The sequence below is a fragment of the Pelophylax lessonae genome (genome assembly GCF_965119305.1).
Source record: "Pelophylax lessonae genome assembly, chromosome: 2".
Taxonomy (NCBI): Eukaryota; Metazoa; Chordata; class Amphibia; order Anura; family Ranidae; genus Pelophylax; species Pelophylax lessonae.
Window position 1 is genome coordinate 34,225,569 of NC_138769.1, and position 288,358 is coordinate 34,513,926.

At 44.4% G+C, this 288,358-nt stretch overlaps 2 protein-coding genes across 2 annotated transcripts in view; both read right to left on the reverse strand.

Moving 5' to 3' along the window:
* Positions 1 to 68,984: 68,984 nt before the first annotated feature.
* On the reverse strand, positions 68,985 to 189,024 carry ILDR1 (immunoglobulin like domain containing receptor 1). Its single transcript, XM_082246898.1, has 8 exons — positions 188,852 to 189,024; positions 118,292 to 118,462; positions 110,538 to 110,687; positions 84,182 to 84,301; positions 83,914 to 84,060; positions 78,223 to 78,354; positions 75,663 to 76,435; positions 68,985 to 69,063 (listed from the first exon to the last, which is right to left on the reverse strand). Exons 1-8 carry the CDS (start codon positions 188,895 to 188,897, stop codon positions 69,022 to 69,024), a joined length of 1,581 nt encoding a protein of 526 aa, XP_082103024.1. The 5' UTR covers positions 188,898 to 189,024; the 3' UTR covers positions 68,985 to 69,021.
* A 96,069-nt stretch (positions 189,025 to 285,093) lies between these two features.
* The window catches only part of ILDR2 (immunoglobulin like domain containing receptor 2), a 352,186-nt gene continuing 348,921 nt past the window's right edge, over positions 285,094 to 288,358 (reverse strand). The window contains exon 10 of the mRNA XM_082244598.1: positions 285,094 to 285,436. Coding sequence (XP_082100724.1) covers positions 285,397 to 285,436 — 40 coding nt within the window. The 3' untranslated portion in view covers positions 285,094 to 285,396. The remainder of the gene's footprint in view (positions 285,437 to 288,358) is intronic.

Genomic DNA, 288,358 nt, shown 5'->3' on the forward strand with positions numbered 1-288,358 from the left:
ATTTAGGCCAATTTGTTTTCTGCTACATATTTTTGGTAAAAAAAAAAATCGCAATAAGCGTATTTTGATTGGTTTGCGCAAAAGTTATCGCGTTTATTAACTAAGGGAAAGATTTATGTCATTTTTATTGTTTTTTTTTTTAACTAATAATGGCGGCGATCTGCGATTTTTTTTGCGGGACTGCGACATTGCGGCGGACAGATCGGACCCTTGACTGACATTTTTGACACTTTTGGGGTTACCAGTGACATTACTACAGTAATCAGTGCTATACATATGCACTGTTACTGTAAAAATTACACTGGCAGGGAAGGAGTTAACTTTATTAGAGATCAAGGGGTTAAGTGTGTCCCTAGGGGTGTGATTCTAACTGTAAAGGGGCGTGGCTAGTGATGTAACCACAGAGACATACGATCCTACATAGCAGGATCGTATGATCTCTGCAGTTACATCAGAGAGAATGACAGGCGGCTTTGTTTACATCAGCCGTCTGCCTTTCTCCCTCTCCAGCGGGAGATCGCGAGTGACCGGCGGACATCGGAGCTTTGCCCAGGAGGGGCTGACTGCCGCAGTAAATATATACGGCAAGCGGCAAGCGGTTAATATACACTTATTGTAATTTTTTTTTTTTTTTTTACCAAAAATATGTAGCAGAATACAAATTGGCCTAAAAGGATGAAAACTTTGATTTTTATTTATTTATTTTTCTTGGGAATGCTATATATTGTTTTTTTTTTTTTCAGAATTGTCTCCCTTTTTTTTTTTTGTTTATAGCGCAAATAGAGGATTTGTGCTAGGAGGGAAGTGACACATTTAACCCTGGTGTTAACCCTTTCCCTCATTAGTACAGTAACAGTGCATATTTATAGCACTGATTACTGTAGTAATGTCACTGGTACCCCCAAAAGTGTCAAAAATGTCAGTTAGAGGTCCGATCTGTCCGCCGCAATGTCACAGTCCCGCTAAAAATCGCCGCCATTACTAGTAAAAATAAATAAATAAATAAATAAAAATGACATAAATCTTTCCCCTAGTTTGAAGACGCGATCACTTATGCGCAAACCAATCAAATTACACTTATTGGGATTTACTGATAACTGTAGTAATGTCACTGGTACCCCCAAAAGTGTCAAAAATGTCAGTTAGGGGTCCGATCTGTCTGCCGCAATGTCGCAGTCCCGCTAAAAATCGCCGCCATTACTAGTAAAAATAAATAAATAAATAAAAATGACATAAATCTTTCCACTTAGTTTGAAGACGCAATCACTTTTGCGCAAACCAATTAAATTACACTTATTGGGATTTTTTTTTTTTTTTACCGAAAATATCTAGCAGAATACAAATTGGCCTAAAAGGATGAAAACTTTTGATTTTTAATTTTTTATTTTTTTTGGGAATGTTATATATTGTTTTTTTTTTTTTGTTTTTTTTCAGAATTGTCTCCCTTTTTTTTTTTTTTTTTTTTGTTTATAACGCAAAAAGGATAGCAGAATACAAATTGACCTAAAAGGATGAAGAAATTAGATTTTTTACATTTTTTTTATTGGGAATGTTTTATAGCAGAAAGTAAATAAAATATAGATTTAGTTTTTTTAAATTTTTTTAAATTGTCAGTATTTTTTTGTTTATAGCGCAAAAAAAAAAAAAAAAAAAAAAAATCGCACAGGTGATCAAATACCAACAAAAGAAAGCTCTATTTGTGGGAAAAAAAGGACATCAATTTTATTTAGGTACAGCGTCGCACAACCGCGCAATTGTCAGTTAAAGTAACGCAGTGGCGTCGCAAAAAAATTACCTGGTCATTAAGGGGGGGGGAGGTAAATCTTAAGGAGGTGAAATTGATAAAGAAAATGTCCAGATTTTTCATCTGTACAGGAGGAGAATTTATTCAGACCTCAGTTGGTCCCCCTTAACCCCCCCATGGGAATCCAATGGGAACATGGCTGTACAGCAAAGATAGGCCCAACACTGGGCACAGGAGGAAGGTATAGGGATCATGTGAACTGCTGAAACTTTGTTGCATCATGCACACAGTTCTTACAGGATGCTGAGCTATTTCTGGTGTTTAAGCGTAAAATTGCCGCGAAAACAGAACAACCCGACAGGTGCTGAACCTCTAAAGGAAAAACACAACCACAACGCTGTCCCTGCAGGGGGTTTGTTCATGTGTGGAGGAGGGGCAACCTATAGATCTGCCAACGTATGACATAAGAAACAATCTATGGCTGTAATATTCAGTGCACAACAAAATCACTTTTTATTTTATAAAAACAAAAAAAGTACTTCCTCCACTTTACCCACTTGACCTCCGCAAGGTTTTACCCCCCCCCCCCCAATGACCAGGACATTTTTTGCGGTACAGCACTGCGTTACTTTAACTGGCAATTGCGCGGTTGTGGGGCGCTGTACACAAATTAAATTTACATCATTTTTTTCCCCATAAACAGAGCTTTCTTTTGGTGGTATTTGATCACCTCTGCGGTTTTTATTTTTTGCAATATAACGATTAAAATTCTGTAAAAAAATAAATATATATATATATATTTTACTTTCTGCTATAAAACCTATCCAATAAAAAAATAAAATCTCTTTAGGCCCCTTTCACACATACGGTCCGTTCAGTTCATCGATTCAGACACGTCAAAATGTATCCCTTTTTCATCCGTTTTTCATCCATTTTTATCAGTTTTTCGTCCATTTTTATCAGTTTTTCGTCCATTTTTATCAGTTTTTATCAGTTTTTCATCCGTTTTTATCAGTTTTCCGTCAGTTTTTATCAGTTTTTCGTCCATTTGGCATCCGTTTTTCATCCATTTTTCATACGTTTTTATCCATTTTTCATCCGTTTTTATCAGTTTTTCGTCTGTTTTTATCAGTTTTTTGTTCGTTTTGCATCAGTTTTTATCAGTTTTTCATCCATTTTTCATCCCTTTTTATCAGTTTTTCATCCATTTTTCATCAGTTTTTATCAGTTTTTCATCCATTTTTCATCTGTTTTCATCAGTTTTTCATCCGTTTTCATACATTTTCATCCATTTTTCATCCCTTTTTATCACTTTTTCATCCATTTTTCATCTGTTTTTATCAGTTTTTCGTCCGTTTTGCATCCGTTTTTATCAGTTTTTCGTCCATTTTTATCAGTTTTTCGTCCATTTTTATCAGTTTTTCATCCATTTTTATCAGTTTTTAATCCGTTTTTATCAGTTTTTCGTCCATTTGGCATCCGTTTTTCATCCATTTTTCATACGTTTTTATCCATTTTTCATCCGTTTTTATCAGTTTTTCGTCCGTTTTTATCAGTTTTTCGTCTGTTTTGCATCCGTTTTTATCAGTTTTTCATCCATTTTTCATCCCTTTTTATCAGTTTTTCATCCATTTTTCATCTGTTTTTATCAGTTTTTCATTCGTTTTCATCCATTTTTCATCCCTTTTTATCACTTTTTCATCCATTTTTCATCTGTTTTTATCAGTTTTTCATCCGTTTTCATCCATTTTCAACCATTTTTCATCCCTTTTTATCACTTTTTCATCCATTTTTCATCAGTTTTTATCAGTTTTTCATTCGTTTTCATCCATTTTTCATCCATTTTTCATCCGTTTTCATCCGTTTTTCATCCATTTTTCATCAGTTTTTATCAGTTTTTCGTCCGTTTTCATCTGTTTTTTTCATCCGTTTTTATCAGTTTTTCATCTGTTTTCATCCATTTTTCATCCATTTTTTTTACATCCACTACCAATGCAAAAACGGATGAAAAACTGACCGTTTGTCCGTTTACATCCGTTTTTCGTCTGATCCGTTTTTGTGATGGATGAAAAAAAGAGCATTCATCCGTTCCAAAAAACGGACATTGACAGAAGCGGATGAAAATGGATGTTAACTGATGATCATCTGTTGTCATCCTTTTTTACGTAGAGATGCATTGATGTCCATTTTTCATCCATCAACGGATGGATGACAAACGGACCGTATGTGTGAAAGGGGCCTTATTAATTTTGGCCCTAATGTATTCTGCTACAAAAAATAAATAAATAAATAAATAAAATAAGTGTGTATTGGATTTTTTTTTGTGTGAAAGTTATAGCGTCTACAAACTATACGATATATATACTGGATTTTTAAAATTTTTATACTACTAATGGCGGTGATCAGCGACTTATATAGTGGAGCGGGGAATCTGACACTTAAGCCTCGTACACACGATCAGATTATTGGACGATCTGTCATCCGTTTTTTGTTGCATGCTAGTCTGATGTGGAAAGTGAAGAGGTAACTTTCATACGAAAATTCTCTTACGAATTCTACTTCAGAAGTGATGTCATGTGTTGGATTGCTTTGTATGTGTTCTTTCGTCTCTGAGCATGCCTAGTCTTGCTCTTACGATTTTTTTCGTAATAGAGAGGGTGCATCACCCTAATGGAGACACAGACAGAAATAAAAACCTGACAGGGGTTCTAATCCCTCTCCACTCTATCCAAAGCTAAAAAAAAAGAAAAAAAAAAGTTTTGCCATTAGTTACACCATAAAGAATGTGTATGTAGTGCAGCACGCCAGGACCTACAATGGCGGAACACCCCCCCCCCCCCCCTCAGCCATCTGTAATCCACAAGTCCCAGCATGTACTGAGCCAACGGCAATCCGATGCGATTCTGGAATGTCTCTGCGCCCGCCGAGCATTCGTTATCTTCTCTACGGCTCGTCACACATCAGGCCCACATCGGTTCCAGTACTGCGTCGCTGCACGTCGCAGGAATCGCCCGCGATATATACGCGATATTCAGTGAACGCTGCAAACAAAATTCCACCCCTCCCGCAACAGGAAAAATGTGACTTATCGCCTTGAATCGCCCCCTATAAACATCGCAGCCACCAGCAAACCAGCGTCCGCGTGATGAAACGCTGCAGATGTCGCAAGGAAAAATAAACGCGGTCACACGGGGAAGGAAAAGATGGAGGAGATACTGAAGATTTAACCCTGCGATTATCAAACTCATCACACGGCAGTCTGTACAATGAGAAGACGATCATACCCTCCCCCCCCCCCCCCCCGCAGTTATTACTTTTATCTAACATAGCAAAGAGCACTCAGCCAATCACACGTCTCCCTGCACTGTTACAATGTTACCATATGGAGTAACTTCATACACTCATTAAAAAAAATCAAAAAAAAAAAAAAAACAATCACAACTTTTGAGATACACGTTACAATCTGATTGTACAATCTCCTTTCTGCCGCTTTCACACTTGTGCAACTTTAAAGTCGCACGATTTTGCTGCGTTTTTTTTGCCGCGATTTTGACTGGACTTGAAGCAATGCCTGTGTATTATTGAGGTCTATGGATCTCAAAACGCACCAAAGTCGGACCAAAGTAGTGCAGGGACTACATTGAAGTCGCTGTGACTTGAAGTCGCACAGATATGAATGGTACTCATTGGAAATCATGGAGTACGGCTTGTCATGTGACTTTGCAGTCCCAAGTCGTAGGACAAGTCGCACAATTGTGAAAGAACCTTAGATCTACCAACACCTATGTGGTGCAAAGGGCCTATCTGATTGGATACAAAGTTGTGATCAGAACTATCTGTACCTGAGCCAACTCATTCCTTTCTATCCAATCAGACCCTTGTATAAGATACTTGCTGGTAGATCTGAGGCTCGGTTCACACTCATGCGATGCGGGAAGGCTGCGAATTTGCAGCGTGTTCCCGCATCGCAAATGCACCCCCGGCAGTTCACACTGCCATATGCGATACGCTGGGGGTGTCAATGTAATGTTAACGACACCCCCAGTTTGATCGCATATCGCAGTGCAATCGTGCAGTTCGCACAGGATCGGATCGCACAAGTGTGAACCGCTGTGCGATCCGATCCTGATGCGGCTGCAAAAAAGAGTCCTGTGCGTGTTTGCTGCGGGTGCGGTGCGAATTTAGCCATACAAAGTGTATGGCTAAACTCGCACCGCACAGCCGATCGCATGTAATGTCGGAGCAGTGCACTCCGATATTACATGCGATCGGTGCAGCCGCATCAGTGTGAACCGGGACTAAAGTCCATTGTACAATCAGATTGTAATGTGTGTGGTCAGCCTTACATAGACTACAGTCATTCTATAGTCCATTGTACAATCAGATTGTATGGTCAGGTTGTAATGTGTATAGCGAGACGATCAACGATCCTACAATACAGTTGTAGCGTATGTGGCCAGCTTTTACCATTTCTGGACTGGAAGGTTTTACCCCCCCCCCCCTTCTTGTCATGCAATTTGGGACTGCAAAGTCGCATGACAAGTCGTTCTCCATTATTTCCAATGAGTAAAAAATTCAAATCTGTGAGACTTGAAGTCGCACCAACTTCAAAGTAGTCGCTGCACTACTTTGGCACAATTTTGATGCGTTTTGAGGTCCAAAGCCCAGTCAAACTCACATCAAAATCGCAGCAACAATGTCGTGGTAAAATCGTGCGACTTTAAAGTTGCACCAGCGTGAAAGGGGTCTTAATGACCAGGCCATTTTTTGCGATTCGGCACTGCGTTACTTTAACGGACAATCGCGCAATTGTGCGACGCTGTACCTAAACAAAATTGATGTCCTTTTTCCCCCCACAAATAGAGTTTTCTTTTGGTGGTATTTAATCACCTGTGCGATTTTTATTTCTTGCGCTATAAACAAAAAAAGAGCGACAATTCTGAAAAAAAATAAAAAAAAATAATATTTTTCACATTCTGCTATATAACATTCCCATTAAAAAAATGTAAAAATCAAAATTTTTTAACATTTTAGGCCAATTTGTTTTCTGCTACATATTTTTGGTAAAAGAAAAAAAAATTGCAATAAGCGTATTTTGATTGGTTTGAGCAAAAGTTATCGTGTCTACAAACTAGAGGAAAGATTTATGTCATTTTTATTTAATTATTTATTTTTTTACTAGTAACGGCGGCAATCTGCAATTTTTAGCGGGACGACGACATTGCGGCAGACAGTTCGGACCCCTAACTGATATTTTCGAGACTTTTGGGGGGACCAGTGACATTACTACAGTAATCAGGGCTAAAAATATTCACTGTTACTGTAATAATGACACTGGCAGGGAAGGGGTTAACACTGGGGATGATCAAAGGGTTAAATGTGAGCCTAGAGGAGTGATGACAAACCTTGGCACTCCAGAACTACTTTTCCCATGATGCTCCTGTTCTCTACATTCTAGTGGAGCATCATGGGAAATGTAGTTCTGGAGTGCCAAGGTTTGTCATCACTCCTCTAGGCTCACACTTAACCCTTTGATCATCCCCAGTGTTAACCCCTTCCCTGCCAGTGTCATTATTACAGTAACAGTAGGGGAGTGTTTTCTAACTGTATGGGGGGCGTGGCTTCTGAAATGACCATAGAGACCTGTGATCCTATATAGAAGGATCACAGGCGCTCTGTGATCATTCCAGGGAGAAGAACAGTCAGATGTGTTTACAACAGCCGACCGTTCTTCTCTCTCAGCGGGGAGCGATCTCGGGTGCCCGATGGCAATCATGTCCGGCAGTCCCCTGGATCGGCATCCTCGCTGTCTAGTGGGCGCGCCCCCCAGCACCACTCCCGCAAACCGATGTACCCAGACGTCAATTCGCGCGGCCGAGCCAGCCTACTGCAGTAAAACTGCGGCGGGCGGTCGGCAAGGGATTAAAGTAAGGCTCCCCATACAATCTGACCGTACAATCAGCCTTTAGGCACAACACACACATTACAATCTGATTGTACAATCTCCTTTAGATCTACCATAAAATATGTAGTGCAGGACCACGCCTGATTGGACACAGCTTGATTGGATAGATTGGGGGTGGTGCTTATATCCCAGAGTTGATACGGTCAGATTGTAATGTGTGTGGTGATCCTTAGAGCTGCCAAGATTAGGAGGACCTACCTCAACCATCCAATTATCCTCAGTTATCAGGAAGTCCATTGTTCCTGATGGTCATCCAAAGGAGATCATACAATCAGATTGCAACGTGTGTTGGACGCGGCATCGCATCCATCAAACCTATGTTGAATGAAGACCTACCTAAATTATCCAATCAACCTGTCAGAAATTAGGGAGGCCACTGCCTGCACCCTTGTGGGAGATTGTACAATCAGATTGTAACATGTGGTGGTGAGGTTACAGTGGTTCTAAGGCCTTGTGCAACCTAAAAGTCGCAGAATTTTGCAACAATTTTTTTGTCGCAATTTGCTGCAATTTTGACTGGAAGCAATACCTATGTCTGTGGACCTCAAAACGCATTAAAGTTGGACCAAAGTAGCGCAGGGACTTTGAAGTCGCACGGTGGACGGTACTCATTAGAAATCATGGCGTACGACTCATTTGCAGTCCCAAATCGCAGGACAAGTCGCACAAGTGTGAAAGCGGTTGTAAAGGCTGAATGTTTTTTCTATGCATAACGGTTAAAAAATGTTCTGTGTGCAGCCCCCCCCCCCTCCCCCAATACTTACCTGAGCTCCATCTCGATCCAGTGATGTGCCCAGGAGCCTCGGCTCTCCCTTCTCATTGGCTGAGACATTGGCTGTAAATCACAGCAAGACAGCCAATAAGGAGAGAGAGGGGGCGGGGCCAATGAATGAACACACAGAAGTGTGCCTGCTCGGGTGCCTCCCATAGCAAGCTGCTTGCTGTGGGGGGGAGGGGCCAGAAGCCAAGAAGGGGAGGATCCAGGCTGCTCTGTGCAAAACCATTACACAGAGGAGGGAAATGTAACTTGTTTGTTTTTTTTTTTTTTTTGTTTGTTTTTTTATTATTTTTTGCCTTTAATATCCCCACAATATCAAACACAAGGGCTGTCATTAATCCTCTTTCTGAAAATGCTAACTGCCTGGCTTCCATGCCTGCCGGGATGCTTACCTACCACAGGCAGGCAGGTCAGAGAACATCAAAAGATGGAATTTTTTTTTCTTCTTCTTCTGTGATCTATTTTTATCTTTTTTTCTGTTTCTGTTTGTAGGTTTTTATTACAATGTGTTTGTTCTGTGTACATTGTTGTCTTATGTTTCTCTATGTGAGGCTCCACTCACACTTGTGCGACTCCAAAGTTGCACTGACTTTGGAGTGCAACTTTGATGCAACTTTGGATGGGTGCGACTTGGATAGGACTTTGGCTTGGACCAGTGATAATGGACAACAAGTTGCATCGTATGAAGCCCCTTTCAGGCCCCTTTCACACTTGTGCGACTTGTCATGCGATTTGGGACTGCAAAAATCGCATGACAAGTCGTTCTCCATTATTTCCAATGAGCCCCAATTCATATCTGTGCGACCTGAAGTCGCACCGACTTCAAAGTAGTCCCTGCACTACTTTTGGCATGATTTTGGTGCGTTTTGAGGAAAAGACATTATAAGCCCAGTCAAAGTCGCATCAAAATCGCGGTACAATCGTGCAACTTTGAAGTCGCACAAGTGTGAAAGGGGCCTTACACTCATGCGACCTGTTTCTGACTTTCATGCGCAACTTTGACGCAACTTTGAAGCATTGCCTTTGTAATCTTGTGGTCAATGGACCCCAAGTCGCATCAAAGTCGGGCTACTTCACTTGAAAAAAATCACTACTTCAATGCTGCAGGTCAGTGCAATTTCAGGTGCGACCTGCCTGACATCTGTGCGACTTCGTGCACAGATATCTATGTAAGTCGCAAAAAAATAGAGCAGGAACCTTTTTTTCATATTGGTGCGGCACAGCGGCAATTTGAACGGTTCCATTGCCGACAATAGGGTGCAACTTGTCATGCGATTTGGACCCTGATTTCAAACCTGCCTCAGTGTGAACTTAGACTGGCAGTCACATGGTCAAAGCCAAAGTCTCATAAAAATCGCATCAAGGTCACAATGTAAAGTCGCAACACAGCACCGATTTGAATGGTTCTATTGCCAACAAGAGGGTGCAACTTGTCAGTTTGGAACTGTAAAATCGCATGACAAATCGCTTCATTGTGAGCAAGAGCTTATAGTCAAAGCTTAATTGAACAAGCTGAAATTAGAAGCTGATTGGCCGCCATGCAGAGGTGCACCCAGGTTCTGAGTGCTCCAGTTTTAGTAAATCTCCCTTACAGTGACATGGTCAAAGCCAAAGTCGCATAAAAATGGCATCAAAATCACATCAAGGTCACAATGTAAAGTCGCAATGGAAAGCTTACGATTTTAAAGTCACACAAGTGTCAATGTGGTCTGCACTGAATGTGACATTGAAATCATGCTACTTCACTTGAAAAATAACTATTTCAACTGTGTAGGTCAGTGTGATTTTAGGTGCAACCTGCCTGACATCTGTGCGACTTCATGCACAGATATCTATGTAGGTTGCACCTGAAATCGCAAAAAAAAAATAGTGCAGGAACAACTTTTTCAAATCGGTGGAGCACAGCACCAAATTCGAAGGGTTCCATTGCCGACAATAGAGTGCAACTTGTCATGCGATTTGGAACTGTCAAAACGCATGACAGGTCGTACCAGTGTTTTTTTTTTTTTTTTTGTTTTTTGTTATGTTGGTGTATGTTTTTATTGTTATTGTATGATTTTCTATGTAAGAAAAAGACTTTTTAATAAAATATAGAAAATATAGAAAAATATATAATAAATATATAAACATATAAAATATATAATAAATATATATAAAATATATAAAATATAAAAAATATATAAATATATAAAATATATAATAAAAATATAAATATACAAAATATAAAATATATAATAAATATATAAAATATAAAATATATAATAAATATATAAATATATATAAATATATATAAAATATATAAAATGATAAAAATACCTAAAAAGTAAACAAAAAACAATCGCATGACAAATCGCTTCAGTGTGAACCTGGGCTTATTGTCAAAGCTTAATTGAACAAGCTGAAGTTAGAAGCTGATTGGCCGCCATGCACAGCTGGACCAGGTTCTGCAACCTGCCTGACATCTGTGCGACTTCATGCACAGATATATCTATGTAAGTCGCACCTGAAATCGAAAAAAAAAAAAAACAGTGCAGGAACAATTTTTTCAAATCGGTGCAGCACAGTGCCGATTCGAATGGTTCCATTGCTGACAATAGAGTGCATCTTGTCATGTGATTTGGAATTGTCAAATCGCATGACAGGTCGTACTAGTGTGTTTTTTTTTTTTTATGTTGGTGTATGTTTTTATTGTTATTTGTTTGTTATTGTTAATTGTTTCCTGTACATGTCGTATCTTATGTTTTTCTATGTAAGAAAAAGACTTTTCAATAAAATATATAAAATATAAAAAATATATAATAAATATATAAATATATATATAATATATAAATATATAAAATATATAATAAATATATAAAATATATAATATATAATAAATACATAAAATATAAAATATATAATAAATGTATAAATATATAAAATATATAATATATAATAAATATATAAAATATATAATAAATATATAAAATGATATAAATACCTAAAAAGTAAACAAAAAAAATCGCATGACAAATCGCTTCAGTGTGAACAAAGGGCTTATTGTCAAAGCTTAATTGAACAAGCTGAAGTTAGAAGCTGATTGGCCGCCATGCACAGCTGCACCAGGTTCTGCAACCTGCCTGACATCTGTGCGACTTCATGCACAGATATATCTATGTAAGTCGCACCAGAAACCGCAAGAAAACAGTGCAGGAACAATTTTTTTTCAAATCGGTGCAGCACAGCACCAATTCCAATGGTTCCATTGGCGACAATAGAGTGCAACTTGTCATGCGATTTGGAACTGTCAAATCGCATGACAGGTCGTACCAGTGTGTTTTTTTTTTTTTTGTTATGTTGGTGTATGTTTTTGTTGTTCTTTTTTTGTTATTGTTATTTGTTTCCTGTACATGTTGTTTCTTATGTTTTTCTATGTAAGAAAAAGACTTTTCAATAAAATATAAAAAATATATAATAAATATATATAATCTATAAATATATAAAATATATAATAAATATATATAATATATAAATATATAAAATATATAATAAATATATATAATATATAAATATATAAAATATATAATATATAATAAATACATAAAATATAAAATATATAAAATATATAATAAATATATAAATATATAAAATGATAAAAATACCTAAAAAGTAAACAAAAAACAATCGCATGACAAATCGCTTCAGTGTGAACCTGGGCTTATTGTCAAAGCTTAATTGGACAAGCTGAAGTTAGAAGCTGATTGGCCGCCATGCACAGCTGCACCAGGTTCTGCAACCTGCCTGACATCTGTGCGACTTCATGCACAGATATATCTATGTAAGTCGCACCTGAAACCGCAAGAAAACAGTGCAAGAACAATTTTTTTTCAAATCGGTGCAGCACAGCACCGATTCCAACGGTTCCATTGCCGACAATAGAGTGCAACTTGTCATGCGATTTTGAACTGTCAAATCGCATGACAGGTCGTACCAGTGTGTTTTTTTTATTTTTTTTGTTATGTAGGTGTTAGTATATTTTTTACTGTTATTTGTTTGTTTATTATTGTTATTTGTTTGTTTGTTATTGTTATTTGTTTCCCGTCGTGTCTTATGTTTTTCTATGTAAGAAAAAGACTTTTCAATAAAAATAATCGAAAATTAAAAAAAACAAAACAACAAAAAGTCGCTATCCGCGCTCTGATTTGGGACAGTACCTCAATGTAACGAAGCCTTCGGATCACTATGACAGCCCGGCGAGCTGCATTTTCGGAGGTCAGCAGAGGTAACCTCCAGGTACAGAGCGCCGCCAGTGGAAGTTGATATTTTAGAGGTCGCATTGGACATCCCCAAACATTAAATAAGCGCAAAAGATGTCAGATTGTAAATGTAATAATAAAGTTACCTCCATCTCCTGTGATCAGAGCCGTGCCGCCGTCTGACTTCTGCCCCAAAAAACTGCGCAACTTCTGAAAACTTCTGGCTGGCTGGCAGCTTCCGCTCCTCGCCTGTCACTCGCTGTTCTGAGCCTTCTTGTGGTGTCCCCAGGCTGTGAGATACGAGGACTGGGACCCTCCCCGCCAAACTAGTCCTGAACCCGAGAGAGAGAGAGAGAGAGAGAGGAAGGAGGGGAGGGGAAGCAATCAGGGTTTATATATAGACACAAATCTAAACAGATACAGAGAGCGCTGAGAATGGCGGCACTGCTCACCGCTCAGCTGCCCATACAAGGGGACGCATGTCACCATTTCCTCCCCATTTCCAATCTCTCTTCCTATCCGCCCCAATCAGCTTTTTTTTTTTTTTTTTAAGTGATGCAACGCAGAAAAAAAAAAAATTAAAAGCGAAGAGTTCAAAAATAAAAATCTTTTCAGAAAGGCGAAAAAAATATAGCGCGTTTTTTTTTTTTACTTAGCGCTCTCCTATCCAGCGGTATTAAACCGCACAATGTGATCTATTGCAGTTTGCCAATCCTTGGTTCGGTGTTTGGGGGAGGAGGGTTCATAATAGAGCGGTTCGGGAACGCGTGCAAAATCGCATGCGTTCTCGCACAAAAACGCACTGCCATTTAGCAGACGCATGGTAGTGCTGTTATTTTTATTGGATCCCCAACCCCCAAGCCATGGATGACCTGATAACGCAGAGGTCCCCAACCCCCAGGCCATGGTCGTTCCGCTAGCGCAGGGGTCCCCAGGTCGTGGACGATCCATTAACGCAGGGGTCCTCACCCCCCAGGCCAGATGATTCGCTGACGCAGGGGTCCCCACCCCCCAAGCCGTGGACGATCTGCTAATGCAGGGGTCTCCAACACCTGGGAAATGGACGATCTGCTAATGCAGGGGTCTCCAACACCTGGGAAATGGACGATCTGCTAATGCAGGGGTCCCCAACACCCGGGAAATGGATTATCCGCTAACGCAGGGGTCCCCAACACCCGGGAAATGGACGACCTGCTAATGCAGGGGTCCCTACCCCCCAGGCCGTGGACGATCCGCTAACGCAGGGGTCCCCAGGTCGTGGATGATCCACTAACGCAGGGGTCCCCACCCCCCAGGCCATAGATGATTCGCTGACGCAGGGGTCCCCACCCCCCAAGCCGTGGACGATCTGCTAATGCAGGGGTCCCCAACCCCCAGACCATGGATGATCCGCTAACACAGGGGTCCCCAACACCCGGGAAATGGATGATCTGCTAACGTAGGGGTCCCCACCCCCCGGGCTGTGGACGATGTGCTAACACAGGGGTCCCTACCCCCCAGGCCGTGGACGATCCGCTAACACAGGGGTCCCCATCCCACAGGCCGTGGACGATCCGCTAACACAGGTGTCCCCACCCCCAGGCCGTGGACAATCTGCTAACGCAGGGGTCCCCAACACCAGGGAAATGGATGATCCACTAATGCAGGGGTCCCCACCCCCCATGCCATGGACGATCCACTAACGCAGGGGTCCCCAACCCCCAGGCTGTGGACAATCCGCTAACGCAGGGGTCCCCATCCAACAGGCCGTGAACGATCCGCTAACATAGGGGTCCCCGACCCCCAGGCCATGGAAAATCCACTAATGCAAGGATCCCCAACATCGGGGAAATGGATGATCCACTAACGCAGGGGTCCCCAACCCCCAGGCCGTGGAGGATCTGCTAACACAGGGGTCCCCCACCCCAAGCCGAGGACGATCCGCTAATACAGGGGTCTCCAACCCCCAGACCATGGACCAGTGCCGGTCCATGGCCTGATGGGAGCGGTGGCAGAGCAAGCCAGCACAATCTGCAAGCTGCAACACCCCACCCCCCTCCCGAGATGACAAGCTGCAAACACCACCAGCCCCCCCCTTTAACATAATAAGCTTACGTAGCAAGACCCCCATGGTGACAAGCTGCATCACTGGGTCTCTGTGCTTCTCTATGCAATGCAGGCAGATCATGGCTGATAGAAGGGGCTGGCAGCGTGCTGTACATAGCTTCCTGAAAACATCACAGCACCCTGCCTCAGTACTTCTCTCAAGAGCTTGACACAAGAAGTGGGCTGGTGCTTGGGAGGAGTTATGCAAATATCAAAACTCCTTCCTTCCTGAGTGTCAGTCTGGAGGAGTGGGCGTTCCGGGTCAGGCTGATTGCATGTAGATCACGTGTGTCAAACACAAGGCCCGGGGCCCCCCAGGCCATTATATGTGGCCCTCGCACCTTTTCTGCAGCTGTGGCACCCCGATTGTCTCTGCACCCCCCTCCCTCCACCCCCTGTTTCAGCAGTTGGCAGCAGTGAGGACAACATATCTCCTCCTACAGATCCTGCGCCTCTCTGTGGAGCTGCAGCACCTCCTCTCTGCCTCCCATGGTCCCAGCATTCAGCAGACTCCAGGAGATTACTCCAGCCCTCCTCTGATCCTTCTCCAGACTCTGCATGTTCTGCTTCCCAGCTCCGCCCCCATCTTTTTTCCAGCAGCAGCACAAGATAAGGGGGGTGCACTGGGATATAAGGGAGGGTGGGGGACTATTGACACCTGATGTAAGGGGGGGGTGGGGTGCTCTGGGATATAAGGGAGAGTGGGGGACTATTGACACCTGATGTAAGGGGGAAGGGGGTGCTCTGGATATCTTACAGATACAACTGGCTGCCATAATGCTGATGCGGCCCGTAATAAAATTGAGTGTGACGCCCCTGATGTAGATCATCCTAGATAACACCCACATGTGACACTGAGCCTCCATGTTCGAAAGAACTGAAATCCGATGAATGAAAGAGGCGGGCTCTGTGATCATTCCAGAGAGAAAAACGGTCAGCTGTGTTTACAAGACCGTCCTTCTCTCTCAGCTGGGAACGATCGCTGGTGTCAGGCCGCAATTGGAGCCGTCTGCCCTGTGCATCGGGATCCCCGCTTATAAGCGGGGTCGGGAGCGCGGCGGCGTGCGCTCGCCCCCTAGCTGCAGGCGCACGACCGACCTATACACTCCGGTAAATGCTATAATTAGTGGGGATTGTTAGTCCACCCGCTAGTAACCAAAAACATGGCCGCCTCCGGGGCGGCGACAACTAGCAGACTAACAATCTCCACTAATTATAGCCTATACCGGAGTGTATAGGCTGCCGGTGGTGCGTGAAAACACCAAGTGGTGGAAATCTCCAATTATTCTGGGTGTACCCTCACCGGAAGTAACGTCGTTGGAGAATTCGGCAAGTTGGAGTTTTCGGCAGAACACCGGCATAGTGGGTGCTGCCGGGGAGAGGGGAAGGAGGAGAGCGGACACATGTCAATAGCAGACTCGTGGACTACAAAATACATATAGCCAGGGCTTTTTTTCTTCGAGAATAGGTGCAGGTACTCCCCTCTTCTGAGTCACCCCTAGTCTCCACCCCCTACCCACCTCCGAGCACTGTCCTTTGGTTCCACCCTCTGCCCACCCCCCAGTACCCCCCCCCCCCCTTTTAGAGAATACAGAACTAAGTATCACGTTGTGGTTCTGGGTAATTTGCATGGAATTTTGTTAATGATAACTAGAAAAGCAGTAAAATAGATCCCCTGGAATCAGCAAAAATAGACCCCCTCCCTCCAACAATAGATCCCCCAGCAGCAATAAATCTTCCCCTGCAAACATAGAAAAAACAGTAAAATAGATCCCCTGCAATCAGCAACAATAGACCCCCAACAACAATAGACCCCCAACAACAATAAATCCTCCCCTGCAACAATTGCCCCCCCCCCCAATAAATCCTTCCCCTGCAAAAATAGACTCCCCCACCCCCAACAATAGATCCCCCAGCAGCAATAAATCTTTCCCTGCAACAATAGAAAAAACAGTAAAATAGATCCCCTGCAATCAGCAACAATAGACCCCCAACAACAATAGACCCCCAACAACAATAAATCCTCCCCTGCAACAATTGCCCCCCCCCCAATAAATCCTCCCCTGCAAAAATAGACTCCCCCACCCCCAACAACAATAGCTCCCCCAAGCAACAATAAATCCTCCACTGCAAAAAAAGCCCCACCCACAACAAAATGCCCACCAGCAACAATAGATTCACCCCAGCAACAATAGATCCCCCAGCAGCCAGAATCAATAGGCCCTTCAGCTCAACCCACTGACCCCAGCACCCCTTTGCCATTGCATACATTCAGACTGGAGGTGCCGGAACTGCGTTCCCCCACGTTCCCGCTGAAAAAAAGCCCTGCATATAGCATTTGCGTCAATAGAGATTCCTAATACAGGTCCCTCAGGTTTTGATTTGACGTTCGAGTCCATTCCAAGTCTTGGTTTCTTTGTTCCAAGTCCTAAGGGAGAGTTTTGTTGGGTTTTGTAGCACGGGAGTGCAATTGGTCTTTAACCTGTTCCTTCCCGAAACCCAGGGGTAGTGACCTTGTCTTCACAGAGTACCATGGGCAATGAGAACCCCAGGAGAACTATCCAACTATCTCTTGTGTAAGGGAATGGCTTAACCGGTACTTGTTGACAGTCTTCTGCATACCTGCTTCAGGCCTTACACCAACAGACCCCACATCTCAGAGACAAAGGGCATAAAAGGAGAGAAAAGAGACCCGTTATTCGGAGAAGGGGTGTCTCAGAGCCCAGCATCCTATAACAGGGAAATATGAGTAGTCACAAAATTGCATAAAGACCTACAGCAATTCCAGGCTTACCTCTAAGAGGAAGCTAAATAAGTAAGGCCCAATGGCCTAAATGTTGTTTTGGTCTGGTATACCCCAGCAGATTCCTGAAAACACTATTAATAAGCCTGACCTCCCATGGTGCCCCAATATGAGCACAGGCAGGCTAGCATTTAACCCTAACATTTCCTGAGTCTCCACTGACTTACTGCTAAGGGGACATCTAGTGGCTTAAGAGGGATTTACAATGGGTCATCTCTGTGTCTTTTTCTACACTTGTCCCCAAAATGTGTTGGATGTTTTTTTTTATGGTCAGATTGTGAACTATTACATTTTTTTTTTTTTACTCTTTCACCTTGTTGGTCTGGCGTCCATTTGTATATGTTTACATTTGGAGTCTTTCTCGGGTATCCATTGAAGGGCGTCCTGTTTGCTTTGGAAACTGCCTTACCAATCCAGATAGTTTATCTAAGAACTTCCTATCATCTCTCAAACTTTCCATTCTGGAATTATCCAACCCTGTGGAAACAGTTTGGTGAAGATCCTTTTCTGTCCCATCATGACTGTTCCTCTGCGCACAAAGCCAGCACCATGAAGATATGGTTTGATCAATTTGGTGTGAGGAACTCAAGTGTCCTACACAGGGACATGACCTCTTCCCTACTGATCACCATCCATAAAGACATGGTTGTGTTGGATTAGTTTGGAGTGAAGAAATTCAAGTGTCCCACACAGAGATATGACTTGAACCCTACTGATCCCCAATTATAAAGATATAGTTTGATGAGTTTTATGTGGAGGAACTAAAGTATCTCGCACAGAGCCATGACCTCAACTCTACTAATCACCATCCAGAAATACATGGTCTGTTGAGTTTGGTGTGAAGGAACTCAAGTGTCCGACACAGAGCCCTGACCTCAACTCTACTAACCACCATCCATAAAGACATGGTTTGTTGAGTTTGTGTGGAGGAACTCAAGTATCCTACACAAAGACAAGACCTCAATCCTACTGATCACCATCCATAAAAATATGGTTTAATGAGTTTGGTGTGAAGGAACTCAAGCGCCCTACACAGAGACATGACCTGAACCGTACTGATCACCATCCATAAAGACATGGTTTGATGAGTTTGGTGTGAAGGAACTCAAGTGTCCGACACAGAGCCCTGACCTCAACCCTACTAACCACCATCCATAAAGACATGGTTTGATGAGTTTGTGTGGAGGAACTCAAGTATCCTACACAAAGACAAGACCTCAATCCTACTGATCACCATCCATAACAATATGGCTCGATGAGTTTGGTGTGAAGGAACTCAAGCGCCCTACACAGAGACATGACCTGAACCCTACTGATCACCATCCATAAAGACATGGCTCGATGAGTTTGGTGTGAAGGAACTCAAGCGCCCTACACAGAGACATGACCTGAACCCTACTGATCACCATCCATAAAGACATGGTTTGATGAGTTTGGTGTGAAGGAACTCAAGTGTCCGACACATAGCCCTGACCTCAACCCTACTAACCACCATCCATAAAGACATGGTTTGATGAGTTTGTTGTGTGGAGGAACTCAAGTATCCTACACAAAGACAAGACCTCAATCCTACTGATCACCATCCATAACAATATGGCTCAATGAGTTTGGTGTGAAGGAATTCAAGCGTCCTACACAGAGACATGACCTGAACCCTACTGATCACCATTCATAAAGACATGGTTTGATGAGTTTGGTGTGGAGGAACTCAAATGTCCTACACAAAGGCATGACCTCAAGACTAGTGATCACCATCCATAAAGACATGGTTTGATAAGTTTGGTGTAAAGGAACTAAAATGTCCTACACAGAGAAATGACCTCAATCCTACTGATCACCATCCATAAAGAAGACATGATTTGATGAAATTGGTGTGAAGAAACTTGAGTGAGACCTGACCTCAACCCTACTGAATACCTATGAGATGAATTGAAATGCTGGTTGCGAGCCAGGTCTTCTCATCCAACACCAGTTCCTGACCTCGCAGATGCTTTTTTGGCTGAATGGACACAATTTCCCACAGACACATTCTAAAATCTTGTGGAAAACATTCCCAGAGGAGTGGGGGCTGATATAGACACAAAGGAGAGGTAACTCCAAATTAATGGCCATAGTGTGGATTTGTATGACCAGCAAGCTCATAGAATTGTGATAGTCAGGTGTTCACAAACATTTGCCCATATAATATACCTGTGCCGATTTCAAAAACACTTCCACCATTTTAATTAGCTATACTTTTGAACCAGGCATGCTATTTTCCGTGGAGAAAAGCCGGAAGGGGTGGGGTAATATCAATGTATGTTCTCAGTGTATAAAAACTAGGGATTGACCGATTATCGGCAATGCCGATATATCGAGGGCCGATATGCACTTTCCCCGATATATCGGAATCGGCCCCTGAGGTTACAGATATTGCCGATATTTCAGGAAAGTGCTTGTACCGGAGTGATGGCTGCAGTTAGAGGCATCACCCCGGTACCGGCGTCCATAGCCGACGGTCGGCTGTCTGATAACGAGAACCAATGTGGCTGAGAAACCGCTCGGCGCACATTACAAGGAGCGGGAGGGGACTTCCCCCCCACTGCCTTCTGTGGCTCGCCCGGCCTCCTGTCCCACCGGGAGACCCGGGCATCCTACCTTCACCACCGCCGAAGAGAAGACCGCATTCGGCTCTGATCGGGTCTCCATGTAAAAAACCCAGAAGTGATGTCATTTGACAGCCAAACTTGGCGTTTTAAATGCTTTTAAGTGCAGAGGAGGGGTTTGGGGTCTTTTAGATCCCCAGATCTCTCCACCAGAGTACCTGTGAAAAAAAAAAAAAATTTAAATGTCCGAAAACATCGGCCAATATCGGCCGATACCTATATCCGATGACCAAAATATCGGTATCGGCAATAAAAAAACGATATCGGTCGATCACTAATAAAAACATACAAATACGTTCTCTTTAAAATGGTGGTTAAAGTGACTATGCTGGATCTTTAGTTATAGCTGTTTTACCAATAAGCTGCACAGTATGTCTTATTGACCTTTTTCTTGTTACCTCTTCTCTCCTTACTGTTGTTGATGTTCTACACCTGGTAATGTTACACCATTATGAACAAGGGCAAGGTAACCTGGGACGGGATCCCAGGGTGGGGGGGCCCTTCTCTGGTTGGCGCGGGCCTGCGGTCACCCCCGGACCATTGATGAGGGATCCGGGCAGGGGCCGGGGTTGGCGCTGACCGGACAGGGTCTTCCTTTCCCCCTCCCCCCTATTAGCTCTTAGAATCGACACAATGCTGTAATGTGACTTGGAAGACATCATCACCCAGTGCAACAGATTTGGATGTCAGCTTACCGGAAACCCTGGACCCCCTGTTAAGGTGGGTCACATGAGCGAGTGGTAAATGGATCCAGGAAGAGGGTCCTCTACAGTGCGGATACCGATCCTAGGATGGTCACTCCAAGGAGGGCACACTTCCAATAACCCAACTCAACCCGTGCAGTAAGTGAAATACCTCAAAATCAAGAGGAAGACTCCAATGGCATAGTACACTACTCAGCTTTATTAATAAAAAAGGTGTAAATGGCAACTCACATTAGGAAGACAAATCAATGCGCATATAAGTGGTACACCAGGAACAAGCGTGAAGACAAGCGGAGATTCTGTTCAAATACTATAAATGTATATTTTCGGCTGGAGTTGGGTCTTAATGAAAAATAAAGTCCAGAAGACATAAGCAGATGATAAGAAATGTAAATTGTAGAAAAAAAGTTTGTGGGTGCAGATAGTCAGTACTAAAACCAATAAAAATGTTTTGCAGAGTCAAAAATATTGTAAGCAGACCTTCTGTTCTGAAAATTAGGGACTTAAATGTTACTGTGACAGGAAGAAGATATTAGATTCATTTCTGAGAATAACCAGCGGGTTCTAATCTGATCTCTGCTGTGGTAGCTATCAGAATATTCAGATGTTATCTGGAGTGACATCTGATAACTTGAATAGAAAATGCTGGACGGGGTGACCCTTATACTGTAAAACCATGTGGTCCATGGACTGCTGCCAACATCTTCTATGCTGTCCGAGCCAAGAGTGTCTTAGGTGCTGAGATGTAAACCCTAACTTGGCAGAATTTAGTTTCCTAAATATCAAAAATTATTTCATGGCAGGATCACCTATTATTATTTTAATGAAAGATTTAAAGGAAGTACATGAACACATTAAAGCTTATTTGAGATGTTAAAGCTTGGATTTAACTACTGTATACATTAAAGCAGGGATCTCCAAACTGTGGCCTAAGGACTGAATACGGCCCTTTGCTTTTCTTTATCTGGCCCTTGGGGAACTACCCCTTAACCACTTAAGCCCCGGAGGATTTGGCTGCTCAAAGACCAGGGCCTAAATTGCGATTCGGCACTGCGTGACTTTAACGGACAATTGCGCGGTCGTGCGACACTGTACCCAAATGAAATTGACGTTCTTTTTTTCCCACAAACAGAGCTTTCTTTTGGTGGTATTTGATCACCTGTGCGATTTTTACTTTTTGCGCTATAAACAAAAAAAGAGCGACAATTTTGAAAAAATAACAATATTTTTCACATTTTTTTATATGAAATCCCCCCCCCCCCCCAAAAAAAAATGTAAAAATTTTTTACATTTTAGGCCAATTTGTTTTCTGCTCCATATGTTTGGGAAAAAAAAAATCGCAATAAGCGTATTTTGATTGGTTTGCGCAAAAGTTATTGCGTCTACTAACTACGGGAAAGATTTTTGTCATTTTATTGTTTTTTTTTTTTTACTAGTAATAGCGACGATCTGCAATTTTTTTTTGCGGTACTGCGACATTGCGGCGGACAGATCGGACCCTTGACTGACATTTTTGACACTTTTGGGGGTACCAGTGACATTACTACAGTAATCAGTGCTATAAATATGCACTGTTACTGTAAAAATGACACTGACAGGGAAGGGGTTAACTTTATTGGAGAAGGAGGGGTTAAAGAATGCCTGGTGCTTACTAACGTGTGTGGGGGGAGGGGACTGTGTGACACGGGCACAGATCGCAGGTTCAGCTATGCTGAATCCTGCAATCTGTCACTGTTTGTCACTGTTTGTAAACAAACCGGGCGGATCTCCACACTCGATCCCCGACGATCGGGGAAGAGCGGCGCTGATCACCGCCTCTCCTCCCCTGGCCCGACTCCTGCTGTGACTGAATACAGCGGGAGCGAGCCTCCAGCGGCGCGTGCGCGCCGCCCACAAGGGGAGGAGTCCAGCGACGTAGGTCTACGTCGCTGGATGATATCGAGCCACTTTGCCGCAGTACGGTCAACGTGACCGGTCGGCAAGTGGTTAAGCACCAGTGAAGGGTATATAAACGGCAATGCAGGTGTTTGGTGATCAGTGGGTTAAATGTATCCCTAGGGGTGTGATTCTAACTGTAGGGGGCGTGGCTTGTGATGTAACCACAGAGAAATACGATCCTACATAGCAGGATCGTATGATCTCTGCTGTTACACCAGGGAGAATGACAGGTGGCTTTGTTTACATCAGCCGCCTGCCTTTCTCCCTCTCCAGCGGGAGATCGCCAGTGACCGGCGGACATCACAGCAGGGAACGAGCGGGGGCAGGATTGCGTGCTGACCCCCTAGAGGCTCATGGGCGAGCGACGTAGCCCTACGTCGTTTTGCCTGTAGGGAGCTGACTGCCGCCGTAAATAGTCGTGCGGCGGTCGGCAAGCGGTTAAACTGACATCAGTGACGAGGCATTGTTTTCTTCCACTGATGCCAAGGTATTTTCTGCTCCCACTGGCCAAAGACCGACCCCCCTAAAACCTGAAGAACAGTAAACTGGCCCTTTTAGCATAAAGTTTGGAAACCAATGTATTAAAGGGTGATTTCACATGATATTTGGGCTTTGGGTTGAGTGGGAAGGGTTAGAACCTATAAGTTTTTTATTTCTTTGTGTCCCTGTTGAGGAGATCAACCTTCACACCCTGGCCCAATGACAGTTGTTGTCTACACAATTTAGGGGCAATCTCCTAATGGGGGGGCACCTGTTCCACTGACAACCATCAAAGATGGTATCTTCTTTCACTTTCAGTAGAGTTATCACCTCCTACTTTTGCCTTTTGAGGACTGTGTGTCACCCACAAACTACCTGCACATCTGGAGAAGGTGTGAGCCTTAAAAAAGGGGAGAGGTGCAGAGTCTAAGCACATGCAACCAGATCTTCACCAGAACATCCCACAAGGCGTAATGGCCTCTCCTTGTTGTGGCCCTCAAGTGAAATATTCCCATTGCACATGTTCCTGGAGATGACTTGATGGAAGTAGGTGATGTAACAACACAAGTCAAAGCATGCCTGATGAAGGGGCCCAAAATGGACCTGAAACATTGCAATTTACTGCTGTGATCTGATCACTTTATTAAACATTTGGACACGGTCTGCTGGCGATATATGAATTGACTTAGGATGTGGCCCTCAGACACACCTGTGCAGATAGCAGTTGAGCAGGTATAGAACCAGAATCTGGTACACTGTTGACAGGCTATTTTACAAACAGGGACAGGTTTAAGGTCGGGGCAGGCTGCAAACAAGAACTCAACTAACACCAAGGAACTAACACCAAGGAACTAACACCAAGGAACGAATACCAACTGGATTAATGAGCTAGGAAATGAACCGATTGCTCAGGAAACGGGTGCTGGTCTAGAGTTAAATGGTGAGTTTGATTGACCGGCTAGGCAGGTGCTGGTCATGTAGGTGCCATCAACCATCAAGTGCAATACAGCAATAACTATATTGCCCAGTACTTAAACAAAACACGCTGTAGCAAGGTAGGAAAAAAAAAAATGTGTCAGTAGAATTACAAGTAGCATCATATATTTACATCCTCTCTCCTGTCATCCACGCCTCGGACGGTCTGACGCCACCCACTTCCGGTTCATCACCGGAAGTGGGAGGGCAGATTTCCGTCTATATTTGGCGGTATACATGGCGTTGGTGCAGATCTTGCCTGCACATTGGGGCACCCGGCCAGGACATATTCGGCTCTCCTGTTTACCATCCTGCTTTGCAATGGGGATTACTTTCCTGTGCTTACTTTATTCACGGTATGTTTTTTATCCTTCTCCCAACCCTTTCACCCTTTGACTCGGTTCTAGCACTTGATTATGATGCACTTACGCTATCACTGTTCACTTGGTTTCTCATTTCTATTCCCTATTTCTCCATTTCCTCTTCCCCCTCTACCTCACCTATACCACTCACATGATTTTATTTCACACCTCGTGGGCACTCTTTTTGGACCAGTTTATGATTCTTATACAGATTCCATAACTGACCCATACCCAATACTTATTATTTACGTATTTTAGATTTTTTCTGGTCCAAGGGTGACTCACTGTCACTTTCTGGTATATCACTCAGGAGTTCCGCTTACCACCTGGACGGTGATTATCCCCGCTGTGCTTGTGAGCATCTGCACCTCAGCCCCGGGGGAGACTATGCCTGCGATGCCTTCACTTTCCCCTCCCATTTGGGGTTATATTTTTATGCCCAAAGAGACTTTTTGAGACATTTGAGGTAAAGGTTTATGTACATATTCTTTTTGGTATTTATTTACTACCTTTTGATGTTCTGGTGCAACAATGCATAAATTACTTTCCCCCTTTTTTAGACACCTTTCCTGTACCCAATGCTCCTGATGAATGGACGGAGGTCCAAGAAACGCGTCGAGCCTACAAATAACTCAGATGTTTAATCCTATCCCCTTTTACTCCAGTTATCAATGAATTGACAAACCAACAGTTTTTATATTGATATTATTATGTCTAGAGATCCTATGTGAGATCCTATTCTTATGTACTTATGTTTTCAATATAAATTGTATACTGTGTAATATGTTGTCCTTTCACAAATTTTGTAACTGTCTATAACTACATGTATCATATATATTTATCTTTTATACAATAAATTTCCCCTCTTTTCTACTTAAATGCCTCATTCAAAGTCCCATTATTCTGGTTCCCCCCTTTTTTTCGATATATATTAGGGATGGAGGCTTTTTAAAGCGGTTGTAAACCCAAAGTTCAAAAAAAAAAAAAAAAAAAACCTGCAAGACAAAGGCATAATGAGCTAGTATGCATCGCATACTAGCTCATTATGTATTACTTACCTTAGAGCGAAGCCCTGACATGGACCCCCGGACATCGCTGCGGGCGCTGCCATGATCCCTCGCCGTCTCTTCCGGGTTCGGCGGCTCCGGCGCGGTGATTGGCTGGAAGAGACGGCTCCGGCGCGATGATTGGCCGGAGCCGCGACGACGTCACTCCCGGCAAATAGATTGAAGGTCCCCCCGGACCTTCAGAGCGCATGCGCCGCTCGCGCGAGCGGCTGCATGCACTGTAAATATATTATTTGTACCTACAGGTAAGCCTTATTATAGGCTTACCTGTAGGTAAAAGTGTAAAAAAGCGGGATACTACCGCTTTAAGTATACAACATGTGGCAGACCATAATCTCTTTTTCATATATTTACATTCTTTATTTGATATTTTACTATGTATATTATTTGTATCTCTTAACATTCCCTAATTCAGTTGAGACAATGTTGAGTTCATGTGATAAGTTTGTCGTTATAGTTATGTGTGATGTTCTAAAACTTGTGGTATATACTAGGGATCGACCGATATCAGTTTTTTGTTGCTGATACCGATATTTTGGTCAATGCATATCGGCATCGGCCGACATGGGCCGATATTTTTGTACATTTTTTTTTTCTTTGACAGGTACTCTTGTGGAGGGATCTGGGGGTCATAAAGACCCCAAACCCCTCCTCTGCACTTAAAAGCATTCAAAACGCCAATTTTCGGCTGTTTTGAATGCTGTCATATTTTGAATTTTGGCGCCAATACCCGGAAGTGATGTCATGACATCACTTTCGGGTTTTTGCATGGAGACCCGATCAGAGCCGAATGCGGCTTTGATAAGGTTTTCGGCAGCCATGCAGGCTGGTTGCCCGGGTCTCCCGCTCCTTGTAATGACAGCCGAGTGGCTTCTGAGCTGCATCAGTTGTCATTATAAGACAGCCGACCATCGGCTATGGACGTCGGTACCGGGGTGATGCCTCTAGCTGCAGGCATCACTCCGGTACAGCACTTTCCCGAAATATCGGCAATATCGGTCACCTCCAGGGCCGATTCCGATATATCGGTCTATCCCTAGTATATACTCATATGCATGTCTAGACATATTTGATCATTATGTCTTATGTTTGTTTTTGCAGCCCTGATAAAGGGGGATTGCCATTGCACCCCAAAACACATTGGATATTTTTAGATGGCTTTTTTTTTTGCCAACAATTACCAACAAACTCTTTCAACCAGTTTTGGTCTGATGCTCCTCTCTGTATTTCTATGGTTTGAGCTGCTGTTGGGAAGTCTTCCTGTGTGGGAGCAGCATTGGCAGAGCTATTGAGCTTGTTGGAAGTGTTCCTTAACCATTTCACGCCCGCGCTATAGCTAAAAGATGGCTACAGTGTAGGCTTACTTTGCTGGGAGGACTTCCATTGATAAATGGATGCCCTCCTGGCAAAGTAAGGGGGTGCACGGGGGGGCATGCTCTGTGATCGCTGAGTCCTTTGAATCACAGATGAGGGTAAAGGGCCAATCACAGCGGCCCTTTACCACGTGATCAGCTGTGTCCAATGACAGCTGATCATGGATGTAAACACTAGCCGGTTATCAGCTTTTATTTCCTCATGCTGACAGCTTGAAGAGAGAAGAAGAGAGCCCATAACTGGCTTGTGTTAAAGGGACATCGGCACTGATAATCAGGGCACTGATTGATTATTAGTGTCCTGATTATCAGTGCAGTCCCAACAGTGCCTACCAATGCTGCCAATCTGTGCCCACCAGTGTTGCCAATCAGTGCCTATCAGTCAGTGCCAATTTAAGAGCATTAAAGGGCCCCAGGCAATGCAGTGCACTGGGGCCCCGCCTACACAATCACCCACGAGAATTGAAATTCAAATTATCGATAATGCTACATTTATTGGTACAGCAGTGCCAGGCTAATGACAGCTTCCAAATTCGGCGGCTGGGTCCGGTGAACACACACATAGATGGGAGTCAGACTCGACTGTCCTGTGTGTGCCTGTTCCTGTGGAGGTGGACAGGCATTCCTGCAGTTGTGGGCTCCCCCTCCACGGCCCAAGTGGCCCGACAGCAGCCCAGGACTGATAGGTTCGGGGGTTGGGATGCACACGGGAATCGGGATTAATGCTTGACTGGGGATGGGCCACTGGGCAGATGGGGACCCCCGGGCAAGTGGGGCCCCCAGGCAACTGCCCAGCGTGCCCATTTGGTAAGATGGCCCTGCTATCAGTGCTGCCAGTCAGTGCCTCCTCATCAGTGTCACCTATCAGTGCTGCCTATCAATGCCACCTATCAGTGCCCATCTGTGCAGCCTCATCAGTGAAGAAGAAAAGTTACCGGTTTGTATTTTATAACAAACTATGAAAAATGTGGGGGGGGGGTTACAAACTTTTTGGTCTTTTTTTAGTTTTTTAGCAAAAAATAGAAAACCCAGCGCTGATTAAATACCACCAAAAGAAATCTCTATTTGTAATGATAAAAATTATTAAAATTTTATATGGGTACAGTGTTGCATGACCACGCAATTGTCATTCAAAGTATGACAGTGCTGAAAGCTGAAAATTGGCCTGGGCAGGAAAGTAGGGAAGCGATTAACGTGACTACACATGCAAGTCTAAAAGTTCCCAGCACCTATTTGCGTATGATGTTCTGGAGTCCATTTTGTTGAGCCATGACACTGTGATGACATAGCTGCCATGGATCCCAAATTCTGCAGGGCAATCCCTTGCCATTTATTCACCCAAACATACCACCATGTTTTCCTATCACAGGAAAGAGTTCTCCCAGTTTTTCCAAAAAATTTGACACTTACTGTGGGGGTAAAATCTCCATTCCTGACTTCCTTGATGAACAGAAATGCTGCAGCAATTATGAGGCAACCCCTTGGTCTATGTTGGGTTTTATATTACAGACAATGTAACACAAGGAATGACAACATCCAGGGTGTGGGTGGGAACCGGGAACGTTCACGGATGGCTGGAAGAGTGCCAGAATCAGCTGGAATCTCCAGGATATAATAAAAGCCACAGGGTGGTTCAGTCAACCCCTCCCCTCTACCACTAAAAAAGTAACTTTTGGTTGGACTGACCCCATGAAAGAGAACTTTAGGCAAGGGTATAAAGAAAACCACATAAGCATCAGCCTAATCCTCCTACACAAACTCCAAGAAGAGGAGAAGAGAATGGTGGTTTAAAAGCCTCAGATACAGTTTATTGATCTCTTCAACACACAGAATACTCTATCTGGTATATACATACACTAACACGTTTCACTCCATTGGGAGCTTACTCATATAAATACGATCCCAATGGAGTGAAATGAGTTGGAGAGTGTACACACCAGATGGAGTGGTCTATGTGTTTGTGGATTAGTCAACCACTGTCCGCCTACCACTGAAATGTAGCTTTTGGGTGGACTGACCCCTTGAAAGAGAACTTAAGGCAAGGGCATAAAGTAAAAACACGTTGTCAGGGCCGAGTCTGCACCTGCACTTGCTGAGCCACCTGGGATGCGGGACAGCAGCCTTGACAATTCCTTGAACAATTTTGCCTTGAATCTTTCTTTTTATTAACTTTGAATCCTTTGCTCCTCCCATGAACTTCCTATTTTAGACATGCCCTGGCACTTCCTGTTTGCCAGATTATCGTGCTCTCTTCAGTCAATAGCTCGCTCTTGTCTTCCTGTTGCTGTTTGCTACCAACTTTTGGCTTGTTCCTCGACTATGTTTCTGCTTGATCCCAACCTGCAACCACTTATTACTGACCTTTGGCTTGTTCCTCGACTATGTTTCTGCTTGATCCCAACCTGCAACCACTTGTTACTGACCTTTGGCTTGTTCCTCGACTACGCTTCTGTTTGTTCCCTACCTGCTATATCTGTTACTGGACCCCGGCTTGCTCACCTTCTGGCGGAGTAATCCTAGTGACACACAGTTAGTGCACCAGTTAAGTGCTTAGATTCCGCACCTTTGATTAGCTCGTGTCATCCCCAGGTTGACCTTCTTCTGCACTTATCAAGCTGGTGGGTGGGAACCTCTCTACTGCTATAGCTATTGGTTTCCAAGCCTGACCCCTGACCGTTTCGCACATAAACATCAGCCTTAAGATTTACTTGTATAAATGAGTAAGCAAGCAATGGAATGAAATGCATTAGAGAGTGTATGAACCAGTTGGAGTGGTCTGTGTGTTGGTGGCTTAGTCAACCAGTGTCCGTCTACCAATACACGTAACGTTTGGGTGGACTGACCCCTTGAAATAGAACTTTAGGCAAGGGTATGAAGAAAATCCCCATAAACAGCAGCCTAAAGATTTACTAGTATATATAAACTTCTGTATGCTTGTTACTCCCTGCTGAGTGATTTGTAAATGGCGGAGAACAATGCACGTGACTTTCATGTGTGCCAGTAAACTCCTTTCTGGTTTCTTTTTGTGCAGACAAGCTGCGGTTTTTTGGGGAAGCGCAAACAGAAAAACGAGTGACCAGCGTGCCCCCAATCAATGCAGAGTGCCACAGCGTGCCCCCAATCAATGCAGAGCACCACAGCATGCCCCCAATCAATGCAGAGCGCCACAGCATGCCCCCAATCAATGCAGAGTGCCACAGCATGCCCCCATCAATGCAGCGCACAAAAGCATGCCCCCATCAATGCAGAGCGCCACAGTATGCCCCCAATCAATGCAGAGCGCCACAGCATGCCCCCATCAATGCAGAGCACCAAAGCATGCCCCCATCAATGCAGAGCGCCACAGCATGCCCCCATCAATGCAGAGCGCCACACCATGCCCCCAATCAATGCAGAGTGCCACAGCGTGCCCCCCAATCAATGCAGAGTGCCACAGCATGCCCCCAATCAATGCAGAGCACCACAGCATGCCCCCAATCAATGCAGAGCGCCACAGTATGCCCCCAATCAATGCAGAGCGGCACAGCATGCCCCCATCAATGCAGAGCGCCAAAGCATGCCCCCATCAATGCAGAGCGCCACAGCATGCCCCCATCAATGCAGAGCGCCACAGCATGCCCCCCAATCAATGCAGAGATCAGCATGCGTGCTCCCTTCAATGCAGTGTGGGCTTCCATATTTTTGAGGCTGACAATGTGTGGATTACCATGCTTACATACCAGACATGGCCCTGAAGTGGTGTGAGCCTGCGCAGTCAGCAAGTAATACTGCGTCTCTCCCCAGCTCCCGCACCAGGTTCTAAACTAGGAGAGACTCTTTTGTGACAGGGTGATCATGTCAGCCTGACACCGTTATCCCCAATTTAAAGTGGACTTTGTCTTTCACTCAATAGGAGTCATTTATCACAGTCCAGACTAATGAATTGATATTACATCCAACTTGTCAGCAGTGACATACAGACATTCCTCCAACTGCATTCCAGCTTTTTGAGGACTTCTATCGAAACTGCAGAAATTCCAACAATTACAATATATATGAGTTCAGGAATGACATGTATTATTTTTGATTGAAAATTCACTGGTTCATCCAATTTTTTTCATCCTTGTTGAACTCTGACTTCCAGAACTGCAATTCATTTAGTGATTTGGTTTATAAGCAGTATGCTGACCTAAAAGGCATATACTACATGTAATATGTGTATTGCACTGTGATGACACCTTTAGTTGAAGTGATTCAGTCATATCTCTGTGGTGCAATTTTTGCAACTGTGGCATGCCGACCAACAGACCCATGACAGAGCAGCATCCATGGATTCCGAATAGGAACGTATGCAGCCTGTGTGTCATTCTGTTGGTCAGATCTTCCGGTGTGAATGTGTGGCCGGCCTCGTGTGTGTGAGTCATTGTTTCATGTTGATTGTTGTGTTTGTCGTTTATCTTTCACAATTGAATCCTTTATATATTTTGTACACTGTTCCCCCTATTGGGGGTTTTTAGACATTGTGTCTCTTTGCTCTTCAATAAAGATTTTTTAAAAATTAACACAGTTGGTGTGAGCATCCCTCAATGCAGCCGTTCTAGGGAGCTGTTCTATAGCTCCCATCTTCCTTGATTCTGTTATTGCTATTTGGCTGCGGTGGCTCCCCACGATTAAGTAGAGGCGATCTGGAGTACATCGATCAGCCCCCAGACGGAGTGTGTCTAGTCAACAGAGACACCACAGACTCAAGGCTTGGTGTATATATTTTTTATTCATTCTTCCCCCTGAGACCAATGCACTAACCTGGCGGCGGCTTCTCTTTAGTCCCGGCGGCGGCTTCTCCCCTCCTCGAGACTCCGTCCTCTTCTGCGGCGGCGGGAAGGTGACAGGGCGGTGACGGTGATTGACTGATGCACGCACCGGCAACCGCCCCCAACGAGGTCAGCAAGGATGTCCTGAATCATGATTGGTCCAGGCTGGAGTCTGGACCAATCATGATCCAGGACATCAAAAAGGGGGAGTGTCGGAGCGCAGTGCTCTGCGCCCAGGTGACCCCCCAGAAGGCTGCCAATCGGCGCCTCTGCCGGGTGGAAACCCCCACCCCCCTATAGCCACCAATGAGTCAGGCACCCCTAGTGGGCTAAAAATAGTTTTTTTTTTAATCTTTTTTTTTTCTTTTTTTTGTGGGGGCGGCGCCCCCTATCGGCCGGCCGCCACTGCCCACGCTACAGACCAGAAGAAAAAAAGAAATGGAACCTGGCCTGTCATGGGACCATGGTCTTGGGTAGGAAATGAAAGGTTTTAGTTTTATTTTTTAAATAATGAACACTAGTGATGAGTTTGTCACAGGTGGTTTTTGAAAGGAATTTTCTTCTGTTCTCCATGGTGTGGTTAGAGCAGTGGTCCTCAACTACGGTCCTCGGGGCCCACTAACAGGCCAGGTTTGCAAGATAACTAAATTACATCAAAGGTGATCTAATTTGCTGCTCAGTGATGGCAGTATTCCAGTCCGCATCTCCCCAAGGTAATACTTAAAATCTGGCCTGTTAGTGGGCCCGAGGACCGGAATTGAGCACCACTGGGTTAGAGGAAGCATGCCCCCTCTGAAAACATGGCACCCGAAGCCTATACAAGTACCAGTTGACATTTAGAAAGTCGGTATTTGCATAGTTTCTTTCAAAGGTCTGGGCACCAAATGAAGACATAAAGCAAGGAGCACTCCTGCACCTCGGGATGCTCACTGTTCAGGGGCATATTTCGTTTATGTGATCTTTGTTCATTTCAGGTGTACCATAAATTTCACTTGAGACAAACAACGAAATACATTGATGAAATACATATACAGCGAGTAAAATAAGTATTGAACACGTCACCATTTTTCTAGGTAAATATATTTTTAAAGGTGCTATTGACTGGTATTATTACTCCATTCATTTGTGTCTTTGTATCTGCACAGAGTTCAGCTGTAAATGCTGGTTGCGCTAAAGTTCAAAGAGCATGGTGGCAAAAATGTCATTTATGTGACAACATGGCCTGCTGTTATTTCTGCATCTCCCTGCAATTACTACCAAGAATGTTTCAAAGTTCCGTCTTCAAAAAGTAAAATCATTGATCAGAGTGTCCCCTTTGTAGCCTCCTCCGCGGTGAAACGGGTGGAACCGGAACAACTTGGTCTAAACTCAATGTATATTTTATGAATATTTTTTTTTTTTTAAACCGGCTATAATTAGGACTAAAAAAATATATATATTTTGTCCTTAGGTAGACGTGAATTATTACACATTTATTATCAGAGCGAACGTTCAAAACTGATTTTGTTGCAAAATTACTAATTAGCGGAATTTCATCTATGTGGGAACTCTGGGTTTAAGGCTCCATTCACATTAGCGTGTCTTTCAAAGGCGCACGATTTCCAGTGCAACTTTGGAGTGCGATTTTGATGTGACTTTACACTCAGTGGATCTAAGTCGCATCAAAAGTCAAGAAAATAAAAAGTTCTGGATGGCCGCACTCTAATTGCAAACACCTTTATTGCCGTTTATATACCCTTCACTGGTGCTTAACCACTTGCCGACCGGTCACGTTGACCGTACTGCGGCAAAGTGGCTCGATATCGTCCAGCGACGTAGACCTACGTCGCTGGACTCCTCCCCTTGTGGGCGGCGCGCACGCGCCGCCGGAGGCTCGCTCCCGCTGTATTCAGTCACAGCAGGAGTCGGGCCAGGGGAGGAGAGGCGGTGATCAGCGCCGCTCTTCCCCGATCGTCGGGGATCGAGTGTGGAGATCCGCCCGGTTTGTTTACAGTGACAAACAGTGACAGATTGCAGGATTCAGCATAGCTGAACCTGCGATCTGTGCCTGTGTCACACAATCCCCTCCCCCCACACACGTTAGTAAGCACCAGGCATTCTTTAACCCCTCCTTCTCCAATAAAGTTAACCCCTTCCCTGCCAGTGTAATTTTTACAGTAACAGTGCATATTTATAGCACTGATTACTGTAGTAATGTCACTGGTACCCCCAAAAGTGTCAAAAATGTCAGTCAAGGGTCCGATCTGTCCGCCGCAATGTCGCAGTCCCGCCAAAAAAAAAATCGCAGATCGCCGCCATTACTAGTTAAAAAAAAAAACAATAAAAATGACACAAATTTCCCGTAGTTAGTAGCTGCGATAACTTTTGCGCAAACCAATCAAAACACGCTTATTGCGATTTTTTTTTACCAAAAATATGTAGCAGAAAACAAATTGGCCTAAAATGTTAAAAAATTTTGATTTTTACATTTTTTGGGGGGAATTTCATATAAAAAATGTGAAAAATATTGTTATTTTTTCAAAATTTTCGCTCTTTTTTTGTTTATAGCGCTAAAAGTAAAAATCGCACAGGTGATCAAATACCACCAAAAGAAAGCTCTATTTGTGGGGAAAACAGGACATAAATTTAATTTGGGTACAGTATCGCACGACTGTCCGTAAAATTGTCCGTTAAAATAACGCAGTGCCGAATCGCAAAATATGGCCTGGTCAGGAATGGGGTAAAATCTTCCGGTCTTAAAGCGGTTAAAAATACGCTCATTGAGAATTTTTTTGTCAAAGACATGTAGCTAAATACATTTTGGCCTAAATATATGACAAAAATTTAATATATTGGATATTTTTTAACTGTCAAAGTAGAAAAATATTGTTATTTTTTCAAAATTGACGCTTTTTTTATTGATATCGCAAAAAATGAAAATCGCAGAGGTGATCAAATACCCCAAAATGTAAGCTCTGTTTGTGGGGAAAAAAGGACGTAAATTTTGTTTGGGTACGGCGTTGCATGACCGTGTATTGGTCAGTTAAATTCGCACAGTGCCAAATCGCAAAAAGTGGCCTGGACGTAGGACAGCAAAATCCTCCGGTGGTAAAGTGGTTAATCAAAGCTGTAACTAACCGATTCCCGACCGACCGCCGCCTTTTTACTGCCGCAATGTGGCTCTGCTGCGCGAATCGACGTAGACCTACGTGGGTCGGGCGTAGGCAGCTAGGGGGCGAGCGCGCTCCCGCCCCCACTCGGCAGCGGGGACTCCGATGCATGGGGCAGGCGTCTCCAATTGCCGCCTGACACCCGCGATCGCTCCCCGCTGAAAGAGAAGGATGGTCGGCTGTTGTAAACACAGCTGACCGTTCTTCTCCCTGAAATGATCACAGAGCGCCTGTGATCCTTCTATTTAGGAACACAGGTTTCTATTGTAATTTCACAAGCCACGCCCCCCCACAGTTAGAATCACTCCCCTAGACTCACATTTAACCCATTGATCACCCACAATGTTAACCCCTTCCCTGCCAGAGTCATCAGTACAGTGACAGTGCATTTTTTTTTAGCATTAATTACTGTAGTAATATCACTGGTCCTCCCAAAAGTGTCATAAATGTCAGTTAGGGGTCCGATCTGTCCGCCGCAATGTCGCAGTCCCGCTAAAAAACGCAGATTGCCGCCATTACTAGTAAAATAAAAAAAAAAAAACAATAAAAATGACACAAATCTGTCCCCTAGTTAGTAGACGCGATAAATTTTGCGCAAACCAATCAAAATACGCTTATTGCGATTTTTTTTTATTTTACCAAAAATAAGTAGCAGAAAACAAATTGGCGTAAAATGTTAAAAAATTTAGATTTTTACATTTTTTTTATTGGGAATGTTATATAGCAGAATGTGAAAAATATTGTTTTTTTTTTTTTTTTCAGAATTGTCGTTTTATTTTTTGTTTATAGCGCAAAAGATAAAAATCGCAGAGGTGATCAAATACCACCAAAAGAAAGTTATATTTGTGGGAAAGAAAGGATGTTAATTTTATTTGGGTACAGTGCCGCACATCCGCGCAATTGTCCGTTAAAATAACGCAGTGGCGAATTGCAAAATATGGCCTGGTCATTAAGGGGGAAAATCCTTCCGGTCTTAAAGTGGTTAAGCACCATTGAAGGGTGTGAAACGCGTCAGCTGTTGCTGTACCAGTGTCTCCTATGCTGTAGGGATGTATGGATTTTATCACGGCAATAAAGGGGTTTGCAATTGGAGTGCTGCCATTCAGAAATTTTTATTTTCTTGCTTGAACTGCAGAGCCGGCACCTGTTGGCGAGGTGGAGGTGTGATTTGGAGTACTGACACCTGGAGCGGTAATACCTTCCTCCCACCAAAAGTCACTGAGACTTTAAAGAGGAGCTCCAGTCTCCCCCCCAAAAAATAGAAATACTGTAGCTGCTGACTTTTAATGTAAGGACACTTACCTGTCTAGGTATCCCGCTATGTTGACAGGCGCCGGCATCTTTGCTAAGGGAAACCGACAGTGGCAGTCACAGCCGGTTTCCTACTGCGCATGCGCGAGACACGCTGCGCTTTCCCAGTGGTCCCGCCATCTTCTGGGACCTGCGTGGGTCTTACAAGGCAGCAGGGGAAAGAAGAAAGGGACCAGACATACTTGAAGATCGCTGCAGCGCCCGTACCCGGAAACAGGAGCGGGTATGTGCCAAGACCAGGTAGCGGCTCCCCCCCCCCCCCAAAAAAAAGTGCCAAATGTGGCAGTGAAAGGGGAGGGGGGAATACACAAGCGGAGCTTCCCCTTTTGGGTGAAGCTTTGCTTTAGGTCACACCGATTTGAATGGGTGCCATTGAAAAAAAAGGGCTGCAACTTGTCATGCGACTTTGTTGTCCAAAGTTGCAAGACAAATCGCACATGTGTGATTGGAGCCTTACTCATTGAGGTGTTGAAAGTTTACTCATAGAGATGTTGAAATTTGCTTGAAAAATAGGGCTTTGTTCACAAGGGGCGTAACGTGTAAGGGCCAGCTTTACCCGCGCGGGGATTCACAGATGTTCAGTACATCTCTGTGCAGGAAGTCTCATTCATGTCAATTGGGACACAGCAGCTGCACAGACACACTCGCTGCTCCCAATTTTACATCTGCATGGGTGAACGGCCCCAAACACAGACAGTGTGAGTTCTGGGACACACACACACCCTGTAAAGTCTTGAAGTTCAGGGAAGCAGCACTTAGAGAGCAGGAGCCAGCCAGTTTGCTGGCGAATAAGATAAAAAAAAAACGCTGAAGGATGGCCCTCACAATAAAAATTTTTTTTTGATAGACCTAAAGATTGTACCATCAGATTTAAAAGGTATGGCTAGTTTTTTTTTTAGGGTTGGATGAAGTTGTGACCCCTGTTAGGGTTTGTCCTGCTGTCTGTGCCCCATCAGTAAAATGTACCCACTCTTATTGTCCCAGTGACTGTGAAAGTGATGGGAAATCCAAAATTGAATCCAGTGGTCTGCAGGCGCTGATTATATTCAGGGCCGCTGATAGGGGATACTCCTGGGCCTCCTGTAGTGGGCCCGGGCACACAGGGGGGCTCCGACAGCAGCAGGATCAGTGCGGTGGGACAATTAGAAAACGAGGCACAGTGTCTGTGTCTCTCCCTCCAGGAGCTGAAAGACGTTTTCTTCCCCCTCTCCCTCCTGCAAGCTTTTAGCTGCTGGAGGGAGAGACACAGACACAGTATATTGCTCTGTAATTGCCCTCCCGTCCTGCCACACCGATCCCCCCTCCCTGTGCTGCCCACATCTGATTCTCCCCTGTGTTGTCAGGCACCCCCCCTGGTCCCCCCCCCCCTGCAGCGCTGTCAGCTTTGCTCTCTTGCCGGCTGCTGCGGGTGCACAGGCAGATGGAAAGTGGGGGAAGGGACCGGTAAATATGTAATTTATCAGCCCCTTCCATTTTTGAATGGACAAATTCAGTGATCAGCACCGATCACTCCTGACTGTAAAAAGTGATGGGAAATCCAAAATTGAATCCAGTGGTCTGCAGTCGCTAATCAGTGTATTCAGGTCTGCTAATAAGGGGGTACCAGGGCCACCATCAGGGGGGTACAGCCAGTACACAAGGGGCCCAGACGCCCAGAGGGGCCCGGACTACGGGTCACACCCCGGTGTTCTGGGCCATCTTTAAAACAGGGCAGCTTCTGTCAGAGCGGGCCAATTGCCAGGATGCAGAGGAGGGAGAAGGGGTGGAGAGGTGGGCAGATCCCACGTGTGTGCAGGACGGCTGGGGCTCAATGTCAGACAGGTCAGGTACCACCGTGTGTGTCGGGCCATGCGGGGTAAGTGAGGCCAGTTGGTGCCAGTGGAGGGCGCCCTGGAGGAGGAGGTCAGGATGGAGGAACCCCCCCTCCTCCTCCCCCCGCTCTTTCTTGCAGCTGCTGCCGGAGATCCTGGTGGAGATGGGACACAGGTTCAGCTACCCCCTCCTAGCACTGGAGGAATGGTATGGAGGAGATGGGACTGGGGGAGTAATGAGGTGGAGGAGATGGGACTGGAAGAGGAGGAGGAGGACATGGGATGGAGGAGATAAAACTGGAGGAGTACATGGGATGGAGGAGGTGGGATGGAAGAGATAGGACTGTAGGAGAATGTGGGATGGAGGAGATGGGACTGGAGGAGGAGGAGAAGGAGGACATGGGATGGAGGAGAAAGAACTGGAGGAGGACATGAGATGGAGAAGGTAGGATTGGAGTAGGAGTACATGGGATGGAGGAGATGGGACTGCAGGAGAATGTGGGATGGAGGAGATGGGAATGGAATAGGAGTACATGGGATGGAGGAGATGGGACTGCAGGAGGATGAGGAGGACATGGGATGGAGAACATGGGATGGAGAAGAAGGTGGACATGGGATGGGCCTTCGTGGAATGGCCAGTGGATGGATTCAGTGGGGCAGCCAGTGTGCGGGCCCTAGGGAATGTTTGTGGTCAGGCCCAGGGGAACCCAGGCCTAAAGCTGTGTAAGGGACCCCAAAATTTCTGATGGCTGCCTTGGGAGGTACCACCGGGCCTCCTGTAGTGGGCCCAGACACACAGGGGGGCACGGACAGCAGGGGGATCAGTACAGTGGCACAATTACAGAATAATGCACAGTGTCTGTGTCTCTCCCTCCAGCAGCTGAAAGCTATTTTTCCCCCTCTCCCTCCCTCTGGCTTTCAGCTGCTGGAGGGAGAGACACAGACACTGTGCATCAGTCTTTAATTGTCCTCCCGTCCTGCCGTATCGATCCCCCTCCTTGTGCTGCCCGCATCTAATTTCCCCCTGTGTGCTCGGGCACACAGGGGGAAACTGTGTTTACTATGCTTCAGTTTATGAATGAACAGGAAGCCTATGTCTCCTGCTCATTTTCATCTTCAGTGCAGCTGAGGCTACAGAGAAAGGAATTGAATAATCTGTGTCCTCAATTCCTTTCTCTGTCTCAAAGGTGAGATGTCTGGGCTCTGTTTAGAATAGATATTTCACTCAAGCCCCCCCACCGCAACAGTGTAGTAAAAAAACAAAAAAATTTAAATAATCATTTAAAAAATGTAAAAGAAATATATATAAAAAATAATTTTTTAAATTGTGAAAAAAAATTCAAAAATTGGAAAAATAATTGTAAAATTTTTTACATTTTTGTAATTCGGGGGGGGGGGGGGGGGGGTGTCGGGTCCTGTCAGGTAGACTGTATCGGGCCCCATGATTTCCAACAGCAGCCCTGAGACAGTGTTGGGTCACGCTGTTAGAATGCAATTTTCGTTCAGATTAACCTCTTCAGCCCCGGAAAGTTTTACCCCCTTAATAACCAGGCCATTTTTTGCGATACGGCACTGCGTTACTTTACCTGACAATAATTGTCCTCCCGTGCTGCCGCACGACCCCTCTCCTTGTGCTGCCCACATCTGATCCGTTGTGTGACGCTGTAACCAAATAAAATTGATGTCTTTTTTTCCCACAAACAGAGCTTTCTTTTGGTGGTATTTGATCACCTGTGCGTTTCTTTCTTTTTTTTTTTTTTTTTTTTTGCGCTATAAACAAAAAAAATAATTTTTATTTGAAAAAAAAAAAACTATATTTTTTAATTTCTGCTATAAAACACATCCAATAAAAAAGTGTAAAAAATACAATTTCTTCATTAATTTAAGCCAATATGTATTCTGCCATATATTTTTGGTAAAAAAAAATCCCAGTAAGGGTATATTGATTGGTTTGTGCACAATATTTTTCACATAAATCAAACAATATTTTTCACATTCTGCTATATAGCATTCCCCAAAAAAAAAAAAAATGAAAATCTAAAAAATGTTCATCCTTTTAGGCCAATATGTATTCTGCCATATATTTTTGGTTAAAAAAAATCCCAGCAAGGGTTTATTGATTGGTTTGTGCACAATATTTTTCACATTCTGCTATATAACATTCCCCAAAAAAAAATGAAAATCTAAAAAATTTTCATCCTTTTAGGCCAATTTGTATTCTGCTACATATTTTTGGTAAAAAAAAAAATCACAATAAGCGTATTTTCATTGGTTTGCGCAAAAGTTATCGCGTCCACAACTAGGGGAAAGGTTTATGGAACTTTTTTTTATTTAGCTATTTTTTTTACTAGTAATGGCGGTGATCAGCGATTTTTAGTGGGACTGCGACACCTGAAGACATCAGTTTTATTTGGGTACAGCGCCGCATGACCGCGCAATTGTTAGTTGGCATAATGCAGTGCGGTATCGCGAAAAATGGCCTGGGAGGGAAGGGGGTAAACCTTCCAGGGCTGAAGTTGTTATTGATGTATTAATGATCACAGAGCTGCACTCATTTTTGTCTTTTATATCTGCCTGAAGTTCAGCCTTCAAAAATAAATGTGAACAGTTATGAAAAAAATATTAATAAATGGAAAAGCAGAGTTAAAATGGAAAATTTTTTGTTCAAAGGAAGTTTGTACATTGCTTGTGATCTTATCGTAGCCTCTCTATGTGTGAACGTGCCTTCACTGCCGTGTACCGCTACCGCACTCTGCAAATAGGAAGTGAAACAGCAATGCCTGCAGGTGGCCTATTATAACCCAGGAGGTTGGTGTATGAGATGGGACTAAAGACACGGGTTCAAAAAACTCATTTCTTTAATGAAATCAACGGAGAAACAAAAATAGCAGCAGAGTCACTCCTTACCAATAAATGCTCCACCCTGTGGTAGAACCACTTCAACCATTTTTTGCTTTTCGGCACTGCGCTACTTTAAATGGCGATTGCACAGTCATGCAGGGCTGTACCCAAACAAAATTTCTATATTTTTTTTTACACAAATAGAGTTTTTTTTTGGTGGCATTAACCCCATTGGGTGTTTTCATTTTTTGCGATATAAACTAAGACCCCGTTCAGACAGGGGCAACGCGACTTGCTGGGGCGCCGCGACCTCGGCGTGACATGCACGGACTTCATATCATTGAAGTCAATGCAAGTCGCCTCCAGGTCGCCCCAAAGTAGTACAGGACCCTTTTTCTAAGTCGGAGCGACTTGTGTCGCTCCTATTAGAACGGATCCTGTGCTAATCAATGGCAGGCGACCCACAGCGACTTGTCAGGCGACCAAGTCGCCTGACAAGTCGCGCTGGTGTGAATGGGGACTTAAAGAGACCGACAATTTTATAAAAAAAAAAAAGAAAAGAAAAACAATATTGCTTACTTCCTGGTATAAAACATGTCCAATTAAAAAAAAAAAAAATCCAATTTATTCATAAATTTAGGCCAGTATGTATTCTGCTACATATTTTTGATAGAAAAAAAAAATACCAATAAGTGTGTGTATATTGATTGGTTTGCATGAAAGTCTACAAACTATGGTATATATATATATATATATATATATATATATATATATATATATATTAGAATGTTTTTATTTTCTTTATAATTCTAATGGCAGCGACTTATAGTGGGACTGTGATAGTGAAGCGGATGATCTGACACTAACTGACGCTTGGGGGGGGGGGGGACTGACTACGGACATTACCAGTGACATTAACCACTTAAGGACAAAGCCTATTTCTGACACGTGGTGTTTACAAGATAAAATCAGTATTTTTTGCTAGAAAATTACTTAGAACCCCCAAACATTATATATATGTATATATATATATATATATATATATATATATATATATATATATATATATATATATATGTGTGTGTGTATGTATGTATATATATATATATATATATATATATATATATATATATTTTTTTTTTTTTTTTTTTTTAGCAAAGACTCTGGAGAATAAAATGGCGGTCATTGCAATATTTTATGTCACACGGCATCCACGCAGCGGTCTTTTAAACGCAATTTATTTTGTAAAAAAATACACTTCACTGAATTTAAAGAAAAAACTAAACAATAAAGTTAGCCCAATTTTTTGTGTAATGTGAAAGATGATGTCACGCCGAGTAAATAGATACCTAACATGTTACTGTTTAAAATTGCGCACACTCATAGAATGGCGACAAACCACAGTACCTAAAGATCTCCATAGGCGACGCTTACATTTTTTTTAGCAGTTACCAGTTTAGAGGTACAGAGGAGGTCTTTTGCTAGAATTATTGCTTTTGCTCTGCCGATCGCGGCGATTCCTCACATTTGTGATTTGAACCCAGTGTTTTATTTTGTGCGCAAGCTCATGGGGAAGGGGGTGCTTTAAAAAAAAAAAAACTTTTTTTCTATTTATTTTATTTTATTTTTTCACTGTTCCTTTAAAAAAAAAAAAAAAAAAAATATATATATATATATATATATTTATATATATATATGATCACTTTTATTGCTGTCACAGGGAATGTAAACACCCCTAGTGACAGTAATAGGCAGTGACAAGTACTCTTTATGGAGGGATCGGAGGTCTAAAAGACCCCAAATCCCTCTTTTGCACTTAAAAGTATTAATAACGCCAAAATCTGCATTTTTGAATACTGTCACTTTTTTTTAAATCAGCGCCATTGGCAGCCGAGTAAACCGAAACTGACGTCAAGACGTCGCTTCCCGGTTACTTCATCGAAGACCCGATCAAAGCCGAATCCAGCTTAGTTTGGAACTCTGTCCAGCCGGTGGACGTGCCGGCTGGTCGCTCGGGTCTCCCGGTGGGACGGGAGACCCGAGCAGAGTGGCTGAAGGCAGCGGGAGGGGGGGATGTCCCCTCCTGCTCCTTGTGATAACGGCCGAGCAACTGCTGTTGTTATCACCAGAAAGCCAACCGCGGGCTCTAAAAAATGGTACCGGGTTGATGCCTCTAGCTGCAGGCTTCTCCCCGTTACAGCCACTTCTTCAAGCCGACGTACAGGTAGGCCGGTTTGCGGGAAGTGGTGATCAGTGATAATACTGTACTAATGACACTGTCTGGGAAGGGGTTAACATCTAAGGCGATCAAAGGGTTAAAACTGTGCCCAGCTATGTGTCATTGTGTAAAGTGTGCTGCTTTACTAACTGATCTCTAAACACAGAGATCGTTTCCTGTGTACAGAGCTCTGTGTTGAACGTCAACACAGAGTTCTCGGCTGTGACTGTACACAGCTGATCAGCAGGTCCTGGTCATCAATGGTGAGCCGGCCCGGAAGCCGGAAGTAAGCAGCAATGTACGCCACTTTGCCTACAGCCTGCTCGTCCACAGTACATTCATCTGCTTTGGGGACTGGGGGTAAGAGGGGGCCCCATTGGGGGACCGGTAAAGCAATTTTAACAATTGTCCCCGGAGGGACGTCATATGACGTCCTCAAGTTCAAGTGGTTCTACAGGGAGGATGACTGCGACTGGTAGTATATAGTTTTTTAAAATGTGAGTTTACCTTTATACAGAATCCCACCAGCCTAACCCAATCCACCCTAGACACCCCATTCCCTGGTGGTGTCAGTCTCCTCTGGTCATTACCCTCCTCCAGTTCAAAATTTTAGGCTGACCATACACTATACAATCCCCAACTGTTGTGTATGGGCCTGTGCTTTTGGATACGATTAGACTGGATTGTTTAGGTTTGCATTCCTACTTGGTAAATTTAAAAGAGATTATATAGAGATTGTATAATCAGATTGTGATGTGTATGGTAACCCTTTCCATGCATGCACAGTGAGCTCCCATAGAGTTGAATTGGCCTGTATGCCAGCACTAGAGAAGCTCTGAGTACAGGCCCATTCAAGACTATGGGGGACTATTGCATGGCCAGCACTGGTAACTTCCGGTACGAGTCCGTGAAACGCAGGATATCCCCGACTTCCTTCTTATCTTTGGACTATACGAGCGCCAATTTTAACCGATTTCCAACCGCCCGCCGCTGATTTACTGCGGCAGTGAGGCCCTCCTGCGTGAAACGACGTAGACCTATGTCAGTCGCGCTCCCGCCCCCACTCGGCAGCGGGGACTCCGATGCACGGGGCAGGCGGCTCCGACTGCCGCCAGCCCCCCGCGATCTTCCCCGCTGAGAGAGAAGAACGGTCAGCTCTTGTAAACACAGCTGAGCGTTCTTCTCTCTGGAATGATCACAGAGCGCCTGTGATCCTTCTATATAGGAACACAGGTCTCTATGGTCATTTCACAAGCCACACCCCCCACAGTTAGAATCACTCCCCTAGGCTCACAGTTAACCCCTTGATCACCCACAGTGTTAACCCCTTCTCTGCCAGTGTCATTATTACAGTGACAGTGCATATTTTTAGCACTGATTACTGTAGTAATGTCACTGGTCCCCCCAAAAGTGTCAAAAATGTCAGACAGGGGTCCGATCTGTCCGCCGCAATGTCGCAGTCCCGCTAAAAATCGCAGATCGCCGCCATTACTAGTAAAAAAATCAAACAAAGAGGACATAAATCTTTCCCGGAGTTAGTAGACGCAATCATTTTATACTAATAATACCACCAAAGGAAAGCTCTATTTGTGGGGAAAAACAGGCATCAATTTTGTTTGAGTACAGTGTCGCATGACCGCGCAATTGTCTGTTAAAATAACGCAGTGCCGAATCGCACAATATGGCCTGGTCATTAAGGGGGAAAACCTTCCGGTCCAGAAGTGGTTAATGACCATGTATAGTGGGTACGAAAAGTATTCAGACCCCCTTAAATTTTTCACTCTTTGTTATATTGCAGCCATTTGCTAAAATCATTTAGGTTCATTCTTCTTCCTCATGAATGTACACATAGCACCCCATACTGACAGAAAAACACAGAATTGTTGACATTGTTGCAGATTTATTAAAAAAGAAAAACTGAAATATCACATGGTCCTAAGTATTCAGACCCTTTGCTCAGTATTTAGTAGAAGCCCCCTTTTGATCTAATACAGCCAGGAGTCTTTTTGGGAAAGATGCAACAAGTCTTTCACACCTGGATTTGGGGATCCTCTGCCATTCCTCCTTGCAGATCCTCTCCAGTTCTGTCAGGTTGGATGGTAAACGTTGGTGGACAGCCATTTTTAGGCCTCTCCAGAGATGCTCAATTGGGTTTAAGTCAGGGCTCTGGCTGGGCCATTCAAGAACAGTCACAGAGTTGTTGTGAAGCCACTCCTTCGTTATTTTAGCTGTGTGCTTAGGGTCATTGTCTTGTTGGAAGGTAAACCTTCGGCCCAGTCTGAGGTCCAGAGCACTCTGGAGAAGGTTTTTGTCCAGGATATCCCTGTACTTGGCCGCATTCATCTTTCCCTTGATTGCAACCAATTTAAGGGGGTCTGAATACTTTTTGTACCCACTGTAAGTGTATATTATCGGTTTTAATTAAAAAATTATACTGCGGTTTACTATGGGGGGCTATCTTCTTTGTGTTCCATTGAGCTATAAAGCGAATATGACCATATAGAGCACACATGTCAAACAAAAGGCCCGCGGGCCGAACCTGGCCCTCGCACCCAGTTCTGCAGCCGCATCACGGTGAAACTCCATTCTACAACCTCCGGCTCTGGCCCTCCGCTCTCTCCGCTATCACTTGCAAACACAGCAGATCCTGGAAGTAACAGATCCATGCACACACTAATGGCGAGGACAGATCTCCAAAAGCTGAGAGAAAGACCTCTTTGAAAGGCGAGGCAGAGCCAACCTACACAGGTAGGTACTAGAGCTAAACCATGTAGGAGAGAGAGATGCAAGAAAGCTTTGGGGGGGGGGGGGGGGGGGGTTGGGTTGCACACTGTGCATGGTGCACCCCTAAACCCTACACTCTGTACCTAATGCACTCCTGGAACTCTGCACTCTGTATGTAGCACTCTCTAGATACAACTGGCCCTTTGAGGGCAATCATACTGCTTATGTGGCCCTTTGATGAAATTAAGTTTGACACCCCTGATAAAGAGCAGTGGTTCTCAAATCCGGTCCTCGGGACCCACTAACAGGCCAGATTTTAAGTATTACCTTGGGGGATGCAGACTAGAATACTGCAATCACTGAGAAGCAAATGAGATCACCTGTGATGTAATTTAGTTATCTTGCAAACCTGGCCTGTTGGTGGGTCCCGAGGACCGGATTTGAGAACCACTGATATAGAGGATACAAGTGACAGCTTAAGAGAGGACCTCAGAGGGAAGAGAAAGGCATACTTTCCACTTAACCACTTAAGCCCCGGAAGATTTTACCCTCTTCCTGACCAGGGCCTATTTTGCGATTCTGCACTGCGTGACTTTAACGGACAATTACACGGTCGTGCGGCGCTGTCCCCAAACTAATTTGACGTCCTTTTTTTCCCACAAACAGAGCTTTCTTTTGGTGGTATTTGATCACCTGTGCAATTTTTTGATCATGTGCTATAAACAAAAATAGAGCGACAATTTTGCAAAAATAACAATATTTTTCAAAAATTTTTATATGAAATCCCCCCCCCCCAAAAATGTAAAAATCAAAATTTTTTAACATTTTAGGCCAATTTGTATTCTGCTACATATTTTTGGTAAAAAAAAAAAAATCACAAAAAGCGTATTTTGATTGGTTTGCGCAAAAGTTATTGCGTTTACTATCTAAGGGAAAGATTTTTGTCATTTTTATTGGTTTTTTTTTTTAACGAGTAATGGCGGCGATCTGCGATTTTTTTTTGCGGGACTGCGACATTGCAGCGGACAGATCGGACCCTTGACTGACATTTTTTACATTTTTGGGGGTACCAGTGACATTACTACAGTAATCAGTGCTATACATATGCACTGTTACTGTAAAAATGACACCGGCAGTGAAGGGGTTAACTTTATTTGAGAGGGAGGGGTTAAGTGTGTCCCTAGGGGCGTGATTCTAACTGTGATTGGATGTGGCTGTGTGTGTAACAGCAGAGATCAACGGTCCTACATAGCAGGACCGTATGATCTCTGCTGTTACACAGGGGAGAATGACAGACGGCTTTGTTTACATTAGCCGCCTGCCTTTCTCCCGGTGTAACCGACGATCGCGAGTGACTGGCGGACATCGGGTCCGCCAGTCACTCGCACGCGGGGGGGGTTCGTGAGCGAGCAGGAGCGTGCCTCCGGCGGCGCGAGCTCGCTCCCTAGAGCCTCACAGGCAAGCGACGTAGTAATAGGTCGCTTTGCCTGTGAGGGGCTGACCGCCGCAGTAAATAGTCGTGCGGCGGTCGGCAAGTGGTTAAAGGCAAGTCGCCCCTGATGCAAGGGGGGGTAGCCAGAGTGCATTTTCAGGGGGGACACTAGAGGAGTCGGGGCTCACTGCATGTCTTGGATTTTTTCATAATGCTGGGGTAACACCGACTTACGGACTTATTGGGAGCACTACAAGGACCAGCAATTCCATGTGAAGATCATTCAACATGACTGTGGTGTTCATGGACCTTTATCACCACATTTATACTCAGTTTAATCTTTGGTTACGATTAGCACTTGCACTTTTTACGGTGATTGCACACACGCTGTTTGCACAGTATTAGACATTTTTACACAGCACTGTATGTGGTTTAAACATTTGTATTGATTGCACTAAGCACTTTGTATAGTATAGTGTTACATAGCTTTGTATCTGATTTATTCATGTATTTCATCAATTCACATATATTTATTTGAGCAGGAATTTTTTTTTTTTTTTTTTTTTTTTTTTAGTATTTGCACATTTAGTACTTACCCAAGGTGGAGCAGCGCCATTCCCAACTTACAACTATTTCAACCAGACACTACTAGTAGTGGCTTTTTTGGGGGACTGCAGCTCTTTTTGTTTTGTTGTAATTAGAGGTGTGATGATTGGTATGCTTTAGCACTTTAATGCTTAATATTACGCCCACACTTATCACTTGATCCATAGCGTGGAATATTAATTAATATTTTTTAGCACTGGAAAAGATTTCAGGTCAGAGGAGGCTAAACACTGTAGGAAAGATAAGTAAGGAGACTAAAAAGGGTGGAGTTTTTATTAATAAGAGTACATTTCCCATTGCAAAAGACACTAAAACTGGAGAGTGCAAAATCTGGTGCGGCTCTGCATAGAAACCAATCAGCTTCCAGGTTTTATTGTCAAAGCTTATTTGAGTAAGCTAAATTTAGAAGCTGATTGGCTACCACGCAGAGCTGCACCAGATTTTGCACTCTCCAGTTTTAGTAAATCAACCCCACGGGATTATGTGATCTGGCATCAACAGTCTTGCAGCAGAGATGCTAATCATTTTCCCAGATGACCACTAGGGGGAGCATTTACAGGTTTGTTTATGTCACACAATATTGAAATTATGGAACTACACACAAATAAAAAATGATTCCTTTGTACCAAATATTGCAAAAATAAATGTAAAACTTGAATGTGTGCTCACCAAAAATAATCTTTATGTAAGACTGTATTATGTTAGCTCCTCCAGAATTGAGCCCTTGGTCTGTCTATATACAGAGACGGTACGGAGTGGGAACACCGAGACTTGGCTGAAATGAGTCATCTTGGAAGGTCTGCTACATCCAGTGAAGTAACCTTTCCACTTCCACTTCATTGAATCCTGACCTAAAGCCAAACCTAACACATTTCACGTGTCCTAAAGGAGCAATAACTCTACAAACACAGTGAAGGAGGGATGAAAACTCATAACACCGTTGTATTCCTGGTGTACAAAGTGTGCCCCTCTGGGGCCTCCATAAATCTCAGCCTTTAAAGAGTACATGAACCTCGTGAATTTCTTATAGTTTTTAAGGTCTGAGCTCGTGAAATCTCTGAATTTAACCTCGGTTCCTAGGCTGTACATAGGGCCTTGACTTCTACCCAAGTCAAGTGTAGGACCTGCTGGTGATGATGGGTTCTCTGTTCTGCCACGACCCGCTTAAAGTGGAGTTCCGGCCTATTTTGCAACTTTACTGATTCCTGGATTGCTCGCTATGCTGATCAACAATTGGGCATTTTCAATTTTTTTTGGGGGTCCCTTACCTTATTTTCAGGGCATTTTTGATTGTACTTCCTCCTTCTCCGCCCTCTGTGGCCACGGCCACTGACATCACTTCCGCCCTTGCATTGCATCCTGGGAGCTGTTTGTCATCAATCTCTGGAGGCTGGAATCAGGAAGAACTCCCAGAACACTCCCTGGAATCAGGAAGAAGGACACAGCAGATTACACTGCGGCTTCAGATGCCCACATCCAAGATGGCCACGCCCAGACAGCGTTTTTAAAAGTAAGATTTTGAATAAAATCCAATACTGTACACCTTGTAAGTATGAGAATAGCGGTTCTGTAAAGGGCGATGGATTAGTATTATAGGGGTATTTTTAGTTAAAAAAGGTATTTGAGATCGGAACTCCACTTTAACTGCTTGGTCTCCATCGACACTCCTGGCCAGATACTACCGGTAAAGAAGTCTACACCTGGATGCATGGGAATAAGTTCACAAACAGCTTAGCGATAAATCAACTGAATGGCAATTAAAAGCAACATGGTATATATAGCACTGTCCCTGTAGGGTTTGCTATGTGGGTCTCCTCTGATTACCTGCAGACAGTCACTTAGGGACAGTTCACACATCCACCTTACTCCAAATGGCTCATTACTCAATAAACAGTCCAGGGGTTTTTGTTTTTGGTATTTATTGTGGAACTTGTATGGGAGAAGGGAATAGCGGGTTCAGCTCCTCTCTGACTCTCAGGTCGACCACCTGGGGCCACATGGCAACCTCTGCAGCGGAGGGGCAGCTGCCCCCTCCCTCTGGGAGCCCCCGCTCTTCAGCTGAAAAAGACCCCAAGAACATGTGCCCATTTATACAGTATCCCAGCATGCACTGAGGCACTTTCCTCTGCCATTCACCAGGGCTGTGCTAAATGCCTGTGCACTCATTTGTCAGGTTTCCTCCCACTGTCCAATATACCTCCCTATTGGACCAGTGTGAAACACTTTGGACAAACTTAGCTGCACCTGAGCACCATGAGCAGATCTCACTAGCAGATCCCGGTCTCTGGTAGGCAGAGAACAATATGGATTAACCTGGCAATCTTTCTGGTAAGCAGAAAAGATCCAAAACTATACTCTCTCTCTCTTTAGCGCCTACCTAGGAGGGTGCTACATATAAATCAGCAAACAAACAATTACACAGACATAGGGGCAATATGGTCAGTGATCTCCTAACTGGCACTGAAAATCTATAGCAATGTTAGGTTTACCTACAACAGGTTCAGCTAGAGTCTCTGTAGTGGCATCAACAAACTAACAAGAGGTAAATGGGTCCTTGTGCACACCCTATGCCTCTAACCCCTATGGCGTGTGGGTGTTTGCATTTCTAGTAAGTGGGCTACCCCTGAATGTGGCTGAAAGTGCTTGGCGCCTGATATTCATTGTTGGCCAGATTACGGTGGGGCCCTTCTTTGGGTGGTGCATTGTCCCATTAAAACTGTAAATCAAAAAGACTAAGCCACTAAGTAGGAGCAGACCCTAGGCTAACAGAGTGTGGCAGCAGTTTAGGGTATGTAGTTCAGCTCACCACTTCCTGGTGGTTAGTCTGGTCCCAATAGTTTGGCAATCAGTAGTCCCCAGTAATCAGGTCTCAGTCCCTCAATGAAGACACAATGGGGGAGATTTACTAAAACTGGAGCACTTAGAATCTGGTACAGCTGTGCATGGTAGTCAATAAGCTTCTAACTTCAGCTTGTTTAATTAGGCTTTGGCAATAAAACCTGGAAGCTGAATGGGTTCTATTCGGAGATGCACCAGATTTGCAAGCTCCAGTTTTGGTAAATCATCCCCAATGACTCGATCTACCTTAAACTAAGCCTCTGAAGGAAGATCTATCATGCTCATGTGAACATCTATCCCCTCTCTCTGACGTGCAGGAACAGGCAAGCCAACAGGTTTGACAGTTGAAGGGGGCTCGACTGATTGACAGGCATTGGTAGATTAACTTGGAGAGAAGTCAAGGCCCCACGTACAGACCAGGTCTGGGATCCATGGTAGCTCCACACAGGCGCAGGAACAGATTTGGACAGTAACACATGTATTTGCAAGCACCTCAAGGTCCTGGAACTTCAACACTATATCCTTAGAAGCTTTTTAGTGCAGCCAAGGTTCACTGAGTGAAGACAATCACCCAAATCTCATGGAATTTCAGCATCCAGCAAGAGATGCCCTCCTGAAGCCCATAATAGGAGACACATTAGTTCCCAATGGTTTTCTTGCCAGCCTGAAGAAACAGCACCGCGCCAGCTTCAGGTGGACAAACTGCAATCCACCACCTGCTTACACAGGTTAAAGCGGAACTCCATCCAAAAAGGGAAGTTCCGCTTTAAGTTCTCATATTTGGCATGTCAATTTTATTACCTGTCAAAACCAGGTGCCCACACCCACTTTGCTGAGGCAATCCAAGTCTATGTTCTCCTTCCCCCCTCCCTCCCAGCAGTCTACTGGGACAGGTCCCAGGGAACTGCGAGACCATTCACAAAGCATGCACGCACAGGGGGCAGCAGGCTATGTAGCCAACAGCTGCATAGCCGGCTGCCCACAGTTAGGATGCCGGTGCTGGGAACCTAAAGCCTAGTGAAGAACTAGCCCAGATGAAGATGGCGCCTGATACCTGGACATCCCTTATATTAAAGGTCAGCAGCTACAGTATTTGTAGTAGGGATGACCAATATGGTTTCTTCAGGGCCGATACCGATATTTTGGTCACAACTTATCAGCATCAGCCGATATGGGCCGATATTTTGTACATTTAAAGTTTTGAACAATAAAGACAATTTTTGACACGAATCTGGTACTGAACATGTTAATTTTTGTTTAATGCTTAATTGCTGGCTTGCTGGCACCCTGTGGTGGTTGGCTGGCTGGCACCCTGTGGGGGGTGGGTGGGTGGCTGGCACAGGGGCTATGGGTGGCTGGCTGGTACAGGGCCTGTGGGCGGCTGGCTGGTACAGTGCTTGTGGCTGGTACAGGGCCTTTGGGTGGCTGGCTATCTGGCACCCTGTCTGTGGGTGGCTGGCTGTCTTGCACACTGTGGTGGGTGGCTGGCACCCTGTGGTGGGTGGGTGGCTGGCACAGGGGCTGTGGGTGGCTGGTACAGGGCCTGTGGGGGGCTGGCTGGTTGGTACAGGGCCTGTGGGTGGCTGGCTGCCTCGCTGGTACAGTGCCTGTGGCTGGCTGGTACAGGGCCTGTGGATGTGGGTGGCTGGCTGGCACCGGGCTGCTGTGGGTGGGTGTATGGCTGTGATACACTTCCGCGAGACTAGTCCCGACTCCAGATGAGGCTTTCCAAGGTGAGAGAGGCGGCCTAAGAAGGCAGAATGACATCACAAAAATATCGGCAATATCAGCCAGTTCCCGGGGCCGATAACGATATATCGGGGAAAGGGCATTTCGGCCCCCGATATATCGGCTTTGCCGATAATTGGTCTATCCCTAATTTGTAGCTGCTGACTTTTAATTTTTTCAGACTGGACAATCGTTTTAACGTCTCAAAATTCATGCGTCCCCAAAGATACTGGACCATCCTGTGCTGGGATTGACATGGAAACCACCCAGAACCTGCACCAGAAACAAGCAGTGCCAAGCTTCCAGCACAAAAACTAGAGTTGTAACAACTACCTTCAGCAAACTGCCAAAAACAGCAAACCAGCATTGGATCTGTTAGTAAATGAAAGGTCCACTTTAAGCTATTACAAAAGACTTATTAGTTTGGAAATCAGACAGAGCGCATTTCTCCCCGAGCCGGGGGCCCAGGATTGAACTATCCAGCTGCTGTTCCTAACGCTGACATGACATCAGAAGTATTATGAAAGAGCTGGCACGGTGTCCTGGCTCTATTCATATTTGGGGAATTTGTTCGTCAGACCTGGAGAAATATTATTTTCTTTCAGTAGCCTATAAAAATAATAAAGTAAAAAGGAAAATGTACAACAGAGGCTTGCGACTCCAAATCGTGCTGTAATCGCAGCAAAAAGCGGAACACATGGTTCGGTGCCATTCAATCCCTAAAGGCACCCCAAACACGGTGCAATTTTGCAGCGATTGGCTAGAGACATAATGCATGTGGCTCAGGACTAAGTCACTTTAATCGGCTGCCCTATGCGTAACATGGGGAAACACAGGTGAATCGCACGGAAAAAAAATTGCGAGCAGAAGTGTGCGCTACCACTACGTGAAATGTCTCTTAAGGACTCCCTGGCAATCTGACTAAATGCTTCTCCCTTTCCATGGCCATGCTAGGTACATGAAACAGAGAAATCCTTCTGCTGGAGTCCTTACTATATTTAGGAAGCTCTTCAATGCTCTGCCATTCATCTACACCGGGGGTGTCAAACTCCATTTCATTGTGGGCTGCATCAGCATTAGGGTTGTCCTCAAAGGGCCGGTTGTATCTGTAAGACTATGCATCTACTTAGAAGTTTCCAGTGTACAGAGTGTAGAGTTCACGAGTGCGCTACATACAGATTGCAGAGTTCAGGGGTGCGCTATGTACAAACTGCGGGGTTGAGTAGTCTATGACATACAGAGTGCAGGGTTTATGGGTGCGCTATGTACTGAGTGCAGGGTTGAGGAGTGTATGACATACAGAGTGCAGAGTTCAGGGGTGCACTATGTACAGACTGTGGGGTTGAGGAGTGTATGACATACAGAGTGCAGAGTTCAGGGGTGCACTATGTACAGACTGCGGGGTTGAGGAGTGTATGACATACAGAGTGCAGAGTTCAGGGGTGCACTATGTACAGACTGCAGGGTTGAGGAGTGTATGACATACAGAATGCAGGGTTTATGGGTGCGCTATGTACAGACTGCAGGGTTGAGGAGTGTATGACATACAGATTGCAGAGTTCAGGGGTGCGCTATGTACAGACTGCAGGGTTGAGGAGTGTATGACATACAGAGTGCAGGGTTTATGGGTGTGCTATGTACAGACTGCAGGGTTGAGAAGTGTATGACATACAGGGTGCAGGCTTTATGGATGCGCTATGTACAGACTGCAGGGTTGAGAAGTGTATGACATACAGGGTGCAGGGTTTATGGGTGCGCTATGTACAGACTGCAGGGTTGAGGAGTGTATGACATACAGGGTGCAGGGTTTATGGGTGTGCTATGTACAGACTGCAGGGATGAGGAGTGTATGACATACAGAGTGCAGGGTTTATGGGTGCGCTATGTACAGACTGCAGGGTTGAGAAGTGTATGACATACAGGGTGCAGGCTTTATGGATGCGCTATGTACAGAATGCAGGGTTGAGAAGTGTATGACATACAGGGTGCAGGCTTTATGGGTGCGCTATGTACAGACTGCAGGGTTGAGAAGTGTATGACATACAGGGTGCAGGGTTTATGGGTGCGCTATGTACAGACTGCAGGGTTGAGGAGTGTATGACATACAGGGTGCAGGGTTTATGGGTGTGCTATGTACAGACTGCAGGGATGATGAGTGTATGACATACAGAGTGCAGGGTTTATGGGTGTGCTATGGGGCTCCCCATTCTGTGACCATCATGTGACCACTATGACAGTCAATAACATTGGTCACAAGAGTAAAGACCCAGGTCAAGGGACACTAGGGCTGGGTGAAAAATGGGTTAAAAAAGAAAAGTAAACACTGCGACTCATTATAACGCACACTCTGCTGTTGTGAACTGGTCTTCTGGTCCATTCCCAGGCTGTGGGCGGGGAGGTGACCAGGCTGTGGGCGGGGAGGTGACCAGGCTGTATGGCATAATTGCAGTCGAGCAAATTTCAGGTCAGGAATCTGACTGTGCTGTGTGGCAGAGCTGTGCAAATCTCAGGGCTGGATGGACAAATACAAATACATTGGCACAGCTCCCATCTCATCTGTGTATTTAGCCAATTGCCTGGAGCTCAGCTTCAAAGTTAAAGCGCTCAACTACAACTGGCTGATAGAATCTGTGAAATGTTTTATTGGGATGGGAATTCGGGGGTTGTTTATGTCTTTGATACGACTTTTTGCTGTTTTTTTCCTGTTTGTTGGAGCCCCCACCCAGCTGTTTGTGTCTGGAAAGAATAGAAGCGAGAGTCGGTTTTCTTGTGTTGCGGACGCGGTTACATCCTGTTTTTGTACATGGACCTTCTCTAAATCTCACCCAGTAATGGCCAGCAGGGAGGAAGTGTCAGCTCTCTGTACGAGGAGTGATCGGTAAAGGAGCGCCGTCATCTCTCTCTGATCCGAAATGCTGGATTTATTATCCCGTGTGTCAGAGCTGAGCAGTAAAGCTGAACTCCGGGAAGAAATTCCTGCAGCTCTGGAATCATTTATACATCATTACATTTATTTATTTTTGAATGCAAACAGCGTGAAAGCGGAGTTCCACCCTTTTTTTATTGTTACAACGTACGGTAAAAGGATTGCGAATGCTTTTACAAATGGCAACTTTTTTTTTTTTTTATTTGCAAGTAAATACCATTTTTTTCCTTTTTTCGGCTGCACTGCCGGCTGCGGCTGCCTAGGCGATTACGTCACTAGGGGATTCTCAAGGGCTCCTGAGATAGCAGCGTCAGTCCCTTTGAATCGCCTAGTGACTAAATCTCGCGTTATTTCCGGACTGATGCTATGGCAATGTGTCAGGAGGAAGGAGCGCAGCTCCGCGCCGTGGCATTACTGCGCAGGCGCGAGATCGGGAGGTGCATTCTGGGTAGCCCACTGTACCGAATCCCAGAAATAGATAGAAGAGGGCTTCAGATGCATTCTGGGTAGCCCACTGTACCGAATCCCAGAAATAGATAGAAGAGGGCTTCAGATGTCTACAGTGGGCATACCTTTTTTTTCCCCTTTTTTCGGCAGTGCTACCGGCTGCGGCCGCCTAGGCGATTACGTCACTAGGACTCCTGGGATACATGACGCTGCTATCCCAGGAGCCATTGCTAACCACCTAGTGACTACATTTCGCATTATTTCAAGACCATTGCTATGGCAATGTGTCAGGAGGAAGGAGCGCCGCGCGGTGGCATTACTGCGCAGGCGCGAGATCGGGAGGTGCATGCTGGGTAGCCAGCTGCACCGAATCCCAGAAATAGATAGAAGAGGGCTTCAGATGCATTCTGGGTAGCCCACTGTACCGAATCCCAGAAATAGATAGAAGAGGGCTTCAGATGCCCACAGTGGGCATACCTTTTTTTTCCCCTTTTTTCGGCAGTGCTACCGGCTGCGGCCGCCTAGGCGATTACGTCACTAGGACTCCTGGGATACATGACGCTGCTATCCCAGGAGCCATTGCGAACCACCTAGTGACTAAATTTCGCATTATTTCAAGACCATTGCTATGGCAATGTGTCAGGAGGAAGGAGCGCGGCGCGGTGGCATTACTGCGCAGGCGCGAGATCGGGAGGTGCATGCTGGGTAGCCAGCTGCACCGAATCCCAGAAATAGATAGAAGAGGGCTTCAGAATCCCACAGTGGGCATGGACCCTGCCAGCGTTTGCGATCCAGGTAGTTTTACTTTATTTACCCAACTCAGCTCCGGAAGGTTTTGCCAGGCCATTTTTTTGCGATTCGGCACTGCGTTGCTTTAACTGACAATTGCGGGGTCGTGTGACGCTGTACCCAAATACAAATTTTGTTCCCTTTTTCCCCGCAAATAGAGCTTTCTTTGGTGGCATTTGATCACCTCTGCAGTTTTTAAATTTTGCACTATAAACAAAAAAAGAGCGACAATTTAAAAAAAAAAATTTGTATATTTTACTTTCTGCTGTATAACATTCCCAATAAAAAAATTTAAAAAATCTAATTTTTTTTTATCAGTTTCGGCCAATTTGTATTCTGCTACATATTTTTGGTAAAAAAAAAATCCCAAAAAGCGTATATTAATTGGTTTGCGCAAAAGCTATAGCGTTTACAAACTACGGGATAGATTTTTGGACTTTTTATTTATATTTTTTTTATTAGTAAAAAATTAGCAAAAGGAGCGACAATTCTGAAAAAAAGAAAAAACAATAATTTTCACTTTCTGCTGTATAACATTCTCCCCCACAAAAATTTAAAATCAATTTTTTTCATCCTTTTAGGCCAATATGTATTCTGCTACATATTTTTGGTCAAAAAAAATCCCAATAAGCGTATTTTAATTGGCTTGCGCATAAGTTATCGCGTCTACAAACTAGGGGAAAGATTTATGTCATTTTTAATTTTTTTTTTTGTTTTACTAGTAATGGCAGCGATCTATTTTTAGCTTTTAGCAGGACTGTGACATTGCGGCTAACAGATCGGACACCTATCTGACATTTTTGACACTTTTTGGGGACCAGTGACATTACTACAGTAATCGGTGCTAAAAATATGCACTGCTACTGTAAAAATGACACTGACAGGGAAGGGGTTAACACTGGAGGTGATGAAGGGGTTAAGTATATGCCCAATAGTGCTTACTGACTGTGTGGGGGGATGGGTTGGACAGAGGCAAGGAGAGATCAGTGATTCAGCTTAACTGAATCACACGATCTTTCTTTGCCTCTCTGACAGAAGAGCTGCCTGCTTTGTTTACATAGGCAGGCGGCTCTTCTGTCATTCTAGCCGAAAGTCGTGGGAGGCCAGCGGCGATCGCGCGGTCTGCCTCCCGATGTGTCTAATCACAGCTGGAGAGTGGCTCCAGCGCGCCGCCAAATCCATGTGCACATAATCGCGTAGATCTACGTGATTATGCGCAACCGAGCCGCCCTGCCGCACTAAAATTGCGTGGGGCGGTCGGCAAGTGGTTAAACATAGATTAAGAGGACTATGCAATGGATACTATCTAAGTGTTGAAGATAAAGTGGACCAAAGTACAGCGGAGTATTAAAAAATAAAAAATTGGCTCGGGGGACTGGAACTCTCCGCTTTGAGTGCTTGTTATCAGCCTCTTATAGTTGCTGTACAGCACAGCTCAGACCAGGAAAGGGATAAGCAGCACAAGCAGCCAATCAGTTCATGTGCTGGCAGGAGTAGAGTACAGAGTGGCAGAGAGAGGAGCTCATCTGTGTGCTGCTTCTTCTTTCACTGTCCAATCACAGGCTGGGGGCGGGCCCAGGTTGGCCTGAAAACGAATGCAGCCACCACATCGAATAATTGGTAAGCTGCAATATGTTACATTTTTTGGTTTTTGGTTTTGGAATACTGCTCAAGTTTTAGTAAATAGACCCCAGTGTGTATATGTAACTGACCGTATCACTTGGAGATACGGCGGGAAGGCAGCTCTGCTACACCAGATCACTTACTAGGTATACATGATCCAGCACTTCTGGGTAGGGGGCGCGCGCCACCGGTATGCTGAGGTTAAATACAGCAGATGGTGATTAGCGGGTGCCGGTTAATGGATGTCCACCGGCACCCACTGATCGCCCGGAAGAAACACAGGACAGAACAGTGCCTATGTAAACAAAGCAGAACCTTGTCCTGTCAGCGGGGAAGTGATGGATTTTCTTTTCCCACAAAGCATACAATAAAATCCATCACTTCCCTTAGTAAAAGCAGCACACATAGTACACCAAAACACTGGATAGGCACACATTTAACCCTTTGATCGCCCTACATGTTTAACCCCTTCCCAGCCAGTGTGATTAGTACAGTGACAGTGCATATTTTTAGCACTGATCACTGTATTAATGTCACTGGTTTCCACAAGGTGTCAGGTAGTGTCAGATTTCCCACCGCAATATCACAGTCTCTGATCGCCGACATTACTAGTATTAAAAAATTAAATATATAAGAATTCCAGTATATCCCATAATTTGTAGACGCTATAACTTTTGCGCAAACCAATCAATATACACTTATTTGGATTTTTTTTTTTACCAAACATATTTGACAGAATACATATTGGCCTGAATTGATGAAGAAATTAATTTTTTTTTTTATTGGATGTGTTTTATAGCATAAAGTAAAAATATTGTTTTTTTTTGTTTTTTTTTAAATTTTGATCTATTTTTGTTTATAGCGCAAAAATTAAAAAAAACGCAGAGGTGATCAAATACCACCAAAAGAAAGCTCTATCTGTGGAGAAAAAAGGACATCAAATGTATTTGGGTACAGCGTTGCATGACTGCGCAATTGCCAGTTAACCGCTTGCTGACCGCCCGCCGCAGACTTACTGCCACAGGCTGGCTCGGCTGCGCGAACCAACATAAGGGGTACGTCGGCTTGCGGGAGCAGTCTTGGTGGTGAGTGGGGATGCAGATGCAGTGGGCAGGCGGCTCAGATTGCCGCCAGCCACCCGCGATCGCTCCCCGCTGAGAGAGAACGACGGTCTGCTGTTGTAAACACAGCTGACCGTTTTCTCTGGAATGATCACAGAGCACCTGTGATCCTTCTATAGAGGATCACAGGTCTCTATGATTATTTCTGAAGCCCCTCCCCCACAGTTAGCAAACACTCCCCTAGGCTTACATTTAACCCTTTGATCACCCCTGGGTTAACCCCTTCCCTGCCAGTGTCATTATTACAGTAACAGTGCATATTTTTAGCACTGATTACTGTAGAAATGTCACTGGTCCCCCCAAAAGTGTCAGTTAGGGGTCCGATCTGTCGGCCGCAATGTCTCAGTCCCGCAAAAAATCGCTGATCGCCGCCATTACTAGTAAAAAATAAATGAATAAAAATGACATAAATCTTTCCGGTAGTTAGTAGAAGCGATAACTTTTGCGCAAACCAATCAAAATACGCTTATTGCAAATTTTCTTTACCAAAATTATGTTGCAGAAAACAAAATTAGCCTAAAAGGATGAAAAAATTTGATTGTTACATTTTTTTTTTTTATTGGGAATGTTATATAGCAGAATGTGAAAAATATATATATATATTTTTTTTTTCAGAATTGTCGCTCTTTTTTTGTTTATAGCGCAAAAAAAAAAAAAAAAATCGCACAGGTGATCAAATACCACCAAAAGAAAGCTCTATTTGTGGGGAAAAAAGGACATACATTTTATTTAGGTACAGCGTCGTGCGACCGCGCAATTGTCTGTTAAAATAACTCAGTTTAGAATCGCAAAAAATGGCTTGGTCATTAAGGGGGGCAAATCCTTCCGGTCCAGAACTGGTTAAAGTAACGCAGTGCCGTATCACAAAATATAGCCTGGTCATGAAGGGGGGGGGGGGGAATATTCTGGAGGGCAAGTGGTTAATTTTATATTTTGCGCATTATATTGACTAAATATATAATATAGTTTTTGTAGATATAATTTAATTTGAGCAGGACCATCTAATTCCTCCTGTATTGAACTGTATTGTATCTGTATTGTCTTCCCTCATATTGTAAAGCGGTGCGCAAACTGTTGGAGCTATATAAATCCTGTATAATAATAATAATAATTTATAGATTTACTGATTTCAGATTTGATTTGTGTACGGAGAGCCCCTTTATGTTTTTTTCTTTGGCGTTAGAAGGAATTTTTACCTGTAGCACATTTCTTTATATTTAATATATTAAAAAAAAGAATAAATAAATATTAAAAAAAAAAGGAAATTTTACCTGTAGCACATTTCTTTATATTTAATATATTAAAAAAAAGAATAAATAAATAAAAAAAAAGGAAATTTTACCTGTAGCACATTTCTTTATATTTAATATATTAAAAAAAAAAAAAGAATAAAAAAAAAAAAAAAAAAGGAAATTTTACCTGTAGCACATTTCTTTATATTTAATATATTAAAAAAAAAAAAGGAAATTTTTTCTGTAGCACATTTCTTTATATTTAATATATTTTAAAAAAAATGGATTTTTGTAAAATCTTACCGTAAAATCCTTTTCTCTTAGCTCATTGACAGACGTAGTCCTCGGTGATACAGCACCTTCGGGTTATGTTGCCTCCACAGGAGCAGGACTAGACAGGAAATTAAAATGCTCTGGCCACACCCTAGGGGCAGTCCCAGAGGGTATATCCTCTCTCTCTCTGCCTCAGCAAATCAGTTATGTCAAAAAGCAGTCTTTAGAGATTTTAACCCAACTCCAAAACAGAGGGGCGGGGACTACGTCTGTCAATGAGCTAAGAGAAAAGGATTTTACGGTAAGATTTTACAAAAATCCATTTTTCTCTATCGCTCATTGACAGACGTAGTCCTCGGTGATACAGCACCTTCGGGACGTCCCAGAGCAGTATCACAAATGAGGGGTGGGAAAATGGAAATCAAATCCCAATCTAGAAGGCCCAACCGGTGCCAACTAGAAGTTTACAATGCTCATCCTTAATGATGAGACTCAACAAAAAAGAAATTTTTCAAACAGAAAAAAACCCTCGAGGTAGACCACCGGTCTCCTCAAATTGCGGCCTGCAAAACCTTGCGGCCAAATGAGGCATCCGCCGATGCCGTCACATCAATTTTATAGAATTTTGTAAAGGTATGTACCGACGACCAGGTGGCCGCCTTACATACCTGGACCACTGACGCCTGATGGCGAAAGGCCCAGGAAGTACTGAGCGCTCGAGTGGAGTGCGCCCTAACAGGGAACGGAGGACTCTGACCCTTAATAGAATAAGCCTGTACCACCGTCTGTCTAATCCATTTGGCAATAGTCGCGGCAGATGCAGGCAACCCCTTTCTGGGGCCATCCGTGATCACAAAAAGTGAATCCGTCTTACGGAATGATTCCGTAGCTTTCAGGTATACCCTGATTGCCCGAACCACATCCAAGGAATGCAACGCATGTTCCCGATGATGCTTGGGCTGAGGACACAAGGAAGGTAGTACAATATCTTCATTCAGATGAAAATCTGAAACCACCTTAGGAAGAAAGGATGGCTTAGGATGAAGTACTACCTTATCCCTATGAATCACTAGGTATGGGTCTGGCATGATAATGCAGCCAGTTCTGACACCCTGCGAGCAGAAGTGATAGCCACCAAGAAGGCCACCTTCTGGGATAAAGTAAACAAGGGAATATCCCTGATGTTTTCAAAGGGAGGTTCCTGTAGAACCGACAAAACTAAATTAAGATCCCAGGGCGGTAAGGGCGCGCGGACTGGTGGAGCCAGGTGCCGCACCCCCTGGATGAAATTCCGCACCAAGGACTTGGTAGCTAAAGGTTTCTGAAAGATTGCTAATGCTGAAACTTGACCCTTTATGGTGCACAAGGCTAGCTTCTGCTCAACCCCTTGTTGCAAAAAAGCCAATATTCGAGTCACCGAATAGGTACGTGGAGGAAATCCTAAAGATTCGCACCACGCAATATAAGTCTTCCATGTGTGATAATAGACCTTGCTGGAAGTCGCTTTCCTTGCTTTAATAAGGGTAGGAATGACTGAAGCTGACAAACCTCTGTCCTTCAGTACTTGGGTCTCAATGGCCAGGCCATTAAAACCAGCGACTGTAAAGCACGATGGTAAATTGGTCCTTGAGACCACAGACACTCCCTGAGACGAAGTTCCCACGGAACGTCTGCGACTAGCATGTCCAAGTCGGCCAGGCCGGCTTGACGAGGCCAGCCTAGAATTTCTAGGACCACTGGCGCTGACTGGATCTGAACCAGGCGTCCCTAGAGGTATCTGGCCCCGACCATCCGAGAAAGTCTGGTCGTTTTCTGTTCCCACACATTTATCAGATACCTGATTGCTATCAGGAAGGGTGATCTTTTCTGGTTGAACCTCAGGGACCGAAGTCACCCGGCTAGAGGCTTCTTGGTCTGTCTGGTCAACCAGATCCGATTCCTGTGGGGAATTGAGACTAATCTTAGGAAAAGGTAAAGGAAAAGATCTATTCAGGGAACGGTGACTACCGCTCCCTGTAGTACTTAAATGTTGGAAGGGAAGAATCGCACCGGTAGTAGTAGTTGATGCTCGATCTAATGTCCTGAATACCGGTGAAAACGTCCCCCCCACCCTCAAACCGGGTGGGGGCGCACCTTCAGGCTGTGTAATCCTTTGCTTCGGGTTTGGCTGAGTTGGTCCTCTGTTTGTCCGACCAGCCTTTCTTGAACCCTCCTGGAGGAGTCTTGCCTTTCCCGCTTGTTCCAGCCGGGCGTGCGAACCCTTTATGGGCGGTAAAGAAAGGTCCTCGCTTGTTGCGAGGTCCCTTAGCTTTAGCAGCCTGTGGCAAAAAAGTGCTCTTGCCCCCAGTGGCATCCTTAATGATTTCATCTAGGGTGGCCCCAAATAGACGATTCCCCTGAAAGGGGAGATTCGTCAAGGTCTTTTTGGAACCTAGGTCAGCTGACCAGCATTTTAACCACAGCACACGTCTGAGGATTACCGCTGACATAGATGCATGCCCTAATAAGGGAGTAGTGTCCAAGGCTGCGTCACAGATAAACTGTAGCCCTTGTATAATCTGTTCCATCAAATCAGATGTTTCCTGGGGAATATCTTTTCCCCTAAGGTCTTGGCGTACCAATCTCGCCCATTCCGTAAGTGTCTGGGAAACTAGACCAATAACAATTACTGGTCTAAATGCTGACCCTATCAGAGAGAAGATGGTGCGGGACTCTGCTTCCATCTTTCGATCCACCGAATCCTTAAAGGACGAAGTGTCCTCCACTGGGATAACCGTGGCTTTATTCAGCCTGGAAATAGGTGGATCCACCACTGGTGGTACCGTCCATTTCTTAATGATGGATTCCTCAAACGGATAGCGTCTAGCAATACGCTTGGAAATAGTAAAGGTACGTTTAGAATGCTCCCATTCTCCTTTAATTTTATTACCAAAACACTTGGGTACAGGAAAAACCTTCACCGTTTTGATGGGCTTGTTAGTACCAAAAGGAATCTCTGTATCAGTTGCTTCTGCCGGTAAAACCTCAAGTTTTAAGGTTTCCTGCACTGCCACAACTAGTGCGTCCACCAATGCTTCTTCCTGAACTATAGCAGGAGAAGAAACGTCCTCCTCACTGTCTGAGGGGGCTTTACCTGGGATAACAGCCCTTGCAGAGGAACCTGCAACTGCAGTGACCATCTCTGAATCTGAGTCAGAGGTGTCAGATAATATAGGGGTAGGCGGGGGTCGCTTCCTTGACCCTCATCCCTGACAGGCCGCCTCCACCCGAGCCACCAAAGACTCCAAAATTGCTGTAAATGCCTCTACACTCTGTGCACCGGCGGGTCCCGTGGCCCCCTCGAGGGAAACAGGTGGGGGAATTTGTGTGGCAGGGTCCATGATTATTCCAGTAACTTCCCGGATAATATAATTCAAAAATAAAAAACTTTTTTTTTTTTTTTTCACAGACCCCCAGCGCCACAAAAGCCCCTTAGTGTTACCTGCTAGGGATCCCTATCGATCGAGAGAGAGAGAGAGATAGACCCCCAGGCTCACCACTTGATGCTCAGAGTTTACCTGCAACAGGTTACAGCGCTGTCTTGACAAACAGGAAGTCTTTTGGCTGGCTGCCCAGGAAGAAAGGAGGCGGCGCCTCCCCTAGCTCCACGAGGTGTTTGGATCACCTCAAACATGGCCGCCCCCATGCTGGAGACACGAGGCTACGCCAAAATGGCGGCTCGTGCAATCCAGCAAAAAAAATGGCGGCGGCCTGTACCGAATAGCGGTGTGCTGCAGAGCACACAACACCTTCTCTGCATGGGGATTTGGCGTGGTTGGCGGTACCGGCCCTGGCGGACCTCATGGCCGTTCGGAAGGCCTGCTATAGCTGGAGATTTGACTAGGAAGGCAGTCTACATGTCCGTGGCTTCTGACTGGTAGGTACCTTATTCTTATCACAGTAAGATTCCCAGACTGCCACTGATTACAATCTTTTAAACATGTATACAATTAGATTGTTAGCTCCCAAACCAAGCCTCCTGGCTTTTTGCACATAAAATCACACTCAAAGTAGGGGGATCTGTGCCATGTTATAGGATAGAGGGGGACTCTATCTTACCATACAGAGAGGGGCCCGCGTTCACCACAAGACCCGTCAGGGGGAAAAGGGGGAACATACTACTCACCATACCGGAACCAGACGGGCACCAACTCCTGACAGTACCCCTCTCCACCGGGGCGGGAGGGCTGTCGACCAATACGGACGCCGTGACTCATGGTCTTTGGCGTTTCAGCGAGACGTTTAACTCGCGGGGTCAGTCCCTTAATGGGACTTTGTCGCGGCCGACCCAGCGCGGAGCTATGGCCTGCACGCGCTCGTAGGCTGAACTGGGGTGACCACCGGATCTCAACATCCAGCCCGTCGCCCAGTTCAGCTTTCTTGCTTGAAGATCTCACAGGAACACTGGAGAAAAAAGCTGTCTAAAAAATCTTTTTAAGAAAAAAATCTTGCCAGGACCGAAGATCCCAGCAAGGTATCTAGGTCCTTACTCCTAACTAGACAGAAAATAACTGATTTGCTGAGGCAGAGAGAGAGAGGATATACCCTTTGGGACTGCCCCTGGGGTGTGGCCAGAGCTTTTTAATTTCCTGTCTAGTCCTGCTCCTGTGGAGGCAACATAACCCGAGGGTGCTGTATCACCGAGGACTACGTCTGTCAATGAGCGATAGAGAAATAGGAAATCTTACCTGTAGCACATTTCTTTATATTTAATATATTAAAAAAAAAAAGAATAAATAAAAAAAAAAGGAAATTTTACCAGTAGCACATTTCTTTATATTTAATATATTAAAAAAAAAGAATAAATAAAAAAAAAGGAAATTTTACCTGTAGCACGTCTTTATATTGAATATATTAAAAAAAAAAAAAAAAGGAAATTTTACCTATAGCACATTTCTCTATATTTAATATATATAAAAACAAAAATAAAAAAAAAAGGAAATTTTAACTGTAGCACATTTCTTTATATTTAATATATTAAGAAAAAAAAAAAAAAAAAGGAAATTTTACCTGTAGCAAATTTCTTTATATTTAATATATTAAAAAAATATATATATAAAAAAAAATTATATATATATATATATATATATATATATATATATATATATATATATATATATATATATATATAATATTTTATATTTATCTCTTTACCACTCTCCAAATGTGGCTCACAACATTATTAGCAATTTAAAAAGGAAGAACAACAAATGGTAATTCCTATGATTTATTTACATAGACTGTACAAAGAAACATGTATCCAAATCAGTATTTACAGTTCCTGTGTAAAAACAGACAAAAAAGGGCAATTACAAAACATCAATGGTTTTATAAAAGGAAAAAATAATAGTAAAAAATAAACCAACTGCATAAAACAGGCACAGGATTGTTACTTGTAGCTAAAAACTTTCCTGAGAATTTTTAGGAGCACAGCGCCATCTAGAGGAATGTTGGAAAAAGGCACGTGATCAAAAACGATCTAAACCCAGCCACTAAAATCTCATAACAACTGCAACTTTTCAAAGTTTTCTGTTTTATTTTTAAATTTTTTCTTTTTAGCCTAATGGTTGTCACCAGGTCTCAAAACATTGTAGTAAACTTATAGTTGTCTTCCTCTTCATGAAAATCTTTAGTAAAAGGCAAACGTTTTACATGATCTGAACAGAAACCAGAGTATTCCTGCTTTGTTCAGGCACTTCCTGTTATGGGGTGACAACTGTCCCTCAATTGAGCTCCTGCGTTGTCACCCTGTCACATGCTTTCCTGGTGGAGGCTACAAGCAGTCATACAGGTACACATTGGGCAGGCATGGTTCATCAGGAAGTGAAAGGAAATCCCTCCAAAGTAAGGCTGGTTGTCACCAGAACTAGTGTCCCTATTGGAAGATTTACCCTCTAGTCCTGTTCTGTGGACAACCCAAAGATTGCGATTTAATTTCACTCTCAGTGATAATGGTAAACAGAACAAATAGAGAATCTCCCCAATGGGGAGACAGACGGGAATAAAAGTGTACAGGACTAATTTCTGTGCCCCTCTAAATTTTGCACCTGTGGTGACCGACCAAGCTACCCCCCCCCCCCCCCAGCTATACCGCTGTCTAATCCCTCTACACTCTATTTGAGGCTAAGAAAAAAATGTTTTGCCTTTAGTTATACTTTAATTTCTCTTGACTGCTGGCACCATCTAGTGGCCATAATTTCTGTGCTCCTCTAAATTTTGTACCCAAGGCGACCGACCCAGCTGCCCCCCACCCACACTATGCCACTGTTTAATCCCTCTACACTCTATTTGTGGCAAAGAAAAAAAATGTTTTTCCTTTAGTTATACTTTCATTTCTCTTGACTGCTGGCACCATCTAGTGGCCATAATATGGTATAAAATAAGGTCAGAATTTGTGACAGCTGGGAGAATGCTTGTGACATTCGCCCAGCGAACGTTTTATAAATAGATCCCCTTAGTCTATAATATAGACCCCCTTATCTTCCAACCTACGATTACTTTAATTGCTGTTCTGGAATATTAAAGGCATGCATTTTTAAACCCCCCTTTGATGCAGGGCAGCATGTATCATCACTTGACTGGCCAGAAGACCACTGGATTTCAAGTATGTGTTTTTATATTTTAATATGGTTGGGAAAGGGAACTTTAGGGAAGGATAAGAAGAAGGGGGTCCAAGCTGGTGTGGTGCCTTTAAGGGGTTTTCCAAAGTCAGAAGGTTTTTTATCTTAATGCATTCTATGCATTAAGATAAAAAACCTTCTGTGTGCAGCAGCCTCCCCAACTTGCCTAAGCCCATCCTGCTCCAGCGATGTTGCATGAAAGTCTTGGCTGTCCGGGACTCTCCCTCCTTAATGGCCCGAGACAGCAGCGGGAGCCAAAGTCAGTGAGCCAATGAGGAGAGACAGGGGGCAGGGCCGAGCCACGGCTCCATGTCTGAATGGACACACAGAGCAGGGGCTCAGCTCGGGTGCCCCCAAAGCAAGCTGCTTGCTGCGGGGGCACTCGGCAGGATGGAGGGGCCCAGACTGCCGGCAAAGGACATGAGATGAGGAGGATCAGGGCAGGGGCTGACTGGCAACTTTTGGCCAAGGGAGCAAGTACAAACCAGAGGTCCATGGTGCCTCTGCCGACTCTGCCTCTTCCTGCCCTCCTCCTGACCCCCATTCCAGGCTGAAGCTCCACTCCAGGTACTCTCTACTCACTGGCCGAATCCAGGTTCCTCATCTGGCCACCAGGGTGGAGCTGGGACAGCTCAGTCGGGGCTGGCTAGGGAAGGAGAGTCTCCAGTGGGGCATGGAACCGGCCTCAGCTCAGACACAGTTTACACCATCCATGCTGGGGGGGGGGGGGGAGGCCTGCACTCTGTCCTTGTCTTCATCCCGCACTCAGTAGGTCAGCGGTGGGGACTTTTTACTTCTCTTCACCAGGAATCCTTTAGGCCCGTCTGTGGCAGAAGCAGTGCAGCCTTTTTACAGGGCATCCGAGGGGGGGGGGGGGACAATTGCCCCCTTGGCGCAGTCCTCCCCTGGAGCAAGGATGCTCTGTGCAAATTTTCCCCAACTTTCTGTCCTGGTAGCAATGGACACCAGAACAAGGAGAAAGGGAGAAACAACCAGAGAAGACACAGAAATAAAAAAAAAAACTTGACCTTTCGCTACTCCATCCAAATATAAAAAAACAAAAATACATTTGAATAATTCAACAATTCAAACAAAACGTTCAGGCCCTGCCAGTGAAGATGTCGAAATTGCAACCAATCAGGCCTGCCATGATCAGGATTGATCCTGATTGGCAGCTACAAGTGAAGGCACCTAGCACAAAGCTCTTCCATAAATGAGTCCATAGAGATTGTGAGTTTCCGGATGGGTTTGCTGTGCTCAGGAACGACACAGTTTTATTTAATTTTTTTCTCTGTTTATAGAAAAAAAAAAACACCTTCTCCGTCCTTTTCTTGTTGCCATATCCTCTGCTAAATCATCATACTCCTTCCGCTTTTGGAACTGGACCGGTCCTGGAAGACATATGTTTGGTTAATATCATAACCATACTTTATACATTGCTGTGAGATCACTTACTAATAAGGGTTGCAGCACTTTAACACTAATGGGCCATACACACTATACAATTGTCTTTAGATTTTTTTCTTTAGATTTACCAAAACCATATAATATGAGGTCAAATCTAAACACTTTAAATTTGTATGCAATCAGGCTGGCCCTTGCACTACATAGAAAAGGTAAATCTAAAGGAAATCTAACAACAAAAGTTGTATAGTGTGTATCCAGCTTTAAGCAAACTTAGAGTGGAACTAAACCCCCCATCCTCCCAGGGTTAGGGTTAGACCCTAACCCCCCTAACCCTGACCCTCTAACTCTAACCCTCTAACCCCCTAACCACCTTAGCCTCCATTTAGGTCAGATGCAGCCATGGTGCTGCACACCTGAGCAACTATTACACCAACCACCTGGGGGCAGCCAAGAGCGCACTTAAGTTAATCTTAGTCTTCCAGGTCAATGACTCTCAGGGTCACATAACCCGGGACGATGAAACATTGAACGTATGTGCAGGGTTTCATGGCACTGAAGGGGGGGGGGGGGGGCTGAGATCATCACACTAACTATACTCTCTGTATCTGTCCACCACCTGGAAAAAGAAGAAGAGGATCCTGCAGTGCTATGTGACTGGAAAAAATAAAATAATATTACCAATCCGGGCCACAAGGGGAAAAAAAACATTGGTTTGGTGTTTAGAGTTTGTCTTAAGCCGGTCATACATTGATCGTAATTTGGCCGGTTCAGCAGGGACCGCTCCAAATTTCAATCCACGTATGAGCAGGCTGATTGTACACAAGTCAATGTATCGATTGACTTATGTACAACCAGCCTGTTGGGGTTTTCCCGAACGATCGGTGCCACTGGCACACTGCCGGCAACACTGATCATTGTATTCTGCTGGCATGCAAGGCTTTCTGCCGGCACAATGCAATAGCTCAACAGGAGTTTTTCCCTCATCCACACATTCAACGTGCGGATGGGGAAATTAGTAAGCTTTGTTTGTCCAACCCACTGGTTGAAGAAAAAAAAAAAAAAAAAGAATCATATATGGCCTGCCTTAATTACGTAAGTTGGTCGGAGCAGCATCTCCCATATACCTATTATTATCCTTGTCCTACCATATACATATCCTCATTCTTGCCCTCCCATATACAGGTACATCGCATAAAAAAGTAAATTTATTTCAGTAATTCAATTCAAAAAGTAAAACTCATATTTTAGATTGATGTGTTGCACACAGTGATATATTTCAAGTATTTCTTTCTTTTAATTTTGATGATTATGACTTACAGCTAGTGACACCCCAAAATTCAGTATCTCAGAAAATTAGAATATTACATAAGACCAATAAAAAAAAGGATTTTTAATACAGAAATGTTGGCTTACTGAAAAGTCCATGTACAGTATAGTATGCACTAAATACTTGGCCGGAGCTCCTTTTGCATGAATTACTGCATCAATGCGGCGTGGCATGGAGGCGATCAGCCTGTGGCACTGCTGAGGTGGTATGGAAGCCCAGGTTGCTTTGATAGCGCCTTTCAGCTCATCTGCATTGTTGGGTCTGGTGTCTCATCTTCCTCTTGACAATACTCCACAGATTCTTTATGGGGTTTAGATCAGGCGAGTTTGCTGGCCAATCAAGCACGGTGATATAATAATCATGTGACCTAGGTATTGGTAGTTTTGGCAGTGTGGGCGGTGCCAAGTCCTGCTGGAAAATTAAATCAGAATCTCCATAAAGCTGGTCAGCAGAGAGAAGCATGAAGCGCTCTAGAATTTCCTGCTAGAGGGCTGCGCTGAGTTTGGACTTGATAAAACACAGTGGACCAACACCAGCAGATGACATGGCTGCCCAAATCATCCCTGACTGTGGAAACTTCTCACTGGACCTCATGAAACTTGGATTCTGTGCCTCTCCACTCTTCCTCCAGACTCTGGGATCTTGATTTATAAATGAAATGCAACATTTTCCACAGTCGGTGATTATTTGGGGAGCCATGTCATCTGCTGGTGTTGGTCCACTGTGTTTCATCAAGTCCAAAGTCAGCGCAGCCGGTTTTCCAGTGTCTAAAAACCCTGAGCTGAGCTCAGACCCAGGACACCTCCCTTCCCAGACAGACTGGCATCCGTGGTGACTACTGTCCAATACAAGGGGAGAAAGGTTTGCCCTGCTGAACAGCGAAGTCACCAGGCCAGATACCCCTTGGTTTACCGGCTTAGCCGGATCTGATTGTCCAGAGACTTCGGACAATTGTCTCATTTTACCAGGATCTCCCTTTGAAGCGACCTTGTATGGAACTGTGCAAACCTAGAAGGTAGATACCATCAGGCCCAGCACCCACATCCAAGTCCGGAGTGAGGACCATCTGCTGGACAGCAGGAGATGAATCGCAGCATGCAACTTTTGGAGTTTGTCCAAAGGAAGGAACACTCTGGCCAGAGTTGAATCCAGATTCAGATGCAGATAATCCAATTTTCTGGATGGAATCAGAGCAGACTTCTGGTAATTTAGAAACCAACCGAACTCCTTCAGGGTCTGTATAGTGATCATCTCCACGTCATCTACCAAGGCAGCAGAGGACTCCGCTCAGAATAGAAGGTCGTCCAGATAAGGCCCGTACCGCAATCCACAGCTGATGTAGCAATGCCAGAAGCGGGGGAAACACTTTTGTGAAGACCCGAGGAGCAGAGACGAGACCAAAGGGTAATGCCGCAAACTGATAATGCTCTTCTCCTACCACAAACCGGAAAAAGCTATAGTGTCTGGCACATATTGGGTGTCAGACACATATTGGAATGTGCAGGTAAGCATCCTTGATGTCGCTAGAGCAAGAAAATCCCCCTGATGTAGGGCTGCCACCACCGTGCGAATGGATTCCATTGTGAACTTCTGTACCAGCACAAAGCAGTTCAGGGCCTTGAGGTCCAGAATTGGACTTACCTTGTCCTCTTTCTTTGGGAATGTGAACAGGTTTGAATAAAAACCCTGAAACTGTTCCGAGACCGGAAACAGGACAGTCACACCCTAAAGCAGCATGTCTTGTACCGCCCCCAAAGAGAGTTTGCAATTAACATTGGAAGGGAAGAACCTTTCCGTAGGGCAAGAATGAAACTATCTTGCAACCGGACAGTATCACATAGTGGACTCATTTGTTGTTTACCAAAGAGGTCCACGGGCCCGGAAACCAGCGAAGAGGTCGCATCCACCGCAGGCATCGGTGAGGGCGCACCTTCATGCTGAAGGAGTCTTGTGTGCGGGTCTAGAGAATTCCACTCTCAGCTTGCCAGCCCAGGGTCGTTTGTAACCTCCAGAGGAGGACTTAAAGGGTTTTGAGCCCTTGCCAGTGGACCCTGAGTGACGAAAAAACTTCTTGTGAGCCGAGAAAGACCGGCCATGTCTGAGACGAGGTTCTTTACCCTTTCCAGACTGTGGAAAAAAAGTTCTCTTCCTCCCTGTGAGACTCCTAATGATGTCATCCAGGGTAGCCCAAACAGGCGATCGCCCTGAAAGGGTAAATCAATCAGGGTTTTTTAGAAGTCGTGTAGCAGACCAACACTTGAGCCACAATACGCACCTAAGCATCACTTCCGCAGCAGACAGCCTAGAAATTAGGGGAGCCGCATCCAAAGAGGCATCACAGATAAACTGCAGCCCCTGGACCAACTGGTCCGCCAATTCAGCAAAGGCAGAGGGGGAGCTGCTCACCCTCTAGGTCACAGCACAAAAGTTTAGCTGACTAGGTCAGAGTTTGCGACATCAGGGCAATGTTGAAGACCGGCCTAAGTGCCAAACCAGCAACAATGAACATATTGCGGGCCACAGCCTCCGCTTTTCTGTCAGCCGGATCTTTAAAAGCTGGCGATTCCTCAACCGGAATCATGGTTGCCTTGTTCAACCTTGAAACCAGGGGGGTCCAACACCGATGCGACAGTCCACTTCTTGAGGAGGGACTCCTCAAAGGGGTACCTCCCCGCAAAGTGTTTAGGAACCACAAAGGACATTTTGGATGCTCCCACTCTTTTGCGACAAATATGTCAAAGTAGGAGGGCCAAAGGGGACCGCCACCTCCGCCGCAGGTTCAGATGCATCCTCCATTTTTCAAGTTACATGCACAGATACAATCAGTGCACCCACCACACCACTACAGATGTGGAGGAATCATCCTCACTATCTGACAATTCAGAGAGTGTGGCCCCCGCAGGGTGGGCCACGTTCACGGCGGCTGAGTCAGATTCAGGATCTGATGAGACGTCACCGCCCAAAAACCTCCTCCACCCGGGACACAAAGGACTCCAAGACTGCCGTCAGTGTATTAAAGGATGGCTGGGACCCTGAGGGACCTGCAGCCTCTGAGAGGGCGGTCAGGTGGGTAAACATGCTCCAGAGACTTGATTAGTAATGAGGGGGACCCCCACAAAAAAGCGTCTAGCACTGAAAAGAGATACCCCACCCCTCTGGAAGCACCACCAAGTCGCAAACAAACAGAGCACCCCACAACCTGCAGCAGAGAGAGTGAGGGAACCCACCATACTCACCACCCCACCAGACTCACCACCCCACCAGAGTAGCACCGTCTGCCCCAGGGTTCACTTGATCCACACAATCAATTCAGCCAAGCGCTCACTCCGAAGGGGAAGACCGGCGTGCTGCTCTCCTCAGGCGGGGAACCCCAACTATGATACATAAAGGAAAGAGAAGGAGGCGCAACACCTAGTGCATTACCCGTGGTCACCGTATAAAATGTTTTATTAAAATGCCAAATGCATACTCACAGACAAGAAGAATGTAAAATCGGAATAAAAGATTCCACCAGACATGGAATGGAACACGTCCTGTGAATGAGACCACTAACGCGTTTCGAGAGTCAAGCTCCCTTCATCAGAGCTGGTCATATCAACAGCAAACCCAAATATATACTGATATCAGTTGAACTGGTTCCTCCCGCTTTCTACGGTTTCACTTGATCCACGTACAGCGTCCAAAGGGAAAGGGAAAAACCCAGGAATCAGCACCAAGGAAAAAGGAGGAGCTGCCACAGCCGAAATCGCCGCCCAGAGGCTCCTCTGTCATGGCTGCCACTCTATTAGTATGCCGAACAAACTAAAAATGTCTGTCAGCCATTGAAGGACACAGGCTACAACAAAATGGCCACCATGCACAGCTCCACGAGGCTCCCAGGGCACCCTCCCGCCCCCCTTCACCAGTACAGTACAGTACCCCAGCCCCAGGCACAATCCCAAACCACCACACTACCCCGGGGGGGGGGGCAGATGACCCACAGGGACCACCAACATATAGGGGGGTCTGATGGGAAGGAGAGGAACCCACAGAGGTCTGACCGTCCCAAGGAGGGGCCCGCGTCTGCCCCAAAACCCTCCAGGGGGAGAAGGGGGACAACTACTCACCACACCAGGAACCAGGCAGGCACCGTCTCAGACAGAACCACCTCGCCATCTAAATGAGGGGCTGTTGGCCAAGAGGAATGCTGCAACTCAGGCCGAAACCCAGGTCGTATGCAACCTCGGGAGGCATTTAATTCGCAGGACAGCCCCCGTCCAGTGGGGCTATTTTGCAGCCGACCTAGCACGGAGCTGTAGTCTGTGCGTGCTCGCTCCCCAGACTAGGGCGATCACTGGCTCTAGATTATCCAGCCCATCACCCAGTCTGGCAGTTGATTGTAGATCTCGCAAAAAATAAAAAATTAACAGGAGAAAAAAAGCCAATTAAAATAAAAAAATTTTCCAGGACCAGAGATCCCGGCAGGGAACTAGGTGCTTACTCGTGACTAGGCAGAAAAAAAATGAAGGCCTATAGCAGAGAGGGGGAGTATACCTCCTGGAACTGCCCATAGGCGTAGCCAAGCCTTTTTTTCTGCCTAGTGTCCTACTCCTGTAGGGGGCAATACAACAATGGTTCAGAATACTGAAGAGCTTTGTCCGTCAATGAACGACAGAGAAATACTTTTTTATTGGTCTTATGCAATATTGAAATTTTTCTGAGATACTAAATTGTGGGTTTTCACTAGCTGTAAGCCATAATCATCAAAATAAAAGAAAGAAATGCTTAAATGCATAAAATATATCACTCTGTTTGTAACACTTTTATGTATAAAATATATGAGTTTCACTTTTTGAATTAAATTACCGAAATAAATTAACTTTTTTTATGATATTCTAATTTTATGAGTTGCACCTGCATACTTATCCTCCAGTAGACTTGTCCTCATCCCTGTCCTCCCGTATACTTGCCCTCATCCCTGTCCTTCCGTATACTTGTCCTCATCTCTGTCCTCCTGTATACTTGTCCTCGTCCTTGTCCTTCCATATACTTATCCTCATCCTTGTCCTCCCGTATACTCTTCCTCATCCTTCCATATACTTATCCTCATCCTTGTCCTCCCGTATACTTGTCCTCATCCTTGTCCTTCCATATACTTATCCTCATCATTGTCCTCTCGTATACTTGTCCTCATCCTCGTACTCCCATATACCTATCTTTAGGGGACTATATAATTCTACAAATTTCTGGGCAATTTTACAATTTCGGTACACTCACCGACTGCCTCCCTCGCTGATTTTTGCTTTTCCCTGCATTGATGTCGATAGATTTGTAGCTGGGAGGTTTCTCCTCTGGCCAGTCGTAGGACTGTGGGTGTCTTTCCCTCCTGCCACGGGTATACTGACTTTCATCATCTGAGCTCCAGGAGTTACGTCTATAGGGGGGTGAGTGGCTCCTCCTCCGCCTCGAGAAGCGGTCCGGACTGCCCCTTCTCCTCGACCTGTCTGGAGACCTTCTGCGATCGGAGCTTTGGTTGGAATGCCCACGTTGGTCATCATAAACGGAGTCATCGCTGTGATGGGAGTGGTCGAATCTGCGGGGAGGGGAGGGGTCTCTCCTTCCACGGCCCTCATTTGGCTGCCCTCTCCTATAGCCATGGGGCCGGTCGTTTCTATCTCTCCAGTCGTTCTCAGGAAGGTAGGGGTCTTCCTGGGGTCCATTCCTCCTCCTGTTTCGATCACTCTCTAGGGCATCCCATGAGTTGTGTCTACGATGTTGACTGGAGTTATTGCTCCGATGAGAGCTGACAATATGTTCAACGATGGGGGGAAGCTGAATCACCCTGCGATCTACTTCACGGACCCCAACTTCGCTCAATGAAGATAACATGCTGGGGTGGTGGCTGGCCCCGCTGTAGTGAGGGCCTGAGGCCAAAGGCTGGACTGTATTAAAGTTCTTGAGCTCGTTCTCCAAATAGTCGAGAACTTTGTTATTGGGGGGTGGGAAGCTTGGCTGTCTGGCCATTGGAATGCTCCCCTGAAGTGAGAGATCTGCAGAGGAATGAAAAACATTTAATTAACATAAATTTCCCCCTGAAAGAGAAGTGTGGAGGGTATAACAGTGGGCAGTATGTGCAGGAGAGGAGTGTGGAGGGTATGACAGTGGGCAGTATGTACAGGAGAGGAGTGTGGAGGGTATGCCAGTGGGCAGTGTGTACAGGAGAGGAGTATAAAGGGTATGGCAGTGGGCAGTATGTGCAGGAGAGGAGTGCGGAGGGTATGAAAGTGGGAAGTATGTACAGGAGAGGAATGTGGAGGGTATTACAGTGGGCATTATGTACAGGAGAGGAGTGTGGAGGGTATTACAGTGGGCATTATGTACAGGAGAGGAGTGTGGAGGGTATGACATTGGGCAGTATGTACAGGGGAGGAGGGTAGAGTTATGACAGTGGGGAGCATGTGCAGGAGAGGAGTGTGGATGGGATGACAGTGGACAGTATGTACAGGAGAGGAGTGTAAAGGGTATGACAGTGGGCGGTATGTACAGGAGAAGAATGTGGATGGTATGACATTGGGCAGTATGTACAGGAGAGGAGGATAGAGTTATGACAGTGGGGAGTATGTGCAGGAGAGGAGTGTGGATGGGGGATGGGATGACAGTATGTACAGGAGAGGAGTGTAAAGGGTATGGCAGTGGGCAGTATATTCAGGAGAGGAGTGTAAAGGGTATGACAATGGGCAGTATGTGCAGGAGAGGAGTGTGGAGGATATGACAGTGGGCGGTATGTACAGGAGCAGGAGAGGAATGTGAAGGGTAGGACAGTGGGCAGTATGCACAGGAGAGGAGTGCGGAGGGAATAACAGTGGACAGCATTTACAGGAAAGGAGGTTAAAGGGTATGACAGTGGGCAGTATGTGCAGGAGAGGAGTGTAAAGGATATGACAGTATGGAGGGTATTAAAGTAGGCAGTATGTGCAGGAGAGAAGTGTGGAGGGTATGTGAATGGGCAGTATGTGCAGGAGAGGAGTGTGGAGGGTATGATAGTGGGGAGTATGTACAGGAGAGGAGTATGGAGGGTATTAAAGTAGGCAGTATGTGCAGGAGAGGAGTGTAAAGGGTATGACAGTGGGCAGTATGTACAGGAGAGGAGTGCAGAGGGTAGGACAGTATGAACAGGAGAGGAGTGCAGAAGGTGTGACAGTGAGCAGTATGTACAGGAGAGGAGTATGGAGGGTATTAAAGTAGGCAGTATGTACAGGAGAGGAGTGCGAAGGGGATGACAGTGGGCAGTATGTACAGGAGAGGAGTATGGAGGGTATGACAGTGGGCAGTATGTACAGGAGAGGAGTGCAGAGGGTAGGACAGTGGGCAGTATGTACAGGAGAGAAGTGTGGAGGGGATGAGAGTGGGCAGTATGTACAGGAGAGAAGTGCGGAGGGGATGACAGTGGGCAGTATGTACAGGAGAGGAGTGCAGAGGGTAGGACAGTATGTACAGGAGAGAAGTGCGGAGGGGATGACAGTGGGCAGTATGTACAGGAGAGGAGTGCAGACGGTGTGACAGTGGGCAGTATGTGCTAGCGAGCAGTTTTCAGGGTATGATGGCAGGCAGTATGTGCAGGAGAGGAGTGTAGAGGGTCTGACATTAAGCTGTATGTACAGAAGAGGAGTTGGGAGGGTATAATGGTGGGCAGTAGATCCAGGACAGGCGTGTGGAGGATATTATGGGGTTGCAGGCAGTACATGCAGCATTATGGAGGTGTGAGTTTGGTTTAGTACATAGACAGCGGCTGCCTTTCCAGCATACACAGACATCCAGTGTAAAGTTCTGTCCTCACCTCTCTGAAGTAAGGGGTTGAGCTGATAAGAGGAGTGTTGAGAGTTGCGGTCAGCTCCGGCGTAGAAAGGTTTCTCCATCATCCAGGGGACGTGGCCTTGTATCTGCTTCATGTACCGATGGCGGGCGATAGCTGTGAAAAAGAAACGCAGAGCGCTGTAAAGAAAAGTCCACTTTAAATACTCTCAGGGGGTCTCATCAGTGTGCTGACAGTAATACCCGTTCTCATTACAGTAATCAGATTCCGCTTTTTTTCATTCTCCAGTGATGGGAATGATTTTTAGGTAAGATGACAAGCAGCTTGTCAACTTATAACAGAACTGTATTATTAGAGAACTTGCTTTAGGCAAACCCATTACAAACTTCAGACCATTCAAATCTGGAACATGATGCATGTGGTTGTGATGAACTCACATGTAAAGGGGATGTGGCAACGCGTTTCGGGATAGAGTTCCCTTTCTTAAGCCACTGGCCACCCCTAAACATGTTGACATACCCCCTTCACATGTGACATCATCACGGCTGCAGGTTGCTTCCTGGTGGTCCACAGCGGCTGCTGTGGGGGGCCAACTCAATACTGAACGCTACGGACTAAGACTGGGATGCCATTAAGTTTCATGTGCGTGTAAAGGCAGGTGTCCCAATACTTTTAACAATATAGTGTATATAAAAAATAACAATGAATTGAATCCCAATATTAAATTCAATGTGAATTAATGACAGATCAATTATCTTCCTTTACAAAGTGGTTCAAAAGGTAAGTGTTCCCAACATGTTTCGCCCGAAGCGGAAAGGACCGCTGATAATCCAACAACTCTATCACAAAAACAAAATATAACTAACCAATCTAGCAAAAGTGTACAACATATTTTCATTATTATTATTATTATTATGGATTTCTATAGCGCCAGCAATTTACGCAGCGCTTTACAATATTAGAGGGAGACAGTACATATACAATACAATAAAATACAAGAGGATTTAGAGGGCCCTGCTCAGAAGAGCTTACAATCTAATGGGGTGGGGCAGGTGTTACAAGAGGTAATAGTAGGGAATGAGCTGATGGCAGATTAGTTGGCGGTGTGATAGGCTTCCCTGAAGCGAAAAGAGAAATCTGTCTATGATTTGCCTGTCTAGTTTCCTCCATCCCTATATATATATATATATATATATATATATATATATATATATATATATATAAAGAACAAGAACAGGAGTATGGGACTTTGAGTGAGGTAACTAGACATAATGAATTTATTAAATAAATAACTGTACACATAAAAATATTTGATAGCATGAACACATACAGAGATATAGTATACAATAAATTGCATAGTACATATTGAATCAACAAAAAATACATACATTATTTCTAGGATCAAACCAGGATCTCTCAAGAAAGAATAGATACAATAATACATCATACTCTCTGTGTATTCACCAATTAAATATGTTACATTACAATGATATATTTGAGTAATTTGTAGGCTCTACGCGTTTTGTGGACCTCCGTCCACTCATCAGGAGCTTGAATGTAAGTTTGTGTGTCTAAGAATGAAAATATAAATCATGAAAATGAACTTATGTAATATAAGAATTATGATGAAGGGTATTGTAGAAAAAGCACTACCTGAAGTAGTGTCACAGATCCATAGTTACATAGTTACATAGTTAGTGAGGTTGAAAAAAGACATCAGTCCATCCAGTTCAACCTATATCCATGAGCCATCCAGTATAGGAGAGGGAGACCGGAGCAACTCCAGGGGACGTCTGAAGAGATGAGTTTTCGGGGATCGCCTGAAAGCAGCTAGAATAGGAGATAGCCGTACAGGTTGAGGTAGAGCGTTCCAGAGGATGGGAGAGGCCCTGGAGAAATCCTGGAGACGAGCATGGGAGGAGGAGACAAGGGAGCTTGAGAGTAGGAGGTCTTGAGAGGACGGTTTGGGTGATATTTGGAGAAAAGATTGGTGATGTAGCTCGGGGAAGAGTTGTGAATGGCTTTGTATGTTGTGGTTAGTATTTTGAATTTAATTTGCTGGGCAATCGGAAGCCAGTGTAGGGATTGGCAGAGAGGGGGAGGCAGACGCTGAGCGGTTGGTAAGGTGGATAAGCCTGGCAGCAGCGTTCATGATAGACTGAAGAGGGGATAGCCTATGAAGTGGTAGGCCCTTTGAGAAGGGAGTTGCAATAGTCGAGGCGAGAAATAACAAGGGATTGAATGAGTAGCTTGGTGGTTTTGGTTGTTAAAAAGGGGCAAATTTTTGAGATGTCGCGGAGGTGAAGTCTACAAGCTTTTGAAAATGATTGGATTTGGAGCTGAAAGGACAGGTCAGAGTCCAGGATTACACCTAGTACCCTGGCATGAGGGGAGGGATTGATGGTTGAATAACTAACTTTGATAGAAAAGTCATGGAGGGGGCACGGGAGGGGGGGGTAAATTACCAGCTCAGTTTTAGAGAGATTTAGTTTGAGGAAGTGGTGCGACATCCATGTTGATATGTCAGTAAGTAAGTTAGCAATGCGAGAGGAGACTGAAGGAGTGAGGTGAGGAGTAGACAGACAGATTTGAGTGTCATCGGCGTAGAGATGGTATTGGAAGCCGTGGGCGGTTATCAAGTGACCAAGGGAGGCGGTGTAGATAGAGAAGAGGAGGGGTCCAAGAACAGAGCCTTGGGGAACCCCCACAGAAAGGGGCAATGGGGAGGAGGAGGTAGAGTTGTGGGTAACACTGAAGGAGCGCTGTGATAGGTAGGAGGAGAACCAAGATAGAGCAGAATCTTGGAGGCCAAGGGAACAGAGTTTATTAGGGAGTGGGTGGTCAACAGTATCAAAGGCCGCAGAAAGGTCAAGTAATAGAAGTATGGAGTAGTGGCCATTGGTTTTAGCAGTTAGTAGATAGTTTGTGAGTTTTAGTAAGGCAGTTTCTGTAGAGTGCTGCAAGCGAAAGCCAGACTGTAAGGGATCAAGAAGGTTATTTTCACTGAGGTAAGAGCTGAGACGGTTGTAGACTAAGCGTATTTTACATATACAAGTGACTCGGCACTTGACATCAAATGGAGACATTATTGCTCTGTTAATACACTGCTCAAAAAATTAAAGGAACACTTTTTAATATAGCATCAAGTCAATTCAACTCCTGGGATATTTATCTGGTCAGTTAATTAGCAGAGGGGGTTGTTAATCAGTTTAAGCTGCTTTGGTGTTAAATGAAATTAACAACAGGGGCACTAGTTGGGCAACGATGAGATGACCTTCAAAACAGAGTGGTTTTACAGGTGGAGGCCACTGAACTTTTTTTCCCTACTCATCTTTTCTGACTGTTTTTTGCTAGTTTTGCATTTGGCCAGGGCCAGTATCACTACTGGTAGCATGAGGCGTTATCTGGACCCTACAGAGGTTGCACAGGCATTCTAAATCCTCCAGGATGGGACATCAATACGTTTCATTGTCAGAAGGTTGGCTGTGTCTCCCAACTCAGTCTCCAGACCATGGAGGAGATTCCAGGAGACAGGCAGTTACTCTAGGAGAGCTGGACAGGGCTGTAGAAGGTCCTTAACCCATCAGCAGGACTGGTATCTGCTCCTTCGTGCAAGGAGGAACAGAAGGAGCACTGCCAGAGCCCTACAAAATGACCTCCAGCAGGACACTGGTGTGAATGTCTCTGACCAATCAAAAACAGACTTCATAAAATTTGCCTGAGGGCCCGACATCCTCTAGTAGGCCCTGTGCTCACTACCCGGCACCGTGGAGCTCGATTGGCATTTGCCATTGAACACCATAATTGGCAGGTCCACCACTGGCGCCCTGTGCTTTTCACAGATGAGAGCAGGTTCACCCTGAGCACATGTGACAGACGTGAAAGGGTCTGGAGAAGCCATGGAGAACGTTATGCTGCCTTTAACATCGGTCAGCATGACCAGTTTAGTGGTGGTGGGTCAGTGATGGTCTGGGGAGGCATATCCATGGAGTGACGCACAGACCTCTACAGGCTAGACAATGGTACCCTGAGTGCCATTAGGTATTGGGATGAAATCCTTGGACCCATTGTCAGACCCTACACTGGTGCAGTGGGTCCTGGGTTTCTCCTGGTGCACAACAATGCCCGGCCTCAGGTGGTGAGAGTATGCAGCCAGTTCCTGGAGGATGAAGGAATTTATACCATTGCCTTACCTATATCCAATAAAACACCTCTAGGACATCTGACGCCACCAGGTTGCACCTCAGTCTGTTCAGGAGCTCAGTGATGCCCTGGTCCAGATCTGGGAGGAAATACTCCAGCACACCTTCCGTCGTCTCATTAGGAGCATGCCCCAACATTGTCAGGCATACATACAAGCACGTGGGGGCCATACAAACTACTGAGTACCATTTTGAGTTGATGCAATGAAATTTCAGCAAAATGGACTAACCTGCTGCATCACTTTTTCACCTTAGAATTCAGCCCTCTGTAGGTTGAAATTTTTTATTTCCATTTAACGATGTGGCATTCTTTCTTTCCAAACACATTACCCAGTCCATATCAGTATAGATATCCAGCATGATATTTTCCCCCATTGAGATCTGATGTGTTTTCAAAGTGTTCCTTTAATTTTTTTGAGCAGTGTATATTGTTGATCATTCTAAGGGTAAGCACGATTGACCCAACACTGTGAATGTTGAATATGTAAAATACTTTGATGAAAATACGTTGTACACTTTTGCTAGATCGGTTAGTTAAATTTTGTTTTTGTGATATTTTTTGACACAGTTTTTGGATTATTGGCAGTCATTTCGCCCTGAAGAAGCCCGAGCAGACGAAACATGTTGGGAGCACTTACCTTTTGTACAGCTGTGTTAAGGATGATAATGGAGTTTTGTTATTAATTCACTTGCTTTTAACATGGAATTTTTATATCGTGATTTAATAAATTGTACATTTTTTTAAACTGTATGTAGTGATTTACCGTGTACTCTAAATCATTTCACAAACCTGTCTAGTAAGGGATGTGGTGCTGACAATTAGCTATCATTCACCCACACTACTCAGCTTATTTTTAAATCCCTGGATTGCCAAATATGCAACAGACAGTGGCGCCTTCTCTCCCTGTTTTGTCTTTTTCTTCACATGCTGAATAACGTGTCAGTCTAACACTTCCTAGTATCACAGTACTCCCCTTTTCAATTAGTTCATCACCTTTTCTGTCCAGGACAGCGCCATCCTTGTTCAGGCATCATCCACGGTATGACACAAATCCTCCCCTGCTGCAGCCTCTCACCCTGTGACTTGCTACAAAGTTGCAATCAGATCATCGTTAGAGAGGAGACTAAGGAAATGCTTCCTTCTGCCTGCAGCAGACTGATGGCATCATCTCAACCTGACTCCCTGAATTGGAACTCAATGCCCACTTTCTTTTAATGATACAGTTTCGTCAGGAATCTATTCTTTTTTTTTTTTAAACTGACAATTATATTGATTTTCAAAAGTAAATACAAAGTGACATAAAAAGAAGGAACGAAAAAAAAAAGGACATATGAATAGAATGACAAAAAAAAAAGAACATGATTGTTATCAACTTGCACGACATACTGCAATGAGGCTCAAATGAAGAGAATACAATCGGAGGATAGAACATATATCATGCGTCAACATCAAGCTTAGTATTTAATACTCCAGACCATTGTGTCAGGAATTTATTCTATTAAGAGGCCGTACCTTCCTCTGGACAGCAGCACTTGGTAGGGCAGCAGGGACAGCGGACGTAGCAGCAGCAGCAATGGGGGCAGCACTGACACCAACATATGCAGAGGAGGAGGATAAGAAGAAGTCCTCCCATCACAATGAACATCACGGTCAGCCAATCTGTGCAGGATGAAGAGATACAATGTTACATCAAGGAACAAGGACATTTCTCATAATTGCCTTCCTCCTGGTGCGGGAGAGTGAGACGACAAAGATCCATTGTAGATGAAACTTCACTTACGTAGAACAATCAGCTTCACCTCCTTATCGGGGTCCCCGGCTGTGTCCCCCTGGGCCTCCACCGAGCAATAATAAACTCCGTGATCCCACCACATCACCTCGTTGATCACTAGGTCGGCTTCTGGAGACAAAGAAAGGAGAAAACTGTTTAGGGAGCTGCAACGGGGGTTTCAGCGATAGGCCAGAGCAGGGGTCTTCAAACTTCCTAAACAAAGGGCAGTTTATTGTTTTTCAGACTTTATAGGGGCCGGAGTGTGGTCAGTGGGTGTAAACAATAACCCATCTTTAGTATTAGGGGGAGGAATAGTGCCTTATCGTTGGTGTCAGTGGGAGGAATAATGCCCCATGATTGGTGTCAGTGGGAGGAATAGTGCCCCATTGTTGGTGTCAGTGGGAGGAATAATGCCCCATGATTGGTGTCAGTGGGAGAATTAGTGCCCCATCATTGGTGTCAGTGGGAGGAATAATGCCCCATCATTGGTGTCAGTGGGAGGAATAGTGCGCCATCATTGGTGTCAGTGGGAGGAATAGTGCGCAATCATTGGTGTCAGTGGGAGGAATAGTGCGCCATCATTGGTGTCAGTGGGAGGAATAGTGCGCCATCATTGGTGTCAGTGGGAGGAATAGTGCGCCATCATTGGTGTCAGTGGGAGGAATAGTACCCCATTATTGGTGTCAGTGGGAGGAATAGTAGCCCATCATTGGTGTCAGTGGGAGGAATAGTAGCCCATCATTGGTGTCATTGGGAGGAATAGTGCCCTGTCGTTGCTGTCAGTGGGAAAGATAGTGCCCCATCATTGGTTGCATTGGGAGGAATAATGCCCCATCATTAGTGTCAGTGGGAGAAATAGTGCCCCATCATTGGTGTCAGTGGGGAGAAATAATGCCCCATCATTGGTGTCAGTGGGAAAAATAGCACCCCATCATTGGTGTCAGTGGGAAAAATAGTGCCCCATCATTGGTGTCAGTGGGAGCCATAGTGCCCCATCATTGGTGTCAGTGGGAGCAATAGTGCCCTATTGTTATTGTCAGTGAAAAGAACAGTGCCCCAAGGGCCAGATAAAGGAAAATAAAGCGCAGAATCTGGCCCCTGAGCCACAGTTTGGAGACCCCTGGCCTAGATTATCAAAGTGTCTGTGCTTTACAACCATGACCAACCAATATTTAAAGGTATGTTTGAAATATATTTCTGAGGGAGTAGGCAGAATGAAGTTCCAATTTTTTTTACATTTTGTTTTCTAATTCACTCATTTAAGCAATTATTATGCACATAACCGACAGGCAAAATAGCAGTATACAGAGTTCTGGGTATTAGTAGAAGAGTATAATTAGGTTCCTCTCAAAACGTATATATACGCTGCCATTTGCAGGTGGTTTACTGGGATTATGGCTAAAGATATCAGCCATAACCCCAATATAATTTTTTTCAGCCGGCGGCTGGCTTTCTCATGAAACTGGTCTGAGTGGCTCATGAGCTGTTGGTACTGTTTCCGAAGCGACGGGAGGGGATGTAACAACCCTCCTCCCGCCACTTGCCAGTGTTTTTCGGGCTTACTGTTTCCACCGGATCACCCAAGAAAAGATCCAACAGTGCGGCTGGCTGCTCCCATAGGCGATCAAAGAGTCAATATTCTTTGATCGACTCTATGGCCTTGGAGGTCATGACATCAATTCCGGTCCTGGCTTGAAGAAAATAATTTTTTTTAACTTGGACGAGTTTGGGGTGGAGGAACTTGACTGGCCTGCACAGAGTGCTGACCTCTCCTCAGAGGAGACTGCGAGCCAGGCCTTCTTAGCTATGATTAGTGCCTAACCTCACAAATGTGCCTCTGGAAGAATGGCCAAACGTTTCCATTGACACACTCTTAAACCTTGTGGACAGCCTTCCCAGAAGAGTTGAAGCTGTTATAGCTGCAAAGGGTGGGCCAACTCAATATTGAACCCTACAGACTAAGACTGGGATGCCATTAAAGTTCATGTGCGTGTAAAGGCAGGCGTCCCAATACTTTTGACAACATAGTGTATATGTATATATATATATATATATATATATATATATATATATATATATATATATATATATAGTATCTCACAAAAGTGAGTACCCCCCTTACATTTTTGTAAATATTTTTTATCTTTTCATGTGGCAACACTGAAGAAATGACACTTTGTTATACAAGCTGTACACTCACTACTTTACATTGTAGCAGTGTAAATTTGCTGTCCCCTCAAAATAACTCAACACACAGCCATTTATGTCTAAACTGCTGGCAACAAAAGTGAGTACACCTCTAAGTGAAAATGTCCAAATTGGGCCCAAAGTGTAAATATTTTGTGTGACCACCATTATTTTCCAGCACTGCCTTAACCCTCTTGGGCATGGAGTTCACCAGAGCTTCACAGGTTGCCACTGGAGTCCTCTTCCACTCCTCCATGATGACATCACAGAGCTGGTGGATGTTAGAGACCTTGCGCTCCTCCACCTTCCTTGTGAGGACGCCCCACAGATGCTCAATAGGGTTTAGATCTGGAGACATGCTTGGCCAGTCCATCACCTTTACCCTCAGCTTCTTTAGCAAGGCAGTGGTCATCTTGGAGGTCTGTTTGGGGTTGTTAGAATACTGCCCTGCGGCCCAGTTTTACGAAGGGAGGGGATCATGCTCTGCTTCAGTATGTCACAGTACATGTTGGCATTCATGGTTCCCTCAATGAACTGTAGCTCCCCAGTGCTGGCAGCGCTCATGCAGCCCCAGACCATGACACTCCCACCACCATGCTTGACTGTAGGCAAGACACACTTGTCTTTGTACTCCTCACCTGGTTGCCACCACACACGCTTGACACCATCTTAACCAAATAAGTTTATCTTGGTCTCATCAGACCACAGGGGGGATGGTTCCAGTAATCCATGTCCTTAGTCTGCTTGTCTTCAGCAAACTGTTTGCGTACTTTCTTGTGCATCATCTTTAGAAGAGGCTTCCTTCTGGGACGACATCCATGCAGACCAATTTGATGCAGTGTGCGGCGTATGGTCTGAGCACTGACAGGTTAGCCCCCTCCCCTTATTTTGAGGGGACAGTAAATTGACATTGTTATACAAGCTGTACACTCACTACTTTACATTGTAGCAAAGTGTCATTTCTTCAGTGTTGTCACATGAAAAGATCTAATAAAATATTTACAAAAATGTGAGGGGTGTACTCAATTGTGAGATACTGTATTATATATATATATATATATATATATATATATATATATTTTTTTTTTTTTAATGTAAGTGGTGTTATCCTTAAAAAAAAAAAAAAAAAAAACAGACACACATCTAAGTGTAGAGGAGGAGAGTTTTTTTTCTCCCGGACTGTATATGATCAGATTCTGGTAGTGTGAAAATACAATTCTTCCCTGGCAGGAAGAGCCAGAAACCCCACTTCATTATCCATCACCAATCCATTTACAATACGTGTAAAACCATCCAGCCTGCTCGCATCATCCAATCTAGTTACTAGCGGTGGTTAATCTTTTGAGCTGCTGCGGTTTCATGGAGATAGAAAATCACCGATGTTAATCTGTCAATCGCTTATTGACCCGGATTATCACGAGGTATCCACAGCTTAATTGCCTATCTCTAGCAAAGCAAGTTCAACTACCCACAGGGCTAATGGATGCAGAACACTTATGTTGTAATTGAGCTGGAAACAATTCCTCGTTAGCGAGGGTCACCTTGTGGGCGGGGTCACACAAGAGATTTTAAAGGTAGCGTTTTCTTGAGTAGAACAAGAGCCAAGCATGTTATTAGGATGCATCTGCCCTGCATAGGAAGAAATGGGAACCCCACCGCCGACACACAGTAGCACTGAGAGCTTTGAGCACTGTATTATTGAGTTTATGATCTACAGATGTAGAGCCTCCATGGATCATTCTGGAACAGGGCCTGCCCTTAGTGTACCTACCCTGCCCTCCCCCCAGTGGTGAAAGTCGTCAGAAAAGGGCCCCAATGCAAAAACATTGGGACCCCTACATTCATACAAAGCGGACCTTTGCCCCAAAGCATACATTATATTGCAGCTTACCAATTTTTGGATGTGATGGCTGAATTAGTTTTCTTTTTAAGATTTTCTTTCTTTTATTTTCATGATGATCCAGCCAGTACGTCTGTTTTACAAAAGAACAAGCTCTCTTGCAGTTACATGGGCGAGAAAAAATTGGATTTTTGACTTACCATAAAATCCATTTCTCTGATGTTCATTGTTCAAATAGTGAGTCTGACTTTCTGAAAGACTGCATAGCTGACAGGTTCACCCTAATTGCCCAGGCCAAACCCAAGGCATGCAAGGTAATTTCCTTTAGATGTTTAGGCCTGGGACACAGGGAAGGCAACACAATGTCTCCATTTTAAATTGCCAGGTAAGGTGTACGACAGGATAACTCCGCTAGTTCCGACACCCTGAGCGCAGAGGTGATAGCCACCAAAAACGCCACCTTACGCCAGCGTAAGCAGGGGAACCTCCTGAAGATTCTCAAAGGGAGGCTTCTGGAGGGCCGAAAGCACTGGATGAACCGTACTGGAGGAACCAAATGTCGGACACCCTGAAGAAAGGTATGCACCAGGGAATGTGTGGCCAAAGGACGTTGGCAGAAGACCGCCAAGCCGACACCTGGCCCTTGATGGTACTCAAGGCCAATTTCTGTTCAACCCCCCCTGTTGAAGGAAGGTCAAGATCCGAGTCACTGAGAAGGAGCAAGGATGAACCTCAAGAGACTCACTTCAGCAAACTGTTTGCTTTTAACAGTGTAGGAGTCCCTGACTCAGATAAACCCCTATCCTTCAGCACCTAGTGTTCAACAGCCAAGCCGTCAAAGCCAGCGACTGTAAAGCAAGATGGAAGATCGGTTCTTGGGACAGCAGATCCTCCCTGAGAGGAAGCTTCCAAGAATGTCGGCGACCAGCCACACCAGATCGGCGTACCAAGCCTGGCGAGGCCAGTCCAGAGCCACGAAGATGACCGGAATTCCATCTGTCTCAATCCTGCATAGAAGTCTTGGCTGAAGCTGGAGAGGAGGGAAGGCGTAAATCAGATGATACTGACCCCACAGGGTCATCAGCACGTCTATGGCGTCCGCCAGAGGATCCCATGACAGTGCCACAAACCTCTGCACCGTTCTGTTGAGCCGAGACATCAACAGATCCATCTCAGAGATGCCCCACTGGAGACACAACTGATGAAACGCCTCCGGATGAGGGGACCACTCCCCTTGGTCCAACGCCTGCCGACTGAGGTAATCCCACCTGCCAGTTTTCCACCCCGGGAATGTGTACGGCAGAGAGGGCTGGCCATCTTAGATTGCCGGCTACCTCCAGAGCTGCCAAGACACTTTTTGTGCCCCCTTGGTGTTTGACATAAGCCACAGCCATGGCCTTGTCCAATTAAATGCGTAATGGGCATCCTTGAAGACGATCTGTTTAATGGTCCAGTCACTGTCTGATTGCTCAGAGTTCCAAGATATTTATCGGTAGTCTGGACTCTTCCACTGTCCAGATCCCCTGAGCAGAATGCTTGCCAAGGATGCCTCCCCAGCCGGACAGGCTGGCATCCGTAGTGGCCACTGTCCAATACAAGGGGAAGAAGGATTTGCCCTGCCGAAGTGCCGGAGAACGAAGCCACCATATCAGGGACTCCTTCGTTCCCCCGACTCACCTGGATTTGATTTTCCAGAGACTGCCGAGTCTTGTCCCAATTGGCTAGAATCTCCCTTTGCAGGGACCTCGTATGGAACTGTGCAAACGGGACCGCCTCGAAGGTGCGACACCATGAGGCTCAGCACCCGCATGCAAGTCCGGAGGGATGACCATCTACTGGACAGCAGGAGACGAATTGCAGATTGCAATTTCTGGAGTTTGTCCAGAGGAAGGAGCACTCTGGTTAAGGCCGAGTGCAGAGTCAGGCCCAGATAGTCCAGCTTTGTGGACGGAACCAGCGCAGACTTCTGAAAATTCAGAATCCAGCCAAACTCCCGCAGAGTTCGTATTGTGATCCCCAGGTTTTCCACCAGAGCAGTAGGAGACTCGGCTTGCAGAAGGAGATCATCCAAGTAGGCCAGCACCGCGATTCCCCCCTTGGCGTAACAAAGCTAGCACCAGGGATAACACTTTTGTGAAGACCCAAGGAGCGGACGTGAGACCAAAGGCTAACGCCACAAACTGAGAATGCTCCTCTCCCACGGCAAAGCGCAGAAAGCGCTGGTGACTGGCACATATTGGAATGTGAAGCTAGGTATCCTTGATGTCGACAGAAGCAAGAAAATCCTCCTCATGCAGGGATGCCACCACCGTGGGAATGGACCCCATTCGGAACTTCTGCACCCGCACAAAGCAGTTCAGCACCTTAAGTTCCAGGATTGGACGCACTTTGCCTTCCTTCCTGGGAATTTTAAACAGGTTTGAGTAAAAACCCTGAAAACGTTCCGAAGTCGGAACCCGGACAATCACCCGTTGAAGCAAAAGGTTTTGTACCGCCCCAAACAGACCCTGTAAGAGGTTAGGGGACAGGCGCAAGTTGGAAGGAAAGAACCACGCCGGGGAAAAAGAGCAAAACTCGATCTTGTAGCCGGACCAAATGACTTGGTGGACCCACTTGTCTTGTACCAGGGAAGTGCACGGGTCCAGAAACCAGCAAAGACGTAAAGATACGGTTGAGGGCGCACCTTCATGCTGAAGGTGCCTTGTCCATGGGTCTGGAGAAGCCTGCTCTCGGTTTGCCAGACCAGGTTAGTTTAGATCCTCTGGAGGAGGCCCTGAAAGGCTTTAAGCCCTTGTCAGTCGACCCTGAGGGACAAAAAAACTTCTCATGAGCCGAGAAGCAAGGCCCTACAACGAGGTTCCTTGTCCTTAGTAGCCTGCGGAAGAAAGGTACTCGTACCCCCTGTGAGACCTTTTATGGACCTCAAGTCGCATCAAAGTCGGCCAAAGTAGTGCAGGGACTACTTTGAAGTCACACAGATATGAATGGTACACATTGGAAATCATGGGGTATGACTTGTCATGTAAAGGGGCCTAAAAGGGATCCGTCAGCGGAACCCTCCTAAGCATTCCTCTTACTAGATTTGCAGGACCATAAGTTATAATGGTCAGACAGGCAAAAACAGCTGAACATCCAGGGGAGGGAACGGCCATCAGTGGATCACGGATCCATAAACTGACTTGGAGATGTTAAAGAAAAAAAAAATACTACCGTAATGAAGCCCATCAAAAAATCAAACAACTTTAATCTGAAGTGGTGGCAACAATTACCTAAATTCAAATAATATACAGCTTATATAGTTCTGATGTAGGATGCAGCAGGCTGACGGCTCGTACGATACCGCTGAGTAGCGACCAAGCGTGCGTCATGTTGTCACCTCTAGGCCACTCCCAACGCGTTTCGTAACCAATGACGTCTTCGGTCAATTTCAATGATCAGCTTTTATTTTTATGTAAAAATGTTATCCCAAAAGGGAAAAGCTATGTCTACAGTAACTGATTATAAAGTATTAGCTATAGCTTGCTTTCAATTTGTTAGTGCATTTAAATCTGCTAGTAAAGATAACACTCTCATCCCCCCAGATTACCAATGCTGCTGTCCAAAAGGTGGCCCCTGGGCTCTTTCATCCAGAGTGGGGGCACTCTAATACAGGTGGTGTGTTACTGGCCAGATCACCAGAAGTAAACAGAGGGGGGGGGGGGAAGCCTAAAAAAAAACAAAAAAACTAATGCAGCCACCACATCTGATAATTGGTAAGCTACATTTTTGGCTTCAGAGTGCCTGAAATGGGACCTTTATGGCAGGATCGTCATCTGGCATTATTTCAATAGAAACTGTAGATTTAAAAATATTGAAAATGAGTTTCAAAATGATATGAACATATTAAAGTTTATAGGAGATTTAATTATTTGAGCTTACATATCATTTATTTCAGACGGGGTGTAACAGTACAATTATTAGGAAGCTCAGGTAGGGCCTGTCTACATGGGCTTTTGTTTGCACCAGAACTGCTTTTCTCCATGTATGAATGCAAAAGCAGCTTCATGCAGCTTAGAACGTCAAAAGCAAGCAGATTGCCCCTTATAGCACTCTGCAATTACCCAACTACCCAGGAAAAAAATAAAAGCCTGTAATATTGCTAAACCACCTTTAGGTGGCAGCATTGCTATGTCAGATTTTCTTGTATTAATCAGTCTGAATTTGTATGTCCCTCTAATGACAACATGTAAAATCTATTTAATTTGTTGGAGTCCACTTAGCACACATCCCCATTCATGTTACACTGAAACAACAAATGGGGATTGTCACCAGCCTTCAGTTTGGTAAGGCAAGAGATCAATCTTTTTATTATCGGTCGTTAAGATTTAAAAAATTGTCATCAGAGTCATCAAGAATATAAACGGTTTGCATTTTAAAAAAAGCCATATATAGGCTCAATTGCATAGCATAGCTGCGACAAAATAAAGGAGGGTCTGTCACCAACATAGACCTGAAAAAGAAAAGCACAGGAAATTCCAGTATTCCGAATGCTTCTAATAAAATAACTAATTGGTGCAAACTGCCAGGTGAGCACCCAGACTCTTAGTTGCATAAGAGTTTTTGAGAACCTTCGCAGTATCAGACACTTGTGCAAAAAAAAATGCTTTAAAACATCCATAACAGCTCTGCCAGGAGCCTAAAGGGTTAACATGTTCGGCGTCAGCAACATTTCCGCCGGAGCAGGATTGTGCTATCCTCCTTCACGGGACCATATGAGAGACAGAAGCACCGCTGACTAAGTGTAGTAAATTTATTAAAAGTGAATTAAAAAAAAAAAAGTGTACTCCAGACAGCACATAGTATATTCCAAGCCAGCAGATGGCAGCCTCTCCACAGCCAGGCGGATTGTGTCCTGCAAGCAAGGGTTTGACAAAGGGGTAGCGCCACCCCGAAACACGTTACCATGCCCCGTGACGCCATCACTCCCTCCAGATGTCTAGCTTTCGCACTGAGAGTCTGTACAGTGTCTAGTTGGTTGCTGATTCAGGCTGCTTGCAGAACACACTTGGCCTAGCTGTGGAGAGGCTGTCATCTGCTAGCTTGGAATATACTGTATGTGCTGTTTGGATTACATCTCTCTGAGGACCTATTTGCCTTTTTTTAAATTCACTTTAGATCACATGGAAGAAAAATATATTTAAAATATACTTTTAAAAAAAATCATTTTTTCCCCCCAAATATATTGGAAATATATTTGAAATGCTACAATTTTGGCAATATTCAATATATTTCTAAAAAATTTTCCCTAAATATATTAGAAATATATTTTTCTTCCATATGGGTATTTACTATACTTAGTTGGTGGTGCTTCTGTCTCTCTTTCTTTGTGCTTTCATATGGTCCTGTCTGGAGAAGAATCGGGATATTCTTTAAATGTGACCATATGAAAGCACAAAGAAAGAGACTGAAAGATGTACTTCAAACAGCACATATATTCCAAGCCAGCAGATGGCAGCCTCCCCATAGCCAGGCCTCTTGTGCTGAGCAGCCTCTTGTCAAGCCAAGGGCTTGACAAAGGGGTAGTACCACCCTGAAATGCGTTGCCATGCCTCCTATGATGTCATCATACCCTCCAGATGCCGGGCTTCTGTCTTAAGAGTCTGTACAATGTCTAGTAGGCTGCTGATTCAGGACAACAGGCTGCTTGCAGGACATACTCAGCCTAGCTGCACTATTCCTCCCACTGAAATCAACGATAGGGCACCATTCCTCCCACTGACACCAATAATGGGGCACCATTCCTCCCACTGACACCAACGATGGGGCACCATTCTTCCCACTGACACCAACGATGGGGCACTATTCCTCCCAATTACACCAGCGATGGGGCACTATTCCTCCCACTTACACCAATGATGGGGCACTATTCCTCCCACTGACACCGACGACGGAGCACTATTTCTCCCACTGACACCAACAATGGGGCACCATTCCTCCCACTGACACCAACGACGGGCCACCATTCCTCCCACTGACACCAATGATGGAGCACTATTCCTCCCACTGACACCAACGATGGGGAACTATTCCTCCCACTGACACCAACAATGGGGCACCATTCCTCCCACTGACACCAACGAAGGGCTACCATTCCTCCCACTGACACCAATGACGGAGCACTATTCCTCCCACTGACACCAATGATGGGGAACTTTTCCTCCCACTGACATCAACGATGGGGAACTATTCCTCCCACTGACACCAATAATGGGGCACTATTCCTCCCACTGACACCAACAATGGGGCACCGTTCCTCCCACTGACACCAACGACGGGGCACCATTCCTCCCACTGACGCCAACGACGGGGCACCATTCCTCTCACTGACACCAACGATGGGGCACTATTCCTCCCACTAACACCAACGATGGGGCACCATTCCTCCCACCACTGACACCAACGATGGGGCACCATTCCTCCCACTGACCCCAACGATGGGGCACCATTCCTCCCACTGACACGACAAAATTACTCCCACTGACACCAACGATGGGGCACCATTTCTCCCACTGACACCAACAATGGGGCACCATTCCTCCCACTGACACCAACAATGGGGCACCATTCCTCCCACCGACACCAACAATGGGGCACTATTCCTCCCACTGACACAACAAAATTACTCCCACTGACACTAACGATGGGGCACCATTTCTCCCACAGACTCCAACAATAGGGCACCATTCCTCTTACTGACACCAACGATGGGGCACTATTGCTTCCACCGGCGCCAATGATGTGGCACTATTCCTTCAACTGACATCGATAGGTCACTATTCCTCCAACTATTCCTTCCACTGACAATGGGACAATCTTCCTCCCACTGACACCAACGTCAATGATGGGGCACTATTCCCCCCACTGACACCAACCATTGGGAACTATTCCTTCCACTGACACCAACGATGGGGCACTATTACTCCCACTGAAACCAAAAAATGGGGCACTTTTCCCCCTTACTGTCACCAAAGATTGGGCATGGTTTACTCCAACTGGATACCAGGACATTTTCTATTCCCACTGGCCACAGTCCGGCCCCCCAAAAGTCCGAAGGACAGTAAACTGGCCCCTTGTTTAGAAAGTTTGGAGACACCTGTTTTAGAGTGTTGCTTGAGTGGCAGCTGTAAATCTTATGGGGCTGCCGACATCTCATCCAAGATGGCAGCAGCCAGCAGCAGTCTCTGGGCTTTTGAGAGGTCAGAAACCATCACTGCTGGCCCACTTCTGAAAATTCCTGATGCCTGGCTGTGTCTGACCTCACAAGCCCGGAATAAACAGTGTCAGGATTTATTTCTTTGCTGGATCTGCGTTAGTGACTCAAAGTACAGAAGCCAACACATCGGCATGACAGCCAGGCAACCAGTATTTTCAGAAAGAGGGATCAGCAACTTTCAGTCTACATATTTCCCTGGCAGCTGGTGACCTAAAGTGCTCTGCCCTTAGAAAGTACAGAAACGTTTTTTGCTTGGCTCTCCTTTAACAGATGTCACACAGCCTCTAAGGATGGTGACATTACTGGCTGCTTCCCAAGAGGTACTGCAGCAGCTGAGCAGAGATTGAAGTCTATAATAAATAGGAGAAGAGAAGAAGAATGGAAAGGTCACCAGGAGTCGGAAAGTAGCGCTTTGTAACGCTGGAAAGGTCAAGAGATGTTATTTTCAGTCTGCTGATCCTGGAAAAGCTCACAATTAATTTTTTTTTTAGGCCTTCAGAAACGCTGCACCCCCAGGGAGGGGAGTTCCACCATTCTCATCATGAATCATTGGTTTACTGTCAGGGCTGTCTGATGCTGATGGTTGTTATAAATTTGCAATACAAATTATGCATAAAGGAAACTTGTTCTGAAAGAAATAAGGAGGTAGCCAGGTAAATAGGAAATACTGCATATGCATGTTTACAACTTGCAGCCAGCAGATGGCACTCTGTACTTTGTGAAAGCTCCCTCTGCATCAATTGTGCTTAAAAATAACCAACACATCCCCCTCCCTCCCTTTCCCTTTAAAAGAGATAGAGCCACCCTAGCTAGTCACCGAGGCTACCAAAATTAGAACAGCTGGTGTTGGGCTTTCTTATTAGAAAGCCTAGCATTCTATTCAGAGGGTCATGAATGTATTCTGTAATAAATGTGAACTTGTCAAATACTGAGTTTACACTAACAATACCTGTAAAACAGAAAAAAAAAAAAAAAAAATTAAAGCAGTTGGTGTTGGGCCTTCCTATTAGTAAGCCTAGCATTCTAGTCAGAGGCTTACGAATGCATCCTGTAATAAATGTATATTTGTAAAAAAGTGATTTTACACAAAAAGTAATGTATACAAATTGAATTGTATTCAGCAGGTCATGAGTGTATTCTGTAATAAATGTTAACTTGTCAAATATTGCTTTTATACTAAAAATACTGTAAAACTTGTAAAAAAAAAAAAAAGTATTTGGTGCTGGGCTTTCCTATTAGTAAGCCTAGCATACTAGTCAGAGGATAGTCAGTGTATTCTGTAATAAATGTGAACTTGTCAAATACTGCTTTTACACTAATAAACCTGTAACAACAAAACAAAAAAAAAAATAAAAAATGAAAATGAAAGCAGTTGGTGTTGGGCCTTCTTATTAGTAAGCCCAGCATTCTAGTCAAAGGGTAGTAACTGTATCCTGTAATACGTGTTACATTTTAAAATACTGTTTTTACAGTAGTCAGAGGATAGTCAGTGTATTCTGTAATACATGTGAACTTGTCAAATACTGCTTTTACACTAAAAAAAAAAAAAAAGAAAAAAAAAAAACTCGTAAAAATAAAAAAAAAAATAAAAAATGAAAGCAGTTGGTGTTGGGCCTTCTTATTAGTAAGCCCAGCATTCTAGTCAGAGGGTCGTGAATGTATCCTGTAATACGTGTTACATTTTAAAATACTGTTTTTACACCAAAAAAATACTATATATAAAATTTGTAAAAAATAAAAAAAAAATGAGAACAGCTGGTGTTGGGCTTTCTTTTTAGAAAGCTTAGCATGTTATTTAAAGGGTCTGAAATGTGCCTTGTAATAAATGTATATTTGTAAAATGGCCATTTTATACAAAAAAAAATACTGTATAAAAAATCAAAAAAGGAAAGAAACCCTAGAATTGTATTCAGCAGGTCATGATTGTATTCTGTAATAAATGTTAACTTGTCAAAGATTGCTATAATACTAATAGTACTGTAAAACTTGTAAAAAAAAAAAAATTAATTATATATATATATATATATATATATATATATATATATATAAAAAAAATGAAAGCAGTTGGTGCTGGGCTTTCCTATTAGTAAGCCTAGCATCCTAGTCAGAGGATAGTCAGTGTATTCTGTAATATATGTGAACTTGTCAAATACTGCTTTTACATACACAAAAAAAACCTTAAAAACGTATAAAAAAAATAAAAAATGAAAGCAGTTGGTGTTGGGCTTTCCTATTAGTACGCCTAGCATTCTAGTCAGAGGGTCGTGAATGTATCCTGTAATAAGTGTTACGTTTTTAAAATACAGTTTTTACACTAAAAAAATACTATATATAAAGCTTGTAAAAAATAAATTGAAAAAATGAGAGCAGCTGGTGTTGGGCTTTCTTACTAGAAAGCTTAGCATTTTGTTCAAAGGGTCTGAAATGTGCCCTGTAATAAATGTATATTTGTAAAATGGTCATTTTACACAAAAAATACTGTACATAAAACTTGCAAAAAAACAAAAATCAATAAACAAAGGAAAGAGAGCAGCTGGTGCTGGGCTTTCCTACTGGAAAGCAGATCATTTTAATCAAAGGGTCATGATTGCATCCTGTGAGAAATGTATTTTGGTAAAATAGTGATCTTACACAAAAAATACTGTATATAAACTTGGAAGGATCAATAAATAAAAAAATGAGAACAGCTGCTGTTGGACTTTCTTATTAGAAAGCTTATCATTTTATTCAGAGGGTCATGAATTCATCCTGTACTAAATGTATATTTGTAAAAAAGTGATTTTACACAAAATAATAATGTATAAAAAAACTTCCATAAAAATAAATAAATTAATTGTATTCAGCAGGTCATCAATGTATCCTGTAATATAGGGCTGAAACAACTAATCGATCAATCGACAACGAATCGATTATAAAAATAGTTGTCAACTATTTTCATAATCGATTAGATGGTCAGCAGATTGGTTGGCCTGCAAACAGAATGCATTATTTGTTTACCTACAGTGCCTTGCGAAAGTATTCGGCCCCCTTGAACTTTGTGACCTTTTGCCACATTTCAGGCTTCAAACATAAAGATAGGGACAGGGAAGATGGTTAAAATTGATGGGAAGATGGATGGAGCCAAATACAGGACCATTCTGGAAGAAAACCTGATGGAGTCTGCAAATACCCGAGACTGGGACGGAGATTTGTCTTCCAACAAGACAATGATCCAAAACATAAAGCAAAATCTACAATGGAATGGTTCACAAATAAACATATCCAGGTGTTAGAATGGCCAAGTCAAAGTCCAGACCTGAATCCAATCGAGAATCTGTGGAAAGAACTGAAAACTGCTGTTCACAAACGCTCTCCATCCAACCTCACTGAGCTCGAGCTGTTTTGCAAGGAGGAATGGGCAAAAATTTCAGTCTCTCGATGTGCAAAACTGATAGAGACATACCCCAAGCGACTTACAGCTGTAATCGCAGCAAAAGGTGGCGCTACAAAGTATTAACTTAAGTGGGCTGAATAATTTTGCACGCCCAATTTTTCAGTTTTTTATTTGTTAAAAAATTTTGAAATATCCAATAAATTTCGTTCCACTTCATGATTGTGTCCCACTTGTTGTTGATTCTTCACAAAAAATTACAGTTTTATATCTTTATGTTTGAAGCCTGAAATGTGGCAAAAGGTCGCAAAGTTCAAGGGGGGCCGAATACTCGCAAGGCACTGTATCAGGCAATACAATGCAGCACACACACAGCTCAGTACACCCTCCATACATGTCAGTAAGTGCCTGAGAACTTTTTTTTTAAGGTTTTTATCCAATTAATCGAAACAATAAATCGGACAACAAATCGATTATGAAAATAAATCGTTCGTTGCAGCCCTACTGTAATAAATGTTACATTGTAAAATACTGTTTTTACACTAAAAAAATACTATATATAAAACTTGTAAAAAATAATGAGAGCAGCTGGTGTTGGGCTTTCCTATTAGAAAGCTTAGCATTTTATTCAAAGGGTCTGAGATGTGCCCTGTAATAAATGTATATTTGGAAAATGGTAATTTTACACATAAAATACTGTATATAAAACTTGCAAAAAAAAAATAAAAAAATCAATAAAGGAAAGAGAGAAACCTTATTATTTTATTCAGAGGGTCATGAATGCATCCTGTAATAAATGTATATTTGTAAAAAAGTGATTTTATGCAAAAAATAATGTATAAAATAACTTCAATAAAATCAATAAAGGAAAGAAACCCTAGCATTGTATTCAGCAGGTCATGAATGTATTCTGTAATAATTGTTAACGGTCAAATATTGCTTTTAGACTAAAAATACTATAAAACAAAAAAAAAAAAAAGGCAGTTGGTGCTGGGCTTTCCTATTAGTAAGCCTAGCATCCTAGTCAGAGGATAGTGAATGTATTCTGTAATAAATGTGAACTTGTCAAATACTGCTTTTACACAAAGCAAAAACCGTAAAACTTGTAAAAAAAAAATAAAAATTAAAGCAGTTGGCATTGGGCTTTCTTATTAGTAAGCCTAGCATTGCATTATTTGTTGACATATCAGGAAATACAGTGCAGCACACATACAGCTCAGTACACCCTCCGTTAGGGATGCACCAAAATGAAAATTCTGGGCTGAAACAGAAACTGAAAATTCAGGATGCCCTTGGCCGAAAACCGAAACCAAAAATTACTTTTTTCCCCCAAATGATTTTATGCACATCATAACACATAATATGTTGTCACTCACTGCTCTCCACAGATAGCAGGTTGACTCTGGTTCTGCTCCTGTCCTTCCTAGAAGATGGAGGGAGGAGGTGGGTGGAGCCAGAGAGTAATAGGCGCGGAGGAGGACAAGGAAGATCCTCCTCCGCTCTGCATGCTGGGTCCTCTTTTCAGCCTCGCTTTCCTCTCGGGATGTCACTGGTTGCTAGATGCCAGGCGGCTGGCAATTCTAGCAATCAGTCTAGCACAGGGCGGGTGAGGAGGTACAAAAGGCGGGTCTCGGGAGAGTTAAAGTGAAAGCTGCTGCTGCAGCGGCCATTAATTTTTGGCATATATGACCCGTTTTCGGCCGAAATGGGACAGGCCCATTTGCGGCCGAAAATTTTGGTTGCTGAAATTTCGGTGCACCACTACCCTCCATACATGTCAGTAAGTGCCTGAGAACTTGTGAGTGTGAGGAGCAATGCCTCATGGGACATGTAGTCCTGGGCAGAAAGTGAGTGGTTCTAAAGGCTTTACTTTGCTTTACTTTGCTATAGGGCAGTGATGGGGAACAGTTGTTTTGGAACTACATTTCCCATGATGCTCAACTACATTGCAGAGTGCATGAGCATCATGGGAAATGTAGTTCCAAAATATCTGGGGTGCCAAGGTTTGACATCAGTGCTATAGGGGAACTCTATACTATACTTTACAGCTTGCTAATGGGGCACTCTGAAGGCAGGAGCCAGAAGCATCAGTGGGGGACCTCAGAAGAGGAGAATCGGGGATGCTCTGTGCAAAACCATTACACAGAGCCGGTAAGCATAACATGTTTGTTGTTTAAAAAATAAAATCACTTTGTGCAAGGAAGATCAGCATCTGAATCCAGAGAAGGTGGAGGCTGATAGACTGGCGGTAATAGAAGGCATTACAATTACATTTAAACTAAACTTTTGCCAGTATTGTGCATTATATATAAAATAATTCTATCCATGAAAAAAGTCTCAGCTTTTAGTACTACTTTAATATAAAAGATTTATATCTCCCTTCTACCCTTCATATATCTTCATGTCTGACTCCTAGTTAAAATGCCCAGATATCCTACTTCTGGGTATATTTATCATTACATATGTCATATAAGTAATACTATTATTACTTTCATAAATTAACCCCTTATAGTAGTGATTATCTGCTCTTTTTGTATTATAAAGAGCTAATTTTCATTTTTTTTTTTTTTAACCACATTATTACAAGCGATACAAAAAAAAATCATGCTGCTGCTACTAAACGTCTCAGGCCTGGGTCACACCGATGGGTTTTTTGGTGCTTTTTGCACAAACGTACTCTAATTAATTTACCATGGTTTCCTATGGGACACGTTACATCTATGCTTTTTTTCAGCCGCTGTGTATTTGGAAAGGGTCAAGGACTTTTTTTTCCAACACAAAACGGTGCTTTTTTGGTTTTCTGGTTCAATAGACTTCAATGGAGAAGCTGCAGAAAAGCATGAAGTGTGTTTTTGGCGCGATTTGCGTTTTTTTAATCCGGCCAACAACAAATTGGCCAAAAAAAAAAAAAAAAGCATAAAAAAAAAAAAAAATGCAAAACCCAAATTGCAGCAAAATGAACCACTTTAAGACCGGAAGATTTTACCCCCTTCCTGACCAGGCCCTATTTTGCGATTCGGCACTGCGTTATTTTAAACGGACAATTGAGCGGCCGTGCGGCGATGTACCCAAATTAAATTGACGTCCTTTTTTTTTTCCCACAAAAAAGAGCTTTCTTTTGGTGGTATTTGATCACCTGTGCAATTTTCAATTTTTGCACTACAAACAAAAAAAGAGCAACAATTTTGAAAAAAAAAACAATATTTTTCACATTCTGCTATATAACATTCCCAAAAAAATAAATAAATAAATTAAAAAAAAAAATCTAAATTTTTTAACATTTTAGGCCAATTTGTTTTCTGCTACATATTTTTGGTAAAAAAAAACGCAATAAGCGTATTTTGATTGGTTTGCGCAAAAGTTATCGCGTTTACTAACTACGAGAAAGATTTATGTCATTTTTGTATTTGAATAAATTGCCTTTTTTTTAAACTTTACTTATGAACTAAATTATACACCACACATTTTTAAGGTTATTATCCAATTAATCGAAACAATAATCGGACAACTAATAGATTATGAAAATAATCGTTAATTGCAGCCATACTGTAATAAATGTTACATTGTAAAATACTATTTTTACACAAAAAAAAAAAAAAAATACTATATATAAAACTTGTTAAAAAATAATTGAAAGAATGAGGTTGGGCTTTCTTATTAAAAAGCTTAGCATTTGATTTAAAGAGTCAGGAATGACCACATAGCGCCTGTGATCCTTCTATATAGGATCACAGGTCTCTATGGTCATTTCACAAGCTCCACCCCCATACAGTTAGAAAACACTCCCCTAGGCTCACACTTAACCCTTTGATCACCCCTGAGTTAACCCCTTCCCTGCCAGTATCATTATTACAGTAACAGTGCATATTTTTAGCACTGATTACAGTAGTAATGTCACTGGTCCCCCCAAAAGTGTCAAAAATGTCAGTTAGGGGTCCGATCTGTCGCAGTCCCGCTAAATATCGCAGATTGCCCCCATTACTAGTAATAAATAAATAAATAAAAATTATATAAATCTTTCCCCTAGTTTGTAGACGCGATAACTTTTGTGTAAACCAATCAAAATACGCTTATTGCGATTTTTTTTTTTTATACCAAAAATATGTAGCAGAAAACAAATTGGCCTAAAAAGGATGAAAATTTTTAATTTTTTTTTTGGGAATGTTATATAGCAGAAAGTGAAAAATATATATATATAATTTTTTTTTTTTTTTCAGAAATGTCGCTTTTTTTTGTTTATAGCGCAAAAAAAAAAAAAAATCGCAAAGGTGATCAAATACCACCAAAAGAAAGCTCTATTTGTGGGGAAAAAAGAATATCAATTTTATTTGGGTACAGCGTCACATGACCGCGCAATTGTCCGTTAAAATAACGCAGTGCCGAATCGCAAAAAATGGCCTGGTTATTAAGGGGGGAAATCCTTCCGGTCTAGAACTGGTCAAGTAGAAAATCTGACCTCTGAGTCTGAGGATTTTTACCAGATTCAACCTCTAATAGTATATACAGTATCTCTCTTCTTTCTTATTCTCAGAGTGGATTAGAGATTTTGCTCCCTAACCATATAGCTGGTTATTTATATTTACCACTGCATATAGATATTTAAGAATAAATTGCCTTTTTTTTTTAAACTTTACATATTTACTAAATTATACACCACACATTTTTAAGGTTATTATCCAAATAATCGAAACAATAAATCGGCCAACTAATCGATTATGAAAATAATCATTAGTTGCAGCCCTACTGTAATAAATGTTACATTGTAAAATAAAATTTTTACAGAAAAAAAAAATACTATATATAAAACTTGTAAAAAATAATTGAAAGAATGAGGGCAGCTGGTGTTGGGCTTTCTTATTAAAAAGCTTAGCGTTTGATTTAAAGGGTCAGGAATGTGCCCTGTAATACATGTATATTTGTAAATGGCCATTTTACACAAAAAATACTGTATATAAAATTTGCAGAAAATCAATAAATGAAAAAATGAGAGAAGCTACTGCGTAAAAATCAATACACAAAAGAATAAATAAAATAAATCAATAAACAAAAGAATAAATAAAAGAATGAGAAAAATTGGTGCTGGGCTTTCTTGCCAGAAAATCTAGCATTTTATTCAGAGGGTCATGAATGTATCCTATAATAAATGTCGATTTGTAAAACTGTAATTTTACACAAAAATACTGTGCAAAAAACTTGCAAAAAAACAATAAATGAAAAATAAGAGTAGCTAATGCTGGGCCTTCCTGTTAGAAAGCATTCCATTCAGAGGCCATGAATGCATCCTGTAATTTACAAATAAATCCTATGTGTAAAATTTGCAAAAAAAATAAAAAATTAAAAAAAGACAATGAGAACAGCTGGTTCTGGGCTTTTTCATTGGAAAGGCAAGCATTTTATTCATACGGTCAAGGATGCATCCTGTTTATTTTTAAAAAATGGATTTGATACAAAAAATTTAAAAAAACGGCAAACAATAAATACAATGAAAAAATAATAAGAGCAGGCAGTGCTTGGTGTTCATATTAGGAAGCCTAGAATTAGAATTCATAAGGTGATGCATTTGTAAAATACGGATTTAAATAGACCCCTATGTGTGCATAGAGGGTCGTTCTCGATTACTGCATTTTTGTGTTTACATCTTCTTTCAATGATAAAAGGAAGGGGAAAGGGAAAGTTATGGTGTTTTTTTTTTTTGTTTTGGTTTTTTTTTTGTACATATTTTAAGTCATAAACTCAGTGTTTACTTTAAAGTAATTTTTTTATGGCATTTTTATATTTAAATATTTGCATTTCATATTTTTTCCTACTTTACTGAATATAGAGATTTGCAGATTAACCACTAGAGGGAGCTCTGAATTTGATTCAGCCTCAATCAACCTCCCTGCTGCTTCACAGCTGCTGAGATATAATATCGGCCACACAGGGAGTGCATTGTTTTTAATGGGTTGGGCCAATCGCAGACTTGTATTATGAGAAGAAATAATAAAATGGCAACTGTTGTGGAGCACTGCAACGCAGGAAGCAGAGATTGAGTAGGTAATGAGCAAATATCTACCTTATCTACATATTTAATTACAAGCTATACCTTTATATATATATATATATATATATATATATATATATATATATATATATATATATATATATATATATATATATATATATATATATATTTTTTTTTTTTTTTTTTTTTTTTTTTTTTTTTTTTTTTTTAATTAATGACATTATTTACAACAATCTGATTTTATCTTACATGTTTATCTAAAGAAATAATTGTAAAGATTACACATTCACTTTTTATGGGGGATCTCATGAACAATGGTAATCTCAGGCTGCTGCAGGGTAGCATTTGATTGCAGAGGTACACATAAATGCAGTATGAATGTGTTTGTGTTTCTTAATTTATTCTGAACAATGTTCCACCTAAGGGCTCAACATAATCAGGATCTGTCCCTGTGACCGCAGATATGACTGAAAAGCCTGCATATGTACTAATTATAGAGATTTGTAGATTAACCACTAGAGGGAGCTCTGTATTGGACTCGATCAACCTCCCTGCCTTACAGCTGCTGACATACGCTATCAGCCATGCAGGGAGTGCATTATTTTTAATGCCATACTCACAGACCTGTATTCTGAGAAAGAGCAGTAAAGCACAACAAGCCTATGAAATATTTTAAAAAATTGATCTAGAGACTAATGCCATTCTCTGCTGTATTCTCCAACTGCTGAAGGGTAGCAGTTGATTGCAGAGGTACACATAAATGCAGTAGGAACGATAAAAATGAACAGCCTGCATTTGAAAAGTGGTATTAAATAGAGAGATTTGCAGATTAACCACTAGAGGGAGCGCTATTTTTGACTCAGCCTCGATCAACCTCCCTGCTTCACAGCTGCTGACACAGGATATCAGCCACACAGGGAGTGCATTGTTTTTAATGGGTTGGCCTACTCATCGGGGGTTATTTACAAAAACTGGAGAGTGAAAAATCTGGTGCAGCTCTGCATAGAAACCCATCAGCTTCCAGGTTTTATTGCAAAAACGTAACTGAACGAGCCCAAGTTTGAAGTTGATTGACTACCATGCGCAGCTGCACCAGATCCTGAGTGCTCCAGTTTTAGTGAATCTACCGCATAGACTTATATTGCGAGAAGGAGCAGTAAAGCACAACTGCTGTGAAAAGCCTATAAATGTATTTAAAAGAGGGATCCCATGCCCAACGCCATTCCCTGCTTCTCAATATTCTCCAGCTGCTGCAGGGTAGCTGTTGATTGCAAAGTTACACATAAATGCAGCATGAACACATTTGTACTTCTTCATTTATTCAAAACAACGTGCTTTCTATGGGCTCAACATACTCCGGAATCCGTCCCTGTGGCCGCAGATAAGACCGAACAGCCTGCATTTGAAAAACTGTTCAATATAGAGATTTGTAGGTTAACCACTAGAGGGAGCTCTGTATTCAACTCAGCCTCCACCAACCTCCCAGCTTCACAGCTGTTGAGATACAGTATTGGCCACACAGGGAGTGCATTGTTTTTAATTTGAGTTGAGGTTGAGCTACTCGTAGACTTGTATTGTGAGAAGGAGCAGAAAAGCACAACTGTTGTGAAAAGACTATTCATTAATTTCAAAGGGGGATCTCATGACCAACGCCATTCACTGCTTCTCACAATTCTCCAGCTGTAGCATTTGATTGCAGAGGTACACATACAAGTGCAGTGTGAACGCAATTGTGTTTCCTTCTTTGTTTCTGAACAACGTGCCAACTATGGGCTCAACATGTTCAGGATCCGTCCCTGTGGCCGCAGATAAGACTGAGCAGCCTGCATTTGAAAAACTGTAGTGATTATAGACATTTGCCACTAGAGGGAGCTCTGTATTGGACTTGATCAACCTCCTTGGATTTACAGCTGCTGACATACATCAGCCATGCAGGGAGTGCATTCTTTTTAATGGGTTGGCCTTCTCATAGACCTGTATTCTGAGAAAGAGCAGTAAAGCACAACTGTTGTAAAAAGCCTATGAAAGAGACCAATGCCATTCCCTTCTTTTTAGTATTCTCCAGCTGCTGAAGGGTAGCAGTTGATTGCAGAGGAACACAAAAATGCAGTATGAACGATAAAAATGAACAGCTGCATTTAAAAAGTGGTATTGAATAGAGATTTGTAGATTAACCACTAGGGGGAGCTCTGTATTCAACTCAGCCTCCACCAACCTCCCTGCTTTACAGCTGCTGAGATACAGTATCGGCCACACAGGGAGTGCATTGTTTTTAATTTGAGTTGAGGTTGAGCTACTTTAGACTTGTATTGTGAGAAGGAGCAGTAAACCACAACTGTTGTGAAAACACTATAAATTAATTTTAAAAAAAGGAACTCATGACCAACGCCATTCGCTGCTTCTCACAATTCTCCAGCTGTAGCATTTGATTGCAGAGGTACACATAAATGTAGTATGAACGCATTTGTGTTTCTTCCTTTTTTTCTGTACGTGCCATCTATGGGCTCAACATGTTCAGGATCCGTCCCTGTGGCCGCAGATAAGACTGAACAGCCTGAATTTGAAAAGCGACTGGAGAGACAGCTAAGTGGAAAGTGTCAGGGGCTCCCCAGCGTGACAAATCCTCTTTTATCCGATCGGCGAGGCGCAGACACTTTGGGCTCCCATTTAACCAGCCTGAGATGCATCGAGCAACGAAATCCACTTAAATTGCATCTGGCTGGTAAGGTTTGAAAGTGCGCTGTGCGTCGCAATGTGACAGCGGCCTACGAGCATGTCTCATCAATTCCCACCGAGGATAAAAAGGAAGCCTCGTACTACACAGACGCGGTACATCCTGCTGCTTCAGAGAATACCCGCACTCCACACAGCCCATCTTGCTGCGAGGACATGCTGAGGGAAGTAGTCCCCAGCCTTCCATGGAAAGGGGCTTTCAAAGTTTTTTTATAGCACACATATTGAAGTTGTTTTTATTATTAGAGACAGTATTATATTGATGTGTTTATTCGACTTTCACATTTTTACTTGTTTGCTGTTCCATATTTTTGATTATTGTGTTTTTTATACAGATCGGTGCATGCACCCCATTCCCATATCAGGGAATTTGATTAGCTTTTCTGCTTCAAGCCCCACTTGGCGTAAGTATGAAAAAAATGTATCCGATAACTCCACTCTTGGCATATTTATACATTTTCAACAAAGTGAATGCATACAACATCTCCACTTAGGACACGTTTCACCACATTTAGCTTACTCACAAGCCAGGAGTAGTAAAATGCATCAAAGAAGATTGGTTCCTAGGTGGAGACATCACAAGTCAGAAGTGATGAAACACATCAAGGAAGGTTGGTTTACAGGTGGAGACATCACAAGCCAGAAGTGGTGAAATGCATCAAGGAAGGTTGGTTCCCAGGTGGAGACATCACAAGCCAGAAGTGGTGAAATGCATCAAGAAAGGTTGGTTCCCAGGTGGAGGCATCACAAGCCAGAAGTGGTGAAATGCATCAAGGAAGGTTGGTTCCCAGGTGGAGACATCACAAGCCAGAAGTGGTGAAATGCATCAAGAAAGGTTGGTTCCCAGGTGGAGGCATCACAAGGCAGGAGTGGTGAAATGCATCAAGTAAGGTTGGTTCCCAGGTGGAGACATCACAAGCCAGAAGTGGTGAAATGCATCAAGGAAGGTTGGTTCCCAGCTGGAGACATTACAAGGCAGGAGTGGTGAAACACGTCAGGGAGGGTTGGTTCCCAGGTAGAGGCATCACAAGGCAGGAGTGGTGAAACGCATCAAGTAAGGTTGGTTCCCAAGTGGAGACATCACGTGGCAGGAGTGGTGAAACACATCAAGGAAGGTTGGTTCCCAGATGGAGACATCAAAAGCCAGAAGTGGTGAAATGCATTAAGGAAGGTTGGTTCCCATGAGGAGACATCACATGGCAGGAGTGGTGAAACTCATCAAGGAAGGTTCCTAGGTAGAGACATTACAAGCCAGAAGTGGTGAAACGTGTCAAGGAAGGTTGTTTCCCAGGTGGAGACATCACAAGCCAGGAGTAATGAAACGCATCAAATGAAGACATTGTTGTATGCACTTTGTTGACAACTAATAAAAATGGCAAGAGGTGCCAAGAATGGAGTGCAGCTGATACATTTTTTCACATATTTCTGGTGGGGAGTGGAGAAAGACTACATTGGCCAGCACCCAAATATTTTCATGCACTTGAGTCTTGAACAAAGCTGTGGAGACATTACAAGGTTGGTTCCCAGGTGGTGACCTCACAAGCCAGGAGTGGTGACATACGTCAAAGAAGGTTGGTTCTCAAGTGGAGATATCACAAGCCAGAAATGGTGAAATGCATCAAGGAAGGTTGATTTCCAGGTGGAGACATCACAAGCCAGGATTGGTGACATACGTCAAGGAAGGTTGGTGCTCAAGTGGAGACATCACAAGCCAGAAGTGGTGAAATGCATCAAGGAAGGTTGATTTCCAGGTGGAGACATCACAAGCCAGGATTGGTGACATACGTCAAGGAAGGTTGGTGCTCAAGTGGAGACATCACAAGCCAGGAGTGGTGAAATGCATCAAGGAAGGTTGGTTCCCAGGTGGAGACATCACAAGCCAGGAGTGGTGAAACACGTCAAGGAAGGTTGGTTCCCAGGTTCAGACATCACAAGGCAGGAGTGGTGAAACATATCAAGGAAGGTTTGTTCCCAGGTGGAGACATTACAAACCAAAAGTGGTGAAATGCATCAAGGAAAGTTAACTTCCCAAGCCAGAAGCAGTGAAACGCGTCAAGGATGTTTGGTTCTCAGGTGGAGACATAACAAGCCAGAAGTGGAAAAATGCATCAAGAAACATTAATTCCCAGGTGGAAACATCACAAGCCTAAAGCAGTGAAACGCATCAAGAAGCATTGTGAAATGCATCAAGGAAGGCTGGTTCCCAGGTGGAGACATTATATGCAGTGACATTGGAGTGGGGATGGACTACATTGGCTACAACCCTATTTTTTCATGTACAGAAGGAGCGAGTCCTGAGCGAAGCTGTGGATCTGGGTGTAAGTATGGTTGAGTGAGCAGAAACAAAACTTAAAAATCAAAGTCGAACAAGGTCCCCTCTCATCAAATAAAATAAGTGCGGCAGCACTTAATTATACAGGCATTGGCACCTACAATTTTCTTTGAGTCCCCCTAAAAAGTCCTGTTCATTCTGCCACTAAAGTCCACCTAATGAAGCTTTCTTGTCATGGAGTGGCTACAATGCTTCACTGCTCCTGAATTCAGAGCAGAGTTGCCACTCTCTTGTAGGCGGGGCTTGCTGCACTACAATGAGATGAGAAGACATTGCAGGGGGTGTGGCTATCAGTATTGTCACTGTAAATTCAGAAGCCTGTAGCTTGTCAATCAACACCTGGCAACACCCAATCCTGCCCACCACTTTCCAGATTGCTGCCTCTGCTGCTGAAATCCTCCCACTGTGAGCTGCAGTGTCTGGGAGGGGAGCGCGAGAGACATAAATAAAAGGAGGTTTCGGCTCAGACAGGAAGTTTGTTTTTACATTATGAGACTGTCAGCTGGTGCAGAGCTGTGCATCATGGGAGGAAGGAGGGGTGGTCACATACTCCCAAACACCAGAAGCAAAAGGGGTCTCAGCAGGCAAACAGAGCGACCGAAGAGTGCAGAGAATGGGACAGTAATGGGTTCACTTTCAGCACTTACTATTCTGTATGGTGATCTTGCGCTGGCGGTAGTCCATGCCCAGCACCGGCTCGTTCTGGCCGCGCTTCTGGATAACGATGCGCACTGTCCTCTGGCTGTCGCTACAGTCAATGGTCGGGTCTTGCCCCAGGGAGACACCTGCCTGGTACGCTGCAAAACAGAGCAAGGGGGTCATAGGAAGTAGTTACAAGATCAGTGATCGGTTTATGATCTCTATTTTATACTTTGTAGCTCGGAAATTTTTTTTTTGTATCTAAAAAGATTCTACTTGCTCGGTGACTCATCCTAACATCAGTCTTGTGCAGATGGCGCTACTTGAGATAAATTAGCTAATTAAAATGTCAGCGCAAACAAACTCATGAGGTCTACCTAAAAAGTAGCTGGGTAGAGTAGCATGCTTCTCCACTACCGTTGTAACGTTGCTTTTTATTTATAAAGATCTGAAATTAAATTCTACAAAAGGAAGTCAGGTAAGAAGTTGTGACCTAGTTTAAATAAGCTGTTATGTTTACATAGTTACATGGTTAGTCTGGTTGAAAAAAAGACACAAGATTATTTACACTATACTACCAAAAGTATTGGGACGCCTGCCTTTACACGCACATGAACTTTAATGGCATCCCAGTCTTAGTCTGTAGGGTTCAATATTGAGTTGGCCCACCCTTTGCAGCTATAACAGCTTCAACTCTTCTGGGAAGGCCGTCCACAAGGTTTAGGAGTGTGTATATGGGAATGTTTGACCATTCTTCCAGAAGCGCATTTGTGAGGTCAGGCACTGATGTTGGGCAAGAAGGCCTGGCTTGCAATCTCAGCTCTAATTCATCCCAAAGGTGTTCTATTGGGTTGAGGTCAGGACTCTGTGCAGGCCAGTCAAGTTCCTCCACCCTAAACTCGCTCATCCATGTCTTTATGAACCTTGCTTTGTGCACTGGTCCAAATCATTTGGTGGAGGGGGAATTATGGTGTGAGGTTGTTTTTCAGGGGTTGGGCTTGGCCCCTTAGCTCCAGTGAAGGGAACTCTTAAGACGTCAGCATACCAAGACATTTTTGACAATTTCATGCTCCCAACTTTGTGGAAACAGTTTGGAGATGGCCCCTTTCTGTTCCAACATGACTGTGCACTAGTGCACAAAGCGAGGTCCATAAAGACATGGATGAGCGAGTTTGGGGGTGAAGGAACTTGACTGACCTGACCTCAACCCGATAGAACACCTTTGGGATAGATTAAAACAGAGACTGCGAGCCAGGCCTTCTCTTCAACATCAGTGCCTGACCTCACAAATGCACTTCTGGAAGAATGGTCAAACATTCCCATAGACACACTCCCAGAAGAGTTGAGCTGTTATAGCTGCAAAGGGTGAGCCAACCCAACCCTACAGACTAAGACGCCATTAAAATTAATGTGCGTGTAAAGGCATGTGTCCCAATACTTTTGGTAACATAGTGAAGTTTGATTATTAGGAGGCAAAAAAGTGGTGTGGTGGTGTATGGAAAAGTGAGTGAGGTATTGCAGTTATATGTAATGCAGGGAAAAGAGGAAGAAGTATTGCAGAGGTATTATAGGGAGAGGTGGTATAGGGAAATGTGAAAGAGGTATTCGAGGGAGAGGTGGTGCAGGGAGGAGTGGTGCAAGAAAAGTGGGAGAGATATTGCAAGGAGATGTGGTGAAGCAAAACATGGGAGAGGTATTGCAGGGAGAGGTGGTGCAGGGAATATTGGGAGAGGTATTGCAGGGAAAGGTGGTGCAGGAAATCGTGAAAGGGGTATTGCAGGGAGAGGTGGTGCAGAGAATAGTGGGAAAGGTATTGCAGGAAGAGGTGGTGCAGGAATTATTGGGAGAGGTATTGCAGGCAGAGGTGGTGAAGGAAATAGTGGGAGAGGTATTGCAGGGAGAGGTGGTGCAGAGAATAGTGGGAAAGGTATTGCAGGGAGAGGTGGTGCAGGGAATATTGGGAGCGGTATTGCAGGGAGAGGTGGTGCAGAGAATAGTGGAAGAGGTATTGCAGGGAGAGGTGGTGCAGGGAATTTTGGGAGAGGTGGTGCCGCAAATAGTGGGAGAGGTATTGCCGGGAGAGGTGGTGCAGGGAATAGTGGGGGGCGTTTTGCAGGTAGAAGTGGTGTAGTGCAGGGAATAGTGGGAGAGGCATTGCAGGGAGAGGCGGTGCAGGGAATAGTGGGAGAGGTATTGCAGGGAGAGGTCGTGCAGGCGAAGTTGGGAGAGGTATTGAAGGGGAGAGGTGGTGCAAGGAATAGTGGGAGAGGTATTTCAGGTAGAGGTGGTGCAGGGAATAGTGGGAGAGGTATTGAAGGGGAGAGGTGGTGCAAGGAATAGTGGGAGAGGTATTTCAGGTAGAGGTGGTGCAGGGAATAGTGGGAGAGGTATTGCAGGGAGAGGTGGTGCAGGAAATAGTGGGAGAGGTTTTGCAGGGAGAGGTGGTGCAGGGAATAGTGGGAGAGGTATTGCAGGGAGAGGTGGTGCAGGCGATGTTTGGAGAGGTATTGCAGGGAGAGGTGGTGCAAGGAAAAGTGAGAGAGGTATTGCAGGGAGAGGTGGTGCAGGGAATAGTGGGAGAGGTATTGCAGGGAGAGGTGGTGCAGGGAATAGTGGGAAAGGTATTGCAGGGAGAGGTGCAGCAGGGAATAGAGGGAAAGGTATTGCAGGGAGAGGTGGTGCAGGGAATAGTGGGAAAGGTATTGCAGGGAGAGGTGGTGCAAGGAAAAGTGAGAGAGGTATTGCAGGGAGAGGTGGTGCAGGGAATAGTGGGAGAGGTATTGCAGGGAGAGGTGGTGCAGGGAATAGTGGGAAAGGTATTGCAGGGAGAGGTGGTGCAGGGAATAGTGGGAGAGGTATTGCAGGGAGAGGTGGTGCAGGGAATAGTGGGAAAGGTATTGCAGGGAGAGGTGCAGCAGGGAATAGAGGGAAAGGTATTGCAGGGAGAGGTGGTGCAGGGAATAGTGGGAAAGGTATTGCAGGGAGAGGTGGTGCAAGGAAAAGTTAGAGAGGTATTGCAGGGAGAGGTGGTGCAGGGAATAGTGGGAGAGGTATTGCAGGGAGAGGTGGTGCAGGGAATAGTGGGAAAGGTATTGCAGGGAGAGGTGGAGCAGGGAATAGTGGGAGAGATATTGCAGGGAGAGGTGGTGCAGGCGATATTTGGAGAGGTATTGCAGGGAGAGGTGGTGCAAGGAATAGTGGGAGAGGTATTGCAGGGAGAGGTGGTGCAGGGAGTAGTGGGAGAGGTTTTGCAGGGAGAGGTGGTGCAGGGGATATTGGGAGAGGTATTGCAGGGAGAGGTGGTGCAGGGAATAGTGGGAGAGGTTTTGCAGGGAGAGGTGGTGCAGGGGGATATTGGGAGAGGTATTGCAGGGAGAGGTGGTGCAGGGAATAGTGGGAAAGGTATTGCAGGGAGAGGTGGAGCAGGGAATAGTGGGAGAGGTATTGCAGGAAGAGGTGGTGCAGGCAATGTTGGGAGAGGTATTGCAGGGAGAGGTGGTGCAGGGAAAAGTGGGATAGGTATTGCAGGGAGAGGTGAAGCAGGGAATAGTGGGAGAGGTATTTCAGGTAGAGGTGGTGCAGGGAATAGTGGGAGAGGTATTGCAGGGAGAGGTGGTGCAGTGAATAGTGGGAGAGGTTTTGCAGGGAGAGGTGGTTCAGGAGATATTGGGAGAGGTATTGCAGGGAGAGGTGGTGCAAGGAATAGTGGGAGAGGTATTGCAGGGAGAGGTAGTGCAGGGAATAGTGGGAAAGGTATTGCAGGGAGAGGTGGAGCAGGGAATAGTGGGAGAGGTATTGCATTGAAACGTGGTGCAGGGAATAGTGGCAGAGGTATTGCAGGGAGAGGAGGTGCAGGGAATAGTGGGAGAGGTATTGCAGGGAGAGGAGGTGCAGGGAATAGTGGGAGAGGTATTGCAGGGAGAGGAGGTGCAGGGAATAGTGGCAGAGGTATTGCAGGGAGAGGATGTGCAGGGAATAGTGGGAGAGGTATTGCAGGGAGAGGAGGTGCAGGGAATAGTGGCAGAGGTATTGCAGGGAGAGGATGTGCAGGGAATAGTGGGAGAGGTATTGCAGGGAGAGGAGGTGCAGGGAATAGTGGCAGAGGTATTGCAGGGAGAGGATGTGCAGGGAATAGTGGGAGAGGTATTGCAGGGAGAGGAGGTTCAGGGAATAGTGGGAGAGGTATTGCAGGGAGAGGAGGTGCAGGGAATAGTGGGGGACGTATTGCAGGTAGAAGTGGTGCAGTGCAGGAAATAGCGGGAGAGGTATTGCAGGGAGAGGTGGTGCAGGAAAAAGTGGGGGAAAAATTAGAGAGAGAAGTGGTGTGAAATGTTGGAAAGGTATTGCAGGAAGAGGGGGTACAGGGAGACTCAGGAGACAGAGGTGGTGTAGCAAAAAAAGGGGCAGGTATTGCAGTGAGGTGGTGCAGGGAATAGTGGGGGAAGCTTTGCTGGGAGAGGTGGTGCAGGAAGAGGGATCTAAAATTATTTAAATCTCAAATCTACTTGTTGCAGCCTCTTCAGGTGAAAAGTTGTGACCCAGTTTAAATAAACTGTGAATCTTAGAGCTGATAGATTAAAAAAATTTAAAAAAAAGCACTTGCACCATGAATAGGAAAACAAGCCTAAAGGAGGTATGAAGTGTACAGAGGGTGACTATTCTAATTGATAAGGTGGCTAGTGATAGCAGGAAAGGTTGGAGGCAGTGGTGTGCTCCTAGATAACTGAATCATAGAGAGGAAGGAAAGGAGAGGTGGAAGGGGGGAAGGGGCGATGGGAACTGAGGAAAACAAGTGGGACAGGTGGAAGGGGAAAAGTAAGAGATGTACTGCAGGCAGGGGAGGTGCAGGTAGGGAGAGGTGGTGCGGAGAAATGTTGGAGAGGTCTTGCAGTAAAAGGGGGTGCATGAAAAGGGAGAGGTAGTGTGGAGAAATTCTGGAAGGGTATTGTTGGAGAGGGTGGGACAGGAAGAGGTGGTGCAGGGAAATGTTGGAAAGGTATTGCGGGAAAGGAGATGCAGGAAGAGGTGGTGTGGGGAAAAAACTGGAGAGGTATTGCAGGAGAGGGGGTGCAGAGCAATGATGGGCAAGTATTATGGGAGAGGGGGTACAGGATGAAGGAGAGGTGGTGTGGGGAAATGTTGGAGGTATTGCCTGAGAGGGGGTGCAAAAGAGGAAGGGGTGGTATGGGGAAATGTTGGAGAGGTATTGTGGGAGAGGGGAAGGTGGTGCGGGAAAATGTTGGAGAGGAATTGGAGGAGATGGGGTACAGAAGAGGGAGAGGTGGTGTGGGGAAATGTTGTAGAGGTACAGCGGGAGAGGAGGTACAGAAGAGGGAGAGGTGATGTGGGGAAATGTTGGAGAGGTATTGCGGGAGAGGGGGTACAGAAGAGGAAGAGGTGGTGCAAGGAAATGTTGGAGAGGTATTGCAGGAGAGGGGGTGCGGGGACATGTTGGAGGTATTGCGGCAGAGGGAAAGGTGGTGTGGGGAAATGTTTATAAGGTATTGGGGGAGAGGGAGAGGTGGCACAGGGCAATTTTGGAGAGGGAGAGGTGATGTGGGGAAATGTTGGAGAGGTATTGCGGGAGAGGGGGTACAGAAGAGGAAGAGGTGGTGCAAGGAAATGTTGGAGAGGTATTGCAGGAGAGGGGGTGCGGGGACATGTTGGAGGTATTGCGGCAGAGGGAAAGGTGGTGTGGGGAAATGTTGATAAGGTATTGGGGGAGAGGGAGAGGTGGTACAGGGCAATTTTGGAGAGGTATTTTAGGAGAGGGGGTACAGAAGAGGGAGAGTTAGTGCTGGGAAATGTTTGGTAGGTATTGCAGGAGAGGGGGTACAGAAGAGGGAGAGGTGGTGCGGGGAAATGTTGGAGAGGTATTGCGGGAGAGGTGGTGTGGAGAAATGTTGTAAAAGTATTGGGGGAGAGGGAGAGGTGGTGTGGGGAAATGTTGGAGAGGTGTTGCGGGAGAGGGGGAGTGGGAAAATGTTTCAGAGGAATTGGAGGAGATAGGGTACAGAAGAGGTGGTGCTGGGAAATGTTGGGGAGGTACTACGGGAGAGGGAGAGGTGGTGCGGGGAAATGTTGGAGAGGTATTACTGGAGAGGGGGTACAGAAGAGGGAGAGGTGGTGCGGAGAAATGTTGGAGAGGTATTACTGGAGAGGGGGTACAGAAGAGGGGGGGTGGTGCGGAGAAATGTTGGAGAGGTATTACTGGAGAGGGGGTACAGAAGAGGGAGAGGTGGTGCAAGGAAATGTTGGAGAGGTATTGCAGGAGAGGGGGTGCGGGGACATGTTGGAGGTATTGCGGCAGAGGGAAAGGTGGTGTGGGGAAATGTTGATAAGGTATTGGGGGAGAGGGAGAAGGTGGTACAGGGCAATTTTGGAGAGGTATTTTAGGAGAGGGGGTACAGAAGAGGGAGAGTTAGTGCTGGGAAATGTTTGAGAGGTATTGCGGGAGAGGTGGTGTGGAGAAATGTTGTAAAAGTATTGGGGGAGAGGGGGAGTGGGAAAATGTTTCAGAGGAATTGGAGGAGATAGGGTACAGAAGAGGGAGAGGTGGTGCTGGGAAATGTTGGGGAGGTACTACGAGAGAGGGAGAGGTGGTGCGGGGAAATGTTGGAGAGGTATTACTGGAGAGGGGGTACAGAAGAGGGAGAAGTGGTGCGGAGAAATGTTGGAGAGGTATTACTGGAGAGGGGGTACAGAAGAGGGAGAGGTGGTGCGGGGAAATGTTGGAGAGGTATTAATGGAGAGGGGGTACAGAAGAGGAAGAGGTGGTGCAGGGAAATGTTGGAGAGGTATTACTGGAGAGGGGGTACAGAAGAGGGAGAGGTGGTGCGGAGAAATGTTGGAGAGGTATTACTGGAGAGGGGGTACAGAAGAGGGGGGGTGGTGCGGAGAAATGTTGGAGAGGTATTACTGGAGAGGGGGTACAGAAGAGGGAGAGGTGGTGCAAGGAAATGTTGGAGAGGTATTGCAGGAGAGGGGGTGGGGGACATGTTGGAGGTATTGCGGCAGAGGGAAAGGTGGTGTGGGGAAATGTTGATAAGGTATTGGGGGAGAGGGAGAGGTGGTACAGGGCAATTTTGGAGAGGTATTTTAGGAGAGGGGGTACAGAAGAGGGAGAGTTAGTGCTGGGAAATGTTTGAGAGGTATTGCGGGAGAGGTGGTGTGGAGAAATGTTGTAAAAGTATTGGGGGAGAGGGGGAGTGGGAAAATGTTTCAGAGGAATTGGAGGAGATAGGGTACAGAAGAGGGAGAGGTGGTGCTGGGAAATGTTGGGGAGGTACTACGAGAGAGGGAGAGGTGGTGCGGGGAAATGTTGGAGAGGTATTACTGGAGAGGGGGTACAGAAGAGGGAGAAGTGGTGCGGAGAAATGTTGGAGAGGTATTACTGGAGAGGGGGTACAGAAGAGGGAGAGGTGGTGCGGGGAAATGTTGGAGAGGTATTAATGGAGAGGGGGTACAGAAGAGGAAGAGGTGGTGCAGGGAAATGTTGGAGAGGTATTACTGGAGAGGGGGTTGCGTGAAGGTGCATTAGAGGGGTATTACAAGAATTTACATGTAATTCATGTGGATTTACATGAGTACATTTCTTAATAATGCATGTGACAATAATGAGTTAAGAAGAACAAATACCCTGAGGTGTGAAGCAGTAACAATCATGCAGGTGACCACATCACAGCTCTATAAGAAAGCTGCTAGAAGGGTGTTAAGCTATTCTATATATATATATATTGAAGTCTTCTAGGTGAGTACATACTGGCAGAATAGTAGTCGAAGATGGGATCTTTGCAGAAGGACTTATAGAGCCAGGAGACGGACACATCCTGGATTGCAGCAGAAGTGCTGTAGTCACACTTGAGGATCACATTGGAGAATAACATGGAGTATCGCTGGGTGTCCTGTACAGTGACTTGCAGGGCCCAACATCCTAAAGCAAAAAAACAAAAGAAGAGACGTCAGAATTCACTCTCAGCTGTTGAAATAAATGCCATTTTTGTCTTACGGAGCGTGAACAGTTATCATGATTTACTACACATAGGAGGGAGATGCAAAGAATTAGCATGGGGACTGCCAGGGTATAATATGTGCGATTTGCTTTAATATGTTCAATGTGTAAATATGTAACTAATTCTACAAATTAGACACACGGGAGAAAAATAAGAAAATTGTACATTTTCTGAAATTTATGCATGAAGAAAAAGTAGCTAAAATAAGAGGGAAAAAAAGCCATAAACCCAAAAGCCAAATGTAATACTGTATATTGTAGCTTATCTATTGTTAGATGTGGTGTCTGCATTCATTTTCTATTTTTAAGCTTTTTTTTTTCTTTTATTTTCACCTGATGATTCCAGCCAGAAATTCTTTTATTTTTTCACTTTCGTTAACAGACCAAGCTGTCCAGCAAAAGTAGTGGTTAGGGCTGGATAACCAGTGATAAGACCAACAATGGATCGCTTTTCAGAAGGTGGTTGACAGGCAGCTGGTAGAAGATATGTCGCTTCCTCAGCCCCGATTTAACCCTGAAAATCTTGCACCACTGCATGCATTGTATATGGTTGCAGTATACTTTTTGCTGTGCCTGCAATGCAAAGCATCACAGCCATTACATGTGTACAACCACCTCCGGCAACTGAATAAAAGGGGGCTGTTGGAGATGGTAAAACCTTAGCCAAAATTACCTATTTTTATCTCTCCTTGCTGCAAGATTGAACAAGCCTTAAGGGTTCTTTCAAATGTACAACTAACGGGGGGTGGTAAAACCAGGCAGTTGAGCTGTTCTTCTGGCTGGATCACAAAGTAAAAATAAAAAAAAGCCAAAAAGTGAAAACCAATGCAGCCACCACATTAAGGAATTGGTAAGGTGCACTATATTAACATTTTGAATACAGCTTTAAATTATATGTTGCTCATTTCCTTTATTACTTCAACACCTGTAGTTTAAAGCGTATGTAAAACCCTATCTTTAAATTTCTCTTATTTGCTTCCTTTTGGGCTGGTAAATATACCATTGAAAGTGTCTCCTCCTCCTATCAGAAGGCAGCTTATATTCCATTATAAAAGTATGAGGCATTCATTAAAGGGCAGCAGTAGCAAGGGAGTGCCCCCTTGTGGTCAGTGTGCAGAGGGCAAAACTGAGCAGGACCTGGGAGATTGCAGCGACTACTGTAGTAGCTTCCCCAAGGGAGACTGCAGTGAGTATCTTCCCCAACAGAAGTATACAAACGTCCAAAGCTTGACCAATGTAAGTATACAAAACAAATACAGCCATGGCCAAAGGTTTTGAGAATTACACAAATATAACATTTTCACAAAGTCTGCTGCTTCAGTGTTTTTAGATCTTTTTGTCAGATGTTAACATGGTATACTGATGTATAATTACAAGCATTAAGAGCCCACTCACACTGCCGCGACTTGTCAGGCGACTTGTCAGCCTGACAAGTCGCGGTCGGTCACGGTCCATTGAGTAGTACAGGACCCGTTCTAATAGGAGCGACACAAGTCGCTCCGACTTAGAAAAAGGGTCCTGTACTACTTTGGGGTGACCTCGGAGCGACTTGCATAGACTTCCATTATGTGAAGTCTCTGCAAGTCGCGCCGAAGTCGCGGTGCACGCGACTTCACAGGTCGCCCCCTGAAGTCGTGTCGCCTCAATGTGAATGGGCTCTTAATGTCAAAAGCTTTTATTGACAAGCACATGAAGTTTATGCAAAGAGTCGAGTGTTCTGCGGATTCCTCTTTTATGCGGGAGATATCAGACCCCATATTACTGATTGGTTTTTACATAGTTTGTTAATATACTCTGGCTTTCGTTGATCACGGTCTGTAGACATTTTCTCCTCTTATCCTTCCTCTTTTTCTCCCCCCCTCCCCCCCCTTTTTTTTCGCCCTCTTATCTACGTCCATATCATAAGTGATTTATGTATGGGCTTAAAAAAGCTATTGAGCGTGTTGCTCATAGTAACTATCCAAATAGCTCTACCCCTTTTTTTTAACATATACATTCCCCTTCCATCCGGCTTAATCTTCTTTATTTTGTACCTTTCATTATTATATATGCTTTTCTATGTATGCATAAATATGATACAGTCATCTGTCAATATTGATGTATTATTATGGTTCTGTCTGTTTCGATATATGACTCTTTTGGCTTGGTATCTTACAGTATGATGGTGATAAATAGTTATTTAGATTGCTATGTTTCCAGTGTCATAACTAACATCTATTTTTCTATGCTGCAGTGGTGACCTATCCCTTTTTCATCGCTGTGTGGATTTTGCATGCGGTTTGGGCGGTGACCTGTTGTGGCGCTGCGGCTTGTTTCTTTGGAAGGCTTCCTTTGCTGACACATGTGCGGCCAGATAGGCCGCAGTGACGTTACGCACTTCCGGTGCTGACGTCCTGCGGCATAACAAGCGGATGTGAGGACATCCGTGTCCCACACACACATGCTTGTTCTCCCCGTACGGACCCGCGATTACCGGCGCGACTCCCGGCCTGCCCGGTTTATCGCGAGGTTACGTCGGGGGGGGTGTGGCCGGAGTGGTGACGTCACTGACGAGCCGCTCGGGGTCCACACCATAAAAAGGCCACACACTCTGGCCTCAGTATGGCGGCGGTTCCCCATCCGGAGTGGACACCATGGACGTATAGTACAGAGCCGGTATAAGGTATTTATTGGGCATGACCCTATTTCATTTGAAATTCAATACTAAGCTCTCCTTTAGAATACATGTAACATTATTTCATCTACATTTACTCCAGGCTACCTATACACCATTATCTATATGGTACATCTTATGGCTTCTCCCATTGAGTTTATGGAGACATGCTACCATAGTTTGAGTGTTTGGTAAGATGCTAGGCCTTTTGGCCACCTACGCACTATTTAATTATCACTCACGGACTATCCTTTGGATTCGGGGTGACTATCCTATTGCATGTCTCCATACTTGGTTTGGGGGTTATCTACGGTCTCCCCATGGGATTTCCCCTACCTGGCAAATATTTCTGCCGCACCATTATCTATATGGCAGTCTTTTTTCCTCTACATAAACTTTAAATTAGCTTTTTAACCATACCTTATATCTAGATATTAACTGATTTATTATATCCTCACCTAGGTGGCACCCAGGTTTTACCAACCCTGGGCCAATCTTTCCCTTCCTATGATACCGAGCTCTGACTAAATCCATGAGTGTCCCTTCGTTATTAACTATCAATTTTTCTGCGGTGACTTTTGTCCTGCATAATAAATATACAGGTATGTATAAAACCATTTGCTTGTTGGCATCTTTACTACCTTTAGATACCCATCTACAAAGCTTTAATGTGTGGTCCCCCACATGTGATCAATTGGGAAGCCTCCGGGGTGCATTGTCCTTTGCGCCCATGGGGCATCCACCGCCCATCCGCTTGTATATTCCTAATCAGTGATTGGATACGTTACCACCAACATACATGCGGTCCCCAGTTTTTATTGGATAATTTAGATGACACATGTTTGTAAATAACCTATATGACTAGTAACCACATTTTTTGTTTCATACAGAATTTTCCACATTACTTGCAATTAGGCTCCAGACGAAGCCTCTATATGAGGCGAAACATGTTGAGCAATTGAACCATTACTCTTTGTCACCATTATCTGATCGTATATGGGATAGTGTCTGCCATTGGATTGACCTCTGACAGCATCTCTGTTACATATTTACAGTCTCTTTGATGATTAATAGTATTGTAACCATGTACAACTACACCTAGTAGAACTGCTGTATGTTATACAGTTGATTGGTCAGCCGTTCAGGCCCTAGTCAATTTTATATTATATATATGTTCTCATTTTTTGTCTTTTGTTCTTTTTTTCCCCTTTGTTTCCCCTTTTTATATGATATGGAATTTGAATAAAAATTGTTTTTAAGTACTTTATGTGCCTGGAAAATCCTTCCTTCCCAATCTTCCATGACTTCTTATGCAAAGAGTCAATATCTGCAGTGTTGGCCGTTCTTTTTGAGGACTCTGCAATGTGTCCTGACATGTTTGCCAATCAACTTCTGCGCCACATCCTGACTGATGGCAGCCCATTTTTTCATAATCAATGCTTGGAGGTTGTCAGAGTTTGAGGGGTTTTATTTGTTCACCCACCTTTTGAGGGCTGACCACAAGTTTTCAATGGGATTTAGGTCTGGTGAGTTTCCTGGCCATGGACCCAAAATGTCTATGTTTTGTTCCCCAAGCCACTCGGCTAATACTTTTGCTCTATGGCAAGGTGCTCCATCATGCTGGAAAAGGCATTGTTCCTCACCAAACTGTTCTTGGATGGTGGGGAGAAGTTGCTCTAGGAGGATGTTTTTTTACCATTCTGTATTCATGGCTGTGTTCTTTGGCAAAATTGTGAGTAAGCCCACTCCCTTGGCTGAGAAGCAACCTCACACATGAATGGTCTCAAGACGCTTTACTGTTGACATGACACAGGACTGATGTTAGCGCTCACCTTTTCTTCTCCGGACAAGGTTTTTTTGGATGCCCGGAACAATCAGAAAGGGGATACATCAGAGAAAAGGACTTTACCCCAGCCCTCAGTAGTCCAATCCCTGTACCTTTTGCAGATTATCAGTCTGTCTCTGATGTTTTTCCTGGAGAGAAGTGGCTTCTTTGCTGCCCTTCTTGACACCAGGCCATCCTCCAAAAGTCTTCTCCTCACGGTGTGCGCAGATGTACTCACACCTGCCTGCTGCCATTCCCGAGGTGGTGCCCCGATCCCACAGCTAAATCAACTGTAGGAGGCAGTCCTGGCTCTTTTCGGGCTTTCTTGGGCGCCCTGAAGCCTTCTTCACAAATGCAGTGGAAATGTTTTTAGTGATTAAGTTAATTTTCATGGCAAAGAGGGACTTTGCAATTAATTGCAATTCATCTGATCACTCTTCATAACATTCTGGAGTAATTGCAAATTGGCATCATAAAAACTGAGGCAGCAGACTTTGTGAAAATTAATATTTGTGTTATTCTCAAAACCGTTCGCTACGGCTGTAATTCCTGTAAGTGAAGTTTTACCAAAAAATATTTCTGTCTTTTTTTTTTTTTCATCGGGTAAATATGATATAAGAGTATCAAAGCCAAACTCTAGGTAAACCGCTAAATATACAGATGAAATGGATAAAAGGAGCTTTTTCTCACGCATAGGGCAGCCCATTTATCTCAGCGTTTTCCAATGTACGGAAACAGACAAAAAAAATTGATTTTTGTAAGATCTTACCGTAAAATCCTTTTCTCTTAAGCTCATTGACAGACATAGTCTTCCTTGATTAATATCAACTCGGGTTATACTGCCCTCTACAGGAGTAGGACTAGACAGGAAAGAAAACGTTCTGGCCACACCTTAGGGGCAGTCCCAGAGGGTATATCCTCTCTCTCTCTGCTACAACAAATCAGTTATGTCACAAAGCAGTGTTTAGAGAATTTAACCCAACCCAGAAAACAGAGGGGCGGGTACTATGTCTGTCAATGAGCTTAAGAGAAAAGGATTTTACGGTAAGATCTTACAAAAATCCATTTTTCTCTGTCGCTCATTGACAGACGTAGTCCTCCTTGATTAATATCAACTCGGGACGTCCCAAAGCAGTGCCACAAATGAGGGGTGGGATAATGGAAATCAAAATCCAATCTAGAAGGCCCAACCGGTGCCAACTAGAAGTTTTAAAGGCTCATCAAAGGATGAGACTCAACTGAAAATCCAACAGAAAAAAACCCTCGAGGTAGACCACCGGTCTCCTCAAATTGCGGCCTGCAAAACCTTGCGGCCAAATGAGGCATTCGCCGATGCCATCACATCAACTTTATAAAATTTTGTAAAGGTATGAACCGACGACCAGGTAGCTGCCTTGCACACCTGGACCACTGACGCCTGATGGCCCAGAGCGCTCGAGTGGAGTGCGCCTTAACAGGGAACGGAGGATTCCGACCCTTAATAGAATAAGCCTGTACCACCGTCTGTCTAATCCATTTGGAGATAGTCGCGGCAGATGCAGGCAACCCCTTTCTGGGGCCATCCGTGATCACAAAAAGTGAATCCGTTTAACGGAACGATTCCGTAGTCTTCAGATATACCCTGATTGCCCGAACTACATCCAAGGAATGCAACGCACATTCCCGAGGATGATTGGGCTGAGGACACAAGGAAGGTAGCACAATATCTTCATTCAGATGAAAGTCTGAAACCACCTTAGAAAGAAAGGATGGCTTCGGATGAAGAACTACCTTATCCCTATGAACCACTAGATATGGGGAATGGCATGATAATGCAGCCAGTTCTGACACCCTGCATGCAGAAGTAAAGGCCACCAAGAAGGCCACCTTCTGGGATAATGTAAGCAAGGGAATCTCCCTGATATTTTCAAATGGAGGTTTCTGCAGAACCGACAAAACCAAATTAAGATCCCAGGGCGGTAAGGGCGCGCGCACTGGCGGAGCCAAGTGTCGCACCCCCTGGATGAAATTCCGCACCAAGGAATGAGTAGCCAAAGGCTTCTGAAAGAAGATTGCTAACGCTGAAACCTGACCCTTGATGGTGCTCAAGGATAGTTTCTGCTCAACCCCCTTTTGCAGAAAAGCCAAAATTCGGGTCACCAAATAGGTACGTGGGGGAAATCCCAAAGATTCACACCACGCAATATAAGTCTTCCATGTGCGATAATGGACTTTGCTAGAAGTCGCTTTCCTTGCTTTAATTAGAGTAGGAATAACTGAAGCTGACAATCCCCTGTCCTTCAGTACCTGGGTCTCAATGGCCAGGCCGTTAAAACCAGCGACTGTAAAGCACGATGGAAGATTGGTCCTTGAGACCGCAGATCCTCCCTGAGAAGAAGTCTCCAAGGAGCGTCTGCGACTCGCCTGCCCAAGTCGGCGTACCCGGCTTGACGAGGCCAGCCCGGAATTTCCAGGATAACTGGAGTTCCCTCCACCTCTATCCTGCGGAGAAATCTCAGCAGTAACTTGAGAGGGGGGGGAAGACATATAGTAGCTGATATTGCCCCTACGGGACGTTCAGCACGTCTGCTGCGTCCGCTAGCGGATCGCGGGCACGAGTTACCAACCTCCGCGCCTTCCTGTTGAGCCAAAATGCCAACAGATCCACCTGCGGGATGCCCTACTGAAGACACAGGTGGTGAAATCCTTGGTGATCGACCTAAGTCATCACCATGACATTTTCTGACTGGATCCGAACCAGGCTGCCCTAGAGCTGCTTGGTCCAGGCAATCAGACAAAGTCTGATCGCTCTCAGTTCCCACACATTTATCAGAAACTAAATTCCTATCGGAAGTGATGACTTCTCCTGGCTGAGCATTAGAGACTGAAGTCACCGGACCAGAGACTCCTTGGTCCGCTCGCTCAACCGGATCCGATTCCTGGAGGGAACTGGGAATGATCTTTGGAAAAGGTAAAGAAAACGTTCTGCTCAAGGAACGGGAACTACCGCTCCCTGTAGCATATGAATGTTGGAAGGGAAGAATCGCACCGGTAGAAGTGATCGACACTCTATCTTGTATCCTGATCATATGATCTCCTGAACCCCTTAGTCCGGGATTCTGAAAAGCCCTGGATCTGAACACCGGTGAAGACGTCCCCCCACCCCTGAGCTGGGTGGGGGCGCACCTTCAGGCTGTATTAGCCTTATCTTCAGGTTTGGCTGAGTCGGCCTTTTGTTTACCCGACCAGCGCCTTTTGAAACCTCCTGAAGGGACTTTGACCTTCACGCTCGCCCCAGCGGAGCGAACGAACCTCTTATGAGCGGAAAAGAAAGGTCCTCGCCTGTTACGAGGTCCTTTAGCTTTAGCAGTCTGTGACAAAAAAGTGCTCTTGCCCCCAGTGACATCCTTTATGATCTCATCTAAGGTGGCCCCAAATAGGCGATCCCCCTGAAAAGGGAGATTAGCCAAAGCTTTCTTGGAACCTTGATCCGCCGACCAACACTTTGACCACAGCACACGTCTGAGGACTACTGCTGACATCGATGCATGCCCATTCTGTCAATGTTTGTGAAACAAAACCAATGGCAACCACTGGTCTAAAGGTTGACCCTATCAGGGAAAAAACAGTGCGGGATTCCGCTTCCACTTTTCGATCCAACGGATCCTTAAAGGACGGAGCGTCCTCCAACGGGATAACAGTGGCTTTATTTAGTCTGGAAATCGGTGGATCCACCACTGGTGGTACCGTCCATTTTTTAATGAGGGATTCCTCAAACGGATAGCGTCTAGCAATGCGTTTGGAAATAGTAAGGATTTGTTTCGGATGATCCCATTCCTCTTTAATTTTATTACCAAAACATTTGGGTAAGGGAAAAACCTTCGCCGTCTTGGTAGGTTTACTAGTACCAAAGGGAATTTCCATCTCGGTTACCTCTGCCGGTGTGACCTCAAGTCTCAAGGTTTCCCGGACAGACACAACTAGTGTGTCCACCAATGCTTCTTCTTGTGCTATGGCGGAGGTAGAACCGTCCTCCTCATTATCTGAGGGAGCATTACCTGAGACAACAGCTCCTGCAGAGGGACCTGCAGCTGCAATGACCATCTCAGAATTAGGGATGATCGAACCGCCATATTCCTAGCATTGTTATACTGGACATGGAAAAGAGTGGAAGCAGTTCTGTTAATTTTACTTTAAAAGTGTCATTTAGCTATTTATTAGTGTGAGGAAAGGGATATCTAGTGTAGTTAGAGTGCTCCTTTACACTTTAGTTAGCTTCAAAAATTCAGTTTCTGTAGGGAAAGTATGAAGTGTCAGGGGACCGTAGTGTAGTGTAGGGTTAACTGGCAGTGACTGCTATGGCAGGGTGACAAAACCCTTCCATAGCAGGGTGACCGCTATAGAGAAATGATCATTTCTCTGAATAGCTTCGGAACTGGAATATGGCTTCTCACCAGCCAAGCATTTTTCATGCTGCAGGGGCTGCCACTGCCAGTGCCTTTTTGAGGACATGTTTGATGTCAGACATGACATCTGAACATGTGTATAGGGGGTATATATAGACATATATGTCTGAATATATACCCCTAGACATATATAGGTGTGATAGTAGCAGAAATAAATGCTTGCGCTAATGAAATCATTTACAGTAATATATTTCTGCTACTATCACACCTATATATGTCTAGGGGTATATATTCAGACATATATGTCTATATATACCCCCTATACACATGTTCAGATGTTTTGCCTGCCTCAAAAGAACCCAAAAAAACGCTAGCGTCAAAAAAAAAAAAAAATGCCCAGGTGTGTTTTTGCTGGCATTTTTTGGGGGGTTTTGGAGGCAGGCAAAACATGTGAACTTGTGCACAGTACCACTATACACAAGTTCAGATGTTTTTCCTGACTGCAAAGATCCCAAAAAAATGCCTTCTATTAAACCGGCAAGGTGTTACAGGAGCGGAGCCAACCCCCTGTCAGAAAGTTTTCTAATACAAACAATCCTTTTTTTTTCTGGTTCTGGACATGCTTTGGATTTAGTATCTGGGGGGTCTAAAAGGTGTGCATGTGAAGTTTCAGCTCTGTAGCATGTCCAGAACCATGAAAAAAAAAAAGATAATTTTTCAGTAGAACAGGGATGTGGGTCGGGACCCTCCTTTAAATTTAACACTTATATGATCTTTTTTTCTGGTTCTGGACATGCTACAGAGCTGAAACTTCACAGGTACACTTTTAGACCCCCCAGACACAAAATCACACAAAAAAAGTTCTTAAAAATTGTCATTTTTGATAAAAAAGCCAATTATTCAAAAAAAAATTTAAAAAAAAAGAGATTTTTTTTTATTTTTACTTTGGATTTCAGATCTGGGGGGTCTAAAAAGTGTACATGCGAAGTTTCAGCTCTGTAGCATGTCCAGAACCAGAAAAAAAAAAAGATTGTTTGTATTAGAAAACTTTCTGACAGGGGGTTTGCTTCGCTCCTGTAACACCTTGCCGGTTTAATAGAAGGCATTTTTTTGGGATCTTTGCAGTCAGGAAAAACATCTGAACTTGTGTATAGTGGTACTGTGCACAAGTTCTGATGTTTTGCCTGCCTCCAAAAACCCCCAAAAAATGCCAGCAAAAATACACCTGGGCATTTTTTTTTGGCATTTTTTGGGGTTCTTTTGAGGCAGGCAAAACATCTGAACTTGTGTATAGTGGTGTATATACACACATCCATATATTTATATACACACCTAGACATATATAGGTGTGATAGTAGCAGAAATATATGCTTGCGCTAATAAAATCGTTTACAGTAATATATTTCTGCTACTATCACACCTACATATATGTCTAGGTGTGTATATAAATATATCTATGTGTGTACAGTGGGTACGGAAAGTATTCAGACCCCCTTAAATTTTTCACTCTTTGTTATATTGCAGCCATTTGCTAAAATCATTTAAGTTCATTCTTCTTCCTCATGAATGTACACATGGCACCCCATACTGACAGAAAAACACAGAATTGTTGACATTGTTGCAGATTTATTAAAAAAGAAAAACTGAAATATCACATGGTCCTAAGTATTCAGACCCTTTGCTCAGTATTTAGTAGAAGCCCCCTTTTGATCTAATACAGCCAGGAGTCTTTTTGGGAAAGATGCAACAAGTCTTTCACACCTGAATTTGGGGATCCTCTGCCATTCCTCCTTGCAGATCCTCTCCAGTTTTGTCAGGTTGGATGGTAAACGTTGGTGGACAGCCATTTTTAGGTCTCTCCAGAGATGCTCAATTGGGTTTAAGTCAGGGCTCTGGCTGGGCCATTCAAGAACAGTCACAGAGTTGTTGTGAAGCCACTCCTTCGTTATTTTAGCTGTGTGCTTAGGGTCATTGTCTTGTTGGAAGGTAAACCTTCGGCCCAGTCTGAGGTCCAGAGCACTCTGGAGAAGGTTTTTGTCCAGGATATCCCTGGACTTGGCCGCATTCATCTTTCCCTCGATTGCAACCAGTCGTCCTGTCCCTGCAGCTGAAAAACACCCCCACAGCATGATACTGCCACCACCATGCTTCACTGTTGGGACTGTATTGGACAGGTGATGAGCAGTGCCTGGTTTTCTCCACACATACCGCTTGGAATTAAGACGAAAAAGTTATATTTTGGTCTCATCAGACCAGAGAATCTTATTTCTCACCATCTTGGAGTCCTTCAGGTGTTTTTTAGCAAACTCCATGCGGGCTTTCATGTGTCTTACACTGAGGAGAGGCTTCCGTCGGGCCACTCTGCCATAAAGCCCCGACTGGTGGAGGGCTGCAGTGATGGTTGACTTTCTACAACTTTCCCATCTCCTGACTGCATCTCTGGAGCTCAGCCACAGTGATCTTTGGGTTCTTCTTTACCTCTCTCACCAAGGCTCTTCTCCCCCGATAGCTCAGTTTGGCTGGACGGCCAGCTCTAGGAAGGGTTCTGGTCGTCCCAAATGTCTTCCATTTGAGGATTATGGAGGCCACTGTGCTCTTAGGAACCTTAAGTGCAGTAGAAATCTCTTTGTAACCTTGGCCAGATCTGTGCCTTGCCACAATTCTGTCTCTGAGCTCTTCAGGCAGTTCCTTTGACCTCATGATTCTCATTTGCTCTGACATGCATTGTGATCTGGAAGGTCTTATATAGACAGGTGTGTGGCTTTCCTAATCAAATCCAATCAGTATAATCAAACACAGCTGGACTCAAATGAAGGTGTAGAACCATCTCAAGGATGATCAGAAGAAATGGAAAGCACCTGAGTTAAATATATGAGTGTCACAGCAAAGGGTCTGAATACTTAGGACCATGTGATATTTCAGTTTTTCTTTTTTAATAAATCTGCAACAATGTCAACAATTCTGTGTTTTTCTGTCAGTATGGGGTGCTATGTGTACATTCATGAGGAAGAAGAATGAACTTAAATGATTTTAGCAAATGGCTGCAACATAACAAAGAGTGAAAAATTTAAGGGGGTCTGAATACTTTCCGTACCCACTGTATATATACCACTATACATAGGTTCAGATGTTTTGCCTGCCTCAAAAGAACCCCAAAAAATGCCAAAAAAACGCTAGCGTCAAACAAAAAAATGCCCAGGTGTGTTTTTGCTGGCATTTTTTGGGGGTTTTTGGAGGCAGGCAAAACAGAACTTGTGCACAGTACCACTATACACAAGTTCAGATGTTTTTCCTGACTGCAAAGATCCCAAAAAAATGCCTTCTATTAAACCGGCAAGGTGTTACAGGAGCGAAGCAAACCCCCTGTCAGAAAGTTTTCTAATACAAACAATCTTTTTTTTTCTGGTTCTGGACATGCTACAGAGCTGAAACTTCACATGTACACATTTTAGACCCCCCCAGATCTGAAATCCAAAGTAAAAATCAAAAAATTTCTTTTTCAATAATTGGCTTTTTTATCAAAAATGACAATTTTTAAGAACTTTTTTTGTGTGATTTTGTGTCTGGGTGGGTCTAAAAGGTGTACATGTGAAGTTTCAGCTCTGTAGCAAGTCCAGAACCAGAAAAAAAAAAGGATTGTATGTATTAGAAAACTTTCTGACAGGGGGTTTGCTTCGCTCCTATAACACCTTGCCGGTTTAATAGAAGGCATTTTTTGGGATCTTTGCAGTCAGGAAAAAAATCTGAACTTGTGTATAGTGGTACTGTGCACAAGTTCTGATGTTTTGCCTGCCTCCAAAAACCCCCAAAAAATGCCAGCAAAAACACACCTGGGCATTTTTTTTTTGACGCTAGCGTTTTTTTGGCATTTTTTGGGGTTCTTTTGAGGCAGGCAAAACATCTGAACTTGTGTATAGTGGTATATATACACACATAGATATATTTATATACACACCTAGACATATATAGGTGTGATAGTAGCAGAAATATATTACTGTAAATGATTTCATTAGCGCAAGCATATATTTCTGCTACTATCACACCTATATATGTCTAGGTGTGTATATAAATATATGGATGTGTGTATATACACCACTATACACAAGTTCAGATGTTTTGCCTGCCTCAAAAGAACCCCAAAAAATGCCAAAAAAACGCTAGCGTCAAAAAAAAATGCCCAGGTGCGTTTTGCTGGCATTTTTTGGGGGTTTTTGGAGGCAGGCAAAACATCAGAACTTGTGCACAGTACCACTATACACAAGTTCAGATGTTTTTCCTAACTGCAAAGATCCCAAAAAAATGCCTTCTATTAAACCGGCAAGGTGTTACAGGAGCGAAGCAAACCCCCTGTCAGAAAGTTTTCTAATACAAACAATCTTTTTTTTTCATGGTTTTGGACATGCTACAGAGCTGAATCTTCACATGTACACCTTTTATAAACCCCAGATACTAAATCCAAAGTAAAAATCAAAAAATCTCTTTTTTTTTTTTTTTTTTAAATTTTTCAATAATTGGCTTTTTTATCAAAAATGACAATTTTTAAGAACTTTTTTTGTGTGATTTTGTGTCTGGGGGGGTCTAAAAGGTGTTTTAGACACCTTTGAGCTACAGATGAAGCTGTGTGTCACAGCGAAACGCGTCTAGCGATAGGTAGAGCGAGTACCACGTGATCCCCGGCCGGAGGATCGTATGCTGCGGGAGCAGCACACCACCGAGCCGCTCTCTGCTTGTTTTATTTTGTTGTTTGTGAGTATAAATCCCCGCCATGTACCCAATAAATGTGTTGTTTAAAACAAACTTCACCATGAAAAGCTTCTCTTTTTGAGGATACGGGGGCGATGAATCTTGAGGTTCCAGCTAATATTCCTCACTCACCAATTGAAAAACAGAGTGTAAAGCCTTTATTCCATGCCTGATTACATCCAGTTGATGGTAAGCAGACATCTTAAGGGGGAAACCCCGCTTATTGCACATTTTGAACACTCAAGCACTTTATGAATATCGGAAAAAGTCACAGCATTCTGGAAAGATTTATTTATGGACAATTATTTATATATTTATTTATTTGGAACACATTGTGTATAAATATTAGATTTTTATGATTGTACACTTCATATTATTCCTTTGAAGATCACCACAGATGTAATAAGTTATTGCACAATTCTATATTTTTTATATATATTTATAGATTTATAATTTTAAAGCAGCGCTGCACTCACATCCCTCATTTTTAAAAGAGCACCAGCACTTTTCACTGCAGCTAGCAGCTTGATGCACAGTACTTTATTTTAATATCCGTAAGCGCAGGGCCCCTTAGTTATACATCTAAAAGGTGTACCTGTGAAGTTTCAGCTCTGTAGCATGTCCAGAACCAGGAAAAAAAGATCATATAGGTGTTAAAGTTAAAGGATGGTCCCGACCCACATCCCTGTTCTACTGAAAAATTATCTTTTTTTTTTTCATGGTTCTGGACATGCTACAGAGCTGAAACTTCACATACACACCTTTTATACCCCCCAGATACTAAATCCAAAGTAAAAATCTCTCTTTTTTTTTTTTTTTAATAATTGTTTTTTTTATCAAAAATGACAATTTTTAAGAACTTTTTTTGTGTGATTAATAGTTAATGGGGCATGACCCAGAACCCTAGGCACTTTTTAGGGGCATTTATTGGGTTTTAGGGCTTCAAAATGGTGTTTTTTGATTACCGAAGTTCGGGTCCCATTGATTTCAATGGGGTTCTGAAATCCGAACCGAACTTTTGGAAAATTCGGGTGTTCTGGTCGAACCGAACTTTTCAAAAGTTCGATCATCCTTACTCAGAATCTGACTCTGAAGTATCAGATGAAATAGGGGTAGGCTGGGGTCGCTTTCTTGACCCCCGTCCCTGACAGGCCCTTTGGGATACCAAAGACTCCAAAACTGCTGATAATGCATCAATACTCTGTGAACTGGAGGGTCCTGCGGCAACCTCAAGGGGATCAGGTGGGGATACATGTGTGGCAGGGTCCATGATTATACAAGACACTTGCCAGAAAAAAAAAATAATAATTGCAATCAAAAAAATAAAACTTTTTTTTTTTTCCCTTTAGTCCCCCAGCGCAGCAGCGCCCCTCAGTGTTACCTGCTTTAGGACCCCTACAGAGAGAGAGAGACCCCAAGGCTCACCACTTGATGCTCAGAAGTTTCAATACAACCTGTTCCAGCACTGTCTGTTACAGACAGGAAGTCTTTGGCTTGCTTTCCCGGGTAAAAGGAGGCGGCTCCGCCCCTTTACACGCCTTCCGGCGCCTCCCCATAGCTCCTCGAGGTGTTTGGTCACCTCAAACATGGCCGCCCCCATGCTAGAGACACGAGGCTACGCCAATATGGCGGCCCCGTGCGATCTGCAGGAAAATGGCGGCGGCCTGTGTAGGCTAGCGGCGGCTTGCAAGCTAGCAGCGGCCTGCGGGAGGTGTGCACTCGACCTGTGCGGCCTGCGGGAGTGTGCGCTCGGCCTGTGCGGCCTGCGGGAGGTGTCCTCGGCCTGTACGGCCTGCGGGAGGTGTCCTCGGCCTGTGCGGCCTGCGGGAGTGTGCGCTCGGCCTGTGTGGCCTGCGGGAAGCTGTGCGGCCTGTGGAAGTGACCGGCTTTCTGGAGGGATGGCGACCTGCGGATGCAGTAACTCAGGCATAGGCATCGGCCTGTATACACACTATGACAGGTAGGATACCTCTATACCTCAATAGTAATGCCTTTTAGTAGTCTGCCACTGACTTCAGTTACCCTTACAGTCATATAGTGACTTTAGATAGTCAGCTCCCAAAACACTCAAATTGGGGGATCTGTGACCTGTTATAGGATAGAGGGGGTACCCAGAAACTGAGTTTCCGACCATCCCAGAGAGGGGCCCGCGTCCACCAACAAACCCGACAGGGGGAGAGGGGGAACATTCTACTCACCATACCGGAACCAGGCGGGCGCCAACTCCTGACAGAACCCCTCTCCACCGGGGTGGGGGGGCTGTCGACCAATACGGACGCCGTGACTCGTTTGCAACTGGTCACTGGCGTCCAGGCGAGACGTTTAACTCGCAGGGTCAGTCCCCGTCCAGTGGGACTATGTCGCGGCCGACCCAGCGCGGAGCTATGGCCTGCACGCGCTCATAGGCTGAACTGGGGTGACCACTGGATCTCAACATCCAGCCCGTCGCCCAGTTTCAGCGTACTTGCTTGAAGATCTCACAGGAACACTGGAGAAGAAAAGCTGCCTAAAAAAGTATTTCTAAAAAAATCTTGCCAGGACCAAAGATCCCAGCAAGGAACTTAGGTCCTTACTCCTAACTAGACAGAAAAAAACTGATTTGCTGTAGCAGAGAGAGAGAGGATATACCCTCTGGGACTGCCCCTAAGGTGTGGCCAGAACGTTTTCTTTCCTGTCTAGTCCTACTCCTGTAGAGGGCAGTATAACCCAAGTTGATATTAATCAAGGAGGACTACGTCTGTCAATGAGCGACAGAGAAAAGTCTACACTCTTCTTCAACTGTGAAGTCTGAACAGAGCCTTATTTCATTTACCCTTTCCTCAATAGACCCCCCCCCCCCAATCTTTCTGTTTCTATTATTCCATATGGATCTTCAGCTACAGTGTCATGTCTGAAGGTAGGCAGCTAGTTCTGGACTTTCTCATTTAAAAAGCCCAGAATGCTTCAGGCAATGTGTTTGATGACACCTGTACAATGTTGGATTTCCCCTAATTTTCTGTCCCAGTGACAACGGCCAACATGCCAAACATGAACCTCCCCCCAGCAGCACTAAAAGCACAACAGGGGTACCAACCCTCCCCCACTACATCCCAAAAAAAAGGCTTTGTCTTTAAATACACTGTGACATAAATCAGCTATAGTTTGGAACAAAACTCGCTAAGTAATTCATGAGAAGGCTGAAAGCACCAACAACATTCGGCCAATGTTATGATTTTCACACCTGAACAGTGAAAGTCTGAACAGCCGGCTTCCCTTTGAGCCGGTGTGTTGCTGCAGGGAGATCTGTACGCTGGCCAGGCTCTTGTCTCCCTCAGTGCCGCCGTTTCTGCAATGTTTATTTAAGGTTCTGACATTGCAGAAGGTTATCCGTGAAGAAAACGTCTCTGCACGTTTATTCCACAAGACAGAAATACACAATGCGACAGACAGGACAAGACATGCTGTCAACCTTGTCGCTGTGCTCAGGCATGTTTCTCTACGCATAAATATCTGGGATACAAAAACATGTAAATAATGCACAGATCTAGGATCAAAGTGCACCTGTTCCAAGGCTATGAACATTAAAGTTTGTGCACATTCTTAACTAGCAGTTTTAAAGATATTTAAACATGTCATCAATGACCTCTCTAGCTGCATGTACTTTGAAGTAATTCATCCTCAAAGATCACAACAGAGATCAGGTTTCAGTCATTTCTAGCAGAATATAGCCCCGGGTGTTCGCTTACATTAGAAAGTCAACACTCTTCTGTCATTGAAGATAACAGGGAATAGTAGTTTTAAAGATATTTAAAACAAGTCATCACTGATCTTTCTAGATGCATGTACTGTGAAGTATGTCATCCTCAAAGATCACACTAGGGATCAGGTTTTAGTAATTTCTAGCAGATGTTAGCACCTAGTGTTCTTTTACATTAGAAAGTCAATACTCTGCTGCTTCAGAAGGCAACAGGGAAAGGCAGTTTTAAAGATACAGTGGGTACGGAAAGTATTCAGACCCCCTTAAATTTTTCACTCTTTGTTATATTGCAGCCATTTGCTAAAATCATTTAAGTTCATTCTTCTTCCTCATGAATGTACACATAGCACCCCATACTGACAGAAAAACACAGAATTGTTGACATTATTGCAGATTTATTAAAAAAGAAAAACTGAAATATCACATGGTCCTAAGTATTCAGACCCTTTGCTGTGACACTCATATATTTAACTCAGGTGCTTTCCATTTCTTCTGATCATCCTTGAGATGGTTCTACACCTTCATTTGAGTCCAGCTGTGTTTGATTATACTGATTGGACTTGATTAGGAAAGCCACACACCTGTCTATATAAGACCTTCCAGATCACAATGCATGTCAGAGCAAATGAGAATCATGAGGTCAAAGGAACTGCCTGAAGAGCTCAGAGACAGAATTGTGGCAAGGCACAGATCTGGCCAAGGTTACAAAAATATTTCTGCTGCACTTAAGGTTCCTAAGAGCACAGTGGCCTCCATAATCCTCAAATGGAAGACGTTTGGGACAACCAGAACCCTTCCTAGAGCTGGCCGTCCGGCCAAACTGAGCTATCGGGGGAGAAGAGCCTTGGTGAGAGAGGTAAAGAAGAACGCAAAGATCACTGTGGCTGAGCTCCAGAGATGCAGTCAGGAGATGGGAGAAAGTTGTAGAAAGTCAACCATCACTGCAGCCCTCCACCAGTCGGGGCTTTATGGCAGAGTGGCCCGACGGAAGCCTCTCCTCAGTGTAAGACACATGAAAGCCCGCATGGAGTTTGCTAAAAACCACCTGAAGGACTCCAAGATGGTGAGAAATAAGATTCTCTGGTCTGATGAGACCAAAATAGAACTTTTTGGCCTTAATTCTAAGCGGTATGTGTGGAGAAAACCAGGCACTGCTCATCACCTGTCCAATACAGTCCCAACAGTGAAGCATGGTGGTGGCAGCATCATGCTGTGGGGGTGTTTTTCAGCTGCAGGGACAGGATGACTGGTTGCAATCAAGGGAAAGATGAATGCGGCCAAGTACAGGGATATCCTGGACAAAAACCTTCTCCAGAGTGCTCTGGACCTCAGACTGGGCCGAAGGTTTACCTTCCAACAAGACAATGACCCTAAGCACACAGCTAAAATAACGAAGGAGTGGCTTCACAACAACTCCGTGACTGTTCTTGAATGGCCCAGCCAGAGCCCTGACTTAAACCCAATTGAGCATCTCTGGAGAGACCTAAAAATGGCTGTCCACCAACGTTTACCATCCAACCTTACAGAACTGGAGAGGATCTGCAAGGAGGAATGGCAGAGGATCCCCAAATCCAGGTGTGAAAGACTTGTTGCATCTTTCCCAAAAAGACTCCTGGCTGTATTAGATCAAAAGGGGGCTTCTACTAAATACTGAGCAAAGGGTCTGAATACTTAGGACCATGTGATATTTCAGTTTTTCTTTTTTAATAAATCTGCAACAATGTCAACAATTCTGTGTTTTTCTGTCAGTATGGGGTGCTATGTGTACATTCATGAGGAAGAAGAATGAACTTAAATGATTTTAGCAAATGGCTGCAATATAACAAAGAGTGAAAAATTTAAGGGGGTCTGAATACTTTCCGTACCCACTGTATTTAAAACAAGTCATCACTGATCTTTCTAAATGCATGTACTGTGAAATTATTCATCCTCAAAGATCACAATAGAGATCAAGTTTCAGCCATCTCTAACAACTTGTAGCAAAAGCCAATACTCCACTGCCATAGAAGGCAACAGGGAAAGACAGTTTTAAAGACATTTAAAACAAGTCATCAATGACCTCTCTAGCTGAATGTACTTTGAAGTAATTCATCCTCAAAGATCACAACAGAGATCAGGTTTTAGTCATTTCTAGCAGAATATACCCCCAGGTGTTCATTTACATTAGAAAGTAAATACTCTGCTGTCATAGAAAGGCAGTTTTAAAGATATTTAAAACAAGTCATCACTGATCACTTTAGCTGCCTGTAATGTGAAATAATTCATTCCTAAAGGTCACAATTGAGATTGAGTTTCAGTCATTTCTAACAACTTATAGCACCTGGTGTTCATTTACATTAAAAAGCCAATACTCTGCTGCCATAGAAGGCAACAAGGAAAGGCAGTTTTAAAGACATTTAAAACAAGTCATCACTGATCTTTCTAGATGCATCTACTTTGAAGTATGTCATCCTCAAAAATCACACTAGGGATCAGGTTTTAGTCATTTCTAGCAGATTATAGCACCTAATGTTCGTTTATATCATAAGAGTCAACACTCTGCAACCATAGAAGGCAACAGGGAAAGGCCGTTTTAGACATATTTAAAACAAGTCATCACTGATCTCTTTAGCTGCATGCACTGTGAAATAATTCATTCTCAAAGATCACAATAGAGAAAGAGTTTCAGTAATTTCTAACAACTTATAGCATCTAGTTTTTAATTACATTAGAAAGCCAGTACTCTACTGCCATAGAAGGCAACAGGGAAAGGCAGTTTCAAGTTATTTAAACAAGCCATCACGGATCTCTCTGATGCATGTACTGTGAAGTAATTCATTATCAAAGATCACAATAGGGATCAGGTTTCTGGCATTTCTAACAGCTTATAGCACCTGGTGTTCATTTACATTAGAAAGTTAACATTCTGCTGCCAAAGAATTAGAAAGGTGCTGTGAAAAGTGATTAATTTATAAACTTTGAAGAGGAACTTCTCCACAATGCCTACAGAGTTACAGAGGTGAATTAGTAATTTTAATGATTAATCAAAATATAGTAATATTTGACTGTGCAAAGACTAGACACTGGTTCACTTTAACTGCTTGCCAACCGTTATATAAAACTATAGTGTGTGCTGGCTGCGCAGAATTAAGTAAATATATGTGATTGTTTATTTCCAGGTAGGGGGCATTCATGCCTGTGCACCTGCTCACCCACCTAGCTGCACTCTCACTGACTCCCTTAGATGCCGATCAGTGGGTCCCAGCTAGTGATTCATGGACCCGCCAATCGCCGGAGCGGAAGACTGGAGAGAGATCTGTGATGGTAAGACCCCATTCACACTAGCGCGACTTGTCAGGCGACTTGGTCGCCTGACAAGTCGCGGTCGGTCGCCTCCCATTGATTAGCACAGGACCCGTTCTAATAGGAGTGACACAAGTCGCTCCGACTTAGAAAAAGGGTCCTGTACTACTTTGGGGCGACCTGGAGGCGACTTGCCTTAACTTCAATTAAATGAAGTCCGTGCATGTCGCGCCGAGGTCGCGGTGCACGCTGTACACCATGACTTCACAGGTCGCCCCGGCAAGTCATGTCGCCCCTGTGTGAATGGGCTCTAAACAACACAGATATCTCTACTGACAGTGGTTAGTTAAAAACAGTTAAAACAGCACACCGTTAACACAACAACACTGGCTAGGTACACAGTTATTGCCCCAGATTGTAACCCCTTCCCAGTCATTGTCATTAGTACAGGGACAGTGTATGTTTTTAGCACTAATCATTGTATTAGTGTCACTGAAGATGTCTCTTTCAGCTAGTCAGTTCCCACAAAGTGTCAGTTAGTGTCAGTTAGTGTCAGACTGCCCTCCGCACTCTCACAGTCCCGCTATAATTTACTGATTGCCACCATTACTAGTATAAAAAAAGAAAAAATTGTAGACCTTATAACTTACACGCAAACCAATTTATGTACACTTATTAGGATTTCTTTTCTGATATGTAGCAAAATACATTTTGGCCTCAATGTATTAAGAAATTTAATTTTGTTTTTTATTGGATATGTTATATAGCAAAAAAATAAAAAATATTGTTTTTTTTTTTCAAATTGTTTTTTTTATTTTTATTATAGCGCAAAAAATAACCCAGTGGTGATCAAATGCCACCAAAAGAAAGCTCTATTTGTTTGAAAAAAAAAATGATATAAATTTAAATTTTGTACAGCATGGCATGACATGAATGTCAGTTAACCACTTGCCGTCTGCTCACTAGAGCTCTACTGCGGCAAAGTGGTTCGTTATCGTCTGGCGACGTAGACTTGAGAATTGAGTTCAGTTACAGCGGGAGTCGGGCCAGGGGAGGAGCAGCGGCGATCACCGCTGCTCTTCCCCGATCGTCGGGGAATCGAGTGTGGAGATCCGCCTGCTTGTGTAAACACAAGCGGGCGGATCTCCTAAGTGACAGGCAGGGTCAGATTGCAGGGTTCAGCATAGCTGAACCTGCGATCTGTCCCTGTGTCACTCAGTCCCCTCCCCCCACACACTTTAGTAAGCACCAGGCATACATTAACCCCTCCCTCTCCAATAAAATTAACCCCTTCCCTGCCAGTGTCATTTTTACAGTAACATTGCATATTTATAGCACTGATTACTGCAGTAATGTCACTGGTACCCCCAAAAGTGTCAAAAATGTCAGTCAAGGGTCTGATCTGTCCGCCGCAATGTCGCAGTCCCGCAAAAAAAAAAAAAAAAAAAAAAAAATCGCAGATCGCCGCCATTACTCGTTAAAAAAGAAAACACCAAAAATGACAGAAATCTTTCCCTTAGTTAGTAAACGCAATAACTTTTGCGCAAACCAATCAAAATACGCTTATTGTGATTTTTTTTCCAAACATAGGTAGCAGAAAACAAATTGGCCAAAAATTTAAAAAATTTTTGATTTTTGCATTTTTTTGGGGGGAATTTCATATAAAAAAATGTTAAAAATATTGTTATTTTTTCAAAATAAACGCTCTTTTTTTGTTTATAGCGCAAAAAGTAAAAATCGCATAGGTGATCAAATACCACCAAAAGAAAGCTCCGTTTGTGGGAAAAAAGGGACGTAAATTTCGATTGGGTACGGCGTCGCACGACCGCGCAATTGTCAGTTAAAGTCGCACAGCGCCGAATCGCAAAAAGTGGCCTGGACGTAAGACAGCAAAGTCCTCCGGTAGTAAAGTGGTTAAAACTAGAAAATGTTAGGCATTCCTCATAAATCTATGAAAGTGTGATAAGATAAAATGTTCTGCCAATATTTCTTTATCCTTTACAGACTTTGCTTGTTAGAATACCAAATGATTTCTTTAAAAAAAAAAAAAAAAAAAAAAAGTTTTTTTTTCCGCAGGTATCTTTGGGCCCATAAATCTCACAGAATAGGTTTCTCCCACCTGATGAGGGTAACGTCCTGCAGGGTACGAGTTTCCCAGACTCTTTCGTGTAACACAGGGCAATCCATAAGATGAAAATACTCAAATGCCGTTGGCACTCCTCCATAAAAAGATGGGTTCAGCTGGTCAAAGCTCATTCCCTAATAGGAAACATTCTTAAAGCAGTCTCTCAGGTAGGCTCTTGGCTCAAATCCACTTGATATCTTTATGGTGCCTATCACTGGCAATACTGTCTTCCCGCTAGGTATGCAGGATGGAGTCTTCTATCCAGGTCTTTTTTTCTCAGAGAATAGGTGCAGGAACTCCTCCCTTCTGAGTCACCCCTTGACTCCGTCCCCTACCCACCCCCGAGCACCGTTCCTTGGTTTCCCTTCCTACCCACCTCCCAGTACCACACCTTTTAGAGAATTAACGATAACAAGAAAGTCAGTTTAATAGATCTAGAAACAATGGACACCCCAGCGACAATAGATCTACCCCTGCAACAATGGACTTTCAACATCCAGCATCAAGAGACTCTCCAGCAGCATTAGACCCCTCCCTCAACAGTAGATCCCTCCCAGCAATGATTGATTCCCTGCAACATGATACCCCACCAGCAACAACAGACTTCCCCAGCAACAATAGACCCTCTGCGCAAATAGATCCCCTCCAGCAACACTACATTCCCCAGTAGCCAGCATCAATAGACCCTCCAGCAGCCAGCAACAAAGACCCCTCCCTCAACAATAAATCCCTCCCAGAAACAACTGAACCACCAGCAACAAAAGACCCACCCCAGCAACAATAAATCCCTATGAGCAACAGAAGACCTCCCCAGCAACAATAGACCCCCATCCTCTGCAAAAATAGATCCCCTCCAGCAGCAATAGAATCCCTATTAACCAGCATCAATAGACCCTCCAGCACACCCCAGCACCCCTTCCCATTACATACATTCAGTTCTGGAGGTGCCGGAACTGAGTTCCCCCGCGTTCCCGCTGAAAAAAAGCCCTGCTTCTATCCATTGCTTTACTCCAATTAAGAGACAAGTAAACATACTGAGGATACAGGTGGAAGGAAATCCATTCAGGATATACAGAATACAACTGAACCTCTCCTACCATTACGCAGCTCCACCACTTCCGTATCCAGAACTTCAGAGATCAATTATTCAATTGTCCCACTTCTCTATTTAAAAACCCATGTTTGAACAACGGTCCTTTAAGACATGAAAAATCTTATGCTAGCCATACACGGTTAGATTTTCATTCGAACATTCGTAGAAAAGTTGTTCTTCGGAACATGATTTCTTGACATCATTGAGTAAACTGATCTTGTTCCAAAGCTCTTAAAGTCTTGTCTATACCTATATCTGCTATTTGAATGGAATCTCAGATGTATTAGACAGGTTTCATTACAGTATATATGATTTTTTTTTCCAGAATTAAAACTATATTGACATTTATAAATTTTGTTTGTTTTAGATAAATAATCCATCCAGTCCCTTCAAGTTTCCTCCATCAAAAACGAACATCGATTTGGCACCACCAACCATTAGAAAATCCTACGAATGTTCATAAAATGGAAAATGTTGAGCAGAAATTTACTAGTGTTTGGCCAACTTTGACTCGGTCTCTTAGGTAGGCTCTTTGATCGACACCAGTGGTCTCCAAACTGCGGACCTTTGCTTGCCTTTATCCGGCCCTTGGGAGACCAATCGTCCCACTGATACGAGACTCTATTCTTCCCTCTGACACCAACAATGGAGTATTATTCCTCCCACTGACACCAAATGATGGAGCATAAATTCGTCCTCTAACACCACTGATGGGATACTTTTCCTTCCACTAACACCGTAGACGGGGTACTATTTCTCCCACTGACACCAATGAAGGTTCACTATTTCTCCCACTGACACCAATGAAGATTCACTATTTCTCCCACTGACACCAATGAAGGTTCACTATTTCTCCCACTGACACCAATGAAGATTCACTATTTCTCCCACTGACACCAATGATGGTGCACTATTTCTCCACTGACACCAACAATGGGGGCACTATTTCTCCCACTGACACCAATTGGGGCACTATTCCTCCCACTGACACCAATGATGGGGCACTGTTTCTCCTCTGCGTAACCCAGTCTTTCTCAACCATTTTACCCCAGAGGAACTCCTAGTAAGATTAGTCCATCAGGGGTCATTGGGAAAAAGCCCCCTATATTGGTGGTGGTAAGTCGGAAGGATGCCCCCCTAACTTAGCTGGCTCTGCCACGTGGTGTTGGATCTGGAACTACGCAGGCACCATCAGATTGAAGTATTCAATAGTCACCCCTGGAGGAACCCTGGTTGAGAATGGCTGTCCTAACAGGGGACCACCAAGCCTGAGGCATTGCCCACCCCCACTGACCACAGTCCAAAAAAGTCTAAAGGACAGTAAACTGGACCTCTGTTTAGAAAGTTTTGAGACCCCTGATCTACAAAGAACCTCCTAACTCCTTTATGGTCATTGCCAACGTTGTCTTTGCACTAGGTATGCAGAATGGAGTCTTCCATCCAATGCTTTAGTCCAATTAGGGGCAAATTAAACATTTCAGTGACACAGGTGGATAAAAGTTGATTCAGAATATACAGAATATGCCTGAACCTCCCTCTCGTTAGAGAAAGCTACGCAACTTCACCACTTCCTTATCCATAACTTTTAAGATCTATCCTTCTATTGTCCCAATTTTTCATTTAAAACCCTACGTTCAAACACCAGTCCTATACGACATGAACTGTCCAAATCTTACTCCTTACCCAACGGTCCTCCTGAACATTGCTTTCCACTCCATTTACAAAATGGTAGAGATATATTTAAAAAGGAACATAAACTCTTTTTAAACACAAAGCCTCTATTTCCAGCAAAATCCAGACATCTTGACTCAAACTGTTCACACGATGTTACAAGGTCCCATCGAGCCATCATAAAAGGTTTCCTAACTGTTACCACCTTTGCTGCAGATGTAATTGTCATTCTGGCACCTTGCCGCCTATCTTTTGGAATTGTACAGGCCAACAAAGGTCCTGAGCCAGGGCAAAATCAATTATTTTTAAATTAAACGGACGTAAACCTCGGTGACAGCCCTGAGGCTCTTCTTCTCCACTTGACACCAATCTCAAAAGGTAATACGGCGCTCCTTGCTCATTCATTTCATTAACACATGTACTCCCTTATACTGGAAGCTGACCAATCCATTCACTTTGGGCTTTTGGTTTTCTGCAGTTTTTGAGATTAAACACTACAGTCCATCTAACATGGTTTCTTATGGGTGTAGTCAACATCTGTGTGTTTTGAGCCAGTGCGTTTTTTAGAAAGGGTCAGGGACTTTGTTTGCCACAGCCAATTGCGTTTTGCATGTAATAGAAGTGTTGCATTTTTTAAACTTTTTATGCGTATTACTTTTTATGCGTATTACTTTTTATGCGTATTGCTGGGTTTTTTTTTTTTTTTTGTCTGGTTCTGTTTAAGTAGTGCGACTTTGATGCCACTTTACATTCTCTGGCACTCAAGTAGCATCAAAGTCATATAAAATTCGTGCAGGAACCTTTATGTTTTCAAAGACGCATGTTGGGGTTAAGGGCTAGGTTTAAATGTTAGGATTAAGAGCTAGGGTTAGGGCTAAGGGTTAGGGTCAGGGTCCAATGTTAGGGTTACGGTTCAGAGCTAGGGTTAGAGTTAAATGTTAGGGTTGGAGTTTAGGTTAGTGGTAATTCTTAGGCTTAGAAGCCGAAATTTTTAGTTAATATCAATTTTTGAATATTTAATAATTAATTTTAGTCTTTCCAGCCTAGAGGCGAGATCTGGGGACTTCTAGACCCCAGATCTTGCTGTAAAGAGGACCTGTCATGCCCTATTCCTATTACAAGGGATGTTTACATTTAAAAAAAAAATTGTAAAAGGGAATGTGTCAAAATTTAAAAATAAAAGAAAAATAAAAAAATTTAAAGTGCCCCTGTCTATGTGTGCTTGCACGCAGAAGTGAACGCATAGGTACGTTGCGCTTGCATATGTAAATGGAATTCAAACCACATGTGAGGTATCGCCGCGAAGGTTAAAGCAAGAGCAATAATTCTAGCATGAGTAACTCTAAACTGGTAGCCTGTAAAAAATTTTAAAGCGTCGCCTATAGAGATTTTTAAATACCAAAGTTTGGCACCTTTCCACGACTGTGCGCAAATTAAATCGTGACATGTTAGGTATCTATCTACTCGGCGTAACATCATCTTTCACATTATGCAAAAAAAAAAAATCAGGCTAACTTAATGGGTTTTTTTTTTCCAATTCATAAAAGTTTTTTTCCCAAAAAAGTTACTTCGCAAATACCGTGTGATATAAAAAATTACCTATTCCCTAGGGTCTCTGCTAAAAAAAACACACATTATATATATATATATATATATATATATATATATATATATATATATATATATATATATATATATATATATATATACATATACACACACACACACACACACACACACACACACACACACACACACACACACACACACATATATATATATATATATATATATATATATATATATATATATATATACACACACACACACACAGAGAGTGTAAATTCACATCAAAGTCGTATCAAAGTCGCACTACATGAACAGAACTGTAAGGCCCCGTTCACACTGGGGCGTCGCTACTTGCCGGAGCGACCTCTTAGGTCGCGGCGCGCTGCTCGCACCCCGACCTCGGAGCGTCCGGCACGGACATCATAACATTGAAGTCTATGCAGGTCGCTCCGGGTCGCCCCAAAGAAGCTCCAGACACTTTTTCTAAGTCGGAGCGACTTGTGTTGCTCCTATTAGAACGGGTCCGCAGCTTCTCTACGGAAGGCGACCTACGGCGACCTGTGAGGCGACCAGGTCGCCTCAGTGTGAACGGGGGCTTATACTTTCCTGATAGCCACAAAAGAAAAAAAAATGTATCAAAAACGTGTGTTCAAAAACACTAAGCGCCCACGAAAAATGCATCAACTGCAACCTGCATAGACGTGAACCTAGCCTTAGACCAGGGTTTCTCAACCTTTTTCAGTCAAGGCACCCTTAAAAAACTATGGACAGTCTCAAGGCACCCAATTCTAAAATGTAAAAACTATTCTAATAGTTTTGCATAACACAGCAGTAATCATGTAGGACACCCAACGTTAGAGGTGATTTATTCTTCCAAAGCAAATAAAATTTTGCAAACTGGTTCCAATGTTTTTCTCTTATCCCTCAATTTTTCTCCATCAGACAACTAAGGTGCCCTCATGAAGGTTGTAATGGGGCCCAATGAAACCCTGTGGCTTTGTGTAACTAAACGGCAGCTTTATTCACACACCGGCTTGAATACAATTGTGGGGCAATATTTAGGCATTTTGCCAAGGCACCCCTGAAGAAACCTCAAGGCACCCTGGTTGAAAAAGGCTGCCTTAGACCATAGAGGATCTTACGTCCACATTGTACTATGAAGAGGAACAATTCTGAAAGATGTAGTTCTACCAGTAGAACAACATCTTTCGGAATTGTTCCTCTTTACGGTACAGTGAGAAGGTAAGATCCTCTGCACACTTGACCTTCTGCACATTCCGAAGTATTGTCTGCTCCTCGCTGATGAATAAACTGTTGATCTTCATTTGATATGTTCATTCTGCTTGCACTCTTCTATGCTCTGCACCAGGTCTATCCAACCCCTACATTCTCCTTTGCACCTCCCCCCCCCCCTCTTTTTTTTCTTTTTTCCACCGCTTTACGTATTGGTGGCTTTTAATTCTTTTCTCCTTCTGTTTTTTTTGCGTATGTTTTTTTGTTCTAAATATTTAAAATAGCACACTTCCTGCCCTGGGGTGACAACGCTCACTCACTGCACTGTATCTATGAGAGAGCCGTAGGCTGTTCTCCTGATCTGGACTGCAAACACCTTCACCTTTCCACACCTATATTACATAGGGAGACGAAAACACTTGTAGTGCACCCCCTAAAGAGCCGCTGGAAAGTTTTGGTCCTATTTCCCCTATGTAACACACACACAGCCAGGCACACAGCATTTCCTGCATTCTTCCACTGGCTCCAAAGAACAGAAGGCTTGACAAAGGAGCGTGCATTGTCACTTTATATCTACTGCGAATGCTCCGAAAACGTGTTGCGGACTTGTGACGTCAGAGGATTGACGCTGCTCCCCATCATACGTCTCAGCCCTCGGTCTCAGCTGTTTTTTCATTTAACTCAAATCGCCGGCCGGATCCAGTGGGACCTGAGAGACACAACACCAGCATACCAACCCCCACTCCTCAGGATGTCTTATCGGGCACTACATTCTAAATGCTCTTTGTGCACCCCCATGTGAGTCTTACTATTTATTTGGAATACATTTTAACCTCCAGTCTACACTCAGAGGTGCCTCTTTTCTTTGTTTGCTCTTTACATATTTGGGGAAGCAGCTTCTACTCCCCCCCCCCCCTTCTGAAGACCAGCCCTGTATGGGGGACTTATCTCCCTTTTACAAGGACATTATATGGACTATTCACATGTATATATTCTGTAGTCTTATGCATAGATCTCCATGTACTAGCGCCTTACTATTTAGGTTTTATTTTTGTCCATAGAACAGTCTAGGACAGGGGTGTCCAACTCAATTTCATTGCGGGCCACATCAGCATTATGGATGCCTTTAACCACTTGCTGACCGCTTACATGGAGCGTACTGCGGCAAAGTGGCTCGATTCCGTCCAGCGACGTAGACCTATGTCGCTGGACTCCTCCCCTTGTGGGCAGCGCGCACGAGCCGCCGGAGGCTCGCTCCCGCTGTATTCAGACACAGCAGGAGTCGGGCCGGTGGAGGAGAGGCGGTGATCGCCGCCGCTCTTCCCTGATCGTCGGGGATCGAGTGAGGAAATCCGCCCGCTTGTGTAAACAAAGCGGGCGGATCTCCTATGTGACAGACAGGGGCAGATTGCAGGATTCAGCATAGCTGAACCTGCAAACTGTCCCTGTGTCACTCAGTCACCTCCCCCCACACATGTCAGTAAGCACCAGGCATACATTTAACCCCTTGATCACCAATAAAGTTAACCCCTTCCCTGCCAGTGTCATTAATACAGTAACAGTGCATATTTATAGCACTGATTACTGTAGTAATGTCACTGGTCCCCCCAAAAGTGTCAAAAATGTCAGTCAAGGGTCCGATCTGTCCGCCGCAATGTCGCAGTCCCGCAAAAAAAAAAAAAAAAAAAAAAATCGCAGATCCCCGCCATTACTCGTTAAAAAAAAAAACCCAATAAAAATCACATAAATGACATAAATCTTTCCCATAGTTAGTAGCTGCGATAACTTTTGCGCAAACCAATCAAAATACGCTTATTGTGATTTTTTTTTACCAAAAAATATGTAGCAGAAAACAAATTGGCCTAAAATGTTAAAAAGTTTTGATTTTTACATTTTTTGGGGGGGAATTTCATATAAAAAAAATGTGAAAAATATTGTTATTTTTTCAAAATTGTCGCTCTTTTTTTGTTTATAGCGCAAAAATTAAAAATTGCACAGGTGATCAAATACCACCAAAAGAAAGCTCTGTTTGTGGGGAAAAAAAAGGACATAAATTTAATTTAGGTACAGCATCGCATGACCGCGGAATCGTCCGTTAAAGTAACGCAGTGCCGAATAGCAAAATATGGCCTGGTCAGGAATGGGGTAAAATCTTCCGGTCTTCAAGCGGTTAAAAATACGCTCATTGAGAATTTTTTTGTCAAAGACATGTAGCTAAATACATTTTAGCCTAAATATATGACAATAATTTAATATATTGGATATTTTTTAACTGTCAAAGTAGAAAAATATTGTTATTTTTTCAATTATTATTTTTTTATTAATATCGCAAAAAATGAAAAATCGCACAGGTGATCAAATACCACCAAAAGAAAGCTCTGTTTGTGGGAAAAAAAGGACGTAGATTTCGTTTGGGTACAGCGTTGCACGACCGTGCAATTGTCAGTTAAATTCGCACAGCGCCAAGTTGCAAAAAGTGGTCTGGACGTAAAGCAGGAAAATCCTCCGGTCCTAAAGTGGTTAAAGGGCCGGTTGTACCTGTAAGACTATATATCGTCACAGAGGGTGCTACACATTGTTTGAGATTTCGGTTTAGTCCACAGAAAATAAGATTGTGATTTCTATCAACCGGCAATCGCGGCCACCGGCCCTGTGGATCGGCATCCCCGCTGCCTAGTGGGGGGTGGGCGCGTGCCTCCGGTGGCGCGTGTGCGCTCCAGGAGAGCAGATCTGTGGCGGGCGGTCGGCAAGTGGTTAAACAGACAATAGAAGGAGACCCCAGTAGCAGTCTGTCCGTCTCCTACATTGAAGTACATGGAATCCACATCTAAGCAATGCTTTGATTATTCAGAAGTCACAGACTTCATGGTCTACAATAGTCTATGAGGCAAAGCTTATACAGTGTTCTATCATTCTGATGGAGTGGAATTAATGTATCATATTTTTCTTGAGGGATATTGCGGAAAAATACTACTGCCCCATTTGAAGTAATCCAAACTATATTCGCAGTGTCCATTAGGTAGCTAATCCATCATTTTCTCGGTCACTGTGTGCCCCTAATAGACACATGTAAAACACTCACAAAAATGGCGCTGCAAGCTTGTGGCCCACGCCAAACAATCCAGGCCATCCATATCCTCCTCTATAGAAATAGACAGACCTGTGGCCAGACCCACGACAGACCTGCAACAAGTGGGTTGGACCCCCCTCCCTGAGTCTACAGTCCTTGGGGTCCAATGTGACAAGACAAGTGGGCGGCCACATGTGGGTATGGCACTCCGTGATGGCGTTTCGTCACAGAGGGTGCTACGCATTGTTTGAGATTTCGGTTTAGTCCACAGAAAATAAGATTGTGATTTCTATCACAATCAATGGGGTACTTGCAGAAAATGTACTTGGCCTTAAGAGAAAACGAATGCAGCCACCACATCTAAGGATTAGTAAATTGCAATATATTATATTTATTTCCTTCTGAATACATTTACGGTACTTTAAAGTGGTTGTAAACCCACTTTAATTACTTTTACCTATAGGTAAGCCTATATTAAGGCTTACCTAAAGGTGCTGTAAATATCTCCTAAACGTGCACCATTTAGGAGATATTTGCAGTGCATGCAGCCGATGACGTCATCGGCGCATGCGCTCTGAAGAAACGGCTGCCTGTGCCGTTTCTTCAGAGCCCAGTGCCGTGACTGGCGGCTCCCGCGGGAGTGACGTCACGCGGCCCCAGCCAGTAATACTGCCGGAGTCCGCAGACCCGGAAGAAGACGGGTGAACAAGGATGCAGCCAGCAACGTGGACATTGTGGACTTCGTTGGAGGCAAGTGTCACATAATGTGCTAGTATGCGATACATACTAGCACATTATGCATTTACTTTGCAGGGAAAAAAAACAATTTTGAGGAGTTTACTTCCCTCTTTAATGAAATTACTGCAATGGCTAGTCTCGGTACCTACAGAACAAAAGCAGGTAAAAAATCGGCAATTATTACTTTAAGAAGACAGATCGACCAGGCATATGGTGTATGAATAAAACAGACGGCAGCCATAGAACACTGCAGCATACTGGGACTTTGTTTTTAGAGGGTCTGATACATTTATAAGCAGCCAGGAGCATTGTTCTCATTGTTGTTCCACTATCCCCATCATCGATTTTCTAATTCACCATTATTTTATGTTCAGGAAAGAGTGACGGAGGAGACGGTGGAATACGATGGCGGTATTGTAGGAAAATAACCACTCAAATGTCTGTCGTTGCGAGGAGAGAGGAATTTCGGTCATTTAATAAAGTACATATTGGCCCCCGCTGCTCTGTATATTTAAAAATATAATAGGCTTCTGCAGTCTGATAGGGAAAGTAAATAATCTTATTCATACTTATCAAGAACAAATGCTGCTAAATAAGTTTACTTTTGTCAATAATGATAAAGACGCCTGATAGCAAACCGCGTTCAGTCTGGAGCTCGCAGTCACAAATACTTACTGCCTATAAGTGCCGGTTTACATGCGATGCGATGCGGGAACCCTGCGAATCCACTGCGTGTTCCTGCATCACATTCAAATCGCAGGCAGTTCACACTGCCATATGCGAATCGCTGGGGGTGTCAATACAAAGTTTACAAAACCCCCAGATCAGTTCGCATTTCGCAGTGCAAACTGTCAGTTCGGACATGAATCGGAGCGCATAGGTGTGAACCACCATGCGAACCAATTCTGGTGCTGACCCAAAAAAGGGTCCTGTGCATGTTGTGTCTGAATCCGATGCAAATTCAGCAATACAATTTAGATGGCTGAATTCGCATCGCACAGACATCGCATGTGATTTCTGTCACATGCGATGTCTGTGAATCACATGCGATTTCTGTCATCGCACAAATGTGAACCGGGACTAAAGCAGAATTCTGGGATTGCAAAAAAAAATATAAAAATACCGTTGCAATGGGGTCCCGCCTGCATTGCAAGGGCTAAATGCTTGTTATTTCTAGGGGTATCAGATGAGGCGGTCCTCTTCTCCCTGGCGCTCTGGACTTGGACTAGGGATCAACCGATATTTTGGTCATCGCGTATTGGTATCGGGCGATATTTTCGAACATTTTTTTTAAATTATTTGACAGGTACTGTTGCGGAGGGATCTGGGGGTCTAAAAGACCCCAAACCCCTCCTCTGCATTCAAAAACCGCAAGTTTGGCTGTTTTGAATGCTGTCATTTTTTTTAATCTGGCGCCAGACAGTACCCGGAAGTGATGTCATGACATCACTTCCGGGTTTTTACATGGAGACCCGATCAGAGCTGAATGCGGCTTTGATCGGGTCTTCGGCGGCCTGCAGGCTGGTTACCCGGGTCTCCCGGTGGGATGGGAGACCCGGGCGAGCCGCGGAAGGCGGTGGGAGGGGAGGGGGGACGTCCCCTCCCGCTCCTTGTAATGACAGTAGAGCGGCTTCTCAGCTGCATTGGTTGTCATTTCAAGACAGCCGACCGTCGGCTATGGACGCCGGTACCGTACTCTAGCTGCAGGCAACACCCCGGTACAAGAACTTTCCATCGGTCGATCTCTACTCTGGACTATGGGTGGACCCCCAGTGTTATCCATACAATGAAGGGCTATTAATGACGTAGAGGAACCAAGCATGGTACCATGGTTGAAAGCAGTGCTGGGACAAGGTCATCTAGAGCCAAGGGCATTATGAAAAACTGCCCCCCTCCCCTCCAGATGTATGAGCATTATGTTTCAGCAAACATCCCCTCCCCCCAAATAAATCAAGCACTAATCTGCATGCTTAGCTCAAATCCTCTCATTCCACATATGCTTCCAGCACAATACCCCCTTGCCCCCCCCCCCCCCCCTCTGCTGAAAAAAAAAAATTTCCCCTTCCTAGCACAAATCCACTACCCCTCAAACTTCCCCTCCAAGCACAAATCCCCCCTTCCAGCACAAATTTCCCTTCCCCAATCCCCCATCCTAGCACAAACCCCCCCCCCACCCTTAAAAGAACCCCCCCCCCCCCCCCAGCACAAATTCTTCCCAATTATCCCTACTAGCACAAATTCCCCTCACAAAAAAATTCCCCTCCTAGCACAAACCCCCAAAATCCTGCATTCTAGCACAAATTCCCCCCCCCCCCCCAAATCCAAATCATCACTCCTACCACACCTCCCCAAATGTCCCATCCTTTAACAATTCTTATGTCCTGAGCCCCCCCCCCCCAAAAAAAAAAAAATTACCCCTCCCAACACAAATTCTCACCCCCAATCTCCTTGTGTTGACCCCACACCTCACATGATACCACCATGCCAAAGGCAGCTGCTCCTCCTGCCCACCCCTTGTCTCGGCCCTGGTTAAAAGAGCCTCAGACTGGTCGCATGGATAGAGGGCACCTGCCATAGCCAGGAATAGGGTGAGTATTACTCCTTATTCCTGTATCCCCGGGACCTTTCTGTTGCCTATAATAACCAATCGCATAACAGTGAAGTTAATGATTAACGGATTATTAACATCGGATAATTTCGGATGAACTGTCCTAAATGCCTCTCGAAAGCTGCGTAGTATTGATCAAATTATCGCATGATCGCTTCGAAAGCGGTATTTTCCATCTGATATTTTCCATCTGATTTGCTGATTGTATGTACCAGGCTTTACTGACCTGGAACAAGCACCGGTGAAGTCGCAGGTCTCTACCTGCATGCTTCTTCCTGGTCAGCAGATGGCAAACCACAATCTTAGAGCAACGTGTTCCGGGACGTTACGGTTTAGAGAAGACAGGGTTCAGGATGGAATTTTCCTTTAAGCAAGAACTGTAACTGATTGAAAAAAAAACAACTGCCAGCATGGTGTTAAATATACAAGGTGTCAGAGAAGCAGCAGTGGCAGTAGATCTGTAGCACAAGCCCAGTGTCAGAATTATCTATGTTCTCATTGAAGTGCTCGCTGGACCGTGGCCGCTGCAGATGAGGCCGGATATAACTGGCCCATGTCCAGAACAGCCGCATAGGCCTGGCCAGAGCCAGCAAAATCCTGGAAAACAGCAGCCTGGTGCAGCCAGGAAGACTGGTCTGGCAGGGGAACCACCATCAGCTGCTACCCATCAGGTACACCATTACACAGGTTACACTACTAGCTCGGCGTAATGCCAGCTAATTAGAATTCAGAGATCCATCCCCAAAACAGACCTCAAGTACAGATGTAATGCAAAAAAAAAAATGATGGGCAATAAATTAAAGAGCCACTGTAGGTAACAGGTGTAACCAATCAGGGAACGTGTAATGCTATGCAGAAAACACTGCAATTGTGTTAAAATTCAAACATTTACGTAAAAGTGGAGAAGGACGCTGTACTCCCACCAGTAGGGATAGTAAGATACCAGCAAAATGGCCTTGGCCCCCTCTCTGGCACATTTCACCCTGCCCCAGGGCTTAATGCACCAGGGGGGCTTGGCCAGGGAGGGGCCAAGGCAGGGGCAGACTGGCTACGTTCAGCCCAGGGGGCAAGTACAAACCAGAGGCCCATGGTGCAGTGTCCCGGCCCCCCTCCCACTCTTCCTCTACCTGTCCTCCTCCTGACCCTTATTCCAGACAGAAGCTCCGCTCCCAGTACTCTCTACTCACCGGCTGAATCCCGGTTCCCGACTTAGCCAGCAGGGGGCAGTTGAGGGGAGCTGGGACAGCTTGGTTGGGGGCTGGCCGGGGGATGAGAGTCTCCAGTGGGCATTAAACCGGTGTCCTGCCGAAAACTCCAACTTGCCAGATTCCTGCGCTCTGTCCTTGTCTTCATCCCGCACTCAGTAGGTCAGCAGTAGGGACTTTTTACTTCTCTTCACCAGGAATCCTTTAGGCATGTGTGTGGCAGAAGCGGTGCAGCCTTTTTACAGGGCATTAGAGCGGCACAGGGGGCAATTGCCCCCCTGCCCCTTGGCCCAGTCCTTCCCTGGGCCAAGGCCAATTCACCGTTAACTTATAATCCCAACTGATGGGAGTGCGGCGTCCTTAGACTTCTCCAAACGCTTCTGGATGTGTATGCGATGACGGAACCTGATTGAGCCAAGGATCACCGGGCACTTTGCGAGTGTTTAGAGTGGCACTCCAAGTTTCTTCATTCACTTTGGGGTGTATTGTGAAAGAAAGAGCTTCCTTCGAAACTGCATGTCCCCTCGCTGACGCTCCTGGCCCCTTCATCCTGTCGAGTGCCCCCACAGCAAGCAGCTTGCTATGGGGGCACCCGAACCAAGTCGCTGCTCTGTGGTGTCCATTCAGACAGGGAGCCACAGCTCGGCCCCTCTCTCTCCTTATTGGCTCACTGGCTTTGTTTGACAGAAGTGGGAGCCAATGGCGCCCGCTGTGTGCCTCAGCCAATCGGGAAGGAGAGTCCAGGCAGCGGAGTCTCTCCTGCAACATCGCTGGATAGAGATGGGTAAGTATTAAAGGGTGATGCTGCTGCACACAGAAGGTTTTTTTTATCTTATCGTTTTACTGCAATTTTGAATGTACTTGAATCAATGCCTATGTCTATGGATCTCAAAACACATTAAAATTGTCCCAAGGTAGTGCAGGGACTTCTTTGAAGTTGTTGCAACTTGAAGTCACACAGATATGACCGGTACTTTGCAGTCCCGAAGTCGCAGGACAAGTCACACAAGTGTGAATAGGGGCCTTTATCTACTCTGTGCCACATCTTATGACAGTGCCCTCTAATTCACAATACTTGGTTACAAGTAATAGAGATACTGTACTTTGAGAAATCCTTGGAGTCCTGGTACCTATGGATTCAATTCATTGTTTCCATTGATTACCTTACCCGGGCACAGGGCTTTTTTTCCTCAGAGAATAGGCGCAAGTACTCCCCCCTTCCAAATCACCCCATGTCCCCACCCCCTACCCCCTACAGGACAGTACCTTGGTTTCCCCCCATTACCTATCTCTGAGATCACCCCTTTTAGAGAATACTGAACAAAGTATAATTTTGTGGTTCCAAGAAATGTTTTTGGAAATTCTTAATGACAACAAGGAAAGCAGTAAAATATATACCCTGCAGCCAGCAACAATAGACCCCCCCCCCCCCCAGGAACAATAAATCTCTCAGCATCCAGGATTAATAGACGCTCCAGAAACCAACAAAGAATAGACCCTTCACTTCCAAAAAATATTGGCACTTCAGACCACTCCAGAAATAATAGATCCCCCGGTAGCCAGCATCAAAAGATGCCTCCAGAAACCAGTAACAATGGACCCTTCCCTCCACTGTAGATACCTCCCAGCAACAAATAGCCCCCAGTAACATAAGACGCCATCCAACAACAATAGACCTCCCCAGCAACCACAGATCCCCCACCAGCCAGTATCAATAGACCCTCCAACACACAATAGATCCCCCAGCAGCCAGCATCAATAGACCCTCCAACACACCCCAGCACACCTGGAGGTGGTGGAACGGTGTTTGGTCTTGGGTGGGAGAAAATCTCAATCCTGTGTCCAGATCTTACTGTCCTGTAGGTTGTGCGAGTGTAAACTCGTTATAAGCAAAACTTGGGAAAAGCTCAGGGCTCCATACAAGAGGCAGGTGTGCTCCCGTTCGATCGGCCGTTTTTCGGCTTGTTAGTATAATGCTTTCGACAACCGACTCCGACCGAATAAAATCTGGTGTGCAGGCTATAAAATTTTTGTTGGCCGTCAACACAGCTGCCGATTTTCCGTCAGTCAGTACAGATTTCGGCAGACAAAAATCTGATGAGCAAGACTGGGCATGCTCAGAGAAGAAAAAAACACGGAAAGTAAACCATCACATGACATCACTTCAGAAGTAGATTTTTGTTGGCCGAGAAAATTTGTGTGCAGTCTAGGCACATTCCAACCAACAAAACACAACTCTGGACAAAAGTCGGACGATCGGTCGGCCGATAATTGTTGCGTGTGTACGAGGCATAAGAGAAAGTCTGGGAGACTAAGAAGGCCGGGGGAACTAGGCGAGTCCAGGGGACTGAGGGATTTTATAAGTCTCGGAGGACTGAGAGGAGAACACCTATCGAGTGGCCAGGAATGGACCTGTACAACAGGAAACTGTAACTAAAGGCTGAGTGAGCCAGGAGAGAGTTTGGAGAACCAGGAGAGCTGGTGAGAAGGTCTGAGGGTCCAGCGACAAAAGCAGCAGTGCTGCTGAAGAGAGAGACAGATGGTTTAGTATTTTCCTGAACCTGTTTTGGGAAAGTTTCATGGACTTTTCTTTTAGTTTTGTTTAATAAAAGTGGGCTGACAAGCCCTAAAAGGAAGTTTGGACTGGCATGGTTCTCACTTAGAAAATGCTTCTACCACTGAGCTAACAATCCCCATATCACAACATATTTCATTGAATACATGAACAATGGGACCACTCACCCTATGGCCTACTCTCACTACCCTATACTCCTTCCCAACACTCCTATTTTGTCTTTTTTGATGCAGACAGATGTATAGTTGTTGGTTTGGTGTGACCTAGAACCAAATGTTGGAACTGCATGATGTAACCTTAGAATTTCCTGGGTAATTGTTTCAGATTCACCCCACCTTGTTATTCTTGTTTATAATTGTTTTCTTTTTTTTTTCTGTCTATCATTTATGGTGCCAATGTTTTACATTACAGGGTTGCTTATTGTATATGTATACCTTTGGGCTTAAATCGGGGTGGATTTGATTTATCATTTATATTCACAATTTAAATCACTAGTAAAAAGGCTTGATGTAAATCAACTCGATTTAAATCATAATTTTTAAAGAGCAACTGTCATCTCTGTCCCAGAGCGGCTCCTCCTCTGACCCTCTATTGACTCACCGACAGTCCCATTCACTATAATGGGACGGCTGGTGATGCGGCAGTGACACAACAAGGTGAGGAACGTGGCGGCAGCAGGTGATTGGACGCCCGCTAACAGGCGCTGCCATGATGGATCTGAGATGACAGGAGCTCTTTAAATGTAAGGACTCATTCTTGCTGGTAGTTACTGTGAAATTGTGTGCATGTTCTCTCAGCTTACAGAGCTTGGATTTTTTGAATGAGTTTACCAAAAATGTAAATATTGTAGAATATAAAGCCTCATGCTACATAACTAAGCTCAATTTCTAGGCTGAATAAAATAAATTATGAATGTATCTTAAATATAAAACTAGATACATTTTTACTCCAAAAGCATTTTATTAAAATAACAAATTGATAAAAAAAAATCAAAAAACTGATTTAAAATAAAAAAAATCGGATTTTAAATAAAAAAATCAAATTTTTATTGTTTTTTTTAAAAAGCATTGATTTTTATCTATGGAAGAGCCCTGGGGCATCATAAAAACATTTTGAAAGATTTCTGTGCTTAAAAATAAATATATATATATTTTTTTTTTTTTTTTTTACAGAATTCCGAGTTTGAAAGTCAGAATTCTGGGTTTGAAAGTCAGAATTCTGAGATTACAAGTTTGGACCATGCTAAAATTTATTAAACACAATTCTGAGATTAAAAGTCAGAATTCTGAGTTTGAAAGTCAGAATTCTAAGTTTAAAAAGTCAGAATTCGGAGTTTAAAAAGTCAGAATTCGGAGTTTAAAAAGTCAGAATTCGGAGTTTAAAAAGTCAGAATTCGGAGTTTAAAAAGTCAGATTTCGGAGTTTAAAAGGTCAGATTTCGGAGTTTAAAAATTCAGATTTCGGAGTTTAAAAAGTCAGATTTCGGAGTTTAAAAGGTCAGATTTCGGAGTTTAAAAAGTCAGATTTCGGAGTTTAAAAAGTCAGATTTCGGAGTTTAAAAAGTCAGATTTCGGAGTTTAAAAAGTCAGATTTCTGAGTTTAAAAAGTCAGAATTCTGACTTTCAGAGTCAATATTCTGAGTTTTAAACTCATAATTCTGACTTTTATTCTCATAATTCTGACTTTTAATTTCATAATTCTGACTTTTAAACTTAGAATTCTAAATTTTAATCTCAGAATTGTGTTTAATAAATTTTAGCATGGTCCAAACTTGTAATCTCAGAATTCTGACTTTTAAATCTCAGAACTCTGACTTTCAAACAGAGAATTCTGTAAAAAAAAAATAAATTAAGCTCAGAAATCTTTTAAAATGTATTTTAGGATGGCCCCAGGGCTCTTTCATATTTATCCACCCTAGCTTAAATTGATAATTTAAAGAAACCTCCTAGCATTGGTTTTGGATACTCTTTGTTACCCTTAGACAATATGCTTCTGCCTGTTTCTTTTCAATGGTTTATACTAGTTGCATGCAGAAAGGAAAGAACAGCAGGGTTTCACAAAAGATGTATGTATAGAACTGTCTTTCAAATATCCTTATTGGTCGTTACCTTTTCCCTGTTTTCCTTCTTCTTTTTATTTAGAACAAGCAACTTGAACCATATATCTTTGTACATGTCCTTTTATACCGTTTATCTTTAAAAAAAAAAAAAAAAGTTATAAAAAAAAAAAAAAAAAAAAAGGAGTCTCATACTACTTTCTTTTTTATGCAATGTGATGCAGTACACCTCATCACAACCTGTTGCAGCACATAAAAATGAAATGTTATTTTATAAACTTTTCACAGTGAAGTGGATCATTTATGATGCATAGGCAAGGCTCCCTTCACAAGGCACAGCAGCGGATGTGGTATAATGTGGCCACTAGTGTGTGATCAAGCAACAATATACATGGTCTTGGACTACCATACATGCAATTTTATACTGTTACTTTTTTTAAATTTTCAATAAAAACACCATTATAAAAAAAAATATAAAAATAAAGAGAGAGACATGCATTTCTTTCATTTCAGTGCAGTGCGGTGTGACGCTGTACACCACATCGCAACCTGCTGCAGTTAATAAAAATGAATGCTATTTTTTATTTTTTTTTGGTGAAATTTCAATAAAGGTGAAAAAAAAAAATAAACAGTGCAATGGACAATTTATGACGCATAGGCAAGGCTCCCTTCACAGTGCACAACAGACTCTGCGGTATAACGTGGCTGCTATATCTGATCAAGCCCCAATATACATCATCTTGGACTACCATGCATTATTAATGGTACAATTAACCTCGTCTTCTCTACTCGATTTTTAATGTATTGATATAATTTAAATAATATCACTCCATGCAGTACTGTGAATTTTGATACCATTATCCATGATATATTATATCCATTTTAATTTATGAATTGATTAATTTATTTTGTCTAGCATGAAAGTGACATTTACATATAAAGAATGAATTTAGGGGTTAAATATAAAATAGGAAATGTGTGATATTATAATTCCCCTGGGGCATTTGTTTTACCATATTTATCGCATTTGATATTTATTATGGTGCTGAATGTGAAATCTGAAATCTCTACTATAGTTATTCCCCTGGGATCTTTGTTTTACCATACTGATTGGATTTGCTATTTATTACTGACATATAGAATCAACATAAGTTATATTTTTAGATAGCACACCGTTTAATTATAGTTCATCTTTATTTTTAACAATACTGGCTTTTTACCCTAAAATCTCTTACCTGCGCTGACACCTTTATTTTATCTTCTAGTGTTTTTTTTTTTTTATATCTTTTTTATTTCTATATTATTTTGATTTTACCTATATATCTTATAGTTTTATTTTATAGTTTATCTTTATTTCATCTATACTAAACTAACTAATATGCTACCTTTATTTAATCTTAAGCGAGTTAAATTTTTTTTTTAATTTTATATTATTTATATATTTTTTAGATCTCATTTTGTTTTAATAGTTTATTAATAGTTTAGTTATACTACTTTTTTGCCTTAAAACTTCTAAACTGCTGTTACACTTTTATTTTATCTTATAGTTTTATTTTATATATTGTATTAATTATACATACTGTACATATATTGATTTTATATATCTTATAGTTTTATTTTATTATTTATCTTTAGTTTATGTATACTGCTGTTAACCTAAACTCCTTACCTGCTGTTACAACTTTATTATATTCTATAGTTTTTTTAAATATATAACATTTCTATATATATATATATATATATATATATATATATTTATTTTATATCTTTAAGTTTTTTTTTTTTTTTCCATTTATTGGCTCTTCTTTATTTTTACTATACTACTTTTTTTTTTTTTACCTGACATTTTACCTTTATATCATTTATATAAACCTTACTACATCATTTAAACTTGTGCAGCTTGCTGTCTGAGCAATGCTTTTGCAAGATGGCAGCCAAGCTCTGTACGGGTCCCTGCTATTCAGCCTGTATCCTTCATTGATTCCTTTGTATTTCTGGCTAGTTCCTGGTTATATATCTTTGCCGCCCGTCCCGACCTCTGACTGGTTCCTGGCGATCTCCTTCATCTTCCTTTGATTTCTTTGTACCAACTTCTGGCTAGTTACAGTAATCCACATTCTCTGCCCATGCAGATATCTGCTCCTTTCTGGTTGTCCATGTTTCCTGCCTGCTCTGACCTCTGGACCATTCCTGGTTATTCATGTCTGCTGCCTGCCTGTTCTGATCGTTGGCTTGTTTCTGGTTATCCATGCATGCTGCCTGCTCTGACCTGTGGATCATTCCAGGTGATCTATGTCTGCTGCCTGCTCTGATCTTTGGTTTGTTTCTGGTTATCCATGCATGCTGCCTGCTCTGACCTGTGGATCATTCCAGGTGATCTATGTCTGCTGCCTGCTCTGATCTTTGGTTTGTTTCTGGTTATCCATGCATGCTGCCTGCTCTGACCTGTGGATCATTCCAGGTAATCCATGTCTGCTGCCTGCTCTGATCTTTGCCCTATTCCTGGTTATCCATGTCTGCTGCCTGCTCTGACCTGTGGATCATTCCAGGTGATCTATGTCTGCTGCCTGCTCTGATCTTTGGCTTGTTTCTGGTTATCCATGCATGCTGCCTGCTCCGACCTGTGGATCATTCCAGGTGATCTATGTCTGCTGATTGCTCTGATCTTTGGCTTGTTTCTGGTTATCCATGCATGCTGCCTGCTCCGACCTGTGGATCATTCCAGGTGATCTATGTCTGCTGATTGCTCTGATCTTTGGCTTGTTTCTGGTTATCCATGCATGCTGCCTGCTCTGACCGGTGGATCATTCCAGGTAATCCATGTCTGCTGCCTGCTCTGATCTTTGCCCTATTCCTGGTTATCCATGTCTGCTGCCTGCTCTGACCTGTGGATCATTCCAGGTAATCCATGTCTGCTGCCTGCTCTGATCTTTGGCTTATTCCTGGTTATTCATGTCGGCTACCTGCTCTGACCTCAGAGTGGCTCAATGATATTGAGGTCAGGAGACTGAGATGGCCACTCCAAAACCTGCAATTTTATTCTGCTGTAGCCAATGACAGGTGGACTTGGCCTTGTGGTTAGGATCATTGTCATGTTGGAATGTCCAAGTACGTCCCATGTGCACCTTCCGGGCTGATGAATGCTAATTTTCCTCCAGTATTTTTTGATAACATTCTGCATTCATCTTGCCATCAATTCTGACCAAATTTCCTGTGCCTTTGTAGCTCACACATCCCCAAAACATCACCTCCGTGTTTCACAGTAGGAATGGTGAACCTTTCATCATAGGCCTTGTTGACTCCTCTCTAAATGTAGCGTTTATGGTTGTGGCCAAAAAGCTCTATTTTGGTCTCATCACTCCAAAAGACTTTGTGGCAGAAGGTTTGAGGCTTGTCTCTGTGCTGTTTGGCGTATTGTAAGCGGGATACTTTGTGACATTTGTGTTGTAATTGCTTTCTTCTGGCGACTCGACCAATGCAGCCCATCTTTCTTCAAGTGCCTCCTTATTGTGCATCTTGAAACAGCCACACCACATGTTTTCAGAGAGTCCTGTATTTCACCTGAAGTTATTTGTGGGTTTTTCTTTGCATCCCAAACAATTTTCCTGGCAGTTGTGGCTGAAATTTTAGTTGGTCTTCCTGACCGTGGTTTGGTTTCCACAGAACCCCTCATTTTCCACTTCTTGATTAGAGTTTGAACACTACTGATTGGCATTCTCAATTCCTTGGATGTCTTTTTATATCCCTTTTCTGTTTTATACAGTTCAACTACCTTTTCCCGCAGATTCTTTGACAATTCTTTTGCTTTCTCCATGAATCAGAATCCAGAAACATCAGTGCAGCACTGGATGAAAGATGCAAGGGTCTGTCAGGAGTCCAGAAACTCATTGACCTTTTGTCCCGGTTAACACTACCGCGAATTGTCAGGCGACTGGTCAGCCTGACAAGTCGCGGTCCATTTTGTGCTACGGGAACCGTTCTAATACCGACTCAAGTCGCTCCGACTTAGAAAATAGTTCCTGTACTACTTCGGGGCGACAAATAGTTCCTGTACTACTTCGGGGCGACATCGGAGCGACTTGCGTGGACTTCCATTATGTGAAGTCCGTGCAAGTCGCGCCGAAGTCGCGGTGCACGCGACTTCACAGGTCGCCCCCGAAGTCGGATCGCCATAATGTGAACCGACACTTTATACACACACACACTAATTACAAGCAAACAGATCACAGGTGAGGATGGTTACCTTTAACAGCCATTCAAACCCCTTTGTGTCAACTTGTGTGCATGTTATCAGGCCAAAATCACCAGGGTGTGTAAACTTATGAGCACAACTGTAAATATAAATGGGCCTAATCGGTCGCAGGCTCCTTGGGTTAGATTTTCATACATAAAGAGAACCTGTCATACTGTCCCAAAGGTCATCACTTCTACACTGGATATGTCTTGTATCTCTTCAGCCGACTGACAACCCCGACATGCAGCCATTGTTTTCCGCGCACAGACGCAGCGTGATATTACCATCTCCTATACAGCTTGTTTTATTCAACATCTCAAGGTCAACAGAGCCGCTTCCATTACAGCACCGGTTCCATATTAATCTTGTATAACAGAGGAAGCTGTTTGTAATTCAGTGTGAGCGGGGCGAGCAAGGACAACATTCACTCAACCTTGTGATTCCAGAGACGAGTCCACCAAACCTGCGTCATCGAGAATAAAAAGGTAAAATGTCATGTTAGAGCAACTTACTGTTGGTTCACCAGTGAAAATGTTCACATGGATTCCAGAAAAATGTCCGTTCCGTAGAGATGAATGGAAACATCCTGAAAATCAGGGAGCTGGGAATGTCACCTTAAAGTGACTGTCAGAAAAATTAAAGCGCTTCACCTTGATTCTTCTTAACCACTTGCCGACCGCCGCACGTCTATTTTACTGTGGCAGTCAGCCCCCTACAGGCAAAACGATGTAGGGCTACGTCGCTCGCCTATGAGCCTCCAGGGGGCGAGCGAGCGCCGCCGGAGGCGTGCTTCAGCCCCCGCTAGTTCACTAACATCCCCGCGCGAGTGACTGGTGGCTCCGATGTCCGCCGGTCACTCGCGATCTCCCGCTGGAGAGGGAGAAAGGCAGGCGGCTGATGTAAACAAAGACATCTGTCATTCTCCCTGGTGTAACAGCAGAGATCATACGATCCTGCTATGTAGGATCGTATGTCTCTGTGGTTACATCACAAGCCACGCCCCTTGACAGTTAGAAACACGCCCCTAGGGATACATTTAACCCACTGATCACCAATAAAGTTAACCCCTTCCCTGCCAGTGTCATTATTACAGTAACAGTGCATATTTTTAGCACTGATTACTGTAGTAATGTCACTGGTACCCCCAAAAGTGTCAAAAATGTCAGTCAAGGGTCCGATCTGTCCGCCGCAATGTCCCAATCCCGCAAAAAAAAAAAAAAAAAAGCAGATCACCGCCATTACTAGTAAAAAAAAAAAAAAACAATAAAAATGACATAAATCTTTCCCTTAGTTAGTAGACGCAATAACTTTTGCGCAAACCAATCAAAATACGCTTATCGCGATTTTCTTTACCAAACATATGTAGCAGAAAACAAATTGGCCTAAAATGTTAAAAGATTTTGATTTTTAATTTTTTTTGGGGAATTTCATATAAAAAAAATGTAAAAAATATTGTTATTTTTTTCAAAATTGTCGCTCTTTTTTTGTTTATAGCGCAAAAAGTAAAAATCGCACAGGTGATCAAATACCACCAAAAGAAAGCTCTGTTTGTGGGAAAAAAAGGACATCAATTTCATTTGTGTACAGCATCACACGACCACGCAATTGTCTGTTAAATTCAAGCAGTGCCGAATCGCAAAATAGGGCCTGGTCTTTGAGCAGCCAAATCCCCCGGGGCTTAAGTGGTTAAAAGACCCAGAATTCCCTGGGAAGGTCCTCTTAACTGAGCTCAGGCCCAGCCCCATACCCAAGGCTCCCTCCAATCCTTTTGTCCCATATAGCCCAAATCCTGGCCATGCCCCCACCAGTCAAGGCTCTCTTTCCCTACAGGGGTCAAGAGGCCTGCATTTGCAGTTTTGCACCATTGTGCAGATTCCTCTCCTGGACTGAAACGGCTTCCTCTGATTTCACTGCACACTGTGAGCTTCTCACAATGTGCATTTGCAGCTGCAGCAAGTCAGCCAGAGCCCGCCTCATTTCCTGGCTGGAGGATGTTATTTTTCAGGCTAAGAACATTTTCAACAAGGACAGAAAAAAAAAAACAATACCCATTGATCCTGCCAGAAATATGCTATCACGGGGCTTCAACAAGTTTTTTTGCTTTGAATTGATTTGGACTTTAAAGCGTAACTCCACTTTTGTTGAGAAAAAAAAAAACATTCCCCTCTGGGTGATTTATGTACATTGCAATCATTTTAACAAACTTTGTTGCAGATTCCTTCCTTTTGTTATTCTGAAGAAATCATTGTTTGTTCCTCTGTGCTGAGTGGATCGAATGTGAGTGGTTTCATAATTATCTATCAGCTGTGGCAGCTGCAGGGCTCTAATGAGGAAATCTGCTGGGCCTGCATCCCTTTAGACGTGTTCCTATTGGGAGTATCTCACCAAAAATGACATTTTTGTTGCAGGGGATGCCAGAAATCTGACTTGTATCTTAGTGCAGACTTTTGGGAAAATTGGTGAGCCAATCACACAAGCAGGAAATGATGTTTCTGGGGGTGTGGTCAGTATACATTCTGTGTACAGAACAGCTCCAGGCGGCCATATTGTATTGCATTTTCAGAAAATGACAACAGCTGCAGATTGAAAAGGAAAGGTCGTTTTTAATAACATTCAATTAAAATGTGATTTGTGTCACAATTGTACACGCTATATTGTTTTTTCTTTATTTGCTATTTTTTTCCCCCACGAAAGTGGAGTTACCCTTTAACGTATTGATCAATCCTCTTGTTTATTTCCACGGAATTGAACATTATATAATTTAAAGAGTTATACACTCAGACCCGGTTCACACTTCTGCGTGTGCCGGGTTCGCATGTCATGTCGGAGCGCACTGCTCCGACATGACATGCGATCAGCTGTGCGGTGCGAGTTTAGCCATACAGTTTGTATGGCTAAATTCGCACCGCACCCGCAGCAAAGACGCACAGGAGGCATTTTTGCTGCCGCATCAGGATCGGATCGCACAGCGGTTCACACTTGTGCGATCCGATCCTGTGCGAACTGCACGATCGCACTGCGATATGCGATCAAACTGGGGGTGTCGTTAAGATTACATTGACACCCCCAGCGGATCGCATATGGCAGTGTGAACTGCCGGGGGTGCGTGTGCAATGCGGGAACAGGCTGCGAATTCGCAGCCTTCCCGCATCGCAATAGTGTGAACCGAGCCTCACCGGCCACTTTATTAGGTACACCTTGCTAGTACCGGGTTGGACCTCCTTTTGCCTTCAGAACTGCCTTCATTCTTGGTGGTATAGATTCTACAAGGTGTTGGAAACATTCCTCAGAGATTTTGGTCCATAATGACATGATAGCATCACGCAGTTGCTGCAGATTTGTCAGCTGCACATCCATAATGCGAATCTCCCATTCCACCACATCCCAAAGGTGCTCTATTGGATGAGATGTGGTGACTGTGGAGGCCATTGGAGTACAGTGACCGATCTGGTGAGTGTGGAGGCCATTGGAGTACAGTGAATGGATCTGGTGAGTGTGGAGGCCATTGGAGGACAGTGACCAGATCTGGTGAGTGTGGAGGCCATTGGAGTACAGTGACCTGATCTGGTGAGTGTGGAGGCCATTGGAGTACAGTGACCTGATCTGGTGAGTGTGGAGGCCATTGGAGTACAGTGAACGGATCTGGTGAGTGTGGAGGCCATTGGAGGACAGTGACCTGATCTGGTGAGTGTGGAGGCCATTGGAGTACAGTGACCTCATTGTCCTGGTGAAGAAACCAGTGGTGAGATGATTGGAGCTTTGTGACATGCTGCATTATCCTGCTGGAAGGAGCCATCAGAAGATGGGGACACTGTAGTCATAAAGGGATGGACATGGTCAGCAACAATACTCAGGTAGGCCGTGGAGTTTAAATGATGCTCAATTAGTACTAAGGGGCCCAAAGTGTGCCAAGAAAATATCCCCCACACCATTACACCACCACAACCAGTCTGAACCGGTGATAGAAGGCAGGATTGATCCATGCTCCAAATTCTGACCCTACCATCTGAATGTTGCAGCGGAAATCGAGACTCATTAGACCAGGCAACGTTTTTCCAATCTTCTATTGTCCAGTTTTGGTGAGCCTGTGCCATTTGTAACCTCAGTTTCCTGTTCTTAGCTGACAGGAGTGGCACTCGGTGTGGCCTTCTGCTGCTGTAGCCCATCTGCTTCAAGGTTCGGTGTGTTGTGCATTCACAGATGGTATTCTGTATACGTTGGATGTAACGAATGGTTGTTTGAGTTACTGTTGCCTTTCTACCATCTGGAACCAGTCTGCTCATTCTCCTCTCACCTCTGACATCAACAAGGCATTTTCCTCCACACAACTGCCGCTCACTGGGTATTTTCTCTTTTTCGGACCATTCTCTGTAAACCCCGAGAGGTGGTTGTGTGTGAAAATCCCAGTAGATCAGCAGTTTTTAAAATATTCAGACCAGCCCGTCTGGCACCAACGACCATGCCATGTTCAAAAGTCACCTAAATCCCCTTTCTTCCCCATTCTGATGCTCGGTTTGAAGTCATCTTCACCACGTCTAGATGCCTAAATGCATTGAGTTGCTGCCATGCGATTGGCCGATTAGCAAATTTGTGTTACCAAGCGTTTGAACAGGTGTACCTAATAAAGTGGCCGGTGAGTATGTTCCAAATCTATGAATCACCACCACTAGCCTTTACCAAGATTCCCTTTTTCGAGTAGGGTGGGTGACAAATTCTATCACTCCAGAGGTGAAGGGGGGGAGGGGTGATCTAGCCCAGGTGTGAATCTGCAATGCTAATGATGTCATTGACACAGAGCTCATCTATCCTGCAGTCTCATTACCAGGAGAGACTTTCATCAGCATCATTGAGAGCACATGATGATGTATGGAGCATCCCTGCACAGCACCCACAATGCACCACTCCCACCAGCAACAACAACAAAAGGCTTGCATCATGCATAATCCTCGCTATAATAAGCAATGCACTTTTCCCTTTAACCATTTCAGGATTGGAGTGAGTTTTGCCTTCCGTTGCTGCACCAGTTCAGCCGATAATTATTATTAAAAACATTTTTTTAACCACTTTACCCCCGGAGGATTTGGCTGCTCAAAGACCAACTCCCTATTTTGCGATTCAGCACTGTGTGACTTTAACGGACAATTGCGCGGTCGTGCGACGCTGTACCCAAATTGACGTCCTTTGTTTCCCACAAACAGAGCTTTCTTTTGGTGGTATTTGATCACCTGTGCGATTTTTTTTGCGCTATAAACAAAAAAATGAGCGACAATTTTGAAAAAATAACAATATTTTTCACATTTTTTTTATATGAAATTCTCAAAAAAAATGTAAAAAAAAAAAAAAAAAAAAAAAAATCTAAATTTTTTAACATTTTAGGCCAATTTGTTTTCAGCTACATATTTTTGGTAAAAAAAAAAAAAAAATAGCAATAAGCGGATTTTGATTGGTTTGCGCAAAAGTTATTGCGTTTACTAACTACGGGAAAGATTTCTGTCATTTTTATTGTTTTTTTTTGTTTTACTAGTAATGGCGGCGATCTGCGATTTTTTTTGCCGGACTGCGACATTGCAGCGCACAGATCGAACCCCTGACTGACATTTTTGACACTTTTGGGGGGGACCAGTGACATTACTACAGTAATCAGTGCTATAAATATGCAGTTACTGTAAAAATGGCACTGGCAGAGAAGGGGTTAACATTACTGGTGATCAAGGGGTTAAGCGTGTCCCTAGGGTCGTGATTCTAACTGTCAGGGGGCGTGGCTTGTGAAGTATTCACAGAGACATGCAATCCTATACAGCAGGATCACATAGCCTCTGTGAATACTTCACGGAGAAAGACAGACGGCTGTGTTTACATCAGCCGTCTGTCTTTCTCCCTCTGCTGCGGGAGATTGTGAGTGGCCGGCGGCCATCGGAGCCGCCGGTCACAGGTGCTGGCTCCCCAGGTAACGAGCGGGAGCGTGTGCCCGCCCCCTAGAGTCTCCTGAGCAAGCAACGTCGTACTACGTCGCTTTGCCCAGGAGCGGCTTCCTGCCGCAGTAAAACTGCGGCGGGCAGTCGTTATGTGGTTAACTATGCAAGATAACCAGCGTCTACATTTGGCAGCGTTTAGGCCTTTCCTCCAACGTTAAATTATGGAAACATCTGCTGGATTTCAATAAGAAAAAAAATGAAAATACGGTATATTTTGCAAACTAAAAAAATTAGTGTGCATCCAAAATAAAATGACACAATATTTACTCAGTTATTAATATTTGTTTTAGGACTTCATGCGCATGGGGGCATTCACCTGCACAGCTGAAACAAGGTGCCTGGGATATTCCGGGGTTGCAAGCAGCTGTCCATAAGCATGAGTGGGTGAAGGCGGCTGTACGCAGCTATGCACCGCTACTTCTGTAGAGTAGTGTATGTGCACAGACATAATGTTCCAAATGCACACTATGTGACAGCTGGTGGTCTGATATTTGGTGGGAAAATGAAAAGAACAGAAAGAGTTGGAGGAGGCACAGATCCACAGAATGAAGCAGAAGCAGGGAGATCCTTGCACTGCAGCTCCTCAGGTACAGCTTCCTCTTCAGCAAGGAGAACAGTGAGCAGCACAGCAGTCACATCACCCAATATCCCTGCAAATCTGGTGAGACCAGCAGTAAGAGGAAGCCGTGCCTTAGGTTGGCCAAACATCAGTAGGAGTTTTCCCCAAACTTTTTTTAATTTCTGAAAAATCATTCATCAGACCGTTTGATCGTGCAATCATTGAGTCAACAAATTACATTCAAAAGCCCTTAGGCCCCTTTCACACATGCTGTCCGTTTGTCCGTTTTTCATCCATCCGTTGACGGATGAAAAACGGACATCAATGCATCTCTATGTAAAAACGGATGACAACTGATGATCATCAGTTAACATCCGTTTTCATCCACTTCCGTCAATGTCCGTTTTTTTGAACGGATGAATGCCCTATTTTTCATCCGTCAAAGAAAAGGATCGGACGAAAAACGGATGACAACGGATGAAAAACGGATGTCAACTGATGACAACGGATGAAAAACTGATGTCAACTGATGACAACGGATGAAAAACGGATGAAAAACGGATAACAACTGATGAAAAACGGATGAAAAACGGATAACAACTGACGAAAAATGGATGAAAAACTGATGGAAAAACGGATGAAAAACTGATACATTTGACGTGACTGAACTGATGAACTGAACGGACTGTATGTGTGAAAGGGGCCTTAAAGTGTTACTAAACCCACAACAGTAAAATCAGTCTGTATATGCAATAGAGCATGCTTGGTATACTCACGGTGGAACCTAAGGGGTTAATCCTCTGCATTGTGTAAAAGGCTGGTTGATCCTGTCTTCTCTGATCCTCCCCTTATTGCATTGCATGTCCAGATAAGACAGATTTACTGGAGTCAGGCTGCACATGCTCAGTTTGATATGTATTACTAGAGAGTTGTTTTTTTTTCTTGGGAGAGTGCATGTGATCAAGACAGGGCCAATCAGTACTGTCCAGACAGAGGGTCAGGGGTCCGGCATCCTGATAGGGCAGCCAGTGCCTCCTACAAGCTTTAACCAGACACTGATATAAGTCACAAGAGTGCTATATACTGCTGATGAGAAAAGGTATTAGGCAGTTTATATTTACTAAAATAATTGAATTTCCATGTTCGGTGTAGACCCGATATAGTAAATGCAGGCTCCTGGGGGAGACCAGATATAGTGAATGCAGGCTCCTGGGGGAGACCAGATATAGTGAATGCAGGCTCCTGGGGGAGACCAGATATAGTGAATGCAGGCTCCTGGGGGAGACCAGATATAGTGAATGCAGGCTCCTGGGGGAGACCAGATATAGTGAATGCAGGCTCCTGGGGGAGACCAGATATAGTGAATGCAGGCTCCTGGGGAGACCAGATATAGTGAATGCAGGCTCCTGGGGGAGACCAGATATAGTGAATGCAGGCTCCTGGGGGAGACCAGATATAGTGAATGCAGGCTCCTGGGGGAGACCAGATATAGTGAATGCAGGCTCCTGGGGGAGACCAGATATAGTGAATGCAGGCTCCTGGGGAGACCAGATATAGTGAATGCACGTTCCTGGGGAGACCAGATATAGTGAATGCACGTTCCTGGGGAGACCAGATATAGTGAATGCACGTTCCTGGGGAGACCAGATATAGTGAATGCACGTTCCTGGGGAGAGCAGATATAGTGAATGCACGTTCCCGGGGAGAACAGATATAGTGAATGTAGGCTCCTGGGGAGAGCAGATATAGTGAATGCAGGCTCCTGGGGAGAGCAGATATAGGGAATACAGGCTCCTGGGGAGACCAGATCTAGTGAATGCAGAGTCCTGGGGAGACCAGATATAGTAAATGCAGGCTCCTGGGGAGACCAGATATAGTAAATGCAGGCTCCTGGGGAGAGCAGATATAGTGAATGCAGGCTCCTGGGGGGGGAGACCAGATATAGTGAATGCAGGATACTGGGGGAGACCAGATATAGTGAATGCAGGATCCTGGGGAGACCAGATATAGTGAATGCAGGATCCTGGCGAGACCAGATATAGTGAATGCAGGATCCTGGGGAGATCAGATATAGTGAATGCAGGCTCCTGAGGAGACCAGATATAGTGAATGCAGATTCCTGGGGAGACCAGATATAGTGAATGCAGGCTCCTGGGGAGACCAGATATAGTGAATGCAGGCTCCTGGGGAGACCAGATATAGTGAATGCAGGCTCCTGGGGAGACTAGATATAGTGAATGCAGGCTCCTGGGTTTAGTAACACTAATATTTCTTCTGAATCTGCTACTTGAATAAGGTTCCAGCCCAGTCTCTTTTGTGCCTAAAGCCAGCCATAGATGGAGCGATTTGGTTGCAGGAAAGAAAAATCACTTGATTCCCCCATCAACACAGTGAGCCATCCAATCCGGGGGAACACAGTTATTATTGCCAGTGGCTATAGCCACAAGAAATAATCGCATGAAAAATCCGAACTACTGGATGTACCCAAGTTAATCGATCAATCAACTTGGGTACAATCAGCCTGTCTATACATAGTTCGAATCTCGGCAAGTCCCTATTGAACCCGCTGAAATTTTAACAGTCTATGACCGGCTTAAAACATGCACTTTAAAATAGGATTGGTTTTTCACTAACAGGAATCATATTCATGGTTAGAATATTGGCCAACCAAATAGGAAATGAGAAAAATTTTCTTCCTTCATCTTGTTCCTTCAAATTTTCTTCTCACTATGATCATAAATGATCGTCAGTTTGGCCCTACAAGCCATTGGAACAATTTGAAGAAAACCTTCCAAAAATATTATTTTAACTTGGTCAGCTTTAGATGATCCCACTTCAGCCATACAATTCATAAGAGTGCCTAGGCACAAAAGAAACCTGTAAGGCCCCTTTCACACTTCTAGGACCAGCGCAACTTCAACGCGACTTGAAGCAATGCCTGTGTTATCTTGAAGTCTATGGACCTCAAGTCCCATTTAAGTCGGGCAGGGACTACTTTGAAGTCGCACAGATATGAATGGTACTCTCATTGGAAATCATGGGGTATGACTTATCATTCGACTTTGCAGTTCCAAGTCGCAGGACAAGTCGCACAAGTGTGAAAGGGGCCTAAAGAAAACTAAAGCTCCACCCATATGCAATTTTTTTTATATTTACGTGATTATAATGAAAAAAGAAAAGTAGAAATTTTATTTTTAGTCCTAACCATAATAACTGAAATATGCAGAAAACTGCTATACCATTCCCTTTAGGGAAATCCTTTGCATACTATAAGGCCATTATGCATTGGGTGAGGGGGGGGGGGGGCAATGCTCCTCCAATTCCTAATGCTGGCACATGTTTAAGGAAAGGTAACAAATTAAACTAAAGTCACACAGATGGCACAATGGGTGACAGTTGGACTGTGTTTCAATATGGCGTTGGTGTAAAGGTCACATGACCTTAGCTGTGCCCAAGATTCGAACCGTCTATGGCCGGCTTTAGCACGATAAAAAAAAAAAAAAATTAAAATTAAAAATAGTATTTTTTTATTTTTTAGTCCTGACCAACATAACCCGAAATTTGCAGAAAATCGCTAGACCATTCCCTCTAGGGAAATCCCTTTCATTTATAACTATAGAGCCATGCAATGGGTGAAGACCTCCTGTTGCTGAAACTAAAGTCACATTGTTGGCACAATGAGTAACAGTTGGATTGTGTTTTATTATGCCAAGTCTTGGCATTGGTGTAAGGTAGAGCTTGACAAATCCCAGATGCCAGGTCGCCATGGCGACTAGAAATTGCGTCCTGGCACCTGGGCTTTTGTCTGCCCATTCACTGTTGGCACCAGGCACAGGGATGCATAATTCCTATTGCCTGACACCCGGGATAAGTAGTTCCAGGCTCCTGGGCAGGTATTTTGCCCGCAACTGGATTTACTTGTCGGATGGAAGCATTAGCTGGTTGCGCTGCCGCCCAGATGCTTCCACACACCCTGCATGTCCCCCCCCCCCCCCCCCGGGGCTCCACTTGCCCGTCTGCGGGCCTGGGACCAGCATAGTGGGTGCCGCCAGGTAGAGGGGAGGGAGGAAAGCGGACACACTTCTGCTCTACTCCCCATATTGCTGACCCCAAAGTGACGTGTATGACGCAACTTCCGGGCCCCTGTTGACAGGTTCCCTGGCCATCAAGGCTGGGAAAGAATGTAATGCAGCGCGATTTGCATTGCATTACAGTCACTGGAGTACAGGGGACCCTGGATGTCTCATAAAGAGAACTTGTCACCCAAAAAATCATCACATAGGGGACCTTTTGCCCCCTTTGTGATGGGAAAAAAAAAAAGGTAAAAAGCAGAGTTCCACCTAAAAGAGGAAGTTCTGTTTTAAGCACTCCACTCCCCTTACATGCCACATTTGGCATGTCATTTTTTTTTGGGGGGGGGGGGGGGGAGCGGGTGCCTAGTTTTGACAGGTACCCAGCTCCTACTTCTGCACGGGCCGACAAGGCGACTCGAGCACAAGTTCTCCTCTTCCCTCCCTCCCTGCAATCTTCTGGGACACGTCACAGGTCCCAGAAGATTGCCCAGCCATTAAGGAGGAGCAGCGCGGCTCATGCATACGCAGTGCGCACCCGCAAGCTGTCACAGCCGGGTGCCCACACTTGTGATGCCGGTGCCGGGGAGAGGCGAGGGAGAGAACAGAGGGATCAGGCAGCCACAAGGCTGGATCCTGGGACAAGTGAATGTGTGATTATTAACCACTTGCCGACCGCCCCACGCAGATCTACTGCGGCAGGGTGGCTCGGCTGCGCAAAATCACGTAGATCTATGTGGTTTTGTGCACGCAGTCTCAGGGGCGCATGCGCGCTGCCGGACCCACACTCCCCCTGTGATTAGACACAGCGGGAGGCAGCCTGCGGGAGGAGTGGAGGCGATTGCCGCCGGCCTCCCGCGATCGTCAGAGAAACTGACAGAAAACCCACCTGCTTATGTAAACAAAGCAGGTGGCTCTTCTGTCAGACAGGCAGGGAGAGATCAGAAGTTTCAGCTAAGCTCACGATCTCTCTGTGCCTGTCACAGAGCCCTTCCCCCCCCCCCCACAGTCAGTAAGCACAGTTAGGCATACATTAACCCCTTTAATCACCCCCAGTGTTAACCCCTTCCCTGCCAGTGTAAGTTATACAGTAACAGTGCATAATATTTAGCAGTGATTACTGTAGTAATGTCACTGGTCCCCAACAAGTGTCAAAAATGTCAGTTAGGGGCCCGATCTGTCCGCCGCAATGTCGCAGTCCCGCTAAAAAATCGCTGATCGCCGCCATTACTAATGAAAAATAAATAAAAGTCCAAAAATCTATTCTGTAGTTTGTAAACGCTATAACTTTTGCTCAAACCAATTAAAATACGCTTTTTGAGATTTTTTTTTTTTACCAAAAATATGCAGTGGAATACAAATTGGCCTAAACTGTTAAAAAAAAATATTTTTTTATTGGGAATGTTTTATAGCACAAAGTAAAAATATTGCGTTTTTTTTTTTCAAAATTGACGCTCTTATTTTGTTTATAGCGCAAAATCTAAAAACCACAGAGGTGATCAAATACCACCAAAAGAAAGCTCTATTTGTGGGGGAAAAAAAGGACATCAATTGTATTTAGGTACAGCGTCGCACGACCGCGCAATTTTTCGTTAGTGCCGAATCGCAAAAAATGGCCTGGTCATTAACCACTTAAGCCCCGGAAGATTTTACCCCCTTCCTGACCAGGGGGTTTTTTGCAATTTTTTACTGCATGACTTTAATGGACAATTGCGCGGTCGTGCGACGCTGTACCTAAATGAATTTGACGACCTTTTTTTCCCACAAACAGAGCTTTCTTTTGGTGGTATTTGATCACCTGTGTGATTTTTACTTTTTGCGCTATAAACAAAAAAAAGAGCGTAAATTTTGCAAAAATAACAATATTTTTCACATTTTTTTTTATATGAAATTCCCCCCCCCCCCCAAAATGTAAAAAAATCTAAATTTTTTAACATTTTTGGCCAATTTGTTTTCTGCTACATATGTTTGGTAAAAAAAATTGCAAAAGCGTATTTTGATTGGTTTGCGCAAAGGTTATTGCATTTACTAACTAAGGGAAAGATTTTTGTCATTTTTGGTGTTTTTTTTTTTTTTAACGCGTAATGGCGGCGATCTGCGATTTTTTTTGCGGTACTGCGACATTGCGGCGGACAGATCGGACCCTTGACTGACATTTTTGACACTTTTGGGGTTACCAGTGACATTACTGCAGTAATCAGTGCTATACATATGCACTGTTACTGTAAAATGACACTGGCAGGGAAGGGGTTAACTTTATTGGGGAGGGAGGGGTTAAGTGTGTCCCTAGGGGCGTGATTTTTACTGTGATTGGCTGTGGCTACTAGTGTAGGAACAGTGATCAACAGTCCTACATAGTAGAACCGTACCGTATGATCACTGTTTCTACACAGGGGAGAATGACAGGCGGCTTGTTTACATCAGCCGCCTGACTTTCTCCCTCTGCACCGACGATCGGCGAGTGACCGGCGGACATCGGGTCCGCCGGTCACACGCACTGACTTCCCTGTGAACGAGCCGCGGCGGGCGCGCGCTCGCCCGCTATTGGCTCACAAGGAAGTGACAGGCAAGTGACGTAGATCTACGTCACTTTGCCTGGCCGGGGCTGACCGCCTAAGTAAATAGTCGTGCGGCGGTCGGCAACCGGTTAAGGGGGTAAAACCTTCCGGGGCTGAAGTTGTTAAAGTCAGCAGATGCACTTTTTGTAGCTGCTGACTTTTAATAAACACAAAAACGAGTGGAACTCTGCTTTAAGTAAATTAAAAATGATTTTTTTTTTTTTTATTTATAAAAAATTGAAGTTACACCCAAGCACATAAAATTCCCCCCCCAAAAAAATTGAGGCACCCCCGGGGGCGCGCATCACGGCGATCAGGGATGACCTATCACATAGTACCTCCATCAGTGACCTATCACATAGTACCTCCATCAGTGACCTATCACATAGTACCTCCATCAGTGACCTATCACATAGTACCTCCATCAGTGACCTATCACATAGTACCGCCATCAGTGACCTATCACATAGTACCGCCATCAGTGACCTATCACATAGTACCCCCATCAGTAATAATATACACTCATTTGGGCTATTTTACCAAAGATATGTAGCAGTATAAAGTTTGGCCCAAATTTATGAAGAAAAATTACTTATTGGCAAAATTTTATAATATAAACTAAAAAAAAAAAAAAGTGTTTTTTTTCCCAAAATGTTCGCTCTTTTTTGGCCTATATCGCAATAAATAAAAAACCCAGCGGTGATTTAATACCACTAAAAGAAACTTTTATGTGCGTGAAAAAAATTTTGTTTGGATACAGTGTATTTGTTTGGATACAGTGTATTTGAGTAATTGTCAATCAAAATGTGAGAGTGCTAAAAGCTGAAAATTGGTCTGGGGTGGAAGGAGGGATAAGCAGTGGCGGCTCAAAATTTTTGGGGGGAGGGGGCGCAAACAGAAAAATGTAATAGGCATTGCTTTGCGGCAAAAAACGCTGTAAAAAATTGCGTGACTTTGAGGTCACAAAAGTGTGAAAGGGGCCTTCAGTAATTAAGGTATAGTGTGCCCCCTCAATGCAGAGAGACCGGCGTGCCCCCTTTCAATGCACAGTGACCAGCGTGCCCCCTTCAATGCACAGTGACCAGCGTGCCCCCTTTCAATGCACAGTGACCAGCGTGCCCCCTTTCAATGCACAATGACCAGCGTGCCCCCCTTTCAAAGCACAGAGACCAGCGTGCCCCCTTTCAATGCACAGTGACCAGTGTGCCCACTTACAATGCACAGTGACCAGCGTGCCCCCCTTTCAAAGCACAGAGACCAGTGTGCCCCCCTTTCAATGCACAGAGACCAGCGTACCCCCTTTCAATGCACAGTGACCAGCGTGCCCCCCTTTCAATGCACAGAGACCAGCGTGCCCCCCCTTTCAATGCACAGTGACCAGCATGCCCCCTTTCAATGCACAGTGACCAGTGTGCCTCCCTTTCAATGCACAGTGACCAGCGTGCCCCCTTTCAATGCACAGTGACCAGCGTGCCCCCCTTTCAATGCACAGTGACCTGCGTGCCCCCCTTTCAATGCACAGTGACCAGCATGCCCCCCTTTCAATGCACAGTGACCAGCGTGCCCCCTTTCAATGCACAGTGACCAGCGTGCCCCCCTTTCAATGCAGAGACCAACATGCCCCCATCAATGCAGAGACCAGCGTGCCCCCTTTCAATGCAGTGACCAGCGTGCCCCATTCAATGCAGAGATCATCGTGCCCCCATTCAATGCACAGCGTGCCAAGCCGCCCCCCCCCCCGAGACTAGTGCACTTACATGCAGTGGCAGCTTCTCTTCAGTCCCCCGGCGTCTCCTCGAGTCCTCAGTACTCCCGCCTCCTCCTCGGCCAATGGCATGGGGGTTTGCCTTTCGGCCAATCAGGAAGCGGGTCTTGGACCCGCTTCCTGATTGGCCAGGAGGAGGATCCGTGTGACAATAGCGAATTTTCATTCGCTATTGTCACATAATGGGTGGGCTCAAGGCGTACTGCTCTGCGCCCCGGGTCCACCCTTTGCTGAAGCCTATTAGAGCCTCTGGCTCTAATCAGGTGATTAAAAAAAAAAAAAAAACCCATTGAGCTCGATGAGTCCGGCGCCCCGCATGCAGATTAGGGGGCCGGACGCATGGATAAGGGGGGCGGCGCCCCTACGCCCCCAAAGCACCGGCCGCCACTCGGTATAAGTGCCCTGTATTGAAGTGGTAAAAAAAAAAAAATAATAATTTATCTGGCTCCTAGCTTCAAAGCAAATTTGTCAAGCCCTGGTGGAAGGTCACATGACACCAGCGGCAGATTTCACTGCTGCGTTGATAGTGAAATCAGCACCTTGTGCATTATGAATGGTGTTGATCTGCTCCAGCGCCATGCTTTCTCTCAATTCCATTGGCTACATTGACTCTATTAGTAACAGATGAGATGACGGTTTATGTTCAGCCGCATAGTTATGTCAATAAGTAATATTTAATCCTCCGACAGATAAGGCTGGCACGCTTCCTAGTCATGTTGTGGAAATACACAGCTCACCTCTAAACCCCGGGAAGACCCGAGCCAAGACATTCCTTAAGGCAGGAAAATGATTCACACAATTATTGTGTGCTGATTTCACAGCTGAATATACAATAGTCATAACATTGGTGTCACTAAATTCTCACGTGTGCTAAAACAGGGAGATCGCCAGCAACTGACACTTCTGTAGGGCCCATTCGGACTTTGGCGTCCTGGTGCGTTTCAGTAATCCTACGCATCATAGAAGAACAGTGCAGCGCTAAAAATTACACAAAAATCTGATAATTAGCACAAGGAGAAAGTCCATGCAGGAAGGCCAGTGATTGGAAAAGGCGCTCAACACTCCTCCTGATAACGGTTAACAAAGTGTTCCACAGTGCAAATGTCCTCCACCGCATAGATTGGCCTCTCACCTTAACCACTTTAGCCCCAGCCCTATTTCTGACACTTTTTGTTTACAAGTTAAAATCAGTATTTTTTCCTAGAAAACTTACTTAGAACCCCCAAACATTATATATATTTTTTTAGCAAAGACTCTGGAGAATAAAATGGCGGTCATTGCAATACTTTTTGTTACGCGGTTTTTGCGCATCGGTCTTTAAATTGCCATTTTTTTGGAAAAATTACGAAAAATAAAATCACATTTCACTGCATTTAAAAAATACTAAACAGTAAAGTTAGCCCATTTTTTTTGTATATTGTGAAAGATGATGTCACGCTGAGTAAATAGATAACCAACATTATACGGGTTAAAATTGCGCACACCCGTGGAATGGTGACAAACTACGGTCAATAGAAATCTCAATAGGCGACGCTTTAAAATTTTTTAACGGTTACCAGTTTAGAGTTAGAGTGTAGCTCTTTTTTTAAAATTATTGCTCACTCTCTGGCGATCGCGGCGATACCTCACATGTGTGGTTTGAACAGTGATTTCATTCGCGGCTCGACTTCCCTATGCGTTTTCTTTCGTGCGTGAGCTAACGGCGACGGGGGGGCGGCTAAAAATTTTTTTTTTTCCAATTTATTTTATTTTATTTTTTTTTAACTTTATTACAGGTTTTTAAAAAAAAAATCTGATCACTTTTATTGCTGTCACAAGCAATGTAAACATCCCTTGTGACAGTAAAATGCAGTGATAGGTACTCTTTATGGAGGGATCGAGGGTCTAAAAGACCCCAAACCCCTCCACTGCACTTCCATTAGAGCTGCACGATTAATCGTATGAAAATCGCGATCTCGATTCACCCCTCCTGACGATCTAACCCTGAAATATGCTCGATTCTTTGCATAGCTGCATAGCAGAGAGAACAGCTGTGGAAAAAAAAAAAAAAAAGCCTCCCGGCAAGGCTATCAGCAAAGTCTCCCAGTAACTATAAACAAAAATGATTACATTGTATCTTTTCCTTCCCTCTGCCAGGGAGAAAGGAAGTTTAACCTCTTAAAGACTGGATCTTTTTCTGACATTTGTGGCTTGCAAGTTAAAATCAGTTTTTTTTGCTAGAAAAGTGCTTAGAACCCCCAAACATTTTATATATTTTTTTTTAGCAGAGACCCTACAGAATAAAATGGCGATTGTTGTAATATTTTATGTCACACTGTATTTGCACAGCAGTCTTTCAAACGCAATTAATAGACTTTAATGAATAAAAAAAAAAACGTAACAGTAAAGTTATCCCAATTTTTTTTTTTTGTTACACAGAGAATCGTGAGAGAATCGTGATCTTTATTCCAAGCTAAAAAATCGTGATTCTCATTTTGGCCAGAATCGTGCAGCTCTAACTTCCATGTATTCTAAACTCTGCAAACTGCATTTTTGAATACACTGGTTTTTTGAATTTGCCGCCTTTAGCAGCAGAGTAACCCCAACAGAAGACCGGAGAGGAGAAGACAAGAAGAGCGGACAGCGAAAGAGCAGAAGACCAGAGAGGAGAAGACAAGAAGAGCGGACAGCAAAAGAGCAGAAGACCGGAGAGGGAGAAGACCGGATGAAGATTTTTAATAAACTTTCCAAAACGTCTCCTGTCGTTATTTACATACACTGCCTTTTATGGGGTGAATGGGTAGGGGTACAGTGTACCCCATACCCATTCACATAGGGAGAGGGGCTGGGATCTGGGGGGCCCCCTTGTTAAAGGGGGCTTCCAGATTCCGATGAGCCCCCTGGCCGCAGACCCCCACAACCACTGGCCAGGGTTGTGGGGATGAGGCCCTTGTCCTCATCAACATGGGGGCAAGGTGCTTTGAGGTGGGGGGTGCAGAGCTCCTCCTGCCCCAAAGCACCAACACCCCCCCATGTTGAGGGCATGTGGCCTGGTGTGGTCCAGGGGGGGGGGGTGGGGCCGCTCGCTCGTCCCCTCCCTTTTCCTGGCCTGCCTGCTCGGATAAGGGTTTGGTATGGATTTTGAGGGGGACCCCACGCCGTTTTTTCGGTGTGGGGCTACCCTCAAATTCCATACCGGACCCGAAGGGCCTGGTTTGGAACCTGGGGGGGGACCCCCACGCAGTTTTTTCCCCATTTTTGGCGTGGAGTTCCCCCTCAAGATTGTCACAGTGCAAGTCATACCGCAAATCGGATCATCCTGATCCGACTTGCGGTGCGACTTCCATTCAAATCAATAGGCTCCCATAGGGAACCATTGATTTTGAATGGAGGCAGAAAAAACGCTGCTAAAAGCAACGTGGCCAAACGTGCAATAACGCTAATGGAAAAAGCTACTGAAAGCACGTTTAACAGCTGCTTTTTCCCGGCGTCAGAAATAGCTTTGCAGGACGTTTTTTCTAACGTCCCGTGTGCATGGAGCCTAAGGAACATCACTGTCACCATGCATGTATCAAAAATATATTTTATCTGAAAATCTAGGGGAGTGAAGCAAGGACAGAAGGAAAAGCCGCACACCCCAAGATCAACAGGCAGCAGCTACATAGTCCTGATATTCCTCCACGCCTTTATCCAGGCCTTCTGCTGCCACCTGTCTTTCCCAAGACCCCGAATCTTCCCAACCTCACCCAGAATGTCCTGCACCACCACCTTGACAGGGAGGATTTTACTCCATAAGGATACCTGGCACAGTGCATTCCACGTGAGAATGTTAGAGAGATTCGCCCATTTGTCCTGGCGATTGTTATCAAGCTGAAAGAAAGCCTCACATTTTTTGGTGGTCACTAGAACAGAAATAGTGGGGAATGCTTCCATTGGGGACACTTCTGGTGACACCCTGGGATTCCCTCACTTTGGAGGGACTTCCTCTCACTTCCTGTTTTGGCTATGGGACAGGAAGAGAAGAGAAATCTCCTCAATGGCACACAAATGAAACCAAAGTTGTGGGGGGAGTGGGTCAGTCTTTGTATTAGTTGTAGGGGGAGTGGGTCAGTCTTTGTATTAGTTGTGGTGGGAGTGGGTCAGTCTTTGTATTAGTTGTAGGGGGAGTGGGTCAGTCTTTGTATTAGTTGTAGGGGAGTGGGTCAGTCTTTGTATTAGTTGTAGGTGGAGTGGGTCAGTCTTTGTATTAGTTGTAGGGGGAGTGGGTCAGTCTTTGTATTAGTTGTAGGGGAGTGGGTCAGTCTTTGTATTAGTTGTGGGGGGAGTGGGTCAGTCTTTGTATTAGTTGTGGGGGGAGTGGGTCAGTCTTTGTATTAGTTGTGGTGGGAGTGGGTCAGTTTTTGTATTAGTTGTGGGGGGAGTGGGTCAGTCTTTAGTTGTCGGTGAAGTGGTTCAGTTTTTAGTTGTAGGGGGAGTGGGTCAGTCTTTGTATAAGTTGTAGGGGTAGAGGGTCAGTCTTTGTATTAGTTGTAGGGGTAGTGGGTCAGTCTTTGTATTAGTTGTGGGGGGAGTGGGTCAGTCTTTGTATTAGTTGTGGAGGGAGTGGGCCACTCTTTGTATTAGTTGTGGGGGGAGTGGGTCAGTTTTTAGTTGTCGGTGGAGTGGGTCAGTTTTTAGTTGTGGGGTGAGTGGGTCAGTCTTTGTATTAGTTGTGGGGGGAGTGGGTCAGTCTTTGTATTAGTTGTGGAGGGAGTGGGTCAGTCTTTGTATTAAATGTAGGGGGAGTGGGTCAGTCTTTGTATTAGTTGTGGGGGGAGTGGGTCAGTTTTTAGTTGTGGGTGGAGTGGGTCAATCTTTGTATTAGTTTTGGGTGGAGTGGGTCAGTCTTTGTATTAGTTGTAGGGGGAGTGGGTCAGTCTTTGTGTTAGTTGTAGGGGGAGTGGGTCAGTCTTTGTATTAGTTGTAGGGGAGTGGGTCAGTCTTTGTATTAGTTGTGGGGTGAGTGGGTCAGTCTTTGTATTAGTTGTAGGGGAGTGGGTCAGTCTTTGTATTAGTTGTGGGGTGAGTGGGTCAGTCTTTGTATTAGTTGTAGGGGAGTGGGTCAGTCTTTGTATTAGTTGTAGGGGAGTGGGTCAGTCTTTGTATTAGTTGTAGGGGAGTGGGTCAGTCTTTGTATTAGTTGTGGGGGGAGTGGGTCAGTCTTTGTATTAGTTGTGGTGGGAGTGGGTCAGTTTTTGTATTAGTTGTGGGGGGAGTGGGTCAGTCTTTGTATTAGTTGTGGGGGGAGTGGGTCAGTTTTTAGTTGTCGGTGAAGTGGTTCAGTTTTTAGTTGTAGGGGGAGTGGGTCAGTCTTTGTATAAGTTGTAGGGGTAGAGGGTCAGTCTTTGTATTAGTTGTAGGGGTAGTGGGTCAGTCTTTGTATTAGTTGTGGGGGGAGTGGGTCAGTCTTTGTATTAGTTGTGGAGGGAGTGGGCCACTCTTTGTATTAGTTGTGGGGGGAGTGGGTCAGTTTTTAGTTGTCGGTGGAGTGGGTCAGTTTTTAGTTGTGGGGTGAGTGGGTCAGTCTTTGTATTAGTTGTGGGGGGAGTGGGTCAGTCTTTGTATTAGTTGTGGAGGGAGTGGGTCAGTCTTTGTATTAAATGTAGGGGGAGTGGGTCAGTCTTTGTATTAGTTGTGGGGGGAGTGGGTCAGTTTTTAGTTGTGGGTGGAGTGGGTCAATCTTTGTATTAGTTTTGGGTGGAGTGGGTCAGTCTTTGTATTAGTTGTAGGGGGAGTGGGTCAGTCTTTGTGTTAGTTGTAGGGGGAGTGGGTCAGTCTTTGTATTAGTTGTAGGGGAGTGGGTCAGTCTTTGTATTAGTTGTGGGGTGAGTGGGTCAGTCTTTGTATTAGTTGTAGGGGAGTGGGTCAGTCTTTGTATTAGTTGTGGGGTGAGTGGGTCAGTCTTTGTATTAGTTGTAGGGGAGTGGGTCAGTCTTTGTATTAGTTGTAGGGGAGTGGGTCAGTCTTTGTATTAGTTGTAGGGGAGTGGGTCAGTCTTTGTATTAGTTGTGGGGGGAGTGGGTCAGTCTTTGTATTAGTTGTGGTGGGAGTGGGTCAGTTTTTGTATTAGTTGTGGGGGGAGTGGGTCAGTCTTTGTATTAGTTGTGGGGGGAGTGGGTCAGTTTTTAGTTGTCGGTGAAGTGGTTCAGTTTTTAGTTGTAGGGGGAGTGGGTCAGTCTTTGTATAAGTTGTAGGGGTAGTGGGTCAGTCTTTGTATTAGTTGTAGGGGTAGTGGGTCAGTCTTTGTATTAGTTGTGGAGGGAGTGGGTCACTCTTTGTATTAGTTGTGGGGGGAGTGGGTCAGTTTTTAGTTGTCGGTGGAGTGGGTCAGTTTTTAGTTGTGGGGTGAGTGGGTCAGTCTTTGTATTAGTTGTGGGGGGAGTGGGTCAGTTTTTGTATTAGTTGTGGAGGGAGTGGGTCAGTTTTTAGTTGTGGGTGGAGTGGGTCAATCTTTGTATTAGTTTTGGGTGGAGTGGGTCAGTCTTTGTATTAAATGTAGGGGGAGTGGGTCAGTCTTTGTATTAGTTGTGGGGGGAGTGGGTCAGTTTTTAGTTGTGGGTGGAGTGGGTCAATCTTTGTATTAGTTTTGGGTGGAGTGGGTCAGTCTTTGTATTAGTTGTAGGGGGAGTGGGTCAGTCTTTGTATTAGTTGTAGGGGGAGTGGGTCAGTCTTTGTGTTAGTTGTAGGGGGAGTGGGTCAGTCTTTGTATTAGTTGTAGGGGAGTGGGTCAGTCTTTGTATTAGTTGTAGGGGAGTGGGTCAGTCTTTGTATTAGTTGTAGGGGAGTGGGTCAGTCTTTGTATTAGTTGTAGGGGAGTGGGTCAGTCTTTGTATTAGTTGTGGGGGGAGTGGGTCAGTTTTAGTTGTGGGTGGAGTGGGTCAGATTTTAGTTGTGGGTGGAGTGGGTCAGATTTTAGTTATGGGTGGAGTGGGTCAGTTTTTAGTTATGGGTAGAGTGGGTCAGTTTTAGTTGTGGGTCAGTCTTTGTATTTGTTGTGGGTGGAGTGGGTCAGTTGTCTCTGGCTCTGGATGATTTTGGTTACATTCATGGAAGCGGAGTTTCCCGCACAGTGCGGGTAATGTCCCTCACACATCACACTCTCCGAAGGTGGAGACGCTTCATGAAAGCTCCATTCAGGGAACAGGGAAGTTTGAGGCGTTCTCCAGAAAAAATACGAGTTATTCCTGTCTGAAAGAACACTTTGTAACACTCAAAAATACCGGCAGAAGTTTCCATGTTTACCGGATACTTCACAGCAGGAGGAGCAATCTGCAACGGCTGATCAGCTGAACTACAAACACCAGCAGCACCTGCTGAACTACAGACACCAGCAACACCTGCTGAACTACAGACACCAGCAGCACCTGCTGAACTACAGACACCAGCAGCACCTACTGAACTACAGACACCAGCAGCACCTGCTGAGCTACAGACACCAGCAGCACCTGCTGAACAACAAATACCAGCAACACCTGCTGAACTACAGACACCAGCAACACCTGCTGAGCTACAGACACCAGCAGCACCTGCTGAACAACAAATACCAGCAACACCTGCTGAACTACAGACACCAGCAACACCTGCTGAACTACAGACACCAGCAACACCTGCTGAGCTACAGACACCAGCAGCACCTGCTGAACTACAGACACCAGCAGCACCTGCTGAACTACAGACACCAGCAGCACCTGCTGAACTACAGACACCAGCAGCACCTGCTGAACTACAGACACCAGCAGCACCTGCTGAACTACAGACACCAGCAACACCTGCTGAGCTACAGACACCAGCAACACCTGCTGAACTACAGACACCAGCAGCACCTGCTGAACTACAGACACCAGCAACACCTGCTGAGCTACAGACACCAGCAACACCTGCTGAACTACAGACACCAGCAACACCTGCTGAACTACAGACACCAGCAACACCTGCTGAACTACAGACACCAGCAACACCTGCTGAACTACAGACACCAGCAACACCTGCTGAGCTACAGAAACCAGCAACGTCTGCTGAGCTACAGACACCAGCAACACCTGCTGAGCTACAGACACCAGCAACACCGATTTACAACTACCAGCAAACCATGCTGCACTACAAAAAACAGCAACACCTGCTGAACAACAAATACCAGCAAGACAGCCAGCAAAATGCCCATTTTTTTTTCTTCACCTGTTATCAACTATTTTAGGACTTGTTTACACAATAACCTGCGTAGGTTACTGCATGCGTTGGTGTGCGTTGTTTCAAGGGCCCCTAAATCAATTCAAAATGCCCCCTCGCCCCCCCCCCCCCCTTAGACCAGCCAGACCTGGGTGTCTATGACGGTAGGTGATTGCACCCCCCCCCCCCCCCTCTTAGACCAGCCAGACCTGGGTGTCTACGACGGTAGGTGATCGCACCCCCCTTAGACCAGCCAGACCTGGGTGTCTATGATGGTTGGTGATTGCACCCCCCCTTAGACCAGCCGGACCTGGGTGTCTATGACGGTTGGTGATTGCACCCCCCCTTAGACCAGCCGGACCTGGGTGTTTATGACGGTAGGTGATTGCACCCTCCCTTAGACCAGCCAGACCTGGGTGTCTATGACGGTTGGTGATTGTACCCCCCCTTAGATCAGTCAGACCTGGGTGTCTATGACGGTAGGTGATTGCACATAGACGTACAATCCCTGTAATCCGACTGTCCTAACTACACCCCAAATGTAATTTCAGATCAGACTTTTATTTCTGTCCTGTGACCTCACTGCGGAAACTTTCTTTCACTTCCTGTGACCCCCATAGAAGAATGAGATCTGGGGGGGGCATCAGGACTGAAAGGCACAATCAGACATTCTAACCCTTTCATACTATAATCAGCTTTAAGAACTGGCCCTTTAAGTCTAAAAGAAAACCTCTTGAATTAAATACAGGAGAGGGGGGGATGGGTGGGTCATCTTTACCAACCCCCTTCTGAAAATGCTTGTTTGCTGGCAATCTCTGTCTTCAGTACTTTATAACTAGAAGCAAATACACAACCTATAAAAAGTCAACATTCCTGATCTGCATGCTTGTTTCAGAGCGCATTCATGCCAGAGGATCCTCATGACAGCCAGGCAATTAGTATGTTCAGTTAGTGATATCAGCTTGCAGGTGTTCCTTCACACAGAGAAGAGATCATTTATTTACAAACATCTCTACATCAGATGACAGCATGGAGAGGAGGGGGAGGGGGAAATCCAGGGGCTGACATGCTGGAGACAGATGACACTGGATACAACTTCCTTTATCTTCAGACAATCATCCCATGTGTTACATTGTAACGTCTGACCCCTGATACCAATTCATCCCAAACTTCCCAGAGCAGTGACACTGTACACCCAGCTATTCTCTCCTATGCAGTGTCACCATATACTGTCCCCTTCTCTACAGTGTCACCATACACCCTTCCGATGTCCCCATGTGTCACCATACACCCCTCTGATGTCCCATGTGTCACCATACACCCCTCTGATGTCCCATGTGTCACCATACACCCCTCTGATGTCCCCTGTGTCACCATACACCCCTCTGATGTCCCATGTGTCACCATACACCCCTCTGGTGTCCTCTGTGTCACCATACACCCCTCTGATGTCCTCTGAGTCACCATACACCCCTCTGATGTCCTCTGAGTCACCATACACCCCTCTGATGTCCCCTGTGTCACCCATACACCCCTCTGATGTCCCCTGTGTCACCCATACACCCCTCTGATGTCCCCTGTGTCACCATACACCCCTCTGATGTCCCCTGTGTCACCATACACCCCTCTGATGTCCCCATGTGTCACCATACACCCCTCTGATGTCCCCTGTGTCACCATACACCCCTCTGATGTCCCCTGCGTCACCATACACCCCTCTGATGTCCCCATGTGTCACCATACACCCCTCTGATGTCCCCTGTGTCACCATACACCCCTCTGATGTCCTCTGTGTCACCATACACCCCTCTGATGTCCCCTGTGTCACCATATACTGTCTCCTTCTCTACAGTGTCACCATACACCCCTCTGATGTCCCCTGTGTCACCATACACCCCTCTGATGTCCTCTGTGTCACCATACACCCCTCTGATGTCCCCTGTGTCACCATACACCCCTCTGATGTCCCCTGTGTCACCATACACCCCTCTGATGTCCCCTGCGTCACCATACACCCCTCTGATGTCCCCATGTGTCACCATACACCCCTCTGATGTCCCCTGTGTCACCATACACCCCTCTGATGTCCTCTGTGTCACCATACACCCCTCTGATGCCCCCATGTGTCACCATACACCCCTCTGATGTCCCCTGCGTCACCATACACCCCTCTGATGTCCCCATGTGTCACCATACACCCCTCTGATGTCCCCTGTGTCACCATACACCCCTCTGATGTCCTCTGTGCACAGTGTCAGGTGTCTGTTTTTCACCTGTTGCTCCTCCACCTGTCCTAGGTGTGTCTGCGCATGCTCACTGCCCCCCTCCCACTGACCCTCCTGCAGTCAGGAATCCTCCTGGAAGTGATACAATTACAGAGATCCCCCATGTCCTCCTTACCTGAGCACAGCCAGGTGCAGAGTAGCAGCAGGCAGAGAGCAGCCATGGCCCAGGTGAGCCCTCCAGGTGATCACTGTCCCCCTCTGAGTGATCCCTTCCAGCAGCAGCAGCCAGTCCTCAGTCTCATCCCAGCTTCACCGTCCAACTGAAACTTCATCCAGAAACCAACTGCCCCTCCCCCACTGCCTGGCAAGGGTGACTGTGCCCCTCCCTGCAGTGCAGGCACCTCCTCCCCCCTGCCTGCTCATCCAACCTGTTCTGACACTCTGCACAGCCTCAGCCAGGCGCTGTGCACACAGGTCCTCACCTGCCAGGGACTTCCAGGGACTGGGACAGGTAAACACTGCCAGGTGTGCATCACTGAGGACCCCCTCCCACCGCTTTCTTTGTGGTTTTGGGCTCCGCAACATAAATATATTAAACCAAAACTTTTTTTTTTTTTAAATTCGAATTTTTTTGTTTTTTTTTTTTCAATTTTTTGTTGTTTTTGTTTAGTTTTTTTATGATTTTTCCTTTTTTTTATTTTTTTGTTTTGTTTTAATTTCATTTTCTTTTTTAGTTTTTATATCTTTAGGTATTTGTTTTTTAAAGGTTTGTTTTTTGGGGTTTTATTCGATTTTTAAAAGTTTTTTTGTTTCTTTTTTTTTTATCAGAATATATGTTTATTGTGCCGAAGGTCAAAGTAATCAGGAAAACAAAATCAGCCATAGAATTACATTGTGTACATAAATATTTGAAAAAAGTTTTCGTTTCTTTTTAAATATTTTTGTTTATTTTAACCAGGCTCTATGCACACAGGTCATCACCTGCCAGCAACTTCCTTTTTTTTCCTTTTTTGTTTTGTTTTAATTTTTTTTTGTTTGTTTTTTAAAGGTTTGTTTTTTGGGGTTTAATTCGATTTTTTTTTTTAAAGTTATATTTTTTTCATTTATTTTAGCCAGGCTCTATGCACACAGGTCATTACATGCCAGGGACTTCCAGGGGCTGGGATCGGTAGACACTGCCAGGTGTGCATCACCGAGGACCACCGGCCGCCACCGTATACCACCTCCCACGCTTTTCTTTGTGGTTTTGGGCTCTGCAACATTAATATTTTAAACCAAAACTTTTTTTTTTTCTAATTCAAATTTTTTTTAGGTTTTTTTTAATTTTTTTTGTTTGTATTTTTACATTTTTTTCTATTAGTTTTATTTTTGCTTTTTGTTTTTTTTTGTGTCTTAGGTTTTTTAGTTTTCCTTTTTGTGTTTTTGTTTTAATTTCAGGTTTTTTATTTTTTTTTGTTTTTATATCTTTTGGTTTTTTGAGGGTTCTGTTTTTTGGGGGTTTTATTAGAGTTTTTTTTTTTTTTATAGTTTTATTTGCTTTTAGAATGTTTTTGTTTATTTTAGTTTTTTGGAGAGAAGAGGCTACAGGGACCTTACAGCCTGGAGGAGCCTGCTGGAGTGGAGAGCCAGATAAGTTAAAGTGCTTTTCTTGTTTCCCTAAACCAGTGGTCTCTAAACTACGGCCCCTTGCTTGTTGTTATCTTGCCCTTGGGGCATCATTCCTCCCACTGTCAAAAATAATAGAGTATAGTTCCTTCCACTGACACCAATAATGGAGCACTATTCCTTTCACTGACACCAGTGTTGGGGCACTATTCCTCCCACTGACACCAATGATGGGGCACTATTCCTCCCACTGACACCAGTGATGGGGCACTATTCCTCCCACTGACACCAATAATGGAGCACTGTTCCTCCCACTGACACCAGTGTTGGGGCACTATTCCTCCCACTGACACCAGTGTTGGGGCACTATTCCTCCCACTGACACCAGTGTTGGGGCACTATTCCTCCTACAGACACCAATGATGGGGCACTATTCCTCCTACAGACACCAATGATGGGGCACTATTCCTCCTACAGACACCAATGATGGGGCACTGTTCCTCCCACTGACACCAGTGTTGGGGCATTATTCCTCCCACTGACACCAATGATGGGGCACTATTCCTCCCACTGACACCGGTGATGGGGCACTGTTCCTCCCAGTGACGCCAGTGATGGGGCACTATTCCTCCCGCTGACGCCAGTGATGGGGCACTATTCCTCCCGCTGACGCCAGTGATGGGGCACTATTCCTCCCGCTGACACCAGTGATGGGGCACTATTCCTCCCGCTGACACCAGTGATGGGGCACTATTCCTCCCGCTGACACCAGTGATGGGGCACTATTCCTCCCGCTGACACCAGTGATGGGGCACTATTCCTCCCGCTGACACCAGTGATGGGGCACTATTCCTCCCGCTGACACCAGTGATGGGGCACTATTCCTCCCCACTGACACCAGTGATGGGGCACTATTCCTCCCCGCTGACACCAGTGATGGGGCACTATTCCTCCCCGCTGACACCAGTGATGGGGCACTATTCCTCCCCACTGACACTAATGATGGGACTGGGACCCGATTAGCGTAGGCCTTGCAGAACCCCAGATTCCTGGTGCACTGTCCTCACACCACTGAATCCCTAGCCTCCTCATTAGGTGGGCCAAGACTGGCTGGACTGCTCCGATCTTCGGACCCCCAGTTCCATTCAGTCTCTTCCTCCAACTTCCAAACATCCAATCCCTCCTCCAAGGACCCAAACGGATGCTGGAAGCTGGAAGACCCCACATCAATGACCCCGGCCTCTTCCTCGCTGCTCACACATGCAGCCTCGGTCACCGCTGGCCATCTTCTCCCCTCTGCCTGTATGGGAGCAGACTATATTTCTGCCGCTGCAGTTTTCAATGTACCAGCACTACCTGCATGCATCCCGGCTCAGACATTCGGGTCTCTCTCCACTTGCACTCTGGACCACTGACAGACTGCATGGGCTCCAGCTGCATCATGAACTGCAGCACTCTTCCATGGCCCATGAAAGGCCCAGACTCTGCAGCCAACAGGGCGTGAGTGACCCCGGTCTCCCAAGACACATTCAACTTTTTGGACCGACCTCCACTCTTCCGCCCCCAGCAGTAGATTGCCGCAATGCCCTCACTGGCCCCACACCTGCATACGCATGGTCACATTCAGACACTGAGGACATGCCAGGCCCAAATGCTCCATGCCTCCTCCGGTGCATAATGCCAGTCTTCCGTCGGGCACCATCCGCACCCCTGTATCCCACAGGGTGGAGGTTTTCGGCTCTCCGGTCTGCTCCGCAGGTTCTCCGCCAACACATGGGATAGCCTCTGCGCTCCGGCTCGCTCCGGTACTCACCATCTTGCTCCTCCGCACACATGTCTCCCTCTCAGCCCCACCCAGGGGCGTAAGTCATTTTTAGACTTTCCTTCCTGTTCCAGATTGGCTTGTGCGTGAGCCGTCTCTCCGCCCACATCTCCAGATTGGCAGTGGCTCCTCCTGCTAGGCAGAACTTTCCAGCGCGCGCTTTCCCGCGCGATACAGTAATCCTTCCAATGCCGCTCCATCTCAGCTCAGCCTGCATGGAAGTTACTGTAAAGTGGACCGTGCCTCTCAGCTTGCACGCATCTGGCATCCTTGCCTGTACCAAGGCTCCAACTGTGCTTCCATCACTCTGAGCCAGCTGACCCTCTTTGCTATGTAGTAGAACTGTCTGTAACGCTCCTGCGTTTTACGTATGATGTGGATTTTCAGCTGCAGAAATATTCCACTTCAGTAGTCATGTAGAGAAACGCTGAGACACCATTCCCAACTCTCAATGACTCATCATGTGTGGATGATCTCAATTCAGCAAGTAAATACACACACTCAATAAGATGTTTCCTAGAGTGACTTATGTATATAGTAACACAGTGATGATAGGCTGAAGAGACAGGTTGGGTAGAGATGGTAGATGACAGACACTTGAAAGGAAATGTTCTTGAAAGTAAGATAGTAGCAGATGGGATGCAGATAGGTTTAGCAATCATGTATGGTAGTAGATGACAGAGTAGCAGGTGGACATACAAGAGAGATCAACCCAGTGCAAGAACAGGTGGTAGTAGGCTCAAGAGCTAGCAATCTTAGACAATGCAGATGTAGTAATAGTCCTTAGTATGCAGAGCTAGATAGTGTAAGCTTTAGTATAAAGGTTATAGAGGTTTCCCCTGTGGGGTACTTATCACTAATAGCAATGTAGCAGAGGAGAGGTTCGGCAAGAGCGGATGATCCGGTAGCGGGATACAGGGATCAGCGCAGCGTGGTTCCGACAGCGAGGTATGCTTGCAAGCATGAGAGCTTCAAGACAGGTTAGCATCAAGGCACAAAGCAGTTTGAACGAACACATGTGAGTGAGAGCCGGCGATCTAAATAGCCATCCAGTCCGGCGCTCAGTGATGACAGCATCAGTCTTAAAGGTGTATGCGCACCTTACCAAAAGAGAATGGTGGGGCGCATACACTTATGAAAGAGTAATTAGGGTACCAAAAGGTACCAGAACATTACACTGTCCTGCTGTCATATGCATGGCCAACATTTCTCTTTTTAGCACTTGTACAGGCAAGACTCGCCATACTGTATTTGAAAAATGTACTGCTGTCATTGGATGCATGGTCAACATTTTCCTGCATAGTTCTAGCACACACATGGCTCCTGGTACACCGATCCACATGCCCTGGGCCGCCTTTTTCTCCGTCCACACTTGCACCATTTGCTGTTAAGCAGGCACAGTCCATTTTCACAGTAAGATGCAACTCTCCCGCTCTCCAGCGCATTACTTGACCAGACAATTTACAGTTCAAACAAAGGTTCTTCCATTGCCGTGCGCAACCATCGTTGTGCATTTGATTCTTCATCCTACTCTCCCTATCTCCTGTAGAGCAGGCCTCACACTTCTCTTGAGCATTAGAACACAGTTCTTAAAATAATTACATTTTTGGAAATTTTCTGTGGCCGTTGCCGTTAGCAACCATTCCGGTAACCCAGGGCGATATCCCGGACGAGCCCCCAAGTGTTTTATTTAGAACTGGGATGGGAGCAGGGATGAGTGGGATACTCCAACTATGAACTATGCACAAATCTTGAGGACAACTAGCTGTAGTGTGCGGAAAGGCCGCTGCTTCACCTTGTCTCTGCAGTGAAGATAAAGAATATAATCCTGATTTAGTTTCTCTTCGGGGTCCTAACTTGGCACCCCCTTTCTCACTTGCTGTGCGTGCTAGCCCCTGTCCACTGACACTCCCTGGAGTGGTCCCCTTCCTGGGCAGACCCCTGGCAAGCTTCCCGGTACTCAGACACTGTTTTTCCCAAGGTTGCTCTGTCTTTAACTCCGCTTATCAGCATCCAATGGACCTCCTGGTTTAGCACCACACTTCTGGCTCACTAGGCCGACCACCTGTGACCACCTTCCATACAGACAGGAGGAGAGACAGCTGTCACCCTCCTCCTGGGACCTGTTCCTGCCCAAAGACCACCCTGTCACATGTGCCCTTGGGTTTTATAACATATCCCAGGAAGCACCACTGTTTGTGCCAACCCACTGGGACAGTTACAAAAGCCTGTGTGTCACTGGCTGGATTTCCTCCACTGTCCAACAGGCTCCCCTATTGGATACAATGGGGACACTCCCTCAGCCCAGAGGAATCACACATGGACACATGCAACAGGCATAACTATTGATCAGGCTCCCCTGTTAAGCAGATGGAGCAGACTATATTTTACCTGCTACTCCCCTGTTAAGCAGGCAGAGCCAACTATTCTCCTTCCTAGCACCTATCTAGGAGGGTGCTACATTAACATTACAGTCTAGGTTACTGTATGCCCCTGTTTCTTTTGTGAAGACTGAGGAGAAGAATTTATTTAGAACCTTTGCCTTCTCTCTGTCATTTTATAGCCAAATTCCCTTCATCATCCTTTATGGGGCCAATATGTTCTGGCCTCACTTTCTTACTATTTATATACTTAAAGAATTTCTTGTGTTTTTTTTTTTTACTCTCTTCCACTATGTGCCTTTGGCATCCTATCTTAGCCGCCTTGATTGCGCTCTTACATTTCTTATTGCATTCTTTGTGATGTTGGAATGCTGCCAATGACCCCCTCAGCCTTGTATATTTTGAAGGCCTTTTCTTTAGTTTTTATATGCATTTTTACGTTGGAGTTTAGCTACCCAGTGATTATTTTAGCTCTTTTAAATGTATTCCCCATTGGAATGCACTGGCCAATACCTTTATTTAGTATGTTCTTAAAGCACTCCCATTTTTCCTCAGTGTTCTTTGTTCCTAGGATTCTATTCCATTTAATATCGTCTAGTAAGGTCTAGTAACTCATTGTTTCTCGTTGGTGCATTCACCATCTGACCCATGAAATTGTCCTACAAAAGATTTAAGAAATGACGAGCCTTGGACGAATGCGCGGTTCCTTCTGCCCAGTCTATATCTGGATAATTAAATTCCCCATCATGACATTTCCCATCCTTTCTGCCATTCCAAGCTGTGATAGGAGGTCCGGCTCCCCCTCCTCCCCCCTCTCCTCCTCCCCCCCCTCCTCTCTCTGGTTGGGGGGCCTATAGCATGTGCCCAATATTACTTTCCCCATAATACCTTCCCCATGTGTACCATGACAGCTGGGTCTTCCCCAGCCCCACCCAATAATCTGTCCACCAGATCCGTGATGTACGGAACCCAAGCACCCGGTAAACAACATACAGTTCTGCGCTTTCGGTCTGTGTGACAGATTCCCCTCTCTGTCATTCTAATAATTGAGTCTGCTACCACCAGAATCTGTCTATCCTTACCCTTAGCCTCGCTCCCGCCCTCACTCACAGGAGTTTTACCCCCTGGTAGCTAGGGGCGTCGCTCTGCTCCAGCAATGCTGGTCCCTGACTGGTTTCTCCAATATCACGCAACAGGGCATATTTATTGGGATGTTCCAGCCCAGGACCAGACTCCTTCACTCTTTCCCCTCTACTCTTCCTAAATGTCACCCAACTATTCTGCTTTGTGCCTGCACCCTTGTATCTCCACCCGCCTATGTGCTGGCCCCTGCCGGGTACGTTCCCAGCTCTCCTTCTGTATGGAGATTCTTCTCAGTGTTGCCAGTTGCTTCCCTAGTTTCAGGACCTGGGCTTCCAGGAAAGCAACGCTTACATTTTGTGCAGCCGTATTCACCCTCGATTAGGGTTGCCACCTCATCCCTTTAAAACAGAACACATATTAATTACACAGGTTCTGTGGCTGATTAAGGTAGTAATTAAACTCACTTGGAGCCTTCTCTGCATTAAATTAGCCTCAGAACCTGTGTAATTAATTTGTGTTCTGTTTTAAAGGGATGAGGGGGCAACTCTACCCTCGATCGCACGATCGAGAAATGCATACATGCCACAAGATTTTCACCAAGTTGCATCTCCACACCCGGCCGAGCATTGTTCCCACTAATTTAATGGCAATTGGGAGTTTCTCTGTCTGATTAGCTGTTTACTAGCTTTCTGACTCTAAATACCCAGTACTCTGCAGTACACAATAATACTCACTCAACAGTTCTCTACATATACAGGTACTCAGTTTTTAACACTACTCAACAATACTCAGATACTCACGTCCTCTGGTCACCCCCCCTGCTTCCTCTCACAATCTGCTCTTGGCCCCCTGGGTCACCAGCCGCCACCGCCGCCTCTGTCTCAGTGGGGATGGGGGGGTCTCAGTGGGGGGTCCTGCCCGGTCAGCAGCAGCTCCCAATTCCACATACTTCCACACACCACACTGTCTCAGTGACAGCACTTCTGCTCTTTCCTCTCAGAAAGTAACAGTATCTATTAACGTTTTAATGAACATTCTTTTCAGTGATCCTGTAAGAAAACACAAAATGGTTCACTGCTACATAACAGAACCATAGAGTAACCAATGTTACTTCTTGCTTCCTCCGTCCCAACTCCTAGGCAGTGGCAGACCTTTCTTTTGTTTTGTCCCCTTTTGTTTAATTCAGATTTTGTTTAATTTAGATGTAAACCTCCTCCGTCCATAGAGCACCACCTACTGTACTTCCCCTCTGCTCTCCATAGACCACCACCTACTGTCCCCCCCTCCCCTCTCTATGGACTACCACCTACTGTACCCCCCTCTCCATAGACTACCTACTGTACCTCCCCTCCTCTCTCTATAGACCACCACCTACTTTACTTCCCCTCTTCTCTCCATAGACCACCACCTACTGTACTCCCCCCTCCTCTCTCTATGGACCACCACCTACTGTACTCCCCCCCCCCCCTCCTCACTATATAGACAACCACCTACTGTGCTCCCCCCTCCTCTTTCCATAGACCACTACCTACTGTACTTCCCCTCCTATCTCCATGGACCACCTACTATACTTCCCCCCCTCCTCCCTCCATGGACCACCACCTACTGTTCTTCCCCTCCTTTCTCCATAGACCGCCACCTACTGTACTCCCCCCTCCTATCTCCATAGACCGCCACCTACTGTACTCCCCCCCTCCTCTCTCCATAGACCGCCACCTACTGTACTCTCCCTTCCTCGCTCCATAAACCACCACCTAGTATACTCCCCCTCCTATCTCCATAGACCGCCACCTACTGTACTCCCCCCCTCCTCTCTCCATAGACCGCCACCTACTGTACTCTCCCTTCCTCGCTCCATAAACCACCACCTAGTATACTCCCCCTCCTCCCTCCATAGACCACCATCTACTGTACTCCCCACTCCTCTCTCTATAGCCAGCCACCTACTGTACTTCCCCCCCCCCCCCCGTCTCCATAGCCCAAAACCTACTATACGCCCCTTCTTCCTCCATAGACCACCACCTACTGTACACCCCCCCTCATCTCTCCAAAGACCAAACCTTCTATACTCCTTCTTTCTCCATAGACCACCACCCACTGTACCACCCCCTCTCTCCATAGACTACCTACTGTACTCCCCCCCCTTCTCTCCATAGACCCCCTACTGTACTTCTCTGCCTCTCTCCATAGACCACCACCTACTGTACTCCCCCCCACTCTCTCCATAGACCACTACCTACTGTACTCCCCCCCCCCCTTCTCTCTCCATAGACCACCTACTGTACTTCCCCTCCTATCTAAATAGACCACCACCTACTGTACTCCCCCCCCTCTCTCCATAGACCACCACCTACTCTACTCCCCCCTCTTCTCTCCATAGACCACCACCTACTGTACTCCCCCCTCCTCTCTCCATAGCCCACCACCTGCTTTACTCCACCCTCCTCTCTCCATAGATTACCTCCTAGTTTACTTCCCTTTTGGTTCCTTAGATCAGAAATCACAGTCTCTTACAATCACTTTTACAGCAGGGCTCAGACTGGAAGAGAAAGAGAAGTTTGACAAGGGGCCAGTTTGCTGTTCTGCAGTGCTCATGTGCTAACAAGGATAATGCTGACAGTAGGAGAGACCAGAGTGATAGATGAAGACATGGGTCCCCTGCTTCTCTTTTTCACTGTCCAGTCACAGTCTGGGGGGATGGACAAGAGCTGTAAGGATTACCTTAAGACAAGCCTTAGAGTGAGGGCTTAGAACCTTTGTCAAGTTTTTATTGCTGTCAGTGTCCCCGATAAGCAGATTAATTCCTGATCACCAGGAATAAAAGTGATCCTATATCCAAAATGATGAATTGTCACCAGAACAGGAATAGAGGGACATTTGCTTCCATAAAAACCTGTCTGAGTGGGGATGTCAGGAAGCTAGTTCAGCTAATACTAATTCTCATACAGCTAATGCTAATCCTTCTGCAGCTAATGCTAATCCTTCTGCAGCTAATGCTAATCCTTCTGCAGCTAATGCTAATCCTTCTGCAGCTAATGCTAATTCTTCTGCAGCTACTGCTCATTCCCACACAACTAATGCTCATTTGCATGTACCAGCACACAGACAAGCTCAGGCTGATGTCCAGCGTGTACTGACACGTTTTATCTCATTGGCTCCAAATGGCCTACCTGTGCTGACTGATCTACCGTTGCTAACCTGGCTTGTTCATAACCTCGCTCTGTGGATTCTGACCTTGGCTTGCCTCTGACTATTCTCTACCTGATCTCCTGGTTCTGACTTGGGCTTGCTACTGGACCTTGGTGCTTGGACCAGAGGAAAGAAAAACACTCTCGTCAACTCAACTTCTAACCAAGGTACGTGAAAGAAACATCATGCCATGTTTGTGGTCTGAAAGAGATGCTTCCTCTCTAGAGACTCGGTGCCAACAAATTGTGGCTCTAACCCAATTTGTGACAAATCTGCAGGAGGGATATTTCCAGCCCGAGGTATGGATACAGAACCTGTCTGCCACTGTCACCACTTCGGCTCCTGGCTCAGCTATAGGTGCAACTCAACCATCCTCTGCTTCCAGGAACTCTCAACCTGTGACTGCTACGGTAATTATACCACCACCAAAACCTCGGGTGCCGACCCCAAAACGCTTTTCAGGCAATCGCAGGAAATTTTTGGTGCTTATAAATGCATTTGAACTGTACTTTGCTCTGCAACCTCAGGCATTTTCATTGGATTCAGTATAGGTGGGGTTCACTATCTCCCTGCTGACCGATGAGGCCCAGGCATGGGCACATCACCTTCTGGAACAACGCAATCCTGTCCTTAACTCAGTAATGACGTTCTTTGAATCCATGGCTCAACAATATGACGATCCACAACGCATGACTAGAGCAGAGGCAGCACTGCATGCACTTCAACAGGGTCGGTGGCCGGTGGAGGACTACACCAGCGAATTTCGCAGATGGGCCGCTGACACGGCCTGGAATGATGCTGCTCTAAAGTATCAATATCGCTTGGGCTTATCAGAGAATTTGAAAGATGAACTTGCCCAGGTAGACATGCCTGACTTTGGAAGACCTGGTAAAACTTGCCATTCAATTAGACTGTCGAATAATTGTCAGAGAAATATTGCTCCTTCAGGCCCATGTGGTTAATGCCCAAGGTCCAACCTGCCTTGTCTACTAATCCTCCAGCCCAGCCATCAACTACATCTGAGGTTGAACCAATGCAGATTGGCCGCCTTCGTCCTGCCTTGTCACCAGAGGAGAAACTATGACGACGCCAGGCCAACCTATGCCTATACTGCAGGGAACATGCTTCCTTCTGGATAAACTGTACTTAATAAAATGTCTCTTCACAGACATTCTACTTACCTTCAGATTTCAAGAATCCAATCCCTCCATTGCCCTTCCTATTTCTCTACTGGTGGCTGGAAAGGAAAACAAGTTCTTGGCCATCATTGACTCTGAAGCTTGTAGCTGCTTTATGGACGTTGGACGTTAAACTAGCAAAATACCTACACATTTCTCTAGTGCCCAAGGGACAACAACTTAACATTCATCTTGTGGATGGAACACATCCAAAATGTGGGCCTATTTTTTAACCACCAACAGCTCGGGTCACCAAGAACTTCTACGCTTTGACATCTTGAGTTCCCTCGTGTTTCCAGTAATTTGTGGCATACCCCGGTTACAAGCTCATAATTCCCTAGTGGATTGGGATACAGGGACTATCACTTTCCAGTCAGCCTATTGTCATCAGAGCTGCCACACTCTAAACCCTGATAAGCCTACCTCTACGGCTGATCCACTATTGCTCCCCTGCCCTTTACATTTCATGTAGAGTACTCAGATATAGGTCGGAGCATCTCTTGCATTTAAAGTGAATCAGTTCACCGTAGATTTTTTTACTTTTCCTGTTGTAAAACCACAGATGAACTTCCATCATATCTATTCCATCTGATTTGCCACTATATCTATAGGCACCTCCACCAGCTACCTATGATTTGCCAATTTTGGGTTAAGTGGAATACACATCCGGCCCCTATTTGAAAGACTTTGTTGTCACTGCAAATTTTTTACTGCCAATCGTGCCGACTGTTTTTTTTGCACGTCTGGACGCTGTATGGTGATTTTTTTTTTTTTTTTTTTTCCCTTTTTCTTTTTTTGTTATGTCCTTATGTGCACAGCTTAGTTTATGTTTCGTGTCGTCTGTTTTTTGTGGTGATATACGCAAGGTGACTTGCTAACTGTCTTATATGTGTACTGTGATCTGCAATATAGCCATTTTTTTTAATTTATTGGCTTTTCTATATTATCTTCCATTTTGTAATGAATTGGGCATCTTTTAACATCATTAACTGTCTTACTTGTCAATATATGAACCACTTTCTCTACATCTGGAGAATCCTTCTCCGATTGTACACTCCCAGTGTTTTTTCTTATATGCTTTGGTTATTTGACAAGTGCTGCACTTGTGACATGGTTTTTATAGATGATTGTTTCCTTCCCCATCCTCCTTTTCTTGGCCTAACCCTACATTGGGCCTCAGCATCCAATCCAAGCAGACTCTAACCTCTGCTTGCTCATACCACCGGTATAGTAAGACTTTCTCGATGTTTTCGATAAGAAAGGAGCGAAACTCTTCCACATCGGTCTTACGACTGTCCCATTACATTGCTCTCCTGGGCAGAGATCCCTTTTGGCCACATATTCCCCTTGTCTGAACTAGAATTAGAGGCTCTTCGGCAATACATTGATGAGAATCTAAAAAAAGGTTTCATCTGTCCTTCTTCTTCACCAGCAGGAGCTGGCATATTCTTTGTAGAAAAGAAAGACCACTCTCTCCGACCTTGTGTGGACTATCAGGAGTTCGATAAGATTACTGTTAAATGCTACCTTCTCCCCTTAATTCCTGAACTCTTTTAAAGATTCCGGACGGCTCGGATATTTACTAAGCTTGACTTGCGGGGGGTCTATAACCTGATAGGGCCTATAACTTGATACGCATCAGGGAAGGGGACAAGTGGAAATAAATAAGCATTTCGAACTCGCTTTGGGCATTTCGAGTACCCTGCCATGTTCCAACATTTGGTAAACAACATCTTCCGAGAGTACATAGATCTTTTCCTAGTCGTGTACCTTGACGATAACCTGATCTTCTCTCCATCTCTGGAAATGCATCACATTCACGTAAAGAAATTTTTTACTGTCTTAAGAGCGCATGGACTGTACGTAAAAGTGGAAAAAGGTGAATCCGAAAGACAAGCCATTCAATTTCTAGGGTTGTTGTTCTCTACTCAAGGAATTGCTATGGACCCTCAAAAGGTGTCCTCTATCATTAAATGGCCAGCACTGAAAGACAAGAAAGGAATCCAGAGACTAGTGGGATTTGCAAATGTTATCGCTAATTCATAAAAAGCTTCACTGCCTTCATTGCTCACATCAAACAACTTACCCGCCAATACGCACGGTTCCAGTGGTCCCCGGAGGCTCAAACTGCCTTTGACTAACCAAAGGCCCTCTTCACTTCAGTCCCAGTTCTCCAGGATCCTGACCCAGATCTGACCTATGTGCTTGAAGTTGATGCCTCGGAAACAGCAACAGGGGCCATGTTGTCACAATGACAAGGTCCTAAAGCCATACTGCACCCTGTGGCCTTCATCTCTCGGACGTTGAGCCAATCTCATAGGAATTATGATTCGGCTGACAGGGAACTACTGGCGATCAAATCAGCACTTGAAGATTGGAGATATCTACTGGAAGGTGCAGCACATCCTGTTTTAATCTTTTTTGACCACAAAAACCTGAGTACCTTGGGTCCGCTAAATGTTTGAGGCCTCAACAAGCCAGGTGGGCTCTGTTCTTCTCAAGATTTTCTTTTCACATCACGTATAGTCAAGTATCCAAGGATGGCAAGGCAGATGCCTTATCTTGCATGTTTCCAGATACCTCTGAATCCTCCTTTTTAGACACCATCTTGTCATCGCTAAACATTTCGTTGGTAGAGCCAGACCTGCTGGATGTTGTTCAGCTTCCCCGTTCCCCCGTTCCCGGTTCTGTGTTCTTACCTGTGCTGACTGATCTTCTGTTGCTTGTTCAAAACCTTGTTCTATGGATTCTGACATCAGCTTGCCTCTAACTATTCTTTACCTGATCTCCTTGTTCTGACTTCGGCTTGCTACTGGACTTTGCTCTGCCTGCTTCCCTTATACCGACCCGGCCTGCCTCTTGTCCATCCTGCTGTCTTACTGTGTATGATGGCTCACCTTGACTACGTCCCTGACTTTGGCAGTCACCTGCTATGTAGCTATCAGCACCCGTGCTTCTTTGAGCCTTGTATCTCTGTCACCACCTCCAGGGGTGCTCGGACCAAGGTAAGCCTTCTCGTCAACTCAGCCTCCAACCAGGGTACGTGACAGGAGAATTCCCTTACATTGGAAAGCTATCCATTCACTTTCTATTGAATCTACGGGACAAGAAATGGAAAGAAATCTCTCCAATGAGACATAAACAGCAAAAAAAACCTACACACTTACAGAGATTTTAACCCTTCCCTTGCTCTATCAAAAATGAAAAAATAAAGTTTTGGCCTTAGACATTCTTTAAATGCGGTAATCAGTTTTTCTGCCATGCCAGACAGGGCCATGCTGTTTGGCGGAGCTGTGTAAATCCCAGGGCTGCATAGACAAAAATACAAATAATTTGGCAGGTACAGCTCCCTTATATGTGGCTCATGTGTGTATTTTTCCCGGAGTTCAGCTTTACCATCTTTTGTCCCCTGCCTCCATGCTGGCCCCAGACTTTCACCCCCAACAATATGTCTGGCCTCCATCCCCCGTCCTTCTGTTAATTTAAAGAACAATGGACTGCTCTGTGTTCTCTGAATCACATGGATCTCCTGCTGTGTCCTCATCACAATTTATAAACTTGTTTAAACTTTTATTTTTCTGACAAGTTGAATTCCATTCAGAATTACTGTTTATGCTTTGCTCATAGCACCAGGTCACAGGATTTAGTCCTGGAGAAACATTACTGATGGGGATTATTAAAGGGGGACAAGGACGGGACAAGAATGAAGGTAATATCATAAAATTAAAATGACCCTTTCCCATCTGGCCTATTGTACAATGACGGAGGGGTGGGACCCCTATTATCCTGGGAGGAGGTCATAAGACGTCCTCCCAGGATTGCGCCCCATGGGCCATGCTCCGATGAAATCTGCCACCTACCATGTCCACGGGACACAGCTGATGACAGATCGCTGTACCGGACCACTACCGGTACCACTTGAACGCTTATACAATATGGGTACAGTGTTGCATGACCACACAATTGTCATTCAAAGTGTGAAAGAGCTGAAAGCTGAAAATTGGCCTGGGCAGGAAGTAGCTAAAAGTGTCCAGTGTCGAAGTGGTTAAATGCCGTCAGAGGTTGGTGGCTGGGTTCTCCAGGGTGTAGCCAATGTTAAATTATTTTTAATTCTGATTTGTCTAATAAAAAAATAAGATGGGTGGTTTGGTCTAATATAAACACATGATGTATGCTGATTGCCTTTATCCCACTGGGCATTTTACTGCAATTTAATGTTCATCACCTCTTCTTCTAAATGTTTCTACAGGTGCATCTCATACAATTAGAATATCATCACAAAGCTAATTTATTTCAGTAATTCAATTCAAAAAGTGAAACTCATATATTTTATATAGATGCGTTACATACAGAGTGATATATTTCAAGCATTTCTTTCTTTTAATTTTGATAATTATGGCTTACAGCTAGTGACACCCCAAAATTCAGTAGCTCAGAAAATTTGAATATTACATAAGACCAATAAAAAAAAAAAAAAAAGGATTTTTAATACAGACATGTTGTCTTACTGAAAAGTCTTGAAGAGATATTGCTAGAGATGAAGTAAGAGGCACCACATCCCATAAATTGAGTAACTACAATAGAGGGGGGCAAGTGGGACTTTAACGGTGCTAAATGATGGAGAAAAATCTGAATTCTCAAAAATTGTACATTTTATTACACATAGAAAGTGAGGACAAGACAATACATCAATATAAAAAGATAAAATCAAGAAAATGCACTCGAAAATATCAACTCTACATGTTTCGCCATCTTCATAATAGCTTCTTCAGGAGTTTTCATAGACATTTCTCGAGAGTGAACATTTCTAGGTAACAAAGGGAAAAGACATAAAAAACATGACATGTACATGTATATAGGGCTAATCTCAATGGTCCTAATATTGAGTGCCCAATTGATTTACATAATTATAAAGACAATGATACCAATGAAGTACCTTAAGATGACCTGAGCCCTTTCTTATGCCGAAGGTGGAGGTAATAGAGGTGACGCCACCAAAGCAAGCACAGAGGGGGAGGGGAGCCGAGACCCTCAGACTCCTAGAGTTGACCCATAGAGAGGGTGACAGCCAGGCTAGAAATGATGGGTAGAGATAATAAAACCAGAGCATAGAAATACATTTCAACCCACAATTGCTATCTCTCCAATTGGTATGAGGCTAAATATCAGGAAGAAAAAGTTACCAAAATAGTCACCTGATTATGAATAAATGTGCAGTTGAATCCCTAGGTACCTCAATGTAACAAAGACAGGAAGGGAAAATGAAGTCCCCTTAATACCCCCCAAATGGGAGGTATCCCTTGAAACAAAAGGAAATGGAATTTGTTTAAGGTAGTAATAAATATAATAAGGGTCTGTCAAATTTTGAGGGTATGAATACTTACCCAAAATTGACAAGATTCAGCGCCTAAATTGTCATGCAGTATTCAAAAGTTCACCGCCATTTCAATTCAACAAATTTTCCAATAGTACACAAAAATAAAGGAGACTGCACGGGAAGAAAGAGAAAAAGGCATGGAAGAACATCATCAGCGTTGGAATCTACCAAAAATATATGGAGAGAAGCAGGGTTTAAAAGATTTCATTTACCGCAAATGGTCTCAAAGATCATGTATCGTTCCCCGGTGGTCTAGTGTAATACTGACCATGTGGCGCCAGCATTTATACACCCCCTCCACTCCCTCGGCGTCTGACGTCACCGAGGGAGTGAGAGCGAGGTACGCCCAGTGGTCCAATGGAGGTCGAGAAGGAAGTGAGTCATTAAGACGCGACCGCATCACGTGATTCCGCCGGAATCGGAAGGTCGGGGATGACAACATCCGGTTAGGACATGAATGTAAACAGAGGAGGTAACAGGTTGCCGAAAGGCAATCTAAAAAGGGATCCAAAATGAAACTGACAGCATCGCCGAAGACCGGATTTCAAGGAAATATATCCGCAATGCCTATACAATGGGGAAAGAATCCAAAGACACAAAAGGGTCATAAAAAAGAGAAAATTGCCCCATCTAATAGATAAATCAGTATAGTGATACAGATGACAATTAAATAGAAAAGAGATGATAGTAAAAGCTCCATAAAAGGACAACTTGGCGTTTTAAAGCGGTGCTGCTACTAACCAGGTTGGACCATTTTTCCTGGAAAATGAATGTAGGGCACCGCGAGAAGCTATTATGAAGATGGCGAAACATGTAGAGTTGATATTTTCGAGTGCATTTTCTTGATTTTATCTTTTTATATTGATGTATTGTCTTGTCCTCACTTTCTATGTGTAATAAAATGTACAATTTTTGAGAATTCAGATTTTTCTCCATCATTTAGCACCGTTAAAGTCCCACTTGCCCCCCTCTATTGTAGTTACTGAAAAGTCTGTCCATGAACAGTATAGTATGCACTCAATACTATAGGGGTTGCAGGGGTTGCGGTTGCAACCGAGCTCCATGCTCCAGGGGGCCTGTGCGGCTCCCCTGTACACCTGGATAGGAGGGGCGGCAGGGGCAGCATGTAGAGAAATCACTGTCCTCCGTTTTCCTCCTGCAGCTGCAGGAGGAAAATGGAGGAGATTGGTTCCTCTGTATGCTGCCCCCGTCACTCCTCCTATCCAGTTCACTTAAGTTCTGCTGTCTCTGCCCCCCCCCCCCCCGTGCTCTCTTCCTTCTCCTGCTGCAGGGGATGTGTCACAATAGAGAACAAGGAAGGGGTCGGTAAATATGTAATTTAACAGCTCCTTCCTTTTCTGAATGGACAGAGTCATAGTCAGTGACATTGTAGAAAAAAAATAAAATAAAATGATAACAAATAATACAATTAAAATACCAAAAAATAAAAAATACTGACACCAGTGGGTGAACTTCCAGGATCGCAAAGGTCACACTTGCAACCAGGCCCTGGCATTCCACCACAGTGGGGAGGTCCCAAGATGGCAGGAAGGGGGCCGACTGCAGAACTTGTGAAAGGGTCCCGCTGCGGGACCATAATAAAGGGCTCTACAACGAGAGTAAAGGGCCCCAGGATCAGTGGGAAGAGCCCCAGGCTTGAAGGGAAGGGCCCCGGCCAGGGGTCCGGAGGCCCTTCATGGTTTCTTGCACTGGGGCCCTGAAAGTTCTAGTTACGCCTCTGCTTGGTCGGGACTCCTTTTGCATGAAATACTGCATCAGTGTGGCGTGGCATGGAGGCAAGGTGTTATGGAAGCCCAGGTTGCTTTGATAGTGGGCTTCAGCTCATCTGCATTGTTGAAAAACATATAGGCAGCGCTAGCAGGTAAAATATAAATAAGTGCTATATAATTAAAGATGAATATACTGTGATAAAATGTTTAAGATTCTTCTAAAAATTAGGTGTATACAAAATCAGTAAATATAAATTCATAAATTCATAAAGTGCGACAATAAATATGATTAGGTGTATACAAAATCAGTAAATATAAATTCATAAAGTGCGACAATAAATATGATCCAGTGTCCAAACTGTAATCATGAATAAAGTGCAAGATGTATTTAAGGTGCAGTCCAAACAAATATTCTTCCAAAGAAGTTATGGTGCCAAAAAGGTGCTCAAAATCCAAATAAATTGCCCAAGTGCTCTTCAAAGAAAATCCCCCTATGGGGATTCACTCACCAAATTTAGGATGTGAATGAGCCTTAAACGAATGTGATATTCCGGTTGAAAAGGGTAAATGCAGCCTCACGGATACCTAAAATCTCCCTTGCCCAGATGGATGGATGGCTGTAATCTTTTACTTTTGGCTCCTTATTAGCTCCTCTCCACTCTCTCCCCAATGGTGTGTTCAGAAGAAAGGAAAGAAGCCAGACATCGTGAAGCCCGTAAGGTATTTATTAATATAATCAAAAAAATGGTACTCACAAAGGTAATATATTGTTAGGCGTTAGCATAAACAGCAGAGTCCTTCACTTCTGTGTCTGCTGCCGGCGTGCGGTTCACGGTGGTTCTCAGGAAATGACGCTGTAGCGTACCGCTGCCCGGAAGTGCGTCGACGCGTTTCGCCCGCCTTGTGGGCGTTATCAAAGGTCTTTGTTTGCTGGCCAATTAAGCACAGTGATACCATGATCATGTGACCAGGTATTGGTAGTTTTGGCAGTGTGGGCAGGTGTCAAGTCCTACTGGAAAATGAAATCAGCATCTCCATAAAGCCGGTCAGCAGAGGGAAGTATGAAGTGCTCTAGAATTTCCTGGTAGAGGGCTGCACTGACTTTGGACCTGATAAAACACAGTTAACCAACACCAGATGACATGGCTCCCCAAATCATCACTGCCTGTGGTAACGTTTGCATTTTATTTGGGACTCAAGGTCCCAAAGTCTGGAGGAAGAGTGGAGAGGCACAGAATCCAAGTTGCATGAGGTACAGTGATGATTTGGGGAGCCATGTCATCTGCTGGTGTTGGTCCACTGTGTTTTATCAAGTCCAAAGTCAGCCAGCCCTCTAGCAGGAAATTCTAGAGCACTTCATTCTTCCCTCTGCTGACCAGCTTAATGGAGATGCTGATTTCATTTTCCAGAAGGACTTGGCACCTCCCACACTGCCAAAACGACCAATACCTGGTTTAATGATCATGGTATCACTGCGCTTGAATGGCCAGCAAACTTGACCTAAACCCCATAGAAAATCTGTGGGGTATTGTCAAGAGGAAGATGAGACACAAGACCCAACAATGCAGATGAGCTGAAGGCCGCTATCAAAGCAACCTGGGCTTCCATAACCCCTAAGCAGTGCCACAGGCTGATCACCTCCATGCCATGCTGCTTTGATGCAGTTATTCATGCAAAAGGAGCTCTGACCAAGTATTGAGTGCATACTAAAGGGTACATGGACATATTTTTCATTAAGCCAACATTTCTGTATAAAAAATTATTTTTTTATTGTTCTTGTGTAATTATCTATTTTTCTGGGAACTGAATTTTGGGGTTACACTAGCTGTAAGCTATAATCGTCAAAATTAAAAGAAAGAAATGCATGAAATATATCACTCTGTGTGTAACACATCTATATAAAATATGAGTGTGACGAGACCCTTGCTTGCTCGATTCCGCTCTCCCAACACTCCTCTGTTTCTAGTGAGTCAGCTTGCGGATCGCAACGTCTAATGGTTCGGTCAACCAAGGCTCCGGGATCCGAACTACAGCTATGTGCCGTTCGGAATCCATTAGAACAAACACCAGGCAGGCTGTATGTAAGTTCAAACAGGAAGACTTTTATTGGAAGTACACAACACACTTTTATACAAAATTTGGAACATCCCGCCCCCAACTACCGCTTTCCATTTGGTCAATTGCAAAGTACATGCAGTTTCCCTTCAGGTCCTCCTTAGCCATGCAAATGAGGACTTGAAAATGAGTCAGCAGGGATTGGTCGGATAGCTTGAGTAGAAGGACTGTTATGTGTAATGAGACAGAAGCCCCCAGGGGACAATCAATGTACACAATAGCCAGACACAGAACAATGGGAGGTCATCAGCACTCAGCATGAGACAGGGCAATCCACATTCCCTCCCAATACACAAACAAAAGGAAAGCCTCTCTGACACTGAAAGATATGTAACACATACAGCACTCAGAAATCACAGACCTCATGGCAAATGGGAACAAATCTCAATATTTCTACATGGAGACATTGCTGACAAATATGAAGCAATCCAAACCATCACCCATCTGTCCTTCAATTCCAGTGACGGTGAACTCCGTCACAATGAGTTTCACTTTTTTATTGAATTACTGAAATAAATTACCTTTTTGATGATATTCTAATTTTTTGAGATGCACCTGTAAATGTAATCTCAATCATAGGTGCCATATCTCAATAGGGGGAGAAGATAGCATGCTAGTATGCCCACATCCCACTAGCATATATTACAGAATGTGTGTTGTAGCCAAGGAAATGTATAAGGTCATACATGTATTGAGAAAAATCAAATTTATTATACAAAAGTTTAAAAAAGACATATATCTATGTGTTGTGCCCAGGTAACGTTCACATCAATAATACAGAGAATATTCCTGTTTTAAGAAAACCGGTCCACATAAGAAGTGCAACACGTTTCAAAAACACTGTTTTTTCTTTAGTAGCCCATGTGAACACTGATATCCAGAACAGGGTCAATGTTAAAAGACTGGAGTTGATTTACTAAAACTGGAGATCACAATATCTGGTGTGCCTGTACCAGGGGCGGGCTGGGCCAGGGGGCAAGGTGGCAATTTCCCCCTGGGCCGATCTGATCCCCCCCAGAAAAGGCCGCTCAGTTTCTTCCTTAAAGTTCAGGATCAGTATGCATTTATTGTGACTGGTATGGCCGCCCGGAGACCTGGTTGCTAGATCACCAGCCGCTTGGCGTCTAGCAACCAGTGACGTCACGAACGGTCTCCAGAGGAGGAAGGCGAGGCAGAGTGGAGAGGACCTATCATGCAAAGCGGATCATCCTCCGCGCCGATTACTGGCTCCACCTGCCTCTGGCTCCTCCCTCCATCTTCCACTGTCGGGACTCGGGTAGCTGCAGAAGAGAAGAAGAAGAGGTATGTGCTTACAATGGGAGCTTTAGCTTACTTGCCATTGCCACTGTGGGAACAGCAGCATTCGTTGCTTTTAACTACATACACTGGCCGGTGATGTATGTAGTTAGAAGCTCCATTCCTGGTTTCTGTCTCTCCCCCAGTCCCCCTTCCCCCGAAGTGTCCTCCTGCACTCTGATCTCTGTCCCCCCTTCTGATCATCAGTGCCGTGCAATAAGAGGATCGGGAGGCGGAGCACACACTGCAGGAAGGGAGAGAGGTCAGCTGAGTTTATTCTAGAAGTCTGGAGGTAAGCTGCAACGTTTCTGCTAGGAGGATTTGTTTTGCAGTGAAGGGTCCTAAGTAAGAAGTACTGTAGAAGAGAGTGTGTGTGTATGTGTGAGTATGTGTGTATGTATGTGTGTGTGTGTGTGAGTATGTGTGTATGTATGTGTCTAAGATAGCAGCCCCCCCCCCAGAGTTGACAGACATTTCCCAAACTGACACACAGCCCTATCTATACCAACAAACTCCAATTACTATGTCCAGTAAGGGCTCTTTCACACGAGCGATCCGATCAGATCCGCCTGTCAGTTTTTTAGGCGGATCTGATCGGATCCTCCATGCAGCTCTATGGGGCAGGGGATGTCAGCGGAGACACCTCCGCTGACATCCGCTGCCATCCGTGTCCGATCCTGTCCGTGAAATCTGGATGGATGGAAACCCTATTTTTCCATCCGTTCAGGGATCGGATCGGATGAGAGTGGACAGGCGGTCCGCTCTCATCTTATCCCCCATAGAGAGCAGCGGGAGCTGTGACACCTCTCTCCGCACTGCAAGCGGAGATGGAGCTGTCATCCGCCGGCTCAGCGGGGATCATCGGATCGATCCCCACTGAGCAGCACAGATCCGCCTAAGGAGGCGGACCGTGTGAAAGAGCCCTTAATGTGAATTTAATTTATGACCATCCTTTTTAACCCTGTATCAACCAAACTCTGTACAATCAATAACTCACCACCTAACTAAACACTCTATAGGTCCTTCCACACGGGCATTTTGTCCAGCGGACTCTGTTTTGCTCAGCAGGGATTGATCCGTTGATCCCTGCCAAGCAAGCGAATGACAGGTCAGTCTCTGCTCACTGTGCAGAGACGGACCTGTCAGATCCCTGCTATCCTCTATGGGAGATTGGATGATAATGGACTGCCTGTCCATCTTCATCATATCCAATCCTCCAGACGGATGGAAAATAGGATTTCATGGACAGGATCGGATAGCAGCGGGTGTCAGCGGACATGTCACCACTGACATCCACTGCTCCATAGGGGTATATGGAGTGTCCGATTAGGTCCGCCTGAAAAACTGACAGGTGGACCTGATCGGAAAGCCCTACTGTCATACCCTCCACACTCCTCTCCTGTACATACCGCCCACTGTCATACCCTCCAAACTCCTCTCCTGTACATACCACCCACTGTCATACCCTCCAAACTCCTCTCCTGTACATACCACCCACTGTCATACCCTCCACACTCCTCTCCTGTACATACCGCCCACTGTCATACCCTCCACACTCCTCTCCTGTACATACCGCCCACTGTCATACCCTCCACACTCCTCTCCTGTACATACCGCCCACTGTCATACCCTCCACACTCCTCTCCTGTACATACCACCCACTGTCATCCCCTCCAAACTCCTCTCCTGTACATACCGCTCACTGTCATACCCTCCACACTCCTCTCCTGTACATACTGCCCACTGTCATACACTCCACACTCCTCTCCTGTACATACTGCCCACTGTCATCCCTCCACAATTCTCTCCTGTACATACTGCCCATTGTCATACCCTCCACGCTCCTCTCCTGCACACAATACCCACCAGCATACCCTCCTTAGCATGTGTCCTTAGTCCCTTTCTTTGCATCAAATGTGAGACTTCAGGGATCTGTTTAGCCCCCTGTTATCTCACCAAAGCTCCCTGCACCCACCAGCGTTTTGAAAAATAAAGTATAAAATCATTAAATTAAAATGAAAAAATAAAAATGGAAAAAAATAATTGTAAAAATAAAATAAAAAAATCCAAAATGTGGCATAATTTATCTACACCCACTGTGTGCCGCAATGCACTATGCACACTACAGGTCACCATCTCCCTGCTAAGTTTCCCAGGGCAGTACTTTTCCCAGGGGCCCATGATGCTGGTAAGGTGGCACTGACCTCATTTCTTCATTGGGTCACCAGCTTTAAGTCTTCTGCCTGTCTGCACGTTCATGAGCTTCATGCCCTTCCACGTAGGCCTAATGCATTAATGTTGCATCATATTAGCAGCCATCTTTAAACCTGGGGGCTCATGATCTCCTATTGCCCGGGGGCCCCATGAGTTGTCATTCCGCGCCTGCCTGAAGACAAATTCCTTGTTTGGTGAACATGCTGGCCATACATTCCAAAGCTAGAGAATCAATGACCGGCAGCTCTGTGTACAGATCTCAGAGCACCTCCAAGGAAATGTACATCTATGGAGGTTCATTGCACAGATGAGAACACCAGTCTGTCTGCGTTCTGATCTGTACATTGGGCTCACAGATGTACAGTACATTCTGGGAGGTGTTTGGAGTTCCATGCAGGCTGCCGCCTGTCATTGATTTCAGCTGGTGGGCTGCATAGAACATCTGTGCAGTGCACCCCACGAAGGTATATGGATTGGATGTATGGATCAGTGTGGAGGGTATGGTGGAGAGTATGGTACACGGATGTATGGATCAGTGTGGAGGGTATGGTGGAGAGTATGGTACACGGATGTATGGATCAGTGTGGAGGGTATGGTGGAGAGTATGGTACACGGATGTATGGATCAGTGTGGAGGGTATGGTGGAGAGTATGGTGCACGGATGTATGGATCAGTGTGGAGGGTATGAGGGAGAGTATGATGCATGGATGTATGGATTGGTGTCGAGAGTATGGTGTATGGATCGGTGTGGATTGTATGGTGGAGAGTATGGTGCACGGGTGTATGGATCGGTGTGGAGAGTATGGTGCATGGATGTATGGATCGGTGTGGAGAATATGGTGCACGGATGTATGGATCGTTGTGGAGGGTATGGTGCACGGATGTATTGATCGGTTTGGAGGGTATGATGGAGAGTATGGTGCACGGATGTATTGATCGGTGTGGAGAGTATGGTGGAGAGTATGGTGCACGGATGTATGGATCGGTGTGGAGGGTATGGTGGAGAGTATGGTGCACAGATATATGGATAGGTGTGGAGAGTATGGTGCACAGATATATGGATAGGTGTGGAGAGTATGGTGCACAGATATATGGATAGGTGTGGAGAGTATGGTGCACGGATGTATGGATCGGTGTGGAGGGTATGGTGGAGAGTATGGTGCACAGATATATGGATAGGTGTGGAGAGTATGGTGCACAGATATATGGATAGGTGTGGAGAGTATGGTGCACAGATATATGGATAGGTGTGGAGAGTATGGTGCACGGATGTATGGATCGGTGTGGAGGGTATGGTGGAGAGTTTTTTTGTTAAACCTCCTTTGTTGCTATTAAAATAAAATTATGATACCACATTGTATCAAATTTGTCTTACTATATAACATCAATATCCGTTTTAAAACAAGGTGGGCATGGATGGTGAGTTTATTCGGTGGTTCAATGGGCCACTTGACTGGACTTGCCCCCCAGGCCTAAGGCTGCCAGCCCTCCCCTGGCCTGTACATGGTAGCCAATCAGCTTCTAATTCAGCTTGTTCAGTTAGGCTTTGACAAGAAAACCTGGAACCTGATTGATTTCCATGTAGAGCTGCACCAGATTTTGCACTCTCCAGTTTTAGTAAATAAACCCCTTTGGGCCCTTTCACATGGGCGTTCCGTATGTCCGCAAATCATCCTATTTTTTTGCGGATGATTTGCGGACATAATGTAAGTCAATGGCATTGCAGATGTCAGCGGAATACCATCCGCTGACATCCGATTTTCTTCCTTTCAGTTCTGTTCCGTTTTTTGGAACGGAACAGAACCCTATTTTTCCTCCGTTCAAAAGACGGAAAGGAAGCAAAATCGTATGTCAGCGGTGTCATCCGCTGACATCCGCAATGCCCATACAACTTACATTATGTCCGTATATCATCCGCAAACATATGTTGTTCCAGAACTGTGAAGGCTTTTTTAGATGTTGTTTGGCAAACTCTAATCTGGCCTTCCTGTTTTTGAGGCTCACCAATGGTTTACATCTTGTGGTGAACCCTCTGTATTCACTCTGGTGAAGTCTTCTCTTGATTGTTGACACACATACACCTACCTCCTGGAGAGTGTTCTTGATCTGGCCAACTGTTGTGAAGGGCGTTTCCTTCAACAGGGAAAGAATTCTTCAGTCATCCACCACAGTTGTTTTCCGCGGTCTTCCGGGTCTTTTGGTGTTGCTGAGCTCACCAGTGCGTTCTTTCTTTTTAAGGATGTTGCAAACAGTTGATTTGGCCACACCTAATGTTTTTGCTAACTCTCTGATGGCTTTGTATTGTTTTTTCAGTCTAATGATGGCTTGCTTCACTGATAGTGACAGCTCTTTGGATCTCCTATTGAGAGTTGACAGCAACAGATTCCAAATGCAAATAACACACTTGAAATGGAACTCTGGACCTTTTATCTGCTCCTTGTAAATGGGATAATGAGGGAATAACACACACCTGGTCATGGAACAGCTGAGCAGCCAATTGTCCCATTACTTTTGGTCCCTTAAAAAGTGGTAGACACATATACAGGGAGTGCAGAATTATTAAGCAAATGAGTATTTTGACCACATCATCCTCTTTATGCATGTTGTCTTACTCCAAGCTGTATAGGCTCGAAAGCCTACTACCAATTAAGCATATTAGGTGATGTGCATCTCTGTAATGAGAAGGTGTGTGGTCTAATGACATCAACACCCTATATCAGGTGTGCATAATTATTAGGCAACTTCCTTTCCTTGGGCAAAATGGGTCAAAAGAAGGACTTGACAGGCTCAGAAAAGTCAAAAATAGTGAGATATCTTGCAGAGGGATGCAGCACTCTTAAAATTGCAAAGCTTCTGAAGCGTGATCTTCGAACAATCAAGCATTTCATTCAAAATAGTCAACAGGGTCGCAAGAAGCGTGTGGAAAAACCAAGGCGCAAAATAACAGCCCATGAGCTGAGAAAAGTCAAGCGTGCAGCTGCCAAGATGCCACTTGCCACCAGTTTGGCCATATTTCAGAGCTGCAACATCACTGGAGTGCCCAAAAGCACAAGGTGTGCAATACTCAGAGACATGGCCAAGGTAAGAAAGGCTGAAAGACGACCACCACTGAACAAGACACACAAGCTGAAACGTCAAGACTGGGCCAAGAAATATCTCAAGACTGATTTTTCAAAGGTTTTATGGACTGATGAAATGAGAGTGAGTCTTGATGGGCCAGATGGATGGGCCCGTGGCTGGATTGGTAAAGGGCAGAGAGCTCCAGTCCGACTCAGACGCCAGCAAGGTGGAGGTGGAGTACTGGTCTGGGCTGGTATCATCAAAGATGAGCTTGTGGGGCCTTTTCGGGTTGAGGATGGAGTCAAGCTCAACTCCCAGTCCTACTGCCAGTTTCTGGAAGACACCTTCTTCAAGCAGTGGTACAGGAAGAAGTCTGCATCCTTCAAGAAAAACATGATTTTCATGCAGGACAATGCTCCATCACTCGCGTCCAAGCACTCCACAGCGTGGCTGGCAAGAAAGGGTATAAAAGAAGAAAAGCTAATGACATGGCCTCCTTGTTCACCTGATCTGAACCCCATTGAGAACCTGTGGTCCATCATCAAATGTGAGATTTACAAGGAGGGAAAACAGTACACCTCTCTGAACAGTGTCTGGGAGGCTGTGGTTGCTGCTGCACGCAATGTTGATGGTGAACAGATCAAAACACTGACAGAATCCATGGATGGCAGGCTTTTGAGTGTCCTTGCAAAGAAAGGTGGCTATATTGGTCAATGATTTGTTTTTGTTTTGTTTTTGAATTTCAGAAATGTATATTTGTGAATGTTGATATGTTATATTGGTTTCACTGGTAAAAATAAATAATTGAAATGGGTATACTGTATATTTGATTTTTGTTAAGTTGCCTAATAATTATGCACAGTAATAGTCACCTGCACACACAGATATCCCCCTAAAATAGCTAAAACTAAAAACTACTTCCAAAAATGGTCAGCTTTGATATTAATGAGTTTTTTGGGTTCATTGAGAACATGGTTGTTGTTCAATAATAAAATTAATCCTCAAAAATACTAATTTGCCTAATAATTCTGCACTCCCTGTACAAACTGTTGTAATTCCTACACCTTTCACCTGATTTGGATGTAAATACCCTCAAATTAAAGCTGAAAGTCTGCCGTTAAAGCACATCTTGTTTGTTTCATTTCAAACCCATTGTGGTGGTGTATAGAGCCAAAAAGATTAGAATTGTGTCGATGTCCCAATATTTATGGACCTGACTGTACATACAGCCAATGTCACCAAGAACCATCTTCACTGTACAGAAGAACAAGGAAGTCCTGGAAGTGATGGTTTGGCCCCCGCATTCTACATGTTGATCTCAACATCATGGAGTCTGTCTGGGATGACATGAAGAGACAGAAGGATTTGAGGCAGCCGACATCCACAGAAGATCTGTGCACAGTACTCCAAGATGTTTGGAACAAACGATCGGCCGAATTCCTTCCAAAACTGTGTGCAAGTGTTCCTAGAAGAACTAATGCTTGTTTGAAGCCCCAAAGGGTGGTCACACCAAATATTGATTTGATTTGGATTTATCTTCTGTTCACTCACTTTGCATTTTGTAAATTGTTAAAAATAAATAAATACAACTGTTAAAATGTATATTTTTCAAAGCATTCTTACTTTACAACATTTCTTCAGACCTGCCTAAAACTTTTGCACAGTACTGTTTATATATAATGTTTTTTCATTCAAATAATTTTTTTTTTTGGCTTCCCCGTCCCAAATGATTAAACTGGTTAAGGGATCATTTACACTATATCACAAGCACACTGATCTTTAAAGAGACCCTGTCACCATCCTAAAAAGTTGCAGGTAAAAGTGTAGAAAATGTTAAATGCTTACTTTTTACCTTTTTACCTTTCTTGACACAATATGTATTTTTTGTTTTGCGCCTCTAAATTTGCTAGAAAATATGGCTACTCCAGGAAGAGTCAGTTCCCTAGCACAGCCCCCTCCTTCCTTGTACGTCATAGCCCTCTGGGAATGTATAATTACTGTCTGTGCTGACCCAGCTCCTCTGCCCCTCCATTCACCTTCCTACATAATCTTATTTATAGGAGCTGGGGGAGGAGTGAAGGGGAATATTATATTTTATTGACAGCTGAGTGTCTGCTGGGGTTTCTGATATCACATCCAAGATGGCGGTGCCCAGCCGCAGTCTCAGGGATTTTCGCTTTCTACACAGGGGGGGATTTTACAGGTAAATAATATGGGTAACATACGTTAAATGTATACATAATCTTATGGGAAGTTTGTTTAAATGAATGGTCTGATGACAGGGCCTCTTCACTACCACTGAACTTCTTCATACAGCAAATCAGTGGATGGTTATCGGATTGTCTCAGTGTCTATGTACTGTATTCTGGAATTAAAGAAAGACTCATTCATTAGTTCCTGTTTCCTCCTCTTTGTTGTAAGAGGAAGAGAAGGGCTCACAGATGTAAACACAACACTGTTTACATCATGTGACCGCAGTGAAGGTACAGAGCCGCTCAGAAAGGCTCTGTACAAAGTGTCTTTGAGTAAAGCCTTCTGTAAACAGCTCGGTTCACAGACATTAACAATCACAATGGCTGCCCAATAGCAGTTTATCCAGTGTTGTTAATAAATGGCACTAGATAAAGTACTGTTGGGCAGCCATTGTGCTCGTAATGTCTGTAAACCGAGCTGTTCTCGGAAGGCTTCCTTCACAGACACTGTGTACAGATCCATTCTAAGCGGCTCTGTACCTTCACTGTGATTGCTCATAGAGGGACTGATAACATGATATAAACAGTGTAGTGTTCCTCCTAAAACAAAGGAAGGGGAGGAAACAGGAACTAATAAATGAGTCTTTTTTTAGTTCCAGAACACCGTACAATCACAGCAACAGCACGAGTCCCTTCACTCCCTACTCTCCGTTACTTTTGATTTCCATACTGTCTCTTCAGTTACCTGTATATTAACCCCTTCATCTCCCTTACCCTGCCCATCTGAACTTTAACCTCTTCATCTCCATCCTCCCACTGTATGTGATCTTTACATTAACTCTTTCCCTGACTCCTCCCTCTGTGTATGACATCTAGTGCACCATTACCAAGCTACAGTGTCAGTGAGGGGAAAAGTATTTGATCCCCGGCTGATTTTGTACGTTTGCCCACTGACAAAGAAATGATCAGTCTATAATTTTATTGGTAGGTTTATTTTACCAATGAGAGACAGAATAATAACAAACCTATCCAGAAAAACACATTTCAAAAAAGTTATAAAATGATTTGCATTTTAATGAGTGAAAGTATTTTATCCTCTATCAATCAGCAAGATTTCTGGCTTTCAGGTATCTTCTATACAGGTACCGAGCTGAGATTAGGAGCACTCTCTTAAAGGGAGTGCTCCTAATCTCAGCTTGTTACCTGTATAGAAGACACCTATCCACAGAAGCAATCAATCAATCAGATTCCAATCTCTCCACCATGGCTAAGACCAAAAAGCTGTCCAAGGATGTCAGGGACAAGATTGTAGACCTACACAAGGCTGGAATGGGCTACAAGACCATCACCAAACAGCTTTGTGAGAGGGTGAGAACAGTTGGTGCAATTATTCACAAATGGAAGAAACATAAAATAACTGTGAGTCTCCCTTGGTCTGGGGCCCCATGCAGGATCTCACCACGTGGAGTTTCAATGATCATGAGAATGGTGAGGAATCAGCCCAGAACTACACGGGAGAATCTTGTCAATGATCTCAAGGCAGCTGGGACCATAGTCATCAGGAAAACAATTGGTAACACACTGCGCTGTGAAGGACTGAAATTCTGCAGCACCCACAAGGTCCCACTGCTGAAGAAAGCACATGTACAGGCTCATCTGAAGTTTGCTAATGAACATCTGAATGATTCAGAGGAGAACTGGGTGAAAGTTTTGTGGTCAGATGAGACCAAAATCGAGCTCTGTGGCATCAACCCAACTCGCCGTGTTTGGAGGAGGAGGAATGCTGCCCATGACCCCAAGAACACCATCCCCACCGTCAGACATGGGGGTGGAAACATTATGCTTTGGGGGTGTTTTTCTCCCAAGGGGACGGGACAACTTCACTACATCAAAGGGACGATGGACGGGGCCATGAACCATCAAATCTTGGGTGAGAACCTCCTTCCCTCAGCCAGGGCATTGAAAATGGGTCATGGATGGTTATTCCAGCATGACAATGACCCAAAACACACAGCCAAGGCATCAAAGGAGTGGCTCAAGAAGAATCAGATTATGGTCCTGGAGTGGCCTAGCCAGTCTCCAGACCCCATAGAAAATATGTGAAGGGAGCTGAAGGTTTGAGTTACTAAATGTCAGCCTGGAAACTTTAATGACTTGGTGCAAAGAGGAGTGGGACAAAATCCCTCCTGAGATGTGTGCAAACCTGGTGGCCAACTACAAGAAACCTCTAAACTCTGTGATTGCCTACAAGGGTTTCTCCACCAATTACTAAGGGTTCAAATATTTATTTCACTCATTAAAATATAAATCAATTTATAACTTTTTTGAAATGTGTTTTTCTGTATATATTTGTTTGTTATTCTGTCTCTCACTGTTAAAATAAACCATTAATCTTATAGACTGATCATTTCTTTGTCAGTGGGCAAATGTAAAAAACGGGGAGGGGATCAAATACTTTCCCCCCCTCACTGTACATGTTTTAACCTCATAAATAATGGCATGGTTCTTCATTTCCCAAAAAATTGTTGCAAAAAAAAAAAACAGATCACTGTGGGGTGTCTACTGCAAAAAATGGTAATTTCAACGGTTTTTGTACCATCCTGGCATTTTTATTTTAACAGAAATTAAAGTGACACTAACTCTGGTTTTTAAAAAACAATTCTATTCACTTATGTATTAGGTATTCTTCTATCGCTCTCAGCCTCCTTTCAGATCTCCATATCTCCCTTTTTTTGCTGCTGTGATCTGACTTCCTTCCTTGAAGAGGGTGGCTACGTTTCAACTCCATGGCCCTACTGTATGTAAAAACGTAGCCACCCTCTATTGCTCGCTCTTAACCACTTAAGCCCCAGAAGATTTTACCCCCTTCCTGACCAGGCCCTATTTTGCGATTCGGCACTGCGTTACACAAATGAAATTGATGTCCTTTTTTTCCCCACAAACAGAACTTTCTTTTGGTGGTATTTGATCACCTGTGCGATTTTTACTTTTTGCGCTATAAACAAAAAAAGAGCGACAATTTTGAAAAAATAACAATATTTTTCAAATTTTTTTATATGAAATTCTCAAAAAAAAAATTTTAAAATCTAAATTTTTTAACATTTTAGACCAATTTGTTTTCTGTTACATATGTTTGGTAAAAAAAAATCGCAATAAACGTATTTTGATTGGTTTGCGCAAAAGTTATCGCGTTTACTAACTAAGGGAAAGATTTTTGTCATTTTTATTGTTTTTTTTTTTAACAAGTAATGGCGGCGATCTGTAATTTTTTTTTGCGGGACTGCGACATTGCGGCAGACAGATCGGACCCTTGACTGACATTTTTGACACTTTTGGGGTTACCAGTGACATTACTACAGTAATCAGTGCTATAAATATGCACTGTTACTGTAAAAATGACACTGGCAGGGAAGGGGTTAACTTTATTAGAGATGCAGGGGTTAAATGTGTGCGTGATTCTAACTGTAAAGGGGTGTGGCTTTTCATGTAACCATAGAGACATATGATCCTACATAGCAGGATCGTATGATCTCTGCAGTTACACCAGAAGGGAATGACAGACGGCTTTGTTTACATTAGCCGCCTGCCTTTCTCTCTATCTCTAGCGGGAGATTGCGAGTGGCCGGCGGACATCGGTGCCGCCAGTCACTCGCGCTGGAATGTCCGTGAACGAGTGGTTGGGCGGGAGCGCGCCTCCGGCTGCACGCGCTCGCCCCCTAGAGGCTCGCAGGCGAGCGACGTAGTACTATGTCACTTTGCCTGTGCGGGGCTGACTGCCGCAGTAAATCGTCGTGCGGCGGTCGGCAAGTGGTTAAGGAGGATGGACTGTGGGATTTGTAGTGTGCATAGAGCAGTGCACATGAATGCAACTAAAGTGCACTACACATTCCAAACAAACAGAAGTGAGGGAAGAAAGGAGAGGGTTGGGAGCTCACATAAGATGTTACAAGGAGGCAAAAAAACACAGAAAGAAATTATTTCATTAAAAATAGATCACAGGATTATTAAGAATTGGTTGTGTATGAGTTTATTTTTAAAGAACAGGATATTGTTTAGTGTCACTTCTAGGAAAATTATTATTTTTTTTTACTTTTTAAAGTCTTCTTTCCTATAAATAGAAATACATTAAAATAAACACATTTATTAATAACCCCTTCATGTCGACAGTACACATACAGTATCTGACAAAAGTGAGTACACCCCTCACCTTTTCGTAAATATTTTATTCTATCTTTTTATGTGACAACACTGAAGAAATGACACTTTGCTACAATGTAAAGTAGTGAGTGTACAGCTTGTATAACAGTGTAAATTTACTGCCCCCTCAAAATAACTCAACACACAGCCATTAATGTCTAAACCACTGGCAACAAAAGTGAGTACACCCCTAAGTGACAATGTCCAAATTGGGTCCAAAGTGTGAATATTTTGTGTGGCTACCATTATTTTCCAGCACTGCCTTAACCCTCTTGGGCATGGAGTTCACCAGAGCTTCACAGGTTGCCACTGGAGTTCTCTTCCACTCCTCCATGACGACATCACAGAGCTGGTGGATGTTAGAGACCTTGCGCTCCTCCACCTTCCATTTGAGGATGCCCCACAGATGCTCAATAGGGTTTAGGTCTGGAGACATGCTTGGCCAGTCCATCACCTTTACCCTCAGCTTCTTTAGCAAGGCAGTGGTCGTCTTGGAGGTTTGTTTGGGGTCGTTATCATGTTGGAATACTGCCCTATGGCCCAGTCTCTGAAGGGATGGGATCATGCTCTGCTTCAGTATGTCACAGTACATGTTGGCATTCATGGTTCCCTCAATGAACTGTAGCTCCCCAGTGCCGGCAGCACTCATGCAGCCCCAGACCATGACACTCCCACCACCATGCTTGACTGTAGGCAAGACACACTTGTCTTTGTACTCCTCACCTGGTTGCTGCCACACACACTTGACACCATCTGAACCAAATAAGGTTATCTTGGTCTCATCAGACCACAGGATATGGTTCCAGTAATCCATGTCCTTAGTCTGCTTGTCTTTCACAGGTTTCCACTGGAATCCTCTTCCACTCCTCCATGATGACATCACAAAGTTGGTGGATGTTAGAGACCTTGCGCTCCTCCACCTTCTGTTTGAGGATGCCCCACAGATGCTCAATAGGGTTTAGGTCTGGAGACATGCTTGGCCAGTCCATCACCTTTACCCTCAGCTTCTTTAGCAAGGCAGTGGTCGTCTTGGAGGTGTTTTTGCGGTCCTCACCATGTTGGAATACTGTCCTTTTGTGAGATACTGTATACGGCCTCACTGGGCTTTTTTCTTGTGGGGCCGAATATATGTATATCTGTCTTTGTGCTGGGAGTGCGCCGCACAGTGTGCGCCCTTGTCACAGAGACCGGGTCCCAGCAGGAGCCCCAGGTCTTATACTAACAATCAGGACCCGCAACTCCCGATTCAGGGTCACCTGATCACTGTAATAGCCTCTGTTGGCTAACACAATGATCAGTCACTGTGAAACCCACCCCTGTATATCTCCCTCTCTATGAATGGAGAGGAAAGATACATTGTTTCTCTCTCTCTCTCTCTCCTTGCAGAGAGAGATAAACAGACAACTGCGTGTAAAAAAAAAAAAGTAAGTAAATAATAATAAAAAAAAAATAAAGAAAAATGCTTAGATCAAGGTTGGCTCTAGGTCAGTGCCAAGGTTAGTGTTTGGGTCAGGTAAGGGTCAAAGGTCATGCATGGTCAGTATGTTTTGGGCAGGATTTTTTGTTTTAGGCTTCTTTCACACGGCCGCTCCGTGTGAGGCCCCGTTCACATAGGGGCGATCCGACTTCGGGGGGCAACCTCCGAGGTCGCGGTGCGAGCAGCGCGCCGCGACCTCGGAGCGGCCGCCACGGACTTCATAACATTGAAGTCTATGGCGGTCGCCTCCGGGTCGCCCCAAAGAAGCTCCGGACCCTTTTTCTAAGTCGAAGCGACTTGTGTCGCTCCTATTAGAACGGGTCCGCAGCTTCCCTATGGAAGGCGACCTGTGAGGCGACCAGGTCGCCTCACAGGTCGCCTTAGTGTGAACGGGGGCTGAAAGCTCCGCTGCGGGACTTTTTTATTTTTTTTTTCACGGAGCGGATGACATTTGTGTCATCCGCTCCGTGTGCCCGCATATCATCCCATCCGTTTGCGGATGATATGCGGACATAATGTAAGTCTATGGCATTGCGGATGTCAGCAGATGACACCGCTGACATCCGATTTTCCTTCCTTTCCGTTTTTTACACGGATGAAAAAATAGGTTCTGTTCCATTCCAAAAAATGGAACAGAACTGAAAGGAAGAAAATCGGATGTCAGCGGATGGTATTCCGCTGACATCCGCAGTGCCATTGACTTACATTATGTCCGTAAATCATCCGCAAAAAAATAGGATGATTTGCGGACAAGCGGAGCGGCCGTGTGAAAGAGCCCTTAAACATTTTTTAAATTAGTATCAGTGTCAGTTAGGGTCAGTGTCGGTGTGTTTTGGGTAGGAAAAAACAAAACGCAAAATGTGCAACTATTGTTTCTGGGCTATACTACGGGTACAAACAGCAAATAACTTACACGTATGTGGTATCACTGCGATTGTCAGGAGCAGGAGAATTTATTTAGTATTGTTCCTTGGTGGTAGGTTATGGTAGTAACAAGAAATCTACAGCTAAATTTAAAAGAAAAAAAAAAAAATTTTTTTTTTTTTTTTGCTATTTTGGGCCAGATTTTCTTTGACAAAAAAAAAAAAAATAAAGAATGAGGAGATATCCATTTACTTTTTACCACCAAATGAAAGCCCAATTTGTCCTGAAAAGTAAACAAGGTTAAATCCAACTGGATGCACAAAGTAGTTTTGGTGATATTTACGGTTTTACTAACACATGTCAAAGTTGCAAAATTGTGCTTATTTATTATTTTTATTTATTTCAGGTACTTATATAGCGCTGTCAATTTATGCAGCGCTTTACATATACATTGTACATTCACATCAGTCCCTGCCCTCAAGGAGCTTACAATCTAAGGTCCCTAACTCACATACATACATACATACACAGTAGGGCCAATTTTTTTTATACAGGATCCAATTAATCTACCAGCATGTCTTTGGAGTGTGGGAGGAAACCGGAATACCCGGAGGAAACCCACGCAGGCACAGGGAGAACATGCAAACTCCAGGCAGGTAGTGTCGTGGTTGGGATTCAAACCAGCGACCCTCTTGCTGCTAGGTGAAAGTACTAACCACTACACCACTGTGCTTAATTGTGCTTATTTCCTTTACCCTTCGACGGGAAGGGGTTAAATAGCACCAAATGAAAGCTGTATTTGTCTAAAAAAAAGAAAAATCTAAAAATAATTTGGTTATAGTGTTTCATGACAATGTAATTGTCAGTCAAACTATCGTGGCGCTGAAATCTGGAACATGTTCTGGTAATGAAGGGTTATCACAGGCCAGTACTGAAATGGTTAAATAATGCCCTATATATATATATATAAAGTGAAGTTCCAGGAGAGTTTTCTCTTCCACTTCTCTACACTTCACTGGCCTGCTTCAAGCAATGCATGATCTTAATGCATGGAATTCTGGGAGATTCCCACAGATCAGTTCCCGGCCTCTGATTGGCTAATCAATTTATTGGGAATTTTGGAAGTTTACTCTGAATTGCAGCATTGGAACCTATAAGTTCCTCCTGTGTTCCTATGATACCCCCCCAGTGCACAGAGCTGGAGACTTTAGAAGAGAAGTCTCTGGCTTTTTAATTAGACCCGCGTTCCCGCTCGATGCTTTTTATACGGGGTAAAGGACAATCGCTTTAAGTTTCGCTCGGTTAAGTGTTATAAAGAGATTTATTTTCCTTTGTTCCAAATTGAGTGGAACAGATGGATGGAATTTACATTAAGCTGTTCATTAGAGAGAGGCAGACCCGAGTGCCAATCAAAAGACGGGATTTCTGCAAAACCATTTCACTCGTACTAAAATTAAATATAGCCGCCGACCGTGTCATGCCTGAGCGGCTGTTCTGCAGGCTGTCCGACAGGAGACACAATTACAACAGTCACATTTAATGTGCCAACTCCAGACAGACCTATTTGGTTTTCAATGGAGTGGGGTTATTGTTGCCTGTGTCCCCATTGGAGAGATTTCTCCTCACTTCCTGTGTGGTCACTAGGACAGGAAGTGAACATATGCTCCCTAATAAAGTCATAGGCAGAATGAGCAGAAATAGGAACATGGGGGAATCTCCTCACTGTCTATATGATGAATGCAAGAACAGGAGGTAAGGGTAAATCTCCCCACATTGACAGAGTCTATAATCATGGAAAATCTCCCCTCTTCTTGTCTCTTTCAGTGGCAGACAGAACAGGAAGTAAGGCAATATCTCTCCACTTCCTGTCTCTTTGATGAGTGACAGCCAGAACAGGAAGTAACGGGCAATGTCCCCTCTTCCAGTCTCTTTGATGTGTGACAGACAGAACAGGAAGTAAAGGAAAAATCTCCACTTTCTTTTCTCTTTGATGAGTAACAGACAGATCAGAAAGAAAGGTAAAATCTCCCCTTTTTCCTGTCTCTTTGATAAATGACTGGCAGAATAGGAAGTTAAGGAAAAATCTCTCCACTTAATTTCTCTTTGATGTGTGACAGACAGAACAGGAAGTAGGGGAAAATCTCTACTTTCTTTCTATATGATGAGTAACAGAAAGATCAGAAAGTAAGGTTAAATCTCCCCTTTTCTTGTCTCTTTGATAAATGACAGGCAGAAGTGAAAGTTAGGGAAAAATCTCTCCACTTCCTGTCTCTTTGATGTGTGACAGACAGAACAGGAAGTAGGGGACGTATCTCCACTTTCTTTTTTCTTTGATGAGTAACAGACAGATCAGAAAGTAAGGTTAAATCCCCCCTTTTCCTGTCTCATTGATGAATGACAGACAGAATAGGAAGTAAGAGAAAAATCTCTCCACGTCCTGTCTCTTTGATGATTGACAGACAAAAAAGGAAGTAGGGGAAAACCCCCCACTTTCTTTCTTGTAACAGACAGATCAGAAAGTAAGGTTAATTCTCCCCTTTTCCTGTTTCTTGATGAATGACAGACTGAATAGGAAGTAAGGAAAAACTGCCCACTTCCTGTCTCTTTAATGAGTGACAAACAAAACAGGAAGTAAGGGAAGCTCTCCTCGTTTCCTGTTTCTTTGATAAGTGAGAGGCATAACAGGAAGTAAGCTAACATTTCCCCACTTCTCATCTATCTGATCAATTTGATGAATGTCAGACAGAACATTTTTTTTAATTTTTGGATCACATGATTTGGAAAGAGATATCACATTACCCCAATGGGGATGTAGTCAAAAATATTAACACATTATGTAGCAGAATCAGGGACCTTTGTCAGGCTTTTATTGCGAGCTATGTCCCCATTCGATTTTCCCTCACTTCCTGTGCGGCCACTGAAACAGGAAGTGAGCACAGTTTCTCTAACAAAGTCATAGACAGGAAAAACAGGAAGTAAAAAGACAATCTCCTTACCTCCCATCTATTTGATGTTAGTCAGAAATGTGAAGTAAGCGAAAACCTCCCCTCTTCCTATCTATAGAGTGTGTGTGTCAGAACAGGAAGTAAGGGAAAATTCCCACACTTCCCATCTATAGAGTGTGTGTGTGTCAGAACAGGAAGTAATGGAAAATCCTCACACTTCCTATTTTTAGGATGTATGTCAGAACAGGAAGTAAAGAAAAATCTTCCCACTCCTCATCTATATCATGTGTGTCAGAACAGGAAGTCAGAGAAAATTTCACAACTTCTCATCTATATGATGTGTGTCAGAAGAGGAAGAAAGCAAAAAGGAAAAGTCTCCCCACGATCTATCTATACGAAATGTACCAGAAGAGCAAGAAAGGGAAACCTCTACCAACTCCTAATCTATATGATGTGTGTCAGAACAGGAAGAAAGCAAAAATCTCCCCGCTCTATCTATATGTGTAGCAGAACAGGAATTAAGGGAACATTTCCCAACTCCCCATCTATCTGTGTGTCAGAACAGGAAGTAAGGGAAAATCTCCCAACTCCCCCTCTACATATGTGTCAGAACAGGGAGTAAGAGAAAATCTCCCCACTCCCCATCAATATGTGTGTCAAAACAGGAATAAGGGAAAATCTCTCCACTTCCCATCTATATGTGTGGCAGGACAGGAAGTAAGGGAAAATCTCCCAACTCCCCATCTATATGTGTGGCAGGACAGGAAATAAGGGAAAATCTCCCCACTTCCCATCTATATGTGTGGCAGGACAGGAAATAAGGGAAAATCTCCCCACTTCCCATCTATATGTGTGGCAGGACAGGAAGTAAGGGACAATCTCCCAACTCCCCCTCTATATGTGTGTCAGAACAAGAATGAGGGAAGTTCTCGCCACTTCCCATAAATATGTGTGACAGAACAAGAATCAGGGAAAATCTCCCCACTTCTCATCTATATGTGTTGCAAAACAGACGTAAGGGAAAAGCTCCTCACTTCCCATCTAAATGTGTGGCAGAACAGGAAGTAGACAGAACTTTTTTTTTTTAGTTTTTAGATAAAGTGAGCAAGAGACAAAGACATAAACTATAAATACAGTGCCTTGCGAAAGTATTCATCCCCCTTGCACTTTTCAACCTTTTGCCACATTTCAGGCTTCAAACATAAAGATATAAAACTGTAATTTTTTGTGCAGAATCAACAACAAGTGGGACACAATCATGAAGTGGAACGAAATTTATTGGATATTTCAAACTTTTTAAACAAATAAAACAAATAACAAATAAAAAACTGAAAAATTGGGCGTGCAAAATTATTCAGCCCCCTTAAGTTAATACTCAGTTTTGCACATCGAGAGAAATTTTTGCCCATTCCTCCTTGCAAAACAGCTCGAGCTCAGTGAGGTTGGATGGAGAGCGTTTGTGAACAGCAGTTTTCAGTTCTTTCCACACAGATTTTCGATCGGATTCAGGTCTGGACTTTGACTTGGCCATTCTAACACCTGGATATGTTTATTTGTGAACCATTCCATTGTAGATTTTGCTTTATGTTTTGGATCATTGTCTTGTTGGAAGACAAATCTCCATCCCAGTCTCAGGTCTTTTGCAGACTCCATCAGGTTTTCTTCCAGAATGGTCCTGTATTTGGCTCCATCCATCTTCCCATCAATTTTAACCATCTTCCCTGTCCCTGCTGAAGAAAAGCAGGCCCAAACCATGATGCTGCCACCACCATGTTTGACAGTGGGGATGGTGTGTTCAGGGTGATGAGCTGTGTTGCTTTTACGCCAAACGTAACGTTTTGCATTGTTGCCAAAAAGTTTGATTTTGGTTTCATCTGACCAGAGCACCTTCTTCCACATGTTTGGTGTGTCTCCCAGGTGGCTTGTGGCAAACTTTAATCAACACTTTTTTTGGATATCTTTAAGAAATGGCTTTCTTCTTGCCACTCTTCCATAAAGGCCAGATTTGTGCAGTATATGACTGATTGTTGTCCTATGGACAGAGTCTCCCACCTCAGCTGTAGATCTCTGCAGTTCATCCAGAGTGATCATGGGCCTCTTGGCTGCATCTCTGATCAGTCTTCTCCTTGTATGAGCTGAAAGTTTAGAGGGACGGCCAGGTCTTCGTAGATTTGCAGTGGTCTGATACTCCTTCCATTTCAATATTATCGCTTGCACAGTGCTCCTTGGGATGTTTAAAGCTTGTGAAATCTTTTTGTATCCAAATCCGGCTTTAAACTTCTCCACAACAGTATCTCGGACCTGCCTGGTGTGTTCCTTGTTCTTCATGATGCTCACTGCGCTTTAAACGGACCTCTGAGACTATCACAGTGCAGGTGCATTTATACGGAGACTTGATTACACACAGGTGGATTCTATTTATCATCATTAGTCATTTAGGTCAACATTGGATCATTCAGAGATCCTCACTGAACTTCTGGAGAGAGTTTGCTGCACTGAAAGTAAAGGGGCTGAATAATTTTGCACGCCCAATTTTTCAGTTTTTTATTTGTTAAAAAAGTTTGAAATATCCAAAAAATTTCGTTCCACTTCATGATTGTGTCCCACTTGTTGTTGATTCTTCACAAAAAATTACAGTTTTATATCTTTATGTTTGAAGCCTGAAATGTGGCAAAAGGTTGAAAAGTTCAAGGGAGCCGAATACTTTCGCAAGGCACTGTATACGTTAAGAAAAGGGGGTGGGGGAACCCCAGCCAAAATACCTCTATAGGATTTATTACCTTACCCCCATCCTGACGATTATCAATGTTTGAACCCACGATCCACCAAGTTTTCATTCAAGATTCAATTATAAAAAAAAAAGTTGTGTGAATCTTTGGTAAAACATTGATACATACGGTAGACCCTCTATCATTTCTGGTCCTCCTACCTATAACAGTGAGGAGAAACAAGTATTTGATCCCCTGCTGATTTTGTACGTTTACCCACTGACAAAGAAATGATCAGTCTATAATTTTATTGGTGGGTTTATTTAAACAGTAAGAGACAGAATAACAACAAAAATATCCAGAAAAACACATTTCAAAAAAGTTATAAATTGATTTGCATTTTAAGGAGTGAATAAGTATTTGATCCCCTATAAATCAGCAAGATTTCTGGCTCCCAGATGTCTTCTATACAGGTAAGGAGCTGAGATTAGGAGCACTCTCTTAAAGGGAGTGCTCCTAATCTCAGCTTGTTACCTGTATAAATGACACCTGTCCACAGAAGCAATCAATTCTATTCCAATCTCTCCAAGAATGGCCAAGACCAAAGAGTTGTCCAAGGATGTCAGGGACAAGATTGTAGTCCTAGGCAAGGCTGGAATGGGCTACAAGACCACCCCCAAGCAGCTTGGTGAGAGGGTGACAACAGTTGGTGTGATTATTGGAAATGGAAGAAACACAAAATAACTTTCAATCTCTCTCGTTCTAGGGCTCCATGCTAGATCTGACCTTGTGGAGTTTCAATGATCATGAGAATGGTGAGGAATCAGCCTAGAAATACCAAGGAGAATCTTGTCAATGATCTCAAGGCAGCTGGGACCATAGTCACCAAGAAAACAATTGGTAACACACTGCGCCGTTAAGGACTGAAATCCTGCAGCGCCCACATGGTTCTACTCAAGAAAGCACATGTACAGGCTTGTCTGAAGTTTGCTAATGAACATCTGAATGATTCAGAGGAGAACTGGGTGAAAGTGTTGTGGTCAAATGAGACCAAAATCAAGCTTATTGGTATCAACTCAAGTCGCTGTGTTTGGTGGAGGAGGAATGCTGCCTATGACCCCCAAGAACACCATTCCCACCATCAAACATAGAGGTGGAAACATTATGCTTTGGGGGTGTTTTTCTGCTAAGGGGACAGAACAACCTCCCCTGCATCAAAGAGACGATGGACAAGACCATGTACCTTCAAAACCTCCTTCCCTCAGCCAGGCATTGAAAATGCAGACATCCCAACCTGCAAAAACTCATTTCAGGGAGGTGGCACTCCCCCCCCCCCCCCGCACTAATTTAACACAATTAGAGGATGATCAAATGAAATGGAATCAGTATACGGAGGTTTACTTCTTCTGAGAGAAATTAAAGGAACACTCTAACCCAGTGCCATCTTAAGAGCATTAAAGGGCCCTGGGCAATGCAGTGCTCTGGGACCCCGCCTACACAATCACCCACGAGAATAAAAATGCAAATTATCGATAAGGCAATATTTATTGGTACAGCATTGCCAGGCTAATGGCAGCGTCCAAGTTCGGTGGCTGGGTCCGATGAACATACACGGACGGGAGTCAGACTCGACTGTCCTGTGTGTGCCTGTTCCCATGGAGGCGGACAGGCATTTCTGCAGTTGTGGGCTCCCCCTCCACGCCCCAAGTGGCCTGACAGCAGTGCAGGGCCAACAGGCCTGCTAAGTTAGGCGGTGGGATGCACATGAGAATCGGGACTAATGTTTGGCTGTGGCTGGGGCTGGGTCCCTGGGCAGGTGGGGCCCCTGGGCAAGTAGGGCCCCTGGGCAACTGCCCAGCGTGCCAATTCGGTAAGATGGCCCTGCTCTAATCACCATGACCACTTCAGTGATTTCAAATGGTCATGGTGGTAGGGGTCAGAAACACAGCACATGCTGGGATATTTACAGTTACGTGCTGGGGGCTAGTTGCACTCCTAGCACATGTGACTTAGGCAGCCAGGAAATGTCATGTCCTTGTTCATACATGTATGAACAAGGACATGACATTTTATTATGACAGAACACAACTACCAGTAGTTATTAAAAAACATATTGCAACAATTTACACACGCTGCTGGCAGGTACTACTGGTGGGTACTACTGGCTGGTACTGATGGTGGGTACCACTGGTTGGTACTGCTGGTGGGTACTGCTGGTTGGTACTTCTGGCTGCTACTGCTGGCATGTACTTCTGGCAGGTACTTATGGTGGATACTGCTGGCTGGTATTGCTGGCTGATACTGCTGGGTGGTACTGCTGACTGGTACTGCTGGCGGGTACTGCTGGAGGGGACTGCTGGTGGGTACTGCTGATGGATACTGCTGGGGGGGTACTGCTGGGATGTACTGCTGACTGGTGCTGTTGGCGGGTACTGCTAGATGGTACTGCTGGTGGGTACTGCTGGCGGACACTGCTGGTTGGTACTGCGGGCTGGTGCAGTTGGTGGGTACTGCTGGCTGGTATTGCTGGTGGGTACTGCTGGTGAGTACTGCTGGCTGGTACTGCAGTTGGGTACTGCTGGCATGTACTGCTGTCTGGTACTGATGGTGGGTACTGCTGGCTGGTATTGCTGGCTGGTACTGCTGGTGGGTACTGCTGGCTGGTACTGCTGGCAGGTACTGCTGGGGTGTACTGCTGGCAGGTACTGATTGTGGGTACTGCTGGTTGATACTGCTGGCTGATACTGCTGGTGGGTACTGTTGGTGGGTACTGCTGGCGGGTACTGCTGGTTGGTACTGCTGGTGGGTGCTGGTGGGTACTGCTGGCGTGTACTGCTGTCAGGTACTGATGGCTGGTACTGCTGGCTGGTGTTGTTGGCAAGTACTGCTGGTGGGTACTGCTGGCAGGTACTGCTGGTGGGTACTGCTGGCAGGTACTACTGGCTGGTACTGCTGGTGGGTACTGCAGTGGTGTACTGCTGGCAGGTACTGCTGGTGGGTACTGCTGGCGGGGACTGCTGGTGGGTACTGCTGGCAGGTACTGATGGTGGGTACTACTGGCAGGTACTGCTGGCGGGTACGGCTGACTGCTGACTGGTACTGCTGGTGGGTACTGCTGCTGGGTACTGTTGGCGGATACTGCTGGTTGGTACTGCTGGTGGGTACTGCTGATGGGTACTGCTGGCTGGTGCTGTTGGTGGGTACTGCTGGTAGGTACTGCTGGTTGGTACTGCTGGTGGGTACTGCTGGGGGGTACTGCTGGCTTGTACTGCTGGTGGGGACTGCTGGCGTGTACTGCTGGTGGGTACTGCTGGCATGTACTGCTGTCAGGTACTGATGTTGGGTACTGCTGGCGGGTACTGCTGGTGGGTAATGCTGGCTGGTACTGCTGGCTTGTACTGCTGGGGTGTACTGCTGGCAGGTGCTGATGGTGGGTACTGCTGGTTGGTACTGCTGGTGGGTACCGTTGGTGGGTACTGCTGGCATGTACTGCTGGTTGGTACTGCTGGTGGGTACTGCTGGTGTGTACTGCTGTCAGGTACTGATGGTGGGTACTGCTGGCTGGTATTGCTGGCAGGTACTACTGGTGGGTACTGCTGGCAGGTACTGCTTGCAGGTACTGATGGTGGGTACTGATGGTGTGTACTGCTGGTGGGTACTGCTGGTGGGTACTGCTGGCAGGTACTGCTGGTGGGTACTGCTGGTTGGTACTGCTGGCGGGTACTACTGGCTGGTACTGCTGGCGGGTACTGCTGCTGGGTACTGTTGGTGGGTACTGCTGGCGGGTACTGCTGGCTGGTACTGCTAGTGGGTACTGCAGGCTGGTACTACTGGTGGGTACTGCTGGTTGGTACTGCTGGCTGGTACTGCTGGTTGGTACTGCTGTTGGCTACTACTGGCCTGTACCGCTGGCTGGTACTGCTGGTGGGTACTTCTGGCTGGTACTACTGGTGGGTACTGCTGGTTGGTACTGCTGGCTGGTACTGCTGTTGGCTACTACTGGCCTGTACCGCTGGCTGGTACTGTTTGACGGGTACTGCTGGTTGGTACTGCTGGCTGGTACTGCTGGTGGGTACCGTTGGTGGGTACTGCTGGAGTGTACTGCTGGTTGGTACTGCTGGTGGGTGCTGGTGGGTACTGCTGGCGTGTACTGCTGTCAGGTACTGATGGTGGGTTCTGCTGGCTGGTATTGCTGTCAGGTACTACTGGTGGGTACTGCTGGCAGGTACTGCTGGTGGTTACTGCTGGGGTGTACTGCTGGCAGGTACTGATGGTGGGTACTGATGGTGTGTACTGCTGGTGGGTACTGCTGGTTGGTACTGCTGGCGGGTACTACTGGCAGGTACTGCTGGCGGGTACTTCTGGCTGGTACTCCTGGCAGGTACTGCTGCTGGGTACTGCTGGCTGGTACTTCTGGTGGGTACTGCAGGCTGGTACTACTGGTGGGTACTGCTGTCGGGTACTGCTGTCGGGTACTGCTAGTGGGTACTGCTGATGGGTACTGCTGGCTGGTACTTCTGGTGGGTACTGCAGGCTGGTACTACTGGTGGGTACTGCTGGTTGGTACTGCTGTTGGGTACTACTGGCCTGTACCGCTGGCTGGTACTGTTGGCGGGTACTGCTGGTGGGTACTGCTAGTGTGTACTGTTGGTGAGTACTGCAGGCTGGTACTACTGGTGGGCACTGCTGGGGGGTACTGCTGGCTGGTACTGCCGGCTGGTACTAATGGGTACTGCTGGCTGGTACTGCTGTTGGGTACTACTGGCCTGTACCGCTGGCTGGTACTGTTTGACAGGTACTGCTGGTGGCTATTGCTGGCTAGTACTTCTGGTGGGTACTGTTAGCGGGTACTGCTGGCTGGTACTGCTTGTGGGTACTGCTGGCTGGTACTGCTGGTTATAGCAGTCAGAAACACTGCTTATGCTGGGATATTTACTGCTGGGTACTGTTGGAGGGTACTGCTGGTTGGTACTGCTGGTGGGTACTGCTGGAGAGTACTGCTAGCTGGTACTGCTGGCAGGTACTGCTGGCAGGTACTGTTGGGGAGTACTGCTGGCTGGTACTGCTGGTGGGTACTGCTGGTGGGTATTTCTGGCTCCTCTGAGACACAAAGGAAGTGTGACAGGAGCGGCCCTGGAGGAAGCATGCGGCTGCAGTAGAGGGCAGAGCCGATGCTTCCTGTATCCCTCCTCCCACAGGCCCAGTGCATTTGATATCATTCTGCCTGTGACAGGAGCCAGAACTAAACAGGAAGCATCGGCTCTGTTCTTCACAGTAACAGCTGCTGCGGCTGACAGCCAGGATATCACGCGGCACTTGCGGGTGTCAGGGAACCGCAGCCCAAATGCAGGAGACTCCCGCATCCTTGCGGGAGACTTGGGAAGTCTGAAAATGGGTCATGGATGGGTATTGTAGCATGACAATGACCCAAAACACACGGCCAATGCAACAAAGGAGTGGCTCACGAGGAAATACATTAAGGTCCTGGAGTGGCCTAGCCAGTCTACAGACCCCATAGAAAATATGTGGAGGGAGCTGAAGGTTCGAGTTACCAAACGTCAGCCTGGAAACCTTAATGAGTTGGAGAAGATCAGCAAAGAGGAGTGGGACAAAATCCCTCCTGAGATGTGTGCAAACCTGGTGGCCAACTACAAGAAACCTCTAAACTCTGTGATTGCCAACAAGGGTTTCTCCACCAATTACTAAGTCATGTTTTGGGGTCAAATACCTATTTCACTCATTAAAATGCAAATCAATTTATAACTTTTTTGAAATGCGTTTTTCGGGATATTTTTGTAGTTATTCTGTCTCTCACTGTTAAAATAAACCGACCATTAAAATTATAGACTGATCATTTCTTTGTCAGTGGGCAAACGTACAAAATCAGCAGGGGATCACATACTTTTTCCCTCACTGTATATAAGACGGCTCGTGTATTAGGTCTGCTGATCTTCTAACAAGCAATTGAATGCGGAGAAATTATGCTGAACGGCGTGTTGGAAATTAGCGGGTATTTGGCGCCCACTCCCAGCGCTCGGTTCCCGGCTCATTTGTTCTACGATAAATAAATGGCAAACGTTTATTTACTGTTTGTTTTATGTCATTACGTCCCTCTGCACTTAATCCGATCAGTCCGCGCTTTCTATCTCTCCGGTAATAAGTACGTGATTAGGAAGATGTAGGCGGACGCTTAGCAAGAAATTGTAATGAGCTTTTCTGAGAAGCGGAAGACGGATACTTCAGTCATTTTAAATAATAAATCCTAACTACAACTGATTCTATTTTAGCTTCGTAAATAGAGGGGAGGAGTTAAAATTTGTCCAATGGAGAGATTTTCCTGTCTATATGATCGGTGCCGGAGAGAACAGGAAGTGAAGAAAATCCTACAATGAATAATCTTTGGAATCTTAGTTAGGAACAGATTGCTTTACCAATGGTAGTAGGGTCCAAAATGATTGATTTACTTATTTCATTTTGGGGTACAATGGGGTAAAAAAGCCAATGCGTTTTGCTTTTTGGGCTCCCTTTCATCAGTATTTGGCTTGAATTTCATCTATTTTTTTATGCCTTGTATTGAACAGAATTTTTTTGTAATATGCTGACATCTAGGGGCGGTTTTGGGCCACTACAACTTGTTTACTAATGTGATTTTGGTATCTTACTCTGTCCTCCCCTCCTGTTTAGGGTTAGTTAGTGTAGTCCTGGTTCACACATATGCGATGCGGGAACCCTCCGAATCCACTGCGGGTTCCCGCATCATATTCAACTCACAGGCAGCTCATACTGCCATATGCCAATCGCTGGGGGTGTCAATACAAAGTTAACGACACCCCCAGATCAGTTCGCATATCGCAGTACGAACTGTCAGTTTGGATGTGAATTGAATCGCATAGGTGTGAACACCCATGCGATCCGATTCTGGTGCGCACCCAAAAAAGGGTCCTGTGCGAGTTGTGTCTGAATCTGATGCAAATTCAGCCATACAATGTGTATGGCTGGATTTGCATCGCACAGACATCGCATGCAGAGTGGCACAGTGAGCTCCGAATCACATGCAATGTCTGTCATCGCATGTATGTGAACCAGAACTTAGTCGTCTCTGCAGGGGCCTTACACCGAAGTGACAGCAGGGACCCGGTTTTTACAGGTATAGGCTCCCCCCAGAAAGGGGGGGGGGGGGGAAGCAGTAAAGTAGAGCTTCCACTTTTGAGTGGAACTCCACTTTAAAGAGTTACTAAACCCAGGAGCCTGCATTCACTATATCTGGTCTCCCCAGAAGCCTGCATTCACAATATCTGGTCTCCCCAGGAGCCTGCATTCACAATATCTGGTCTCCCCCAGGAGCCTGCATTCACTATATCTGGTCTCCCCAGCAGACTTATATAAAGTATTCAAAATTTCTACTTGAGTAAAAGTACAAGTGCTCGATCAAAAAGTGACTTGAGTAGAAGTGGAAGTGCTCGCAGAAAAAGTTACTTAAGTAGAAGTACTAAAGTATTCAACATTTTTTTTACTTAAGTATTGCAAGTAGTTTTTTCAAAAAATTTGCTACTTAAGTACTAAAAGTAAAAAGTACCAGTAGTTTTGAAAAAAAATTTCTACTCAAGTACTGAAAGTAGAAGTACAAGTACTGTGTTATGTAGTTATTAAAGAAAGAAGTCAAAAGTTTGAACATCATATTGTTTTTTATTATTTCAAATGATTTATTCAAATGATTAACCTAAAGGACAATCACAATTCCTTAGGCTGTAACTTTTTGTAAACAAAAAACAGATAAAGTATGTCCCTCCCTTCCCCTTTTAAAGCCAGGGGTGGTCTCCTTCCTGAGCTTCCTCACTCTCACAGCCAGGCAGATCACTTGAAGTTGAAGGGCCAGGGGTGGAAGGTGGTGTTTTTGGTTCGTCCATCTTTTCAGCTGATCAAAAGGCAGAACAGGAGCATGCGCAGTCTTCTTAATCGCGGTTTGATTTGATTGGCTCAATTGATGATGATGTGCCAGGCCAGCTTCATCAAACCTACAACGCTTAAAGTGAAAAATGGATCAAAAACTACTAACAAAGTGGCTGTGCTAAAAATGCTAATAAAGTGCCTGCAATTATATATATATTCTTCTTGTATTCAAAATCATCACCCACAGTATCAAAAATAAAGTGACATGTCTGTGCTAAATGCAGTGCAAATTATTCCCACAATGTAAATTTAATTCATATAAAATATATATGACAATACCACAATAAAATAAGTTGTGATTGTGAATAAGATAGGTGCAAGTTTAAGTGTGTAAACTAAAACTGAATTCCAGTGTGCAATCTAAGAAGTGCTTGTCACTTGCTGTCAGATGCTTCCACCTTTCTGCTGTGATCTGCTCAAGTAAAGTGGTGGACTGGATAGCCTCTCTCTCTCTGCCTCTCACCCTAGTAGCACTGGCACTGCACTGGTTCAAAAAGCTGTCTATATTATTTTCATTATAAGAACTTGTCAGAACATGCTTCCACCACCTGTCCTTCACACTAGTAGTGCTCATTTGCTTTGCTCAAGTCAAGTGCCACTGCCAGTGGCCACTGCAGTGCGGGCACAGCCGCACAGGCGGGTGTCCCCGTCATCCTGCCAGGGCCGCCAAGAAGTTCATCACCTAATCTTAAGTTATTAATATCTTATGAGGAGAGGACCTATGAGATTGAGAATTGAAATAATTAAATATATATGGCTTTTTGAACCAGTGCAGTCAGTGCCACAGTGCCACCCAGACACTATCCACCAGTGCCACCACCATTAAGTGTGTTGGTCGGTCACTCAAGCACTGAAGGAGGTGGAAGCATCTGACAAGTAAAGTGACACTTTAGATTTGCACACTGGAATTCATTTATGGACTTTTCGTTATAGATAGGTTTACACACTTCAACTTGTTGCACGCACCTGACCTAACTTATTTCAGAACTTATTTTATTGTGCTTTATTGTCATATTTTATATGAATTGAATTTACTGTTACATTGTGGGAATAATTATTTTCACTGCATTTAGGCTTTAGCACATTCATGTCACTTTATTTTTGATACTGTGTGGAGTGTGGGCAGGGCACTGGGGGCAACAATGATATTATATCGATTGCACAGGCACTTTATTCGCACAGCCAAGTTGTGTTTGTTAGTAGTTTCTTGATGCACTTTAAGCGCTGTAGCACAATTTATTTGTTTGTATCATATTTTCTTTTTATTGGAAAGATTTGGTATAGCAGCTTTTATTATACACAGCCTTTATTTTCGTATGCGCTGATTTACAAATCACATTATACACATTTTTTTGAGCTTTATGTAACCTGCCATCTACTGTTCTGGCAGTGGTAATTTTTTTAAAAGTAACGAGTAACTATGCAGCACAAAAAAAAAATACTTGAGTAGAAGTATCGAAATAATCGAAAAAATGTAGTGAAGTAAAAGTAGAAGTAGGAGAAAAAAATTCTACTCTAGGAAAGTACAGATACCGCATTTTGGTACTTAAGTACAGTACTTAAGTAGTTCTACTTCGTTACTATACATCTCTGCTCCCCAGCAACCTGCATTCACTATATCTGGTCTCCCCAGGAGCCTGCATTCACTATATTTGGTCTCCCCAGTAGCCTGCATTCACTATATCTGGTCTCCCCAGGAGCCTGCATTCACTATATCTGCTCTCCCCAGGAGCCAGCATTCACTATATGTGGTCTCCCAGGAACCTGCATTCACTATACCTGGTCTCCCCAGGAGCCTGCATTCACTATATCTGGTCTCCCCAAGAGTCTGCATTCACTGTATCTGGTCCCCCCAGGAGCCTGCATTCACTATATCTGATCTCCCCAGGAGCCTGCATTCACTATATCTGGTCTCCCCAGGAGCCTGCATTCACTATATCTGGTCTCCCACAGTACACAGAACATAGAAATGCAATTATTTTAGTAAATATAAACTGCAATAAACTGCTAAATACCTTTTCTCATCAGCAGTATATAGCAGTCTTATGACTTCTATTAGTGTCTGGTTAAAGCTTGTAGGAGGAGTTTTCATTCTCCTCTGACTGTCCTATGGGGCTGAAGGCCCCTTACCCTCTGTCTGAACAATGCTGATTGGCCCTGTGCTGATCACATGCACCCTCCGAAGAAAAAAAAAAACTTTCTAGCAATACTTACTAAACTGAGCATGTGTAGAGTGCCTCCAAGGCTCTGTACTATCAGGAGATGGATTGGGGACAGTAAAAGTAGGGGAGGATCAGAGAAGACAGGATCAAACAGCCTTTGTACCCAATGCAGAGGATTAACCCCTTAGGTCCCACAGTGAGTAAAACAAGCATGCTTTACTGCATAGACACACTGATTTTACTGTTGTGGGTGTAGTAACACTTTAAGCCAGCAAAAGATGTATCAAAATTCGTCCAGTTCAGCAGGGACCAGTCGAATTCCAAACTATCTATGGGCAGGGTGGATGTACAGAAGACGATTTCTTGATCAACTACTGTACAACCAGCCTTTTTTCTGTGCTCGATCAGTGCCGCCAGCTGTAGCTAGCATAGCTGATGAGTTTATTTGATGGCAGTGAACTCTCCCCACTGTCAGAATACAATAGCGCCACAGGAGGATTCCCCTATCAACATTGAGTGTGTTCATGGGGAAATCATTTTTTTTTCGTTCAACCTGTTTCCTAAGTTGCATCATCAATGGCCGTTCTGGCTCACTTTCATGTAATTTTTCTGTGTTGTATAGAACTGAATTAGGTTGGTATTGTTTTACATGACTAGGGTAGTTCAGATCCCACCTGTTTAGCCATTTTACCTGGATCAGTACCCAACACCTACCCCCTTTACCTTTAAATGACAACACTAACTCAGCATTGGGATTAAATGGCTGCTTCGGCCTTTTATTAAACAAAGCCATAAATAACAGAAAAACATAAAACAGTCAAACCAATCCAGATCAAAGAATGGTTGCAGATCCTTGAAGATACCATCTCCCGCAGCTTTGGAGTCTGTGGTACCATTAAGTTAGGTTCTGTCCCCAGCTGCCAAAACACCACCTTGAGGACTATCCTGACAGACCACAAACCCCTACCACCTTACACTACCCCGTCGGTCTAGACTGAACCAGACCAACCATAGGACTCCATACCTAAGATGGGTCCCACCATTTTATCGTTCAACGCCATGTTTTGGACCCTTGTCAAGGAGTCCACCCGCCAACGTTCAAGCTCCTTAGCAGAACACCAGAAAACTGCATCACCAGGGCTGGTGGGAGTCACATTTCTCCTATGATCTGCAGTCTGCAAGTGAAGCCCCTTCACTCCTCCCCTCCAACTACTCTCTCTCCTGCTCCTCCCCATCATCTTGTCTGCTCTGCCAATAAGGTAAGCGTCCTGACCTCTCATTTCCCAGCAACTAATTTATCCTCTACTGCCTGGTTTTCCTTCCACCCTGTCATGTATGCCCAATGATTATCATTTCCTTCAAGCTCCGGGCATGTCTGTATGCTGACATCTAGCGGAGGTTCTGGCCACTGCCACTTGATGCAACTAATGTGATTTTGGTATCTTCTTCTGTCCTCCCCTTCTGTTTAGTACTAGTCCTAGCTAGACCCTCTCCACTTCTTATATGGTCCATCAGTCAGTGTTAGTTATTTCACAGAGATAGGTTTCATGAAAGTCATTGTCTTCTTACACATCAAAAGACTTGAAAAATATTCACTGAAACCAAATTGCATTGGATATAGCTTCTTACTGAAGCGTAAAGCTGCCTGTGGATGGTGCCAAGTCAGCAGTTGACCATAATGTCTGGCAGACTGTGTCTAAGGAGGTATGTTATTGCATAAGACTGGGAATATGTGGACTCTATGACAGGGTGACCAGAGGTGCCTGGTTTCCGGGGACAGTCCCCAAATGTATCGGGGACTTATTGATGATTGGATACTCCTTTGGCTCAACTATGCACAAATTGCTAGGGACAACTGAAAAATGCTGATTGGTGCTGACTTGATGCTGGCTTGATGCCGGTCAATGCCGGTTAGCGCTGGTTAACACTGGCCTGCTGCCTGTTAACGCTGAACTGACTTCTGATCACCTCCTTGTGACTCAAAGTAATTTTTGAAGCTCCCTTTGGCATTCCTTGCTGAGGTAGCTACTTTATCACTGCTGCACTGCTGAACACTTGTATGCTTCAGGGCCCGCAGCGGCACCCTCTCTCACACTCTTATCTTCAGGGCTTAGACTCTGACACCTTCTATCTAAGCCTTCTCTACTGGTTAGCTGGCTCCCGGATCCCTCTGACCTTCTGGAGTGGTCCCCTATCCTAGGCAGACCTCTGGGCAGTTTACAGTACTCACGACACTGCTTTCCTGGAAACCTCTACCCAGCAGCTCCACTCGGTCCACAGCACACTAGATCCCTCTCTGCAGCTCAGCTCAACCTTCCGTCCTCTAGGCTGACTGCCCAGGACACTTTCCTCTTGCTGACAAGAGGAGAGACAACTGTCACCCTTCTCCTGGCACTCTGCTTCCTGCCAAAGACGCTCTGTCATGTGTCCCCCTCAGACTTATACCCCATCCCAGGATGCAATGTGGCAGATTCTGCCCTCTGGGATAGATACAAGCCCTGGTGTACTATTGGTCAGGTTTCCTCCACTGTCCAAAGGGAGCCCTCATTGGACATAGTGGGGAGACTCCCCAAGCTCAACAGACACACCTGGAAAAAACATGACAGCCTAGCTGAACAACCAGGCCCCCCTGATAAGCAGACAGGGCCTCCCTTATGGTTTTACTAGCACCTACCTAGGAGGGTGCTACATCCATTAAGCCCCCGTTCACACTGGGGCGACCTGTCAGGCGACCTGGTCGCCTGACAGGTCGCCGTAGGTCGCCTCGCATAGAGAAGCTGTGGACCCGTTCTAATAGGAGCGACACAAGACATTCCGACTTAGAAAAAGGGTCCGGAGCTTCTTTGGGGCGACCCGGAGCGACCTGCATAGACTTCAATGTTATGAAGTCCGTGCCGGCCGCTCCGAGGTCTCTGTGCGAGCAGCGCGCCGCGACCTGTGAGGTCGACCCGGGAAGTAGCGTCGCCCCGGTGTGAACGGGGCCTTATTCTGTACGGACATTACTAGGTTATTTTCTCTCCAGGTTGGATGTTCTTTATTCATAATTATGGTCTGATGTTCTTTTATTATGGCCACTAGATGGAGCTTATGATCATAGAAAACAAATACTTATTTCCTATGGTTTATCAGCTCCATCTAGTGGCCATAATGCAGGCTGTTCCTGATTTGCGTCATTCTTGTGAATGAAGAACAATCGACCCGGAGAGATAAAAAAACTTGTAACATTTAATTTTGTTCCCATTCACACACAACAAAACAGTTTCCCAGGATGAATAAATCTGCAATTTTCTGTTCATGCTCTGCTTCAGTATGTCACAGTACATGTTGGCATTTATGGTTCCCTCAATGAACTGTAGCTCCCCAGTGCCGGCAGCACTCATGCAGCCCCAGACCATGACACTCCCACCACCATGCTTGACTGTAGGCAAGACACACTTGTCTTTGTACTCCTCACCTGGTTGCCGCCACACATGCTTGACACCTTCTGAACCAAATAAGTTTATCTTGGTCTCATCAGACCACAGGACATGGTTCCAGTAATCCATCTCTTTAGTCTGCTTGTCTTCAGCAAACTGTTTGCGGGCTTTCTTGTGCATCATCTTTAGAAGAGGCTTCCTTCTGGGACGACAGCCATGCAGACCAATTTGATGCAGTGTGCGGCGTATGGTCTGAGCACTGACAGGCTGACCCCCCACCCCTTCAACCTCTGTAGCAATACTGGCAGCACTCATACGTCTATTTCCCAAAGACAACCTCTGGATTTGACGCTGAGCACGTGCACTCAACTTCTTTGATCGACCATGGCGAGGCCTGTTCTGAGTGGAACCTGTCCTGTTAAACCGCTGTATGGTCTTGGTCACCGTGCTGCAGCTCAGTTTCAGGCAATCTTATAGCCTCACCATCTTTATATAGAGCAACAATTCTTTTTTTCAGATTCTCAGAGAGTTCTTTGCCATGAGGTGCCATGTTGAACTTCCAGTGACCAGTATGAAAGAGTGAGAGCGATAACACTAAATTTAACACACCTGCTCCCCATTCACACCTGAGACCTTGTAACACTAACGAGTCACATGACACCGGGGAGGGAAAATGGCTAATTGGGCCCAATTTGGACATTGTCACTTGTGTACTCACTTTTGTTGCCAGCTGTTTAGACATTAATGGCTGTGTGTTGAGTTATTTTGAGGGGACAGCTACTTTACACTGTTATACACGCTGTACACTCACTACTTTACATTGTAGAAAAGTGTTATTTCTTCAGTGATGTCACATGAAAATATATAATAAAATATTTACAAAAATGTAAAGGGTGTACTTACTTTTGTGAGATACTGTATCTCTCTAGCCGCTGGTTGGCAGCAACAGCCTGTCTGGTCCCTCTAGAGATGGTGCACAATGCATTATAAAAGCTTCAATATTAGAGACTTGGCTGATTCTTGCACATATTAAAACTCCAGAAACTCCTCCGACCCCCCCTGGTATGACACCATCAAAGACGGGTGTATATTAGACATGTGCGGTTCGTTTCATTCCCAATTGAAATTCAGACAGATTTTTCAATATTTGGAACATCAGATGCATCCAAATTTCGGAATTACGATATTTGCAAATTTAAAGGAATCCAAAATAACTAAATAAAATTTAAGGCCAAATTCGAATTTGAATAATTTTCACATAAAATTTGAAGACTTTTCTAATCTAATTTGAATAGTTTTCTACTCTTAATTCAAAACGTTTTCTAATCGAATTAGAATTTTCGAAGAGAATAAAATAGAATAGAAAATTAAGGAATATAACAGACTAGAAAATAATAGCATCCAATAGAAAATGAGAATAGAATATAATAGGGTAAAACAGAACAGAATAGAAAAGAATAGAAGAAAATAGAATAGAAAAAAAAGGGATAGCTTAGAAAATGAAAAAAATAGAGTCAAACAGAACAAATAGAATAGAAAATAAAAGAACAGAATAAAATAAAACAGAAAATAAAAGACAGAATAGAATGGAATAAAAAATAGGACAGAATAGAAACAATATAACCATTTCCCAAAATTCTAATAAAATAAATTTGACTTTGAATAGAATATAAAAGAATAGATTAGAATAGAATAGAATAGAATAGAATAGACAATAAAAGAATGGAATTGACTAGAATAGAATGGAGTAAAATAGAATAAAATAAAAAAAAAAACAATAGAACGGAATAGAAAGAATGTAACCATCTTCCGAAATTCGAATTTAGAACAGAATAGAAAAGAATAGGATAGAAAATAAAATAAAATAATAAAATGGATTAGAACAATAGAAAACAATAGGAAAAAATAGAAAGAATATACTGTAGCAATATAACCGTTTTTCCAAAATTCTAAAAGAATACATTTGAATTTGAAAAGAATAGAAAACAATAGGATAGAAAACAATAGGATAGAAAATAAAAAAAATAGAACGGAAAAAAACAATAGAATAGAAGGGAATATAACCATCTTCCAAAATTGGAATTTCAAATAGAATAAATTTGAATAGCATAAAAAAAAAAATAGGATAGAAAAGAATAGATTAGAAAATACATTGGAATAAAATAGACAATAGAAAACAATAAAAAAGAATAGAAGGAATATAGCAATATAACCGTTTTCTAAAATTCAAATAGAATAAATTTAAATAGAATAGAAAAGAATAGGATAGAAAACAATAAAATAGAAAATAAACAAATAGAATAGAAAAAAACAATAGAAGAGAATAGAATATTACCATCTTCAAAAAATCTAATTTTGAATAGAATAAATTTGATTTAGAATGGAAATCATTTAGAATGCAATTAATTTCAAATTCAAATACAATTCGAATGGAATTCGAAAAAAACTAAACAAATTCTGAAAATGAATTAAATGAATTTAACTAAACAAATTTTTGTAAATGTGGAATCGAAACTAAATGAAACAAATTATTTCGTTCTGTACATGTCTAGTGTATATTCAACAAATTTGCATATCAAAAAAGTGCATGTGTTCTTTGTGAATAGGGCAAAAAAATGTTTTTGGGCTATTTACTGTGCTGCCTGCATGTTTTTACTGATTTATAATGGGAAATACTGCATTTGGCTACTAGATGACGCTAAGTGGTGTTGAAGGAAATTCCTATGATAGAGTGCCATCTAATGGCCAAATTTTGTATTTTCCATTTTAAATCAATAAAAAACATTCAGCTAGCACAGGTAATAGCATATTAACATTCTTTTTGACCTATTTTACAGGAAAATGTTTATTATAGTGGATTTATATAGCGCCAACAGTTTGCACAGCTATTTACAACATGAGGGCAGACAATACAGTTACAATACAATTCAATACAGGAGGAATAAGAGGGCCCTGCTTTTTAGAGCTTACAATCTAAAACATGATAAATATATTGGAAAGAAGTGGACTCCGCGCTAAAGATATCTAAGGGATGTGAGAATGTGATTAGGCTGCAGCCTACCCTGAACTACAGTCAGAAGACTGTATAAACTGAAGAATAAATATATGGGTAATTGGCGTTGCCTATGTTAAGTAATGCAGTGTGTAAATGAATGTAATCCCGGTGATGTGTATGTGAATGCAATAAATTATCAGTGCAATATATAAAGATGCAGGATTAAAAATATAAGACCAACATATAAAAACAGAGGTAAAAATATATCCCCGTGATAAAGTGCAATCTGTGCAATCAAAGTGATAAAATCTATAAGAAATGTATAAAATGAAACAGTGAATAAATCCAATAATGATATAAGCAGATTAAAGTGACAAGTGGCAAAAAAGTGCTAGAGGATATGCACTAAAAGTATAATAAAAAACTGAACGTTCTGAGAAGAAACAGAAAAAATGGCAACAATAGTGCAGTGAAGTGCAAAAAATAGTGATAGGAAAATATATATAGTGACTGGCTAGGAAAAAAGTCCTAATAGCCAGTAATAGTGATAAACAATGAATTAGTCCATAATCAAAAAAATGTCTGTGACTTAGTGAATAGATCTTATGGTGACCCCGTGGTGGGCAACTGGCGAGGTGCAGGGTGACCCCTCAAGTAAATATCCTACTAACCAGGTGTACCCACCCCACACAGGGGTATAGAGCGGGTATTAAGGTGCAGATGGAACTCCTTCCCTTGGCTCCTAGCTCCCTTCTGTGTTGGGGGGATGTTGGGGATCGTACCTGGGGGTCCGAGATGTCCCAAAAGGAATACAGAGGAGAGGACCAAGGAAAGGAGTTCCAGTTGACCACCACGGGGTCACCATAAGATCTATTCACTAAATCACGGACATTTTTTTGATTATGGACTAATTCATTATTTATCACTATTACTGGCTATTAGGACTTTTTTCCTAGCCAGTCACTATATATATTTTCCTATCACTATTTTTCGTACTTCACTGCACTATTATTGCCATATTTTCTGTTTCTTCTCAGAACGTTCAGTTTTTATTATACTTTTAGTGCATATCCTCCAGCACTTTTTTGCCACTTGTCACTTTAATCTGCTTATATCATTATTGGATTTATTCACTGTTTCATTTTATACATTTCTTATAGATTTTATCACTTTGAGTGCACAGATTGCACTTTATCACGGGGATATATTTTTACCTCTGTTTTTATATGTTGGTCTTATATTTTTAATCCTGCATATTTATATATTGCACTGATAATTTATTGCATTAACATACACATCACCGGGATTACATTCATTTACACACTGCATTACTTAACATAGGCAGCGCCAATTACCCATATATTTATTCTTCATGATAAATATATTATAATAAAATATTATTGTAGCACCCTACAGGTAGGTGCTAGGTAAATGTATAGTGGGCTTTGTCTGCCTAACAGCAGGGCTGTGATTTGTTAGGTAGGGTGTCAGGGCTTCCAGATGTGCCTACTAAAGGGAGAAGTATCCCCACTGGCTCCTGTGAGAGGCTTCTCATAGGGCAGTGTGGGAAGCCCAATCAGGGGACACATCCCAGCTTGTAACTACCACAGAAGGCAGATTAAGCTGCAAAGGATTCTTGGAGTGGGTATAAGTCTGGGGGAAGTGCGTGACAGGTTGTCTTTGGCGGGAGCAGAGTCCCAGGAAGGAGAGTGCGGCTGTCTCTCCTCCTGTCTGAGGAAGGTGGATGTCTCGGGGTGTCGTCTGAGAGTCCAGAGAGTGCTGAGCTGAGGGGATCCGGTGTGCCGAGAACCTGCGGAGAGAGAGAGGGATCCAGTCCCAGGAAAGCCTGCAGTTTGGGCGCTGAATTGTGCAGAGCGTATCAGTACAGTGACAGTTACACAGAGTTCTACAACATTCTACCTCTAGCCGTACCAAGCGGGGGAAAGTATTTGGTGGCTTACACAGCACAACAGTATCAGGAGTTCTACAGTTCTAAGTCTTGGATCTACAGGACTATAAGTCGGGGATTCAACACTATCTTGGTGTTACAGAGTGTTCTTAGAGTCAGTGAGCGTTGGCTGGCGCTGGCTAGCGTCAAGGAAGCACCAACGGGCATATTTCCAGGATCAAGTCCCAATTGTAATTAGTTCAAGCCGAAAGGAGTATCCCACTCATTCCCTTCTCCCATCCCTTTAATTTCCAATAAAAACCACAAACAAAGATGCCGGAGTTGTCACTTTCTCAATTGTCGCACCTGGGGACTCAGCTCACATGGGCTGGAGAGGATTCCGGTCATAATGGCAGACCCACATCAAGCCATAGGCCTGGAAACCTTGCTACATTATTAATATATAATTTGGTTAGGCAGAGTTGTCCTTGGTGCCCTTCTGCCGCTTGCCGGGGCTGCAGGGACTCTCCATACTGTGAGGTCCGGCTAATATACAGCGATTGCTCTGATACCGTCCAGTGGAATATGGTGTCCAAGCTGCGGCTCCACCGCCTTCCAACTAAACATTAAAAAGAGATTAATTTCTCATTTGGAAGTTAGCAGGATCGTCTGTCTTCCCCTCCCCCGCTGACCCCGGCTCTCTCCTGCATCCTTGATGACTAATCGGCACACTTTAAATGTAATTACGTTCATTTGGGCATAAAGTGTAAGGTGGCGAGCCAGCATTGCTGAGAAACTGTCCCGTAATATGAATCAACGCCTTAACAACAAATGAACGAGATCGGCTTAACCAGTTCTGGACCGGAAGGATTTGCCCCCTTAATGACCAGGCCATTTTTTGCAATTCAGCACTGCGTTACTTTAACGGACAATTGCGCGGTTGTGCAATGATATACCTAAATAAAACGGATGTCCTTGTTTTCCCCACAAATAGAGCTTTCTTTTGTTGGTATTTGATCACCTCTGCGATTTTTATTTTTTCTCTATAAACAAAAAAAGTCTGACAATTCTGAAAAAAAAAAAATATTTTTCACTTTCTGCTATATAACATTCCCCCCCCCCCCCCCAAAAAAAAATTAAAACATCGACATTTTTTAACATTTTAGGCCAATTTGTATTCTGCTATATATTTTTGGTAAAAAAAATTGCAAAAAGCGTATTTTGATTGGTTTGCGCAAAAATTATCGCATCTACTAACTACCGGAAAGATTGATGTAATTTTTATGTCATTATTTATTTATTTATTTTTTTACTAGTAATGGCGGCGATCTGTGATTTTTAGCGAGACTGCGACATTGCAGTGGACAGATCGGACCCCTAACTGACATTTTTGACACTTTTTGGGGACCAGTGACATTACTACAGTAATTAGTGCTAAAAATATGCACTGTTACTGTAATATTGACACTGGCAGAGAAGGGGTTAGCCCAGGGGTGATCAAAGGGTTAAGTCTGAGCCTAGGGGGTGTTTTCTAACTGTATGGGGGTGGGGCTTTTGAAATGATCACAGAGACCTGTGATCTTATATAGAAGGATCACAGGGGCTCTATGATCATTCCAGAGAGAAGAACGATCAGCTGTGTTTACAACAACTGACCGTTCTTCTCTCTCAGCAGGGAGCGATCGCGGGTGGGGGTTAGCCCAGGGGTGATCAAAGTGTTAAATGTGAGCCTATGGGATGTTTTCTAACTGTATGGGGGCGGGGCTTTTGAAATGATCACAGAGACCTGTGATCCTAAATAGAAGGATCACAGGCGCTCTGTGATCATTTCAGAGAGAAGAACGGACAGCTGTGTTTACGACAGCTGACCGTTCCTCTCTCGCAGTGGGGAGCGATCGCGGGTGTCAGGCGGCAATTGGGGCCGCCGGCCCCCGTGCATCGGAGTCCTTGCTGCCTAGTGGGGGTGGGGGCGCGCGCTCGCCCCCTAGCTGCAGTAGCGCAACCGACATACAGCTACGTCGGTTCACACAGGAGGGGCTGCCTGCCACAGTAAATCTGCGGTGGGCAGTCCTTAAGTGGTTAAAGGAGAACTCTACTCTTAACTTTAAACAAAGGAAATGAGACTCTACCTGACTTGCTGCAGCTTCTAATGCACATTGCAAGGCACTTACAGTGTGCAGTGAAATCAGAGTAAGCCGTATCAGTACAGGAGATGAGCTGGTACAGCTGTGCAAGACTGAAGCGAAGGTTGGAGTGCAGCTTTAAATCCTGGCGGTTATGAAGTGTTTTCAGCAGTAATTGGAGATTGGCATTCCCAGCACATTGTTATCTTTCATATATCTCTCCCGCCGCCCCTCACCCACCTGCTGTGCGCTCATGACGCCCATATGGCTCGGGTCCCCCGTGGAATCCATATTCTCAGACAAGGTATTTCATTCATTACCTGCGGTATTACAGATGGCATCCTACAAGGCAAGCAAATGATTCCCTGTGTGCCCTGTGCTCCGCACCTACTTAGGCATCATTAGATGTTCTGTTCCGTCTCCGTGACGCGTCATCTTTACTTTACCAGCGGCAGACGAGATCCGGGCGCAGCTGCATCTGCAGGAAACCTTTAAATCCACCAGAGAGGGATATTAAATTCCACACAGAGATACGCTTCGGGGGGGCACATTGTGCTGGAAAACCTGCGTGGCTGACCTATTCCTGAAAATGATGGTTGCCTTCGTATCATGCTGATCCTCTGGTTTCATTACCGAGTCACCAAAAGTATAACTAAAGGCAAAACTTTTTCATTTTCAGTTTTGGGTAGAGTGGAGGGGGATTAGTAAAGTATATATTTTTTTTAAGTGATCTTCTTTGCAATAAGGCTTTTTGGACTGCTTTCGCAAGATCCATGGTGTGCTGGCGAATATGTATCTACTGGAGAGGGATTAGAACCTCTGTCAGGTTTTAATTGCAGTCTATGTCCTCCTTGGGAAATATTTAATAACTTAAAAAAGTAAAGTCATTTCGAGTCATATGTCTCAAGTCAAAGTCAAATTATTAATTTTAGTCAAGCAAGTCTCAAGTCCTCAAACTGGTGACTTAAGTCAAGTCATGTGACTTAAGTGCCCCACCTCTGGCCTTGGCAGTATGTTTTGGGTCATTGTCATCCTGGAGAACCCATCCACGACCCATCTTCACTGTTCTGGCTGAGGAAAGATGGTTTACAATACAATTGGCCCCTCAATGCAGCAAAATCAGCCTGTACCTTTGGCAGACGAACAGCCCCAAGGTATCATGTTTCCACCTCTGTGCTTGACTGTAGGGATGGTGTTCTTAGGGTCATAGTCAGCATTTTTCTTCCTCCAAACACGAGTCGAGTTATTGCCAAAGAGCTCCAATTTGGACTCATCTGGCCACAGCACTTTCTCCCAGTCCCTCTCTGAATCATTTGGATGTTCATTGGCATGACTGTACATGTGCCTTCCTGAGGAGGGGGACTCGCAGTGTTTGGAGGAAATGCTGACTATGACCCTTAAGCCCCATACACACGCAACGATTATCGGCCGACCGATCGTCCGTCTTTTGTCCAGAGTGGTGTTTTGTTGGTTGGAATGTGCCTAGACTGCACACAAATTTTCTCGCCCAACAAAATTCTACTTCAGAAGTGATGTCATGTGTTGGGTTGCTTTCTTTGTGTTCTTTCTTCTCTGAGCATGCCCAGACTTGCTCAATAGATTTTTCCCTGTGGAAATCTGTACTGACTGCACGAAAATCGGCCGTGTTTTGATGGCGGACAAAAATTTTATAGCCTGCACACCAGATTTTTTTCGGCCGAAAAGTCGGACTTGGTTGTCGGAAGCATCATACTAACAAGCCGAAAATCGACAGATCGGTCGCTGGACGAAAATTCCCTGCCGATTTTCGATGCGTGTGTACGAGGCTTAAAGCGGAGTTCCGGGCACAAAAAAGATTTTTTTTTTTGTGCCCCTCCGCTAGGTATGCCGCACCTGAAAAGGAATTGGATAGTTATTTTTTTTTTTTTTTGTTTACTCACCTTTTTATTGACGATCGTAAATACTCACCTATGACAGCTTCCTCCTCCAGCGCCGAGGTTCACCCCGTCACTTCCTGCCTCGCGATGATTCCTGGGAGCTAAACGTCATAGCTCCCAGGAATCAATGCGCCGCACCGGCCCCGCTCGTCATTTCCGGGCGACGCCGCATTCCCCTGCTAAACAGCTTCTGGGCATGCCCAGAAGCTGTTTAGGAATGCGGCGCCGCACCGGAAGTGACGAGAGGGGCCGGTGCAGTGCATTCTGGGACACGAAGACACGGAAGAAGACGGAGAAGAGGACCGCGCCGGCTTCAGCTGCCCACAACCGAGATGGAAACGCTGTGGAAGAAAATTTCTAAGTATTTCTTCTAAAAGGTAAGTGCGAACCGGGACAGATCAGAGGCTAGCCATTGTGGAATGTGCTAGCCCTGACTGTCCCGGGGGTATGTTCATCCAAAAAACGTTTCTCTGCCCGGAACTCCGCTTTAAGAACACCATCCCTACGGTCAAGCACAGAGGTGGAAATATTATGCTTTGGGGCTGTTTCTCTGCTAAAGGTGCAGACCAACTTTTTTCCGCATTGAGGGGTCAATGGATGGGGCCATAAAGTCTTGGATGAGAACCTTCTTCTTCCTAGAATACTGAAGATGGGTCATGGATGGGTCTTTCAGCTTGAAAATGACCCAAAACATACAGCCAAGGCAACAAAGGAGTGGCTCAAGAAGAAACACATTAAGGTCATGGAGTGGCCTAGCCAGGCTCCAGACCTTAATCCTATAGAAAATGTATAAAGGGAGCTGAAACTTCGAGTTGCCAAGTGACAGCTAAGAAACTATTATAATTTAGAGAAGATCTGTAAAGAAGAGTGGACTAAAATCCCTCCTGAGATGTGTGCAAATCTGGTAACCAACTACAAGAAACGTCTTATTTCCAACAAGGGTTTCTCCACAAAGTACTTAGTCGTATTTTTGCGTGGAGATAGGGCCGGTGCTACCTATAGGCAAGGTAGTCGCCGGCCTAGAGAGCACATCAATTAAGGGGGGCCGGCAGGGGCTAGGGTTCCTGCCCAGCTGTCCGAACGGGATTCACCAAGATTGGGTCCCCAGTAATTTCTTTCTTCTCCGGCTGCATAATAGGTCAACGTTTCTCCCTCCCTCCCCATCTACCCGCTGCACTCTCAGCACCTTTGTCCGCTTAGTGTGCTGCAGACGGGCCACGGAGGCAGAGGTGGAGCCTTCATGTTGCTGGGAGCTCTCCTCTGGCTGGCTGCAGAGGTAACATGGAGGCAGGGTGGAAGGCGGAGCCTCCGTGTTACCTGCTTCTCTGTTAAAACTCTGTTGTGTGCGGAGAGCGCGCTGGGAACGTTTTTATAGTACGTTTTTGGGGGTGTTGTAGCATGTCAGGAATTTCAAATGGTTTTCACACCCCCTCCCCCACCCCCCATACACTATTTATATTTACAGCCCCCCCCCCCCCCTCCGCCATTCACCCAAGGTGACCAGATTTTTAAAATTACATCGGGGACCTTTTTTTTTTTCTTTATTGACAAATGGTAAACTATTTTATCAGTATATTTTCCTCAAATGATATCATATGCAGTGTATGTGGTATGTGTTTTTGGAATAATTGTATGATATATACTGTATGTTATTTCTCACATTTCCTCCATGAGATACAAAAAAAAAGTTATAAAAAATATAAAAATATCTGCGCTATACAATTGAAAAAAACCCTTTTAGGAACCATATAGCTTCACTGTAGGGATGGTATTGGCCAGGTGATGAGCGGTGTCTGGTTTCCTCCAGACATGACGCTTGCCATTCAGGCAAAGAGTTCATTCTTTGTTTCATCAGACCAGAAAATTTTGTTTCTCATGGTCTGAGAGTCCTTCAGGTGCCTTTTGGCAAACTCCAGGTGGGCTGTCATGTGCCTTTTACTGAAGAGTGGCTTCTGTCTGACCACTCTACCATACAGGCCTGATTGATGGAGCGCTGCAGAGATGGTAGTTTTTCTGGAAGGTTCTCCTTTCTCCAGAGAAATTCTGGAGCTCTGTCCGAGTGACTTTCGGATTCTTGGTCACCTCCCTGACTAAGGCCCTTCTCCCCTGATCACTCAGTTTGGTTGGGTGGCCCACTCTAGGAAGAGTCCTGGTGGTTCCAAACTTCTGCCATTTACGAATGATGGAGACCACTGTGCTCATTGGGATCTTCAATGCTGCAGACATTTTTCTGTACCCTTCCCCAGATCTGTGCCTCCATACAATCCTGTCTCGTTGGTCTACAGACAATTCCTTGGACTTCATGGCTTGGTTTCTAATCTGACATGCACTGTTAGCTGTGGGACCTTATATAGACAGGTGTGTGCCTTTCCAAATCATGTCCAATCATCATGAATTTACCACAGGTGGACTCCAATCAAGTTGTAGAAACATCTCAAGGATGATCACTGGAAACGGGATGCACCTGAGCTCAATGTGTGTCATGGCAAAGGCTGTGAATACTTATGTACATAGGATTTTTTTTTTGTTTTTAATTTTTAATAAATTTGCAAAGATTTCAAACAAACTTCTTTCACATTGTCATTATGGGGTATTAATTGTAGAATTTTGAGGAAAATAATGAATTTAATCCATTTTGGAATAAGGCTGTAATATAACAAAATATGGAAAAAGTGAAGCGCTGTGAATACTTTTCGGATGCACTGTAGAGTGACAATGCTACCCCTCCAATGATGCAGTACATTGAGTGAGGAATCTTCCTGCCAAAAGGCCTGATGCGTAGTTACAAAGTGGTGAAAAAATAGTGAAGAAATGTCTTGAATATAGTGATGGTGAGACCCTCCGTGCAAAAAATATGGAAGAAATTCCCACTCACCAGAAGGTGTTGATCACTCTTACCATATGGCAAGTCAGATCAAAGTAGGCTTTAGTAAGATATGCATCAAGGCCACAGAGATTACTAAAGTCTACTTTGATCTCACTTGCCATATGGTCAGGGCCCATGCTAGACTACTTTGTACCCTAGGCAAAACCAGCACCCCCCCCCCCCAAAAAAAAACTGCACACATTGCCCCCCTTCCTTTACATAATGCCCCCCCACCTTTAACCCTACACTCCACTTCCTGTATACACTGCCCCTTTAATCCTACACCCCCCTTCCTGCACACACTGCCCTCCCCCCGCCCTTCCTGCACATACTTCACTTCTTTAATGCTACACCCCCTTCCTGCACACACTGCCCCCCTTTAACCCTACACCCCCTTCATATACACACTGCCCACCTTTAACCCTACACTCCCCTTCATATACACACTGCCCCCCTCTAACCCTACACCCCCCTTCATATACACACTGCCCCACTTTAACCCTACACCCCCTTCATATACTCACTGCCCCCTTTAACCCTTCACCCCCCTTCTTGTACATGCTGCCCTCCCCCCCTTCCTGCACACACTGCCCTTCTTTAATACTACACCTGATTCCTGCACACACTGCTCCCCTTTAACCCTACACCCCCCTTCATATACAGACTGCCCCGCTTTAACCCTACACCCCTCTTACTATACACATTGCCCCCCTTTAATCCTACACTCCCCTTCATATACACACTGCCCCTCCCCCCTTCCTGCACACACTGCCCCCCTTTAACCCTACACCCCCTTCATATACACACTGCCCACCTTTAACCCTACACTCCCCTTCATATACACACTGCCCCCCTCTAACCCTACACCCCCCTTCCTGCACACACTGCCCCCCTTTAACCCTACACCCCCTTCATATACACACTGCCCACCTTTAACCCTACACTCCCCTTCATATACACACTGCCCCCCTCTAACCCTACACCCCCCTTCATATACACACTGCCCCGCTTTAATCCTACACTCCCCTTCATATACTCACTGCCCCCCTCTAACCCTACACCCCTCTACATATACACACTGCCCCCCTCTAACCCTACACCCCCTTCATATACACACTGCCCTCCTCTAACCCTACACCCCCCTTCATATACACACTGCCCCGCTTTAACCCTACACCCCCCTTCATATACACACTGCCCTCCTTTAATCCTACACTCCCCCTTCATATACTCACTGCCCCCCTCTAACCCTACACCCCTCTACATATACACACTGCCCCCTCTAACCCTACACCCCCTTCATATACACACTGCCCCGCTTTAACCCTACACCCCCCTTTATATACACACTGCCCCCCTCTAACCCTACTCCCCTCTACATATACACACTGCCCCCCTCTAGCCCTACACCCCCTTCATATACACACTGCCCCCCTCTAACCCTACACCCACTTCATATACACACTGCCCCACTCTAACCCTACACCCCCTTCATATACACACTGCCCCCTCTAACCCTACACCCCCCTTCATATATACACTGGCCGCTTTAACCCTACACCCCCTTCATATACACACTGCCCCCCTCTAACCCTACACCCCCTTCATATACACACTGCCCCACTCTAACCCTACACCCCCTTCATATACACACTGCCCCGCTTTAACCCTACACCCCCTTCATATACTCACTGCCCCCCTCTAACCCTACACCCCCCTTTATATACACACTTCCCCGCTTTAACCCTACACCCCCCTTCATATACACACTGCCCCCCTCTAACCCTACACCCCCCTTTATATACACACTGCCCCGCTTTAACCCTACACCCCCTTCATATACACACTGCCCCGCTTTAACCCTACAACCCCCTTCATATACACGCTGCCCCGCTATAACCCTACACCCCCCTTCATAGACACACTGCCCCCCTTTAATCCTACACTCCCCTTCATATACTCACTGCCCCCCTCTAACCCTACACCCCTCTACATATACACACTGCCCCCCTCTAACCCTACACCCCCTTCATAAACACATTCCCCCCCTCTAACCCTACACCCCCTTCATATACACACTGCCCCCCTCTAACCCTACACCCACTTCATATACACACTGCCCCCCTCTAACCCTACACCCCCTTCATATACACACTGCCCCACTCTAACCCTACACCCCCTTCATATACACGCTGCCCCCCTCTAACCCTACACCCACTTCATATACACACTGCCGTCCTTTAATCCTACACCCCCCTTCATATACACACTGCCGTCCTTTAATCCTATACTCCCCTTCATATACTCACTGCCCCCCTCTAACCCTACACCCCTCTACATATACACACTGCCTCCCTCTAACCCTACACCCCTCTTCATATACACACTGCCCCGCTTTAACCCTACACCCCCCTTCATATACACACTGCCCCGCTTTAACCCTACACCCCCCTTCATATACACACTGCCCACCTTTAACCCTACATCCCCCTTCTTGTACACACTGCCCCTCCCCCCTTCCTGCACACACTGCTCCCCTTTAACCCTACAACCCCCTTCCTTTACACACTGCCCCGCTTTAACCCTACAACCCCTTCCTATACACACTTCCCCCCTTTAATCCCGCACCCCCCTTCATATACACACACTGCCCCCCTTTAACCCTACGCACCCCTTCATATACACACTGCCCCCCTTTAACCCTACACACCCCTTCATATACAAAGTGCCCCCCTCTCTAGAGGTGACATCCACCAGGGATGAGGAGGATTTTTGCACAGGGGGTGTCACTTTCACTTTATACAAGACATTTCTTCGCTATTTTTTCCACCACTTTTTCACTACGCATTAGGCCTTTTGGCAGGAAAATTGTGGGTGAAAATCAGGAAAAGATTTACCATATGATCATTGTTGGGCTGTTTTCACTGGACTAAGTAATTTATTTTTCATATGATTTTCATATGCTTTTTATATGTTTTTATATGATCTTTAGTATATTTATTACATGTTTTTACTTATGAGAACAGTGGGTCTAAGGCAAGGGGACACTAGGACTTTAAAGTATATATGTCACATAATATTTTTTGCAATAGCCACAGGGAATCCATGTGGTTATTTTGTGTATTATTTAAAATTATTTAGAAAGAGCTAGCGCTGTTGACCGCATAGAGCACACTCTCCTTGTGGTAATATATTACTAAACATAGGCACACCAGCGGCTTGCAGCAGCAGATCCACAGTGTTATTTATTCACACATTTCTTGGCACGAGTGTATTCACTGAAATTACATTGAGTGAGGGTTGTCACCCTAGGACAGGAAGTGTGTTACTTGAAGGATCAACAGAAGAAAACAGAGAAAAAAACATGTCAGAAAAAAAAAAAAAAAAACAAATGCAGCCACCACATCCAAAGTCTGGTAAGCAGCAGCATATTATAGCATTACCAGCATGTTTATCAGAAAAGCAGCATAGTGGCTCAGTGGTTAGCCCTTCCGTCTAGTAGCATTGGGGTCATCGGTTTAAATTCCAACCATGATAGTACCTGCATGGAGTTTGCATGTTCTCCCTGTGCTTGTGTAGGTTTTCTCTGGGTACTCCGGTTTCCTCCCACACTCCAAAGACATGCTGTAAGGTTAATAGGCTCCTGTCTAAATTGGCTTTAGTGTGTATGAATGTGAGTTAGGGACCTTAGGTTATGACATATGCATAGACTGATATGAATGTATAATACATGTGTAAAGCGCTGTGTATATTGACGGTGTTATATACAGTATCTCACAAAAAAATCTTTTCATGTAACAACACTGAATAAATGACACTTTGATACAATGTAAAGTAGTGAGTGTACAGCTTGTATAAGGGCCCTTTCACACGGGCGCTCCGTATGTCCGCAAATCATCCTATTTTTTGCGGATGATTTGCGGACATAATGTAAGTCTATGGCACTGCGGATGTCAGCGGAATACCATCCACTGACATCCGATTTTCTTCCTTTCAGTTCTGTTCCGTTTTTTGGAACGGAACAGAACCCTATTTTTTCATCCATTCAAAAAACGGAAAGGAAGGAAAATCGGATGTCAGCGGTGTCATCCGCTGACATCCGCAATGCCCATAGACTTACATTATGTCCGCATATCATCCGCAAACGGATGGGATGATATGCGGACACACGGAGCGGATGACACAAGTGTCATCCGCTCCGTGAAAAAAAAAAAAAAGTCCCGCAGCGGAGAATAAATCCGGAGCGGCCGTGTGAAAGAAGCATTACAGTGTAAATTTGCTGTCCCCTCAAAATAATTCAACACAGCCATTAACCACTTTACCACCGGAGGATTTTGCTGTCTTACGTCCAGGCCACTTTTTGCGATTCGGCGCTGTGCGACTTTAATTGACAATTGCGCGGTCGTTCGACGCCGTACCCAAACGAAATTTACGTCCTTTTTTTCCCACAAACAGAGCTTTCTTTTGGTGGTATCTGATCACCTGTGTGATTTTTACTTTTTGCGCTATAAACAAAAAAAGAGCGTTTATTTTGAAATAATAGCAATATTTTTCACATTTTTTTATATGAAATTCCCCCCCAAAAAATGTAAAAATCAAAGTTTTTTTAAATTTTTGGCCAATTTGTTTTCTGCTACCTATGTTTGGTAAAAAAAAATCACAATAAGCGTATTTTGATTGGTTTGCGCAAAAGTTATTGCGTTTACTAACTAAGGGAAAGATTTCTGTCATTTTTGGTGTTTTTTTTTTAACGAGTAATGGCGGCGATCTGCGATTTTTTTTGCGGGACTGCGACATTGCGGCGGACAGATCGGACCCTTGACTGACATTTTTGACACTTTTGGGGGTACCAGTGACATTACTACAGTAATCAGTGCTATAAATATGCACTGTTACTGTAAAAATGACACTGGCAGGGAAGGGGTTAATTTTATTGGAGAGGGAGGGGTTAATGTATGCCTGGTGCTTACTAATGTGTGTGGGGGGAGGTTACTGAGTGACACAGGGACAGATCGAAGGTTCAGCTATGCTGAACACTGCAATCTGTCACTGTTTGTCACTTAGGAGATCCGCCCGCCTTGTTTACACAAGAGGGCGGATCTCCAAACTCGATTCCCTGACGATCGGGGAAGAGCAGTGGCGATCGCCGCCGCTCCTCCCCTGGCCCGACTCCCGCTGTGAATGAAAACAGCGGGAGCGCGCCTCCGGCGGCGCGCGAGCGCAGCCTCCAGGGTGAGGAGTCCAGCGACGTAGGTCTACGTCGCTGGACGGAATCGAGCCACTTTGCCGCAGTACAGTCCCAGTGACTGGTCGGCAATTGGTTAATGTCTAAACTGCTGGCATCAAAAGTGAGTACACCCCTAAGTGCAATGTCCAAATTGGGCCCAAAGGGTCAATATTTTGTGTGGCCACCATTATTTTCCAGCATTGCTTTAACCCCCTTGGGCATGGAGTTCACCAGAGAGTCACAGGTAGCCACTGGAGTCCTCTTCCACTCCTCAATGACGACATCACGGAGCTGGGGGATGTTAGAGACCTTGCGCTCCTACACCTCCTGTTTGAGGATGCCCCACAGATGCTCTATAGGGTTTAGGTCTGGAGACATGCTTGGCCAGTCCATCACCTTTACCCTCAGCTTCTTTAGCAAGGCAGTGGTCGTCTTGGAGGTGTGTTTGGGGTCGTTATGTTGGAATACTGCCCTGCGGCCCAGTCTCCGAAGGGAGGGGATCATGCTCTGCTTCGGTATGTCACAGTACATGTTGGCATTCATGGTTCCCTCAATGAACTGTAGCTCCCCAGTGCCGATAGCCCCAGACCATGACACTCCCAACACCATGCTTGACTGTAGGCAAGACACACTTGTCTTTGTACTCGCCACCTGGTTGCCGCCACACACGCTTTACACCATCTGAACCAAATAAGTTTATCTTGGTCTTATCAGACCAGTGGACATGGTTCCAGTAATCCATGTCCTTAGTCTGCTTGTCTTCAGCAAACTGGCTTTTTTGTGCATCATTTCTTCGGTGTTGTCAATTGAAAATATATAATAAAATATTTACAAAAATGTGAGGGGTGTACTCACTTTCGTGAGATACTGCAAGTACCTGACACAAATAAATAAGCCGTAATGGGCCGCACTAGCAGGAGCCCCGTATTTACCTGAGATTCCCGGGCTGTTTAGCCATACAGAAGAATAATGTCACTTGTCAGCAGTCCTTGTGTTATATTAACTTCCCATAGGGAGTACAGAGCTCAAGACATTATGCTCGACATGCTTCTTTGTTCCTTAATGTGCGCCCTACAATGGCTGCCATGGAAACGCTACACCGTGTACAACAGGAAGCCACTTTCACTGGACGGGGTCCAAGTTGGACACAGTTCACCAATGAAGTTGTCTAGCAGACAAGCTTGCCGTCTGTTTCAGGACTGGATCTAATTATTTCATCAGTTAAAGGGTAATTCCACTTCATGAAAACACTGACATAACATCTGATTGCTGCACAAACTATTTTATCATAAATATAGAAAATATATATATATATTTTGCTAAAACTACCGATATGTACACTGTAAGGGCTCTTTCACACGGCCGCTCCGATTTCTGTCATCCGCTCCGTATGTCCGCATATCATCCCATCCGTTTGCGGATGATATACGGACATAATGTAAGTCTATGGGATTGTGGATGTCAGCCGATGACACCGCTGACATCCGATTTTGCATCCGTTCCGTTTTTTTTAACGGAAGAAAAAATAGGGAAAAAATTGGGTCCGCGTAAGGCGGACCGGACACTGGGGCGTTCAGCACGCTTACGCCGCGGTTTTTAACTCTGCATATATGCTTTTATTTTCGATTTCATGTAAGTGCAATAACTTTAATAAAAATTTGCCTTGTAAATAAATGCTACACTATTGGCCTGTTCTGTTGCTGTGAGGTGGCGGTCCGCTACGGGAGAGGAGCGTTAAGGCTGGTTTATATCTGTACTGTCCATCTGACAAGTCTTGGAGTCAGTTTGTGATAGAAGACAAGAGAGGGGTCTGCTGTATACACCATTAGCTGTGATTACCTTGGCCATCTCTGACCACTCTGTGAAAGGAGGGTCAGAACATCTGGTAAGCAGTTTGATATTACCACTGGGTGTGTTTTTCCTCTCTCCATTCTGCACAGTGGTTTTTGGACAATCTGGACCTTGTCTTCCTCTGTGCTCTTCTAAGGACTCTGGGACTTCATTATTAGTATTCTAACATATAAAAAGACTTTCATATGTTTTTATGATTATTCATTTTTTTGGCGCTGCTTCTATGATCTTATAATCTGTACTTTATAGCATGAGCTGTCTCCTGTAGCAACAATATTCAACTCACGGAAGGTGCAGGAACTCTCTGGATGATTCCATCTTGATGATTTCCCAGGCTCTCCATGGTTCCCCGGTTCATGGCAGAGTCACGTCTGGTACTTTATCTTAGGTCTCCATCCTTTCCTTCATGCTTCCAGGTGGTGATCAGGCTCTCTCTTACAGAGCTCTGAGCACATGGCTAGGCATCAGGCTTCAGGCCTACCCAGCAGCAGCTGTTCCTCACACACCCACCCAGACGGGTGGAAAAGGACAAAGATCACCTGACTTCCTCCAAATAAATACCTTCTCCCAGCATGCTCAGCTGCCAGTATTATTGGCTGGGAGAAGTATACATATGCCAAAGGTAACAGTGTCAACTATTGACAAAAGGGGTAAACCAGCCTTAGGAGGAAAATCTAATGATCAGACTACAAATTAGCCAGGCTAGCTACCACCTAGCACAGCTAAATTTATTAGCAGTCCTGTTTAAGACAAGGGTGCTACATTCTCCTCCTGCCAAGGAGTCGATGTCCTCGGAGTCTGGAAAAAAACATATGCTCTCAAGCCTAAGAGCGGATGTCCTGGCAAAATGCAGATAGGGAAGGGTAAAAGGAAAGGATGAACTTTGAATTATAAATGGCATTCCACATGAAAGCAGATGAAAAATGCAAAAGGCAAGTTACATTATATCCTAAACTATCTAACTAATACTATACTCTAAGTTAATGTAAAGCAATTGTAGCACCCTCCTAGGTAGGTGCTAAGCAAAGCATAGTTATGGCCCTGTTCTGCTTATCAGGAGCGTCTGATCTGTTAGTTAGTCTGTCACATCCAGGGGCAATTCACTGGGTCTGAGGGAGTGTCCCCACTGCAGCCAATGAGGGAGCTTATTGGACAGTGGAGGAAACCTAGCCAGTGACACACTCTGTTTTATGTCAATTCCAGTGGGGGGGGCATTCCTGCAATGCATCCTGGGATTGCACATAAATAGGAGGGGAGCATGTGACAGGGTGTCTTTGGGCGGGGAGCCAGGTCCCAGGAGGAGGGTGACGGCTGTCTGTCCTCCTGTTGCAGAGGAAGGTGGTCCAGGCAGTTGGCCTAGGGACCAGGGCATGAGCTGTGCTGCAGAGGATCCAGCGTGTGCTGACCAAGTGGATCTATGGGGCAGGATTCTTCTGGAAAGCCAGTGTTGTATGTACTCAAGATCTGCCCAGGGGTCTGCCTAAGAGAGGGGGCAACTCCAGAAAGGTCAAGGGGATCAGAGGCCCAGGCACCCAGGATGTTACAGTAAAGAGGGTGCCAAGTTGTGAAGCCCTGAAGAATAGGGAATAAAGAGGGTGCCAGGAAGGGCCCTGAAGTGTCTCAGCAGTACAGTCTGCACTACAAGTCAGCTACCTCAGGAAGGAGTACCTTTGGGAACTTAAAGGACTTATCACAGTCAAAGGTGAAGTTAAAGAAAGCGTCCTAGCCGTGACCAGCGTCAGTCAGTGTTAACCAGCATCAGTCAGCGTTAACCAGTGTCAGTCAGCGTTAATTAGTGTCAATTAGTAGTTCTGTATAGTCCCTGCCTATTTTGTGCATAGTTTAGTTGTTGGAGTATCCCACTCATCCCTTCTCCTATCCAAGTTCTCAATAAACCCTACAAACCAAAGAAACTGGACTGGTTCTTGTCTGAGGTAATCACACTTGGAAACATGCCTAAATGTCCTACTGTTTCTAATGGTAACCCAGGGGAACCCACACATAGCAACTCCCATGGGAGTACTGTGAAATGCAGGAAATTAGTGCTGCGCTATGGTGAAATAGTGAAATGGTGAAATGAACAACTCAAAATGGTGAAATGAAAAACTCAAAAGCTACTGCAGCTACAGCTGCTGCTGGGTAGGCCTGAAGCCTGAGGCCTAGCCATGTGCTCAGAGCTCTGTAAGAGAGAACCTGATCACCACCTGGAGGCATGAAGGAAAGGATGGAGACCTAAGATAAAGTACCAAAGCTACACGCTGGAAGTACATACATCCCACATCAGCCCTCAAAGGATATCCTAAGTCTTCCCTACCGGACTATGCTTGAATGACCCTTACACAATACTGTCTAGGGGTCCATTGGGTCTGGTAAGTTGAACATCCTAAGGGAGTGGAGCTTCACAATAGCACATCACATTGCTGGCATGATTCTGCACGGATTTCTCAGCACTTAAGCACTTTTTTGGGATTTTCTTTCACTGGCTACTTGCTGAAGTATTTTTATGAACTTTTATGAAATTTTATATGGAACTTTTCACGATATATTCATTTATTGTTCACCAGTTTTATATGTATTTATGGTACTATATATATCATGGGAGTACTGCTACACAATGTTACTATACCAGCTTAAGGCACTGTCTCTCCTCAGCCAAGGAAGACGCAGTATGTATAAACATTTGGCAACACACTATAGCATGGGTGTCCAACCTTTTGGCTTCTCTGGGCCACATTGAGTGTAGAGAAATTTTCTCTGGCCGCATATAAAATTATACTATAGTTAAGGTATATAAGTAATAAAATGCCGCCGCGCCCTCCCGTGCTGCTGCGCCCCCCCCCCCAGCACTAATTTACCACAACTAGTGGATGATCCCCTCCGAGGCAGCCTCTGTGGCCGTGTCCCCGACTCGACTTCCTTCCCCCCCAGCAAAAAAAAAAAAATTGTCAGGGGGCATTGGGCCGCATTGCCTGCGGTTCTGGGCCGCATTCGGCCCCCGGGCCGCAGGTTGGACATGCCTGCACTATAGTATAATCTACTATCAAACAATATACATGCAAAATAGACATTTATATCTACATTTGAAATGTGCTACGCTTACATTGATGGTCAGAATGTCACCCTTACATCAGATCGGAGGTCAACCAACCTACATTCCTAGTAACCTCTTGAGGAACCCTGGTTAAGAATGGCTGTCCAACACAAAAAAAAATAGTAGATAATGGTATTTTGGACCTATATCCAGGGGCCTTGTGCTCATGTCAATGGCATTAGTTTGAGAAATCAGAATTAATGGTGCATTGGACCTATGGCTGACCTCCATCGTATCTGCTTTAAGCAGGTTTAGCACCCCCCAAAGACTTGTATAGAAACACAGAACCGGTTTGAAGTTAACAAAAGCTGGTTGACACAGGCCTTTATAAGAAAGTGATTATAGGGCCAGATTTTTTTATCCAAAATGTGGGCAAAAGGGTCTCCTGAGGCTCGGGACATGGCCCTATGGAAGTCTACATGGCATTACACAGTTTCACTGGATGTAAACAAACAGAGGAGGCAATTACATCAAGGAAGTGTTCATTTAGGTAGGGTGAGTTAGGTTTGATTAAGTCAAGGAAGGGGTAGTCATAGGCAGAGATGTATAGTAACTAAGTAGAACTACTTCACTACTGTACTTAAGTACGGAAAGGTGGTATCTGTACTTTCCTAGAGTAGAATTTTTTTCTCCTACTTCCACTTTTACTTCACTACATTTTTTCAATGATTTCAATACTTCTACTCCGATATTTTTTTTTTTTTGTGCTGCATAGTTACTCGTTACAATTATAAAAATTACCACTGCCAGAACAGTAGATGGCAGGTTTCATGAAGCTCAAAACATGTGTATTATCAGCGCATACGAAAAAAAAAAAACTACTGTATGTATAAATAAAAGCTGCATTTGAAATAATAGAAAACAATATGATGTTCAAACTTTTGACTTCTTTCTTTAATAACTACATAACACAGTACTTGTTCTTTTACTTTTAGTACTTGAGTAGCAATTTTTTTTTCAAAACTACTGGTACTTTTACTTTCAGTACTTGAGTAGCAAATTTTTAAAAAAAAACTACTTGCAATACTTAAGTACAAAAAATGTTGAATACTTTAGTACTTCTACTCAAGTCACTTTTTGATCGAGCACTTGTACTTTTACTCAAGTATGGGTTTCGAGTACTTTGTACAAGGGTCATAGGATTAGTTCAGTTTGTCTTAGAGCCGGTCCACACTAGCGCGACTTGTCAGGCGACTTGTCAGCCTGACAAGTCGCGCTCCCTCGCGGTCCATTGACCGCTACAGGACCCGTTCTAGTAGGAGCGACACAAGTCGCTCCGACTTAGAAAAAGGGTCCTGTACTACTTCGGGGCGACCTCGGAGCGACTTGCATAGACTTCCATTATGTGAAGTCCCTGCAAGTCACTCCGAAGTCGTGGTGCATGGTAATGCACAAGTCGCCCCCGAAGTAGTAAGGAGTCCTGTCGCCCCAGTGTGAACCGACTCTTAAAGTGCACTTCATACGCTTCATTTATTGCCATATTTTTTTTACGCTTTTGGTAGAAGAATCTGTAGCATCAGTTTGAATGAGTTTTTCCACATCCTGGAAAAGATGGATAATTCAGGAACCTGAGGACACTGAAACAGTGTGTTCTGAATGCAGACGGTATTTTCTTTGTTTGTGTTTTGTCTAATTAAAAAGCTTTACAATGATTAGACCGGACAGGAGATAAGCTAATAGCACATTTTCATTTGAACTGGCATTTTGAGGAGTAGAAGGGAAGGCTGAAAAAGCCAAGAACCATCAGAAAGTGACTGGAAGGTAAAACGGAGCAACAAGTCTTCCATGGTCTAAAAAATACAAATACTTAGGGCTTGTTTACACTATGGCATTACAGTAACACATGTAGAACTGGATGAATTTCATTCAATGTATGTGTAGCAGACTCCTAATTAAGTTGCTGGGATGTTAGGCAAGGTTGGTATTTTTTGGCTCCTTATGTAGTCGTTGGAGCAATGGTTGATTTATTTTGGCTGTTCTGGGTTTCACAGGCTGCAGGTTTGATTGCTCTTTCTTGCCTTCCATAAAGTCTTGGAACATAGGAGTGGAGCAAGGCAAATGGGCAGCATGAATATGTATTGCGCAGCAGCCAATCCCTGGGGAGGTGTGCCTAGAAGGTGGCTGAGAAGCACATAAATAATCTTGGCTGCAGAACACCAAGGGCTACTGTCTAAGGGATTCCACCTGTTCAGGTGGGGGTGGCTACCCCCTACCTCCAACTGTCCTGCTGTTTTAAGTTGCTGTTCATCAAGGTCCCCGCTGTGGCAAACCGGGGGGGGGGGGAGTACAGCTGAAATGGTATCGGTCACCCTGAGACTTCACCTAAGGATCCAGAACTGCTTTACTGCAAGATCCTGATAACTGTGTACTATTGGGATTGCTGGGCCTTGTAGTTCCTCTCCTGAGTGGTACACACTGACCAGTTGCCTTCAGTGGAATGACTTTGAGCTAAGTAGTTCCTTTCCTGAGGGATACATACATTAGTGTCCTCTAATTTCTCCTGGGAGGAATGTCCTTTGAAGCTGAGTCAAATAGTTCACCTCTTAAGAAGTACATTGCTCTGTTCGCTGCTCTGTAGCAGCGGAGCATTATCTTGAGATGATGCCAAAATCTTCTGCAACGAGGCCTGGCCAGTTCACACCCAAATGGGAAGCTTTCTCAAACCGAGGAAGGGCGTACTCCCTGTACTGCCTCTGGAACCATTCCCTAACTCTGACCACTCTCCCTGACAGACTGGGAACCTGTCCCTACACTAGCCACTCACAACCTGCACACCAAACCCAGGAGCTAGTGTCCTAAATAGACACTGATCTGACCTAAGATGGCCACCAAGGTTACAAAGGGCACCATTGTCCAACCAGGCAGCTGTTCCGCGAGTGACTGCAGGAAATCATAGAGGAGTTCCTCACGACTTCCTTCCCCTACTGCAAGGCCGCTTCGGTTGGGCACCACCTACAGTGGGGAGTACAGACTGCACCTGCCTAAAGCACTGATTGAGGGGAAAAAAATAAAGGATATGGCAAAAAAAAAGAGGAAAAAAGGGGGGGGGGGGAGTAGGGGTTGACAATCCTATTCCAGGCATTCTTTACCCTCCAGAGGAGGATGAGAGTAAAGAGAGGGATCGGGGGGGGGGGGGGGAGAAATTATGGGGAAGGGGGGTTTAGGTCCATGGGCCAGTAGAGATGAATGACCCAGATGGGTAAAAAAGACTTCGATATTCAGAAGGTCAGTGAATCAGGGCAAAAAGTGGGTGGTAAAAAACTAAATCCATGGTTCCGATTCCTTCTGGATTTTTACCATCCTATTGATTTGCCTAGCTGTAAACCTTTCGAAGATCATGACTTGTGAGACCAGTCGCTTGACCATGAAGGGGAGAGGTCTAGCTTTTCCCCGCTGAGGTAATAACCCTTTTTCCTGCTGTAAAAAAAACATTTAACAAGTTTGAATTGGGTAATGGTGCTCTCCCTTGGTTAGTTAAGTGCCTCATAAAGCTTGTGACTGTAAAGCAGGCCTGGGACAAGGGGTGGGCAGGAGGGGAAGCTGCCCTGGGCACTGGGGTATCATGTGAGGTGAGGGGATTTGTGTTGGCAGGAGAAATTTTGGGGGGGGGGGGGGCGGCAAGGGAAAATAATTGTTCTAGGAGGGGAAATTTGGGGAGGTGTGCTGGGAGTGGTGATTTGAGGGGATTTGGGTTGGGATGGGGGAAGAAGATTTGTGTTAGGAGGGGGATTTCGGGGTTTTGTGCTAGACACAATAATATTGTAGGAGGGGATTTGTGCTAAGAGGGGAATATTTTTTGTGGGGGGGGGGGGCATTTGTGCTAGCAGGGATGATTGGGGGTATTTGCACTGGGAGGGGATATTTAGAGGGATTTGTGCTAGAATTTGTGCTGAGAGAGGGGTAGGTATATGGAGTGGGGGGGGGGGGGGAGAGGGGAAATTTGAAGGGCTAGAGGTTTTGTTCTGGGGACATTTGGGGGATGAGGGAATTGGGCTTGGGGGGGGCAAAGATTTGTGCTGTCAAGGGGATTTCACCTGGGGGGTAAATTTGTATTTGGAGGAGGGAGAATTTATGCTAGGGGGTAGGCATGTAGATTAGTGCTGGCGGGGGGGGGGGGGGGGGGTTTCGCTGACACATAATGGTGGGGGGGTGCAATTAGACATGTTCATCCTGGCCTCTGGATGGCCTTGTCCCAGCACTGCCGTGTAGTATATTTGAAAGACCCAGTTCTAGAACCTTTTTTTCACTTTTGGACAGTCCCACCAATTGTTCGTCAGGATTGTGTGGGAGATTAATGAAGGCACCAGGCGGAGCGAGTCAGGATTCTGTGGGAGATTCTTGAAGGCACCAGGGGAGCGAGTCAGGATTCTGTGGGAGATTCTTGAAGGCACCAGGGGAGCGAGTCAGGATTCTGTGGGAGATTCTTGAAGGCACCAGGGGGAGTGAATCAGGATTCTGTGGGAGATTCTTGAAGGCACCAGGGGAGCGAGTCAGGATTCTGTGGGAGATTCTTGAAGGCACCAGGGGGAGCGAGTCAGAATTCTGTGGGAGATTATTGAAGGCACCAGGGGGAACAAGTCAGCATTGTGTGGGAGATTCATGAGGGCACCAGGTGGAGCGTGTCAGGAATGTGTGGGAGATTATTGAAGGCACCAGGCGGAGCGAGTCAGGATTCTGTGGGAGATTCTTGAAGGCACCAGGGGAGCGAGTCAGGATTCTGTGGGAGATTCTTGAAGGCACCAGGGGAAGTGAATCAGGATTCTGTGGGAGATTCTTGAAGGCACCAGGGGAGCGAGTCAGGAATGTGTGGGAGATTCTTGAAGGCACCAGGCGGAGCGAGTCAGGATTGTGTGGGAGATTCTTGAAGGCACCAGGGGGAGCGAGTCAGGATTCTGTGGGAGATTCACGAAGGCACCAGGAGGAGCAAGTCAGGATTGTGTGGGAGATTCTTGAAGGCATTAGGGGGAACGAGTCAGAATTGTGTGGGAGATTCATGAGGGCACCAGGCGGTGCGAGTCAGGATTGTGTGGGAGATTCATGAGGGCACCAGGCGGTGCGAGTCAGGATTGTGTGGGAGATTCTTGAAGGCACCAGGAGGAGCAAGTCAGGATTCTGTGGGAGATTCTTGAAGGCACCAGGGGGAGCGAGTCAGGATTGTGTGGGAGATTCATGAGGGCACCAAGGGGAGCGAGTCAGGATTGTGTGGGAGATTCATGAGGGCACCAGGCGGTGCGAGTCAGGATTGTGTGGGAGATTCTTGAAGGCACCAGGAGGAGCAAGTCAGGATTCTGTGGGAGTTTCTTGAAGGCACCAGGGGGAGCGAGTCAGGTTTGTGTGGGAGATTCATGAGGGCACCAGGGGGAGCGAGTCAGGATTGTGTGGGAGATTCATGAGGGCACCAGGTGGTGCCAGTCAGGATTGTGTGGGAGATTCTTGAAGGCACCAGGCGGAGCGAGTCAGGATTGTGTGGGAGATTCATGAGGGCACCAGGTGGAGTGTGTCAGAATTGTGTGGGAGATTCATGAGGGCACCAGGCGGAGCGAGTCAGAATTGTGTGGGGGATTCTTGAAGGCACCAGGCGGAGCGAGTCAGGATTGTGTGGGGGATTCTTGAAGGCACCAGGCGGAGCGAGTCAGGATTGTGTGGGGGATTCTTGAAGGCACCAGGCGGAGCGAGTCAGGATTGTGTGGGGGATTCTTGAAGGGACCAGATACCAGCAGAGAAGACACGTACAATTTGCCTCCATCGCCACAACCTTGGAGCTTTACTTTATTTGGTGTCTTGCATCACATGAAGACATCAATAAACTAATAGCAACTTCAGAACAGTTTAGCAATTTCGCAGATAAACGTGGAACTGTATACCTCTTACCTGTTCCTATTAGTTCTTTGAAGTTGGGGTATTTATATTGTGCACAAGTTTGTGTTTTTTCAATAAAGCTCGAACACCTAAAGAGACAGCAATGACCGAACAGCGAGCCATCTTGTTCTTAGCAATCAGATCCCAGTATGAGATATACTTATCTCCAGCCGATATCTCTGCACCTGTGGTTTATTCCCCAACTCCAGCCTTTGTCATCCGTTCTTCCGGCATCTGGTGAAATTACCCGTCTTTTTAAAAGCAGAGATCTTTGTCTCTCCAACAGCAGCCTACGGATTTGGGGATCAGAGCTCAGGCAGGCCTCGGCTGAGCGTATGAAAATGATCCCACACAAATGACTGCCTGCCTCTATTTACATTTCAATGCTCAAACACAAAAGCCGATAACTGTCTTTTCAGTGCGTCCGTCGAACATAAAGGCGAGAAGAATGGCTGGAGATGCATTCGAAAACTTGAAGCCTTTCTCTTTTTTTTTCAGTATGCTAAGAGACGGGAATGGGAACAATTCCTAATTAAAGCCGGGATTTACTCTGTAAGTTGCCATTAAAAAGCGCACAGTGACTCTGTGTTCTGAAAGTTTGCATTATCAGTGTTTAAAGTGAGTTTATAATCTATTTCCAATGTATAAAAAGTAAAGGTCTGGCTTCTGAGATTTCAGGGCTAAGCTGCACCAACTGCCATCCATCTGTCCAGTAAGGTTGCCTGAAAGTAGAACTATAAGCAAAACTTTTTTGTTCATTTTGGGTAGAGCAAGGGAGGGTATAACCCCTGTCAGATTTTTTTTGTGCCCTATTGGGGGATTTCCCTTCACTTCCTGTCCCATAGCCAAACAGGAAGTGAGAGGAAATCCCTGCAAATGAAGGGAATTCCTTTTGGATCCCCAGGTCACCAGAACTAGTGTTCCCATTGGAAGATTTCCCCTCTATTTCTTTTCTGGGGACAACTCCTAATTTGTGATTTTCTTTTACTTTCACTGATAATGGTAAACAGGACAAAAAGAGAGGGGGGATCTCATTAAAGAGGAAGTAAACCCTCCTCTACAACTTGTACCTATAGGTAAGCCTATGATAAGGCTTACCTATAGGTACTGTAAATATCTCCTAAACATGTACCGTTTAGGAGATATTTACCTTACATGCAGCCAGTGACGTTACTGGCGCATGCGCTCTGAAGGAACGGCCGCTGGTGCCGTTCCTTCAGAGCCCTGTGCCGTGACCGTCGGCTCCTGCGCACGTGCGCGGGAGTGACGTCACCGTGGCTCCGGCCAATCAGATGGCCGGATGCCGGTATCCCGGAAGACGGGCAACTGAACATGTCGCCTGTTATAGAGGTAAGCGGGCGGCACGGCGGGGCTCGTTCTAAGGTAAGTATTTCATAATGAGCTAGTATGCGATGCATACTAGCTCATTATGTGTTTCTCTTGCAGGTTGAAAAAAAAATGTGGGGTTTACAACCTCTTTAATGGGAAGGAACAGACAGCAATAAAAACTAAAAAAAAAAAAAAGTTTTGCCTTTAGTTATACTTTAAGCAGCTCATAGATTTGTCTTCTTTTTTTTAACCAGCAATTTGAATGAAAAAAAAAAAAAAGACTTGATTTCTGTAGCACCCTCCTAGGTAGGTGCTAGGTAAAACATATCTGTGACCCTGTTCTGCTTATCAGGAGGGTCTAATCTGCTAGTTTAGCCTGTCATATGTTTCTAAGTGTGATTCACTGGGTTTGAGGGAGTGTCCCCACTGCAGCCAATGAGGAACCTTGTTGGACAGTGGAGGAAACCTAGCCAGAGGCACATTCTCTTTTATGTCAGTTTCAGGGGGAGGGCATTCCTGCAATGCATCCTGGGATTGGACATAAATAGGAAGGGAGCATGTGAGGGGGTCTTTGCGCGGGAAGCAGAGTCCCAGGAGGAGGGTGACGGCTGTCTCTCCTCCTGTTGCTGAGGAAGGTGGTCCAGGCAGTCGGCCTAGGGACCAGGGGATGAGCTGGGCTGCAGAGGATCCAGTGTGTGCTGACCAAGTGGAGCTGTGGGGCAGGATTCTTCTGGAAAACAGTATCGTGAGTACCTAAGCATTTGCCCAGTTGACAATTTAGCCAAAAGTATGTGTACCCCCACCCCTAATAAAATTTAGTTGAGGAGTCTCCAGTGATGGTACTGTTAATACTACAACGTACAAAGTCACTTTAGGCAACTGTGTGCTTCCAATTTTTTGGTAGGGATGAACTCAAAGTTTGGTATAAACATTTACCAAAGTAGAGTCCAATTAGAGAGATAATGAAAACTATTGTCATCAGCGATTACGAACGAAAGTTGTGTTCCTGCTGAAGGTCATCGAAAGCATCTGTAAGCATAAGGGAAAGGAGTTCTATGTATTTCTTATATCAAGTGACTGTGAACCCATCTGGACCAGCGTGGTTATTGGTTTTAAGAAGAAACTTCAATCCTGTTTTAAAAAATGAATTAAAAAAAAAATAGCTGTAAGTCAAAAATCCTATTCTATATTATACCTAAATCGGTCCTTATACTAGCCTCCTGGCTTATAATATCAGCACTCAGACTGGGAGAGTAAAGGGCAGCACTCTAAAAGCTGCAAATATATGGATCAAATTTTGTTTCGGTTCAGCAGGACCAGCTGAATATACGGGCAATGTGGTTGAACAGAAGTTGACCAACTTCTGTACAATTGCCCCATTGGATTTTCCCGTCTGGACCAGCACTGCAGGTTATAATTTGCAGTGCTGATCAGTATATGCGGAGAGTCCACAGTATTTGTAACTGCTAACTTTTAATATTTTAAAACAGTGAAGTTCCTCCTCAAAAGTGGAACTTCCGCTTTAAGTGGTCCTGACCCCCTGACACGCCACATTTGGAATTTCCTTTTTTGGGGGGGGGGGGAGCGGATACCTAGTTTTGACAGGTACCCACTCCTACTTCCGCTTAGGCCGCCTAGGTGGCTCGGGCAGAAGTTCTCCTCTCCCCCTCCCAGCAATCTTCTGGGATACGTCACAGGTCCAAGAAGATTGCCCATCAAATCAGGAGGTCCACACTAGAGATGCCGGCGCCACAGGGAGAAGAAGGAGAGAACAGAGGCTTCTCTCACCCGCATCGCTGGACCGTGGGACAGGTGAGTATGTGTTAAAAGTCAGCAGCTACACTTTTTGTAGCTGCTGACTTTTAATAGACACAAAAGCCAGTGAAACTCCGCTTTAAAACCAATAAACGTGCTGGTCCATATGGGTTTTAAAGTCATTTGATATAAGAAATACGTTGAACTCCTTTCCCTAATGCTTACAGATGCTTTTAATGACCTTTAGCAGGAACACAACTTTTGTTTGAAATTGACAACAGTTTTCATTATCCCGAAACCCAATACTGATGACTCTAATTGGACTCTAGTTTGGCCAATGTTTGTACCAAACTTTGAGCTCATCCCGACCACTAAGTTGAAAGCACACAATTGACTAAAGTGTCTTGGTATGTTGTAGTATTAATAGTACCTATCACTGGAGACTCCGTGACTCAATTTGTTTTGGGGGTGGGGGTACACATACTAAAATCCTTTTTCCCTAATCCTGCATTAAGGGACACAGGGGGTTATTTTTCTAAAACTGCATGGTGGAAAATCTGGTGCAGCATCACACAGAAACCAATAAGCTTCCAGGTTTTATTGTCAAAGTTTAATTAAACAAGCTAAAGTTAGAAGCGGATTGGCTACCATGCTTGGCTGCACCAGATTCTTAGTGCACACATTTTTGTAAATTTCTCCCACTTGAAGACATATTGAGGTACATTGGGACATCCAAAGCAGTCCAACTGAGTGGGGGACAAGCGAGCAACGCAGGGCTTCCAGGTCCTCAAAAAGGAACAGGTTTATGAAGGTGGCTCAACAGAGTCCACAGAGCCGCGTTGAAGAACCTTACAACCGAAGCAGGAATCAGCTGAGGCATGAACATCCACCTGGTAAAACTTAAGAAAATGTGAATGATAGACCAGGTGGTAGCCTTGCAAATCTGAGAAACAGATGTCTGATGCTAAAAAGCTAGTCAAGGAGCATTAACTGAACTGGTGGGGTACAGTTTAATAGGAAAAAGTGGAAACGTTGCCCTTGAGGTCAGGCTTGAATAACGAGCTGTCAAATCCACCTAGTGATAGTGGTTCGAAAAGCAGGCTATCCCCTATACACCTTCAGGAACGACTGTCTAAAGAGGGCTATAGCTGAGAGGTAAACTTGAACAGCTTGTACTGCATCCAGACAGTGGAGCGAAATCTCCCTAGGGTGTTTTGGAGGAAAGAGAAATGGCAGAATAATGTCCTAGTAAAGGTAAAAGGAAGGAAGCAACCACCGTTGGCAGACGGCCCTGGGCCTCAAAACAACCTTTTCCATATATATAGCACAGAAAAGGACTCTTCACAGGTTAAGGCTGACAACGTAGAGGCTCGCCTTACAGAAATGGCAGAAACAAGAGCTTGAGAGTAATGATAGACTGGGGAATATGAATAATAGATCAAATTGCAGTTTCTGAAAAATCCCAAGGAGTCACTGGGGAACGTACAAGAGGAACAATGTAAGCAACACCCTGCGTGATGGCCTTCACTAAGTAGTGCAAGCAGTCTCTGAAAAAACCCCCCAAAAAACCACACAGAAAACTAACTAGTATGGAATTTCTCTGTCTCTCACCAAGAGAAATACACTTACTAAGTGTAATGTAGACTTTGTGCGAAGTTGATTTACTAGCTTTCAAAACCGCACAGGTGACTGCATGCGCTGGGCTCCTGTCCCTCAGGACTTTAGCAGCTAAGCATTTTTAGCCATGCTGGGTAGTAAACCAACCTTTGGGACAGAAGATCTGAATGATCTTGGAGAATCCATGAAGTGCTTGCCAAGAGCCTGATGAGGTTCCAGTAACACGTCCGCCTTTGCCAGGAATCACTAGAATGCCTTAGGTGTAGGTGAGGAGTAGGTGAGGAGGGAACTTCTGAGGTGGAAAGTGTCATGGACTTGCAATAGTTTGGCAAGCTTACCTGTCCCATCATGTCTGTATTAGAGGTCAGACTGCACTTCTGGTTCCTTTTTATCACCTCTCCTTCCTGTTCCTGCCCCACCCAGGTCATCACAGGAAGTCTATATTAACCAGTGCACTGCAGGTCTGCTTTGCTGTTCAACAGTGTTTGTTCCTGTTTCCTGTGTGCTTGATCTACTTTTCTGTGTACCGACTTTGGCTTGTCTCTGACTATTCCTGTTTACCTGTTACCCTGACCTTTGGCCTGTCCCTTGGTTACCCTTGTCTTGCCTGTTACCTGACCTTGGCTTACCCTTCACCATTCCGTGTCCTGAGTGGCTGCTTCCCTCATCTCCCTACGGAGCGTGACCTGGGCCCAGCTGCAGCCAAGTCCATCCTCACCACTACAGGCTCTGGTGAACACCTGCTGGGTCTTAGACTCCACGCCCTGGGGAATCTTGGGTTCACGTTCCGGTCCATCCGCAGCAGTCTGCTATCGGGTTCACTACCTTGCGCTGCGCCCCTGCCTTCAACAGGGTGCAGTTGTCACCTGGCCACAGGTGACCTGACAGAAAGTTGTAGGTCAGTTTGAACTGATCCCATAGAGTTTTCAGAGCATACAAGGTGAAGGCTAGTGGATCCTTGGATCTGGAGATAAAACTGCTTATTTTTTGGTTGAACCTAGAAGCCAGGAGTTGCATGTCTGGCATTCCTCATCTGTGACAGAGGTCTTAAAACACATCGGGTTCTAGACACTATTCTCCAGGCTTCAAATGTACACCTGACAATTTTCTACGCCTTGGATGTGAACAGCGGGCAGGGCTGCAATGCGATGTTCTGCCCAAAGCAGAATCAGATCTGCTTCTTACTGAGTTATGAGACTTCTGGTTACTCACCGATGGCTGACGTAATCCGTTGCCATGGCATTGCCCAACTGAATCAGTTGGGTGACCTCGCAGATGAGAGGTCAAGTGGGAAGGGATAAAAAAGTCCCTGAGTTTCAGAATACTGATCTGGAAACAAGCTTCCCTCTCCTAAGAAGTCTCTTTTACCAAGAGGGTACCTAGCACTGGCATCCTTCATGAGAACCTTCCAAACGATTGGAAGGATTTTCCCAATTCCAGCTCCGAACTTGTAACCCATCATGCCAGGGAAAGCCTGGTCCTGCTGGTTAGGTGTATGAGACTGCACTCTCTTGTTCCATGCTGCCAAAATGTTGAGTTACCACTGTGTATAGTAAAATTGGGCATATGATCCTGCTTTGAAGGAGGATACCATTAGGTCCAAGATTCTCATGCAAAAAGAGGGTTAGTTGCCTCCTGGACTGCAAAGTCTGAATCAGGGCATGGATAGACTGGAGTTTGTCCAGGGAAAGGAAAACCTTGGACAGAACTGTGCCAAAGATCAGACCCAGATAGTCCAAGCAATGAGATGGTTCCACGGCTGGCTTCTAGAGATTTAGGATCTATCTGAATCCCTGTAAGGTCTGCACAGTCTGTTGGACATTGACAGACATAAACTGAGTTGACCGTTCCTTCACAAGAAGGTTGTCCAGATATCCCACAGAAGTTAGTGCCTGGAGGAAATTGTTGAGAACCTATGGATCCTGTATAGAGCAGATGACTCCTTCAGTGAGGAGCTGCGCTAGAGGAGCGTGAAGGCCCACCAATGTTTGTGGGGATGTTGATAAGTTTGACAACGTGAAGTGGGGTGGAGGCTGGGGATGAAATTCGAATTTATAGCCTGTGGATACAACGTTTTGGACCCAAACATCCAAAACGTCTTTTAACCAGATGGCCAACAGATGTACCCTTGCTCTGACAAGTGTGGGCGATCGGTCCCACTTCTTCTTCTCATTGGGTTCTGTGTTCAGCTTAAGTGGTGATGCCAATGATCAGCTGATCTGGAAAGCTGTAAAATTAGCCCTTTCTGGCTCTGCAGAAACTGAAGAAACTTGCAAGATGGGGAAAAAAAGGATTCTTGATAAAACTAAGAAAGGTTTTTTTCAAGGCAGGACAGTTTCCCTAGGACACTAGCAAAGAACTGAAGAAAAAGTTGCGAGTTGGAGGTGCTAAACTGGGTTTCCCTTTTCAAACCTCGTCTGTCAATGTCCAATCCCCTGAAGGCAGTAGCATAACCCAATGTATCTAAATACGTAATACTATATGACCCCTAATGTACATTTAAGAAAATAAATGTAGGTACTCCTAAGAAATACTTAACTGGAAAAAATAGGGACTTCTTTTATCTATGCTTACACTTTTACTTTATTTTCGGATCTACCATTAGGGCCGGGACAAGGGATGGGCAGAAGAGGGTGGCTGCCCTGGGCACTGTGGTATCATGTGAGGTGGGAGGGCACTGTGGGGAGATTGAGGGGGAGGGGATTTGTGTTGGAGGAGGGCCCCAGGGGGTAAGAATTGTTGGGGGAATTTTGGGGGGTGTGCTAGAAGTGGATCAGTTTTGGGAGGAGGGATGGGGGAAGAGGATTTGTGCTAGGAGGGAGGATTGGGGGGCTTTTTGGTGAAAGAGGTGATATGGTGGGGGGGGGGGTGGGAGATTGTGCTAGGAGGGGTGATTTATGGGTCTTTGTGCTAGGAGGGGAAATTGGGTGGGGGGGGGGGGATTTTTGCAAGGAGGGGGGGGGGTTAGGGGGGAATTTGTGCTAATTGGAGTGGGGGAGAGGATGTGTACTTGGAGAGGAAATTTGAGGGGCAAAAGATCTGTGATTGGAGAGGTAATTTTTTTTTTTGGGGGGAGAAGGGCATTTGTGGCGGGGGGCTGGGGAGCACAGATTTATACTGGGAGGAGGGGGAATTTATGTTTCGGGGGGTAATCATGCAGGTTAGTGCTCAGTTTTCTGGGGGGGGGGGTGGGGTGGAAGAGAGGGTTTTGCTGACACAATGCTTATGCATCTTGGCGGGGGCACAGTTTGGCATGTTCACCCCTGGCTCTAGATGACCTTGTTCCGGCACTGTCCACCATACATAGGTGTATCCATAATAACAGTGTAAAAATAATACATTGGCATGAAGTTTTGCTTTCTTTCAGGTCCCAAGTCTGGCATAGCCGTACTTGTTGTCAGCTCCTCTTAATCTATTTTCCTATGCACACTTACAATTACAAGAAAAATACATATTTCAGGACACATTCTTCAAGAGGCAAAAAGACAGGTCTGTCCTGGGAGACTTCAGACGCTATGCATAGCACACTCCCTAAGACTTAGTAAAAATGTTTGGGGCAGAAAAATTCCATCAGTCAGATCTCTGATTATATTCTGACTGTAAGTACTGTATGTAGGTGGGTGCGGCGGTAATAAGTGACACAGTAAGGTGTCATATAAAGCTTGTATTGAAGCAGTGCAGCAATAGTTCACAACGAATCAGCTAGGCAGACAACCCAACCAGGTGCACTCATGGTTTCCAGAAACGTGACAAGAGCAGATTTCAGCCGACAGCATCGGATGAGAGTAGCAAAATGCAGCCTGGTCATCTCGTGCCCAATCAGGAAGGTATCCAGAAGAATTTGGACCCCATGCTTTCCCTCCCCATCAGGAATCTTTCCCTATCACTAGTTCTTTCCCTAGAAAAAGGGATACCTCTCCCTATGCATAAAGTGCGCCAAACCTGGGAAGCAGGGCCTTAAATAGGCTCTGCCTACCTAAGATGGCCAGCAGAGTCACATGGGGCGACAGCATCCAACCAGATTGCTTCCTCAGTGACCGAGGGAAACCATAGAGGAACCATGTTCCCCATACCTCCCAACTTTTTGAGATGGGAACGAGGGACACCTATTAGCAAAAGTATGTGGGCATATGATACACCCCCTGCCATGTCCCCTTAAAGGAGATTTTTTTTTCTGGTGCCCAATCAGGAAGCTATCCAGAAGAATTGCGACCCTATGCTTTCCCTCCTCATCAGGAACCTTTCCCTATCACTAGTGCTTTCCCTAGAAAACAGAGTACCTCTCGCTATGCTATCCACTCGCATAAAGCGCACCAAACCTGGGAGGCAGGACCTTAAATAGGCTCTGTCTAACCCAAGATGGCCAGCAGAGTCACATGGGGCGACAGCATCCAACCAGATTGCTTCCTCAGTGACTGAAGGAAAGCATAGAGGAACCGTGTTCCCCATACCTCCCAACTTTTTGAGATGGGAACGAGGGACACCTATAAGCAAAAGTATGTGGGCATATGATACACCCCCTGCCATGTCCCCTTAAAGGAGAATTTTTTTTTTCCGGTGCCCAATCAGGAATATATCCAAAAAAATTGCGACCCTATGCTTTCCCTCCTCGTCAGGAACCTTTCCCTATCACAAGTGCTTTCCCTAGAAAATGGGATACCTCTCCCTATGCTATCCACTCGCATGAAGCGCACCAAACCTGGGAGACAGCATCCAATCCCTAATGCATGGAGTGCAGTAAGGTAAAAAAAATGCCTTCTGCCTTTAGAACCACTTTAAAAGTTGACAACGTACCCCCCCCCCCCCACCTTCCCAATCAATAGGTCCATAAATTGGGCTTCATACAGGGGTGGAGCTACAGCACAGTACTAACAGAAAACTTAAGTAATTTCTTTCCTAAACCACTGCAGGGATATTTGTGGGACCAAGTGCTACATTATGACCACCTGCCTACTGGCCACTTAAACCCCCTTCCTGCCCAACCCAATTTTAAGCTTTCAGCGTTGTCACAATTGTCAAATGACAATTGTGCAGTCATGCAACACTGTATCCAAATTACATTTTTAGAATTTTATTCACACAAATAGAGCCTTCTTTTGGTGGTATTTAATCACTACTGGGGTTTTTATTTTTTGCTAAACAAACAAAAAAAGACCAAACATTTTTAAGTTTGTTATAAATTTTTGCAAACAGGAAATTTTCTCCTTCATTGATGTGCGCTGATGAGGCTGCACTAATGGGCACTGATAAGGCGGCACTTGTGTGCACTGATAGGTGGCACCGATGGGTACTGATGGAAGGCACTGAAGGATACTAAAAGGTGGCAATGATAGGTGGCATTGATAGGCACTGGTAGGTGACACTGATAGGCAGCACTGATGATGAGGCTCTGATTAGCAGCACTGATAGGTGGCACTGATGGGCAAAAATAGGTGGCACTGGTGGGCAATGGTAGGCACTGATTTGCACTGGTAGGTGGCACTAGTGGGCACTGGTAGGTGGCAGTATCTGGCTCTATTCGGGACCGATGTCCTTCTGACAAAAGCCGGTGATCGGCTTTTTTATTTTCTCCTCTGTTTACATCACATAATCAGCTGTCATTGGCTGACAGCTGATCACGTGGTAAGGGGCCGGGATTGGCCCCTTACTCCGATCTGTGATCAGCCGAGTCAGAGTCTGCTGACCGGACCTCTTCACAAAGATGAATCCCAGAATTGATACCTTGACAGTATACCTTAAGGGAGCCACTCAAAAGAAGGAAATAAAACCCCTCATAGTGCAGTAATTTCCATAAACTTTATTGGATGTAAAGCAAAGATATATAGCACTCACATTTGAGAAGGGTATAGTGTGCGAATCACACGCCGTCACATATGACTGACGTCTTCAGGGGCGGGTCATATGTGACGAAACGCCGCGTCGGGCCGCCCTTGCTGGACGCCTACATGCAATAGAGGACATTGGCTGCTACCTTGCTAACCGATTTGGAACCACGCAGGTCGGCGTGTGATTCGCACACTATACCCTTCTCAAATGTGAGTGCTATATATCTTTGCTTTACATCCAACAAAGTTTATGGAAATTACTGCACTATGAGGGGTTTTATTTCCTTCTTTTGAGTGGCTCCCTTAAGGTATACTGTCAAGGTATCAATTCTGGGATTCATCTTTGTGAAGAGGTCCGGTCCAATTCGTCACCGAGTGTGTTGCAGTTCTATGATAGTTCAAGGCCCAATATACATTACTATCTGGTAAGCGTGTTTTGAACACTCCTTTTGGTGGTGGATTCCTTTCACTTTACTGCAAATTGGTGCCGTGCAATATCACTGGTGGAAATGGACTTTATTTATGGACTTTGTTCATAATGTTTTAGCGCTACATATTTTATTTCTTTTTTGTTATATACATATGCTCAGTATATGATTTGAGTGTAGCTGCTTTGTTAATTATTTTATTGTGCGTTCAATCGCTTACTTTTTACGTTTTTTAGCGCAACTATACCCATATTTTAATATTACCTTATATTGGCTTTCGAAACTTGCAGATGCAGCAATTTAGAAATTGAATGAAAGGTTTAGCACTGGGAAACACTTTTTGAAAGCTAAAAATTACATTTTATATACAATTATATAGATCAGACCAAAATAAGGGACAAATAAGGAGGAAAGAGGGACAGAGGGACTTTGTTCCAAATCAGGGACAGTGGGGAGCTATGCAAATGGTACAGTGTGTGAACATGGTCACTCTAGGACAGGGGGGGATTTTAAATGGCAGGATCACCAGGTGAAAGAAAAAAGAAAACAAAAGGCCTTAGAAATGCAAAAGGAATGCAGCCACCCCATTGAGGCCTAGATCTGTTGGTGCCATGTATGTTTACTAGCAGGTGGCAGCTCTATCACACAGCCCCACAGAGCTGATTGTTTATTCATTCTAGTAAACCAGTGGTCTCCAAACTGTGGCCGTGGGGCCAGATGTGGCCCTTTGCTTGCCTTTATCTGGCCCTTAAGGGTTTATTCCTTCCACTAACACCAAGATGGGACATAATTCCTGCCACTGACACTAACAATTGGGCACCCCCCCCCACTGACACCAACAATGGGACACTAATCCTTCCACTGACACCTACAATGGAGCACTAATCCTTCCACTGACACCTACAATGGAGCACTAATCCTTCCACTGACACCTACAATGGAGCACTAATCCTTCCACTGACACCAACAATGGAGCACTATTCCTCCCACTGACACCAACAATGGGGCATTATTCCTTCCACTGACACCAACGATGGGGCATAATTCCTGCCACTGACAACAACAATGGGGCACTATTCCTCCCACTGACACCAATGATGGGACACTAATCCTTCCACTGACACCAATGATGGGACACTATTCCTTCCACTGACACCAATGATGGGGCACTATTCCTTCCACTAATACCAATGATGGGGCACTATTCCTCCCACTAATACCAATGACGGGGAACTATTCCTTCCAATGTCACCAATGATGGGACACTATTCCTCCCACTGACACCAATGATGGGGTGCCATTTCTTCCACTGGCACCAATGATGGGACACTATTCCTTCTACTGGCACCAATGATGGGACACTATTCCTCCCACTATTACCAATGATGGGGCACTATTCCTGCCACTAATACCAATGATGGGGAACTATTCCTTCCACTGTCACCAATGATGGGACACTATTCCTTCCACTGACACCAATGATGGGGTGCCATTCCTTCCACTGGCACCAATGATGGGACACTATTTATTTTACTGGCACCAATGATGGGACACTATTCCTTTTACTGGCACCAATGATGGGGCAATATTCCTCCCACTGACACCAATGATGGGGCACTATTCCTCCCAGTAATACCAATGATGGGGAACTATTCCTTCCACTGTCACCAATGATGGGACACTATTCCTCCCACTGTCACTAATGATGGGATACTATTCCTTCCACTGATACAAATGATGGAGAACTATTCCTTCCACTGACACCAACAATAGGGCACTATTCCTTACACTGATAGCAACTATTTCTCCTCCTAATACTAAAGATCGAGCATTATTCACTCCCGTTGGTCACAGTACATTTTTTTTTGTATCAGTATTGTTTATAAAGTTTGGGGACCCCTGTAGTAAACCATCAGTCAACTTAGAAACAGTAAAAAGTTAATTTAAAGGAGAGGTATGGTCAAAGCTTTTTTGGTCATACTTCTCCTGGGGATGACAGGACTGCACTTAGTTCTGTACTCCCGTGTCCCGCTGACGTCACAGATCCAGGCCAGACTATGCAGGGATCCCGACAATAATGACAGGATCCGTCCAGATGCCTGACCAGCATCTGGCTCAGCCTCTCAACGTGCTGCTAAGAACCTGAGCCATCTGCCCCGCCCCCTCCACAGGCCGGTGCTCCAGTGAGCACTGGAGAAGCAGAAGACCTGAAGACTAAGAAGTGAGCAATCAGCGGCCTTTGATCACTCAGTTCTTGGTGTAGAGGTGGCGGGGGACAGCTGCACCTAGGTAAGTGTGTATGTTTGTTTTTTTTGTAAACCCGCACTTCTCTATTAAAGTAAAACTTGAGAGTCCAGATATTGTGCAACACATTTTATACATAAACTATTTTTAAGCATGAGACCGCGGTGAAAAATACAATCAGACTTATATTATTAACAACTTTTAACATTGAAGAAAACAAAAAAAAATAAATAAAAAGGCAACCATTCTCACTGTTCATTACAGCTTTTTTTTTTTAAATGATGCAAACAATAAATTTGTACAAAAATAATTGATATGATCCAATTATTTCAAGAACACAAGCCCTTCCAGAAACCCAAAGACATTGTATGTACATTCATTTTATGGCGACAGGGAACATTTTTATTTTTTTTTATTTTTCAAATGCATGTTTCCATTTCCAAGTACTTACCCCTTTTACAGCCTGTGTCCCTGTGTTATTGATATATTAGGCTACCGAGAACAGTTTCAGCCCTATTTGCCAATAAAAAGTAACATAAATTCTTTATATTTTCATCATCTTTGGAACCAGCGGCAGCAAGTGACAGCCGGCTGGTTGCGGAAATTCAAATTGGTTTTAAAACACATCACAATACTCCAGGAACAGAAAAAAATAGATCTGGCGCTTAAACATTTAATAGAAACGAAGATAGTCCAAAGTAAAGAAACCTTCATCCAGATGTCATGGCGGACCGGGAAAATCATGTTACAGTTCAAACTTATTGAGAGATTCATTCAGTTCAAAGCTGGAACAGAAAATTTCAGCATCTATTAATAAATTTCGAAGAACTAAACATATTTTTCTCAATATATTGATGAGGAAAAGGGAAGCAGCCATTTTATTTATCAAACATGTATTTATGATTAAGCAGATATATTGGATGTATATGTTGTGAGAAGTCATATTGTATAACAGCTGTTGTGTTCAAAAGCCATTTATACCTCCAGCTGTAAGATTGCTATCTAGCTAGACCTTTGAAGACCTGTTCAGCAAACAAGCCTTGGAAGTGATGTGAATGACCATCCGCATATCAAAGAATGTCACCAAAGACTCAAATGGGACTTTAAAAGAATTTAGTTAGCCACCTACTTCAGAATGTATAAATTGTAATACAAGTCCTTAGGAAGAGCAATATTTATCATATCAAAGAATGTAATGTAACTGGATTGCTCTCCAAACATGGCTGTCTACCTACATGTTTCTCTAATAAATAATTTTCAATCTGGCTTCAACAGTCAAAACGTTACTGAAACCCATGAGTTTTGGGGTTTCCCCTACAAAATGATCTCTCACGCTAAAATATAAACAGTAAAAAAATGTTAATGTATAAATAAATGCTTAAATAAATAAAACTGTATATACCAAGTGAAATCGCAACCACTTATGTGCAACCACCAACAGCGCGAGCAACAAATAAAAAACACAATGTAATTTGTTAGTTAATTAATAGAATAAAACTCCTATCACTAGGAGTAATAAATGAATAATATAAAAATATATATAAATAAATAAATAAATCCAAAATTACAATACTATCGTAATAAGTGCATAGTCCGACAAATATCATGAAATTCAAACAAAGTCCAAAACTTGCAAAATGAACGAGATCCCCGTGAATGAAGAACTGATAAATCACCACAGATCACCGCCAACGCTGTGCATAATAACCTCCACTCCCATCAGATGGACACTCACCAAATATAGATGCCCCACATTCGCATGGTTGGGCAAAAAAGCTGGTATGGAGAGTGTAATGTGGATCTAGATCATGGGTGTCCAACCTTTTGGCTTCTCTGGGCCACATTGAGTGTAGAGAAATTTTCTCGGGCCGCATATAAAATATATACTATAGTTAAGGTATATAAGTAATAAAACGCTGCTGCGTCCTTCCCGCGATGCCGCCCCCCCCCCCAACTAGTGGATGATCCCCTCCGAGGCAGCCTCTGCCTACAGTTAGTTGGAAACCTCTGTGGCCGTGCCCCCGACTCGACTTCCTTCCTCCCCAGCAAAAAAAATAAAAAATTGTCAGGGGGCAGTGGGCCACATTGTCTGTGGTTCCCGGGCCGCATGCGGCCCCCGGGCGGCAGGTTGGACATGCCTGCTCTAGATGGATTAGATCATCTCCTATCTCTTCCCCTAATGATCAAAGTGAGGCTCTGTATGACTCTTACTACAGCAGCACCTTTCACCTCCGAACTTGTTGGAGTTGAAGTTGGAGGTGAAAGGTGCTGCTGTAGTAGGAGTCATACAGAGCCTCACCTTGATCATTAGAGGAAGAGATAGGAGATGATCTAATCCAGGGATCCTCAAACTACGGCCCACCAGCTGTTACGGAACTGCACATCCCATGAGGCATTGTAAAACTCTGAAATTCACAGGCATGATTAGGCATGATGGGAATTGTAGTTCCTGAACAACTGGAGGGCAATAGTTTGAAGATCCCTGATCTAATCCAAATAAAGAAGGGTTTTCCCAGCCAGGGTTCCTCCAGAGGTTGCTAGGGGTTCCTTGAGCAATGGGCAATTTCTGCCTCTCAGATACATTTCAAATAACGCCCAATGATGACAAAAGTAAGGAGCATTCTTCCCACTACTGTCACACTAATGTGTCATGAGTTGTAGATTATTAATTTTTAGCAGGAGTTCCCCGAGACCAGAAATGTATTTCAAGGGTTCCTCTGTGTTGAGAAAGGCTGATCTAGAGGATCCACATTACACTCTCCATACCAGCTTTTTTTGCCCAACCATGTGAATGGAAGGCATTTATATTTGGTGAGTGTCCATCTGATGGGAGTGGAGGTTATTACCAGTTTTGGACTTTGTTTTAATTTTATCATATTTTTTGGACTATGCACTTATTACGATAGTACAGTAAACCCCTGCTCCATCGTGGTTCAGTTTTTGCGGTCCCGGTATATTGCGTTTTTTTCTGTAATATTAGTTTACTAATTAAATCATTACAAATTAAATATTTTTGTGTTTTCCATAGCTCTTGCTCTGTCTCTCAGTATCTTTTATGTGTTTAAATTCATTTCTATTGTTTTAAAAGTGTGTTTAAAGACCTTAAAATTCTTTTAAAAGTACAGTGACAGTTAAAAAAACATGCCTACGGTGTATTTTAATAGCGTTTTTCTATTTCGCGGATTTTCACTTTTTGCGGGTGGGTCCGCAATGTAACCCCCGCGATGGATGGGGGTTTACTGTATTAAAATTTTGGATTGATATATTTATTTGTGATTATTAATTTAATACTCCTAGTGATAGGAGTGCTATTCTATTAATTAATTAATTGTGTTTTTTATTTTTTACTTGCGTTGCAGGTGGTTTCACATAAGTGGTTGCGATTTCACTTGCTATATACAAACATATTTTTCTGTTACAGATCCTTTAATGTACCTTTCCTACTTTTTTATTTTTTTTTATTGTGTGTGTCTTTTCATTTTTGTAAAACCTAAAGGGAAAGTCCACTTTCGTGGGGAAAAAAATAGCAAAAAAAGAAAAAACAATATAGCGTATACAATTGTGACCCAAATCATATTGTAATTGAATGTTATTAAAAATGACCTTTCCTTTTCAATCTGCAGCTGTTGTAATTTTCTGAAATTGCAATGCAATATGGCCGCCTGGAGCTGTTCTGTACACAGAATGTATACTGACCACACCCCCAG

Coding starts and splice junctions, on each gene's coding strand:
- ILDR1 (XM_082246898.1), bottom strand. CDS start 188,897: ATGGCTGCTCTCTGCCTGCTGCTACTCTGCACCTGGCTGTGCTCAG. Junction 84,061..84,181: donor GGTGAAGCTGATTGTTCTAC/GTAAGTGAAGTT, acceptor CATCCTGCACAG/ATTGGCTGACCGTGATGTTC. Junction 76,436..78,222: donor CAACCCCTTACTTCAGAGAG/GTGAGGACAGAA, acceptor ATTCCTCTGCAG/ATCTCTCACTTCAGGGGAGC.